The sequence below is a fragment of the Megalobrama amblycephala genome, linkage group LG15 (genome assembly GCF_018812025.1).
Source record: "Megalobrama amblycephala isolate DHTTF-2021 linkage group LG15, ASM1881202v1, whole genome shotgun sequence".
In the NCBI taxonomy this organism is placed as follows: Eukaryota; Metazoa; Chordata; class Actinopteri; order Cypriniformes; family Xenocyprididae; genus Megalobrama; species Megalobrama amblycephala.
In genome coordinates, this window is record NC_063058.1 from 11,463,302 (window position 1) to 11,751,659 (window position 288,358).

Consider the following 288,358-nt stretch of genomic DNA (forward strand, 5'->3'; position numbering starts at 1 on the left):
AAAAATAAATTTTGGTTGACATGATATGCCGTTTTTTTTTTTTTTTTTTTTTTTTATAAATTTTATTGAACAGAGAAACACATTCCATACAGTTACAACAATACTGAAATTTCAAATGCTAGGGGGATATACAAAAAAAAATAATAATATAGGAATACAATAAAAAGGACACATGATATGCCGTAACCATTGACTGTAACGTTCATATGACGTCGTCCCTCCGTCAGCCAATCAGAATCCAGGACTTTTGCCGCTGTTTAGAGCGCCATGTTTCAATGGACAGACACTTTTATCAAAACATTAGCTATAATATCGCTTTTAGGCGACATTAAACGAGTTTTAGCACCCGTAACGGCGGAACAGACGGGTTATTTATCACACTCGTGTCGTTTCATATCAGTGTTGTTGTGATATGAGCTTGTAATGTTCCTCACAGAAGCGCTTCATGTTGGATTATTGTGTTAATGTAACTCTGGCGACTTAATAAAGTCTTCAAAGGTAAGTAGAGACTATTTAAACTATACTGAAGTTCGTAAACTAGTGCTAAATGAACAAGCTACTGCTGCGAAAGTGCGGATAATGTGTAATGTGTTGCAGAGAAACGATATATATGTGTGTATGTAGGATTAACAATGTTTTATGATGATACATACGCGCTAGCAAATATATTTACAGAGTTTCTCTCGTTTTTATCAGTTAAATGAGGTGTAAGTGGATATGATTGCTGGTCATTTCCTGTCTCAGATGTGTTATTCGTCCTCTCAGGTCAGCAGGATGTCCATTGATTTTGACAGTGCTGCTTTACAGACACAGCAGGAGGAAGAGGAGGAGTATGATCAGGAAGACTATGCCAGAGAACAAGAGGTATCTGTACAGTTACTGAACACTGCACTTATTTCACAGAAATACACAAACACACCCACCACACTGACATCTGTCATCTGTAGTGAAAACACGTCTGATGCTCTGCATACTGTATGTAGGAGTATCAAGGACTGATTATTTTAATCTAGTAGATTAAAGGTGCAATATGTAAGATTTTTGCAGTAAAATATCCAAAAACCACTAGGCCAGTGTTATTTATTTTGTTCACTTGAGTACTTACAATATCCCAAATGTTTCCAACTATTTGTAAATCATGAGAAAATTGCCATTTTAACCAAGGCTCCGGGACGTGTGAGGAGTCGCCTGTCAATTGCGTCATACCCTCGTTACCCTCGGTTTCTGGTTTTATTTTGTAGAAACCATGGAAACACCAAAGACGCTTTAATATTTATATGTTTTAATAGACAAGAGAACATCTGTTTTGATATATTTATACACAGAAAACTAATTGTTGTTATATATCTCAACATGTTTAGTCTTATTGTTTGGTCTTATTGACTGTCTAAATTGACTGGCATAATTTTGACTTTTTATGTCATAGTTTCGACTTTCATCTCATAAATATGACTTATGCTGTGTTAGAAATTGAATACTTCCCTACTATATAGTATGTGAAAAACAGTACGCCAAAAGAGTAGTATGTCTGAATACATAGTTTTCGAGAAATAGTTGGTCTTTTCGCCTACTGTTTTTTCGAATACTATGTATTTGGACATACTACTCTTTTGGCGTACTGTTTTTGATGTCATATGAACGTTACATGAAGGTTTACTATCCCATGAGGCCATGGGAGAGGATTTATGAATTGAAGTCACGCAACTGATGCTGGTAGGTCATGTGACAGTAACAACATGTCGGATGTACGTCTGAATTTCATTCATACTACACACATCCACACTATATATAACATTTTTTTTTTTTAAATCGCGAAGTAAATTCAAATGAAGTACCTGCTCAGACAGTACGTGATTTTGGGCGCAGAGCTAGTGTCGTAATTTCAACTTTTTATGTCATAATTAAGATTTACAAAATTTTCCTTGTGTGGACTTCCATAATTACGTTCTACTGAGGACAGCAATTTAAAAAGTGCCAACATTTGTTTATTTGTTTTATCTGTCCAGTTCACTACTTAAAAATATCCTGGCTCTTCCAAACTTTATAATGGTAGTGAATGGGGGGCGAGATTTTGAAGCCCAAAAAAATGCATCCATCCATCATGCGTCGTCTGCCAGAAGCTAGTTATTTTATATATGGATATTTTTCTTCACTTTAGAAGGCCTTTATTAACCCCCTGGAGCCGTATGAATTACTTTTACGATGGATGGATGTGCTTTTTGGGTTTCAAAATCTCGGCCCTCATTCACTACCATTATAAAGCTTGGAAGAGCCAGAATATATATATATATATATATCTCTGATTGTGTTTGACTGAAAGAAGGTAGTCATATACACCTAGGATGACTTGAGGGTGAGTAAATCATGGGATAATTTTTATTTTTGGGTGAACTAAACCTTTAATGACTATTGCAATCATTTTTTTTGACTAGCCACCATTTCAATCGTGCATGTAAATACAGCTTACGTTACTGAACGCGTCACAGATTGATGATGTAAAACTCTGGACGAGTCTTCTTGCATGTGTCTGTTTATAACGTGTCTTGACTGCCGTACCATCTGACATTAATGACAACACAGTGTGACATGGCTTACAGCAGGGATCATGTTCATACAATCTGACAAGCTACAGTGATAAAGGACTATTATGAATCTATTCTATCTATTACTTTATCACAATGTATGACTGTTTAAGTGAATAGGAAAAATGCTAAATTGTGATGATAAAAAAAAAAAAATGGAGACAAAAATGGTGGCCAGTTGCTGCTTTTAAACAGATACACTTCCCATTATACACTATCATTCTTAAGTTTGGGGTTAGTAAGAAATTAATATTCAGCAAAGTGCATTAAAGGGTTAGTTCACCCAAAAATGAAAATAATGTCATTAATTACTCACCTTCAAGTCGTTCCACACCCATAAGACCTTTGATCATCTTCAGAACACAAATTAAGATATTTTTGATGAAATCTGAGAGATTTTTTTCTATCCCTACATTGACAGCTACGCAACTGAAACTTTGACGTGCTCGAACTTACGTTTCCCACAACTGATGTTTGAGTTGATGAATGTTTATATGTGAAATATGTTTATATGATTATATTTTTGTCAAAAGCCTAAGTTAAATCTGTTCATCACTAAAAGCGATCGAGTCTCTTCAGAAAATTTGGACTAAACCGCTCGATTCATATGGATTAGTTTTTAGGATCTCTTTATGAACTTTTTGAAGCGTCAAAGTGGTAGTTGTGTAGACTGTCTCAGAGCTCTCTCTCTCTTTCTTTAAAAAGATCTTAATTTGTGTTCCTAAGATGAATGAAAGTCTTACTGGTTTGGAACAACATGAGGGTGAGTAAATAAAGACAAAATCTTTATTTTTTTGCTGAATTAACCCTTTAAATTGATTTAAAGGTGACTGTAAAGATAAATGTTGCAAAAAATAAATGTTGCAAAAGATTTCCATTTCAAATAAATGTGGATGTTTTGAACTTTCTATTCAAACAAAGAATCCTGAAATTTTTTTTTATAAAGGTCCCGTTTTTCGTGTTTTTTTTGAAGCTTTGATTGTGTTTATAGTGTGCAATATAACGTGTTCATGTTTCGTGTGTAAAAAAACACAGTATTTTTCACATAATTTACTTATCTGTATACCGCTGTTTCCACTGTCATAAAAACGGGCTGATGACTTCCTTGTTCTATGAAGTCCCTCCTTCAGAAATACGTAACGAGTTCTGATTGTGCCAGCGGTTCCTGTGTTGTGATTCGACAGCAGTTTAGCGCATCTTGCCCGGAAAGGTCACGCCTCTTACCATAACGTGGAGATGCACGCGCTCAGTGTTATTGTAAACATGTCTTTAATTTTACCCTATCAATTTGAGCCGGAATCAGACCCGGTGATTGGACTGCGGGATGAAAATAACAGCGTTTCGACGACATGGCGACAAACACACTCTACAAACGCAACTCTTGTGTATTCCTGTGGGCGGAGGTTAGTCAAAAAACTGTTTTAGTGACGTCATTAAAGAAGGAAGTAGAGGGATGTAGTCCAAACTGGCCGTTCGATGTAGGCGACTTCTGTTAAATAAAATATCTCGCTTGGCATTGAACTTTGAGCTTTAAAATTTTACAGATTTTATTTATACTCTAACAACAACATTACACACTAACTAAAGTTTGAAACATGGGATCACGAAGAACGGGACCTTTAAAGGTGCTGTATGCGAGTTCTCAAATTCGTTGTTGGACATTGTTGATATTTGAAATCAAACCAAACAAACACACCCCTCTCTTCATTGCTCCACCTCCAAAACTCACAATTCTAACCACCCTGCTCCGAGTTGGTCTCGAACCCCGGCCCGTTCGCCGCTGACATGCGAGGCAATGCACTAACAATGACGCAGTTGACAGTGTGCAGTGGTTTAACAGCAAAACTCTCACTATCTGGCCGCTGTTTCACACACAATACAAGTGGATGTCTTCATGAAAAATAAAGCGCAGTTGATGAACGAACGACAAGAAAGCACAAAAAATGAACTTGCAGTGCACAAGAGTAAATACAAACAAGAGTTTGTTGTTAATCGCCAACAGCACAGCAGCTCCAGACCATCAAAACCCAGTGTTACTCACATGAGTAGCGGGATCAAAGCCGCCTCTTTTGAGCTCTTTTGTATAGAGTGCCTCAGGGATGACGAATTTTTGTAGGCAAAACCCGGAAGCGAGTTAGCATTTTAGGACTTCCGGTTCCAACGCCGTAAAGTCTATGGGTTTTTTGAATGGGTTTTTGCTAAATCGCCTGAAATAGGGGCTTTGTTAACCACAGACCTTAAATATTTTCACGTTTTGATCTATGACATAAAACACACCAGTTATAACCCACTTGTGATTTTTTTTAAACTTTTACTGTGTCTTAAAAACGGCGGTTGCTAACAAGTTGCTAAAAGGGACTACTTCCTTTGGCGGGGACTTTAGACGTCATCATGACAAACAGGACATTTGGACAGCATTTCTCATGAAAAAGTGGATAAGTATTCATAACAGCACAGATCATAATCTGCTAACATGTTTTTAAATAAAGTTGTTTTTTAAATAAAGTTTGAGGAAGCTTGGTGGTGACGTTGATCCGCGACCATGGTGTGCTGTAGTCCGTTTATAGCCTACTGTTAGCCTTTTATATCTGACGACTTTATTTAGGCTTCAAAATCTATAAATGTTGTGTTCACTTGTAAAGATTATCTTGAAAGACAAAACGTGTAAGTGTCATAACCCTTTGTTAAACACAGAGCTTATTTTCTGCGATTTTTCCAAAAGTCTATGGGAAAAATGCACAGGCTTTCGATCGAGGGAACCCGTGCGCCGCTAACTTCTGGGTTGGCCTACAAAAACGCGTCATCCCTGGGGACACATCCCTGTGTCCTATCTCTTTTTCTGCAGTTTTTTTTTCTGCAGTTTCTCCCTCTTGCTCGTTCTCTCTCCTCGACCGTCATACGCCCCCTAATGCTGATTGGTTAGACGATTGTTGTCGGTATCGCCCGACTAACTTCCAAACAGTGTTTTTGAAATGCTACTGAGTGCACCTTTAAGCAGAAAACTGTTTTCAACATTGATAATCATAAATGTTTCTTGAGCAGCGAATCAGCATATTAGAATGATTTCTGAAGGATCATGTGACACTGAAGACTGGAGTAATGATGCTGAAAATTCAGCTTTACCATCACAGGAATAAATTACTTTTTAAAATATATTCAAATAGAAAACAGTTTCTTTAAAATTGTAAAAATATTTCACAATATTACTGTTTTTGTGGAATTTTGGATCAAATAAATGCAGCATTAAACATTTACATTAAAAAAAATCTTACAGATCTAAAACTTTTGATTTATAGTGTATACTTATTTGATTTGCTGCTTGCTATTGTTAGTGGTACATGGTATTTTTTGGGTGGAGACAGTTTTATAATAATAGACAAAAATCTTATTGAACAAATTTTCGTGTGTCTTCAATATTGGGAACTGTTATGATAATCAAGTCCTTCTGTGATATGGCCTTCATGCACTGTAACCATTAATAAATGCTGTAAGAAATGGAACATTTAGTGTTTTTCATGCGACTTTGTTTCAGCGTTAACAAAAAATAAGGCCTTACAGCTGACTTTTACTGTACATGTAGTCAAGTCGCCCAGCCCACATTTGTTGAATAAGTTATTCATAATAGTAGTTAAAGATTCTTCTGTTTTCGGTCACTTGTGTTTGTTTTTAAAAGGCAGGTCTTCTCCAATCAGAAACGTGTGTTTTCTGAGTGACTCACCTTACAGCTATCGGCTGTATGAATGAACGTTTGCTGCCATTAGTGCAAGTGCAATGCAGTCAGGTGTGTTTGTGTTTCCACTGCCCTACATACTCACTGCTCTTTACTGAGAGATCATTAGAGCTCCTATCTCTGGGTAAATGTTTGCTCTGATTGGAGGGATCAATTATAGGCACCTTCCATATGGACTAGTATCAGAAAATAATAGTATGAGGTGAATGGTGACCATGGATTTTGATGTGCATCACATGCACTGTCATTTTCACAGGCTGTTTGTCTTTTTGGTCCATCAGAGGAGGAATGTTTCTGCTCCAGTTAACTGAAACGTATATTCTGACCCCCACAATGGGCCGACCTCAGCCTGGACAAATGAGGATTGCTTAGTTCCTCGTTTTCTGCTTTCTTTTCTCATATGACTCACGCTGCTGATATCCAGCATTGCACACAGTAGTCCTTCAGTATGTCAGTGAGTCCTGCAGGAGCTGTGGTAGGAGTGTAAATGCGGGAAAGTTTCGTTTCTGAGGGAACGTTTCAGGATGTGAGAGTCATCCAGCAGGAGTTATGGAGGGTGAGTTTGACTGTCTGTCCTTTTGATTTGTTTTATCATGAAGTGAATGATATTGGAGTTGCTGTAAGTTAAGTGTGCGAGGCTCCTTTAAGACACCTCTGGGCCATGTGTTTGTGTGAAAGTTCAGCATGTCTGTAACCGGGCGGGTGTGTTTTTGTAAACGGTTGCTATGGGACCTGCAGTGAATCGGTTGCTTGCACATGATTGTTTCATTTCTCATAGTTTCAGTTTTAAAATTGAAGTTGTATTGAGCAACTTCTGAGAAAAATGATGATAATGTTTAAAATTACATTCCCCAAGAGATGGGCTCAATATGGTCTTGTGTATTCGTGGTTGACTGAAACTTTTTTTAGAGATGCAGGATAAAAATAAATAAGAAATTATTTATGGTCAGCCATGACAAAAAAAAATAAAATAAAAAAAAATAGCAGGATTGGATACTCCTGATCTAAAACATACACGAAACAAACTTTGTACACAGTTTGTCAACCATGTTATGAAAGCTATACAATCATTTGTTTATATAATATTTACTTACTGATTTATTTATGTATTCCTGATTGTTAGTTTGTGTAAACTGAGGCTAAAATGTGTGTTTTTAAAGTGTCATGAAACCCCAAAACACATTTTTGAGATGCAAACAGCCTTTACATCAATGAAAGCACCAAGGGTTTACTCATTCTAGGCGCTCTGAACCGTGCCAGAGCACGTTTGACAAATGTGATCGCTCCGTACCGTGCCCGGGTGCGGTTCGTTTAGCCGTCCCTGACCCGCTTTCAAGAGGTGGGCCAGAGCACGGTTCAGTTGGGCTCGAGCGTGGTACGCGCTAACTGTGCCGGAACACAGAACAGCTACTACTTTAGTGTGCGCTACTGTCATCGTTATGACGGCCAACATCTTTATTACTACTTGCATAGTACACTTTTCAATTAATGTAATTAATTCAAGTGTTTTGGGGTTTGTAACGGGGCTGTGAGACTTCAGTGTAAACGCCCACTGCTGTGATTGGCTGACATCTTTCCATTTGAAATAGCTAAGTCTCTCGAAAACTTTTAGGACGTTTTTACTATTTCAGCTCTCAAGGTTAACTAATCATAAAAAGTGTTGCATTACAGGGTGGGCGAGAGCCGCGACGGAACGGCACGAGGCCGGTGGCGCGAGAGTTAATGAGCCCCACCTGGGAGGAATGTAACACAGTTCGTATATACGGGAAGAAGGAGGCGGGAACCGGCGAACATTCAACAAAACTTTAATACCAAAATAAACAAAGAACAAAACGAAAGTAATGCCGGCAGACCCCTGCGGATGTCTGCCGGCCACACAAACATAATAAAACATAAAATAATATCCAGGCCTGGATATAAAAAAATAATATCTCGTCCTTCACTGTCGTCGCTCCTCCGTTTATGCTCCCGGAGCTCCTCCGTGAGAGACTCAAGGCCGGTGCGCCTCCCAGGTGGGGCTCATTAACTCTCGCGCCACCGGCCTCGCGCCATTCCCTCACGGCTCTCGCCCGCCCTGGTCGCCACAATGTAATATAAGTCTAAGGTTTCCCCTGAATGTGTCTGTGAAGTTTCAGCTCAAAATACCCCATAGATTTTTTTTTTAACTGCCTATTTTGGGGCATCATTATAAATGCACCGATTCAGGCTGCGGCCCCTTTAAATTCGCGTGCTCCCCGCCCCCCGAGCTCGCGACTGCCTTAAACCGCATAAACAAAGTTCACACAGCTAATATAACCCTCAAAATGGATCTTTACAAAGTGTTCGTCATGCAGCATGTCTAATCGCGTTAGTATGGTTTTTATTTGGATGTTTACATTTGATTCTGAATGAATTTGAGGCTGTGCTCCGTGGCTAACGGCTAATGCTACACTGTTGGAGAGATTTATAAAGAATGAAGTTGTGTTTATGAATTATACAGACTGCAAGTGTTTAATATTGAAAATAGCGACGGCTCTTGTCTCTGTGAATACAGTAAGAAATGATGGTAACTTTAACCACATTTAACAGTACATTAGCAACATGCTAACGAAACATTTAGAAAGACAATTTACAAATATCACTAAAAATATCATGTTATCATGGATCATGTCAGTTATTATCGCTCCATCTGCCATTTTTCGCTATTGTTCTTGTTTGCTTACCTAGTCTGATGATTCAGCTGTGCACAGATCCAGACGTTAATACTGGCTGCCCTTGTCTAATGCCTTGAACATGAGCTGGCATATGCAAATATTGGGGGCGTACACCCCAAGTGTTGCGTCACAGTCGGTGTTATGTTGAGATTCGCCTGTTTTTTGGAGGTCTTTTAAACAAATGAGATTTACATAAGAAGGAGGAAACAATGGAGTTTGAGACTCACTGTATGTCATTTCCATGTACTGAACTCTTGTTATTCAACTATGCCATGGTAAATTCAATTTTAAATTCTAGGGCACCTTTAAATAATGAAATAATGTTAAACGGATAAAGGAAAGTTGATATATTTTAAAAGACTTCAGGTGTTCTCAAATCATTATCAGTTATTTTAAATTACCCAAGATACAAAGCTACTAATAGCAATAATATCATACTAACATCCCGGTCAGTTCTTGCGCCTTAACAGTCTGGCAGAAGAGAAAAAGGTTGTGGTGGCTATGGTTCTGAATGATTGTTTTCTTGTTTTAGCTCCACAAGCTCCTGACTGATCTCCCTGATGATATGCTGGATGACAGTGGTGACTGCCCCTCACCTGAGCTCGACCGCTCCACCTGCAGTCACCCAGAAGACAACAACAGGTACACTATACATACCAAAACTAGTGCTTTACTGCTATATCTCCAAGGCTAATATAATTTTTTTTAATTATCGGCATCAGCCAATACATATTTGTTCGGTAAGTGTCTAAAGCAGGGCTTTTATTTTGCGCAGACACACAAGAGCTCCCATTCTCTGTCTTCATTAGCTTACTGTTGTTGTGTAATAGTTCTGTATAATAATTGAAAGTAAAACTGTTGGCATTCATAAAACATACATTTTTAATATATTTAACATTTATAATATCTAATAAACATTTACTGACACAAACCACATAAACTTTGGCAGTTCACACTGTTTTTGTATGCAGCCTGAATAAAAACGCGTGCACACTGATAAATACATAAATGTATTGGGTGTCTGTTTGTCTTTCAGACCGCAGCAAGCCTGGAATGTGCCACAGTGGGAGCCTCCAAGACCTTCCCATGAGGAAGTGAGTTTATCTGTTTCATTGAAAAGATGAAAATGGTGATGTAAAACTAAATTACTGCTGGTGCATTTAATGTACTATAACAAGTTGTTTTTTCTTGCGTGTGTTACAGCAATATGAAGAGTACGATCAAGGATCTTATCATGAGGACTACAGTTATAAGAGTCACACGTCTCAGACCAACAGTCACCCTCATCACCTCCAGACCGGGACAGAACATTTACCCTCCGGCTGGGACCTGCAGAACGGACAGAACTACCAGTACCAGAGCGGAGACTATGCACACTCATCTGCAGGCACGGACGAGTCCCACGGCACTGACTTCTCCACTGGGGATGGAGCGGAGCAGGAAGCGTACACCCATAACGCTCTTCATCATGGGGCAGGTTACCATGGAGACGAGGGCCACGGAGAGCATAACAACATCAGAAACCGCTTTCAGGTGAATGTCTGTAGCCGATTTTTACTTTATTTATTAAAATTTGTATGCCTATTTAATAATTTTGCACATTTGTGTAAGGTTTTTGATAATGGAGGAGCTGGGAACAAACCCACTGACCACTACAAGGCCAGTTACCACCCACATCAACCTTCAAATCAGCCGAAGATGTTCAGTCCTCAAGTGACCAGTCAGAATGGCCACTTTGACCAGCTGCAGAGGGACTTCCTGGATGCAACACAGAGTGAGATACTGTTATACATTACCATTCAAAAGCCAAGGCTTCATTTATTTGATACAGTAAAAACAGTAATATTGTGTAATAATAAAAAGCTGAATTTTCAGCATCATTACTCCAGTCTTCAGTGTCACATGATCCTTCAGAAATCATTCTAATATGCTGATTTGCTGCTCAAGACACAATTTTTGCTGCTTAGTATTTTTGTGGAAACCAATTTATTTGAAATAGAAATCTTTTATAACAATGTTAATGTCTTTACTATCACTTTTGATGAATTAAAGCATTAATTTCTTTTAAAAAATCTTACTGACCCCAAACTTTTAAACCGTAGTACAATTGATATAATCTAAAATTGATTGAAAACATATCTGTATTGAGTATGTTAGTAGTATTTTGGGATATTGAAGTGTGTTGTATGAATGTTGTTCAGATACAGCAGAAGGTCAGCAGCTGGCGCAGCTACAGATTTTAAACCAAGCTCAATCCAGACAGATTGAGGAGCTGGAACAGAAACTAGAGGACTGCAGGAGGAGGATGAGATATCTGGAGCACCAGTTCGCCATCGTCAAAGGTCAGATTAATAAGATTAACTGTTTTAAATTCAGCTCTGAAATGTTAGTTTCAAAAAGGTATTAGCCATTATAATCAGCTGCGGCTTTAGATAACCAGAGGCCCCTGGGCTACAGGATTACAGTACTACCCCGAATAAAAATGTCACTATGCCATTAGTCCATATAGACATTTCAATTTGTGCTCAAGTATGAATAAATTCAACTGGCATAACTTTAGAAACACTTTCTTGTTTTTCTTGCTGAAAAGCCAAATCCAATTTTTAGTAATCGTCACTCTCGATAGATATGGTTGTTTTTTTTTTGTTTTTTTTTTTGGTTTTTCACCATGGCCAGTTTTGAGAATTTGAGTTTCACGATATCCTCTTCACACGGTCATACCACCGCACAACTTTTCGAATGCTGTCTGTATGAAAGTGCAATGGGATCTATCAACTGTAACTATAGTGACGGTGACTAAGTACTGCATGTCCTGATATTGCTGAGTTAGATGCGTTCCTGGGTCAACATATTTTGTTGATCCTGGAACAACATCCTAGTCTGAAAAGGTAATCTTAACCCTATTCCTACCCCTAAACCTAACTAGGGCTGGGCGATATATCACATGAGATTGTCACGCGCATTTCGTCAGTAAAGCCGGTTCCCTGATTACCGCTAAATCGCCATCACCTGCTTTCAAATGGAGCGGCATTTAATAGACAGAACTAGGGATGTCCCGATCAGGTTTTTTTGCCCTCAAGTCCGAGTCCGAGTCATTTGATTTTGAGTATCTGCCGATACCGAGTCCCGATTCGATACTTCTATAATACATCAAAAAAAAGAATAAAGAAGAGCGAAAAAAAACAGATCCAGGACGTTCCTTATTTTTTATTTAATTACAAACAGAGCACTTCTGTGAGGTAGCTTGAACAATCAAGTAATAAATAACATAAATTGTTCACTTCACTTCACTTTATTGCAACAGTAAATATAAAAAAGGCTAATATAAAAACAAATATATTTGGTTTGATTTGGGTATGCTGCAGTCTGTGTAATAACTAAAATAATGTTTATAAATATATCATATTTTCTGGCTAGTTTACTTTAGTTTTTTATAATACACCATACTTTAACCCAAACTGAATAATAAAAAACAAGTTTAAATGGGTAAATCTTCTATTATTATTTTTGATTCTTAATTTTCTTTTCTGTCATACTCAAATTCTTGTTAAAACACATTAGACATGCGTATTGTGTGCATTTTGAACACTTTTTGTGTGAAATTATATTTATTTTGTCCATCAAAAGTGTGCTTTCACTTTAATTACGCATCAGCAGCGCAGCGTGTGTCTCAATCAGCTCCCTGGTTCAGTAGTCAGGGCACTGATCAGGGTATCAGCCACATTCACTTTCATTATATACTGATTCACGACCTAGGGAGCTAGGGAGCTGATTGAGACCAGGGATAGACTCGGTGCCGAGACGATCGCGGCATTGCTGCTTACGCGACGCTCCTGCCTGACGCTTTACGAGCTGCTCCTGCTGCCTGTGTGAATGCATCCGTTGGTTGACATGCATGCTGAAAAAAATATGCGCTACTCACGCGCCGCTTACGCTTGCAGTGTGAAACAGGCCTAACTCTGTGCTACCGCATCACTATAGATGTGTTTAAAAAATAATGAGAATATACATATATATCCGAGTCCTGATCGGGAGGTAACGTCCGATTCCGATCGAGTCTGAAACCACATGATCGGGCCCGATTTCCGATCACGTGATCGGATCTGGACATCCCTAGACAGAACCGTAGATCACTAACAAGCTACGCAATATTGCGTTCATTATCGCAGATGAATTTTACTGACGAAATGCGCGTGACAATCGCATGCAATATATCGGTCAGCCCTAAACCTAACCCTCCCATAAGTTATCCCAAAAATCAGAGGGAATTGATAGATGAATAACACTGATGTTGAAGCACCAATTCATGATTTTAAGCCTAAACTTGACATAATCTGTAAAATTGTCCCTCAAATCCGATTTGAATGTTGTTCCAGGATCAACAAAAATGTTGACCCAGGAACATGTTGAACTCAGCAATATCAGGTTATGCACTAAGTACTAGGGGTGGGAGAAAAAAATCGATCCATCGATGCATCGCGATCCTCTCTCCAGCGATTCTGGATCTCAGAATCGATTCTGAGCTTAGTTTTTATTCAGATGCTCGATGACGCTGAGTGTGCTTTAGAAACACCCGGATTCTGCTTGCTTCCAATTCCTCACCACACATACACAACTCGAACCTTCCGTAAAATAATCTTTCATAAAGTTCGTAAACGCTGAAGCGAATTACGACATTCGCAGGCTTCACTGCACAGGAGAGGCACGCGCTTTGTTTGATGTTACACTTGCAGTGCGCGGTCTCACCCATCGGTATTTTCCTGAGAAATGCACTACGAAGTCATCATTTATGTTGTTTGGAATGCAGTGGACTTATATATTTAAAATATGAAACTATAAATGTGGTATTGTTTGTAGAACCTTTTTTTTAATCTATCGGTTATCAGTGTGGATTATTGCCGATAACCAATAGATTAAAAAATTTGTTATTCGTATGGATTATTGCCGATAACCAATAAGAAGAAATATTTTTTTGATTAAAGATAATGATGGCCGATGAATTGAAAAATTAATGATGTCCACGGATAAATACAAAAACAAGAAGTTTCAATTTTGATTTCACGGTGACTAAAAATTTAGAGTAAAAATAAAGATTTTTACAGTCTTAAAGGTGCCCTCGAATGAAAAATTGAATTTATCTAGGCATAGTTGAATAACAAGAGTTCAGTACATGGAAATGACATACATTGAGTCTCAAACTCCATTGTTTCCTCCTTCTTATATAAATCTCATTTGTTTAAACGACCTCCGAAGAACAGGTGAATCTCAACATAACACCGACTGTTACGTAACAGTCGGGATCATTAATATGTACGCCCCCAATATTTGCATATGCCAGTCCATGTTCAAGGCATTAGACAAGCCAGTATTAACGTCTGGATCTGTGCACAGCTGAATCATCAGACTAGGTAAGCAAGCAAGAACAATAGCGAAAAATGGCAGATGGAGCGATAATAACTGACATGATAACATGATATTTTTAGTGATATTTGTAAATTGTCTTTCTAAATGTTTCGTTAGCATGTTGCTAATGTACTGTTAAATGTGGTTAAAGTTACCATCGTTTCTTACTGAATTCACGGAGACAAGAGCCGTCGTTATTTTCATTATTAAACACTTGCAGTCTGTATAATTCATAAACACAACTTCATTCTTTATAAATCTCTCCAACAGTGTAGCATTAGCCGTTAGCCACAGAGCACAGCCTCAAATTCATTCAGAATCAATGTAAACAATATAACAGTATACAATACTCACATAATCCGACGCATGCATGCCGCATGCATGACGAACACTTTGTAAAGATCCATTTTGAGGGTTACATTAGCTGCGTAAACTGTGTTTATGTTGTTAAAGGCAAGCGCGAGCTCCGTGGGCGGAGAGCACGAGATTTAAAGGGGCCGCACAGCATAAATCGGCTCATATTTAATGATGCCCCAAAAAAGGCAGTTAAAAAAATTAATAAAAAAAAATCTATGGGGTGTTTTGAGCTGCAACTTCACAGACACATTCAGGGGACACCTTAGACTTATATTACATCTTGTAAAAAAACGTTTGATGGCACCTTTAATGTGAAAGTTTTGATAGTCTTAACATATTACCAAAGTTTGATTCCTAGAATGTGTTATAAGTGTGGGTCTCATCTCATTTTAATACTGTTTCTTTTCATCAAGATGAGAAGGACGGACTGACAGTGTCACTGAAGGAGTCCAGTGCTCTGGTAGAGGAGGCCAAAGAGAGAGAAGCTCAGCTGCAGGGGAGAATCAGATCTCTGGAGAAACAGATTCAGTCTCTCACAGACAGAGAGCAAGAGGTACGAGCTCGTGATTTCATGATGAGTAAGTCAAAGTAAAATCATGCAATTAGGGCTCGTTAAAATAGTGCAGAGCAGTAAAACACTGTGTGATAACCCTTGTAAAAGAGGAAATGTGTGCATACACAGAGCGTAAAGCAGCAGCGTGTGGCCGAGGCGGCGATGGACAGCATGAAGCAGCAGATGATGGAGCTGTGTCGCTCGGACACTCTGACTCGAGCACGTGAGCAGCACGATAGGGACACAACCGCCATCCGGGAGCAGTATGAAGCCAGACTGCTTGCCCTTCAGCAGAAACTAGACGCCCAATCACAGAGTCTGAATGAGCAGGTCAGAGATGTGTAGATAAGAATGATTCCAAAGCGCAAATTAACCCCTTACATGCGGTATTCAACAGAGGGCAGTACAAGCCTGTGTTTTCGCTGTGTGTGTGTTTATCAGGCTGAGGCAGGCCAGCGTTTGCTGGATCAGGTCCGGCAGCTGGAGCGTCAGAGGGAAGAGGATCAGGTGGACAGAGCCTTGGTTATTAACACCCTCACACAGCGCCTGGAGGAGAGCCAGCAGCAGTGTGCCAAACTACTCCACACTGGTATGTGGCATCCCACGTGCTTCTGTTTATGTTGACTGTTGTGATTGCTGGAGTCTCATGGGTCGGTAATCTTTTTCTCCTGCAGTTAAAACAGTTTAAGCCTTACAGCTAAACTACAATGACTCAAATACACATTTGAGCAAAGAATGAGAATCTGGGAACATTCACTTTCATTTATTTAACTTACCAGAAGGTGCTCTTTGATTTGGGTTTGTTCAAATTGTCTTATGATTACATAAAATCTTATTTAAAAAAATATTATTATTATTATTATTATTATTATTATTATTACATATGCATTATTATTATTTATTAATAATAAAAAAGTATAATATTGCAAATTACAAATATTATTTTCTTTTATTTTAAAATGAGTATTCAAGTATAAAATTTTTCTAGTTTTTTCTATTATTTTGATATTTATTTTTTCCTCTTATGTTCTTGTTTAAAATATACAGTACATATTTGAAATAATGTTTTATATTATTATTATTATTTAATAATAAAAAATCCAGTAAAATGTTTTAATGCAATTATTATATTATATAATAAGTATTATTATTAAATATTATAATATGCATTTTAACTTTTCTTATGTCACCGTTAAAAGTAGTTATTTGAAATAATGTTTTATTATATCATTATTATTATTATTATTATTATTATTGCTGTTTAATAATAAAAATTAAGTATAATGTTTTATAACAATTATTATATTTTAAAATAGTATAATATTGCAATGTAAATATATTTTATAATTTTTTTATCTTTACTTTTATATCATTGTACTTTTTTACTTATGTTCCCCATATTTTTAAAATATTAATTATTTGAAATATTTTATTATATTTGTAACGTGTTTAATTAGTCAAGTATAATATTTTATTGCAGTTATTATATTTAAAAATAAGTAGTATTATATTACATATTTAAAAATAAAGTTTATTTCTTTAATTTTATGTAATTTTTTATTTATTTATTTTTTACTTTTCAAAGGGTTCATATTCTGTATTTTGGTACCATTTTATTTTTCCTCAGAAATCAATTTTTAAGGTTTCTTAAAGCATAAACTGTTGTTTTAAATGAAGAAGTAAAGTCATTTTTTCAGTATCCCCTTAATGAATGCACTGCTGAAGATTTGTGTCCTTTGTGCCGGGTACCATTTTCTCAAATCTTCTTTTGTTCTCTGCAGGCTCTGTACAAGAGATGAGCCAGTTACAGATGAAGCTTCAGCAGGCCCAGTCTGCTCGCACCATCAGTGAAGACATCAACAAAGCCCTGCAGGTCAGTCAGTCCACTGCTGTTTGACACGATTTCAACTCATGGGAAACATTAAAGCTGTCCTTAATGCGGCTACAAACAGAGCCCGTGTGTTTCTTCTCTCAACAGGAAGAGCTGACTGAACTAAAGGAGCAGATAAATCTGTATGAGTCTGCCATTAAACATGGAGCCCTTTCATTAGAGCCTAATGGAGACTGGGAGAACCATTTGTCTGAGTCCTACATGGACCTGGGGATCAAGAAGTCCAAGTGGAGAAATGGACGCATCCACAGGTAACTTTTTAATAATCCAAACTGCATTGCTGCATTGTAAAATGTTCATAATTTCAAACTTCTGATAATCATTGCTTTGTTTTCCAGCACACCTCACATCGCAGAAGCAGGAGACTCCAACCGAGAGCTGAAGAGCGAGCTGCAGCGCTGTCTCAGTCACCTGAAGGCCAAGCGGCTGAAGATCTCTGAGCTGCAGGAGGAGCTGCGACGCTCCCAGACCAGAGCAGAGCAGCTGCAGACGCAGCTAGAGCAGGCTGAGAAGATCGCACGAGACTCGAAGGTCTGACCTACAGCAAATCAAACTCTGTGCTCGGTCTGCTGTGGTAGATGCTAGACTTACACCTTCTGCGTTTACTGCAGGTGAGGGAGAGCAGCTTGGAGAAACACCTGGAAACCTCTCAAATGACTGCCGCCCCTCACAAAGACCTCATCAGACTGCAGGAGGAGCGGCAGGTCCTGCAGGAGAGAGTGGAGGTCAGAGTTCGTTTGGGTCCTGTTGTATCTTCACAAAGTTAGAGGACTTTTCTATCTGGATCAGTGCTGCTATTGTTAACTGAAACTCTTAAAAATAATTTTTGATAACTGAAATAATTTATTGAATATAATTATTATAGATAACATCTATATTATAGATTAACATTTTGAACTTAAAATTAATTTTATTTCAGTTAGTTGCCAAGACAACATTTCTAATTTTCTAGATAATATATATTTAATTATAGTTAAATATTATATTTTATATTATATTATCTATAATATATTATTGATAATATATTACATTTTCAGATATTATTTTAAAGATGAACATTTTGAACTTAAAATTAATTTTATTTCAGTTAGTTGCCAAGACAACATTTCTAATTTTCTTGTTTAAGTTTTCAGATAATATATTATATTTAATATATTTATTATATTATCTATAATATATTATAGATAATATATTACATTTTCAGATAATATATAATATATTATATTATTATATTTTATTATATTTATATATTATATTTTATATTATATTTAATATATTATCTATAATATATTATGGACAATATATTATATTTTTAGATAATATATTATACTATAGATAACATCTATATTATAGATTAACATTTTGAACTTTAAATTAATTTTATTTCAGTTAGTTGCCATGGCAACATTTCTAATTTTCTAGTTTAATTTCAATTATGAAACATATTAAAACTGAAATAATAAATTTAATCTAAATTTAATTTTTAAAAACTAATTGGTAATAATATGAGAAATTAATAATAAAATAAATAATATTTATTAAATTAATAATTAATAATTAAATTGATAATAAAATAAATCAAATCCAATAGAAAAATACTGTTTAGAATCTCTAAACGTTTAGATAAAAATAAATTGAAGTTAAATAGAAATACAAAAAATATATATAAAAAATATTAAATATTAAAAATAATCAAATGAGGAAAAGAAATCAAATCCAATAAAAAAAATCAGTTATTTAGTAAACAAACTTCTAATGGAACATAAAATTTATAATATAATCAAGAACTTTTACTATTAAAACCATTTTTGCTAATTAAAAAAAATATATTAGATGACCATTTTAAATTCAAAAAACATAAATAAAAATTAGAATTGTTGCCATGGCAACTAATAAAAACAGTTTTGTTGAATTACTGACATTATAAATAAAACTGAAATTTAAAAAAAAAAAAATTTAAAGCATAAAAATTAAAAAACAAAAATGACTAAAACTCAAAATAAAATTAATGTGGAACTGAAAATAAAAATAAAATCTAATTCTAAATATTAATAAGGACTATACTAGTTTAAAAAAATACTAAAGTAACACTGGTCTGGATGTAATTGTTCTAAAAGAAGTCATTATTTAATTAACTAGCGTGACCGATCACCATCCTGACCGATCCCTGTTGTGAACTGCAGGCTCTGGAGAAGAGGAATCAGGAGCTGAAGCAGAGTGAAGAGAAGGTAAAGGCAGCCAATTCTGAGCTCTGCACCAAGATGAGAGAGATGATCCAGGAGCTGGACCAGGAGAAACAGGAAGCAGCAGAGAGGTCACACATTCATTCACTTTGCTAAGAGGGGTCGGGGCTGAATCAAGTGAGAGTTAATTTGACCCTAGCACACCATCTGCATTGGTTCATAACTGAAATGCATTGTGTGTGCAGGGCTGAGCGGACGCAGCAGCAGTACAGGGATGACGTGGTGAATCGTGTCCGTGCGGAGCTCACGCAAGAGCACACGGCTCACATGGAGCAACTCGCCAGCCAACATCAGCAGCACATCCAACAGCTCCAGTAATGCACGACACCTTCACCTTTAACCTAGAATGAGTCTATTACTTCATCCCTCAGAAGCACAAGTACTGACTTTGATTAACACTGGCTCCATCCACAGGTCAAAGCTGGCTGATCTCAGTCAGGAGGTGTTAGCTGTGCAGGAATGCTACATTTCTGTTTGCAAAGAGAAGGACAAGCTGGAGGAAAATCTCCAAAACAAGCTTGAAGAAGAGAAGAGATTGAAAGAAATTGAGGTGAGCACTAGATGTTGAATATTTATGTATGTATTTAAGAATTTATTTATTTGGTTAATTATTATATTAATTTATTTATTTATATAATTTTAAATTTTTTTTTTTTTTAAATAATTAAATTATTTTTATTTATTAATTTTCATTAAATTTTAAATTAAATGTTTTTATTTGTTTATTTAATAATTTTATACATAATTTATATTTGTTTGTTTTATTTATTTAATAATCTATATTTAATTATTAATTTATTTATTACAAATATTTATTCATTTATTTTATTATATTTGTTTATTTATTTGATAATTAATTTTTATTGATTTAATATATATATATATATTTTTTTTTTACTATTTATTTAATTGATTATTATTTTATTTATTTTATTTCTAGACAGTCTGTTTCTGTCTAACTGGGTGGAGCAGACTCTCTTCTGACAGTCAAAACTCTGACTGTGTGAGATGTTATTATTTGACCATGTTTGTTGATGTTTCAGTTAAAGAGGCGAGAGGAGAGTGAAGGTGCTCTGGAGAGACTGAGGGCTGAACTGGAGTGTCAGCATCAGGAGGACGTGTCTCGGCTCAAAGCCCAGTGGAAGACAGACACACAGGCTGAGATTGAGCTGCATGTCAGAGAGCAGCTGGAAGAGGCCAGGAAGAGCTGGCGGCAGGAGCAGGAGACGGTTAGTGATGATGGGCTGCTTACATCAGTGTTCTGTTGTGCCACTCAGATGCAGGTCAAATGCTCTTATATTTTCTCTTTGTCTGTCCTCTCTGCATATCTGTCTCTTCTGTTTGTCTGCGTGTTTGCTTTGTTTCTTTGGTTTTGTCTGTCTTTTATTTCATCTGGCTGTACTTGTTTCATCTCTCTTTTTTGTGTTTTTGTTTGTTTGTCCATCTGTCTGTCTTTGTTAGTTGGAGAAGTCCTGGGCTCAGAGGTTACAGGAAGCTGAGGAAGAAGTCAGGAAGGCCAGGCAGTCAGACACCCGTGAGGGAGCATGTCAGACCAGCTCGTCTGAGACGGCGGGGCAGCTGATTTCAGTGGAGGACCTGGAGGTCCGGCTCTGTGCTCAGAGAGAGAGCCTGCAGCAGGAGGCTGCGTCCGCCCAGGCCAGAGCTGTGGAGGAAGCAGTACGACATGCTCAGAGAGAGCTGCAGCAGAAGCACACTGATGACATGGCGCTCCAGGTGTGATGCATTTCCAGCTCTTAACATAAAAATACTAACATTTACATACAGTATCTCACAGAAGTGAGTACACCCCTCACATTTTTGTAAATATTTTATTATATCTTTTCATGTGACAACACTGAAGAAATGACACTTTGCTACTATGTAAAGTAGTGAGTACAGCTTGTATAACAGTGTAAATTTGCTGTCCCCTCAAAATAACAAATTGTAGTCTTTTAAAAAGGCATCTGAAATAATTAACTAAGTGCAATGTAGAGTTGCCAAAAATATAGATTTTTCGATACATATGGATACTGAAATATCTGAAACGCTTCAATACTCATTTTCTGCAGAATAGATACACGATACCAGCTGCTCTCTCTCATCTCTCCAACAGTGAGTTGACACACAAACCCACCTCCCCTCACTCGTTTCACGCGTATTGTGCATAATTTCACTCATTTCCACAGTTTTTGTGCTCATACCAAAAGTGCACGCACATAAAGCCACCTCTCAGTACTAAATTTAGTTATTTTTCGCTGCTTATTGCGCTTGAATGGTGAAATACACACAAAATAATGTCAAGATGCCAGTCTTGGCGAGTATTTACGTAAACACAGTCAGTTATGTTTTAAGTGAACGTAAAAAGTTGAGAAAGAAAACTCATGTGTAACAGTATAATGGATCAGTGCATCGGGTCTTAAAGTGACAGCAGCCTAATATATCTGATTCAAAATTATGAGATAATAAAAATGAGCAGTTTTTCCCCATGGTATCGATGCCAAAATTGTGGCCAGTAAAAATGCTGAGTGGCTAGTAACTTTGGAAAACCACTAGCCACAGTGGCTGATGAGTACAAAAGTTAATGTCAAGCCCTGATTTTTATATATATATATATATATATATACAGCTATGGAAAAAATTAAGAGACCACTTAACATTGATTTCTGAACTTAGAGTGGTCTCTTAATTTTTTCCATAGCTGTATGTGTATATATATATATATATATATATATATATATATATATATATATATATATATATATATATATATATATATATATATATATATATATATATATATATATATATAATATATTAGGGCTGCAACGATTAATCGCGATTAATCGTTTGCAAAATAAAAGTCTGTGTTTACATAATATATATGTGTGTGTTTGTGTATAATAATTATATATAAATACACACACATTCATGTATATATTTAAGAAAAATGTTAGATTTATATATAAAATATTTATGTTTATATGTAATATATATATATATATATATATATATATATATATATATATATATATATATATATATATATATTTATAATACATGCATATATTTCTAAACTTTATACCTCTATGTGTGTGTATTTATATATACATAATTATTATACACGGAACACACATATATATTATGTAAACACAGACTTTTATTTTGCAAACGATTAATCGCGATTAATCGTTGCAGCCCTAATATATATATAAAATTTGACTAGTTCATCATGATCCATCCCTACAGATTATTAACCCTATAAAGCCCACTGTATCATATTTGATACAAAAATGTCTAAGGCCTCTAAATTATCCTCTATATGCCTTCTGTCATCTGATTGATGGTTTATAATTTTTTGGAAAAATCATGTTAAAATGTGAGTATCAAATATGAACATCAGGCTTTTAAAGGTGCCCTCGAATGAAAAATTGAATTTATCTTGGCATAGTTGAATAACAAGAGTTCAGTACATGGATTGACATACAGTGAGTCTCAAACTCCATTGTTTCCTCCTTCTTATATAAATCTCATTTGTTTAAAAGACCTCCGAAGAACAGGCGAATCTCAACATAATACCGACTGTTACGTAACAGTCGGGGTGTATGCCCCCAATATTTGCATATGCCAGCCCACGTTTCCAACATTATAAAAGGCATTAGACAAGGGCAAGCACTAGCTCTGTGGGCAGAGAGCACGGGATTTAAAGGGGCCTCAGCATAAAATCGGCACGTTTATAATGATGCCCCAAAATAGGCAGTTAAAAAAAATTAATAAAAAAAAATCTATGGGGTATTTTGAGCTGAAACGTCACAGACACATTCAGGGGACACCTTAGACTTATATTACATCTTTTGAAAACATAATCTATCTTTAATGAACTTTTATTTGTCCACCATCAATGTGTTGTATTATGTTTCTTTGCCCCCACAATAAAAACTACAGAGCTTTGATCATAAAACTAACTTTAAATATCATCTTAAGACATATTATTGGCAGATATGGAGTGACAACTGATATTTATATGTATTTTATGTAAGTTGTCTGCTATGCTGTTATAAAGATCTCATTGATTTACATTACTCATTGATCTTACTTTTGCCATATAAATATTAGGGCTGGGATAATAAAATGGTGCATCTCGATTCGTGGATCGATTCTGAGATTTTCCGAATGCATCACAATTCTCTCTTGAATCAATTCTGAGCTTAGTTTTTAACAGCAGATGGCGCTCCAGGCTAGTTTTTAAACCGCACTCAAATGCTCATGAAGAAGAGTGCTCGTGCGTTCGGCCGAGTCTGAGAAAGTACTTGCACCTCAGAATGTTTTTATGACGCAAGATTAATGGAAACATTCCACTGAAAACACCCTTGTAATTCGCTTCGACCTTTTCAAAGTTTATGAATTGATTATTTTATAGAAGGTTCAAGTGATGTGTGTAAGGAATGGGAAGGAAGCAGAGTACGGCTGTTTCGAAAGCACGCAGTGCCATCTACTGTTAAAAAGCAAGCTCAGAATCGATTCGAGAGAGAATCATGATACATTCGGAAAATCTCAGAATCGATCCAGAATCATTACTCGATTCGCGATGCATCGATTTACTGTCCCGGCCATAATAAATATCAGAATCTGCACCAAATTGCATATTTTTGCTTCTTAATAAAATTGAAGTGTTTTTTCCTCCTCAAGTATGAGCTTTATATTCTCACTACATCATATTATATGAACCATTATAGCCTGATCTATCAAAAACACATGCAAACTTTCTTTCTATTTTGTCTAATGGTTCAATAAACCAAATTTCATTCAAATTATTTTTTTGACTATTTTTTCTGTCACGCTTTACAGGGTTAATAATCCTTTCTGCCTCTCCTAGGTTGAAGGTGCGATATCAAGGGCTCGTTCTCGATGGCTCCAGGACCTGAACTCCCTCCCAGAATACAAAAGCAGCCTGCAGATGGAGAAGGAGGAATGGGAACGACTTCAACAGCAGCATGTCCAGGAACAGGTATTTGTTGCAGTGATGATTCTAAAATGATTTCTTCACATATAATTTCTGAGTTGCTCAACACCTCACGTCCTAATCCCAGGTGTCTTCAGCCGTCAAGGCAGTGGAGGAAAAGTGGCAGGACACACTCCGCAGCAAATGCACAGAGCTGTGTAACAGGAGAATCGGGGAGCTCCAGGAGGAAGTGCTCACCCTCAGCACCCGACTGGAGCGCTTGTCCCAGGAGCAGGACGCTCTAATCAAAGCAGAGCTGGCTGCAGCCCGAGACGTTTGGATCGAGGACAAGCAGGAGGAGATGTCCCGCCTCAGGGCGCAGCTCCAGAGAGAGCAGAAGCAGAAACTACAAGCCGTCCTAGAGCAGAACCTGGAGCAAACTGACACAGAGCTACAGAAAACCCTCAGGGAAAAGGAGCAGGAGTGGAGGCGTCGACAAGAGATCAGGTTCATAATTATCATCATAATAAGCAGGGTTTGCTAAGGCAAGCTTGGACAGACTGCTGTTCAAGTGAGTCTCTTTTGACATGAGCCAGTGAGCAACAAACTAGAACACCCTGTCGATTTAATGCGTTATTCAATTAATTAGTTATGGGAAAAAATAATGCGTTAAAATTATTAACACACCCACCCCTGTCCAGACCTACTGGTCATCTTGCATTTCATACAGTTGATTGATAAAGAACATGATGCGGGTCAATAGTTCACTGCATGATGTAGTTTATAGAATGCAGTTTTATGACCCCAATATTCAAGATATCAGGGCAAAAATGCCCCAGTATGAGTTTTTGTCCCATATCATAGGATATAGTTAAGCAATATCTCACAAATAACAAGCGCAATATCACAGGGGTGCTGTTTTTGTCCTGAATAGCACGAGTGCAAATGTGATGTTGATTTTATACAAAAGTTAAATAAAGAAGTTAATATTGCGTTATATTTTACACACATTATTTTGCTCAGTTTTTCCAATAAAAATATTTCCTATAAAGCCAGAGCAGAACTGTTGTATGATATATATATATATATATATATATATATATATATATATATATATATATATATATATCAGGTTCAGAATTATATGTATGTATGTATATATATATATATATATATATATATATATATAAATTTATTTATTTTTTTCTTTTGTAAAGCTAATTTTTGTAATCAAATTTGATGCTTTTGTCATTTAACACAATAACGACTTTATCTTTTGGGGTCATTTCTCAGCCAAATTTGATGTGTGATTATTTTGCGATTTAATTTATTGTCACATTGTGTAATTAATTAGATTTAAAAAAAAAAAAATTAATCACTTGACAGCTCTAAAAAATGTGTTATTTCAGTTTATTTAATTGATTTAGCTTCGATTTATGTAGTCTATTTAGTCAATTTAATTTATTTTTATTTCAGTTTCAGTAATTTAAGTACTTCAGCTTAAACTTATTTCAGATAGTTTCAAAGGCAACATTTCTAATTTAAGTTTAAGTTTGTTTTTCATTTAATAGCAAAAAGGATAAACTGATATATATAATATATATATAATATAATAAAGATTTTAAGATATTTTATATATATATATATATATATATATATATATATATATATATATATATGTGTGTGTGTGTATTTAATATTGCTGTTCCGTTGAAATTACAATACTTTTTTAGATGCATGAAATAGATTTATATAACATTTTTAATGCAATTGAACAGAAATATTTAATATTTTAAATTACATATTTTATGGAGCTGTATGTAAATACATTTTTATTTCTATAATAATTTAATTATAGTGATGCACATGAATGTTAACTGAAATATAAACTGTTACTGCTATTTTATAAAATTATTTTAATCAATAGAAGCGAAATCTTGGAGCATAAAGGGATAAATCCTTTTGACTCATGAACACAAACCTTCTAAACATGAGCTTATGAGTATACACTGTATTTTGAAGGACTGTTGTTTTGCAGACTGCAGGAGGAGAGGCAGCAGGTGCTGGAGGAGGTGCTGGAGGAGGTGCTGGAGGATCTAAAGGAGGTGCTGCAGGAGGGAGTGGAGAGGAGAGGCAGTCCGGATGAACACAAGCTCAGCCATGTGCCAGGAACCGTTCGGTTCAGAGTCTGGGAAATCTGTAGAGAATCACTCAGTCAAGCCGTCAACCAAGCCAAGCAGGAGTTGAAGAAGGTGCATGGCTGCTTTGTGAGAAAAATACCATCATGCAAAGTCACTGTAATGAACACAGCCACACCCAGAGAGTTCCCTGGTCTTTATCACTCATACACAGTAATCATATTTATGCAGTCTCTGAATCATCAGTCACCACCCAGAGAAATACATTAAATGTTTTGTTTCCCTCATACCTCAGAGCAGCGAAGACAAGCTGAGACGTGTGCTGAAGGAAACCCAGGAGCGTCACGAGGCAGAGATCGGTAAGGCCCTCGGCTCACACACCTCACACACTGCTGGAGTCAGCACCTCTTCCCTCCTCACCAGTTCCTCATCCTGCAGCAGGTCTGACAGCCCAGAGGAAGCAGGGGGAATGCTCTGAGTCTCTGGCCAAACTCCAGAAGAAGAATCAAGAGCTCCAGAGACATCTAGAAAAGGCCTGCCGCCAGCTCCAGAAGACCGTACGAGAGCACAAAAGCACCCTGCAGAAGATGAAAGGTGCTAAGAGATTCTCAATGTTAGAAACTATGGGGACACATGACTCTCACTAAATATTTTGAGATATCAATTAATTAATTGGGTTAAGTCACTGAATCAAGTATTATTAATTATAAATTATAATACAAGTAAGCAATAAGGTGCGAGAGACTGTGTTTTGTGTATAAGTCACGGCTGAAGGGCGTTGTTAGTGCAACCTCGAGTACCTTATTGCTTTTATAAAACATTTACCACACAATACAAATATTAAAGGCAAAAATATGTATCAATGCAACTTTCATGAAGTAAACTTTAACTAAAAGCCTTCCTTCCACCGGAAAAAATAGTCCCTGATCGTGAACAGCAACAGAAGTTACATTATTACGCCATTAGATGGCAGCAAAGACTGTCTTTATGAGTGTGTCATTCAGTAGCGAAGACTTTTATGATGAAAAGACTGAATTGTTGTGAACACGGAACAAGACGCAGCTGACAAATGCTTTGACTAGCTCTGTCAGTCACGGGAAAACCCCTTAACTGTTAAAAGGACAAGATACTGCAGCGGACATTTAAACAGATTTTTTATTATGAACATAGAACTGACCTGAAGGAAAACGCTAAATCTGAATACAGGTAATAAACTCGCTCACTCGATCTCTTTCTCACTATACTCTTCTACATAATACAGTAAGCTTCAATGAACAATATCAACTGAGAACAAACGGTTTACGTTGCTAAGAGTGGTTGCTAAGGGTGTTGTGTAGTGAGACACAGAGCCGTTGGGTGAAGCGATCATAGCCGTGTTTTATCGTGAATAAAATTATATTTTTGTGCTAGGGTTCTCACAGTCATGGAAAAGAAACAATTCAAAGAAAAAAAATCATTGTTTAAATGTGTTTGTTCCATGATGTGTGCCCAAAATGTGAAATGTGAAATATGTCTTTTTGCCATCTTTTACATTTAATCATTTAGCAGACGCTTTTATCCGAAGCGACTTACAAATGAGAACAGTAGAAGCAGTCAAACCAACAAAAGGGCAACAATATGTACATGTTCTTTTTTTTTTTTTTTTTGATTGATTTTTCATCTCATTTGTTTGATTACTAATTTGTTAAGAACCCCATTTTGTCTAGGGTTGGAAGGGGTAAGATTTTTGTGATTATTGTATGTGTATGTGGGGATGGCAAGAGACACCCGTAAATCTAAATAATGCCAAAAGAAATGATTTATTATACACAAGTGAAAAGTATCGAAGAGATGAGAAGTAATAATGATAGTTGATACATACAAAAAAGAAAACAATATATACAGCATTTATAAAAACGAATCAAAAGGAAAATAAACCCAAGGGGAAAAAAGAAAAGAACGAAACAAAACCCAAGATTAACTCTCGTATAAAACTCTAAACTAACTAATGAACAAAAGTAAAGAAATCAAAAGTCTTTGGCGTTAAAGCCCTAACTCAACTACACCAACTACTCTAAATACAAAACACTTTCCCTTGGTATATGGAGAATCAATCACCTTCAGAATGACTACAAAATTAAAGAAGTATGGTTGAGGTGCAAGACGACAAGACAAAACTGTACAATAACAAGTCACAATAACAACAAACACTAGCAAAGGTTAGATTAAACGAGCAACAGCGAACGCAAACAAGGTCAGAGTCAAAGATGGCTAGCACACGTTCACTCTGGCATGCTGTTTAAACTATGGCGGGAGACATGATGGGCAGCTGGAGCAGTGACGTCACGCAGGTTAATGATGATTGACAACTGCTCAGGCCAATAGCAGTCAATAGGGGTGAGAATGACAGGGAGCAAAGGAGAGAAAAATAAAAATAAAGAGGCACACGCACGGGGATGTAATATTATTATTGACTGGCACAAATGGACCCCCATAAGAAGCAAATGGCATGTGGGAGAAGACTTTTTTTTTTTTTTTTTTTTAATCGTTGTTTTTCATCAAATCAGATGAGCACGAGGCAGCCCTGCAGAAGGAGCAGCAGGCTCATCTCAAAGCCCTTGAGGAACTGAAACAAACCTCAAATGCAGAAGCACTTTCAAGGTTTGTAAACACTTCAAGTTTGTTTGATTTCTTTCATAAGAGCACATCATCGTCTACAAGCGCAGTGGGTCTTAGACAGTAACAGTCTTCGTCAATGTTTCAGCGGTTCAGTCAGCCAGCAGAACCTTCAAGCAGGTCTTGAGGAGATGAAGGAGCAATACATGAAAGCAGTGGAGAAAATCAGAGGTGAGCGAAAGGCCTCTATAAAGATCTTTCACAGAACTAATCACATTAAAACCCTTGTTCTTCATTAAGACCAGTGTTGTAGAGAAAGTACTGTAGCAGTGCAAGATGTAAAAGATGTTTAGATAAATTATATTTATTTAATTTAATAATTGTTAATTGTAGATAATTTTTACTTTATTTTTACTATTTGCACACTTAAGTAGTTTGAATATAGTTGCCTACCTACTACAAGGGCCTGTCTGCAGTTTAACTACTTTGAAACTGAAGCTAAACTAGCTCGGATTTTATTTCATAAGTTTTTCGGTGTGTTTGTAGGCGACATGCTGCGTTACCTGCAGGAGAGTAAAGAATGGGCGGCAGAGCTGATCAGGACTGAGGTCCTGAGGGAAAGGCAGGACACGGCCAGACGAATGCGCAGGTACTACCTCACCTGTCTGCAGGAGCTGCTGGAAGACGGAGGCCAGGCCACAGGGTATGGAGACGCACAGATGATCTCCTCTCTCTTTCTCTGGTCTGTTCTTCATTCTGCACTTTTTCTTTCTCCAGAGCAGAGAAGAAAATCATAAATGCCGCTAGCAAACTGGCCGCCATGGCCAAAGTCCTTGAGACGCCGGTGGCCAAACGCAAGCTTTCAAGAACACAGAACTCTCAAGGTAAACTTTCATTTCTGTTAAAGGTGATGTATGTAGTTTCTGTGACTCTAGTGGCACCAAGCGGAATTACAAAAATAAAGCATATTTTGCAAACGCTCCTCTCGCGTGTTGCACCAAATATCACAAACACAGCTCTTACAGGTGCTTGTGAAGGTATGTCTCAACAGGTCTAAGTAGGCTACATTCAATAAAAGGTCCAACATATTGGAAATACTTCTTGCTGTAAGCTACTGAGTAACACTCTGAACGCGAGTATCTCGCTTATAATAAACCCTTCCAACGTATCTGCACTGGGCTCGTTTTTTGAAATGACACACCACAGCTGTTTGAGGCTGTCTACACTGGACCCATTAAAGTAAACATTGTAAACTCTTTCTAAATGGGTGCATAATAATGCTGTACTGAATCATCCGTTGTAGCTGCTTAATCTTTGAAAGTCTAAATGCAGTGAGCTTTGGTAACTGGAGCTGAAAGTCTTTTCCCATGCAACGTGTCAGTCATGGTCCCACTGCGGCTAAACAGCCTCAGGCTCCGCCTGCTACAGTAGCCACGCCCCCAAACTCTCAATATAGGTTGAGATGGAAAGAGATTGATAGATCTGAACGAACTGCTTTCAATGTTTTGATGTTACCTGGAAGGCTTAATGTTTACACTTTTTTGGTAGATAGTAGTCAATGAACAACAAACTGGGTTAAAGGGATAGTTCACCCAAAAATCAAAATGTTGTCATCATTTACTCACCCTCAAGTTGTTCCAAACCTGTATGAGTTTCTTTCTCCTGTTGAAAACAAAAGATGATTTTTTTGAAGAATGTTGGTAATCAAACAGCTGATGATAGCCATTGACTTCCATAGTAGGAAAAAAAATACTGGTTACCAACATTCTGTAAAATATCACCTTTTGTGTTCAACAGAAGAAAGAAACTTATACAGGTTTGGAACATCTCGAGGATGAGTAAATGGTGACAACATTTAAATTTTTGGGTGAACTGTCCCTTTAAGGCAGGGGTTAACAAACACATTCCTGGAGCCTCCCCAACGCTGCATGTTTTCCTCGTCTCCTTAATGAAAAACACCTGATTCAGATCATCAGCTCATTAGTCGAGACTTGAAATGGGTGTGTCAGACAAAGGAGACATGCAAAATGTGCAGTGCCGGGGAGGCTCCAGGAATGTGTTTGGGAACCCCTGCTTTAAGAGAACATATTTTAACAAAAAATCTCACATAACTAACCTTTAAGTCTTAAAGGTGCCCAAGAATGCTTTTTCACAAGATGTAATATAAGTCTAAGGTGTCCCCTGAATGTGTCTGTGAAGTTTCAGCTCAAAATACCCCATAGATTTTTTTAAATTAATTTTTTTAACTGCCTATTTTGGGGCATCATTAACTATGCACTGATTTTTTCAGCGCGCCGCCCCTTTAATTCGCGTGCTCCCTGCCACACGAGCTCTCGATTATATTACTGCACATTTACAAAGTTCACACAGCTAATATAACCCTCAAATGGATCTTTACAAGATGTTCGTCATGCATGCTGCATGCATGCTTCGAATTATGCGAGTAAAGTATTTATTTTGATGTTTATATTTGATTCTCTATGAGTTTGAGGCTGTGCTCCGTGGCTAACGGCTAATGCTACACTGTTGGAGAGATTTATAAAGAATGAAGTTGTGTTTATGAATTATACAGACTGCAAGTGTTTAAAAATGAAAATAACGACGGCTCTTGTCTCCGTGAATTCAGTAAGAAACGATGGTAACTTTAACCTCATTTAACAGTACATTAGCAACATGCTAACGAAACATTTAGAAAGACAATTTACAAATATCACTAAAAATATCATGTAATCATGGATCATGTCAGTTATTATCGCTCCATCTGCCATTTTCGCTATTGTTCTTGCTTGCTTACCTAGTCTGATGATTCAGCTGTGCACATCCAGACGTTACTGGCTGCCCTTGTCTAATGCCTTTTATAATGTTGGGAACATGGGCTGGCATATGCAAATATTGGGGCGTACACCCCGACTGTTACGTAACAGTCGGTGTTATGTTGAGATCCGCGTGTTTTCCGGAAGTCTTTTAAACAAATGAGATTTATATAAGAAGGAGAAAGCAATGGAGTTTGAAACTCAATGTATGTCTTTTCCATGTACTGAACTCTTGTTATTCAACTATGCCGAGGTAAATTCAAATTTTGAATCTAGGGCACCTTTAAGTTTTAAGACGATGATTACCGTACTTCATAGTGTGAAAATTGATTTTTGCTTAGGTGGAACAGACATCAAAACCAGTGGCTCTCCTGCTGCGTCATACGGAGCTGAACCCCACAAGGATGGTAAGGACAAACGGATCCATCAGATCTACAGCCTAACGGACACCAATTATACATCCATGACGGCTAAACAGAAAGGTATCAAACCTAAAGGCTCGGAACCAGATTCCCTGAAATCAGCAGTGATCTGTGGATCTAAAGACCCTCTTACAGTTGGTCAGGTAACTCAGAAACACACACACTTTGCACATGATAGTGTTTTTAACAGCGATGTCAGGACCCCTAATGTCACGCTGAGAAAGCAGAGCAGGGAAATGTTCATGGAGGGCTTTGAGTCCGGAAGAGCAGAACCATCAGCCGTCCAATCATTCCTGATTGAAGAAGCACCTGTTCGGGATGATGGACAGAGTGACTGGAGTTTAACCAGTAACGGCTCCAACTTCATAAACAACATTCACCTGATGTCCTCCTATCCCGAGCCCGGGAAGCCTTTCTCAATGAACGACCCTTCCTTTGGTGGGTTGGACTTTGGAAGCTCCGTCGGCGATAACTCTGATGTTACGATATACAAGGAGATTGTTCAACCTGAGTCTTACTCGAAACCCAATGTGTGTGCGGACAGAAGAACAAATAAACACAGAGAGCCAATCCCTGGATCTGAGGGACATGGTGTCAGGAAAATGTGTCCAAAGAGCTTATTTTCAGAGTTGAAAGTGCGTCAACAGGACAGTGGGTTCGACAGCCCCTTGGCACTGCTTCAGAAATGAAATTTGTGCAAACATTCTTATATGAAAAAGTTGCATTCTCAGTTAACCTTGTGCAAAGTGTTTTTTACTTGTTTGAGCCAAATGTCTTTTGTACTCGTCTTAACAGTTGTGCTGTCAGTGCATGAACTTGTTACCTTTTAACTTAATAAATCAACCTAGTTTTGCATTAATTACACCGTGTCATTTTTGTTCTTATCTTCTTTCACACTGAATAAACAAACCATCATAATTTCCAACATGCTGCATAAAAGGCACAAATAGTGACAGTTTATTGTTGTTTTATATTCCTGACACCGGACTGCAGTTTTTCCTTGAGGATGTTTCCTCAGGCTGTGTCTGTGCCTCCAAAGTCCAGCGTCAGATAAGATGAGGTCAAAGATGAAATAGAGCGCATATTGTTAAACATCATCTGTGTCATTCTATGAAATGGTTAGTTAGACTTTTTTCGGTTAGATGAGGTAATATGTTAAATATTAGACAGTTATCAAATATACACTTTGACATATACACTATACTATAAATCATGAAATATCAGGCAAATACTGCTTTTAAGTGCTAATAAACGCTATTCATTAACATTATCTCTAAATGAATACATTTTATATGGCTGGGATAAAGGTAACAGGGTTGACAGTTCACAGTGAAAAGATTTGAAACATTTGGAGAATTTTAATGCTAATATTTAAAGGTGCAGTGTGTAAATTTTTGCAGCATCTAGCGGTGAGGTTACGAACTGCAACTAACTGCGCACACCCCTCCCTTTTGGAGAAGCTACGGTGGCCGTCTGGCCGACATGTCGTCGTCTGAGAGAGCAGAGAGTAGCTTGTGTGAAGCAATGAGGTTTCTTCTTACTTCTAACAAAGAACGGTCTCTACTTTGTGCGTATTCAATATAGTGACGATGCAAGCTGCCTCTAAAAACACGAACGATTTAGAAGAACACAACAACATAGTGACGAAACGCGTGCTGTAGAATGTTTGTCCGTTTAGGGCTGCTGTAGAAACATGCCGGTGCATACTGGCGACTTGGTTCAATATGTAGGTGAACGTGATTTCACCAAGAATGACATGTTCCTGGATCAACATCTTTGTTGATCCTGGAACAACATTCCAATCAACCAATCAGATTTGAGGGACAAGTTTACCATTTATGTCAAGTTTAGGCTTGCAACCAGGGATAGGTGCTTCTACATCAGTGTTATTCACATATCTTTCCGCTCTGATTTTAGGGATAAGTTATGGGTAGGATTAGGTTTAGGGGTAGGAATAGGGTTAAGACTAAATTTTCAGACTTAAATGTTGTTCCAGGATCAAAAAAATATGTTGATCCACATGTCTTACTTGGCAAAATCACAGTTACCTCATTATGTAAGGTCTTTATGTACCATTGTACATGAAGACTTTGTACATTACACATTGCACCTTTTTTAAATAAAAAACAAAATGGTAACATGGTAACAGGGTTGACATTTTGAAGGGGAATTGGGCAGTTGAGTCATAGTTTATTCACTTGTTTCATTCTAAGTCTGTGACTTTTGTTCTATGGAACATTCCTGAAGAATGTTGAAGGGACGTGCTGTAATATTCATTGTAACATTTTTTTTTTTTTCCCAAGGAAGAAATAAAGTATTGCAACAACGTGATGGGGAAATAATGAGAACTTTCATTGTGCGTGTGAAGTATTTGGTTAAACTTTATTTTAAGGTTCCCTGTTACAGATTAATTACACCAATAAGTCCAGAGTATAATATTAATTAACAAAATGTACTTACTGTAGAGTTAGGGTTTGGTTTAAAGGATTAGTTCACTTTCAAATTAAAATTTCCTGATAATTTACTCACCCCCGTGTCATCCAAGATGTTCATGTCTTTCTTTCTTCAGTTGAAAAGAAATTAAGGTTTTTTGATGAAAACATTCCAAGATTATTCTCCATATAGTGGACTTCAGTGGAGCCCAAACGGTTGAAAGTCAAAATTACAGTTTACAGCGATCCCAGACGAGAAATAAGGGTCTTATCTAGAGAAACCATCGCTCATTTTCTAAAAAAAAGTTTTAAAATTTTATATATTTTAACCATAAATGCTCATCTTGAACTAACTCTCTTCTTCTTCTCTATTTGAATTCCAGCAGTGTAGACACTGCTAAGTGTATTACTGCCCTCCACAGGTCAAAGTTTGAACTAATTGTTATATACTTGCACTAGCATATTGTATATGACAATTTAGTTCAAACTTTGACCTGTGGAGGGCAGTAATACACTTAGCAGCGTCTACACTGCTGGAATTCAAATAGAGAAGAAGAAAGCTAGTTCAAGATGAGCATTTATTGTTAAAACGTATATAATTAGTTTTTTTTTTTTTTTGTTTTTTTTTAGAAAATGAGTGATGGTTTCTCTAGATAAGACCCTTATTCCTCGTCTGGTATCGTTTAAACCTCTTTGAAGCTGCACTGAAACTCATTTTGATCTTCAATCGTTTGGAGAACATTGAAGTCCACTATAAGGAGAAAAATCCTGGAATGTTTTCATCAAAAACCTTTATTTCTTTTCAACTGAAGTAAGAAAGACATGAACATCTTGGATGACATGGGGGTGAGTAAATTATCAGGAAATTTTAATTTGAAAGTGAACTAATCCTTTAAGGTTTGTTTCTTGTAATTATGCATAATTTACTGTTATTACTATTACTTAGTATGTCACGAGTAACAATGACACGCCTCATGGGGAAAAAAACAGGATAAAGTAATAAAAACAGATGACTTTAGCTTTTCTTTAAATCGTTAACTTCTTGGACAATTGAAGTTATTAAAAGAATATAATTTCTAGAAAAGTTAACTACGTTAAAAATGTGATTGTAACAAGGGTGCATAAGAAATCAAATTATTTACAATATACACTGAATATCACTATATCATATTTAATATCTGGCAAATGTATTTAAGTGTTAATGATTTGTATATTAAAATATCTAAAACTAAATTATAATTTTATATACGTGGGCTCAGGTAAGTTTTCTCTGACATGTTATGAAACTACAATGTGCTTCTTAGAGAACTTTAAAGGGCTGATTTCTTGGAATTAAATTGTTTTAATGAATAGAACTGATATAATTGTTCATTACTTTAAAAGAGGGATAATATTTTAACAGCGTTGTTTGCGTGTTCACAGTGGAGCTGATAATGGGAGCGTTGCAGTTTGTCGCGTCGTCGTGAATTATGTAAATTCTGTGGTTATTTGTCAATATGAATCGCTTCATTTCATAACTATCTGCTCCAGTTCTTGTCCATTCCCTCGAAAACAAAGCGCCGCCTACACTGAACCTTATATCTAAATGTTGCGCCCTATTAGAAAGTAGTTCTTACGGAAAGCAATCGGATCACACTACAATGTTTTGGTTTTTTGTAAGTGCAGTTTTACTTTTATTTGCATTGCGATACCGTTATCCTTACTTTATCAAAGAGGCAAACTACGTCTGTCGAGTGGCATTAGCTGGATATCGTATGACAAAATACATAAAGACTAAACCTTTCTATACCTTAGTGGATCGATTCTTGGATTCGGTTCAGAAGAACCCACACAAAGCGTTCATTCGGTTTCAGGATAAAACATACTCGTATGAGCAGTCGGATAAACAGAGTAATAAAATCGCGAGGAGTTTGTTAAAACACGCAGATCTTCATGAAGGAGATACAGTTGCGCTTCTGTTGGGAAATGAGCCCATGTTCTTGTGGATATGGTTGGCTTTGGCCAAGATCGGATGTTCTGCAGCTCTTCTCAATCATAACATCCGATCCAAATCACTGCTGCACTGTTTCACCTGCTGTGGGGCCAATGTGTTGATAGCTGCTGCAGGTACTGTAACTTCCAGTTCAAAGTTTTATTTGTCAAATGCAATCAGTGCTTGATGTACTAACTGTAAGCTGTTGACTCAGCACAGTATCTGCTATCTGGGATGTCCTTTTTCAGTCTGTCTCAACTGTTGGTGACACTATTATTCACTTTTATGTACACAAATGGAAGTATGCCAATTTAGTGACCCAAAAATGTTAACCAAATAAACATTTGTGTATTTTCTCAACTAGTTTAATGTGGTGCATCCTGAGATGCATTTTTAACAGTACTTTTCCACACTTCAAGTGCTCAAATATGATTGGGTGAGCGGAGAGACAGTCCAACAACACGAGTTTTGTCCCAAATGATGCACTTTATAATATGCACTGTGTGTGTAATCAATGTGTAGTGTATGAATTTTAGATGGTTATTTTGTCATTCAACATTGTCTGTTAGCCCCTTCTCCTCCACTACAGGAAAGCTGTGACAGTTGAGTGCATGGCTGTCGGTACTTATTTTGAATAATACGTTTTATATTGTATGAATGTGTGAAGTATGAAAGTAATCTAAACATACTACATTAACTATGGAAGTAAATCAGTAGCAATACACGAGAGGTTTGCTGATTTGAATGTGAGAACTTGTCGTATTAATATTTGTATTTGTAAGCTGAAATTTACTCTCACAGCCCTGATGTGAAAAGCTGAATGTTTCGATTTGCACACGCAAACATCAATCAAAACACCCGTGTTACGAAGTTGTAGTTGCAGATTAATAGTTACAAATGTGTAAAATGGCATTCACATAAACAAAATGACAGACACATATTTACTTTTGCACTTTACTTCAGTTTCGCTGTACAGCTTCAAGTCGGCGCTTGCTACACTTTTTGCGATATTCCTGGTGCAAAACTGACTTGAGCACTTGAAAGCAGACGTGAGAGAGCAGAAGGGGGTGGGGTTGGGGGTGAAGCCGTTTAATTGGTCGATGCCTGACCAATGAACAACGCCATCCAGTGCAACATGGCATGCGGAAAGAAATACGTGCATATGTATGAGACAATATTTTCATTAAAATATCATTAATTTTAACTGAGTTTTATATTACAGTAAAAGAGTAGTAAAAGTCGTTTATTGGGTGACATGGACCACCAAAATGGCGCGATCTGCTCAATGTAGTGACGTCATTGCGTACAAAAACGTCCCATTTCATTGGCTGACTCCAACCAATAAACGACTTTACTACTCTTTTACTGTAATATAAAACTCAGTTAAAACTAATATTTTAGTGAAAACAGGGATTTTTATCTCCGGGCACAGAACTCACTCAATTCTCTTTTCTTTTTTTTTTCTTTTTCTTTTTTTTCTTTTTTTTTTTTAAACACATGGTCTCTGAGCTTTGTCCCATAATGTGCGTATGTTTTCAGAGAAACATGTGATTATTGAAAAACTAAGCCTCACATTGTGTCCAGACATGTGAATGCTACACTTTGCATGTCAGAATGTTTGAACCCAGACCATTATGAAAGTTCAAGTCCATTTACTAAACATTTAAATATATAAGCCTATGGCCTATATTACATCATCATAAGTTCTGTCATAGGCTACAATAAAATAACAGCACAATTTACTTGCATCAAACAGTAGGCTATGTATTATTAGTTATTATTATATAATTATTATTTTTGTTGATCCATTTCATTTATTGCCAAACTGTAAGATGTGAATTATATTACTGAAATAAACACATTTAGCGTCGTAAGGCTTTATTTATGTTTAATGGATAAAACAACGGAGCTGCGATCTCAGGTTTATGGCTGCTGTAAATTTTACCTGCCACAGGATGGCACTGTTTTCGACACTTTGGATGCTTTGAAACCTTTCCCGAAACGTTTAGAGAAAAGCTTCAAATATTTAAGAGGCTTCATTTTTTTCATCCCTACTCAATGGTTTTAGGCTTTTTTGCAAATGTTTTATTGAGTGTTTACTCATTTTAAGCCTTTTTTTTTTTTAACATTAACCATCTGTAACATCCAATACATTTTAATAATCAATTTAAACATTTTGTTTAAAAAAAAAAAAAATTAAATAAAAATAGCGCCCTATCATGGTATACGCACAGTGCGTACACTGGCGTTGTTCATTGGTCAGGCATCGACCAATAAAACGGCTTCACCCCCAACCCCACCCCCCTTCTGCTCTCTCACTTCTGCTTTCAAGTGCTCAAGTCAGTTTTGCACCAGAAGTATCGCAAAAAGAGTAGCAAAAGTCAAAGCGCCATGAATTGAACTTGTTTCTTTTACTGTCTATGGTACTGCCAGATCTGAGAGGTTGTAAGCGCCGACTTGAAGCTGTACAGCGAAACTGAAGTAAAGTGCAAAAGTAAATATGTCTCACACATTTGTGTCATTTTGTTTTTTGTCATTTTGTTTATGTGAATGCCATTTTACACATTTGTAACTATTAATCTGCAACTACAACTTCGTAACACGGGTGTTTTGATTGTTGTCTGCGTGTGCAAATCGAAACATTCAGCTTTTCATATCAGGGCTGTGAGAGTAAATTTCAGCTTACAAATACAAATATTAATACGACAAGTTCTCACATTCAAATCAGCAACCTCTCGTGTATTGCTACTGATTTACTTCCATAATTAACCATGTGTAACGTAGTTCGTATGTACGGGAAGGGAGGCGGAACCGGCGAATGTTAACAAAACTTTAATATATAAAATAAATACAAAACGAAAGTAAAATGCCACACAAACATAATAAAACATAAAATAATAAAGTCCAGGCCTGGTCCTCTCTCGTCCTTCACTGTCGTCGCTCCTCCTTTTATGCTTCCGGAGCTCCTCCGTGAGAGATTCGAGACCGGTGCATTGCACAGCTGATGCTCGTTATCACTCGCGCCGCTCCCTCACGGCTCTCGCCCGCCCTGCTCGTCACACCATGTTCTCATTATCATATGATTATGACCTACCAGTCAGTTGTGTCGCCTCACTGCCATTCACAAATCCTCTCCCGTTGAGTAAAGTGTTCATCAGATGCACACTACAGAATCTCACTGGAAGTAGCAGGTCATCCAGGTACTTTTTGCCTACTCTTTTATGAGTACTGTGAATTCGGACGTAAACTCTTTTTCGCCTACTATATAGTAGGGAAGTATGTGAATTCTGACGCAGCCAATGAAGTATGCAACATTCCTATTTCGTGAACTTTTTCTTTTTGTAATTTTCATTGTGAACACACTAACGTTACTTGCACTGTTTATATTACAAAAAGGCATAGAATAGTGCATAAGTATGCAAATTGGGATGTACCTTTGTACTTTTCGTCCTCACATAAAACTCCCAATCGTGTGGATTCCTATTGGAATGTCTGGATTTCACCCATGAAATTTTGGCAAGCAATGGTAAAGCCATAGTCCACTAGACTTTTGAGCATGCAAAATTTCTACAGACAAAACAAAACCTGCCCAACTGCTACTGAAAACTAGCACAATCGCGTTTCATGGGGGTCCCCCGGTAAAAATCGCATTCCAGGGGGTAAAATCCACATTTTTGGCGGGGTTCCCCTGGTAAAATTTGCATTCCAGGGGCTAAATATCATGTTATTTGTGGTCGCTTCAACCCGCAGACATGAAAAACAATCCACAGCAACAGTGTAAAAGTAGCCCAATTCCCACGGACTTGGCAACACTGCTTTGAGCCCTCTCCCAGATGGCACACGATATGTGCACTTACGGACAATGGCCGCTGCGTGCGTGTGTCGTGTTAAAGGCCTGTGTATACTTTGTTTTCCGCATTCCGCTCCATCTCGCGCACACTTGAGCGTGCGTGGACTGTTGTTTTCAAGCACTCAAGTCACTCGATCATGCACTGTTGTATGCGGACATCCGCAGACAATCCTGATGACGAAATTACGTCATGCGGACATTGCGCAGATGGCCGAAGTATACTTTGGGCTTAAGTCCACAAGACCACAGGGGGTCCCATTTGTCATCTTAAGATTCGCGAGCGCCCCCCTTTGTGGTCGATATGCCCTCTTGATGCACACTTTTGCCAAGCCCACACTGAAGTGAGCTCCGCAGCAGACTTCTTCACAACAGTCAGTGGCGTTACGTCATGAAAGTGCGGACTCTTAGGGAGACCGCAGTGTTTAGGGTGCCATTTAGGACAGGGGCTTTGGACCACCATAGTGTGTCCCATTTGTCATTTTATGTTTCAGAAGGGTGCTTGCGAGCGCCGTCTTTTTAGCCGATACGCTCCCTCGATGCGCACTTTTGCCGAGCCTGCAAGCTCCGCAGCAGACTTCTACCTAACAGTCAAACCGGCATCATGTCACAAAAGTGTGGACTCAGAGCAAGATTGCGCGGGCTAAGGGCTCCATTTGGGACAGGGCCTTGGAATACAGCTAAATGCAAAACTTCACTTGAGCTTGTGTTTCCTGTCTCCTGCATTTAATAGCCTTGTTTCCATCAAAATTACCCGGAACAATTTGTCCCGAGAACTTTTTTCTCTGGAACTTTTTTCTCCCAGACCTGTTGCTGTCTGCATTTCCATAGCCATCTAAAGTACCATGAAGGAAATTTTTACCCGGAACTTTTAGATCCTGGTTCCAGCAGTCGAAACACACCGAGTACCACCCCAAAGTCCCTAGTTCTTGGGGAAAGTTTCTGCGGTGGAAATGTGGCTATAGGAACGAAAAGTATAGTGTGACCACACCTTTAATGTTTACTGTTGAGGTGTGGTCACTTTAGTGAAATTTTGTGGTTAAAAATGCCCCATTGTCGATAGTAGCAATATATCATGCAATATATCATGTCACCAAATCGATAGGAGAAGGTGCATCTCTAAACAGTGCTGGAAAACTACGTAAGCGCTGACATAACTCCGGACGTTTCACAGGAGATAAGTGGCCAAGAGTGCTCTCCAAATTGTGCAGTGATTCAGAATTTTTTAAACTGATGATTTTTTTAATTAATCCTGTCTCGTGAAATTTTAACAGGAATCTCCTCTTTTCCTTCAACCAAAGATACACACCCCTCTGTAATAAAAAGCGAATAAGAAAAGAAAAAGTCAACAGATTTTTTTTGTTCAGTATCTCTACTTTCAGACAGAGCCGGAGCTGCAGGAACAGATGGCTTAACAGGGGAACGCATATGTTCAGATTTATTTTTAAGGACCGGAAAATCCAGTTTCCAGTGGCCTTTCTCACGACAGTAATTGCACGTTTTACTCGGGTCAAATTTTCCCATGAACACACGATCAGGTTTTGGCAGGGAACTTACAAAAGTAGAATACTCAAATCAACAAAAGTGATGCAAGTGAACCATTGATGGTTTTGTGTCGATGTACAGCAAGTACAGAATGACAGCTAAAGGCAGGAACACACCAAGCCGACGATCGGCGGTCTGACAGTTTTTGTTCGTCGGCCGACTAAGTTTTCTCAGTGTGTTCCACACCGTCAGCTGAAGTTGGTCCTTGTCGGCTTTTTTTCGGCCGATTTGAAATGTTGAATCGGCGTCGGTCCGTTGGGCCATCTGATCATTCTGATCGGCTGTTCAGATACTGCCACCTGCTGGTTCGGAAAGGCATTTCATCTCACACAGGCGCAGAGCGGACGTGCTACTTGGCCGTCGGCTGTAGAGCGTTGGTTTGGTGTGTCAGGCCAACTTTGGATACAGGCGCTGCCGACGTGAACCAACCCTACAGTCTGCTTTCGTCGCCACTAGTTCGTCGGCGTCGGCTTGGTGTGTTCTGGCCTTAACAGTTCACCAGAATTGCCCAAGCTAGCTTAAGGAAAACCAGGAGATAACCGTATTATATTAGCTGTTGGTCTTGCATTGTTACTCCAGTAGGTGGTGACAAGTGAGTCACTGAATCATTCACTCAAATGATTCCTTCAAATCACTGGTTCATTTAGGAAGGAAACACCATGCTAATGTATGGAAGCTTGTTTCCGCCACAGAATAAAGAATAAAAAAAGTAATTGCAACTTTTTAGCTAATAATTTTTCTCAGAATTTTGAGAAAAAAATACAGAATTGTGAGATAAAAAGTCACAATTACCTTTTTTATTTTTTATTCTGTGGCAGAAACAAGCTTCCATACTAGAGATGCACAGATTTATCGGCCGACCATCGGTATCGGCCGATAAAAGCTTTTATTATCGCTATCTTTAAAACCAGCCGATGTAGGCCGATTATATCCAGTCAATCAAAAGGGTGCGGAAAAATGTGTTCATACTGCAACTCATACTGTGTGTGAAGAAAATGTCTAGTGTTAATGCAACAATAATGCATAACAGTTAAAAAAAATAGTGACGTTAACGCAGGCTCTATTTGACCCTATGAATCACCTGTAGTTCAAGCCCGGGTTGCCAGATCTGCCTTTTTTCCTTTTTTTTTTTGCAGCTTCGTTAGAATCTAATAGTTCAACTTAATACTACAACTCAAGAAGATCTGTTTAGGTTGAGTGATCTAGCACAGAAAAGCAGGTACCTGGGTATCAAATGGAAGACTCAGACACAGATACAAAGTTTATTGTATATTAATTAATTATATATTGAAATTATAGGAAGTGAAAATGACAACTCAGCATTAATGCAATGAATAGGGATGGTACACTACTCAAAGAAAAGCAACATGTTCTTCGAGCATGACGTAATGACTAGACAGAGATACAGTGACACAGAAAAACAGGCACAAGATGTTCTTAGAATCTTACAATGGCCACTTTTAGACAGAATGTCTTACCCATTGAACATCCACGTGCATTTATATGTATTCATTTATATGAAAATAAGAAATGATTAATATGTATAGATATATATACTCTCTTTTTTGGGGTGTTAGTCAAAATACATTCTCCTATATACCTATAACTAGAAGGAGATCTGGTTAGTAAGAGATTAATAAGGATTGCAAGATGGAGATCTGGTTAGTAAAAGATTAATAAGGATTACAAGATGTCTGATTCCATGTTCTTCAGGTTCCAACTGATAAGTATGACCATAATCATCCCGCGTATCGGTATCGGATACACGTTCCTCTGGTGGAACAACATTATTTGTAGCCCCTCCCATCCAATAATCTCACAGAGCTTTGTGCTTTGTTACTTCTAATAAGAAATAAAGTCTCACTTTTCAAATTCTGTCCATTTTATCACGAAATTCATACAATAAATGCTGTTTTGACGCTCTTAAATGTGACATGGCAGATCGCTGTAGTGAGTCTTTTCTTTGACATTAATATAAGAAGTTATATCTCAAAAAACATACATGAACATCAGAAGGTATGTTGAAAGATACAGTAAAACTTACTGGAATGTATCATGTCTCATGTAATCACTTAATCCATGTTTCAACCACGGAAAGACTTCAATAAAACAGTTTGTGAACAATGTCACATAACGTCACATTTACCTCAGAGCTTTATTATTAGAGCTTTACCATCGCTTGGCAAGATATTTTTCCTTAAGAAAAATCAAACTATCGGCATCAGCTTATATCAGTCGGAATAATCGGCAGATAAATTTAGTATCGTGAATTTCTATTCCATACTTATGTGTGTGATATAAATTGTTTTTACCTGCAATAAAAAATTTTATTCAAGATTTTTATTTGTAGCACACACAGTTATACACAGGATACAACTTGCAGGGAAACGTAACCTGTTCAGCTACTTCGGTATGGTATGGTTTAGGCAAATATCATCCCATCCAGTGCTGTTTTTGTTTTCTGACATATAAAGTATCCCGCTATGGTGTGATAAAACATGAAACTGAATATATAAACACTCATGCAGAACTCCAGGATGCTGTTGAGGAGGTGCTGCCTGCACTGAGAGAGCAGGGGATCTCCGTCTATATACTGACTGATCATGTGACCACCGAGGGAATGAGAAGTCTTACGGACAAGATCAAGCTGGCCTCAGATGAGCCTGTTCCTGCAGACCTGAGGGCCAACATTAGCTTCAGCAGTCCAGCGGCGTACATCTACACGTCCGGCACAACAGGTAAGAGTGGAGTCAATGATCGGCTCATTATCGTACTCAATTTTTGAATGAAGATGATTTTGCCCCAGAGGGAATGGATAAATGTTTCAGGAATATGACAAATCTGTAATTAATAAATGAGTGAAGCAGTGGATTTAATGACCTGTATCCCCTGCAGGTCTTCCAAAGGCAGCAGTGATCACTTATCGGAGGCTGTGGGCCATAGCCTTGTTCCAGTCCATTTGTGGTGTGAAGTCTGATGATGTGGTGTACGTCTGCCTTCCCTTGTATCACAGCTCTGGCTTTGGCGTTGGATTTGGAGGTGCTATTGATAGAGGTATGAAATGATAATTTTTTGCTTTTATAATTTGCGTTGGTAATCGAGACACCTCATCATTGATAAGATAAAAACAATACAATATTCCAATATTTTGTGACAAATGTACGGAAGAGGATTAGGGCCAAGCAATAATAAAAAAAACAAAACCATCTCGAGATTAAAGTTGTTAAATTTCGAGAAAAAAGTCGTTAAATTATGAGAACAAATTCGTTAAATTATGAGAAAAAAGTTGTTAAATTACGAGAACAAATTCGTTAAATTATGAGTCGTTAAATTATGAGTCGTTAAATTATGAGAACAAATTAGTTAAATTATGAGAAAAATGTTGTTAAATTTCGAGAAAAAGTCGAGATAAAATGTTGAGAATAAACTCATTAAATTACGAGAATAAAGTAATTAAATTACGAGAAAAAAGTCGTTAATTATGAGAAAAAAGTCGAAATAAAATGTTGAGAATAAACTCATTAAATTATGAGAAAAAAGTCGTTAAATTACGAGAACAAATTTGTTAAATTATGAGAAAAATGTCGTTAAATTTCGAGAAAAAAGTCGAAATAAAATGTTGAGAATAAACTCATTAAATTATGAGAAAAAAGTCGTTAAATTACGAGAACAAATGTGTTAAATTATGAGAAAAATGTCGTTAAATTTCGAGAAAAAAGTCGAGATAAAATGTTGAGAATAAACTCATTAAATTATGAGAATAAACTCATTAAATTACGAGAAAAAAGTTGTTAAATTATGAGAACAAATTCGTTAAATTATGAGAAAAAAGTCGTTAAATTTCGAGAAAAAAGTCGAAATAAAATGTTGAGAATAAATTCATTAAATTACGAGAAAAAAATCGTTAAATTTCAAGAAAAAAGTCGAAATAAAATGTTGAGAATAAACTCATTAAATTACGAGAATAAACTCGTTAAATTACGAGAAAAAACTCGTTAAATTGAGAAAAAAGTCTAAATAAAATGTTGAGAATAAAGTCATTAAATTACGAGAAAAAAGTCGTTAAATTATGAGAGCAAATTCGTTAAATTATGAGAAAAATGTTAAATTTCGAGAAAAAGTCAAGATAAAATGTTGAGAATAAACTCATTAAATTATGAGAATAAAGTAATTAAATTATGAGAAAAAAGTCGTTAAATTATGAGAACAAATTCGTTAAATTATAAGGAAAAATGGCGTTAAATTTCGAGAAAAAAGTCGAAATAAAATGTTGAGAATAAACTCATTAAATTATGAGAAAAAAGTCGTTAAATTACGAGAACAAATTCGTTAAATTATGAGAAAAATGTCGTTAAATTTCGAGAAAAGTCAAGATAAAATGTTGAGAATAAACTCATTAAATTATGAGAATAAAGTAATTAAATTATGAGAAAAAAGTCGTTAAATTATGAAAACAAATTCATAATTTAACAAATTTGTTCTCGTAATTTAACGACTTTTTTCTCATAATTTAATGACTTTATTCTCAACATTTTATCTTGACTTTTTTCTCGAAATTTAACAAGTTTTTTCTTTAATCTTGAGACGGTTTTATTTTTTTATTATTGCTTGGCCCTAATCCTCTTCCGTACAAATGCAACTAGATGTCTTTAGAAATAAATGTATGTGTGTATGTGCTTTCATGAGTTTTGCCTTTTTTGTTTTGTTTTCCTTGCTTTTTTTTGGTTTTGTATTTAGGAGCCACTGTTGTCCTGAGGAGCAAATTTTCTTCCTCTCAGTTCTGGGACGACTGCAGAAAATATAATGTCACCGTGATACAGTATATTGGAGAAACAATGCGCTACCTCTGCAATACACCAAAGGTATTCAAGCATTTAAGAAGCTAAACAGCACACATGATCACAGAAGCGTCCTCTTTTTGTTATCTACAGTACTTTGAAAGGAAGGATGTCCTGGTCTTTTGGATGCAACAGTTGCAAAAATGTTGCTCCACTGTCTTGCTGTACATAATGGTCTGTTTCTCATCTTTGTTCTCACAAGCGTGTCAGTGACCAAGTACACAATGTTAGAATGGCCATTGGGAATGGGATCAGGCCAGAGGTCTGGAGGACGTTCATAAGCAGATTCGGTCATGTTGACATCAAAGAATTTTATGGCTCAACCGAAGGAACCTTGGGCTTTGTGAACTACGCTGGAAAAATTGGGGCCGTCGGTAGAGTGAATTCTTTTCATAAGGTAGACTAGTCAGTCAGTGCACTCTTTACACTTACAATTCATCAAGTAGAGATATGATTTCATAGCTTTTCTAACATTTGTCTGAAAACATTAATGTTGTTTCAGAAAATGTTTCCATATTCATTGGTTAAGTTTGATCATGAACAAGAGGAACCTGTAAGAAATGCAAATGGATTTTGCATAGAAGTAGCCAAAGGCAAGTAAAACAGTTCATTTTAATGAACAATTCTTCTGAAGAAACATGTTTGTATGCAAATGATATAAAAATGATCATGTAAAGACTTTTACTTTGAAGAATGTGTCATTGATTGTAAGCTGTAATACAGGTGAGACAGGTCTACTAGTATCACGGATTACCCAGAAGACCCAGTTTTCTGGATATGCCAGGGACCCGAAACAGACAGAGAAGAAGAAACTCTACAATGTGTTTGAGAAGGGAGACGTTTACTTCAACTCTGGAGATCTGTTCAGGACAGATCATGAAAACTTCATCTACTTCCAGGATCGAGTGGGCGACACTTTTAGGTGAACAAACACTATAAATAAAGTTGTTGATATACTTTAAAGCTAGTTTATAAAACGGTTAGTTCCTGTCCTTGATTCTGATTGGTCAATAGCTGTGTTTTATTCACAATAAAACACGGCTATGATCGCTTCACCCAACAGTTCTGTGTATCACTACACAACACCCTTAGCAACCACTCTTAGCAACATAAACTGTTTGTTCTCAATTGATATTGTTCATTGAAGCTTACTGTATTATGTAGAAGAGTATTGTGAGAAAGAGATCGATTGAGCGAGTTTATTACCTGCATTCAGATTTAGCTTTTTCCTTCAGGTCAGTCCTGTGTTCATAATAAAAAATCTGTTTAAATGTCTGCTGCAATATCTTGTCCTTTTAACAGTTAAGGGGTTTTCCCGTGACTGACAGCGCTAGTCAAAGCATTTGTCAGTTGCGTCTTGTTCCCTGTTCACAACAATTCAGTCTTTTCAATGTAAAAGTCTTCGCTACTGACTGAAACACTCATAAAAGACAGTCTTTGCCGCCATCTAATGGTGTAATAATGTAACTTCTGTTGCTGTTCACGATCAGGGACAATTTTTTCCGGCGGAAGGAAGGCTTTTAGTGAAAGTTTAATTAATGAAAGTTGCATTGATACATATTTTTGCCTTTAATATTTGTATTGTGTGGTAAATGTTTTATAAAAGCAATAAGGTACTCGAGGCTAGTGCTGTATCGTGAATAACCTTCGCGTCGTGCCTAACAACGCCCTTCAGCCGTGATTTATTCACGATACAGCACAGCCTCTCTCATACCTTATCGCTTACTCATAATTTAAAGTTACATAATCAAAAGGCCGAATTGAAAATAAATGCATGGTTGTGTTGTTCTCAGATGGAAAGGTGAGAACGTTTCCACAAATGAAGTGTCGGACATCTTGACTATGGCGACGAGTATCGAGGAAGCAAATGTATACGGCGTTACAATTCCAGGTTTAATGCTGTTTCACTTCATAAATCAGAAATCATCCAGTTGACAGTCATAACATAGGTTAATATTTCTTCTAACCTGACACACTTGATCTTTTTTTTGAATTTGAAGGGTATGAGGGGAGGATAGGAATGGCTACCATCACTTTGAAGAATGACCATCAGTTCGAGTGCGATGGCATTTTTAGTCACGTGACCACTTACCTCCCCTCTTATGCCAGACCACGTTTCATAAGGATCCAGGTAACATCATAATGCAAAGCATGCTCAAGCTCTTTCTCTTTAGGTATTGTCAATATATTTATATCTTATTTCATATTTCCCAATGTACCACAATCTACAGTCAATGTGCTTCTCATTGCAGGACGGTTTGGCTGTAACTTGCACCTTCAAACAGCTGAAAGGGAAGTTGGTAGAGGAGGGCTTCAACCCTGCTGCAATCACTGACCCTCTGTTTATTTTAGATGAGACGGTGAAAAGCTACAGACCTCTGACACATGACATATATCAGTCAATATTGGACGGTCACTTTAGATTGTGAAGAGCAGGATGTGCTCTTTATGATATGTTATAAATTATATTGAGAGAAATCAAATCTTTTATTTGTTCAGACCCCTAAATCTACATTTTCACTTAGAGGACAGTAACTGTCCAGAGATCACAATTATCACAAAAAATGTTGCAATCATATTGTATTTTTTTTTTTTTTTTTTTTTATGTACCAAAGGCAATTCTAAAAATAAAAAATAGTGTATTTTAAAGAAGCTTTCATTTTATATCACACTATTCTTCAGAAGTTTTCTCTGACAATATTGTTTAAAAAGATAATAAAAATGTAAAAACTACTTCATTGTCAGTCTGAAAAGTGTCTTTCTAAGAATTGGATACTTTCCCCTGTATTCTGCATTGAACAAATAGTTTCGTAAGAGTTTGCTGCTGTAAGATGATTGGTTCCTACAGAAACCCTCCTGCTCACTCATGTCTCAAAGGCTGAATTGGATGAGGGTTGCCATATTGTGAGTTTAAAATACTCCTGCATGTTTTGCATTTTTGTGTTAAGAACGATTTGAGTGGAAAGTTGAATTAGAAAAAAATACTAATTTTACAAACGTCTCAGTAACTTTATACCTGTTGTTCAAACCTTTTTCAATGTTGTTCCATTCTAAATGCAGTTATCAATATTTGTTTATACAATATTTGATTTATTTAGTTTCAATTATTTTGTTTATTATGGTTTATTATAATGTGAACAGTTGGAAAGTATTTGAACAAACAATACTGAAATTTATCTAAATACTTAAACTCAGAAAGTTGTGGTCTTTAAATAATTTGAATATAAGCGCACATAATAAGTTTCTATAACATAATGACCTACGTAATATGTAATTATTTAGCGGATCTGCATGAAATTACACATAAAAAAATTATTTTATTTTTCAATTATGCCATTTTTTTTTTTCAACCAAAGCAACAAGATTTCACAACATAATCTGGGGAGCTAGATATGCAAGTGTTTCTTAACTGGGGCCCAGGGCCCGCTATAGAGTGCAGTTGGGTAACAGAAGCAAAAACTTCTCCATATAGAAATTGATTTTAACAATATTTTATAAACCTTTTAAGACAGCCTTACTGTGAGCTATGAGGTTGTTATTCGATAGCATTTGCTTCTGTTGAAGCCGTCAGCCTGAATTATTTCAATTTTAGTTTTAAAATAATCATGTTTAATAACAGCAGAATTCTTGGTGAAAAACTACATTACCCATGATGCTGAAAATTCCACCAATCCGAGAATCAAAACAAGCAAAACGCACCAAAAGAGCTCTTTAGCACTGCGAATGAGGTCTCTCTACGCTCAAAATATTTCAAAATATATGCATATTTTGCAATAAACTTTATCAAATGCCTAGTTTTTATATTTCTCCATAGAGTTGTAGTTCTTTTCCTCGCTAAAATCAGATTCAATGAACTATGCTAAGCTATGCTAAAAGTGGTACCACCAGACCCGGAGATCGGCTGAATGGATTCGAAAACGGAAAAACTCAACTGTTTAACTCTAGGGGAGTTCCTTTAATAATGAACTTATTCATTTCAAATCCTCCTGTTTTCTGGTGGTTAACTACCAGCAAAATATGCTTAGTGGCCAAGCTAACTTCTCAGATACATCTGACCCTTACAGTCACGTAGGCCAAGAGGCCTCAAAACTTTTATCTATAGGATAGATAAAATACTCCGTAATATGATGTCTCTGCAGCAACATTTTCTACGTCTGTGGTGTCAAGAAAAAAAAATGTTACATATTTTGTTTTCAAACTAATTTAACAAATTAAAGTATTAGTTCACTTTCAAATAAAATTTTCCTTATAATTTTCTCACCCCATGTCATCCAAGATGTTCATGTCTTTCTTTCGTCAGTCGAAAAGAAATTAAGGTTTTTGATGAAAACATTCCAGGATTATTCTTCTTATAGTGGACTTCAATGGCCTCCAGATGGTTGAAGGTAAAAATTATAGTTTCAGTGCAGCTTCAAAGGGTTTTAAACGATACCAGACAAGGAATAAGGGTCTTATCTAGCGAAACGATCGGTCATTTTTGAAACAAATTTACATTTATATGCTTTATATAAACAAATGTTTGCCTTCCAAGTGCTTCCGCCAAAACCGCACTTTCTGCATTCTGCAAAAAGCTTACACTGTATGTCCTACGCCTTCCCTATTCTACTTACGGAAAAAATGGAACTGCCGCTGCGTTCGTTCCATAAGTAGAATAGGGAAGGCGTAGGACATACAGCGTAAGCTTTTTGAAGAATACGAAAAGCGGAAGCACGTGCAAGGCAATCATTTGTGTTTATAAAGCATATACAGGTGTATTTTTTTTCGAAAATGACGGATCGTTTCGCTAGATAGGACCCTTATTCCTCGTCTGGTATCGTTTAAAGCCCTTTGAAGCTCCACTGAAACTGTAATTTTGACCTTCAACCAGCCAATTGAAGTCCACTATAAGGAGAATAATCCTGGAATGTTTTCATCAAAAACCTTAATTTCTTTTCGACTGAAGAAAGAAAGACATGGACATCTTGGGGGTGAGTAAATTATCAGGACAATTTTATTTGAAAGTGAACTAATCCTTTAACTACAAAAAACGTTTAATTGCGATTAATTAGGCATATTTTAATGTATTGACAGACCTAGTCTATTTTATTCAAACGTGCGGAAACAACAACATTTGTTATCGGGTTGTTGATGAAGGATCTGGCAACCCGACTCGGCTCTCGAGTCGGGGGTGGATCAGAATAATATAATCTCACTCCAGAGCCCCAAAAGGGCTGAACTTGCATTTAGAGAATGTGGCCCATGAATTTTAAGACTGTGAAAGTAGTGTCAGGCTATGGCATATAGTTAATCTCTATCTCAAACTCTAGTAAACATGTATGTGTGGATAACTCTCCTCGCGGGCTTGGCTCTTCTCCCCGCGCTGCTGAGAACTTTCTTCCCATATTTTTTCCAGGACTGCGTGTATATGTACAGAGCCCTTGGATTTGGGATACGACTAAACCTATACAAAATTAAAACTCCATTCTATAGTATTGTGGACTGTTTTTTGGAAGCAGTGAAGAAACACCCGCGGAAGGCGTTTATCCATTTCGAGGGGAAGACTTACTCTTATGAGGAGGTGGATAAGGAGAGTAACAAAGTCGCGGATGCGCTTCGCTCGGTGGCTGCGCTCAAAGAAGGGGACACGGTCGCGCTTTTTCTGGGGAACGAGCCCCGTTTCGTGTGGACCTGGCTCGGCCTGGCCAAGCTGGGCTGTCCTGCTGCACTCCTGAACTTCAATATCAGATCCAAATCACTCCTTCACTGCTTCTCCTGCTGCGGCGCGAACGTGCTTATAGCAGCTGCTGGTGAGATATATACAGTATACACTTGTCAGTAGAGTGCCTATACATGGATGTATAGTCTATATATACATATATAGTATAGATATACATGGCTACTATTACTATAGCAGTTGCGAGGCCTTGGCACTGATTCCCAGCCATTCTCTAAATGTTTACCTACTTTTGAGAAGTACTTTGCTTTCTTAAACATATAAAACAGAAGTTATGAATCAAATGTCTCGAACATTCACAGCATTTCCATGTTGAAAAAGAAGTGGATAATATGAGTTAAAAAATAAGCACATTCATCAGCATGAAGTAGTACTTGAGCCCTACTTAACTGGGTTAATAAGACAAAAGTTTGAGAAACACTGGAGGATTCAAGCTGTGCATGTGAAAACAGGCCAGCTTCTTTGGGAACAGATATTTGGAAGACTTATGCATGATTTTTAGTGTTAAAAGAGATTAAAATAGACAGACTGGCTCTGAATTATCGCAATCATGCTTGTGTTGAGTTTTTCACTGTTTCTTTCTCTTGCAGAGCTTTGTGATGCTGTTGAGGAGATATTGCCGGCACTGAAAGAAAAGGGGATAACCGTGTACCTCCTGTCGGATGAGTGCACTACCGACGGCATTCAGTGTATTGGTCAGGCGATCGCTAAGGCTTCAGACAAACCTCTGTCCCCGTCTCTCAGGTCCAATATCCATATCAGGAGTACAGCACTGTATATCTACACTTCTGGCACTACAGGTATCTGTCAAGGGTTATGTAATATTTATTGTTTTATTCAATTCAATAGCATACCAAATCAGACCGATACTGCTCATAAAAAATGCTAAAATTAGGTGAAATGCTATGTCACAGATATATGACTCTTTATGTGCTGTAAAAATGATATGCGTCCCTAAATAACACTGGTATTCTGGTCCATGGAGGTCTTCCTAAGGCAGCGTATGTGACCCATGAGAGGGTCTGGGCTTCGTCATTCATCCAGGGTGTTTGTGGAGTGACGTCTGAAGACATATTCTACATCAATCTGCCTCTGTATCACAGCGCTGGATTCCTCATCGGACTCGCTGGATCCATTGAAAGAGGTATAATGGATTATATGATATGCTGCATTATATATTTAGAAATGTTGGTCTGGTTTTATATTACAAATTCAAAATTTTTCCAGGTAACACTGTTGTTTTGCGGAGAAAGTTTTCCGCCTCTCAGTTCTGGGATGACTGCAGGAAATACAACATAACTGTGATGCAGTACATTGGTGAAACACTGCGCTACCTCTGCAATTCGCCAAAGGTAAAAACACGTGTATCGTGTATTATAAGTGTGAAGATATATTATTTCTCTGTTTTTAGGGGCTCTGTCAATTAGCTCTGTTCCAAAACCTACTTAGACTTGTGTTACAAAGGTCACATTACTGAGATTTCGGCCAAAGTTCGTGTGCAAAAAGTTCTATTGTCTGCTGTTGCTATTTTTCAGAGAAGAAAGTAGTATGTGCACATCCCTAAACAACTTAGAGCAGGTGCTCAGTCATCAGAAACACTTGAATGTCAAAAAACAAAAATCGGCACAGTGCCACTGACTGCTGCTCTCAAAATTTATTAAAAAGCCAACATTTCGACCAAAAAGGTCTTTGTCAAACGGTGAATAATCAAAAGCTGACAATTTCTTATCATTTTATCAACATGGTCAATCACACCTGATACAAATTATTAAACTAATAACCCAATCAACATGAGTAACAAATTCAATCAAATATATATTTTAAGCTCTGACCCTTTATTGAGTCAGTGTTGTAAAGATACTCCACGAATTGTCCATAAACGAGCCCCCAATATATGGCAAATGGTGGTGAGAGCTGACCAAAAGTAATCCCTTTTCAGTCCCCGAGGGCAATTATAGATGTGGACAATGTAATTTTACAACAAATTGTCACACTTTTAGTCATCCTCACTCAGGGAAACAGTTTAAGATTAAGGGAATAATTTCATGTAACACCAAAAATGTAATCTATATGATCAAATGTCCCTGTGGTTTGGCTTATATAGGTAAAATAAAGCATTGTTTAAAAATGCGTATAGCCGGAAAAAGAAGTAATATACGGTTGAAGGACCAAAAAAATCTCATTGCCGTGCATTTTGATGCTTTCAAATGTAATTTGTCGACTCTTCGCTAATTAGGCATTGAACAAATAAAAGTACCTAGAAGGGGTGGTGATATTAATAAAATCTTATTACAGAGGGAAGCTTTTTACATTTACACAATAAATACTCTCTCTCCAAAAGGTTTAAAGGTCCCGTTTTTCGTGTTTTTTTGAAGCTTTGATTGTGTTTATAGTGTGCAATATAACATGTGTTCATGTTTCGCGTGTAAAAAAACACAGTATTTTTCACATAATTTACTTATCTGTATACCGCTGTTTCCACTGTCATAAAAACGGGCTGATGACTTCCTTGTTCTATGAAGTCCCTCCTTCAGAAATACGTAACGAGTTCTGATTGTGCCAGCGGTTCCTGTGTTGTGATTCGACAGCAGCTTCTGCTCCATCTTTCAAGAATAATCTTTGTGCGAATCCGGCATTAAACTGATTGAGATTGAGGAAGCTGTCCTCAGCAAAATGTGCTGCACATAGTTTTACATGTGGATTATAATTTTCGGGAACCGACTTAAACATAAATTGTAACCATTGATCTCTAAGTACAGCGTCCCTGGGAAGGCCAAACAAAGGTGATTGGACTGCAGGATGAAAATAACAGCGTTTCGACGACATGGCGACAAACACACTCTACAAACGCAACTCTTGCTCTTCTCCGTGGGAGCGTTTGACTGAATGACTTGCTCGTTAAGTCCAACTATCTTTGAAATTGGCCCCCGAATTGCAAAGGCCTCCTCTGATTGTCTGTTGTCAATAGTGTAGAGGTGTATGAAGCACAGCTCACTCAGAATTCACTTTCAAACAAAGCCTTCAAATTAGTGATGTAACGGATCACAAAACTCACGGTTCGGATCATATTACGGTTTTCGAATCAAAGATCTCATCATTTTTCAGATCAGCAAAAAAATAAATACATACATAAAATACAAAGAAAAAAAAGAATGTAACTTTGTTTAACATTTAACTTAAAAAAAACACTTTAAAGGGATAGTTCACCCAAAAATTAAACACAAAGAAAGATATTTTGAAGAAAGTTTGTAACCAGGATGCTTTGGGGCACCATTGACTTCCATAGTAGGAAAAAAAAATACTATGAAAGTCAGTGGTGCCCCAAAACTGTTCAGTTTCCTACATTCTTCAAAATATCTTCCTTTGTGTTCAACAGAACAAAGAAATTTATACAGGTTTGGAACAACCTGAGGAGGAATAAATGATGACAGATCCCTATCCCTTAGACTATCCCTTTAAGTACTTGGATACCACAGCAAAAACTCCTAACTAATAAAGTTCAAACAAGTGAAAAGACAGTAAATATAAGAATTGGCTACATGAATTAAAATAGAGATAAATACTAGAACAGTTACAAATAAAGTTAGGTTTAAGAGTAGTATTCATGTACAGAAATGTAATAATATAAATATAATTGTAATTACACTGCATGCATAGTGTTCACTGTATAAATTAAATATACATTAATCATTGTTAAAATTGTTTGACAAATAATAACAGTTATTTTTAGGCTGCTGTCACTAAGTGGAACCAATGTACGATGCACGACGAATGCACGGGACCAATATGATGAAACATCCGATTTCTTTCTCTGTTTTAGGTTCACTTAAGACTTTATAACCTACCATATACAAGAATACTTGTCGAGACAGGGATTTTGAGATCATTTTGTTTGTATGTGTCCGTTCAAGCTCAAGGAGTCGCGAAACGGAGCTCGATTATGTGTTCGCGCGCCATCTGAAAGGCGCCTCTGTGAGCGCGCGTGCGCACAGAAAACAACGTACGGTTGCGAAATTCGCCTCTTCTTGCAGTTGAATTGTTTAAAAACGCTTGTGTTTTAAATTGGTAAGACTTACAAACACGTGCCAATAATCACTATTTAATGGCTAAATGCAGTTAATCCGCGAATCACATCAAATGCTTCAAATGCATATGACCAACTGGAACCTTTTGAACAATGATAATGTGACTGAACCAGAATGCATTGCCACCAAAACTCCTAGTTAAAGAGAAAACATAATTTAAACTATTATATTTTATACTGTTTTATTCAGTATTTGTGTAAACTCTGTATTTTAGAGTTTACACAATCATCGAATTTCCAGTCATCCAAGATGGTGGACAGAGATGAGGAAAATGATGATTATAAATATGTTTCATTTTATACTGAATAATACTGATAAAAACAAAAATACTAAAAGCAATGTTTTTCATATTCATTAAAGTATGTTCACATTAGCAAAATTTCACTTAAAATCACTAAAAAAGTCCATTGCCAATAGTGTAGCGGTGTATGAAGCACAGTTTCAAACCAAACAGCTTTCTGTTGGTCATAGCGGGGAATTCAAGTGACCAACTTGAACCCATAGTGAAATCTGCTGGCGAAATTCCAGATCGCATGGATTCCTATATTAAAATGACTGGATTTCACCTGCGAAAATTTGCTGAACACTGCTAACTGTGAACGGACTTGGCATCATGCTAACATGAAACACTCTAGGGGCCTCATTTATAAAATGTTGCTCAGAAACCGTCCTAAATTTGATCTTACAGTCATTTCTCCGGTGTGCGTACGTGTGATTCATAGAATGAACGTACACAAAGAAAACGAGCGTACGCCTCTCTTTCAGATGTGAAATCTATAAATCGCAAATGATCTTGAACTTGCGCGCAACTGAATGGTTTCAGTTCTCCACGTTTTAAACTACACTAAATTAATGTCATTTACATATAAAAGATCAACAGTCGTCATCCAAATCCTTAGTGAGCTGCAAGAATAGCTTAGATTTAAAAAAAAACCTGCAGTTATCTGACCAGGAAAAGTGCGTACGTCTGTTCAGACACTGACGTGGCTCTAAGCACTTTTCCACTCCAAAGACAGTTTTAATAAATATGAGCCTTGGCATGGATTTAAGCGTACACACACTCTAAAATGAGGCCCTAGGAATCAATTGCAGATGGAGTTTCCTACATTTACACTCATGAATTTGGCGGGAGCTTTTATCCACGGTGACTTGCACTGCATTCAAGGTACTTTATCAGTGCATTCTCTGGGAATTGAACTCATGACCTTGGTGTTGTTAGCATCATGCTCTACTCTTTGAGTGACAGGAAGGAACTTCCAGTGTATTAGAGCACTGTTTGTGTGTCCTGCCTATGTAAAGTGTTCCAATTCAGTCACTTATGAGGTTTTAAAGGTCCCGTTTTTCGTGGTTTTTTGAAGCTTTGATTGTGTTTATAGTGTGCAATATAACATGTGTTCATGTTTCGCGTGTAGAAAAACACAGTATTTTTCACATAATTTACTTATCTGTATACCGCTGTTTCCACTGTCATAAAAACGGGCTGATGACTTCCTTGTTCTATGAAGTCCCTCCTTCAGAAATACGTAACGAGTTCTGATTGTGCCAGCGGTTCCTGTGTTGTGATTCGACAGCAGTTTAGCGCATCTTGCCCGGAAAGGTCACGCCTCTTACCATAACGTGGAGATGCACGCGCTCAGTGTTATTGTAAACATGTCTTTAATTTTACCCTATCAATTTGAGCCGGAATCAGACCCGGTGATTGGACTGCGGGATAAAAATAACAGCGTTTCGACGACATGGCGACAAACACACTCTACAAACGCAACTCTTGTGTATTCCTGTGGGCGGAGGTTAGTCAAAAAACTGTTTTAGTGACGTCATTAAAGAAGGAAGTAGAGGGATGTAGTCCAAACTGGCCGTTCGATGTAGGCGACTTCTGTTAAATAAAATATCTCGCTTGGCATTGAACTTTGAGCTTTAAAATTTTACAGATTTTATTTATACTCTAACAACAACATTACACACTAACTAAAGTTTGAAACATGGGATCACGAAGAACGGGACCTTTAAGCCAGCAGAGGTGTAAAGAGTACCTGAAAACCATACTTGAGTAAAAGTACTGATACCTTACATCGAAAATGACTCCACTACAAGTTACAAGTAACCAATTCCAATACGACTCGAGTAAAAGTCTTAAAGTATCTGATTTTAACAGTACTTAAGTATTTTACTCATGCTGAATGAAGGCTCAGAGATGCACTAATCCTGAGAGACATGCCAGTGAAAATAAGAAACAATTCATTTTTAAGATGAGAAATCAAGTTTATTTTCTAAAATCAAAATAAAACTGAACACCTCAATGTTGCAATAAATCAAGGTCGACACAACAACCTTTTAAACATCTACAAACTCTCAAGTCTCAGTTAAGCTCAAGTGCACAAAAAAGGTCATATATAAACCAGTATCCTTCAAAACTGTCGTCAGTATAGCAGATAAATAAAACATTAAGTAAAATTAAGTAGTCAAAGTCTACTGTATGTGCTGGTTTGAGCCTCCTCACCAGCTGCAGTCATTTCCTCATCTAATAAATAAAACACCTGCGATCAGCAACTACCTGCTAATGCACTCACATTCACGTAAAGTATATCCTTGTTGACAAGTTTTGGGTGAGTAAAGGCAAAATGCACAAGATATATTACCTTCAATGCACTTAGATGGCGATATCACTTCTTTATATCAGAAACAAACTGCTGCAGAAAACGTTAGCTGCCATGAAAAATGTAATTTGTAATTGCGTAACTCATCACAAATGTAGTGAAGTAAAAGTACATTTACTTGCTCAAAAATGTAGTCAAGTAGAGAGTAAAAGTTGCCAATATCTTTGATACTCAGTAACACTACAAAGTAGCCAAAACGATACTTAAGTACAGAAACGAATTACATTTACTCAAGTACTTTACACCTCTGTAAGGCAGGAACACACCAAACCGACGGTCGGCAGTCGGGCAGTTTTTGTTCGTCGGCCGACTAAGTTTTCTCAGTGTGTTCCACACCGTCTGCTGAAGTTGGTCCTCGTTGGCTTTTTTCGGCCGATTTGACATGTTGAATCGGCGTCGGAGCTTGTTGGTCCATTCTGATTGGCTGTTCAGCTACTGCCACCTGCTGGTACAGAAAGGCATTTCATCTTACGCAGGCGCAGAATGGACGTGCTACTTGGCCGTCGGCTGTCGGTTTGGTGTGTCAAGCCAACTTTGGACCCAGACGTTGCCGACATGAGCCAACCCCGCAGTCTGCTTTCGTCACCACTAGTTCGTCGGCATCAGCTTGGTGTGTTCCTGCTTTTATGACCGTTAGCATCTTCCCTTAGTAGGTAACTCACTTGGTTTTGGACAGAGCTATTGTGTTGGAAAGCTTTGAGGCAGTGCTAAAATAAAACCACAAACTAGGTTGTTTTTTCTACTTCGAGATGTTTTCGCTTTGCAGAAAGACAATGACCGAGACCACAAGGTGAAGATCGCCATTGGTAATGGTGTACGAGCAGACGTCTGGAAGGAGTTCCTGAACCGTTTCGGACGTATTCATGTCCGGGAGCTCTATGCTGCCACAGAGGGAAATGTCGGTTTCATCAATTACACCGATAAAGTCGGAGTGGTCGGTCGTATCAATATTGTCAGCAAGGTAAGAGTGATGACACATATCTCTTAGCATCGACAAAGGCTTCTTGATCAGCTTGATTGCCATTGTTTTCCACAGATGTTTTTCCCCTTTGCCCTCATCAAGTTTGACATTGAGAAAGAAGAACCTGTGAGGAACGCTGAGGGTCTGTGTATCCCAGCCGGAAGAGGTAGGTCAGGTGCTATAGTTTTTGTGGTAGAATTCATTTTATTGCCATGTGGCATCAGTAAAGATAGTACAATGTGTTTGTTTAGTCTAGTATTTCAGCTTTTGAGACTTCCATTGACCTTTTGTTAGGAACAACGTTGTCATAAAAGTTAATGTTTAACATGTTACATGTGCATCTTTAACTCTGCAGTTGTTGATATTACATGTTTCATAGATGAGGTGGGCCTTCTGGTCGGGAAAATCACGAAACACACCCCATTTGTCGGCTACGCTGGGAACAAGCAGCAGACTGAGAAGAAGAGACTCAGTAATGTATTTGTGAAAGGAGATCTGTATTTCAACAGTGGAGATCTGCTGAGGATCGACCATGAAAACTTTGTGTACTTTCAGGATCGAGTTGGAGACACGTTCAGGTAGCTGAGCTTCAGTTGAAGCATCAACATTTGCACACTTCTTGGGGTTTCGAGCATTGCCTTAACATTTGTCATTGCAGGTGGAAAGGCGAGAATGTGGCTACAACTGAGGTGGCAGATATTCTCACAATGGTGGACTGCATTGAGGAGGCCAATGTGTATGGAGTCAAAGTTGAAGGTAAATGTTATCATTTGCATATAACCTAGAGCTGCATGATTAATCGTAAAAAGATTGCAATCTCAATCCAAACACCCATGTTATCTTATTTTGTTAAAGGTCCCGTTCTTCGTGATCCCATGTTTCAAACTTTAGTTAGTGTGTAATGTTGTTGTTAGAGTATAAATAAAATCTGTAAAATTTTAAAGCTCAAAGTTCAATGCCAAGCGAGATATTTTATTTAACAGAAGTCGCCTACATCGAACGGCCAGTTTGGACTACATCCCTCTACTTCCTTCTTTAATGACGTCACTAAAACAGTTTTTTGACTAACCTCCGCCCACAGGAATACACAAGAGTTGCGTTTGTAGAGTGTGTTTGTCGCCATGTCGTCGAAACGCTGTTATTTTCATCCCGCAGTCCAATCACCGGGTCTGATTCTGGCTCAAATTGATAGGGTAAAATTAAAGACATGTTTACAATAACACTGAGCGCGTGCATCTCCACGTTACGGTAAGAGGCGTGACCTTTCCGGGCAAGATGCGCTAAACTGCTGTCGAATCACAACACAGGAACCGCTGGCACAATCAGAACTTGTTACGTATTTCTGAAGGAGGGACTTCATAGAACAAAGAAGTCATCAGCCCGTTTTTATGACAGTGGAAACAGCGGTATACAGATAAGTAAATTATGTGAAAAATACTGTGTTTTTTTACACGCGAAACATGAACACATGTTATATTGCACACTATAAACACAATCAAAGCTTCAAAAAACCACGAAAAACGGGACCTTTAAAGGATTAGTCCACTTTCAAATAAAATTTTCCTGATAATTTACTCATCCCCATGTCATCCAAGATGTTCATGTCTTTCTTTCTTCAGTCGAAAAGAAATGAAGGTTTTTGATGGAAACATTCCAGGATTATTCTCCTTATAGTGGACTTCAATGGCCTCCAGACGGCTGAAGGTCAAAATTACAGTTTCAGTGCAGCTTCAAAGGCTTTAAACAATACCAGACGAGGAATAAGGGTCTTATCTAGCGAAACGATCTGTCATTTTCGAAAAAAATACAACTGTAAATGCTTTATAAACACAAATGATTGCCTTGCACGTGCTTCCACTTTCCGTATTCTTCAAAAAGCTTCCGCTGTATGTCCTACGCCTTCCCTATTCAACTTACGGAAACAAACGCGGCGGCAGTTTCGTTTTTTTTTTTCGTAAGTAGAATAGGGAAGGCGAAGGACATAGAGCGTAAGCTGACATGGGGGTGAGTAAATTATCAGGAAATTTTATTTGAAATTGGACTAATCCTTAATGACAATGATTCGCCAGTGTCTATAAAACCTTTGACAAAATCACACCAGAACATTAAAATCTGTTTAAATGAGCCAGAGAGAGCAGTTTTGAACTACACAGTAGTTTTTTCTGTGTTACAAATATTCAAATTATCACAGAAGTATTGAGACAAAGGTTTACATTTTGGATATAAACACTGATGTCCACCTTTTGAAACTAACTTGGTGCTTCAAATAACAGTTGTATCAATTACTTCTTAGGCCACTAGGTCCTGACAAGTTACTGTTAAAAAATGTATTTCTCATTGATTCGTTCAAAAACACTGATTCTTCCAGTAATGAAACAAGTATTAAAGGGTTAGTTCACCCAAAAATGAAATTTCTGTCATTAAAGGGTTACTTCAGGATTTAGCATTAAGCTTTGTATTAGTAGAATACCACTAGTATTTTCGAATTACCGTGCTTTCCCCCATTCATATCAGCCCGAGATGAGAGATTTATGCATTTTTATTCTGTAAAAAAAGCCTCCGTCATTTTGTGTCATCGGAGGCTTTTTTGGCCAGAGGCTTAAAACTACAGCCAGTAATAGCAGGTAGTTCCGCATTTCACCACGCCCATACATATGCGCGTTTGAGGTTACTCACGGACATAGATCAAAGATTTTATCAAAAGTGGGTGTCAATTATATTTTTAAGCTTACAGTAATTAACTTTATTTTGTCTGCACTACATCATTGGTTCATCTCGCAAATTTATCGGTCTCTGCAGTCATCTCAACCAATACAGCAACAGGCTTTTGTGGTAACGTTAGCATAAATAGATAAATAGACTAACTCAGTTTTACAGAACAGTGGCTTTACTTTGATAACAGTCAACTTATATGCAACTTATATGTGATTGTCTATCTAACGTTACTTTGCTAAGTTTGCAGTTTTACTGCTACCTTCAACACTACATATAGGCTACTGTGTTATCAGTCTAGTATCAGCGAGTCTTAACGTTACCTCTAGGGGAATACGCTTAGTACCAGATGCCCAGGCTGTTCGTCCTCTAGGAAAGTGAATATCGATGGTATCGCGATGTCCTTCAGAATGGTTCTCTTCATTGCAAGGATATTTGGTTCGTAGTCCTCATGCTTGAAATGGAGACTACATATTCTGCGTTTTTTTAGGTTTTCTATAACGGTGTCATCTCCAAACTTCGGGTGTTTGATGGCCCGCAGCCACTGTTTACATCGCTCCAAATCTGTAACTTAATCGGAAAATGATGGAAACTTACTTGTCCTTTCCTGGTTTTGGGTGTACATCCAGGTACAAAGCAATTTAGCACCATTTCGCTGTAAATGTATGAACTAACTCACGATTTATAGAATTAATATGTAACAAAGCAAGCCTAGTTGTTTGAATTTTCCTGGTAATGCCGCCTGTAACCGATAGGCGTGGTTTGGGCGTGGCCTCGCAAGGGCAGCAAAACAAGTGCATTCTGGGAATTGTTGTCTTTCATCCACATTAGTCAAAATACATTTTCTGCCTTTTCTCAGTCTAGAAAGCTCCAAATTCAAAAATAATTTCACATTTCTACTACATAAATGACCAATTTTAAATACACATTCATCTTTCCAGGGGTGAAGTACCCCTTTAATTACTCACCCTCATGTTGTTCCAAACCCATAAGACCTTTGTTAATCTTCAGAGCAGTTGAATAACAAGAGTTCAGTACATGGAAATAACATACAGTGAGTTTCAAACTCCATTGTTTCCTCCTTCTTATATAAATCTCATTTGTTTAAACGACCTCCGAAGAACAGGCGAATCTCAACATAACACTGACTGTTACGTAACAGTCGGGATCATTAATATGTACGCCCCCAATATTTGAATATGCCAGCCCATGTTCAAGGCATTAGACAAGGGCAGCCAGTATTAACGTCTGGATCTGTGCACAGCTGAATCATCAGACTAGGTAAGCAAGCAAGAACAATAGCGAAAAATGGCAGATGGAGCAATAATAACTGACATGATCCATGATAACATGATATTTTTAGTGATATTTGTGAATTGTCTTTCTAAATGTTTCGTTAGCATGTTGCTAATGTACTGTTAAATGTGGTTAAAGTTACCATCGTTTCTTACTGTATTCACGGAGACAAAAGCCGTTGCTATTTTCATTTTTAAACACTTGCAGTCTGTATAATTCATAAACAACTTCATTCTTTATAAATCTCTCCAACAGTGTAGCATTAGCCATTAGCCACAGAGCACAGCCTCAAACTCATTCAGAATCAAACGTAAACATCCAAATAAATACTTTACTCACATGATCCGACGCATGCATGCAGTATGCATGACGAACATCTTGTAAAGATCCATTTGAGGGTTATATTAGCTGTGTGAACTTTGTAAATGCACTGTATTATAGTCGAGAGCTTGGGGGGCAGGGAGCGCAAGCATTTAAAGGGGCCGCGCAGCCTGAATCGGTGCATAGTTAATGAAGCCCCAAAATAGGCAGTTAAAAAAATTAATTTAAAAAAATCTATGGGGTATTTTGAGCTTATACTTCACAGACACATTCAGGGGACACCTTAGACTTATATTACATCTTGTAAAAACTGGTTCTAGGGCACCTTTAATATTTTGTCAGAAACTCTAGTAAATTGTGTTTTGTTTAGTTGTAGCCTATATTCAGAATCGTGGGATAATCATGATAAAAAATTTGTGATTCTCATTTTATCCAGAATTGTGCAGCTCTAATATAACCATGATTTGAAATGAAAAGGGTTAAGCATTGAATGGATTTCATGATGCTTAATTCCATTGATGTTAGTTGAGTGATTATCATTGGTGATGGTGTCAAGTGATGATGAGTCATTAGATTCCTAACAATTCAAATCTATCGTATCTTCAGGCCATGAAGGAAGGATTGGAATGGCAGCTGTGAAACTGAAAGAAGGTAAAGAGTTTGACTGCGTCACCACTTGCAGTGTTTTGGCGAACTATCTTCCAGTGTACGCCAGACCTCGATTCATCCGAATTCAGGTACAGCATCTCACCTATATACAGTATATCCCCACGGATCTTGCTAGTAGACGCCGTCCTCTCCAGTCTCAGCTTCACACTGTGATACTCAGCAAAGGCAAATTTATCTTTCAGAATTCCTTGGAAATCACAGGAACTTTCAAGATGAAAAAAGTGAAGTTGGTGGAGGAAGGCTTTGACCCAACCTTAATACAAGATCCTCTCTACTTCCTGGATCTGACGCAAAAGAAATACATTCCACTCTCTCAGGAAATTTATAACTCGATCATGTCGCACAACATTAAACTGTAATAATAACCATAAAATAAGCTAACGGTACCATTTTGAAATCTACTAACCAGTAGTTGCCCACTAATCTCAGGGAAAACAAGTGATTACGGTGAATGATTTTAACCTTTACAGACCAGTACAGTCAACTGTTTTACATTAGTTTACTTTATAAAATGCATAAATGTGCCTTATCACTTAACCTTGTTAATAATGTACATTTATAATTGTCTGCTAACTTGTAATAAAAGTTAATTAGAATCTAATAAGATTGTGTTACACTAAATATGCACAAATTTAACTCTCAAGTCAGCGATTCTCAACTGGGTCATGAATGCTAGAGAAAAATGTGAAATGCAACTTGTATAATTGTGCATAGAGTAGCAAAATAGAGTACAATGGTCAGGTTGCGGAAATAAAAAATTTAAATTATTAGTAAAAAAAAAAAAAAAAAAAAAAATGTCTCCATTGGAAAGTTGATTTTGAATGATAACTTCTGAACATTTAAAGACATATACTGTGAGCTACAAGTTGTTAATTGATGGTATTTGCTTCTGTTGAAGACGTCTGCCCATATTATTTCAGCTTATAACAGAAAATAACAGCAGAATTTGTGGTGAAAAACTACATTACCCATTAGAAAATTCCACCAATCAGAGTTGAAACAAGCAATTAGTCTCATTAGCTCTGCCCACTCCCATGAAGGACTGCGATTTACGTAATAGTCTCTCTCTACGCTCTCAAATACTTAAGTTTATACATATGCATAATTTGCAATAAACTTGAAATTAGAGATGCACCGATACTAAATTTCTCCACCAATACCGGTAGCCGATTATTCAGAGTGATATCTGACGATACCAATACTTTGGGGGTTCTGCCTTTTATACCTTCTTTTAAATGAATGATAATTTCATTATAATTAATCATTATATTTTTAATTGTTAGAAAAAGTTTATTTTCTCCATTTCATCAACTTGTTTCAGAGTAACTGGTATCAGTTATAAACAAACATTACTAAAACATTAAATTAATATTAACACACATTAACTAAATTCTGAAGTTTAAATTAATATTTCTAACTTTCTGAATGTTATTAATTCATATAATTACTATTAAAATTGAACATCAAACTGGTTTCTTAGCATTTTCTTTACACAAAGCCCAAATGCAGTGCATTTTCCTGCCCTCTTTTGATTGACAGGATCCCACAGCCGTTTTTAACCCTTAAATGCATACCTCGGGTCTTTAGTGACCCGGGACGTCATTCACTACCCTCCTCCTCGTTCATTTTTTAAAGTTAGACATCAACCTTCTTGGTATTCCTCAATCAATTCATTATAAAGAATATAACAAGAAAAAAATCATAAAATTATAAAAGAATGCCTATTTTTGTATTCATTTTTTGTAAAAATTGTATAGGGTCGCAAACGACCCGAGGTGTGTATGAGTGTATGTATATTTTTTCTGCACGACAATAATTGAATCTTAGATGACGGAATAAGTGCAATTCACCTTTATTCCACAAGGTGGCAATGTCTGATACACAATGCTGAAGTGACGACTCATTTAGACAGAAAACAAAATAAGAAAAACATGAAATGGCTCAGTGATTTACTGCAGAGCAAGTACTAAATGCAATAAAATATGACTAACTGTTACAAGACGAATCTGGTGAAGCTGTTAGCGATCAAAATATTGATTTTGAAGATGTTGAAAATTATATAGCTTTGAGAATACGTTTTGAGATCGCGAATGGGCTCATATTCGTGACCTCAAACATAAAACTAGCCCATTATTTGCTGAATTTACTGGGAAATGAGCTCTGACGAGGACAGTGGTGATGGCATAAAACATCTGCTCAAACTGAGCCCTTTCAAGCTCCAAAAGGTAACAAAATACGATTTATTTTATTCTTCTGTAATTGTTCCTCTAATATCAGAGGAGTTTTATATTATCGCGACAGGTAGAGATCCTTCCGTGTTAGATATAGATCCGGGTCGATAAAGACCCGAATATGTAAGAATGATTGGCAAAACAGTCATGCATTTAAGGGTTAAATTATCGGCCGATAGTGTGAAAATTTGCTTTTAATCGGCCGATACCGATTATTGGCTGATATATCGGTGCATCTCTATTTGAAATATATTGTTTATTTATATTATCATGGGATTGTAGTTCTTTTCCTCACTTAAGCGGTTAAAGGGTTAGTTCACCCAAAACTGAAAAGGTTCGGAACGTGAAAGTCATGTGATTTCAGTAAACAAGGCTTCGTTACGTCATTAGTGTTTCGAAATTTCAGTGGTTCACGTGACTTTGGCAATTTGATTCATGCTCCAAACCACTGATTCGAAACAAAAGATTCGTAAAGCTTCATGAAGCAGTGTTTTGAAGTCGCCCATCACTAGATATTGTTGAATAAAGTCATTATTTGGGGTTTTTTTGGAGCACAAAAAGTATTCTCGCCGCTTCATAACATTAAAGGGATAGTTCACCCAAAAATGAAAATTTGACGTTTATCCGTTTACCCCCAGGGCATCCAAGATGCACACAAATGATGATTTTTAACTCCAACCGTTGCCGTCTGTCAGCCGTATAATGCATGTCAATGGTAACAAAGTCTATGAGAGTAAAAAAACATGCACAGACAAATCCAAATTACCCCTGCGGCTCGTGACGACACATTGATGTCCTAAGACACAAAACGATCGGTTTGCGCGAGAAACCGAACAGCAAGATCATTTCCTTTTTCAGTGCCCAGAAAGCTACTAAAGATGTATTTAAACAGTTCATGTGACTACAGTGCTTCAACCTTAATGTTATGAAGCGATGAGAATACTTTTTGTGTGCCAAAAAAACAAAATAATGACTTTATTCAACAATATTTAGTGATGTGCGATTTCAAAACACTGCTTCATGAAGCTACGAAACTTTTGTTTTTCCGAATCAGTGGTTTAGAGTGCCAAAATCACATGATTTCAGTAAACGAGGCTTCGTTACGTCATAAGTGTTTGGAGGCTGTGACTTTCCATAGTTCACGTGACTTTGGCAGTTTGATACGTGCTCTGAACCACTGAATTGAAACAAAAGATTTGTAAAGCTTCAAAGCTCTAATGACATTTTTATTTACTTCAGTACAATAATTGTGGTTCCGAGTTTCCACTTGCTGTCCAATGTAAAAAGCAGCAGTTGAGTCACTACTTTATGGGTTGAAAATTCATTCTGCTGACCCAATGGCTTTTAAGAAAGCAGGCTGCTGGTTTTCTCAGTGGTCTCAAGTCAGCCGGTTAATAGTTTGCCTCTAATCAGCTGCAGTATCTGTTTTAAGTAGGTGAAAGGGCAAGTGCACTAAATTCATGACCTCTCTTCCCATCAACCTCTGAGCTCAAAAATAAACATTTCTAAACACCACAAACCCAAATGAACCTGTTTCCTTCTGTACCCAATACAGGGGTCATTAACATCTTTCACAATCCTAAAAATTTACCCAACACCACATTAGATCACGAGTCACAATTTTTTACTTTAAAAATGAATTTATTAATACAGTTGTATACTTAGAAATGTGCTGCAAAGAAAACAAGAGAAAAAAAAAAAAAAAAAAAAGAATGTCGCCACACAAAGAGAAGAAACTAAACCCGGGATGAAGCTGCGTCGTCATATCAAAACAAAGTCGTACTGATGTGCCTTAATAAACTGTCTATTAGTAGAAAAATACATTTCAGGGCACACAATACAGCATCCAGTATCACAAATAAAGTCAGGGTCCGCCCACCAAAGCAGACCCTTCTGAAGAAGTACAGAGTTGTTAAATTATTTCAACCGAGCACTTTTCTAGTTTGTAAATAATAAAAATGTATCTGTAACTGTTAAAAATGCCATTACGTAGTGTTTGTATATATGTCGTTGGTATAAAAGATAACGTCCTTTTTCGTTGCATTTACTATTTCATTTTTTCTTTTATTCCATTAAATTTTCTCCGTACTGCTAAGTTAAATTCCAAGGCTCAGAAGTATAACCGGAATACAAACATAACCAATGTTATAGTTTTCCTCTTTTTTTTTTTTTTTTTTTTTAAGAAACTTTTTTTTTTCCATGTTACATTTTTATACAAAATAACAAAGATGTACAAAAGGTCATTTACAGCGAACCAAGGCCATATGCTAGCACAATATATACAGCTGTAATTGAAACATATCCTAGTGTTCTGGTATATTCTTTGACTTCATATGCATAGCAGTGAAAAAGCAGACCTGTTGATCAGACTTCATTATTGGTGTGCTAAATATCCCACTTCATTACGGCGTGAGAGTCTCGTATCCTTCGTAACTTCCTCCTGTAACAGAAAATCGACGTTTGCTAGTCTTTCGGGTCAAAGTAACAACAAAAAATGCAGATAAGGCATCACTGCTTGCAGTGTATGATGGGTAGGTTTGTGTACTCAACTTAGTAGCAGGCGTTTGGACCTGAGTCATAGCACATGCATAGATCTCTAGACAGCAGGAGTTTCGGAAAACCACAGTCAATGTTTATCTACGGTAAAACATCGCTAGAAAAGATCGGTTCAAAACGTAGAGAGAGAAAGAGCCCATTTTTTTTTTGTTTCGTTTCTGTTTTTTAGCCAGAGAGGGAAGTCCATGAGCAGATGAGTGCAACAGTCACATTCCTTCACTTCAAAAAGTCTCAATTGTTCTTCATTTTCTCGAAACCGACATGCTTTCCCGATCCGTGACAATCCGTTACAGCGTTCCACGATGACCTCGCAAACAAAAAAGCTCTACATACATCAGCTTTTCTGTTTCTGTTCGGGAGCACAATAGTAGGATTCACTTGTATTACGTAAAACTAATGAATTTTTCCATCTATTTTTTTCCAGTTCCGTTCAAGACTTTTCTAACAATTTGGAGAAAAAGAGGCTACAAATGTCAAAAAGGGATTTTTCCGACTGTCTGTGGCACAGGTCATGCATTCCATTAGATTTCTTCATTAATTTATTTATTCAGTTATTTTTTGCAAGTCTTCAAGCACCAAAAGGTAAAGAAAAAGGCAAAACCAAACTTAAAAAAGGGAGGAAAAACCAAAGGAAATAGGATAAAGAGCGCTCCGTAGCAACTGTGCCGTCTGCGACATCTTCCGAGATGTTTTTGGGAACGATGCTTCAGCCCATCAAAGGAAAGTGGAAAGAATTAATACTTCATAAAGTGGTGCAAATCCCTCCTCCTGAGCAGAGGAACTGGGAGAAGGGTCCATGCGCTCACGCTCAGTAACAGACCAGCTGTTGCTCTCTTCAGAAGTGGTCGATCAGCACGGACACGCAGTTGGCGCCCACCAGGTAATTGGGGTCTCCTGGTAGACACTTGTTTTGCCAGCATTTGGGGTCACCTGTGGATATATTCACAGGAGAAACATCATGAGGAATGCTGTGTAGACAACATAATTACCTGAAGTTTCAGATGATTTTGAATTGAATTGTGATTTTTCGGATAAAAATTGCAATCTAAAAAAGAAAATATGTAAAAAGGTTTCAGCTTTGCTGTGCTTGTTCACAATTTGACCCAAAATGTTATCATATAAAATATAGTACATATACAATAAGGTTCATTTTTCAACATTAGTTCACTACATTAGTTAACTTGAGCTAAGAATGAACAATACTTTTAATTTTTGACATTTACTTATATTTGTTATCTGTTAATATTACTTAATGCACCTCACATAACATTAACTTAATGAACAGTTGTATTTTTATTAAATAAAGATTAATATATATTGTGACAAATGTATTGCATATTGTTAGTTGATGCATTCAAGTGTTAGTTCACCCAGAAATGAAAAAGCTTTCAAAGCTTTACGAATCTTTTGTTTCGAATCAGTGGTTCGGAACATGGATCAAACTGCCAAAGTCACGTGATCCATTGAAATTTCTAAACGTTTCGAAACACTTATGACATAACGAAGCCTCGTTTACTGAAATCACGTGACTGGCAGTTTGATTAACGCTCCAAACCACTGATTTGAAACAAAAGCTTTGAAGCTTTATGTGTTTGAATAAAGTCGTTATTTAGTATTTTTGGCACAAAATTGTTTCTTGTCGCTTCATAACATTAAGGTTGAACCACTGTAGTCACATGAACTGTTTTAAATATGTCTTTAGTAGCTTTCTGGACATCTGAATGTGTTAATTATCTTGCTGTCAACGGAGGCTTCACTAAGCCATCGGATTTCATCAAAAATATCTTAATTTGTGTTGAAAGAAGGTCCTACAGGTTTGGAACGACATGAGGGCGAGTAATTAATGACGGAATTTTCATTTTTGGGTGAACTAACTCGAACTAATGGGACCTTACTGTAAAGTGTTACCAAAATATACAAAAATATAATATTATTAATTCTAAAAATATTAAACAAAATAAGAAATATCACTGTTGTAATATTTCATTGTAAAATAAAAATATTTAAAGAAAGTTAACAATAAGGTTCAGCCATGTGATCAACTAAAGACAAAAAAAAGAAGGAAAACCTGACCACACCCCGAACCCCATATATTGTACCCTGGCTAACATGCTAATAGTGTCCTGCAGATGGCGCCACAAACTCATGGAGACGTGCAAGTGCTGTTAGAAGAAATCCGCGCAAGAAATGTAATAGAAACGTAACATTTTGCAGTTTATTTAGTAATTAAGGCCATTTCGCAATTTCAATCATTTTTTTCTCGGATGTACGCAATTCACATGGATCATACTTTACAGGGCGGGAAATAAGGAAATCCATATAAACTGAAAAATCACCTCCCTGAAGGTTCCATTTGTTAACATTAGCTAACTACAATAGTTAACATGAACTAACAATGATAGCATTTAATAATTTTAGTTAAAAGTTAATTTTTTAATACATTATTAAAATCTAGAGTTGTGTGTGTAAATATTTCATGAACTTGTGTTTACACTACACCGTTTTCAACTAAAAACAAGACTTTATGCGTTTTGGTCGTTCAAACAACAGCGTTTTGGAGGCCTGAAAATGCAAACTTTTGAGAATGGGTTTCAAAGTGCAAGTTTTAAAAAACAACACGTTATCTCAGTCTAAACTACAAAAACTCAAATTTGTGAAAACAGTGACATCATACGCATGCATATTACGTGTTCAGTCTATAGGCACATAGTGTTTCTTTACAAAGCTACATCGCCACCTACTGGCCTGGCAGCATAATACAAGGTTTTTTTAAAGTTATTTTTGCAGATCCGTGTGACTGGGGGTCATTTTGACAACGTTGTCACCTGTACACGAAAAACGCAAAGGAAAGACTTTATAGTTTTTTAGCGCATTCTTGTTGTGTAAACGTAGCTTTAGTTAATGCGTTACCTAACCTTACCTAATGGAATCTTATTGAAAAGTGTTACCATTTTTATAATTTAACCCGCTCATGTGTAAATGAACAGTGCCACACTTCACTCTTAAACACGCAGAGCATATATTTCATAAAGCAGATTTGTGTTTTATTTCGATTAATCGCGCAGCCCTATTTCACACTGCAGCTAAATTCAGTTGTCACACTTTTTTGGGTGCTTAATCCTGTACACACAGTTTGGTTATTAACAGGAGTGACAACTGAATTTACTCCGGGGAAGACTTTGAACAAAAATAGTGAACAGGTTCATTTTCAATTAACTGCCTCAAGATGCCACGTTATCACCATGTCAACCATCACGAAATCAGGAGTGACTCCTGTATTCATACAGACAGAACTGGCTGAATCCCCTAAATTAATTTGGCTGTTATTCCCAAAACATAACACTGAACCTAATTACTCTGTTTAGACTTGCCCTTTTCACACTGCAGCTAAATTTGGCAGTCACTCCCATTTTGAGCACTTAATTTAGTTCTGTTCACACTTGAATTCAGTTATTTATGGGTGTGACAACCAAATTCTCTCAAAATACCAAATGTAAAAGAGGTTAATTTGCTGGTATCAACATTTCTTGTTTACAGCCACAAGACACCACATTATCACCATGCCGAGATTAGGAGTGACTCCTGTATTTGTACACAACAATTTAGGTGATTCAGTTCAGCAAATGAAATTAATGTTTGTCATTTGCAACATTTTTCCAAAACCTGATCAGACTGAACCCAATTACTCCATTTTCACACTGCAGCTAAAATCAGTTGTCACTCCTCTTTTGAGCACTTAATCCAGTTCTGTACACACACAGAGTTTGGTTATTTATGGGTGTCATAACCATATTTGGTTAAACAAAAAAGGGTTAAAAATAGCAAATGCCATATGGCATCCATATTCCTTGTTTACAGCCACATGATCAGAAGCAATTCTTGTATTCATCCACACAGAATGACAATTTAGAAGGATTCTCTCCTGGATGTCTTTCCCAAAAGATGTGGTCCGTTCCAGTCACATTAAACAATATTTTATGGATTAATTGTGAATGAATAAGAGCTGAAGAGACATTTGTGATTGAGACCGGTGAGAAAACGATAAAAAGCAAGCACACAGATTGTACAGTGAAAGCGTCATGTGATCAGGGTGGCTGTGTGAGATGTTAATTCAGAGAACCCAGAAAATGAAACAAAACCTAAAGATGAATAAGCCTCTTCCAAGATCGCTTCAATCCCGATCCCAAAAGACCCATCAAAGGACAGAGAGAAAGGACAGCGTACCCGACGAAGAGTCGGAGGATTTTAGAGCAAAAGACCAACCATCAGGGGTCATAGACGCACAGTGTGGGAGACGCAGTTCCACGGGCTTCAGGAACTTCAGACCGTGAGGGCCGCACATCACCAGGGGACTGAGTAGAGTTTCTCCTGTCAAAGAATACATGGTAAAATAAGTTTCACAGACAAACAATTCAAGAGCAACAGTGCCATTCTCTCAAAACCTACACTACCGTTTACCTCAAAGATTGGGGTTGATAAAGATTTGGTAACACTTTGGTATGGGGAACACATTCACTATGACTTTTGCCTCAATAGTTAGTTGTTGTAGCGTTTAAACGGATAGTTCACTTTCAAATGAAAATTAGTCCAAGCTTTACTCACCCTCAAGTCATCCTAGGTGACTTTCTTCTTTCAGATGAACACAATCTGAGATATTTTAATAAATATCCTGACGCAGCCGAGCTTTATAAATGGCAGTGAACAGGGGTCAGGAGTATGAGCTGAAGAAAGTGCATCCATCCACATTCATCCATGATAAACGTGTACTCCACACCGCCTTCCATATTCAAGTTACGAAGAAAGTGCAAACTCGCGTCAGTTACACATTTTCCGTAAGTTGAATAGGGAAGGCGTAGGACATAGCGTAAGTGTTTTGAACTGCAAGAGGCATTACACTTTCTTCGTACGTTGAATAGCGAAGGCGGTCTGGCGGAAGCTAGATATTTTACTTCATAACTTGTTAAATATGGATATTTTTCTTACACAAATGCATCACTTCAGAAGGCCTTTATTAACCCCCCGGAGCCGTGTGGAGTGTGTTTATGATGGATGGATGCACTTTCTTCAGCTCATACTTGTAGGTATCATTCACTGCCATTATAAAGCTCAGGGTCCGTATTCACAAAACATTTTATCTTACCACTAAGAGTTCTCCTAAATAGCAGTAAAAGTTCTTAGCTAAGAGTTTTCTCTTAAAACCTATTCACAAAGCTGCTGAGACAAACTTTTACTAAGGAATAGACAGAAGTCTTAAGCTAAGAGTAAGGGCGGGGTTGACCTCGTTGCTATGGAGTATAAACACAGTGATTGGCTGATGGAGGAGGAGTCAGTGATTTAATCATAGAAATATTGTAGAATGAGGTGTCACGTTTCCATATTAAATTAAAGGTTTTAAAATACAAATGTTGCCCTATTCAAATAAATATTTTTTAATAAAAATGTTGCCATAGTCAAAATAAAATGTTGCCATAAAGGTTTTAAAATGTAGACTAAGTGTCACTAATTAAACTAGTACATACAGTTAATTGTCCACCTCTTGGATGTCTTCATCTCAAGGGAATGCAGAATTCAAGCAACAAATATTATATTATTTTATATATATATATATATATATATATTTTTTTTTTTTTTTTTTTTTTACCCTATTCAATCATTTGTAAGTGTGAACTCTTGAAAACCATTGCCACAGATAAACAGACAATATTTATTTATTTGTTAAAGATTTATTTTTGGCGTCTCATCGTAGATTCAAATCTATAAATCAAAATGTATTGCATTTATGAAGAAAAGGTTCAGCACCCAAGGCTCTATTGCTATTGCCTCAATGGTGTACAGTGTCTTTGGGTGGATTAGGATTGTTTGCGATTTGGTCTTAGGAGCTAGTTTTAGTGCTAAAATGCTTTGTGAAATACTCTTAGAGCAAAAATTTAGGACTCCTAAAATTAGGACTGACACGCCCATTATTTTTTAAGAGTTTCTCCTAAATCGGCAAGTTAGGAGCTACTTTTAGCCTTAAGATGTTTTGTGAATACGACCCCAGATGCGCCAGGATATTTATTAATATATCTCTGATTATGTTCATCAGAAAGAAGAAAGTCATATACACCTAGGATGGCTTGAGGGTGAGTAAAGCTTGGGGAAATTTTAATTTGAAAGTGAACTAATCCTTTAAGTTTAGGTATGTGGTAGGATTAAAGAATGTAGGTAAACAGGTTAGTTTGCATGCTGAACAATTCAGTCATGTATGCAAACGACAAAAAGCCAATGTTTATGGAAACAGAAGTTAACATTTTGCTAACATTTTGTCATGCACTAAACTTGATGTGAACCGGCCTTGAACAAAACATACTGTGCCAAATGTTATTGTTAGCAGACAATGTTTTTCTTTGTCTTTGTAGCTAGTCTTTCATCTTTTTCTAAAAGTAGTTTTTGTCCAAATGTGTTTTTCCTAATGTGTGAAGTGTAAATGCACATCAAAGCTAAGAAACCCTACAATACTTCAAACGAACGACAACAAAAAAACATGCAGAAACAAAACGCAAGCAGAAAAATAAAACAAGCAAAAGTCAACAGCATAACGATCTACTCTGCTGACGGATTCAGACCTTTCTCTTTGTCCAGAGGGGGCAGGATGCTGTTGTCCCTGCACACTTTGAAGTAGATCTCCTGCTCCACACTATCTGGGATGGCTCCTTGCGGGATAATGATGCTGACTCCTGTCTCAATGGAGCTCAAGACCCCACCGTTACAATTAAAGATGCCCCGTGCCGTGGCAACCACCGTGTGACCTTCATCCTCATCATCGTCATCCAGTGCACTAGGGCTAGAAAACAGATGACAGTGAGTCGTCTGGTAAACAGAGGAAGTAAATGCAGCTCTGGCTGATGTACTGGACTGGCTTTCATCATCTTACCTGACGGGGATGGCCTTGGGGATGGCGTTGATGTTGTTGTGCTGATATTTGGGCCTGTTGTCCATGGTGCGCGTGAACGTGTCGACCCCGCTGTCGGTGTCCTGGGGCTGGGGTGAGATTTGAGGTTTCAGGTTGTTGTTCACACTAGGCTTGGACTGTGTGTCGTTGGGAAGCAAGTTGTGGTTGAATTTGGGGCTCTCGAACTTGCGCTCGAAGGGTCGGGCGGTGCTGGTGTAAGGCTTGGGGACGTAGCGGTTGTAGCTGGTAGGGACACCTAGCGTTTTGGGAGGGGCGTCCGTGCCGTTGACAGAAGACTTCGGGGGCAGGTAGCTGGTCTGGATGGGATCGTCCCGGGTGGGAGCTCTGAGAGCCGACAGGTCTGGTTTGGCTTTGGGGGAGCTGTGAGGATCTGGCAGCGAGTTCACTGGAGATTAGATGATATTCATTTTAAAATCAATGCATTTAGTTTTTGCTGTGGTATCAAAATCACACAATTTCATTGGTATTGGCATTGATTTCTGAAATTATGGCAATATAACATTCACAATATGGCCATTCACTCCATAAGAGGGTCCTTCTTCAACTTTTTTTTTTTTTCATTAAAGTACTTAATCTTTTTATTTTTGTTATACAAGTCACATTTAAAGGCACACTATGTAAGTTTTCGCCACTAGAGGTCGCTTATTCAAAACAAAGGCGTAGCTTGATGACGCCTTGATTTTGCGTAATCATGGGAGGTGTTGTCTTCACGTCTACAGCCAATGGAAAAGAATCTGATCGGGCTCGGGCAGAAATCATATTCATGGATGAGCTAATGTATTAAAGATTTATTAACATGACTGTAGTATGAAGCGGGGTGTGGCTGAAAGCCGTTGGAGTGGAACGAGGCCGCTGCAGCGACAGACGACTCGAGAGCAGTGGAGCTTTTATTATGCCACAGTCGCCATTTCTGCTTCCTCCAGTCAAGCATATGTGGGGTAACGCAGCACTGTTTATCATATTAGATACATTTGTGTGTTGAAAGTTGTTATAATGCTACTCTGCATTCGCTCGGCGGCTACAATGAGACACTTGTTGCACACTGCAGTAAGCTGGATCGATATTAGTCATGGTAAAACATGGTACTTGCGGTAAATCAAGAAAATGCGATTCAAACAATAAGACTAAACGCGTTGAGCTATATAACAATTTGTTTTCTGTCGATGAATGTATCTAAACAGTTGCTCACCTGTCTAATAAAACATAATATATTAAAGCATCTTCGGTGTTTTCATGGTTTTTATAAAATAAAACCAGAAATCGAGGGTAACGTGAGTATGACATCATTGATAGGCAACGACACGGACACGGTCCGTGTCCTGGTTAAAATTGCTTATTTCTCTGGATTTAAACATTCATGGAAACATCTGGGATAGTGCAAGTACACAAGTCAACAAAATATATAACAATGTTCTAGTGATTTCTGGATATATTAATCCAAAAATCTTACATATTGTGCATTTACACTGTCTTGGCAACTTTTATCATGATTAATTTTTTGCTAATTTTTGAATGTTTATATTTAATCATTTGAGGTACACTTAAAAAAAATAATTTTTAATGATTTATTACATAAAAGTAAAAAAAAAAAAAAACACTATTTGTGGTGTGAAATTACTCTATAATTAAAACTAAAAATAATAGTTTTCCAATAATTAATAGTTCGCTAATCAAGCCTGTTTTGTTTGGGTTCCCAAACAGACAAAAGTATTTTATAGCGCTTTTTCAGTCATTTTGTAATTTTGTAAAATGATGCTATAAGTGAGAAAATATTAGGTGTATTTTACATAAAATACTAGCTATGAGTTGGACATTTTATTCCAAAAATGTTTGAAATTTTAAGAAAAAAAATGGCAGAACTCTCCTGTAATGTTAGTATAAACACTGTTGGACAATAAGTAGTAACATAATTAGTTAAATTATTAAACTAGTAACAGTGTAAAATATATAAATATATATGGCCAAAAGTACCACAATAGAAGAAACATCCAAGACTCATTCTCACCCTCTATGTTGCTGAGTTTGGGCAGGGATGTGGGTGGAGCAGCAGGTGTGGACTGGCTGTATGGAGCAGGCGACGGGTTGACGGGCGGCAGAGGCTCGTACCTCTTGTCCACAGGACTCACCTTCTCCACAGACTCTGTCCTGAAGTGGAAAGTGTGTGGAAGAGTGTGTATGACATACACAAGAGCACTGCCAATACAAGAATAAGTAATGTCTTTTTAGCATTAGACGGTACCTGGCGAAAGGATATCCTATCTGAGGCTGAGATGTTTTGGCCGGCTCGTGGAAGCGATTGACTCCAGTGTTGGGTTGACTCACGGCCTTGTTGTCAAAGCTGCGGCGGTCAAAGTACGACAGTTGCTTCCTGTAGTACTCTTCATCTTCATCGGGGTCATAGTGGTTGGAGCGGACTACGTCGTCCCCTACACGCGTCTGAGGTTTCTGGGGCTCTGGAGCTCTAGGAGGAGAAGAAAATAATCAAAATGAAAGAGTGCAACTTCATATTATGTAACATCTAATGGTGATTTCCAGAATGGAAGATCAACCAGCAGAGGGCACTATAGGACTACATTTGCATAATTCACTACAATAGATGTCTGCACTTGTATGAAGATAAGTGTGTGAAACACAATGCAATTTGAAACCAAACCTTTTAAACAATAAAACAAATGATTAATTTGCACTCTGAATCCAAGTTTGTATATGAATGTGGTAACTTCCAAACAAATAGCTGATATAACTTGTGGTTTACACCACACTGTCCGGATAATGACTCTTCCAGTCAATTCAGACTAAATAAAGCCTTGGTTGATGGTTGTAGGTGTACATATACATTGAACTGTAAAAATATTTCACTTTTTACTGTATTTTTGATCAAATAAATGTAACTTTGGTGAGCATAAGAGACTTCTTTCAAAAACATTAAAATCTTAACCGACTCCAAACTTTAGACTGGTAGTGTCAGTAAGTGTTTGTACCTGTAAGAGGGTTTCTCCTGCTCTAGGTTGCTGAGAGAGTTGGCTTTGAGCACAGGACCGGGGGTGCTCACAGGTTTTGGGAGATCTGTGGGCTGAAGAAGAAAGTACATCCTTTTATCAACACAATGTCATTCACAAACTACATTCATAAAGTTCCCCTATTATGCTACACAGCAAAATCCCCAGAGTTAAATCAACTCTGCTCAGAGAACATATGGTCCCTCTCTACATAGACTTCAAATAACACTGAAGCAGAGTTCAATTTAATGAGATAACATGCTGTTTGTGGAGTTGTTTAATGAGATCTTGAGAGGTTTAATGTCTTTTATCTTCAGTTGAGCTCTAAGGCTGTGGCTGGAAGTCCTTTGTACTTATTGTGTTTCTCTTCAGTGATTCTGCTTGTTAACAGCAGGTGTTCATCACTAATGCTCAATCATAACTTAATCACTTAATTATCTCATTAACTTTAACTCTGCTTAAGTGTTACTTTAACACTAAGTAGAGAGGGACCATATGTAATCTGAGCAGAGTTGATTTAATTTTGTTTTAGAGGTCTCCTACAATAGATTTACATTCAAGGTCAAATTGATCTCTCAATTTATTCAAGGTCAAATTGACCTCATTTCTCAGTGTCTGAAATGGTTCGATAAAGGATTCAGTCCCTCTAAACACCTCCTTTCCTAAAGCCTACTCTACTCTGACTGGTCTGATGACCCAGTCTGTTGCGATTGGTCAACTCTGCTCTGATAGGCCCAGTCTGTTGCAATTGGTCTACTCTGCTCTGATTGGCCCAGTCTGGTGTGATTGGTCAGATGGCCCAGTTTGTTACGATTGGTCTATCACTTACAGTGCGTGTGTGAAACGAACAGGCCATTACGTTATCTTAATTTCAGCTCCGGAGGCTTCATTAGCACTTGCTACACAGTGATATGAACAGCAACAATGGCGTCAGTTTTACTTTTTCAATTTGAGGGCGAGTCAAAGTAGACTTTGTTTGTGGGTAGGCAATGAAGGCCAAAGGCTGGCATTGGCAATGCCAATTTGTTTCAAATTATTGACGACTATTGTTATTATTCTTTCAGGCAGTTCAGAATCAGTTCTTTCTTTTGGGAAACAAAACTGGACTTTGATCTTTAAAACTTTGCAGACATTTTACATTCACAAACACAGCTGTATTACACAATACATGAAAGGAAATATCTGAAAAAGCATAATAGGGTGCTCACCACAATATTAAGCTTAAGGCTAAGGCGTTACGCATGTTGCAAATAAACATAATATATTGTTATTTAACAACATAGTGCCCAATGAAAAAGTGTAGGTTCAATATCAAGAGGACCGAAACATACCCTAATTCCAGCTACATCCGCTGTGTCCTTGGCTCGGTCTACGGACACAGAGCGCTTGTTCTCGAACATTTTGACCCTGTTGAGCACAGACTGGGGCTTCATGGCAGGGTCTTCATCATCATCGTCCCTGGGTGGAGGCGGCAATTGTTTGGAAGCTGCCGGGTGAGGCGGTTCCCCTGGAGACAAGATGGCCTCGGGTTTGGGAGGCGGAGCAGGAGGTTCCGAGTTCATCACAGGCTCGTGCTGGGCTGCTTTATACGCTCGGTTCGGAGGGCCAGGGTTGTACGAGGGTCTCATTGCAGTGTCACCGTAATACTGCTTTGGCGGATCAGGGGAGCGATGCGCGTTGCCTGGGAAACCATGCGGCTCGGACTCGAAAGGCGAACGGGCATCGTAGGTGGCCGGTGGGGGCAGAGGCGGGGGCTCTTCATAGCGCACCGGTGCAGGTTTAGAGTGCCGTGGCCGGTTATCGTAGCCCATTTGGGGCACACCATCATACTGGGACTGAGGGGGGCTGAAATCCCGGGTGGGGCCGTCCTCGTACGGAGAGCGGGGTTCGTACCCCAGAGGTGGAGGAGGCGGCTGGTGGCCCTGAGAGTAGCCGGACGCAGGTGGCGGTTGGGGTGAAGTCTGCTGCTGGTCGTAAGGGGGCCACTGCTCATTGTAGTGAGGCACGCGGTTGTCGTAGTGCAGGTGCGGGTCGTAATTGTGAGGCTTTGGTTGTGCGTAGCCGCCACCGTCATAGCCATAAGGCGGGTGGTCGTACTGGCGGTATGGCTGTTGGTCCTGGTAGACAGGCTGGTGGCTGTAGGATAGCGAGGTGGGGGGGCCTAAAGGCTGCTGCTGCTGCTGGGGAGGGGGAGGCTTCACACCGTGGTTCACTCGCACCGCCTCGTCTATGCTGTACAGATCCTTTTTGTACATCTGTGAGGGATTAAACGTCAACTGTCAGAGCCTGATTGCTAGAAAAGTTTCAAACTGGATATGAGAATTTAGCGCAAAAAGAACCTCAGTCGTTAGAGGAAATGAAAACAGATCCAAGATAAGAATATTTTTAAGGGTGAAAAACAGGCAAAGGATTTAAAATGAACTGCAATGAAATATAAAAATACTAGATTAGCATTTCCTCATGGAAATACTAGTGCTTGCAAGGTGGTAAAGTATTAGGAGAGGTTTTATGCTTTGGTTGCTGTGTGCAAGAAATCAACACATTGCAAAGCCATTTTTAAAGTGCAAAAGCGGCTATAGATAGTCATCTTAGAATGTTCACTAATATGAACAACAAAAAATGAAAATAAATAAAAGCAATAGTTAAACAGTTAATCAAAAATTCTTTGTTTTACAATCGCAGAACAACTGCATAAGGTTAGAAACAAAACAATATTAGAAGAAACTTTAATTTAAATATGTAATGAATAAAATGTATATATGTGACCCTGGACCACAAAATAAGGGTCAATTTTTTAAAAAGATTTATACATCACGCTGAATAAATATGCTTTACATTGATGTGTGGTTTGTCAGGATAGGACAATATTTGGCCGAGATACAACTATTTGAAAATCTGGAATCCGAGGATGCAAAAAAAAATCAAAATATTGAGAAAATCACCAAAAAGTTGTCCAAATGAAGTCCTTAGCAATGCATATACTTTACAAAATATCTTTGTGGAACGTGATCTTTACTAAATATCCTAATGATTTTTGGCATAAAAGAAAAATCAATAAATTTGACCCATACAATGTATTGTTGGCTATTGTTACAAATATACCTGGTTTTGTGGTCCAGGGTCACATATATACACACATATTTATATGGATAAGTATAAACACAGTGGTGCCTTGCAAGCACTGAAATTAAACTCACGCCTGATCAGAAAAAACAAAATAAAAAAACATTGATATAGGATTAATACCTTATATGCAATAAAACAAGCATCTTATCAGTTTATTACCCAGCTCTACAATTCTACAGTTTGATAAGAAGCCCTTCAAAATGCACAACACCTCAACTTGGTTACACTGATTCCTCATCTTTAATGAAATCTAATAAATTTATAATATGACCAAGTGGAGCTATAAAGATGTCTTATGTCTTGAAAGGCTCCTTCTCAAGTTTTTAAAGTATAGCCTGAAGACAGTAGAGCTGTAAAAGGTCCAACACCTCCTATAAGACAATTTAACAGTGAAATTCACAAAAGCTCTAACATAACGTCTTCATCTATGAAAAGAAACACTGGTTATGAAGACATTATGCAGAATCAGTTGTTTTCCTTTTACTTTGCTGTAAGTACTGTCTGCAGGTTAAATGAACATGCAACTACAGAAGTTCATTCTTGCAAATCAGGGAAAGGTCCGTTTGCAATTTATTGACACGTCTACAGTGCATCTAGCGGCCGTCCGTACAGTTGTGATTCAGGTCAAAGCCAAACGCTATAATTTCAGCTATCACTACAGATTAGGGCCAGGCGATACAGCTAAACAGCTAAACAAACAAAAAAACAAAAATTTATTTTCAGTCTTCTGACGCTGTTAAATATCGCAAAATGAAACTGAGGAACCATTGTTTAAATTAAAAACAGCAAAGTACATTCAAAATGCAGTAAAAATAATTATGGTTTTAACAATCATGCTTTACACAGCTTTTCACTAAATGAACAAAACAAAGCAATATATATATATATATATATATATATATATATATATATATATATATATATATATATATATATATATATATATGCGCATATACACTGCGTTCCAAATTATTATGCAAGGGACATATCAGTAAGAATTCAGTAGAATAAACATTCAGATTTTAGTTTTTCTAATAATAATCTTTAATACAATTAACTTTTTTGACAGGAACTTTCATTAATAAGCCTTTATCTGACCGAGTTCTGCTGTGCTCTAAATCACTCACAAATCTTATGATAATTCAATAATCTCCATTCAGTTTTCACACAATATTAGTTGTTTTCATGCCTTTTGCACAACATTGCACCATTTCATGCTTTTCATCTTCAGATCTTTCTTCCTCCTCATATTGCATGAGAACTGTGACTTGCTTAATAATGTGGAACAACCTCTAAGTAGGGTTTCCATTTACCTAAGTAGACCTGGCAAATTATTTTATCTGAGATTGATACCAGTTATCTAAAAAGACATGGATAAATAAACAAACAAACATTTTATTAGAAAAACTAAAATCTGAATGTGTATTCTACTGAAATCTTACTGATATGTCACTTGCATAATAATTTGGAACGCAGTGTATATATAAATTCTATAAATACATATTAATTATTATAAATTATTTATATATTAACAATACAATAATTTATTAATATTAAATAATACATCTAATAGTATATATTAATTACATTATGCATAATTTAATATTCAAATTATATTAACATATATGGAAAATTACTTGCATGAAAATATTAGTGCTTGAAGCAAATGATAGCAATATAAAATATAATTATTTTATAATATTGTTGCTAAAGCATTTTCAATATACGGACTCGTGAAACCTGAAAACTTTAGGTGCTTTCACGCCATGTCGAAATTACCATAATTACGAGCTTCGGACTTGTAAAAAGCATTCACATCCTGGTAGAACTCGTAATTACAACTTGTAAACTCAGAATTTTCTGAGAGCTTGTACCATGTGACTGCTGCAGATTAATTTTGGCATTGACGGTGTTGTCATAGAAACACATAATTCAGAGTCCGAGGATGTGAACAGCTGAGAGTAACGTCACAAGCTGCCATCTTTTAATTACGGTAATTACGACATGGCGTGAACGCAGCATTTTAGTGAATGAATCAAATGAATCGCTGAATCACATGAATTGACTCCTTGTAGTGGACAGTTTGTACTGATTTAAGGAAATGATTCAAATTTGAAAAAGACTCAAATTCTTAAATTCTTAATTACTACCTAATTATCTTAAAACTTTTGTTACATTTAAATTAAAAATGGTATAAAAAGACGTGGGTCGCAAGACGAGGACGGAAACTAGTCAATTACTAGTCAATAGTAAACCTGCCCACGAAATTTGGCTAATGTGACCGCACCTTAATAACAATGTATTTTCGAATTAAAAGCGCATTAAATGAAATCACAAGTTCACAAAGTTGCTTCGTTTTAAACTGCCATCACAGATATAACATGAATATTCAATATATCGCCCAGCCCTACTACAGACAGAACAAGCTGCAAGAAACATCATAAATTAGGAGCCATGCAAGAGGAAGTACGAGGCACCATGGGAGGAGACTGCACATCTACTTATGCAACGGGCCCTCGTCCTCCTGTGGTGCATGTGTACCAGTTACACAGTCTCTGGCGTAGTGTCAGAGGAACACACGCAGCACACGCGTGGGGTGGGCGGAGCATTCATGCAGACAGTGGAGTGGGAGGAGTCAAAGAAAAGAGTGATAGACACAGGCAAGGTTGAAAAAGAGAGAGCTGGGCTGAACCGGGCCGAAACAGGCCGGGAGCGGGTCCAGCTTCCGGATGTGCTGGTACCTTTGGATCTGGGCCAGGAGGAAGCAACTGGTGGGGGTCGTGTGTTGGGGGCTGAGCGAGCTCAGGTTCGGGCTGGGGGTCGGGAACGGGGACGGGGCTGTTAAGGGAGTCGGCCTGAGGGGTGCCAGGCGGCTCCTCTGGGTTCGTACCCGCTAGTGTTGCGGTAGGTTCGACAGCAGGGGACGCTGCTGCCGCTGCAGAGGGAGGGGGCGGGGAGGCCAGAGCGGCCTCAGCTTGCTGTGGAGTACGGGGCAAAGAGGTTACAGACACACGCCGCCAACAGAACCAGCTAAAACTAGCAGCTACGACCACCAAAACATCCTTGACTAATGAACAAAGTTTGTCATCTGGTCATACAAACTAGCTCACATGAAGCGTGTATCAGAATGAAATAAGTGTCTTTAGCTTTACAGGAAGCAGAAAAATATTATTGGTCAGAAAATGAAGGTTTACAATTCAGATAACGTCCCAAAGGAAGGTAAATGGTTTTTATTTTATGGGTCATTTCTATTATGCAGTAAATAGTTCTGATCATATATATACTCATACATATTTATTATTATATTAGATTTTTCATCCTGTGGGTTTTCTGTATTTCCTAATGACTAACAAAAGCCTCAAAGACTAACTTTATCCCTTTATCAGTTCCTTTATGATATTATCCCCGTGAAGTGACATCAGCACAAACATCAGCAAGCATTAACAAACGATTTTATGTAATTCGGTGATGTTTTGTGTTATTCATTGGTTTGTCTGACTTGAATCATTGCATTTCAAAATTTAAACAAAAACTGTAAACGAACTGTTATTCAGCTTATATAACCTAAATAAAAATTTAGCAAGCCAACATACGTACAAGACACATACACACACACACACACACACACACACACACACACACACACACACACACACACACACACACACATATATATACACAGTACAGTCCAAAAGTTTGGAACCACTAAGATTTTTAATGTTTTTAAAAGAAGTTTCGTCTGCTCACCAAGGCTACATTTATTTAATTAAAAATACAGTAAAAAACAGTAATATTGTGAAATATTATTACAATTTAAAATAACTGTTTTCTATTTGAATATATTTGACAAAGTAATTTATTCCTGTGATGCAAAGCTGAATTTTCAGCATCGTTACTCCAGTCTTCAGTGTCACATGATCCTTCAGAAATCATTCTAATATGCTGATTTGCTGCTCAATAAACATTTATGATTATTTTCAATGTTGAAAACAGTTGTGTACTTTTTTTTTCAGGATTCCTTGATGAATAGAAAGTTCAAAAGAACAGCATTTATCTGAAATACAAAGCTTCTGTAGCATTATACACTACCGTTCAAAAGTTTGGGGTCAGTAAGAATTTTTATTTTTATTTTTTTGACAAGAAATTAAAGAAATGAATACTTTTATTCAGCAAGGATGCATTAAATCAATCAAAAGTGGCAGTAAAGACATTTATAATGTTACAAAAGATTAGATTTCAGATAAACACTGTTCTTTTGAACTTTCTATTCATCAAATAATCCTGAAAAAAAATATTGTACACAAATATTTTGTACAATTGTACACATTAAATGTTTCTTGAGCAGCAGATCAGCATATTAGAATGATTTCTGAAGGATCATGTGACACTGAAGACTGGAGTAACGATGCTGAAAATTCAGCTTTGCATCACAGGAATAAATTACTTTGTGAAATATATTCAAACAGTTATTTTAAATTGTAATAATATTTCACAATATTACTGTTTTTTACTGTATTTTTAATTAAATAAATGTAGCCTTGGTGAGCAGACGAAACTTCTTTTAAAAACATTAAAAATCTTAGTGGTTCCAAACTTTTGGACTGTACTGTATATATATATATATATATATATATATATATATATATATATATATATATATATATATATATATATATATATATATATATATATATATATATATATATACAGTGCTGTCAAATTGATAAAAAAAACATGCAATCAATTTTTTTCTGTCATTAATCGCGATTTAAAACATCTTAGTTTTTTATATTGTAATAATTTCAGTTTCCAAATTAATGTAGAAACAACATAAAGACAGTATATTTTAAATATTTAATATCTTTTTATGAATGAAAGCCAGTATCACTGATACTAATACTGCTATTGACGTCTCTACGAAATTGATTTTTTTTTTTAACATTAAAGACATTCAACATTACAGTATAACTGAAAGCTACCAATTTCAACATTTATTAGGCTTTAAAAAATTATGACTTTTAATTTAAGTGAACTTAAAACAATCTTCACATAAACCCATTATAATAAATGTCATATTTACCTGTGGAAATATACAGAAATTGCATAAATTTAAAAAAAAAACTTTACAGTCTTAACTGCATAAAAGATAAATTAAATATAGATTAATCCTTATTAAAGCTATAAGTTTCTCTGTTACCTTCATTGTCACATTAATGACAGACTCTGGTTTATTAGGCTGCTGTCACTTTAAGACCTGCCGCTGCCGAACATGAAGCAGATCTGACGTGCATCAACTCTTTAAGTTCATTTAAGACTGCTCTTATGAAGATACTTGACAAAACAGGCATTTTGGCATAATTCTGTGCGTTATTGTTTGTTCAAGCACGAAAGAGAACTCAATACTGGCGCGCGAGTATGTGTGTGTCAAAGACACAACATTTGTCTTGTGGCGCTTGAATGATTTAAAAGCATTTGCGTGAATAAGAGCGTGATCATATAATGTCACCCCTATGTAAGCTAAACAAATACTGTATTTTAAAAATTAAAACAGCCAAGCTGACACCCTTATGTAAGCTAGCTCTCTTCACTAAGCAATGGCTAATTTTAGATTTCCATCCTGTTAATGTTCTTGTCAGTGTGTGAAGTTTTTTAATTAAGTGCCTGAGTGTCTATGAAGAAACACAAGCGTATTCATTTTTTAAAAGTTAGAGAGTTCAAAAAGCACTGCGTAACAGAAATGACCAACGTAATTCTAAAACTTACAGAAGCCCCATTGAAATGAACAAAGTAACCAACACACACACACACACACACACACACACACACATAATGGTACTCCTATTCCGTACCTGCTGAGGCGCTGCCATCTTAAACCCGGCCGGGTCGATGCGGTTAACCGGCTCTGGTTGCGGTACAGCATGCTGGTAGCTCGGGTACCCGGCTGCGTCCTGGATGACCGGCGGGTCCTCTCGGACAGGTTCGGATGAGCGCGTGATGGCAGGCTCGCTGGGCAGGCCCACCTCATCGTTCATAGTCTCATCCAGCTCCTGGTCAGTGTAGGCGCCGCCCTCCGTATCGGTGTCCTCGTAGTCTGAAGTGTGGCGGCTGTCGGTGCTGTACATGCTGTACTCGCTGCCCGGTGCCGAGAGGTAAGACAGGCGGTCGTCGTGGATGTCAATGTCGTCGTCAGGAGCACCATCTGCCTGCAGGCGGAGAGGGGGAGGGAGGGATGGTTAAGATGAGTTTGATGACCCACAGCAGTGGAAATGAAATGATGGATGGGTGAGAGCGGAAACCAATGCAAAAAAAGCAGGAATAATCATCTCATCTCTGCTTTTTGCTCTTAAAAGTTTTTTTTTTCTTCACTATAATAAATTAGGAATTACATTACATGGCTACTTACTAAAATAACGAGAAAAAAAAAAAGAAATATTTTTTAAGCTGAATTTAAGTATATTTTTACCATATTGGCTATTGCCGATATTAGACTTTTTTTTTTTAATCATCATATCAGATATATTTCAGCAGATACTTGTATTCAGATTGATTAAATTCTAATTAAATCGAATTAAAATTTATTCAGATGTTGGCGGTTTTAGTGCTGTCAAAATAAATGTCCCAGTTCTAGCACTTATCAGCCAAAATATCGATCAATATATTTACACTAATTACAATTAAAGTTATCTAAATGTATTTATTAAGGTGCTGCCATTTTTACTGCTGTTAAAATAAAAGTCCCCATTCTTACACTTATCAGTCAAACAGAAAAACTTAAAGGCTGATACCGATAATTAAAAAATGTAAAATGGCCTTGTTGATATATAGGTCAACCAATATTTACAATTACAGTTTTATAATTATTATTTATTGGCGGTTTTAACAACATCAAAACAGAAGTCCCATTTCCAACATGTATTAATCAAACAGAAAAATTAAAGGGGACATATCATGAAAACATTAAGTGCTAAAATCAGGTCCAACCTAGAAAACGTGAAAAAGGACAACCCAGTTACTGTTTTGGCAAGCCTTTCTCTGAAAGCATGTGAAAAAACAAGCTGCTCAGATGAATCGCAATTTTAGCTGCGTGAGATTCTCCAGTTTTGTTGTTGTTGAGCAACCGAAGCACAAGCTGTTAAAGCTCCGCCTCTTTTGGAAAGTGGGCCGGGAGCAGCAGCTCATTTGCATTTAAAGGGACAAACACAACAATGGTGTGTTTTTGCTCACACCCAAATAGGGCAAATTTGACAAGCTATAATAAATGATCTGTGGGGTATTTTGAGCTGAAACTTCACAGACATATTCTGGAGACACCAGAGACTTATATTACATCTTTTGAAAAGGGGCATAATCCCCTTTAAAAGGTTGATGCCGATAATTAAAAAAAATCCAAAATATCGGCTGATATATTGGGGTTAGTAATATATACACTACTGCTCAAAAGTTTGGGATAGGTAAGATTTTTAATGTTTTTAAAAGAAGTTTTGTCTGCTCACCAAGGCTTAATTTATTTAATTAAAAATACAGTAAAAAACAGTAATATTGTGAAAAATTATTTCAATTTAAAATAACTGTTTTCTATTTGAAAATATTTTACAAAGTAATTTATTCCTGTGATGCAAAGCTGAATTTTCAGCATCATTACTCCAGTCTTCAGTGTCACATGATCCTTCAGAAATCATTCTAATCTGCTGATTTGCTGCTCAATAAACATTTATGATTATTTTCAATGTTGAAAACAGTTGTGTACTTTTTATTTCAGGATTCCTTGATGAATAGAAAGTTCAAAAGAACAGCATTTATCTGAAATACAAAGCTTCTGTAGCATTATACACTACCGTTCAAAAGTTTGGGGTCAGTAAGAATTTTTATTTTTATTTTTTTGAAAAGAAATTAAAGAAATGAATACTTTTATTCAGCAAGGATGCATTAAATCAATCAAAAGTGGCAGTAAAGACATTTATAATGTTACAAAAGATTAGATTTGAGATAAACACTGTTCTTTTGAACTTTCTATTCATCAAATAATCCTGAAAAAAAATATTGTACACAAATATTTTGTACAATTGTACACATTAAATGTTTCTTGAGCAGCAGATCAGCATATTAGAATGATTTCTGAAGGATCATGTGACACTGAAGACTGGAGTAATGATGCTGAAAATTCAGCTTTGCATCACAGACATAAATTACATTTTAAAATATTTTCAAATAGAAAACAGTCATTTTAAATTGTAATAATATTTCACAATATTACTGTTTTTACTGTATTTTTAATTAAGTAAATGCACCCTTGGTGAGCAGACGAAACTTCTTTTAAAAACATTAAAAATCTTACCGATCCCAAACTTTTGAGCGGTAGTGTATGTCCACCAGTAATTATAATTACAGATAAATAATTATTATTTATTCAATTATACAGTGTAACTATAGTAGAATGACCACGACTGGCCATTCAAAATCAAGTATTCCAGACAGCAGTCCAATAATGTATTGCATAAGACGCACAAATGGGGGTGGGGTTGAGTTGATACGGCTGCTGACCCCTCAGCTAAGGTGTTTGGGTCGGGGACTCTAGACAAAAGGGGCTTTCGCAATGGATAGTTCTAGGAAATTAGTTCTAGGAACTAGCCACCAGGGTGGTTCAAAACTAATTTCCGCCAGGCCACGTTCCTGGTTGCATTCGCACCAGAAATAGGAATTCTGGAAATAAGGAAAGATAATAGGAAATAAGAAAAGATCACAACCCTGCAGACAACAGGTATGCCGTTATCACTGTTTTTTCATGTTTGTGGAGTAAATATGTTGAATTGACCAATCAACGTCACTGATAGTTCCTGTAGCACTGGTTTAGACCCTACCCTGAAGTAGGAGCTAATTTAGCCCCTCAAAAGGAGTTCCTAGAACTAAAATCATAGTTCCTGCGTTCTACACGCCAAAATCCGGGCACTTGAGCCAATAGCTCTAGGAACTATGAAAAGGTTCCTCCGGTGTGAAAGCCCCTAAAGAAGTACTTTACACAGAACTGTAGAGAAACTTACCTTGCCCTCTGAGACCCAAACCAACTGGTTCTGCTGCTGCTGGATGGTCTCTTTCAAAGCGCCGTACCACCCGTCATTCATGTTGTTCAAGTTGATGGTGGCTATAAGGAAGTAGAGTCGCAGTTAATTCTGGAAGCAGATCACAATGTACTAATAACTAACCAAAAGTAGCACTTACAAGTAAATAAGTGGCGACCAATGACTTAAATTTCAGTCGGTTACTTACACAAAGCTACTTTACACTATGTTTATGGTCCATTTGCATTCTTTTTGAAGCTAATAAAAGTCCCAGACCTTATTCACTTCCATTATATGGACAAGAGTGTCTTGTACATGCTTCAAAAATGTTCCACAAACTAAAGAAAGTCACAGTTTTGCAACAACATGACATTATTTTGATGTTTGGGTCTACTCACTGGTGAAGAGATGATGGTTGTTCTTTCTCAGTTTGAGCGCGCGCTCATACAGCTTCCGGGCGCTCTTCCTAGACTCGGGACAGAGCCTGGTCCTCATGTTCTTGACACCCTGCTTGCTGTCTGGATTCAGGAACACCACGATGGGGTACCACTGAGCGTAGTTCAGACGATCCACCGCATTGGGGGTGATGTCCAGCACGGCATGCTTGTCCTAGCAGCACAAACAGAATCATGAAACACCAGCCGGGTTTTTGCTCGCGAGCGGAGCAGATGGAAAGCAGGATGGCAGTTAACTGAATTATCCGAGTTCATACTCACTCGGTCAATGATCTGTTTAATGGTATGGAGACGGATGATTCCAGAGCTGCGCTGGTCTGTGCCTGCGTCTCTGGGTTCACTCTCTGAGAGGAGGGGAAGACGACAGGTTTATACAGATTTACCTTCTGAATATTGAAGAAAAAACTGAGGAAAATCTCATTTACATAAAAACTTACTTGCAAGTTCAAAGAGATCAGGCTCCTCTCTCGACAGTTTCTCTCTTGCGACATCCGCAATAGGCCCAAAAATGACCACTGGCCTCAAGAAACCAGCTTTTTATGCAGGAGAAACAACAGGTTAACTAGATTTATACAAAAATGCTGTCCTTTAATGTAAATCTATCAGATTGTCTCTTCTCAACTGATTTGAAAGCTTCAAAAAAACATGTCCAAACCACAAATAACCACAGCAAACTAAAAGAAGTGCCGTACCTTCTCTAAGCACCACTCTTTCATAAGCGGGGAACTTTGTTTGGACGGGCTGAGCAGAAAGGTCCTCTCTGCTCTTCCTCAGGTTTCGTTTGGAGCTACGGAGGCCTCTGAACCTCCAGAAGTCGGCCCGATCACCTCCTGGAGTCTTTGGGAGAGTGTACTGGACACTCGATAGCTGCTCAGCCCTGCAGAGGACACAAAACATCAGTCCAAACTTGAGCGACTCAACACATCCAACATGCATGACTGAATGCAAACTAATACAGATGGCTTCAGTACCTATTCTTGTTGGGGATGATGCCCCGCTCCACCTCCTGGTGGTTTTTGCCAATGCGGATGGCGAGCCAGGAGCCCAGTTTGCCATTGTAAAGGGTGTCAACCACTCTAAAGACCTCGCCCTTGTTGAAGCTCAAGCCGTAGGGCGACTCCTTCTCGTACTCAAAATGGGTCCTGATGTAGAACGAGTCACCTACGTCGGACTCTACAATGCGCCGGTACACTGGGAAGCAAAGACATTTATATTATTATTATTAATATTTAGCAGTCCTGCTAAAAAGCAGGAACCAGTTTAAGGTGGTTTTGCTGGCCAGTCTAGCAAGTGCCCAAAATTCCTAAAAAAACAGTAAGCTTGGTGGATCAGCAAATCATGTTAGCTGCTTTTCTTCAGTAGGATGATTATTTAATTTCATACAAGATTTCATCCCTCCACAGAATCTTTTTGCCCTTGGACACTATATTACCAAAGCCAAAATAGTCAAATTAAACATTTCTTGTGAGTTAACGTTCGGTTAACAAGCTAACAGCCTAGCTTAGAACAGTGTTAACTGGTTAAAAAAGCTGTTTGGATTCTGATCATCCATTGAGATTGAGGAAAGCAAACCGATTAACCTGCTAGCTTAGCATAGTACTAAGTGGTTAATGGAAGTAACGGCAACGCGCAATATGGCGGAATACGTCCCGCCTTCTAAGTAAAAGAGCCAATCGCCAGTCATTGTGTCAATGTAGCTGCCGTTAGAGGCTCCGGTATAGAAACCTGAGAGTCACGCTTAGGACTGCACATGCGCATTGGCTCGTCTAGACGGAAAAATAAGCTTTTTTAATTCTATTTTAGCACAAGAAAAAACATTTATGGGACAGTTCAAGTCAGATTTCGTTGCCGATTTCAAATATGTTATTTAATTGTGAGTCCGCCAAGCAGTTTTTGAGATTTCAGTATAAGATAGGACTTGGTGTTGAATGACCTAAATAGCTGCCCAGAAGCGTTGCAAATATGGCAGCCGAGTGAACAGACTTTCCTTGAAAGGGACTTTGGAAAAACTGTTTTGATTAGCTAGAATGAAATGATTTTTTCTGATCAAACATTGACATGGGCAAGGTAACAACTTGGCCTACTAGCTAAACATAATGGTAACTTGTTAAAAAAGAATTCTTTTGATTAGCTAGAATAAGATATAATGATAACATGTTCATTTTTGATCAGGCATTGACAACTTGGCCAACTAGCTTAGCGTAGCACTTAGTAACTGGTTACGAAACATTAAAATAACACTCATTTTTGCACATATAGGCATTTAGGCATTTATCCATGAAGATTTGATTGGATGTAATCAAGCTAGGTTATGATATTACTGGGTAAATTAATTTGTCTTTGTAATCTTCAATGAAAATACATTAACATGCATGCATTGCTACTTTCATTTTCTGCCAAGGTCACTACCAAAAAGCTATTTAGGCATTGTTGTAACAATCACAAATAAGTTGTGGTGCAGTACACCAACTTTTCTTGATCTAATCAATTCCTGATGGATAAAATCAAGCCCTCCCTAAATCAAGTCACGTATACCAAGACCTGACAGATCACATCCTTACCATCTTTCTTTTTCTGGGCTAAGATGGTGACCTCCTCTCCTTTGGGCAGGTCCAGCAGAAACAGCACGGCCTCCTCACGAATGATGTTCGCAAAATCCACATTGTTTACCTGGGAAGGGTTCGAAGAAAAGCTACTTAGAACAAAAAAACTCCTCTCTAAATGGGACTAAAAAAAATTTCAAGACTTGTTTCTTGAGACAGGTTTATGAAAAAGTGTAATTGTTTGGTGGGTGGTGAGGTTTACAAGTGACAAATGTTCTGAATGGAGAATAAGCATGTTGGAAAAAGCCAGCGAGGAAAAAAAAAAAAAAAGAAAAGAGGCTGCGTTTGGTAGCGAGGTGAAGGAAACCAACGTCACCGGGGAAACCATCCTGAGAGAAGGCAAGCATCTTCACACACTGAGGTTTAAATGGCAGCTATACAGCACAAGAGGGACATTTTGGAAGGGGAAACCACCATAAAACTAAGACTGCCGTTAAAGAGCCCGTAAACACAAGGTTATAAAAGCCGGGACACCAAATCTCCCTTCAGCCACGGGCCTTTAAGAGTCCCAGTCGAGTTATTCATCACAAGAGCTAAATGCCACCACAAACATCTTCAGGCTGAACTGCTGAGAATCTGTAAGAGATGCAATGGCTTGAGCACAAACCAAGCAGGTATCAACATCAGATAGAAATGCATGTGCGCACACACAAACACAGGCCCTGTTTATACCTGGTATTAAGAAGCGTTTTGGTCGATCGGATCACAAGTGGACGAAGCTAAACGTCTAAAACGGTTTGAGCTTTTTAAGGATTTTAACTTCATTGTCTGTAGACCCAAGTTTGGTTTGAATAGGCGATACAGCTAAAAAAATTATCACAATATAATGTTTCATATTGATCAGTATCGATAATTATTGAAAAAAAGTTTAGTAGAAAAAAAGTTTGAATTTAACCAATGCATTTTTAATTAAGGTAAACAATTTTTTTGTTTCGTTTCAAACCGAGATCACAATTCTGAATGTCAACTAAATGAAATAATTTACTAGAGGTTCTGACAAAATATTAATTGCTGCAGTCTTTTTAAAAAAATTTAATATATTTGAATTAATTATTTAAAAAAAAAATCTGTTTGGATGTATGATTCAATGACATGCTCATAAATACTCTTATTTCATTACTGGATGAATCAGTGTATTTGAAAGAATCTGTTGAATGAAGATTCAACGTCAAATACATTTTTTAACACTCACTTATCGCCACCTGGTGGTGAAACAATGTAATCGATAAATGCATCATTTTCAGCGCGTTCACGTTTCTTTCAGAGGCTGATTTGCTCTATTTTGACATTATTTATATCTGAACTATAAACTTTTATCTCAGTATTTCTGTGATAATTTGAATATTTGTAACACAGAAATAAAGATAAAGATTTTCATGTGTTTGTGTGTTCTGATTTCACATGGCGATTGTGGATCTGAACTCCACAGCAACTTGTTTGCGTGTCACTCGTAGCGCGTCTGTTTGTGATCCAGGGACGGCGCGAGCTTGAGAGTTGTTTATGCAACCGAACTTCATGTCTGTTTACATTTTAATGCATTTAAGTGAAACAATATCGAGAGTTATATCGAACATTTTTTCTGTCGTTATCGAATAAGACGTACAGTCGATAAATATCGGCACAGTTTTATCGCCCAGGCCTAGGTTTGAAGACCAAAAAAATTTACCAAGCACAATGTTCTCTCACCATTCCTGATTTCTAACACGCACAACCATCCTGTATCAAACTGCCAAAGTCACGTGAGCCATTGAAATTTCGAAACGTTTTGAAACACTTATGATGTAACGAAGCCTCGTTTACTGAAATCACGTGACTTTGGCAGTTTGATATGCGCTCTGAACCACTGATTCGAAACAAAAGATTCATAAAGTTTCGAAGCTTCATGAAGCAGTGTTTTGAAATCGCCCATCATTAGATATTGTTGAATAAAGTCATTATTTAGTTTTTTCTTGTCCCTTCATAACATGTTCATGTGACTACCACTGTTTTAAATGTCTTTAGTAGCTTTCTGGAAAGTGTGAAAGTGTAAATTGTCTTGCTGTCAATGGAGGCCTCACTGAGCCATCGGATTTTATCAAAAATATCTTAATTTGTGTTCTGAAGATGAACAAAGGTCTTATGGGTGTGGAACGACATCAGGGTGAGTAATAAATGACAGAATTTTCATTTTTGGGTGAACTAACCCTTTAAAGTGTAACAATATTTGACAACATTACTGTATTTTTCATAAAATAGATGCAGCTTTAGCATCAGCAAGGGACTTCTTTCAAAATATTACAGAACCCAATATTTTGAACGGCAGAGTATGTATAAATATCCTTTGTACACATACAGTACAGTCCAAAAGTTTGGAACCACTAGTATTTTTAATGTTTTTAAAAGAAGTTTCGTCTGCTCACCAAGGCTACATTTATTTAATTAAAAATACAGTAAAAAACAGTAATATTGTGAAATATTATTACAATTTAAAATAACTGTTTTCTATTTGAATATATTTCACAAAGTAATTTATTCCTGTGATGCAAAGCTGAATTTTCAGCATCATTACTCCAGTCTTCAGTGTCACATGATCCTTCAGAAATCATTCTAATATGCTGATCTGCTGCTCAAGAAACATTTAATGTGTACAATTGTACAAAATATTTGTGTACAATATTTTTTTTCAGGATTATTTGATGAATAGAAAGTTCAAAAGAACAGTGTTTATCTCAAATCTAATCTTTTGTAACATTATAAATGTCTTTACTGCCACTTTTGATTGATTTAATGCATCCTTGCTGAATAAAAGTATTCATTTCTTTAATTTCTTTTCAAAAAAATAAAAATAAAAATTCTTACTGACCCCAAACTTTTGAACGGTAGTGTATAATGCTACAGAAGCTTTGTATTTCAGATAAATGCTGTTCTTTTGAACTTTCTATTCATCAAGGAATCCTGAAAAAAAAAAGTACACAACTGTTTTCAACATTGAAAATAATCATAAATGTTTCTTGAGCAGCAAATCAGCATATTAGAATGATTTCTGAAGGATCATGTGACACTGAAGACTGGAGTAATGATGCTGAAAATTCAGCTTTGCATCACAGGAATAAATTACTTTGTGAAATATATTCAAATAGAAAACAGTTATTTTAAATTGTAATAATATTTCACAATATTACTGTTTTTTTAATTAAATAAATGTAGCCTTGGTGAGCAGACGAAACTTCTTTTAAAAACATTAAAAATCTTAGTGGTTCCAAACTTTTGAACTGTACTGTATATACGTGAAAAGAGACCAACTCTTTTAAATCATTTGCAAAGCTTCATGGGAGTGGGCGGTTACAGTTGAGTTCCTCTGCCATAGTTCCTGCTTCCACAGTAACACTGACTACTCTGATTGGTGGCTCACTAACAACCAAAAGTACAGCAACCTGATGACCTTTAGAAGTAGCTGCCCATGTAGACTAAAGTTTTTGCAGTAATTAATCAGTGAACTCACCCTGAGAATCTGGTCTCCCTCCTCCAGGCCCTCTTTAGCAGCAGGACTGTCCTCCAGAACTCCTGCCACAAATATCCCGACGTCATTCCCACCAGCGAGTCTCAACCCGACACTCTCGCCCTTCTTAAACTTCACCAGCTTCATGCTCGGCCTGAGGGTGGACACACAAACATACATCTAGGACGTTTCATTCTCAACATCTCTAAAACAAGTTTTGGGCAAGCTGGCGAGACGCACCGTAAAATGCTGTCATCATGTGTGACGCTGGGCACGGGGGCGTCTGCCGGACTAACAGGCAGGTCCACGTCAGGCTGACCAGGTTGAGCGTACACAGGCTTGGGCTCTGAGGAGATCAAAGCACAATGAGCAGCTGAGTAAAACACACACACACAAAATTGTCACCACAGGAGAGTGTCGCGCACTGGGAGGTCACAGAGACACCCAGCGGGACGGAGCAGGTGGGACGGCACTGTCACAAAATGACAAACTCCCGCTGCTCATCACCGCCTGCGCACAAGCCCACATGCACAGGCTGAGAATGTTTGATCACAGTGCATCCATGTGTAATGACCTCTGACCTGGCAGAGGGGGGAGCTGTTTCTCTTCTCTGGCTGCGCTCTGCTCTTTCGGCATCTCCTCCACCATCTTAGCAGGTAAGGGGAGCGGCCCAGCTTTTGAGATCCTGTCTTCATCACGGCTCCTGTGACTGTGGGTGTAAAAAAACAGGACAACAAAGAGCAAAACTGTGAAAATGTTATCATACATTGGTCTTTAATGAGTAATGTCATGACTTACTATAGTAATTATCTGTGGATGAATCTTTTTTGAAAAGGTTTCTTTTTAATGATTTGGTCAAACTGATACGACAAGAAATTTAAATCAGTGGACTGTATGTGACAAGTTGCTTTGGAAGTAAAACAATAAAGGGAGTGATATGTTTGAACCATAAGCAATGCAAAGCTTGGAGGAATCAATTCTCAGAATGATTCTTCTTCGACTTAGCCTTAAAAATAGGTTTATCTGGATCAAATACAATTAGAGTGACTCTAACATCGACATTTACATGATGTACAACTAAAAAAAACATTGATTTGTAAAATTTATCGACAATAATATTGACTTTTGAATGATGATTGGTGAATCAGTCTTTTGAAACAACTCATTAAGATCTCAACTAGAGTGATGGCATCAAACTCAAACAACTACATTTACACGACGTACAACTAAACAACACTGGTTTGTAAAACTTATTGACACTTTTGAATGATGAATCAGTTTTGAATGATGATCAGTGAATCAGGCTTTTGAATTCATTGATAGAGTCTAAATGATTCAAATCTCTAACATGAAATTGATTTCATTAACTGTTATGCATTGAACAAAACTATTAGAACTTAAAATATGACTTTTTAACATTATTATTAATTAACTAAATACTTATTTTCTTACAAAAACAAACATGTAAATAAATAGCCACACTGCTGAAATGTTTTTTGAATGGCTGAAACGAATCAGTTATGAATATTCCAAACAAACCAAATCACTAAAATGAATCACACCTCCCAAAATCAACTTTACTGACTGGTATCCATAAACAAATATATGATAATACAGATACAAATATCAAAGATTAAATATAGACTTCTTAAAGAACACATAAAATGCCTCGCATCTGGAAACAATTCATTTAACTAACACTTCAAACTCATCAGTTTTTCTTTCTTTTTTTACTGATTCATTGAAACAGTTTAAATAAAATGTGCTCAAATGAAACAGACATATCAAATTCACAGCTAAACATCTTTTCTCCAAAGACCACAAACATTCTCAACACAAGTACCCAAACGCAGACATGAACGCTTGGCCAATGAATTATGTTAAAGTGATAGTTCACCCAAAAATGAAAATTATCCCATAATTTACTCACCCTCAAGCCATCCTAGGTATATATGGCTTTCTTCTTTTAGACAAACAGAATCAGAGTTATATCAAAAATATCCTTGCTCGTCCAAGCTTTATAATGGTAGTGATTGGAGGATGAGATTTTGAAGTCCAAAAAAAGTGCATCCATCCATCATAAACGTACGCCACACGGCTCCGGAGGGTTAATAAAGGACTTCTGAAGCGAATCAAGCGTCTAAAAAGCATTAACTTCCACGATGTAGTACACAATGCCATGACGAACTACGCTATGTCCTTCATTATAACATGTAGTACATCGTCATTGTGCACTATGGCGCGGAAGTTGGCGCTTTTTGGACGTAAGTTGAATGCATATGGCTGTCGTGCCGGAAGCTCGTTATTTTACTTTATAAAGTTTTAAATAAGGATATATTTAATATAACTCTGATTGTGTTTAACTGAAAGAAGAAAGTCATATACACCTAGGATGGCTTGAGGGCGAGTAAATCATGGGGTAATTTTCATTTTTGTGTGAACTATCCCTTTAATGTGGCGGTAACTGACATCAGTATTCCAGGGGGCGATAGAGTTACCTTCACATATCTGTGCTATTAACCCTTAAATGCATGACTGTTTCGCCAATCATTATTACATATTCGGGTCTTTATCGACCCAGATCTATATATAATACGGAAGGATCTCTACCTGTCGCGATAATATAAAACTCTTCTGATATTACAGTAACAATTACAGAAGAATAAAATAAAGCATATTTTGTTACCTTTTGGAGCTTGAAAGGGCTTCGTTTGAGCAGATGTTTTATGCCATCATCACTGTCCTCGTCAGAGCTCATTTCCCAGTAAATTCAGCAAATAATAGGCTATTTTTATGTTTGAGGTCACGAACATGAGCCCATTCGCGATCTCTAACGTATTCTCAAAACTATATAATTTTCAACATCTTCAAAATCAATATTTTGATCACTAACAGCTTCACCAGATCCATCCAGTGACAGTTACAGTCATATTTGATTGCGTTCAGTACTTGCTCTGCAGTAAATCGCTGAACCATTTCATGTTGTTCTTATTATTTCGTTTTCTGTCTGAATGAGTCGTCCCTTCAGCATTGTGTATCAGACATTGCCACCTTGTGGAATAAAGGTGAATTACACTTATTCCGTCATCTAAGATTCAATTATTGTTGTGCAGAAAAAATATATGTATACTCATACACACCTCGGGTCGTTAGGGACCCTATACAATTTTTACAAAAAATGAATACAAAAATAGGCATTCTTTTATAATTTTATGATTTTTTTCTTATTATATTGTTAATAATAAATTGATTGAGGAATACCAAGGTTGGTTTAAAAAATGAACGAGGAGGAGGGTAGTGAATGATGTCCCGGGTCACTAAAGACCCGAGGTATGCATTTAAGGGTTAAACCAGAGATCAAGCATTGAACTTACTTTAACTAACTTGCTCGACAAGATTCGACAAGATCAAATTGTTGCTCTGCTATGACAGTAGTCGACCTGAAAGAACTGAGAGGTTACACGAATGTCCACTATAGCGCCCCTTGTGGCAACGCTGAGAATGCAAAATGTTCGCGTTCACATACTTGGTAGAGTATGTTTCAGGCCATAAGTGACTGCACATCAATAACACACCTGTATACCAGGACACTGAAAATATACGGTACATTGTGGAATGAGATGAGCTTTGTGCTGTTCGATTAAAGCCTTTGATGATTAATGCATGCTCTGCTCTCCGCAGGACAACCAAAAACAACACCGCTTTTTCCACACTATCAAGCCTAAGCACACAACCCATAAAACACTGTTTACACTGAAAGACAAATGGCAGATGAGAGCAAGGTAGATGGGGAGAGAGGGAGGGCGTTGTGTGGCTAGGGCAGCTAGGTAGTCTTGAAGGTCACAGCTGTGTTTTGCAGCTCCTTTGTTGGACTATATTTAGCGCAGACCATCTGATCTGGAGTAATGGAGGAGACAGAGAGAGACAACAAAGAGAAAAGGACTCCAGGTGCACCACCGCCACTGAGGCTCTCCAAAAAATCGGCACATGGCCATAGATGACGGGTCCTGCCCGTGACCTTTATTGTCACGGTAAACAACAGCGGGCGACATCCACGGATTGCAGAAACTCTCCATCTCTGCAGGGCCGGGCCACCACATGTGGTCCTGTTTTATTCATGACAATGACGAATATCTTTCCCAGCAATTACAGTGTGGCTCAATAAAAAGCATTGGCTGATGGCATTGAGGCTAAGTATTAATGCCGCCATTGTGCACCCGAGGGTCTTTACAGTTTTTATAATCCATAAAACTAACTACGAGAAAAAAAGCTCAGTGTTGTGGGGGTGGCACTTGCGTTGCATTTTGCGCTCTATTTTGGAAAAGTTTCGCATTCTGATGTGGTGATGTGATAAATTCTTTTGGTCAACAGGAAATTATTAGTGTAATTCAGTACTTCCTTAACTGGTTTTGCATCAGGACCTAAATTTGGATATTAAGTGACGACCCAACTATTTTTTTATGATACAAAAGTGAACAAAATTGTCCATGTTGGCATCTGTCTGATTTGGCTAGGGTCTACCAAGTGCCCAACGAATTTGTGCCAAAATATCGTAGAGTCCGACTGGACATTGTAGAGACTTTGACATCAACATACCATTCAACTTTTTCTAAAAAGTTTATAATCCCATTTATTTTGTGATGCACCAGTTGTAATTCTCTAGTTTTTGGAGGTAAGAACTTGGCACGACGTCTTAACACACTCTCTTTCCTCTTTGTTAACAGATTGACAATCTGGAACCAGGTTGGTAAACCACCATGAAAGCAAGATGAAAAATGTTGGATCTCATTTGTACACAAGGTTCAAACCAAGGTGGTTTATAATACTTCTCAATGGCAGTTGTTCAGCAAATGCCATGTGACTAATCACTCTGAAACCATCATGTTTATTCTGACTGGCTGATGGAACCACAAGGACATCCACAGACCCAACTTTTACCCCTTTTCCACCAGCATGAACCGGGTACTAGTTCAGAGCTAGTGCTATTGCCTGTTCAGAGTTGGTTCGACTGGCGAGCCTTCTACTAAAACTAGAAAGCTAGAGAGCCAGCACAGAGCCAGTTCTTACGTCACTGTACATGTACATCTTTCCCAGCAACATTAGCGTGGCAGCGCCAAACACACCATCACCAATGGTGGACACTGCACTACTATTGATGCTCATGGCTTTGCGAACCTACTTTGGCATCCAAACACGGCGAATCCAATGTGCTCATGCAGCTCACCGTCATTTGTATAGATGAAGATTACAATCGAGAATAATGATAGACAAATAACATTTTTATTATTAACGTTTGTCTTGTTGGTCACAGTAACCCCACCCCTTAGCCCCTGACGCAAGCAGTGTTTTGGTGCTTTGTTTTGGTGCTACTTACGAAGCTCTTTTTCTGGTTCAGAGCTGGTGCTTTGGGTGTCAAAAGCCAAAGAAATGATTTGAAACTAGGCTCTGGCTCTGAACCAGCACTCAAACTGCCTTGGTGGTAGGGCTGGGCGATATATCGCATGCGATTCTCACGCGCATTTCGTCAGTAAAGCCGGTTCCTTGATTACCGCTAAATCGCCATCACCTGCTTTCAAATGGAGCGGCATTTAATAGACAGAGCCGTAGTTCACGGACAAGCCACGCAAAATCGCGTTCAGTATCGAAGATGAATCGACTTCGATAATGAACCCGATTTTGCGTGGCTTGTCCGTGAACTACGGCTCTGTCTATTAAATGCCGCTCCATTTGAAAGCAGGTGATGGCGATTTAGTGGTAATCAAGGAACCGGCTTTACTGACGAAATGCGCGTGAGAATCGCATGCAATATATCGTCCAGCCCTACTTGGTGGAATAGGGGTATTTGAGACATAAAAGGTAGCAGACAGGCAACAATATAAATCTATTTTGATTTTGATTTATGTGTCTTCTCTGATGTGGCTTCTCTGATTCTCTCAGTGGAACAGGAAGTTCTGCTTCATGTTCTCAAACATCCCAGATAACAGTGAAGGTTCTCAGAACTTGGGGTAATGTTCTGGCATGCTTCTCTAAAAGATATGCACAAAGGTCTTCCAGTAACATTAATAGAACAAAGTTATCTGGTCTTCCCATAATGTTTGCAAAATGATAAAATGTAATATCTTTCCAGTAACTAAGAAAAAACTGGATATTTCAAATGTTCAGAGAACATAACATTTTAATAATTTAATTCCATGTTTCCACCAAAGAAAAGGTGGTTCTCGAATGAAAAAATTGGCTCCTTAATGGTTCCAGTCCTTTATACCTGTTAGTTCTACAACCAGTTTACAAATACCCCTTTTCCACCAGCATGAAGCAGGTGCTAGTTAGGAGTGCTGTTGTCGGTTCAGAATTGGTTCGACTGACGAGCCTTCTAAGAACCGGTTTGCCTTTCCACGGGCTTCGGATGCATCGGCTTCTCACAGACTGATCCATCAAAGCACCGCGAGAGCGATCCAAAAGCACAAGGAGTCGTGTGCTCTACAAATGCTCCCGCGGCACTCCAATATTACACGGCGATCGGTCCGTGCATCTCGAACAAGCCTTCCATCAACAATGGTGGATGCTGCGTTACTATTGATGCTCATGACTTTGCAAACCTACATTGCGGTCACAAGTTTCTGTTCATCTTGTTGGTCATGGTAACCCCAGTCCCTGACGCAAGTGGTTCTTCCTTCTAGACCAGCAATGTTTTGGTGCTACTTACGAACCAGTTTTCCTGGTTCAGAGTTGGTGCTTTGGGTGTCGAAAGACAAAGAACTGATTTGAAACTAGGCTCTGGCTCTGAACCAGCACTCAAACTGCCTTGGTGGAAAAGGGGTACAAGCAACAACAATGAGAGGCATAAAGGCAGCTGCCTAAGCTTTCAGAAAATGGCCTCTGTTTTCACAGATTCCAAATTTTTCTGACTTTACGCTCATGGTGCAGGTGGCGCTTCAATCCTATTGGACGACTTTCAAGGATGGCTGGCAGAGCAGATGTGCCTGTAATACCAAGAACTCTCTGAGGCAGAGAACTACTACTACAAACGATGTTAAAAGCAGCATGTTTTCGCCTACACCGCAAAACTGACAGCAGCAGCCCTTCGGAGTATGTGTGTATATGTTCGTTACCGACAGACGCCCCTATTTTTGTTTTCACTCAGCAGGAAAGGGGTAACACAGCTGAGACCAATTCTGTGAAATTGAATAAGAAATGAGAATGAATGGAGGGATATGTTTGATGTCACAGACGCATGCTGGGATTGGGCACACAAACCAATGAATTTCTTGTACCCAAGTTGGTTTGTTGAGCTTCATTCCCTTAGCCAGGGTTGAGTGACGTTGGAATGATGAAATGAACACGTCAAGTGGTTCGCATAAAAGAACAACACATTTCAGCATACTACACACACGTTGGGTTACACCACTTTGTGAAGCGCCCACGTCACATGCTTTAGTGCAAAGCTCACAAAAGCGTTAGTTTGGTTAGCTACGTTCGGGACGCTTGCGTTAACCGGACCCAAAAAACTTACAGTGGTCGGGTTCTCTGAGCCGTCGGCCCTGCGGCCCTGATTCAAGACAAGAATCAGAAGAAACTTCATGAACACCTACAAACCTGAAGGTCTGTAAACATGTAAGTGGTCAATATTGGCTTGTGTGAAGTGTGTAATTTATTCTAAAAAACTTCTGCCAATCTGGATTGTTTGAAAAACAAAAGCCAGGCAACCTGATGGAGCCTGAAGTTGAATATTGGGCTGCTCAAAGACACAAACGGAGCATATTTTCATAGTGCCAGAGAGTTTCCTCTCCTCATAAGTCTACCTACTGATGCTTCCGAGTATTTGAAAGTATTTTACCATATAAAAAATTACACACTTCACCTTTAAATTTAAGGAGGATGGCACATTTGCAGGAAGATGAAATTCCTCTCATCCCTACCGCTGTCACACCCTGGTTTATCTATCTAGGACACATCCAATTTACAGGAGCGTTTTGTCAAGAGCTGCAGTACCGTCTGACAGAGGCTTTTCTCATATGCCTGTCACAAGGCTGTTCTCATATCAGCAGTGAGCAGGCCTGAAACTTCAGGTCTTAAAGTTCAAATCTGTTGAATCTTATAAAAACAGGAAAACTTCAATGAGGGGGGAAAAAAAACAGAAAGCCAAAAAGACTATTTGGGGATGATTTGGCTCAAATACATCACATGAATCAGACCTCTGATTTCATTTGTACCAAAACATCTTGTGTGGCAGCAACCAAAGCAAGTGAGAAAAACAGAAAGAGGATCGGACCTGCCGTTGCTGATCTGTGGCGGAGAGTGTCTAGAGTGGTCCGAGGGCTCTGAGCGGCGGTCCGGAGATCGAGAGCGGCTGCTTCTCTTCCTGTCGTGGGATCGGTTGGAATGATCGGAGGCCACCGAGTGGATGTCTGAAATATCTGACACAAAGATCGAATGATTTCACACCATTACAGGTGTTTGTTACAGTATACCATCTAAAGTGTTTCTATCGGGATATTCTATTTTCCCCTAAAAGATCCTAAAGGAATCAAATAAGAATCAGCATATAAAAATTCCAAAATAATGTCAGTTTTTTTTGTTTTGCCTTGTCTTGTTTAAAAAGTCTTAAAAAATATATACATTTTGAAATTGGTTTTAATATTAATTTAATTTTTTTATATTTATTTTTAGCTTAAATTTAGTTTTAGTTTTAATTTTAGTACGTCAACTTAAACTTGTTTTATTTTAGTTGCCAAGTGATTATTTCTAAATTCTGTTTAAGTTTTTTATCCAATATTTATAAATTATTTTATTTGAGCTTTATTCTTAATTTTTTGAAGTTTCAGTTTTAGTTAACAGTAACAACACTTCTTAAAACAAGAAAAAATATTTGAAATTACATATTTGGTTAATAAAATTTAAAACAAAATTAAAATGAAAACTGAAAATATAAAACTAAACGCTAACTCAATTTATTAATAAATACTATAATGGCATATAAATAATACTAAAATAAGCATTAAAATACTATTTTAAATATAAATTGTTTTATCTAACAAAATGTTTTGAGGTTTATGCTTAAAACAACAAGAAAATAATACTAATTGTCAATAGGATGAAGATAAATTTATTGAAAATGATAATTAGCCTGCTTTGTTTAGATGTTTTACTGTAAAACAATATGTATTGATAACGAAATTTCAAAACTTGGGTGGATAAACTGATATTCTAAAGAATAAATGATTAATTTATTTATTTAGTAGTATCTCACAACTGTTTTCAGAATTAAAGTTACAGCATTTTAACTATATATGTGACCCTGGACCACAAAACCAGTCATAAGTCACACGGGTATATTTGTAGCAATAGCCAACAATACATTGTATGGGTCAAAATGATCGATTTTTCTTTTATGCCAAAAATCATTAGGAAAGATCATGTCCCATGAAGATATTTTGTAAATTTCCTACTGTAAATATATCAAAAATGTATTTTTGTAAGTAATATACATTGCTAAGGACTTCATTTGGACAACTTTAAAGGTAATTTTCTCAATATTTAGATTTTTTGCACCCTCAGATTTTCAAATAGTTGTATCTTGGCCAAATATTCTCCTATCCTGACAAACCAATGAATCAATACATCAATGGAAAGCATATTTATTCAGCTTTCAGATGATGTATACATCTCAATTTAAAGTAATTGACCCTTGCGACTGGTTTTGTGGTCCAGGGTCATATATAAGCGTCATTAGCAGGTAGAATTGAAAATAGTAAATCAAATCCACTTTGACTGATAGGTGTGTGCTGTACAGAGACTCTCTCACCATCTCTGTCAGAGGCATTAGCTGAAGGTATGCTGTCATCCATGTCGGGGATATTGAGCAGGGTCGCCCTCTCGTCTCTCTGCACTACCATCTTCAGCTTGCCCTTTGACCTCTCGATCAGCTTCTTAGCATCGATCAGGGAAAGATTCTCAGTCACCGTGCCATTAATCTAGAAGCAGAGTACATATTTAAAAAAAAAAAAAAAAAAAAAAAAAAAAAAAAGATGTCATTTATCTCCGTTAGCAAATGTCTGCATTCTTTCATAATTCCTCACTAAAATGCATCACTTCAGTCACGCTCATCACTTAATACACTCCCTTCTCTCCCTCCATCTGTTTCCCCTCCCCTACAGGTGGTAATTTATCTTACCTTGAGCACCACGTCTCCCTCCTGTATGTTTCCGTCTCGGGCTGCCAGGCTCTCAGGGGAAATGTCCTTTACGAAGATGTGGCTGGCCAGGCGAAGCCCGTATTCTGCTTACAGAGTAAACCGAAAAAGCACATACACCATGTTAGCATATGTTAGCTATAAAGCCACTCTTTTCCTGATGGAAACCTGCACACACAACCCTTTTTCGTGTTAGTTTTTCAGCCTTTAAGACTAAGCTGTAGCCACTACCGGAAGGTTCCTGCAGCGGTGGGCGGGAATAACTCTCAAGTGGCAATCTTATTGGCTAGTGCTCACGTACTACTGTCCATGTTTTGATTTCAGCAAATCAGTTCAAGCGAATGCAGGTAACGTAATTAATATTCACGAGCCAGTAATGCAACACCGTTTGCTAACCGTGAGAACAGGAAAAAACACAGAAGAACTATGCATAGATATGTCTACATGTATTCTCTCAGTGTTTCATCAGTAAAACAGTTTGAGAATAATTTCTCACGTAACATCACATTTACCTCAGGCAAGTCATTTAGTGTCCACAGCATGTTAGTTCACTAGAGAAATGAACTCTAGAGGGAGTATTTCACTAAATATATGCACTATATTCACTTATATATTCATTATATTTACTTTAACTGTTAGTATTGCCTTTTTTAATACATGTTAAAATACATTTATCATGAAAACAAGTCATGATAGTAACTATGTAAGTGATTATATTTCAAAATTGAATTTTTTTTATAATTTACATGTAGAAGCTAATGCAAAACCTGCCTTATGTGCAATTTATGTTTTTTTTTTACATATTTTTGTGTGCCGTTACATCCCTAATATATATATATATATATATATATATATATATATATATATATATATATATATATATATATATATATATATATATACACATACACACACACACACACACACACACACACACATATACACATACACACGAGAGAGAGAGAGAGAGAGAGTCTAAAAAGAGATGACTAAAAAATGATTGCCACAGTGTGCATAGAGGGTTGACATAGCAAAATGTCATTGGGCCTAAATGTTAAACTTCAAATATGTTCTGACTGGATGTGATTATGCTGTTTCGTGCAGCATTTTCAATTTAATTGTGACAGACCAGCTGGAAATTTGTTGTGCCATGTCAGGAACAACACTGTTAAAACTGGTAAAGACAAAGTGATTGGACGACACCGGTTAGCAGGGTCGAAGCGGCCATGTTCACCTTCATTTTTGCGGGACTTGATGAGGGTGACCTTGGCTGGGCGTGGGGGGAGGTTGGAGGACACAGAGTGGCGGTCCGAGCGTGGGGACAGACTCCTCTCTCTGGAGCCGCTGCGCTCTCTGTCTCGGTCCCTCCTCCCGCCCAGCCGGTCACCCCTGCCGCTCCTCCGGCCCGCTGCCCCGCCCCCGCTGTAGGCGCTGGGTCCGCTCCTTCCACTCCGTGACTCGTAGATCTCTTCTTCGTAGCTGTCGTCGTCCTCGTCATGCTCCGACATGGTCTCGCGTTCACCCGGGCGCCCCATAGGGATCTGCACCTTCCTCTTTCTCCTGATGGTCTGGACAGAAGGAGAAAACAGACATGATTATTCACAACAGTCTCACTTTCTGGGCACTTTTTTCATCTCCAATATATCTTTAAAACATTCTCTTATAGATTTTAGTGCAAAATAAATAAATAAAAGTTGGTCCAAAAGTGGGAGACTACTTTTAATAAACAAACAAGTAAATTCTACATATAAATATCTAAATAATATAGAGATAAAAGTGGGATACATACTATTTTTGCATTCTTCCCACTTTTCCGAAGTTGCTGCACTGCATATGCGTGATCCACGTTATCCATGGAGACGGCGTTGACCATCACCACTCTGTCATTCTCCCTGCCGGGGGCAAAAAGAGCAAAAAGCAGTAAGCAAAAGTGCCACTCTAACTGATCTCAGTGCAGAGCTTGATCAGCAGTCCTGTGCGCTCATGCGTTTAGATGTTAAGAAACTCCATGACTTTTCAGATAATTAAAAAAAAAATAAAATAAACAAATGATATAATATATTATATAATCAACTGATTACTTAATCAGAGCATTCTGGAAAAGAAAATCTTTCACCATGGTCCATTAAATACATTTATTTAATAATAAAACTAAAATGTACAGTGGGTCCAACTGTACTGTCCGAGAACTAGTGAAAATGCTTTTAATTTGCACAATTTAATGCAAATGTTATCAATATAAATGTATATAAATTTAAGTAATGAGTAATATATATATATATATATATATATATATATATATATATATATATATATATATATATATATATATATATATATATATATATATATATATATATATATATAATAAAATTGATTAAAAAAATCTTTAGGTGGCATTCTAATATCATCAGATATATCTGGAAATAATGTGTTTAGGAGTAATTCATAAAAATATACAGTAGTGACCAAAACATGTCCAGAAGGGAAATGACCCTACAAGTTCGATTAAAGGTGCCATCGAACGTTTTTTTAAAAGATGTAATATAAGTCTAAGGTGTCCCCTGAATGTGTCTGTGAAGTTTCAGCTCAAAATACCCCATAGATTTTTGTTTACATAATTTTTTTAACTGCCTATTTTGAGGCATCATTAGAAATGCACCGATTCAGGCTGCGGCCCCTTTAATTGCTCGCGCTCCCCGCCCCCTCCAGAGCTCTCGACTCTATCATTGCATAAACAAAGTTCACACAGCTAATATAACCCTCAAAATGGATCTTTACAAAGTGTTTGTCATGCAGCAGGTCTAATCGCGTAAGTATGGTATTTATTTGGATGTTTACATTTGATTCTGAATGAGTTTGATAGTGCTCCGTGGCTAAAGCTAACATTACACTTTGTTGGAGAGATTTATAAAGAATGAAGTTGTGTTTATGAATTATACAGACTGCAAGTGTTTAAAAATGAAAATAGCGACGGCTCTTGTCTCTGTGAATACAGTAAGAAACAATGGTAACTTTAACCACATTTAACAGTACATTAGCAACATGCTAACGAAACATTTAAAAAGAATTTACAAATATCACTAAAAATATCATGTTATCATGGATCATGTCAGTTATTATTGCTCCATCCAGACATTAATACTGGCTGCCCTTGTGTAATCCCTTTCATAATGTTGGGAACATGGGCTGGCATATGCAAATATTGGGGGCGTACATATTAATGATCCCGAATGTTACGTAACAGTCGGTGTTATGTTGAGATTCGCCTGTTCTTCTGAGGTCTTTTAAACAAATGAGATTTATATAAGGAGGAGGAAACAATGGAGTTTGAGACTCACTGTATGTCATTTCCATGTACTGAACTCTTGTTATTCAATTATGCCGAGGTAAATTCAATTTTCAATTCGATGGCACCTTTAAGCCATCAAAATATGAGGAAAAAATGTGATACTTTTTTAAATATAACGGAAGAACAAAATGCTACAATTGGTCAAGGTATTCCAATTGACAATTATCTGGAAAAAAGACAAAAAAAATGGATAGAAAAACAAGAAGTTTCCAGGAAAAAGTATACACTGACTACAACATAATCAGTTATTAATATTTCATTGTTCTCTCTTGAACACACGCAAAACCATAATTTCTTTGTATGACGTCCGCCCAGTTTGCCATGTTTCATTGCATTTTCACAAATAAAACAATTGACTCCAAGCACAACTATGCAATATGCTTACAAAATCTTTAACAATTTTTTTATATAATATTTGAATAAAGGGTGAAGATGTACATTTTCCTAGCCTGGACACTTTTGGCCACTACCGTGTTGGGGCATTACAAGTAAAGCGAGTTACGTAATAATTACTTTTTTTTTTTACTTTTTTTTTTACATTACTTTTAAAGGTGCCCTAGAATTAAAAATTGAATTTATCTTGGCATAGTTAAATAACAAGAGTTCAGTACATGGAAATGACATACAGTGAGTCTCAAACTCCATTGTTTCCTCATTCTTATATAAATCTCATTTTTTTAAAAGACCTCCGAAGAACAGGCGAATCTCAACATAACACAGACTGTTACGTAACAGTCGGGATCATTAATATGCTTATATTACCAATATTTGCATATGCCAGTCCATGTTCAAGGCATTAGACAAGGGCAGCCAGTATTAACGTCTGGATCTGTGCACAGCTGAATCATCAGACTAGGTAAGCAAGCAAGACAACAGCAAAAATGGCAGATGGAGCGAGAATAACTGACATGATCCATGATATTTTTAGTGATATTTGTAAATTGTCTTTCTAAATGTTTCGTTAGCATGTTGCTAATGTACTGTTAAATGTGGTTAAAGTTACCATCGTTTATTACTGTATTCACGGAGACAAGACTGTCGTTATTTTCATTTTTTAAACACTTGCAGTCTGTATAATTCATAAACACAACTTCATTCTTTATAAATCTCTCCAACAGTGTGTAATGTTAGCTTTAGCCACGGAGCACTATCAAACTCATTCAGAATCAAATGTAAACATCCAAATAAACACTGTACTTACGCGATTAAACATGTTGCACGACGAACACTTTGTAAAGATCCATTTTGAGGGTTATATTAGCTGTGTGAACTTTGTTTATGCTGTTAACGGCAAATGCCAGCTCCGTGGGCGGGGAGCGTGAGCATTTAAAGGGGCCGCAGCCTGAATCGGCGCATATTTAATGATGCCCCAAAATAGGCAGTTAAAAAAATTAATAAAAAAAAATCTATGGGGTATTTTGAGCTGAAACTTCACAGACACAATCAGGGGACACCTTAGACTTATATTACATCTTTTAAAAAGACGTTCTACGGCACCTTTAAATTTACAGCAAAATATCTGAGTTACTTTTTCAAATAAGTAACGCAAGTTCACATTTATTGACTGACAGCTCTCCTGTCCCCATGCTGACAGAAATCAGGAGCAAGTACATAGGCGTTGTGTCCGCCATGGTTATTGTAATTCTACACTAAATGTGAACATGCATTTACTCATTTACTTCTCCTGCGTCCTATTCTTCTGTACTTCAGAATGGCAGCACAGCTGAAAGGCTTGTTTGTTTGAGCTGCGCCTTCTGCTGTACAGGCGTGAATTTGCATTTCTTTCAGCCTGAGGCTTATTCATTTCACTTTTGGTGTGAAAGGGCCTTTACATGTGCCAAAAATAGAACTTTTTTGTTGTTATAAAAGCAAACAAAAATAGTCCAGCCCAGATGAGAAAAAGTAACTCAAAAGTAATGTAACGCATTACTTTCCATAAAAAGTAACACAATTAGTTACTTTTTTAGGGAGTAACACAATATTGTAATGTACTACTATAAGTAACTTTCCCAACACTAGCCACTACTGTATGTGTTTTTATTAAAAACTCAATGTTTAGGAGGTCATATTATTGATATTTCATTCTATTTTATCAAATTCATCTACTTCAAATTAAATTCAGGAATTAAACTGGAAGTGAATTGGCATCCTGGTAAAGAGGGTAAAAGATCAGCCTTACTGCAGCAAGCCCTCGGCTGGGCCTCCCTTCAGCACATCAGAGATGACGATGGACGTCTCCCCGCTCTGAAAGTGAGGGTTATCCCTTCCGCCTGAGATAGCAATCCCGAAGCCAAACCCTGGTGCCTGTGAGACACACATTTACATGTTACCCAACAGGTGAGAGGGACACTAAATCATTCACATCACAGTGGAAGAGCTGGAGAGGGACAGAATAGGATAGAGAGAATGAAAAGATAAGATCGGAAGTATGGGAAGGGAAGATAAATGAGGGGGTGTGATGGTCAGAGAGATACAGAGAGAGGGCAGAGAAGGGCGGAGAGATATAAAGACCTTATCACAGATATAAAGAGGAGAGAAACAATACGATAAAACTGAATTCTGCAACAGTTCATAAACTGTTGACTTGACCAGTTTTAGCTGTAACAGTTACAAGTAATTTGCAGTAAAACACTGAAGTAACAAAATAATGTGCTGCTAAACTTTAACGCACATAACTGATATATTGGAAATTAGCGTACCACCTTCTTCAATATTAAGTTGCCTTTATCAGATCATCTACTGTCATGGTGGATCGACGGTTTGTAGTCAGTGTTAGCTTCTTACTAGCATAGCTAGCTAGCATAACTGCAATGTGTTGGCCAAGCATGAGCATACCTTAATAGATGTTTTTGGCCTTATGTAGTGCATGTGACACCAAGTGTTCATTGTATGCAAGTAACATAACAAAACTAAAACACATAGGTAACTTATGCTGCCTTAAAGTGCATATTGCAGGTTTAACATTTTTTTCGAGATGAATATATAACCTTGTACAAAAATACCATATAAAAAGGTACTGCAGGGTTTAAAAATGTTTTGCGAGACATAAGGGCATTAATTTAGTAGATAAAGTGACGGTCTCTGTAAAAACCGCTTTTTTTTTCAGCGTCGCGTCATTTTACGTCACTACAGGGAGATGTTCGCAGAGCTCTGTGTTGATTCAGTGCAGAATATATTGGTATTTAGCAACAGCGGCCATGAATCAGTGTGTTTTCTGTAGTTTTTGTATTCTATTTATCATCGCAATGGTAAATTATTGTGTTTGTGGAGGTTGCACAAACTTCAGCCTGTCAGGACATCGAGTACAGAGGTTTACTAACAAGAAAAACTACGCTGCTATCTTCTGTGCCGGGGTTTGTTTTGTGCAGGTGAAGAGACGGGACTTCACTTTTGCATCTGCGTCGAAAAACGCGTTCATTTTAGACTGGAGGATTATCATCCTGGCGATATGATGGAGTTCAACATTGTAATACTTCTGTAAATGATTATATTAAATGAATAAACTTACACACGCTATGCTTCTTCACCATTTTTACTTGAATCAATTTCAACACTGATGAATACAAATTATGTACACATGCATACAGTCTCACACTCACACAAAACAGTTTTGAATGATGTGCTGGTAATGTAAATACACCAATTTCATGCATGCCATGTATGTAAACTTATATATACATTCAAGTTCACACAACTACATAATCACGGCGTCATACATCCTCACACAATCAGTGAATGGGCACGGAATAAACTCATAACACAGAATTAATGAATAAAGGATAACATATACATACAGTAAGTTAACACTATATGTTTGGCCGCCGGCGGGAGACATGATCACGGATCCGTCAGAGATGCAGCTCGATGAAGACTTACGGTGCACATTTTAAGTTTTGTGTTTGATTATTACATTTGCTAACTGCCAAATCAGTCGTGATGAGAAACGGCTATATCACGTAACGTTAGTGTGGACGGATATTAACGCGTGTGACATACGCTTGATCGAAGTTTATTCGTTTCTGTTATTAGTAATCAGTTAGGCCTACTCCTAGATGACCAATAGCTTTGCTATTGCCTGATTCATGATAATAATCTGTACAATATTGTGATCTGAGCACATGTCGTTACCTAACGTTATATCTATAAGCTAACACCGGTCTCGGCCCTGTTCTCCACTGGTTCTCCTCACACAACAGCTTAATTTGTCTCTTTTGACCGTCATTCTGTCTAATTCTGGCCTGTCCCTGCTCTCTTGACCACATAGCAGGCTAATTGTATGGCTGTGATTAGTTATACGAGTATAAATAAGCATTTACAATTTCCTCAGCATCCGAACTGTCATTGCGATCCATTGTTTTCCTATAGTTTATATTGATCGCGTTCCCTTCAGTGACATCACGTCCGATTTGGCATTTTTCAGATGCGGAAGTAAAATTCTCTCACAAAAAACGACTCCAGAAGCCTATGTAGCGTATTTATGCGTGTTTTTTCAAGAAAATATATTTCATACATTATTTTTCTACACATTGAATCACTAAAGCTCTAACCTGCAATATGCCCTTTAAGCCCTGGGTATACTTTTTACGCGTATGCTAGTGTACGCACACAGTTGAACGCACAGCCTTGGAAAGTATACTTCATTTGACACGTACGCAAACACAGGCGATCGACACGTGCAGTTTGAACAATCTCTCGTCACGAGTTACAATGGTACACGCATTCTCCTCTGATGACGAGATTCGCGTCACGCGCGCTGTACACTCACCGTCACATACGCGTAAAAAGTGAACTATATTTTGGGCTTTATACGCGACTTATACATGCTATCTGAAATGTCTGATTTCACACCTGTGAAGTAGTGATTATGAGCTTGTTAGGGTTGTCAAAAAACAACATTTGAATTTTATACTTAACTATTACTAATATTCAAGATATATTTGAATGTAAAAGGCATAATTTCAGCATAATGGTGCGTTCACACCGGACGCGAATGAAGCAGTAAGCGCGAGTGATTTACATGTTAAGTCAATGGCGAATGACGCGGCGCGAATTGAGCGATTCGGGCGTTTGACGCGCTTAACGTGTGATTCGCGCAAATCGCGCAAGTTGAAAAATCTGAACTTTGGCGAATTTCCGCGCCGCATTAACCAATCAGGAGCTTTCTCTAGTAGTGACGTGACGTAGCGAGCTGAGGCAGAAATTCGAAACAACGATGGAGGACAAAATCATTGTCGCTGTACATCTTTATACATTTATAGAAACACAAATAAAAAGGATCGTGTTTGAAAGAAAGTGAGTGAGGAGGTCGGACAATCTGATAAGTTGTAAAAAACGGTCTTTACTCAATTTGAGCTATATATATACATACATATTAAGACTACAAGCCAACTAAAGACGACCAACTGAGCTTATTCGCTGCAATTTACAATTTTTTCCCCACTGACAAGTTGTGTTTATTCAGAGGAAGTGTGCAGAAAGCAGTGGGAGAGTCTGGGACACATAAAGGAGTGGGAGAGCCCCTCTTATGACGCGAATTTGCGTCTGTTGTGAAGGGATTTTTATGCGCGAATGCCGCGCGAATGCCGCGCGAATGCCGTCCAACTACACGCGGATAGCGCGATATATTCGTGCAAGTCGCGTCTGGTGTGAACGCAGCATTAGAGGGAAAAAGCTTTTGGCTCATCTCTCCACAAGAGGGCGCAATGAGCAAAATATTAATGCACCGCATTAAATTGTTTATTCAAAGCAATGAAATAACATGACTGTCTGCACAAAAAAAAAATGCATTACATTTAAACTAACATTTAAAAATCAAATATAATTTCGCAAACGGTTAAAAGATGTCCGTCTAGCGCTTGTTTACATTGAAAACAATGGAAAAGCAGTGCAGAAAATGAGTTCTGTGTGAACGGCTTGGTCACAATTTTGATGTAACCAAGAGTGAGCTTCTCCATTTCTGCAGTGTTTTGAATGAACAATGCAACAGCGCCATATCAAGTGGGTTCCACTAGATAGGCTAAGAAAAACGTTAAAACGTAACAACTCTTACATTATCATTGCATCTCGTTCACCACCTGACACACACCTAAAGTTCGAATGCACCGTTTTTCCATTCAAATGTGGATTTTTATCTTAAATTCGATGAATATTCGAAAATTTAATTTTAATTTGACAGCTCTAGAGCTCGTCGCATTCAAGTGCGTTGTTGTCGGAAAGAAGAAATATCATGGAGGACGCCAGGTTTATTCTTGCCTATTTCTTGGGGAAATCTTATTCAAGCCAAAATGTATTGAAGATTTAATTTTGAATAAACCAGCAATTGTTCTCTTGCCTGGCAAGGCCAGACTGATATATCTTCTACAAGATATATCAGTCTGGTCAGTCTGCCCTCTGTCGCGATTCGAGTCAACTCCAAACCGTACCGTGCAATCAGATTCGTTTATTTCAGTGACGCAAACAGCGTCACTCTAGTGCGGCGAAAGTCCCTTCAATATCAACAAAGATTGCGCACGGGAGACCCGAGAGTTTGTTCTATTCAGCTGTGAATTCAGTTTTAAATGATCAAAAACACATTATTTACTTTTCGCTGTTGACTCTCGTCACTTTGCTAACGTCATATCCGCCCTTCTCTGATTGGTTTACTCCGCTTCCTGTTTGCTCGGATTTGCTCCGCCCTAGAAATCGAATTGATTCAATGGCCGACCAGACTCATCCGCTGGTACAGTGGTGAGGCTGGATTTTCCAGGCAAATCATTCTCCCCTCCGTCATGTTTACGTTTATTGCCCGCCCAACTCGGAAACTCAGGCATCAAATTTATCTCAGAGCTGGTTCAAGTTCGATTTCCCACGAGGAAACTCGCATTTACGATAATCCCGATAGCACGTAATTTGTACTTTTATTAGGGAGTAAATCTAGATAATCACTGAATAAACAATGGATAATCACTGAATAAATAATAATTAAAAAATAAAAAATGTTTTTACATTTTATGGCCCGCCCAACTCGGAAACTCGGGCATCAAATTTATCTCAGAGTTTCCAGGTAGTAAATGCGACTTGAGAGCTAGTTCAAGTTCGATTTTCCACGAGGAAACTCGCATTTACGATAATCCCGATAGCACGTAATTTGTACTTTTATTAGGGAGTAAATCTAGATAATCACTGAATAAACAATGGATAATCACTGAATAAATAATAATAAAAAAAAAAAAATGTTTTTACATTTTATGGCCCGCCCAACTCGGAAACTCGGGCATCAAATTTATCTCAGAGTTTCCAGGTAGTAAATGCGACTTGAGAGCTAGTTCAAGTTCGATTTTCCACGAGGAAACTCGCATTTACGATAATCCCGATAGCACGTAATTTGTACTTTTATTAGGGAGTAACCGAATAATGTAACATTATTTAAATGTAACACCAAAAATGTTACAAACATTTTTGTTTTCCCTTAAAAAAAATTTGGTTATAATTCTTGAAAATAAACATATTTTGTATTCTTTTTTCCACTTGCTCTTGCTTAAAGACCCCATAAACCTGTTTCTTTCCTGTTTTGAGGTATTTCCTATTGAAAGAGGAAGTCTGGGCAGGACTTTTTTAAATTAGCCAATAGATTACAGTTACAACCATGACTAAGCTAGTCAGAGGTTTGATTTCATGTGGTCTTTAAAACAAGTCAAAACAATTCTGTCAGCTGAATGTAATAACATACATTTCTATCTCAAGATGTTCTTTAACAAGTAAAACAAAACAAAAATGTGATTCCACCAATATTTCTAAAAGTTTTTATTTTATTACACAGATCACACAAACAACATTATTTCAGAAGTATCCATACTTGGATTCCAGACACAAATCAAAAGAGAGGATTAGATTCTCACCCTGTGCAGAGTTACAGTGTGCTGTTCCCATATTACGGTCTCCTCCATTGCTGCACTCTGTATTGAGAGAAACAAAAAAAAACAGAGAGAAAGAGATTAATAGAGAAACACACAAATCGTTAGATTAACATCAACAACTTTAATTGGTTACATTCCCACACGGCCTAAAGGATGCAGATGCATTCATTAAAATCAAGCGAGTTACACGTTCAGAAATGTCTTTAAGAGCGTTTCAGAACATCCGTAAACACGTTTAGAAATCCTCCATAGAGTCTAAATGATCTCCCTACACTTTATGGAAATTATGTAAGGAAACAACAAAGGTGGTGAAACCTCACGCTAGGCTTGAGGAAAAGAAAGGACTGCTGACATACAGCAAAGCCACCTGAGGTGCTCAAACATTGATTTATTCACTTATTTCTCCATGGCTTCTGCAATGCAGTCACCTCAAACAGCAGCTTCACACAACACCAGTGCTGCACAATTGTGCTCCTATAGATCATCAGATCCTTCGAAAAAACAATCTAATCAAACATTTAGAGAATGACTTTATGTAGTTGTAAGTGCTGATAATGTGCAGCAAAATAAACACCAACAGGGTGATATGGAGGGTTTAAATGCGAGCGTCATGGTTTAAACTGTGAGCATGAAGGATCGTGGGTTGTAGCTCTAGAAATGTTCCATGAGGGCAACTGTGCCGCCCACTCAATCACGTCCGTGGCAAGACCTCAAGTGAGGAAATCCATGAAGGATGAGGAATGTCAGCAGTGTCAGGACCGGAGGCAGCACCTGACAGGATATCCACGACTTCACATACACACACACACACACACACACACACACTCAAACATATATCTATTAATAGCAATTCTTCACTCTCTCCTCAAACGTGTTGTATAAGATTTTTGTTTCACTACAGAGAGAATCTGTCATTTACATTAACAAAACCATGTATAAGATCCCTGAACAACTGCTAAAACTTGGACCTAAAAATCACAAGGATGTGAATTATTTACTCTACGCAAGACATTGGGATGGACGAAAACATTGAGTGTCCGCATTGGAGCTACGCAAGCTAGAAAAATATGCAATATTTTTCATCCTTCTCATGACATTCAATATATATTTTGAATGTTAACTTCAGCCACTTAGAATCAAAAAGTTTAAAAAATTAAAAAAGTAAATATACTAAAAATCTAGATAATCACTGAATAAACAAGGGAAAACAAAAGGAAAAATTATATTAAAAAATACTTATATATTACATAATTATTTTTAATAATAATTAAAAAAAATGTTTTTATATTGCATAATATAATAAAACTATTATAGCACTTTCAAATATTCTGAATTAGCTTTTATTTTTTAAGATTTTCAATTTTAGTTTTTTTATGCTTTTGTCAATTCTTATTAGTTTTGGTTTTTATACATTTCTATTTATCTTTAATATAGTTTTATTTACTTGCTAAGGCAACTTTTCTAATTTTCGTTTGGTTTTATTTATTTATTTTTCATCTAATACATACATTTTATTTTAGCTTTATTTCAGTAACCAAAAATGATCTGTAATAGTTTTAATAACACAACTGTATCAAATATACAGTAATATATACATCAGTATTTAGAATATACTTCTCTTGTGGTCAATAAATTGCCATAAAAGTCTGACATATCAAATATGAGACAAAAAAAATACATACACATTTTTTTTTTCTTTACATATTTTGCCTAAAGGTTCAATAGACAGTTAAAAAAAAAAAAAATCGACTATAATTCAGGCTTTTCAGGTTTAAATGATCCCAAATTCCAATGGAACATTCCAAAACAGAAATCTTCAACACAACAGGAAGCGTATATGTGCAAATCCACAGGTACAGTGTGTTCGAATGAAGAGCTTTGGATAAATGGAGGTTTCTGTAACAAATGGAAACAGTGATGAGAGGTTCATGACCTTCTGTGTGAAGCACAAGCGATTGCCTCCTGACCTCACGGCGATATAGGAAGGATGAATGACGTCCCTATGTCGCATCTTCACGAGCTGAGAGATCAAGTCTCAGTACATCCTTCCAGTGCCTTTGACCTCGCAGATAATAACTCAGGTCTTGTTCGCTTCACAGCTCTGACTTCCCGTCACGTTGGGCCCGTCTCAAACTGCACACTACATCTTGTTAGCGTGCAGCTAGTTAAATAGATCTACTACAATCTGACAGCAAGAGTTATGGTTATCGGTTTCTTGCCAAGGCTAAGAAACGCCTGCGGTCTGATCCCTTTAATCTCAACTGCGTTTTATAAAGAGCCTGTGAATTCTGAAGATCAAGCAAGTTTTGGTTTGACTAGCACGCTAATCTGACCAAATGAAGTCTGTCGACAAGAGGGACTCATTAGTCCTAGCTCTGCTATCTTTTCATGGTCGAGCGATATACTTTGTGGTCTTTCATTCACTAGATTAAACTGGTTGAACTGATAATCATGATTGTTTTGCTCAAAAATTATAATCATAATTATTAAGAGAGAACACATAGTTGGCAGGTTAGGAAGAATAAGTAAAATACCAAACAGAAAATGTATCCATTTACGAGAAAAGCTCTGATTGGGGGATTAAACTGACATCTGGCAACCGAAAGCATGAAAGCTTGTGGAGGATTGATACCAATGCAAGATAACGCAAATGTCAGATGAAAATTAAACCTTTTCAGGATAAATAACCTGCAGGCAATTATTACGCTTCATTAATTGAGAAATGCAAAAATCGTGAGCACAATTAAAGAGGACCTATAATGCTTCTTTTCCAACTTTCTTTAGTGTGTAATGTTGCTGTTTAAGCATGAAAAAGGTCTGCAAAGTTAAAAAGCACAATTTCACTCCAAAGGGAGTTATTCTTTATATCAGTAAGCACTGTTTCTGAACTCGTTCCCAGAATTCCCACCCAAGACATGCAAAAAATACAAAAAAAAGAACTGGCTGAATTGCATTGGTAGTGTTTTGAAACTTGTGGTTATGGTAAGGGGCGTGCCACTTCTGAAACACACTTGAAAATGTTGACTAGGGATGTGACGGTGAGGAAATTTTGAACCATTAATAGACGTGTAACAACACACTGGAATTTTTCCCTCTTTTTCCACCTTTTAAATCGCATTTTCAAATTAGCAGCAAATCTGGGGTGGCAATTGCTTGAATAGTTCGATATTATTCTTAATGAAAAGCACAACAACTAAACAATACAATGACAAACTCGCTTGAATACGCACTTTTACATTTCGCTTTGAAACCAAATCTTCCGCTATCGTCTTGTCAGTCGAGTGAAGCGAAATGGGCGAAATGAGGTAAAAACTGACTCCTGCTGCTGATCTGTGCCGCGACTTTTGTTCGGCTCAAGGTGAATTGAGCAGACGCGTTCAGTTTTTAATTGTGGAGTCTGTTCTCTAACTGAACTAAATGATTTTTATTATTATTTAAAATTAAAAAAAACGACAGTGGGGGGCAGTGCCGAGGTGGGCAAGTGATGTAACACCGGCAACACCGACTATCCCAACAAGCCTACTGTTGACCAAGTGCATCTCACTTTTTGGAAGCAGGGGCTTCATTAGAGAAACAAAGTGTTACTGACAGACTGGGAAAAGAGGTGCTGCAACAATGTAAAATGTGAAAAATAATGTTTTTTATTGTTTTAATACAATTTATTCTCGAGACAGGCTAAAAACAACGGCAATACAATGGCAGTAACATCAGCCAAACAAGCTACATTTCAAGATTATAGCTTAATTAAACATGACTGACGGAGTATGAATTCAAATAAAACCCAGAGCAGATGCCGGGAAAGAAGTAATAGGGAGGGAGGAAGGAGAGAGAATACAAGGGCAATGCCTTGTGGGAAATGTGCTGACCTAGGGGACAATTACTGCAAGCTCAACCCTTCACCTGTGCCCTGCATGGCAATGAGGATCTGCTTGGATCGATTGGGTGCTATTAACATATCCTGCATCTTTGCAAGGCTTGTTAAAGCCACAGCTACTCTCAGAGGGATAGTCGTGCTGGACTTTTCATGGCGTATTGTAAGAAAATATAAGCTAGACAAGGCTATACTTAAAAAAAAAGGCAACAATTGACCTTAGTTGGGATAGATGCAATATTATTTTTTTGTGATGCAATTAAGAATGATGCCAACTAAGTCATTCAACTAAAAGGACATGATGTAAGCTGAAATCAAACCTGTGTCCTCGTCTTTTCTATCCACCATTCCCACTGCCCACTGGGAAGTCACTCAGCCTACTCAGATTTAGTCAGTGACTCCAAATCATTGCGTTCATTCCCACCGCAGCTAACAAGCTCATTACATCACGTGGAAGGAAGTGGATTAGAAATTCCGTCTGCCTCTTGTACAACCTAGTCCTCTCTCCCTTGCTGAATGTTAAAAAGGAAATGCATGAGAAGTGGTGTAAACGTTCAGTGCATCCAACAGAGATGGCCAATTCCTAGTGTTCTGTAACTAATGCTACTTGCTTTGAACGAGCACACTTCTGATCTGTCAGATTTGCTGTCCAGGGCATTAGACATTCACTCTCTGGAACAACAGGCTGAATCATAGAAATCTTCCGAACAAGAAACCAAAGAGCACAGGAAGACCACAATCCAGCAAGTTAAAGCCTCGAGAGCTACTGTAAGACCGCAAGAGAACGTCCTTGAAAGATGATTCACATGAACTGTTTATTTGTCTTCTTGGAGATGCATTGCATACTATGAGACAGCATTTTAAAGAGATAAATCACCCAACATTTACTTAAGAAGGTATTTTAAGAAATGTCTAAGTGGGTTTTCCTGTCCATGCAATGAAAGGGTGAACTATCACTTTAAAGGTCCAGTGTGTAATATTTAGGAGGATCTATTGACAATGCAATATAATACATAACTATTTTTTCAGTGGTGTATAAAGACCTTACATAATGAACCGTTATGTTTTTTTACCTTAGAATGAGCCATTTCTATCTACATACACCACGGGTCCCCTTACATCGAATTCGCCATTTTGTGCCACCATGTTTCTACAGTAACCCTAAATGGACAAACTGCTCTACAGAGCGTGTTTGCTTGATTGGCTACTCTCTGCTGACTCAGACGATGTCTTTGTCCTGTGTTGGCCACCATAGATTCTCTATGTGCTTGTTGCCGTCAAACAATCTCAGAATGCATTGCGATGAGTTCAGTGTGGGAAAAAAAAAAATAGCCTATGCTTATTAAAAGGCACAGTATGTAATAATTCTGTTTGCTACAGGTCGCTAGAGGCCTATTCAAAACAAAGGCATAGCTTGATGACGCCAAGTTTGAGCGCGGAATCTTGGGACATGTGGTCTTCACTTCAACGGACGGTGCAAAAGAATAGGGATAGGACTCAGGAAGAAATCATGTTCATGGATGCGATTATTAACGTTACTGTAGTATGAAGCAGAGCAGGACCGAGTGTTGTGGGAGCTGAACGAGGCCGCTGGAGCGATTGCGCAACACACGCCTCACGAGCAGCAGAACTTTTATTATGACACAGTCGCCGGCGCTGCTTCCTCTTTTCCGGTCATGAGTATGAGGTAACGCAGCTCTGTTTATCATATTCGATACATTTGAGAGTGTTGAAAATGATGTTATAACATTACTCTGTGTGTTAGCTCGGTGGCTGCTGTGAGACACTTGTTTGAGACACACTGCAGTAAGATCAATTTTAGCATATATTAAATACTGGATGGCTTGTGTTGATAAATGGCATGCAATTAATTTTAAAACGTATTGTATGATGGAGAAAATGTTGTACTACTGTTACTAAAAATAAAGCTGCATCTGATTATGCTATGTTAGTGTTGTTTTCCACTGAGGCATGGTAAAGCATGGTACTCGCAAAAAATCAGGAAAATTAGATTTAAACAATAAGACTAAACGTGTTGAGCTATATAACATCAATTAGATTTCTGTCTATAAATATATCAAAACAGTTGTTCCCTTGTCTATTAAAACATGTAAATCTTAAAGCGTCTTTGGTGTTTCCATGGATTCTACAAAATAAAACCGGAAACCGAGGGTAAAGCGGGTATGACGCAATTGACAGGCAACTCCTCACACGTCCCGGAGCCTTGGCCAAAATTGCAATTTTCTCACGATTTACAAATAGTTGGAAACATTTGGGATACTGTAAGTACTCAAGTGAACAAAATATATAACACTAGCCTAGTGGTTTTTGAATATTTTAATGCAAAATTATTACATATTGCACCTTTAACTGAGAATTTAACTTAGCATCATGTAAATATCCAACTCAAATCAACTTAAAAACCAATTGTGAGTCACGTCTCCATTGTCATTGCAGCATTCCAAATCGATCACTTATAAGGTTCTGCGGCAGATAGGATGACACCTTAGAAGTCGGCTAACTATGTAGGCAGTAGACAATTAGGTAGCTCACTAAGCTTTGGAACAGAGCTTTGGATTTATCCTGTTAAACACAAAACATTACTCATTCTTCAGTTCCTCCTGACGATCTAGGCAAGCTGCCAGATGGCTCCAGAGTTGGAGGGTATGGAAAGAAACTTACCCAGGAATTACACAGCACCAAGAGGGGGTACAAACGATTTGTTGTCTTAACACAGACAGCTTTAAAAAATATATAAGCTATGAAGAAAATACAAAGGAATCTATGTATACAAGGATTTTTTGCAGCAACTGACAAGCAGAAATCCCACTTGAGGGGAAACAATATGGTACTTTGGTACATAAATATTTATAAACAGAAGTGTGGAAAACGCAGGGCGACTGAAGCCCGGGCTGGGAAAAGTTTGCACACTGGAGAGCCAAAGGAGGGTTGGGAGGATTTATGCCCATCTTAAGGCTGATCGGCGCCGTAAAAACGCTGATGCAACATACCCTGCACCATTTTGCCAGAATTTATGGGTGGTTTTCATCGGCCAGTCAAAAATCTAACAAAGGGGCCACTTGATTCCTGTTGACAGTAAATCTTATTTCACAGTTTCTTCTGAAGTTTTGCTAAGTTTACACACAGCGAAAGAGCTCTTTAGAGACCTCGACGGTCGTCTTTTAATGCACTACAAAGGCAGAACATGACTGGGCAATACGGTTCCTGACTTTTAGCAACCCGTTCAAAACTGACCAGAAGGCACAGAAAAGTTGCACGTTTGTGACTTTTGTTTGAGAGAGAAACACAAACATATTCACAACAAACTGATTCTGTATGTTTAAGCTCTATGACTAAGCATGACAACATTGCTTTTGCTGGCAAAAGCAGCCTACAGCAAAACAGCAAAAACATTTTTTTTCTGATGAGGCAGCATAGTGAGGTTGTGTTTGTAAATTTAAAGATTTGTAGCACTGTAGCTATTTGCACTAATTGGTCTTGAGAGCAGCAAGGATGGAGCAATATGGTGAGAGAGAAAGGGAAGGTTTTCTCATTTTCTAATTGACTGGTGTGTCTCCCACCAATCATTTGTCAATCAATCTTCTTCCAGTAACTTCTAGGCAAAATTAATCTTGAAATAGCGATATGTGAGATGGAATGTTAATGACTTTCACATTTTCTGCCCATCATGTTAACATTAAACTTTATTAAAATGAACAGCATGGCAAGTCTCCTGTACAGAGCAGTGAGTGGTAGCCAAAATGTTGGTTGCTAAGACGTTCTGAGTCTTTTTTTTTCCAAATTACTGTGTTCTGGGTAGTTGCTAGGTGGTTATTTATCTGGCCCACCCCGAAGTCTCTATGATATTAATTTTTTGTTAAAGTTAATTAGGGGCTGTTCACACAGAACACAATTCTCCGTTCCGCGGCGCTACTTTTCCATTATTTTTCTATGTAAACACACACTAGACAGATGTGTTTGATTATTGTGCTTGTGTCTTACGTCTTTTGCTGCGTCACGCTGTGTTATAAAAACGCAGTGCTCAAGGTAAAATCTTGACCTTGTGTTTTTTCCCATTCCACTGCCTAGGTCTCACATTTTTCAAAGCAAAAATGCATTCTGTTTGACTCTGCCCTTAAAGTATGGTGCTGTTAGCTTAGCAACATGCTAATGCGAAACTAAAATTAATTGAATGTCGAGCCTACCATATGGAGTGGTGTGTGTAGTTGCCAAGCCATTGCCACATGGTTGCTAAGGTGTTCTAACTTACATTCTAACTTATAGCTATATGGTTGCTAGATCAAATGCTAACATCAAATTCCATGGTGCTGTTAGCTTAGCAACATGCTAATGCGAAACTAAAATTAATTGAATGTCGAGCCTACCATATGGAGTGGTGTGTGTAGTTGCCAAGCCATTGCCACATGGTTGCTAAGGTGTTCTAACTTATAGCTATATGGTTGCTAGATAAAATGCTAACCTCAAATTCCATGTTTGCAGGTCAAGTCCCATTCAAAGTTACTGAGTTCACAATTCTGCTTTAGTATGGCCACTGTGCAATTAACATGTGACTACAGGTTCCTCCAAGGGGACTGTTCTTGCAATTAGTGTAATATAAGTTTCTCTGGATAAAGCAAAACATGATACATCAGAACAGACTTCTGCTTTTAAAATCCCACTCTATTTCTCACCATACTATAAAATAACTTGCAAGTACACAATGAACACAGCCAACATCACCTTCACTTCCTATTACTCCATATACTGTCACAAATTTCTGGATGCCCACAGGCTGCAATCAAACGCCTGATGTCAAACGTGTCATAAAAATATTCCTGTGTGATGGGAATCACTGTAACGATTGCCCTAATGCTGCTATATAAATGTGTGAGAGCCCAGAGTGCTCCAGATTCATTGTGACAGATTTCCTCAATCAAGAGATTCCCACGCTAGAGATAAAACTTCATTGCATCAATTCATCAACCTGCTCAAGTAGAGGATTGCTCATCTGAGGAAAGTCATGACTGCAAGGTTACGAAACAAGTCATTTGTTGAAGACAACACCACTTAGAATGGATTTTAATATGTTTTAGAGTATTATCCTAGATGTTGTACTTTCCATGTAGTCAAACGGTTAGCTTACCTAAAGTTTGGAGGACAAGTCAACAGCTTTTTATGTAAATAAAAAATAACAGGGTTGTGCAAAACTCAGAATTTGAGCTGGAATTAATGATGAAAAAGAATTTCAAATCTGGACTGTCTAGTAACGGAAAGGTTGTAAGTTTGAATCCCACATGGGGTTTTCCATGAGCTCCCGACATCATGCGCTCCCCTGGTTGCTCCAAGGACACTATGAATGTAAGGCCCTGTTTACACCTGGTATTAAGATGCGTTTTGGTCGATCAGATCACAAGTAGATGAGGGAGACGCATTCCAGTTTAAACCTTGTGTTTTAAACAGTCTCTTTTGTCCACTTTCAACCACTTCTGTCCTGAATTCTTCGAGGGGAGGGTTTATGGGTGGGTAAATGTATGGGTTTTTCAGATCTTTCATTCTAATAGATCAAAATTAGGTTGTACAATTTACATATGAACGTGTCCAGAGACAACGGAAAAACATAAGGAGATCATCAGCTTTCATTTCTGCACTGATAGCCGCAAGACCATGCTGAACACAGTTGAGTGCGTGTTAAAAATCAAGAATGGTGAGAGAACATTGTGCTTGGTACATTTTTCACCTTCAAAGTAAACTTGGGTCTTCAGCCGACAGAGTTTAAATCCCGCCTAGGCTAATGTTTGCGTGTTAGGTCAGTAGGCGGAGAGTAGTTGGTCTTTCGAACACATCCGACTACATGAGCATCTACACTACGAAAGCAATCTGGTCGAATGCGTTTTCAACTACTTCTGGAAGTGGTCGAAACATTTTAGACCATGTTTACACCTGTATTTAGCGTCATCCACTTGTGATCCGATTGACCAAAACGCATCTTAATACCAGGTGTAAACAGGGCCTAATAAGTGTAGTCTAAGTCATACTATATAAATGCATCCACTGTTTGCACACATTATCACACTAAATATTGCATTCTCAAATGGACCGGTTGCACATTCACCTACGCCTTGGTCAATCAACTCTTCATATTGCAGGAAGAATCCTGGCTTGACTGGCAGCCAATGCTCTAAACTGTCAGAGGTCTGGAAGCAAGGGCAGCTATGGACCCTCTCACAGATGGATCGGACAGCTGAACACAGCCGTAACGAGTGGTCAGGGCCAAACTATTCTGACAGGAAGCTACCCAAGTAATTTTTAATTAATGATACAGGACCTGTTTTGAGGGGGTGGAGGGGGTTATCAATCCTAACAGAGCCGGAATAAAGTCAATTATAGTAAGATGCCCAGATGGTGTGTGTATATGTGGTTTTTACGTAACGACAACTGGATGGGGGCGATCTGACAGGGAGGATGATAAAACTTGCGCCTAGGATAATTGGCTTGCAAGCGGCATGCAAACAATCCATGAAATTCTTGCGCAAGTTCACACTTGGCCATCTAATAGTCTCTGGAGACACCTTCAGAGATAACGCCTAGACCTGAGATACCCCATTAAAACTGAAAAAGATATCTGCATCATTAGGGTGGGAAAGTGACGGTGTTGTGTGAGTGATTTTCTGCTTACCACCAAGTCTCCTCTTTGTAATGTGTGACTGAGGCATTGCGAATAGTAAGTGTCAAGCTCGTCTTAACTGCTAACTGTCATTACTATGCTAGTGTGAACTGAGAGGCAAGGATTCAAAGTCTTTTTAAATCTGGATATGCAGCACATTATCCATCACCACAGGAGAGTGAAATTGAGAGAGCGAAACGGAGGGAGCAAGAGGGAGAAACTAAAAATAGCTCTCTCGTTGTCGCCGTTGGGTTCAGATGCAGGGAACTAGTGGGGCTGTGATGCGGACGACATGACGATGGTGTTCAGGGGAGACGGTAGCAGTGGCGTAATGCTACGAGACACGCAGCTGGATTAAGCTAATTCAGTGTCGACAAGTGCTATTAGCCAATTTTTACGAAGTTGTGTGAGTGTATGTGCAGGTTTGAGGTGATACGGAGCTAATCCACAAATGAATGCAGAGGTGCCACACTGTAACCAAATTAGATACTATGTTGGCCACCGAAAAAAAGGAAGTTTTACTCACAAAGTTGTAGATAAATGACCTATTTTTCTCTCGGTGTTAAAAGAAGTCAGTGTTCACGATATAAGAAGTAAGTAAGTAAGGATGCACAATACTTTGGAAACATCAGTATCAGCTGATATTAGTACTTTTTTATCAGTCAACCTTGTCCATGTATGCTCATTTCCACCTATTTTTTTAAGGATTTTATATTACTTTTCACCATCTACAGTAGCACTAACTAGGGATGCCTCTAGATTATGGACAAGATGTAACTTAATTCTTGGGGGGGAAAAGCATCAACATGTAACTTTTTTTTTTAGGGATAAAAATGAACTGAAGAAGTTATGAAGAATATTTGAAAACTTGTCTGCCAAGAATCGGATGGATGGATGGATGGATGGATGGATGGATGGATGGATGGATGGATGGATGGATGGATGGATGGATGGATGGATGGATGGATGGATGGATGGATGGATGGATGGATGGATGGATGGATGGATGGATGGATGGATGGATGGATGGATGGATGGATGGATGGATGGATGGATGGATGGATGGATGGATGGATGGATGGATGGATGGATGGATGGATGGATGGATGGATGGATGGATGGATGGATGGATGGATGGACGGACGGACTTTTGTGACAGGGTTAGTTCTGGTTGTAAAATGTTGTGTGGTACAACCCCACAAAAACATAATATCTATGATTGAAAAATGTATGTAAAAAGCATTATTTTTACATTGAAATCTGTATTTAATAACTTATATTAATAGAAATATAACGAGTATAATATAGTAAAATAGCAAGCTTCCGGTGTGACAGCCATACGCATTCGACTTACGTCTAAAAGGCATTAACTTCTGCAACGTAGTACACAATGACATGACCTACTATGCGTTATAACGTAGAATATAGCATAGTACATCATGCCGTAGCGTAGACATGACCTATAACACGTTATAACATAGAATATAGCATAGTACGTCATGCCATCGTGCAGAACGTCATTGTGCACTATGTCATGAAAGTTAACGTTTTTTTAGACGTACATCGAATGCGTATGGCTGTCGCGCTGGAAGCTTTTTATTTTACTTTATAAAGTTTTAAATAAGGATATTTGTCTTAAACAAGCACATCAATTCACTTCAGAAGGCCTTTAATTAACCCCCCGGAGCCATGTGAAGTATGTTTTATGATTGATGGATGCACTTTTTTGGACTTCAAAATCTCATCCTCCAATCACTACCATTATAAAGCTTGGACGAGCCAGGATATTTTTGATATAACTCTGATTGTGTTTAACTGAAAGAAGAAAGTCATATACACCTAGGATGGCTTGAGGGTGAGTAAATTATGGGGCAATTTTAATTTTTGGGTGAACTATCCCTTTAAGTCAGAATTATTGACAGGTGACATCCTTTACCACAATACTAAAGAAAACTGTACGATCAGACCAGAGTTAAGTGTTAACACAGCCAGACAGAGCAAGAAGCTGCAATGGACAGTGCAAACAAAAGCTCCCAGAGAACATTGCGTATGTTGACTGGCAGCCAAAAGAAGATGAGGAGGAGGGTGGAAAAACATCCAAATGTCCCTCTTAAACACACACACACCACCTTTGGATCTGGCATCAGACTGCAACACGTAGGAGCTGATGACTGATGACTTCAGAAATGGAGAAAGATGGGTCTCAAAGAGCTGACGATGGCTAAAAGCCCCAGTCCAGGAGCATGTGATCCCGCTATTCAAACGAAAGAGCAGGAAAGCTCACAGCAAGGGGAGGTGGTCCCCAGAGGACGTAGCGACATCCTGCACATACGCAACACAGCAACGTCACCACCGCTGCAGATTTACAGCGCTAAAGGCACACCGATCACTGCAGCTAAATGGAAACTAATCGCTAACGTAAATTTGCGCAACTGTTGGGGCACTTGTTGTACTCCGCCAAAGTATTAAGAAACTAAAACGCACCACTGCCAAAGGTCTAATGTGCTTAGCATTTCAGACCCAAATCTGGTTCAACTTGAGTTTAAGTTAGAAATCTACCATTATCACAATAATAACAAGAACTGCAATGAGCATAAACATTACTTACAGCCGTTAGATCACCTCAGAAGAACCAGAAACATATCTCTAGCTTTCTTCAGTCATTTGTATTCTCCAAAACCAAGGTCCCGCAGACCCATGCGCATGCCAGCAAGGCTCCAGCCCTCATACTGATCCTGCCTGATCACACCGAGATCCCCGATTCAATCGGCACGAGGCGGGGGAGGGAGGAAGATAGTGCAGAGAGAGGGGGAAGGGAGAGAGAGGTACACAAAAAAAAAAGAGAGAGTCCCAACCCTGCCCCAATGTATCAAGCAGTGGCAAGTCAAGAACAGAAAGTCACTGTTCAATCACTTCGCAAAAGATATGAGGCGCATCCGCCGACCGCATCGATTTGCTGAGCAGCTCAGGCTCTTTTAAAAAGTACTCCGAGCACTTCCAGTAAAGTTGCATCGCTCCATTCAAATCGTCTTATTCTCGCCGAGCTCTTGCTTTACTTCACACCAAACGTGCGCCGTTAAAGTAAATCCCCGTGGCTTGGCAACGTTCAAGGGAGTAAGTGTGTGTACTGAGCTGCAGCAGTGCTTCACTGTAGAACTGCTCTGCTCAGTAGGAGCACAGATCCATCTGCAGTAGAAAGTGCTGTATCGGTCTTAACCCTTTCAGTGCCACTGGGGGACAACGCTTCAAAATCCCTTTAGTACTCAGGCTATGAAGCCTGCAGGTAAATGTGAATGGTAAAGCAGAGTACAGAAATGCAACGCTGGAAGTCTTCATTATACAATCGGTTCCTCTCACTGCTAAGGCGTAGATACACTTTCGAGGTAGTTTTAAAGAAATATTCATGAATTTGGTCAATCATAACCAAAGTTAAAGGGATAGTTCAACCAAAAATGAAAATTATCCCATAATTATCCCATTATCCTCAAGCCATCTTAGGTGTATATTACCATATTCTTTCAGACGAACACAATCGGAGAAATGTTTAAAAATATCATTGCTCCTCCAAGCTTTACAATGGTTGTGAAGGGGGGGGAAGCCTCCCCCCTCCCCCAAAAAGGCATCCATCCATAATCCGTACGGCTCCATTGGGTTAATAAAGGCCTTTTGAAGCAAAGCGATGCGTTTTTGTAAGACAAATATCAATATTTAAAACTATGAATTCAAATAACTAGCTTCCAGCGGCGGCCCACCATACGCATACTGCGCAAGTCGACTTGCGCCAAATGAGTAACCCCGACGCGATGTATGACATAGGATGTAGGGTAAGCTTAGAGGACTCTCACAGTTCAAACAAATAAGGCTGTGCAACAAACTCAAGCTCCTCCTCTCTTATATCAAATTCTTCCAACATTTCTATTTAAAATTTCTCTTTTTAGACTTTTAAATTTGTGACCGGTGTTTTGTTTTGCTCTATCCCCGGCACGTCAGGTCAGTGGTCACTCTTCTGCGGAAAACCAATGCATACGGTTAATATTTTTTCGTACAAAAACCCATCGCCTCTCTTCAGAAGGCCTTTATTAACCCACTGGAGCCGTATGGGTTACTTTTATGATGGATGGATGCATTTTTTTTTTTTCTTCAAAATGTGGCCCCCCTTCACAAACATTATAAATAAAGCTTTGAGGAGCAATGATATTTTTAAATATATCTCCGATTGTGTTCATCTAAAAGAAGGTAGTCATATACAACTAGGACGGCTTGAGGGTGAGTAAATCATGGGATCATTTTCATTTTTGGGTGACCTAATCTCTTTATCAATGTTTGGCATCAGTACAAGAACAATTTTATTTTATGAAATTAGGGCTGGGCGATATATCGCATGCGACTGTCACGTGCATTTCGTCAGTAAAGCCGGTTCCCTGATTACCGCGAAATCGCCATCACCTACTTTCAAATGGAGCGGCATTTAACAGACAGAGCCGTAGTTCACTGACAAGCTATATAGCGTTCATTATCGAAGGGGATTCAACCGGCTTTACTGACGAAATGCGCGTGACAATCGCATGCGATATATCGCCCAGCCCTATATGAAACAGTCAAGTTAAAAACAAGACTCAAAAATGTAATACTTAAATAACTGGATAAGTTATGTTTGAAGTAAAACAGTCGAATGTCTTTGTGTCACCAATGCTTCCTCCATTTAACTTGAAACCCACTGTGTAAATGCCAGACTTCATACTCCCTAAAAATGTTGGAAACTCAGTCTGCATGTGTAGCTCCTTCAACAGGCTGTCAGGCTGGAATGCACGAGCCCGAAGTAACGGCGGATTCCACGCACGTTTTCCTTTCCTCACTCTTTAGCACAGCTAAAATATGGGATTACTTTGCTATCAATAGAGGCAGCAGAAAAATAGTGTGCTGACCAGAGTTCATATATAAACGCTTGTCTAGACCAACCATGCTGACAATGCTACATACTACTAAACATGTTTACTGCTCTTTAAATTCAGTATGTGAGGTGCTGATAGAGGTGACCAATTCATAAACACGTCTTTCTGCTGAATCAGTGCCATTTGAAGCCCAACCAACTAGTTTTGTTCTCGTAGGATACAGGTTGTGTCAGCATTTAACTCGCCAAAGCATAAGCACTATTAAGTCCTAAAGGTTTATATGCTTATAAAAATATTTGCATATTTGATTACATTTTCTTTCAATTCCACAGTGATGTTTGACTGAGGTCAGGGAAGAAATAGCATCTTCCTCAGTTCAGCAACAGGATTAGACAGCCTGGTGAACATAAGCAGAGTTTTGTCAGCCATCTCCATACTGCCAGCTTGCTGCATCATGTTTGGAAAGCCATTCGGCAGCATTGTGACAAATATGTCTACACTAGAGCAATGAATAGTAGATATGCTGAAAAATGACTACACTACTAAATTACACTGTTCTGAGAAGATGCTTTTAAATAACTGCAGATAGTTAAAAATCAGACTCACTAATCTGCCTGACGTGTTCACACAGAAAGCATTTTTGAAATTAAAAACGACGTAGGGCAGTGGAAAGAAAGAAAACGCAAAGACAACGCGTTTTAAAAAGTTGAATTTGAGTGTTGCATTTTTAGAATGAATTGTAAAGATGCGGTCATATTTAACGTTGTTAGGTTCATTTTTGTGGCCGAAATGCAGTCATTTTAATAGGAATCCACATGACTGGGAATATCACTGAAGGGCAAAATATTTTCCCAGATTTTGCAGAGATTTAAAGTTAGTCACATGGATTCGCTGCCCTGACCAACAGAAAGCTGCTTGGTTTGAAAGTGATCAGTGTTGGGTAAAGTTACTTTTAAAAGTAATGCATTACAATATTGCATTACTCTCTAAAAAGTAACTAATTGTGTTACTTAGTTACTTTTTATGGAAAGTAGTGTGTTACTTTTATGTTACTTTTTTCTCTTCTGGGCTGGGCTCGCTTGTTTGTTTTTTGGCAAATGTAAAGAGTAAAATTAAAAGTAATGCATTACTTTAAGAGTTACTTGAAAAAAGTAATCTGATTACTTAACTTGCGTTACTTGTAATGCGTTACCCCCAACACTAAAAGTAACTTCTGTGTGAGCTGAGCTTCATACAACTCCACACGATTGACAATAATCAACGTATGTCTAGCGCATGTTTACACAGAAATTAATGGTAAAACAGCGGAGTGGAATGCAAAAAAAACGCCCTGTGTGATTGGCCACTTACTGCATTGAAAAAGTAACAGAAAAATCTAAGCTTTATTGTACTATATTCATGTAACGTAAAGCTAACAATCTGTAAATGTAAAGATAAACACAAAAAATTTAATTTTGGAAACTACATAGCTGGATGAACAGCAAAAAATAGATGCAGTGCAAGCTAACAGCTTAGCCTACTAGCTTAACAAAGAAATGCTCTTAATTAGGTAGAATAAGATAATAATGATAAAATGCTACGTATCTAATCAGGCATTAACGCAAGGGTTAGGATCCGATCATTGCCGTTCAATGGGCATCTTGGTCCCTAGGCAGCTGTTTTCTGAGCTTGACAAATTGCTTTCCGTCGCCAAACCGTAATGTTGGATATTTCATAGTAAAGCTGCTGATAAAGCTTTTAAGTGACGTTAACATCAGGTTTGTTTGAACTAGTCCAAGTGAAGGCAAGAGAGAATCTAAAATCGTCTCTGACAATCGAAACTATCCAAATTCTCACTATCTGAAAACTGATGCCATTACGTTAGTATGAACTGATCCCAGCATGTAAAACCACATCTTCTGCATCCATTGAAGGACTTCTTTGGGGGCAAAAAAAGAGAAAAAAAACATCACAGCAGTGAAGCGACTCCACTGTATCGAAAAGGCTATAAATAGCTCAAGGCTGCTGACTCTACAGTATTATAAAGAGCCCATAGGTAATGATTAGGGCTCGGATTTCAGCAGGAGCGAGGGGACACGTATGGATGAATGGATGCTGTAGTTCATTTCCATCCAATGACCTCCACCAGTGACATTCACATAGGCTGGAGAAAACGTGCACGTGTATGGATTTCTATATTCTATATGAACGTAAAATCATGTATTCAATGTATTATTCAAACCAAGCCCAAAAATAACTAACAAAAAGAAAGCTGTGAAAAGCACGCAATTGGAAGGAACAATATCTAAATGATGGTAAAGGATGTTGCTATAGTAACCTTGATTTCTCAAGGGCATTATTTATAAGCTGTGTCCACCATGGAAAAGTGCATGGAAAGAAATTCATATGTTTCTGGAACAAAGCGAGGGTGACAGAAATGACATTTTTATGTGAACTTTCCCTTTAAGACTGATGCACCTGAAGTGTGCCGGATCTCATGTTAGGGGATGTTATCTGCCGGCATGTTATTTTAGGTTCTCAGCTGGTATCAGAGGGGAGGACGGGGAATCTCTGATGATGGCCAGACCACCGGCAACGTCACACTTGTGCCTGAAGGGTCACGTCAGGGATCACTCACTTCCTGTCATTCCACTCTGACACGGCTAACTTTAGATCACTCTCTTAATGGAACCACATGCTTTGACTCACAAGCAACAAAGAAAGCAATATTCACAAATTCACAAACTGTTAAATGACAAAGATGCCACAGGCTACAGATCCAACAACCACAAATCAATGGATTTGTTTTTGTTAAAAATTTAGATTTTTAAAGTTTATAGTCATCAGCCAATACATTTATATTACGAGGGTTAATATTTTCCAATTAAAGGTGCCCTAGAATTAAAAATTGAATTTATCTTGGCATAGTTGAATAACAAGAGTTTAGTACATGGAAATGACATACAGTGAGTCTCAAACACCATTGTTTCCTCCTTCTTATATAAATCTCATTTGTTTAAAAGACCTCCAAAGAACAGGCAAATCTCAACATAACACCGACTGTTACGTAACAGTCAGGATCATTAATATGTACGCCCCCAATATTTGCATATGCCAGCCCATGTTCAAGGCATTAGACAAGGGCAGCCAGTATTAACGTCTGGATCTGTGCACAGCTGAATCATCAGACTAGGTAAGCAAGCAAGAACAATAGCGAAAAATGGCAGATGGAGCGATAATAACTGACATGATTCATGATAACATGATATTTTTAGTGATATTTGTAAACTGTCTTTCTAAATGTTTCGTTAGCACTTTGCTTATGTACTGTTAAATGTGGTTAAAGTTACCATCGTTTATTACTGTATTCACGGAGACAAGAGCCGTCGCTATTTTCATTTTTAAACACTTGCAGTCTGTATAATTCATAAACACATATTCATTCTTTATAAATCTCTCCAACAGTGTAGCATTAGCTGTTAGCCACGGAGAACAGCCTCAAACTCATTCAGAATCAAATGTAAACATCCAAATAAATACTATACTCACATAATCTGATGTATGCATGCCGCATGCATGACGAACACTTTGTAAAGATCCATTTTGAGGGTTATATTAGCTGTGTGAACTTTGTTTATGCAATGATAGAGTCGAGAGCTCGGGAGGGGGCGGAAAGCGTGAGCATTTAAAGGGGCCGCAGCCTGAATCGGTGCATTTCTAATGATGCCTCAAAATAGGCAGTTAAAAAATTTAATAAAAAAAAATCTATGGGGTATTTTGAGCTGAAACTTCACAGACACATTCAGGGGACACCTTAGACTTATACTTGTAAAAAAAACGTTCGATGGCACTTTAAACAGTATTGAACAGTATTTTATTCCAGGTATGCATCAATATAGAAATTCTAGTCGATACCAATACAAAATTTATAATAATAGATGAAAAATGGATGATGAAATTAACTTGTTAATAAAACAAAAGCAAAAAATGCTAAAAAAAAAATAAAATAAAATAAATGGTTTGTATGTTAGAAGTGACTTTAAAATAGGCAGAAATGAATTAATTAAACAACTAAATTACAAACTGATTAACTGTAACTGAGTGAAAAAATAATGAAGAATATACATGAACATTTAAACCGACTGATAGCAAACAATTTAAAAAATCTTGGTAAACTTGCAAGGTTTCATTTTTTAATATTAGGTATCAATCTAACAATGAACTTTTTATTAATTATCTGCCAAAATGCCTTCCCTATTCAACTTACGGAACGAACACGGCGCCAGTTTCGTTTTTTCCGTAAGTAGAATAGGGAAGGCGTAGGACATACAGCGTAAGCTTTTTGAAGAATACATAAAGCGTAAGCATATGCAAGGCAATCATTTCATAAATGACCAATCGTTTCGCTAGATAAGACCCTTATTCATCGTCTGGCATCGTTTAAAGCCCTTTGAAGCTGCACTGAAACTGTAATTTTGACCTTCAACAGTGGAGTCCAGTGAAGTCCACTATAAGGAGAATAATCCTGGAGTGTTTTCATCAAAAGCCTTAATTTCTTTTCGACTGAAGAAAGAAGGACATGAACATCTTGGATGACATGGGGGTGAGTAAATTATCAGGAACATTTTATTTGAAAGTGGACCATCAGTGCAAGCATAAAAGAATCCTTTAAAATTTATCAGAAAGATACTCAGAAAGAAACAAATCCTTTCAGCGTATCAATAATCAGAGCTATTAGATGAGACGGCGACTCTAAATCCAGCCAACTGAAACAGACTCCACTCACACCAGAGTGCATGCTGGGAGTTATCAGAGACCTCCGTGGAGCCCAGAGAGGACTGGGAATGCTCTGATAACAGTTGTCCCTGACAAAGACTCGACCCCCACGACAAACACACACCTTCTCCCATGGTGAACAAAAGCAGGAGGGTTGGCTCCAGTGAGATATGGACATCAGGCTCTCATTTCACATAATAAATTCAGAAGATTAACAAGGACAGACGAATGATTACAGTTGTGCTTTGAACCGACAGACAAACTCGTGCAAACAGACTCTAATGAAAGCATGCAATTACAAATACATCATACATGCACATCTTTTGGACCGTTTAAAATGCTATTTTAATGAATCCCAAAGAGTAAAAAAATGGCCTCATTTAGGGAAGCAGAATAATTGTGCGCTTCTACTGGAGTCGTATAAATAGGCGCGTCTCGGGACGCTGCATCTAAAAATTGACAGAGGCAAAATTAAAGTGGCCAAACGAAAACGAGCCCGTTCATGCATCTGTAAGCAGCCAAGTCTGTATTCAGCCACTGACCATAAGCTTTCCAGAGAATAAGAAGTGTCCAAACGCTTTCCGTCAACTACCCTGATTGTAACGCATCAGGGTTGATTTGCAACAGCATTAAAAATCTGTCCAATGCTGATAAGCAGATAATTATTTTAATGTAATGTCTGACAACCTACATTAAAATTACAATCTAATTTGTCAAAAATATAACAAAATAAAACCTTTTCAAAATAAAATCAATCATTTTAAATGCTACAAGTCAATTTGGGCATCACAACATTATAATGTACAGTATAAAAAAAAAAAAAATCAATATTCATTTTGAGATTACATTTAACAGCTTATTAAATTAGAGTTATTAAAGATCAACTTTAAGTGAGTTAAAAACAGGGAAAATGAGCTTGAACATTTATAGACTGAAAACAATAAAGCGCAAGGTTTCATTTGTTAACATTAGGCATCACAAACTACATCTTTGCAGAATTTATTAATCTAGGTTAATGTTAATTTATAAATATACTACAGTTCATTGTTAACTCATTTTGTAAATAATACATTCATGTTAATTTGTACAAAAAGGTACACAACCAAAAGTTTGAGGTCAGTAAGATTTAGTAAGAAAACAGTACTATTGTGAAATAATATTATAATTTAAAGTAACATATATATTCCTGTGATCAAAGCTGACGTTTCAGCATCATTACTCCGGCCTTCAGTGTCACATGATCCTTCAGAAATCATTCTAATATGATGATTTGCTGCTCAAGAAACATTTCTGAATATTATCAATGTTGAAAACAGCTTTTTTTTTTTTTTTTGTGGAAACCATGATACATTTTTTCAGGATTCTTTGATGAATAGAAAGTTCGAAAGAACAGCATTTATTTGAAACAGAAATCTTTTGTAACATTATAAATGTCTGTCACTTTTGATCAATGTAATGCATCCTTGCTGAATAAAAGTAGATTTCTTTCAAAAAAATCTTACTAACCCCAAACTTTTTTAATGTAGTGTATATTTAGAAATTAACATTCATCTACATAAATAAATGCAGTTAAATTATTTTTTTCCATGTTAGTTACCTAATGAATTAACTAATGATAATGTATTGAACCTTATTGTAAAGTTTTACCAAAATTTAAAAAAATCTATTTTAAAAACGTTTTAAGTTCTGCATATCCCTACATACAGATATGACCTCTTTATGAAAGCTTCAAGAGATTATTGGAAGAAAACTATTAAAGCACCGCTGAATGCCTTGAAATACGCAGCATTATTCAATGTGTTGACGTAATTTCCACTAAAACAGGAAGACAGGACATATCAAACAGCTCCTCCCCTTTTTTAAAATAGCCAATAGCGTTTCATTTAGATCACAGCTTGGCCAGAGCTGTTGAACTCCGCAAAGCCTCATTTCACAGATTATGACAGTTACAGTCTAATAGATATCCCTTTTATATTTAATATGAAACTGTTACTAAAGCAAAACAGTGAAGATAGTCATGCTGAGGATGTGTAGTTTGAAAAGTGTGTAATTTATGTAATATATCTCTTCTACTTGTCAGTCTGTCTAACCATTTATTCTCCTAATCTCCTCCATATCGCTTTAAAATATAGAATTCTGTGTACAATTCAAACGTGTCCGATACATTTTATGATCTGCGCTGACTCACGGATATGATCCGCTCTGTGCTATCATGTCTCTGGATCAGAGCAGACTATTTGTGCTGCGGTTCGCGTGACACTAATGACTTCATTCGCCCCAATGGAAAGCATATTTACACTGTCTGAATCGTTCCCTATCCCTATTTAGTGCACTATGTGCCATTCACCATATAGAAAATAGTAATTATGTGAACAAGTGACAGATTTCAGCCACAGCTTCAGCGTCTACTTATAGTGTAGGGGGCGGGACGCTTCAGATTCTAGACAGCATTTGATTGGACAGAATCTGATGAGAAGCCGAAGTCCGCGGTGATGTCATGAAAATCATTGATCCAGAAGTGAGAGACTGTACTTTTTGAATGCTTACATCTTCTAAAATGTGTCAATTTTTTTGAGCACACTAGCTTATAGATAACAGTAAGGCTAACATATTCATACTAAATGCCAAAAAAATCAATTTTGATTTCATGGGGACTTTAAACATTTCTCAGTCACCAACATCAACAAAGAGAGAATGTTTGAGACCGGATGGCCTCGGCCCGTATCACTACACAACTTGTTTTGTCGAAACCAGAATGACAGCTCACTAGAACGAAACAATCTCGACGAACAGGTATGTCAGATATGACGCGCACCCTTGCACTCTCACCGTGTCTGTGTGTGTTTCACTGTTTGCATTACAGCATCTGGCTCATGTCCAGGTGATACCGTGGTGAGAAATACTACACCAGACAGCAGGAAACCAAGGCCTCGTTAACCCCGGTGTCACGGCTGACCTTTGAACCCTCATGCCGCCACTAAAAAGGAGAGGATGCCAGAGTTATACAACAAACAAATTACTACGGAAGACACCCTTATATAATCTGACTACACTAGTGCTTGGGCAAAATGACATGCGTCAACTTTCCCTTTGTTACGCAAGTTAGTTTCAGAATGAGAGGGATGAGAGTGAAACAACAGGCAGCTTCTGACTGTCGCCTCTCAGCATGCAGGATGAATTTTAAATCCCACCCTTTGATGTTCGGGACCAGTTTTGCTTCAGGACTCTACACTTATTTTATTATTTTTCTTAGGAACACTCATGCCTATAAGTTAAAATTTATAAGGTGGACAGGCAAAGCTGATAAGCAAGTTAAGAATTTATATAAGACCATTTAAGAGACTTATCTTTTAAATCCATTCACCAAAACTATTTGTTCAGATTCATTCACAAACAAGAAACCTAAGTTGATCAGTTAGTTCACAAAGGAAATGCTCTGATAGTTCAAATTCATTCACGAATGAGATGCCTAATTCGTTCAGTTTGTCCATGTTTGTTCAATTAATTCATGAGACATCCAGTCTGTTCAGTTGTTTCATGAACGAGATGTTTTGCACTCCTAGAACGAGACGCTTCGTTTAGTTCATTTAAGAACAAGATGTATTGATTTATTCAGTTTGTTTACAAACAAAATGCTTAGTTCATTCGGTTGTTTCACAATTGAGAGGCTTTCTTCATTTAATTTGTTGACAAACAAACTGTCCCAGTTCTTTAAAAAATGAGATGCATCATTCGTTTAGTTTGTTCACAAACAAGCTGCTACTTTGTTTAGTTTGTCCAAAAGTGAGATACTCTGTTCGTTTAGTTCATTTAAGTACTGATTTATTCAGTTTGTTCACAAACAAAATGCTTAATTTGTTTGGTTGTTTCACAGCTGAGATGATTTGTTCCTTTAGTTCATTCACAAACAAAATACATTGTTCGCTCAAGTTCATTTACAAACAAGCGCTTCAATGGTTCAGTTTGTCTAAGATGCTTTGTTTAGTTCATTCATAAACAAAATGTACCAATTCATTTAGTTTGTTCAACAAAATGATTAGTTGATTCAGTTGGTTCACATTTCATTCATTCATAAACTATATGATTCATTTGTTCACAAACAAGACGTCCGAGTTCATCAAGAATGAGATGCTTCATTGGTTCATTTTGTCCATGAGTTCATTCATGAATGAGCTGTCCCAGTCTGTTCAATTGTTTCATGAACAAGATGCTTTGCTTTGATTTCGTCCAAGAATGAGACGCTCTGTTTAGTTTGTTTAAAAAAAGGATGTATTGATTCATTCAGTTCATTTACAAACAAAATGCTTTGTTCATTTGGTTGTTTCACAACTGAGATGCTTTGTTCATTTAATTTGTTGACAAACGGTCCCATTTCATTCAAAAACAAACAAAAAAAAATGTCTCATTCGTTTAGTTTGTTCACAAACAAGTTGAGAATGAGATATTTTGTTCATTCACTTCATCCGTAAACAAGATTACTTACTGTAATGGTATTGATTTATTTAGGTTGTTCACAAACAAAATGCTTAGTTCATTCGGACGTTTCACAACTAAGGTGATTTGTTCATTTAACTCATTCACAGACAAGATGTCCCAGTTCATTCAAGAATGAGATGCCTAATTCATTTAGTTCATTCACAAACAAGCTGTTTCAGTTTGTCTAAGAACAAGATGATTTGTTTGTTCAGTTCATTCATAAGCAATATGTACCAATTCATTTAGTTTGTTCACCAACAAAATGATTAGTTGATTCACGAATGAGATGCTTTGTTCAATCGATTGATTCACAAACTATACGCTTAATTTGCTCACAAACAAGACGCCCCAGTTCATTCATGAACGAGACGCTTAATTTGTTTGGTTTGTCCATGAACAAGATGATTTGACAATACGTCACAGTCTGTTCAGTTGTTTCAAGCAGAGCAGGTTCATTTAGTTTGTTCAGGAAAGAGATGCGAGTAACTGGAACTTTACAGCCCCGTACTGACCAAGTTTCATTGAATCTAGATGACTGGATCTAGATAAAGGGCTTCAGCGCTTCAAGCTTACGGCCAAAGAGCTCAAGGCAGAAAGATCAGTCGACTGAGACTGCAGCCAGAATCATCAACCACGGGTGCAAAAATGACAAGATTTACCCCCACTACTGTTTACATGCTTTCACAAGCACACAGCACAGCTTCCTTCACGTTTAATGCCAAACAAAACAACTGACTGATTTCGATAGTTCGGGTTCATCAGAGACTGTGAGGCGATGCGAAGTGCTCCACACATTCATGCATGAGCTGCTTCTTTCAAATACACTCAGTCGCAATATAAACTCAGTTTAGCAAAATCAGTTGATGTCTCTACGTTCTGACAGCACTATTTTTAAATGTGGTGTCTCAGCACATCTATTTCTGGCTGGAGTGAAAATATAATGATATTGTACTCGAGAGATAGTACCACGTTTTATTCTCTAGGCTTTTAAAAACGCTCGGCAATATCCACTGTCGTGTACAGCATTTCTCGGTCTTCTGAAACTAAAAACATTCAAAGGAAACAGTGAACAACATCTTGATTGGTAAATTCTAGTTAAGAATGTGACAACAGACTGGGAAATGCATCAGTTCTGACCGTTTATTTGACCTTTAAGAAAATTATGAAAGGATGCAAGCATATAAAACTCAATCTTGTAGCCTGATGCGGGAAACTTGGTACCTGCTTTTTTGAGTGTTATCTCTAAAGAAACCTTATCAGGAGTTCATTTGTTTTACTTTAAGATCTTATTAAGATTAACTGTTATATAAACTATAAACTTAAAATTGAGCAAAAAATATTTTACAAAATCCTAAATTAAGACAAATTATTTCCTAAATTGATCAGAAATCATGAGATTAATCCCAATTATTTTAATATTGACAGTCCTATTTTTTTAATAATAAACAAACCTTAAAAAAAAAAAAATTTCTTTATTTTAAAGACTTATGCATCTTATATTACTTAAGTACTGACTTCGATAACAAAATGTGATGCTTTGAGCGCTGTTGAGCAGATTCGTAAACACCTCTGATTGGCTATTGTGTTCACACGCTCAGATATGTCTGTGATTTGCTGCAATGATTAAAGCAGGGAGCGTTTGAAAGCACACAGAAGTGTATGGAAGCATTTTGAAAACGGGAGCAGGACCGGTCCGCTGATAGACACCTACTTTCAAACGCTCCCGTGTGTATGTGTGTAAGCGCTCAATGAAGAGCGTCATTAATGTCCATTTACAACACGTTTTTGAAGCGTTGATCACTGTAGCCAATCACAGACAAATCTGTTGAGCTTGTGAACACAATGGCCAATCAGGTGTTTACGAATCCGCTCAACAGCGCTCAAAGCGTCACATTGTTAAAATTTTAAAATTACTTGATTGTAGTGTTGTCAAAAGTACCGACTTTGATACCAAGTTGGTACTTTTTACAACACTACAATTTATATTAGTGCATATGTAAGATGTGATTTATCACGATTAATCGTTTTGACAGCATTAATTAATTTTACATATTTATAATATGTAATATTTTTATGACTTAAATTTAAAGGTGCCCAAGAATGCTTTTTCACAAGATGTAATATAAGTCTAAGGTGTCCCCTGAATGTGTCTGTGAAGTTTCAGATCAAAATACCCCATAGATTTTTTTAAATTAATTTTTTTAACTGCCTATTTTGGGGCATCATTAACTATGCACTGATTTTTCAGCGCGCCGGCCCTTTAATTCGCGTGCTCCCTGCCACACGAGCTCTCGATTATATTACAGCACATTTACAAAGTTCACACAGCTAATATAACCCTCAAATGGATCTTTACAAGATGTTCGTCATGCATGCTGTATGCATGCTTCGAATTATTTGAGTAAAGTATTTATTTTGATGTTTATATTTGATTCTCTATGAGTTTGAGGCTGTGCTCCGTGGCTAACGGCTAATGCTACACTGTTGGAGAGATTTATAAAGAATGAAGTTGTGTTTATGAATTATACAGACTGCAAGTGTTTAAAAATGAAAATAGTGACGGCTCTAGTCTCTGTGAATTCAGTAAGAAACGATGGTAACTTTAACCTCATTTAACAGTACATTAGCAACATGCTAACGAAACATTTAGATAGACAATTTACAAATATCACTAAAAATAATAAAATGGGTAAATTCATTTGCATATGCCTGCCTCCTGAGCAAAACATTGACAAATTGTTATACAACATCACACCATAGGCCCCGCCCACTTCAGAAAATCCATTCAGACTTTTGCTGTGTACCGGCTGTATAGAGCTGAAAGGGCAATGCTACTCTGACTTTCTGTTATATGTTTGTTCGGAGCATTTTGTTTGGTAAATGAGGCACAGTGTAATGGAGAGTTCGCAAAGAAACTTTTGTTGAAAGATGAATCAGCCAACCGTATTGGATCTGTCAGCAGCTGCATCACAAACCGTAAGTAAATGATTTTATGATCATAGGCGCCGATTTATGTTTCTGCCGGTGGGTGCCCAGTGCTACACATCATGAGTGTTGTCGCGAGTCATGCTCTCGCTATCTGGTGCAAGGAGAGTTTGATTTTGAGCTCGCGCATGTATCTGATCGAGAGCAGAGCCATTTGTGCTCGCGCACATCACTTGGATGCACTCTCGACGTTTGGCATTAAAATATCGCCATAGAAACGGCCTTAAATAAACTATAAAAAGGGTGAAGTTCGTGTCTGAAAGCTACAATTGATTTTCTATTGGTTAAAATCAATGGAGAATATCTCGTATTTTTCCGTGGGTGCTCGACCATTTCCGTGGGTGCTCCAGCCCCCCGAGCACCCACGGGATCGGCGCCTATGTTTATGATGCTTTGTCTGCAAGCATATATGGATGTTTTCAAAGCACTTTCAAAGCGCTATGTGCAATAGCAAGTGGGTGTTGATACCGTTTCCTATGCAATGATGTTAGACAACCATAACAGTGGCCGTTTACTGACTAGCCTTAAAAGGAGCCGTCCATTAAAAACAGGTCATTTCAGTCAGAATGAGGGTTGAAAAAAAAATTTCCACAGAGAGTAATTGTTTTTTTGTGCAACTGTATTAACATTATAAGTGAACCTCAAGGAACATATTAAAATAATAAAAAATCCATGTCATCACCCCTTTAAAATTAAAACAATTTGTGGCGTAAAAAAAAAAAAAAAAAAAGTATTTTTAATTTCACACACCATCTTAGATGGAAAATTCATGCCGCAAGATGCTGATTATATGTTATTAAGTGCAGAAGGAATGCAAGAATGTGTCCCGTGTGTAGCATTTTCATCTTAACATCTCTATTCTGCCCAACAGACTTATTAATTATTCATCAAACATTACTTTTAAATTAAGCGCCCATTTCTTTGCTATTTACAACAGGAATTGTACTACTAAACGCAGTGCTAGTGATATCCTGCTCATGATGTTCACTATGCTAAAAAACTGCCACGTATGTCTCACGTGGACTGAATTCTTACACGCAGAAGTACTGGGTCAGCGTCCGACCCACAAGCACAAAATAATCCCTTGATCCACGAGAGAGAATACAGGGCCAAGTTTCACAGAATAGCAGGTCACCTGACAGAGAAGAGCGAGACCCTACGAGAGAGAGAGAGAGACAGAGCTCTGGCCTGTATCTTTGTCCTTGATCCCCTCAATCTCATGTATCAAATGCATCATTATACAGGACAGCCGAGCTACACGCCACAAACACACCAGAAACACTCGACAACCTAATGAAAACACAAATCGAATTTCTTCATTCAACAACTGAACACTTAATTGGCAATTTTGAGATTATCTGCATTGACCTATAATGGTTTCTGACAGAGCTGCTCGATTCTGGATAAATTGAGAATAACTTTTTTTTTTTTTTAAATATAGATCACAATTCTTCCACGAGTCTGAATAGACAACATGTAATTTACTAGAGGCTCTGACAAATATTAACCCTCTGGAGTCTGAGGCTGATTTGGGGCTTGGAGAAGTGGCCGCATTAGCGGGTAATGAGCTGAATCACAGACTTCTGACATGTCTCTCTTTTCATACAGATTACATAAACACAGAATGTTTGTTTTCGATTTGACTTGCACGATTTAAAACCTGACATTTCAACGTTTCTTTAGACGTAAGTGTCATTTTTTTGTCATTAGTATTCATAAGTTACAGTTCATTTTCTGAGAACTATCAGATTGGAGTTCGTTCAGAGGGAGAGGAGAGATCACGCATCATTTTAGTTTTCTTTATTTTACAAAAAGCACAACATTGTGTTTTTACACAAATAAAAGAAGACATTCTATAGTTTCAATTGATATATTACTTATGTCTCTATGACAAGAAATGACGGAGTATTTTAAGTCTGTTTTGCTGCAATGTGAAAAAAATCCTGCAAAACGCGCCGGCGCGTTTTCAGACCTCAGGGAGTTAATTGCTGCAGTCTTTTTAAAAAATATATTTAATTTGAATGAATGATTCAATGACTCACTCATAAAGACTTCACTTGTTTCATTACTGGATTAATCAGCGTTTTTGAATGAATATCTTAAATGAATGATTCAATGACAAATATATTATTAAGTCACTTGTCACCACCTACTGGTGTAACAATGTAATTGATTCAATTTTTGATTGGTGATTTACTCTATTTTGATCGCTACCGTAGACAGCAGTGTTTATATCCGAACTATAAACTTTTATCCCAGTACTTTTATGATAATATGAATTATTGTAACACAGAAATAATGATACTGTGTGGTTGAAAAGAATGTTTGTGAAGCTCTTTTATGACAACAGCTCTCTCTGGCTCTGCGGCAGTACCAACGCAGATCTGAATGTTCGCTGTTATCGCACTTGTCAATGGTTTAAAAGACATAGCTGAATCATTGTCATTTAGGAATAAGATTGTGTGGGGTTTGAATCGAGGTTGTGTTCTTTCAATGATTAATTGTGCAGCTCTAGTTTCTGATTGGCCGATTAACAGAAGGAAGCTCTTTAGTGAATTCTAAGTAAATATTGTGTTTATTTAAATTCAGAAATCTTGTGTATGACTTATTTGTAGAGATACACCGATATATCGGCCAATAATAGTTATCGGGATATTATTAATTATAATTAAATTATCATTATTTAAAAAAAAAAGGTATAAAAGGCAAAATCCCCAAACTATTGATAGCGGTATCGGCAGATATCACTCTGAATAATCGGATATCGGTGCATCTCTACTTATTTGCTATTGTTAAATCTGAAGTGTGTTATTTGTGTCTCAGCCAATGGCATGAGTTTGGGGTGGGAGTATCTTGTTGTTGATCAATGGCAGACAGGGGGAGTGTTTGGGAAACTTTGTTAGGGAGCGATTTCTGTCTGTATCCTCGGCTAAGTCCTAGATTTGCCCACCGCCGCTGTGAAGGGCGGCTCTCGCATTCTTTTACAAGATTAAACAAACGAGTGAAGGGTGCTGGGGGGGAGAAATCACCATGCCAACTACCGAAACTAACACTGTAGCTGAAGGACTTACGATAAAAACACTAACAAACCAACAGCTGAAACGGGACTTAAACACTGTTCTGGAGACATTTCATCTTTCACTTTTGCACACTATGAGCATTTAAGAACCTTCCCAAGAAAAAAAAAAAGAAAAAAAAAACCCCGGAAAATCGCTAATAAAGAGGTACTAAAATGTTTTGGACATGGAACAATGATAATATCTTTTGAAGAAAATAATAAGGAAAAAAAAATAGATATACCAGTCAAGCGGTTTTCAAAATTTTTGGTTCCAAGAACCCACAAAAACAATCCTCTTCCAAATGATAATATATAAAAGGCAGCTAATTATTATTAAAAAACAAAAACAAAAAAAACATTAGTTGGCATTCATGTTGATATTACAAGTACTAAAGCAAAAATAAATTATTACAACAATATGGAAAAAAATATTAGTACAAATATTACTAAAATAATATTTTAATAATAATATAAATGTATGTGTGCCAAAATTATTAAAACATGGAAAAAGCAATGCTATGATTCAAAATAAAATAAAAAATATTATTCAAAATTAATTTGTAATCATACAAATATTATTCAAGGTCACCAAATGAAATTGTTAAAATAAGTATACATATTATTCTTAGTAAAATATTATAGTATTGTAGTTCATTCACAATAAATATTGGTCAAAAGTAGTACAGATTATTCACACATTTTTTTCGCTGACAAAGTACTTATTTGTATGTGAACCCGAGTGATTTTATTATGACTGGTTTTATTTAATAAAACACTACAAAACCCAAAACTTTCTCAGCCACCCAAGTAAAACTACAGGGAAGATGAAGATAGAATTGGGAAAATAAACAGCCAAATGTACTGTATACATTAAACAAAGATTAAAATCTCTGGCTTTAATTATTATAATGAAGGAAGGAAGAGGATTTATTTTCCTAAACACAGATTTTTATCGAAGACAGAAATCAGGGCCACAGTAAAGTTGTCTAGCGTTCAGCCAGTTACCTTGAGCGACTCGTAAAGAAGTCAGTGTCCAGGCTTCTGCGTGCCAAACTGCATTACCCTAACAAGTCAACATCTAAAGCTTCATTTAAGTTGTAATGTAGGGCGGGAGACTAGAGCCAGGGTTTTTACCAAGAAAGGGCACAGAGCGAGGCACAAACAAAATCCTCCATTTAGGCTAGACGGGAAATCGTGTTGTGGTTCTGCCTTTGATCTCATGAAGAGATTAGACCAACAGGATTACTGAGACTTGACCAGTGAAACGACCGGCCAGGGTTGCCAGGTCTGCACAGCAAAACCAGCACATTTGCCAATCAATAAAAATCACATTCCAGGGGGTAAATATCACATTCCGGTGGGGTGTCGCTTCAACCCACGGACTAAAAAAAATAACCAGAGGCAACAGTGTAAAAGTAGCCCAATTCCGCAGGAAAACGGTGGACTTGGCAACACTGCCACCGGCCCAAAATCACAGACCATGAAAGGGATAATAACTATTACAAAACAATGCAAACTAAAGTGCATTTGCCCTGCATTTTGTCTACAAATAAGTGCCGTTATTAGCCTACAAAACAAGTCTTACAACCACAGTCAAAAATTAACACTCCATACGCCTTTGGCGAGGGAATAATGGACAAGCAAGTCACTTTTTTTTAGTTTAATTCGCAACACGATAACGATAGTCTGACTCTCGCTAATGTGAGCAAATCAAACAAAATGCAAATAAAATTTACAGAAAAAGAGTTTACAGAACTTCAACCTCTATGGAAAATTTGTGATTTTTAGTTAGGAAATTGGGGGTGGGGGGGCAGCTACATTTTCCATATAATTTCAGACAATAAAAATATATTTAAATGTAATCATGCCAAATACAGTTTTAGGGATAGCATAAAACCTTTAGGACTATGGCTGGTAGTGCCAACTTGAATTTGGCAGGTAGTGAGAGATCGACATATTGCACAGGCTAATTAATCTGCCAATATATGTCCATTTAGAGATAAACATCATCGGCCTATAACTGTGCTGATTGGCCGTTTAACAGAAATAGGGCAATGCACAAAGTGTCAGTATCTTATAAGGGCTGTCAATATATTATATTGTATATAGTTCCTGTCCTTGATTCTGATTGGTCAATAGCTGTGTTTTATACACGATAAAACACGGCTATGATCGCTTCACCCAACAGTTCTTCACCCAACTACACAACACCCTTAGCAACCACTCTTAGCAACGTAAACTACTTGTTCTCAATTGATATTGTTCATTGAAGCTTACAATACTCTTCTAGTTCTACATAATACAGTAAGAAAGAGATTGAGTGAGCGAGTTTATTACCTACATTCAGATTTAGCATTTTCATTCAGGTCAGTCCTGTGTTCATAACAAAAAATCTGTTTAAATGTCTACTGCAATATCTTGTCCTTTTAACAGTTAAGGGGTTTTCCCATGACTGACAGCGCTAGTCAAAGCATTTGTCTGTTGCGTCTTGTTCCGTGTTCACAACAACTTAGTGTAAATTCTTCACTACTGATATATATATATATTAGGGCTGTTCAACGATAACCGCGGTTATCGTGTACAAAATAAGAGTCTGTGTTTATGTAATATATGTGTGTTTGTTTTGTGTATAATTATTATGTATATATAAATACACACACATACATGTATATATTTAAGAAATATAAGCATGTATGTATAAATATATAAATATATTTATATTTTTATATATTTAAATTATATAGAAGTATAAGATATTTTTCTTAAATATATACATGTATGTGTGTATATTTATATATACATAATTATACACAAAACAAACACACATTATATTACGTAAACACAGACTCTTATTTTGTACACGATAACCTACGGTTATCGCTGGGCGATATATCGCATGCGATATCTCACGCGCATTTCGTCAGTATAAGCCAGTTCCCTGATTACCGCAATAAATCAATTTTTAATTGCCATCACCTGCACCCTTTCACTAATGGAGCTTGTTTAACGTGTTTATCATTGCTAATCCAGACAGAGCCGTTAGTTCACTGATAAGCCACGCAAATATTGCGTTCATTATCGAAGGAGATTCATCTAGGATACAAAATATTTTGAGTTTCTGTAGATTAAACCAATCGCCTTCATTGTATTAACTCAAATTGTTAATTTCAATGAACTCAAAATTAAGCCAACCAGATAGGCTAACTTACTTTTTTTAAGTTAAAACAACAATTCTTTTTTACAGTGTAGATTGAAGGATGAAACATATTTTTTTGTCCTGCTTACTAGTAGTAACACTTAACATTAATACATGACAAATAAATAACCAATGTCAAATCATAACTCATGTCATCCATCATGAATGCAACTCAAGTAAATCATGCTCTGTCGGCTGATCAGGTCAAACAGGTTAATGTTACTCGGCTTAACCAAACATCACTGACAGCAAAGCAACCCGTGACTCATGACAGCGAGAAAGGGCGGGAGAGTCACATTCCTGAGATGTTCCACCTGTTTCATGAAGCTCACCTGTTGTGGGAGGGGCTTCAACAGGTGTCAATGGAAAGACCCGCCCAACAGAAACTGTATCGGTGTGACAGCTTATCTCATTTACACCTCACATCCTAAAGTTTCTATGGGCTTTAAATTGATGGAGAAGAGTTAACTTAAAAGTTCAAATACAAGCAAAAACATCCTTCCAGCTGAGGAGTTTCATATTTATCATTCAATGTCTGTTTGCTATTGCAAACACAATCTATGAATGTCATCTCTCACACATACACTTATTAACAATTATAAAATACAGTGAAATATCTAAATCCTGAAATACAGCGAAATTTTACATAATAGGGATTTTACATAAGCACTTTACTCTTCTCTGACATATTTTTAGATAACTTATGATATTGTCATTGCAATGCTTTATCAAACTTATTTGTTTAAAAGCTGAGATGACAGACAAAATTAGCATAATAACATTTAAAAACGTTAAAATGTAATAAAAGCTTTATGAAACCGACAGACTTTGAAAACACTTCAGCTAAGCACTTATTTGTGTCACTATCACACAAACAAAAGCGATACATCTAAAAACAAAACGTTAAACAACAAAACCAGAGTATTGATATTTAAAAAACAAAGGTTAGATACAAAACTAAAGCGTCATGTGTTAAATTAAAGCTGTAAAACTACCGCACGGATCGGCTAGCGTTAGCGTGTTAGCATAAGTTGAGGAATCTCCGTTAGCTGAGGCTAAACGCGCACCCACATTTATGACCTCAGGCATCGATTACACACATTTTAGGCTCTGGTTGAATTATATTTAATATTTTAGCTCTAACAACTGCTGACAGTGTATAAGAAACGTTATTAAATGATCACAAACCTTATTAGAGGAAGCCCGGGCAGACATTTTGTTCCTTTAGCTGCTCGCGCTGAAGCAAGTTGAGGCTAAATGTTGTCGCCTCAAAGAAATAAATAAAAAATAGGTTATAAGGGCTTGATCAGCCCTGGAGATATAAATCCGTGTTTTCTTCGCCTCTGGCCCGTGTGTCGGGCTAAAGTGTGTTGTGGTTTCTTATAAGGATGAACAGCAACATGTCAGATAAGCCCAAAGTTCGCCATGTACCACCAGTGATCTCCTCTTATTGCTGATGAAGCGAATACATTTCACAAATTCTCTGGATGTGACACGTCTATCCCGCACGAATCGGGTGTATTCAAAGCTGTCCTGATGTATAATATCCGTTCGGAGGTGTGTTGGCACACCTGCGGGGAAGCAGAGGGCGGGATGTCGTGCTTTAGCCCTGTGCAGCAGAGACTCACTGCAATGGCAGCAGCAGCAGCAGGAGGAGGATGAGATGAGCTCTGCTCTGCTCTGCTCTCTTTCCCACAGCACAGCAGTGACATGTCTGACTGGCTGGACATTTCCATTGCATCTCTCCAGGGGTGGGAACATGAGAGAGCAGAGCAGCAGCATCCCTATCTGGGATGTTCCACTTTGCCATGTTGTTATTTGAAGGCATTGAGGTGAAGTGGTTTTATAAACTGAGTATTGTGTATGAATTGGGGATTATTAGGGCACAACATTTTATGTAAACCATCATAACTGTTTTTTTACTGTTCAGATTTAATTGTGTTTTATATGTACAGTATAGAGAGATAGATAATAGAAGAAAACTATGGTTAATGTGGTAAATTATAGATGGATGGATACACAGACAGACTGATGATAGATAGATAGATAGACAGACATATAGATAGATAGATAGATAGACAGGCAGACAGATAGATAGATAGATAGATAGATAGATAGATAGATAGATAGATAGATAGATAGATAGATAGATAGATAGATAGACAGACAGATAGATAGATAGATAGACAGGCAGACAGATAGATAGATAGATAGATAGATAGATAGATAGATAGATAGATAGATAGACAGACAGACAGGCAGACAGATGGATAGATAGATAGATAGATAGATAGACAGGCAGACAGACAGACGGATAGATAGATAGACAGACAGACAGACAGATAGAGAGACAGACAGACTATAGATAGATAGATAGATAGATAGATACACAGACAGACTGATCAATAGATAGACAGATAGATAGATAGATAGATAGACAGACAGGCAGACAGACGGATAGATAGATAGACAGACAGACAGACAGAGAGACAGACAGACTATAGATAGATAGATAGACAGACAGACTGATCAATATATAGACAGATAGATAGATAGATAGATAGATAGAAAGACAGATAGATAGACAGAAGGATAGATAGACAGACAGATAGATAGACTGATCGATAGATAGATAGATAGACGGATAGAAAGACAGATAGCTAGATAGACGAATAGACAGACGGATAGATAGATAGATAGACAGACAGACAGATAGACAGACTGCTCGATAGATGGATAGATAGACAGACTGATAGATAGATAGATAGACGGATAGACAGATAGATAGATAGACAGATAGCTAGATAGATGAATAGACAGACGGATAGATAGATAGATAGACAGACAGACAGATAGACAGACTGCTCGATAGATAGATAGACGAATAGACAGACGGATAGATAGATAGACAGACGGATAGATAGATAGACAGACGGATAGATAGATAGATAGACGAATAGACAGATAGACAGACAGACAGATAGATAGATAGATAGATAGATAGACGGATAGATAGATAGATAGATAGATAGATAGATAGATAGATAGATAGATAGATAGATAGATAGATAGATAGATAGATAGATGGACAGACTGATCGATAGATAGAAAGATAGACATATGGATAGATACACAGACAGACTGATCAATAGATAGATAGAAAGATAGACAGATGGATAGATAGATAGATAGATAGATAGATAGATAGATAGATAGACAGACAGACTGATCGATAGATAGAAAGATAGACATATGGATAGATGGATAGATACACAGACAGACTGATCAATAGATAGATAGATGATAGACTGATAGATAGACAGACAGACAAACAGATAGATAGATAGATAGAGAGACAGACAAACAGATAGATAGATAGATAATCTTATTTGAATAATTTTTCATTGTAAAAGATTTAGTTTAATTGTAAATTTAACTGTAAATCTAAATTAGTTTAACTGTAAATCTGTAAATCTGTAGAGTAAATCTGACTCTGCGTCTCTTTGAGACCACATGACTCCCACAGGAAAACCTCACTCACTGCCTGCATTACACTGACAACTTCCTCTGATTCTTTCTGCTCTCACAGCGCGGCCCTCCACTTTAGATATAATCTGCAACAGAGGCAGAAAACCAAGCACAGAGACATATAGACAATAAAGGAGGGGTACAAATACAGCTTTTACCTTTACTTATCTTAAATAGTCGATATACTGTTGGTTCACTTTCTCTACTTCCTCTACAGGTTCTATTTGTTTTCTTTTATTCCCGTAATCAGTAGATTTATAGTCAGTCAGAATTTACTGTTAAACCAGGCAAAGTAGCCATTCATTTTGGATGTTTAAGTTATTTCCTCACCCACACCAAAGCACAAACTGAAGAGTTTCCTATTACATTCCAGCATGGTCAGTTGTGGACAGCGCCCCCTACAGCTCCCCAGTGTCCACTGCTATTTTGCATCTGCAGTTTTAGAGACAAACCTCACACATTCATTCACGCTGGGCTCCAAATGGCAGCGATGCCCAGTCAGCCCGCCTGACACATCTCTGCAAAAACAATGCAAGGAAGCAAGATAAATTGCCCTTGACACCTGTGCCTCTGTGTGGCACCACAGTCAGCTCTCCAGAAGGCAGAATTCAGCTGCTGTATCCTCCATGCAGAGCATCATAAAATAATGAATATGACAAATACAACATGATTGGTAAATATTATTTGCTTCTGATGAAATCTAATATGCTATTTAAATCAATGCAAGGTGGCTTGGATCTAGCTGACACGTCATTATCATTACCTGCATACACAAGAAAAAGTGACGTAACCTGTAATCATGAACGTCCTCCGTATCACAAGCCCTCAGCAGAAACAGCGGGAGACTGCAGAACAGCCGAAACGGCCAGGAGGAGACCGTGAAGGACACTCAGTTAATCAAGAGAATGAGAAGAGCGCTTATTACCTAACCTGCCATCCAGAGTGTCTCCTAAGGGTTGTGACATGTGCTAGTCAAATAGAGATGTCTAAAATAGTACAGACAGTTGATACAAAGATATGCAAAAACAGTGGAGCTGCCTGGGACCGGTTTACCTTTGAGGTCTGAGTACATATATGACAAAGGCCCATATGTATGCACGATTAATCATTAAAAGATCGTGATCTCCATTCAAACGCGCTAATGTTACAAGATTGCATCTATTACACTGTTATGCCAGTAGGTGGCGACAAGTGGCTGTTTTGCTCACCAGCCACTGTGGCTAGTGTTTTTTGTAAAGATACTAGCCATTTAGCATTTCACTGGCCACAATTTTGTTGTTGGGAAATTACGTTGTATTAGGAGTGCGATGATACACTTAGCTCACAAGACGCGACAATACAAGATATTGGGTCCACAAGAATGAGACGAGACATTATTTTAACACTATTTTTAAGAAATATTCAATGACGAAATAAAATAGTCTTTTCTTCGACTGAAAGTCACAAAATGCTAAACAATTCAGGTGCATTTCTAATCTATAGCCTTTAAAATTACTTAAAATGCATAACAATGAGGCTATCATAACTGGTTCAAATAAAGTATCAAAAGCAAGTAATCACTTGGTTTTAATGAACAACACTATTAAAATACATAATCCAATATACATAATATAAACGTAATAAACATATGTACATTACGTATTATAACAAAAATATTTTGCGCACAACCCAAGCTCATCTCGTCATATCCGTAAATAGAGAAAAGTTGCTCCGGCTACTTTGACACACTTGTGAGAGTGGCATAGATTAGTTGTCACAACAAGTGAGAAAGGTTGACATGGAGCAGCTAAATCTCCAAACTTTGGGGAATCACCTGTTTTAAACAAATGCCGAACAGAGGAGCTTCTGCTTTCAAAAAGAGAACGCAACATAGCTCGTAATAAAACAAGAATCAACATGGCTTGGCTTTTCTACAATGGCGAGAGTCGTTTTATTATGATTGTTGTAGTGCTGTGCTGGAATTTTTTTATTTTTTTTAAGGAAGTACCGTGTGTATTAATGGGTATAGCTTCAGTAATGTCTTCAGCTAGTCAGCTTATGATCCTTTCCATCTAAACTGGTTAAATCTCTTAAGGCTATAGTGAATGAGCAGTAGGATAACCATATTCATCAACAGTCACGCAGAGCCGAAGCACAACCAAAACATAATGTTCTTCCGCAAAATGCATGCGGTTTTGCTTTTTAACCACGAGAGGGCCAAAAGTTACATATTGTACCTTTAACTTGACATAGCAATTTTAAAAAGTGGCGCTCAAGCAGCGAAACGGCACAACGGTCAAATATTTATATCTGGCGAATATTAACACGTTTCGTATAGATGCTAATGCTGAAAGAATTTGTGTGGAATGAAAAAAGATCAAGACTTGTTTTTAAATGTTTTAAAAGTCTTTAAAATTTGACACGCGTCTTTAAACTCTAATGCGTGAGACAAAAGGCGGTCAAAGACTTCCATTAGATAGCATAATTACTCAGAAAAACTAAACCGCATTCTATGTGAATATGAAAACATTATGGGAATGTTACTTCTAAATGTTCTTTGAACCATTAGAAACTACGTCGTAGTGTTTAAAAAAACGTTAGACGAACGTCCAATTAAAATGTTTAAGCACAACATGCCATGAACGATCTCATTCGTATGTTTTCGTACGATCCCAGCTAACAGGGAACGTTCTCAGAACATTCTGGCAATGTTCGTTCATAACTTTGAGAGAACCTTGCCAGAATGTTCTGAGAACGTTCTGTTAGCTGGGATCGTACGAAAACATATGAATGAGATCGTACGAATTAGCGACAAATTTGCCAAAACATAAAATAGTTACAAATTTACAAATTTTGGACATTCACATTATTTAAATTAAAGCTGCAGTCCGTAAGTTTTGCATCTTTGTTGCCATCTCTGTTTGAAACATGCAATTGCAGTTATGTGAGGAATTCCGTTAGCTGGGATCGTACGAAAACATACAAATGAGATCGTACAAATTTATACATATTAGCGACAAATTTGCCAAAACATAAAATAGTTACAAATTTACAAATTTTGGACATTCCCATTATTTAAATTAAAGCTGCAGTCCGTAAGTTTTGCATCTTTGTCGCCATCTCTGTTTGAAACATGCAATTGCAGTTATTTGCGGAATTCCGTTAGCTGGGATCGTACGAAAACATACGAATGAGATCGTACAAATTTATACAAATTAGCAACAAATTTGCCAAAACATAAAATAGTTACAAATTTACAAATTTTGGACATTCACATTATTTAAATTAAAGCTGCAGTCCGTAAGTTTTGCATCTTTGTCACCATCTCTGTTTGAAACATGCAATTGCAGTTATTTGAGGAATTCCGTTAGCTGGGATTGTACGAAAACATACGAATGAGATCGTACGAATTAGCGACAAATTTGCCAAAACATAAAATAGTTACAAATTTACAAATTTTGGACATTCACATTATTTAAATTAAAGCTGCAGTCCGTAAGTTTTGCATCTTTGTCGCCATCTCTGTTTGAAACATGCAATTGCAGTTATTTGCGGAATTCCGTTAGCTGGGATCGTACGAAAACATACGAATGAGATCGTACGAATTTATACAAATTAGCGACAAATTTGCCAAAACATAAAATAGTTACAAATTTACAAATTTTGGACATTCACATTATTTAAATTAAAGCTGCAGTCCATAAGTTTTGCATCTTTGTCGCCATCTCTGTTTGAAACATGCAATTGCAGTTATGTGAGGAATTCCGTTAGCTGGGATCGTACGAAAACATACGAATGAGATCGTACGAATTTATACATATTAGCGACAAATTTGCCAAAACATAAAATAGTTACAAATTTACAAATTTTGGACATTCACATTTAAATTAAAGCTGCAGTCCGTAAGTTTTGCATCTTTGTCGCCATCTCTGTTTGAAACATGCAATTGCAGTTATTTGCGGAATTCCGTTAGCTGGGATCGTACGAAAACATACGAATGAGATCGTATGAATTTATACGAATTAGCGACAAATTTGCCAAAACATAAAATAGTTACAAATTTACAAATTTTGGACATTCACATTATTTAAATTAAAGCTGCAGTCCATAAGTTTTGCATCTTTGTCGCCATCTCTGTTTGAAACATGCAATTGCAGTTATTTGCGGAATTCCGTTAGCTGGGATTGTACGAAAACATACGAATGAGATCGTACAAATTTATACAAATTAGCGACAAATTTGCCAAAACATAAAATAGTTACAAATTTACAAATTTTGGACATTCACATTTAAATTAAAGCTGCAGTCCGTAAGTTTTGCATCTTTGTCGCCATCTCTGTTTGAAACGTGCAATTGCAGTTATTTGTGGAATTATCATCTTTACGTGGGTTGTACATTGGCACGGCTCCTCAGTGCGGATGAATCTAATGTTTGCTGTCAAACATTACGTTTATATTATGACCAAAATAAGAATTTTCACCGGAAAATATCATCTGAACAAGTAAGTAACATGTCTGCCACTTTTGTTCTGAGCAACTGAGGAAAAAAGCATTAAATCTACCGATCGCTTAGCTCGGATCACGTCAAACCGTGCAAATTATTATTACTGTTATACTTTGTTCTCAAATTGTTAATGTTAACAACTAATAATGTAATTAGTTGACTAATATTTAGACTTAATTAGACTAATGATGTAAATTACATATTTTAGGTTTAAAACAATGAATACTTTGCAGCACTATAAATGAGTTACAGTGGCCAAATGTTCATAAATGCAATCTTGCATTCAACCTTCATTAATGTAAGCATTTTCAGCATGGTTGTGACCCTTACAAATCCCTGATGGCTTGCAGTGTCACCTCTTTTCTCGGCCACTGATGAACCTCTATCTCCTGTGACCAGCACAAAGCTGCTGAGAGTAGAAGACTTCATGCGGTTTACACCAGAGGACAGAGAGTTCGAGCGAGGGAGGGGTGGGCTTGACTTTTATCAGGGTGGGACAAGGTCACATGAAAACAATGAACAACTGTGATACGCTGTAATTAAACAATTAAACCGCGTGAGCAGAAATTGTTTTCTTTGTGTCCTGTGGTGTGAATTATCACCTATATTTTCATGTGTTTTCAAGTCCTCAGGCATTATAGCACTTTAGGAAGGTTTGTACACCATATACCCAGCATGTATATGCCAGAAATGTGCACTGTCTGCTATACGACCCGTTTGAAGTTAAGAGTCTAGATGATGATATTGTTCAGTGAAGCTTGAGAGCAATAAAGCACACACAGCCTTTCCTACAGGGTAGCATTATAGACAACATTTATGATGTTATTGAATTTAATTTAGATCCCTTTGGCATTTTATTAAAAGTTTTCCTCACAGATTTTCAAAGGATATTGTATGATATCAAGCTCAAATATGTGGATATATCAGTGCAATGCAACCACAAAAGCAAAATATCCTTCAATATGTTAACAAAACTGAAAAGAACACATTTTTAGAGGCACTAAATGAGTCAATAACATGATGGAAAGTGAGTCACATTTGTTGTGCGCTCCTCGAGTCTATTACAGCGCTCGGCCCTGAGCTGCTCTGAATCACCAAAGAGAACCGCAAAACAGACGAGTAAGCAAAAGGCTCTGACGGAGTGTTTGGGAAAAGGAAGCCAGAATTTGTAAAGCGCAGCCTTGCCATGTGTGTACCTAAAGGCAGCTTGAGCGAAATGACAAATACAACTGAAATCAGGTTATTCCAGGATATTCCATCAGCTCTCATTTTGTCTATTGTTGAATGACGTTTAAGGTCAGACAGCTATTTAAGCTGATTTATTTTGTTTGTGACTGAATTAACATACCAGCACATGATTAAAAAATACTTTTTGTCTTGTTTTCTAGTAAAAATAATGTTCTTAAAGCAAATATTTACTTATGAAATAAAATCGTGTGAGATAATACAACCTGATTTCAAAGAATATATCTTAAACGATGGATTTTTATCCAATTTGTAAATTCTTCCTGATTTAAAGGTGCCATCGAATGTTTTTTTACAAGATGTAATATAAGTCTAAGGTGTCCCCTGAATGTGTCTGTGAAGTTTCAGCTCAAAATACCCCATAGATTTTTTTAATTAATTTTTTTAACTGCCTATTTTGGGGCATCATTAGAAATGCGCCGATTCAGGCTGCGGCCCCTTTAAATCGTGCGCTCTCTGCCCACGGAGCTCGCACTTGCCTTAAACAGTGCATAAACAAAGTTTACACAGCTAATATAACCCTCAAAATGGATCTTTACAAAGTGTTTCGTCATGCATACTGCATGCATGCGTCGGATTATGTGAGTATTGTATACTGTTATATTGTTTAGATTTGATTCTGAATGAGTTTGAGGCTGTGCTCCGTGGCTAACGGCTAATGCTACACTGTTGGAGAGATTTATAAAGAATGAAGTTGTGTTTATGAATTATACAGACTGCAAGTGTTTAATAATGAAAATAGCGACGGCTCTTGTCTCCGTGAATACAGTAAGAAACAATGGTAACTTTAACCACATTTAACAGTACATTAGCAACATGCTAATGAAACATTTAGAAAGACAGTTTACAAATATCACTAAAAATATCATGTTATCATGGATCATGTCAGTGATTATTGCTCCATCTGCCATTTTTCGCTGTTTACCTTGCTTGCTTACCTAGTCTGTTCTGCCCTTCTATCTAGTTCTGCCCTTGTGTAATGGCTTGAACATGGGCTGGCATATGCAAATATTGGGGGCGTACATATTAATGATCCCGACTGTTACGTAACAATGGAGTTTGAGACTCACTGTATGTCATTTCCATGTACTGAACTCTTGTTATTTGACTATGCCAAGATAAATTCAATTTTTAATTCTAGGGCACCTTTAAGCACTAGAAAGTGCTTAAAACACGAGAAAGAATTTGCTAATAGGATAGTAAAAATAAAAACTTACTAATAAACTCATCATTCAAGATATGTTCTCTAACAACAAGGGTTTGGCTTTTAGGCCGCATGTGCATTAGCTTTGAAGCTACATATGCTAATGTGCTCCTAAAAGTCCAATGATTCAAAATGAACCGCATATATACACTTTTAAAATTGACACTCTAGGCTATAATGAGTTAATATGTCTGTTCCAAAACCTAAAACTACCTTGCTGTCTACTGTCTACATAACTTTCTTTTATACGTAGCTTTCTTATAAGGCAGCATCTTAAAGGGATAGTTCACCCAAAAATGAAAATTCTGTCATCATTTCTTTCTTTTGTAGAAAAGAAGATATTTTGAAGAATATGGGTAACCAAACAGGCCCAGGGCTCCATTGACTATGGAAAATACTCAATAGGACCTATTAACTGTTTGGAACAAAATATCTTCTTTTGTGTTCAACAGAAGAAAGAAATTCATACACATGAGGGTGAGTATATGATGACAAATATTTCATTTTTGGGTGAACTATCCCTTTAAGCAAAATAGACCCTGAATAGTGACTTACTTTGGACCATCACACATTTAAAATTAAGGTTGGCCAAAATATGGTTGCTTGCCGAATTTTCACGGTCAAAAGTAAAGTCATTTCAATAGGAATTTCAATTGTGAATTCTGCTTGAGGGTGAAAGAAGTTCAAATTGGTTATCCAAAAGTTTCTTGGTTGGTTTCTTGTTTTGAAAGTGCTTCATACATTGCTAAACCATCGACAATGGAGCGTTTTTGCCCACAAATTTTCACAGAAATTGACACGACTCGCAGTTTCTTCCAATAGAGTTGGGTGAAAGTCAATTTTTACCTAGACTAAACTATAGGTTTATTTAGACATTATTATCTTAGCATTTCCCTTGACTCCTCTGCCATCTTGAAATAATTATTTCACTGAACTTATCACAGTTCATTATGGGACTGCCTTCTCTAAGATGAATACATGCAATGCAGCCTTAGAATTAATCTAAAATGAGAAATCTTACACATCTTAGAAGGCAGTATTTACTGTACATCAGAAGCACACATACAGTATGATGGCTAAAAATGCAGCCAGAGCTCACTTGAAGAAGAACTGGCAACACTTTACAGTAAGGTCTCATTTGTTAAAGGTGCTAAAGAGGATGTTTTGTTTTATAAATTTTTGCAATATTACTTGAAACTGTCTTTACTAACTGATAAAAGACTATTTATTAGGTGCACTGAAAGGAATAATATTAATATACATCATCTGTGCACGAGGTAGGGCCTTAAAAACATCAGCCAATCGTTTACGCGTTCATCGCGTAAACGATTGGCCCTCTGGCTTGTCAATCACTGCCGTGACGATCCTTGTGAGAGACGAGCGGCTGCGCGCTCCAGTAACTTTCCACACTCCACAGGCGCTGCATGCAATGTTTTTGTCAGGAGACAGGAGTAACAACTGCAGATTATGAGTTACCTGCGGTGAGTCCGACATAATGAATCCACTAACACGACACAGTGAATGCCGGTGGTGAACAAACACTTGTGTTCTAATACTCGTGCACGAGTTTTGGGAGGCATTCCCTTGAAATGTTTTGTGAAGGAGGGGGGTTGTTCTCACGCATGCGCTCATTTCAAAAACTCAGTAACAGTCTTTGGATTCTCAGTCGACGAAAAGATCCTCTGTATCACCTTTAACTAATTAGTTAATTAACTAATTAGAGTTAATTAACTAACATGCACAAACAATGACCAATACATTTGTTGCAGTATTTATTAATCTTTGTTAACGTTAGATAATAAAAGCACAGCTGTTTGTTCATGTTAGCTCACAGTCAGGGTTGCCAGGTTTACACAACAAAAACCCACCCAATTGCTACTCAAATCTAGCCCAAAACTAGCCCAGTCATGGGTGGTTGGATTGGTTAGGGTACCCCGGTATCACGTTCCTGGTGGTAAATCCACGTTTTTGGCAGGGCTCCTCTGGTAAAATCCGCATTCAAGGGGATAAATATGGACATGAAAAACAGCCTGCGGCAACAGTGATAAAGAAGCCCAATTCAATATGTAATATTGACAGCTAGTGGTTGAAATGGGTACTGCAGGCCAAATTCAAAATATTGGAGAGCGTTGTTTCCCCACCCCCTCCTCCTCAAGGCTGATTTATACTTTTGTGTCAAACCTACGCCGTAGCCTCTACGGCGTATGCTACACATCAGTTTTCATTTATACTTCTGCGTCGTTGTCTGCATCGATTTTTCTCTTTGACCCGAGGGAGGGGTTCTAGCAGACCAATCACAGAGCTTGGGGTTCCGCTTAGAATTTGACAATTAGAGGTGCACATCAAGGCTGATTTATACTTCTGCATCAAACCAACGCTGTGCCTGACGTGCACCTCTCCAAAAATGTAACAGTGCGTCAATTCTACGCTCACCACAAGTGCTGCGATTGGTCTGCTAGAACCCCTCCCTCGGGTCAAAGAGAAAAATCGATGCGGACAACGACGCAGAAGTATAAATGAAAACCGACGCGTAGCATACAGGCTATACTGTAGGTTCGACGCAGAAGTATAAAGGCCCCGATATACTTCAAACGAAATCGAAGAACGAACTGATGTGACGTCATTTCGAACAAAATCAGGCAAAAACGAAGTTCGTTTTGTGTTCTTTTCGGAAGTTCGAAATGGCTTGCCAAAGCGAACTCTCAGGAAAAGTTCGCTCCAGCTTCGTACTACCATTGGTCAGTGACGATAACGTAACAGGAGGTGTGCGCTGAGGCTCTGCCTTCATTCGCGTGGAACTGACTCATTTCGTGTGTTTGAGTTTGTCGAGGTAAGATCTCCGCGGGTGAAAACATGAACACACTGGATAGCCGCTTTATAGTACAAAATGAAGTTGTGCTTCTGATGAAATGAGGCACTGACACTGTTTTTCATGTTTGATATTGTAAAGCTGTCTGATTTTAAGCAATCTATTGAATAAAGTGCTGTATGCAGACGTGACGTGACTGGAGTGCTAATATGCAGAGATCGTGCTAACATACCCAAGCTGTTATGATCAGACGCTTTTCTTATGTTTTCTATATAAAATGCTTGCTGTTTTCTCATTTTTGTTGTGTTTATTTTGTTACTGAGAAGAAAGTGCGCGGCACATATTTACATATTCATCTAACCGTCGCTCTCAGCAGTGTGGGCGGCGTCAGATGTTCGATTACAGTATATCGCTGGTCACGCATTTCGAATTTCGCTTTACCTCTAAACGAAGAACGAAAAAGAACTTCGTTTGAAGTATATCGGGCCTTAAATCAGCCTTCAGACTTGACTCTCATGCGGGTTGCCAGATTGAGGACACGCAACAGGAAACGAGCGTGAAAATGGAAGGCGAGGAGATTTACACACTAAACTGATGAGTTGATTTATCCGCGTTTTAATAAGCTCCAGTTAATAGAAATTTTAGATGGATGCAGAGGCTTTTTAGTTCGGATAGAATCTGCAATCTTTGACCCAGTTTGTTCGCTGGCTTACATGGCTTACATTTAGCCAACTGGCAACCCGGGTGTCGAAATACTATTGGGTAAATTGGCAGTGGGTGGGATCACACACACCAAAACAAAAAAATTCGACACGGAACACACATTTCAAAGTAGAATAACTGGCTGTAGCATTGTTTTTCAGAGAAACAAGTACGTGAACTAAATATCTGCAAATATATTATGGTATTTTTATGCTTTAGTACAGTCAAAAAAAATTCACACACCAAAATACGACGTTAGATTTTAATAATGTGTTAGTAAATGTAGAAATTAGCATTAACTAAGATTAATAAATGCTGTAGAATTATTCTTAGCTCATTTTAACTGTTAACAAATGAAACCTTACTGTAAAGTGCAACCGAAAAATCTCTTTGAGTGTATGTGTGCGTTGTCATCTGTGGTTTATTCACTCATTTTAGTCCATTCATTAAGACATCTCAATGGAAACGTCAATATTTTAAAACATCTAGTCAAAGCAGAGGGTAACTAATGAAGTTTATGCACTTGATATTTTGCCCCTTTTCGATTTTTTTTTCACCAGTATTGGACAAGTAGGTCTTACTGGACAGAGTTCTGTCCCGTCAGCTCTTATACGGCAGCTACTCTGTAAAGCAATTAAGCAATTGATCTGGAGAAGACTCATTTTGTGCTTACTGGCCTGTCGATAGCTCAAAGGGGAATGATTTAGTCATTATTATTATTTTTAGCCCCAATTCAACTAGGGATCTTCTTTCCAACAGCTTATCTTACACACACGATCTACAGGAAATAAATGCTGGCTGATTCTGCTGTTGTACATTGATTGTTGGGATGACGCTGGATGTTCTAAATTAGGTGCACCGATTTTCACAAAGTCCAATCAAAACTGGGCTAACGGCTCAAGTGATGTTGTCGGTAGAAGCAGGCTGAAGGTCTCAACAAGCTTGGGGACATCATGTGATATTATCACTTTCAACAATGTATGATGTATCCAGCTTTTAAAGCAGACATTTGCTTGTGTCTGAGAAGAGGAATCTCTGCTCCATCTTCTTCTGCCTTCGTATGCATCATCAAAAGCCACATCTAGACTCCAAACCACCAGGGAGCAGCGTTTTGGGGGTTACGCTGTCCGAAAGACTGAGAGGAGAGCAAACTTACTCTGACTTTGAGGAGGCTGGCATTGAAATCCAAATGACATGAATGTTGGAGGTTGAACTGTATCGATTTTAAAAGCTTACACACTACAGAAAGCTTTGATGGAAAGTTTGAGTGCACAAGAGTCAGGTCAGGTTAAAATCGAGTGGGAATACAGTGAATTGGATTTCCATGACATATATGGGACATTGACGAATCAGGTTTTTTAAAGAGTAAAAAAACATAATGGAGATATAATTAATTTTGAAGTTTTATTAAGTGTTAACAATGAGATTGTGTTTTTTATAATCAATTAACACTGATTTTGTCATTTTTTACAAGACAGACAAAATTTGTCACCAAAAATTCATTCGGAATAGCTTAATCTCGGCCAGTTCTTCGGGTATTTGCTGCTGGCTCTTATTTAGATAGTGGTTAAAAAATTTTGGTTATACCAAATGATGATATTTTCAAACAATGCTAACAGGCTGAATCTAGCTAGCTAGCAAAAGGACAATCAAACATTTTATATTTAGTAAAGTTTTTAAAATATTACAGCATTTTCCATGTTTTATAGCGGTTGTACCGAATGACCTGATGTTTCGGGACATGCGTATGAGCAAGTGAAAACATTGAATTTTTCAAATAGTTAAGAGAGAGCTAGTTACTTTGCTTCATGACCATGTGGTCCTTTGCAGGTGTCTGAATGATGTCACATCCTGTCACATGATACTGGCCGCATGACTTGATCCAAAATGGTCCCTTTATATTGGTTACTCTGAATGACATCAATGAAATTAATTTTTCCGGACATTATTTCTCATAAACACAGATAAACAGAGGGCTATAAACAACATTAACACCCGCCAATTTTATATATAGCTAATATTTTTCAATTGTAGTCTTTTAAAAAGGAATCTGAAATAATTAACTAAGTGCAATGTAATGTTGTCAAAAATATAGATTTTTTAAAATACATATCAATACTGATATGCTTCAATACTCATTTTTCCGCAGAATAGATACATGATTACCAGCTGCAGTGTTGGGGAAAGTTACTTAAAAGTAATGCATTACAATATTGCGTTACTCCCTAAAAAAGTAACTAATTGAGTTAGTTACTTTTTATGAAAAGTAATGCGTTACATTACTTTTGCGTTACTTTTTTTCACCTGGGCTGGGCTTGCTTGTTTGGTTTTTTAATAACAACAAAAATAGTTCTATTTTTGGCAAATATTAAAGCCCTTTCACACCAAAAGTGAAATAAATAAGCCTCAGGCTGAAGGAAAAGCAAATTTACGCCTGTACAGTAGAGGGCGCAGCTCAAACAAACCTTCAGCTGTGCTGCCATTCTGGATTAAAGAAGAATAAGATACAGGAGAAGGAAGTTCAGCACTCTTATTTCTAAATCTTATTTCTAAACTTGCGTTACTTATTTGAAAAATTAACTTAGATATTTTGTTTTAAATTGAAAAAAATGTGTTACTTTACTAGTTACTTGAAAAAGTAATCTGATTACGTAACTCAAGTTACTTGTAATGCGCTACCCCCCAACACTGACCAGCTGCACTTTCTCGCACTCAAATCTCTCAGACAGCGAGTTGACACACAAACCCTGCCTCCCCTCACTCACTAGTTTCATTTGCTCCGGATAAATATTGTTGGTGTTACAGGGCTTGAATTTCAGTGTGGGATTGCACGTATTGTGAATAATTTTACTCATTCCCGCACATTTTGTGCTCACACCTAAAGTGCACGCACATAAAGCCGCCTCAGTACTAAATTGAGTTGGTTTTTTTCAATGCTTATTGCACTTAAACAGTCAAATACACACAAAATAATGTCAAAATGCTGTTCTTGGTGAGTATCCACGTAAACACAGTCAGTTATGTTTCACAGTTATGTTTTACTATAGCTGATGTGTTGAACAGCCATATTGGATTTTGAAGTGGGGGTTGTTGCCCTTCCCCCATCTCCGACTTGAGGGGGCGTTCCTACTGGGAACAAGGAATTTCCCATATCTGAGGACAAATGGAATGTACTACTTCCCTACATCAGATACGTATTATGTCCAAGTAAGACACAAACACAAATATGTGGTTTTAATCAGGGTTATTATTGTTAACTAAAACTACTAAAAACAAATAAAGCTAAAATAAAATAAATATTTGATGACAAACTCAAATTTGGAAATGAAAATTAGAACTCTTGCATTGGCAAGTTTACGCACCAAAATGACTAACCAGAAATAAATAAACACTAAAACTAACACTGACATAAAAAATAAATAGTAATATTTAAAAAAAAAAAATGACAAAAGCACATAACAAAATCAAAATATACTCTAATATTAATATTAATAAAAACTATAATATACACAATACTAAAATAATTCTTGTTTTAATGTTTTAAAACATGGCATTCCATGTTAAACACAGAGTTAGAGTTAGCAGTGTTAGCTAGCGACTCAAATTCATCAGAGGGTGACAGTAGATTAATTAAGCACTTTTAATTAGCCTCATGAGCTTGGGGCCAAACGATTTGAACGTACATTGTTCAGATCATATCCTCCAACCAATAATAATCCTTCAGAGATACCGTTCACTTCACTCTGGCTTTAAGGCAGCCTGGGATATCTGGGTAAACACAATAGCTATTCCTAAATGATAAGGAGATGAGAAACAATGGATGTTGGGGATAAAGTTGGCATGAAAGGATCTAGAGAAAGGATATACGGCTAAAACGTAGTCTCTAGCTCCCTCTTGGTGATTCTGATAACAGACACTGTGATGTGGTGGGAAATAATTAATTTCCATGCTGCATGAAGCTAGTTAGTTTTAGTAGGTGCTGAAAAACTAAGCCGGTGTGGACTTTCTGGTGAAGATGCTAGGTTGAAGCTGAAGGGGGAGCCACATGAAAGGGGGCACCAAAATAATATTTTTGCATGCTATAAAACCTGAATAATAACCAGAAAGAAAGAAAAATATTTTAAATGAGCTTGCATGCACAACATACATGAATATCATCGCATCCCAACTAGATGCCTGTAGCTTATTCTGCAACAAAGTGGAAGCTCATTTAAATTCTCGCAGCTTTCTGTTCTGCAGACATTGAAGAAAGTATGCCGACTTTAGTCCGAGCTTCCCTCCATCCATATGCAATAAGTACTGAATATTTTAAAGACATAACATTGAAAACGAAGCAGAATATACAATTGCGCTCAAGGGATTTGTTGGCAAACTTTGCAGTTACCGGCTATTTGAATTCTTTGAAAAACTTTTTTTCTATAGCTATAAGACACTAACTATTTAGACATGATTTCATGAACTTCGGTCAGTCTATACAACTCATATGCAACAGTATATACATACTGGACTACAAAAAATCCAGCAGGAAAAATATTTTAATATTTGTATTATAAGTTTTATATAGACCAGAATAAATTATAAATAATATAGAGATGATAATATAATAATTAATATTATTATTATATATAATATTATATATAATAATCATATAATATTATATTATGTTATATACAACAGTTCTTTCTGGTTTTCGAATATGATTGGCGCTATTGATAGCCGTGCGATATTCTCCCAGTATCAGCACTGGTACCGTTTCATAAATACATAATACTACTGTTGTTATGTCACGAAATGCAGTTTAAAGAGTTTTTAGGAGAGAATGTAGTTATTTAGACCTCAAATATGTGACATATAAACAGTGCCTATTTTACTATTTGTTTTGACGCTTTTGCAGATGCGAGCTCCAGGCCATCAGCGGCTGTTCAGTGCTCGTGTACCCGCTGAGAACAGCTTCATCTCGGCCAGCGCTTCGGGTATTTGCTGCTGGCTCTTATGTAGATTAGTGGTTTAAAAATAATTCATTAGGGGTATATTAAACGAGCAATCTTTGTCTTATTAATCTATTACTTGTTCCAGAGCAAAAAGATTTGGGTTAAGGGGAAAATTTATATTTAGGCTATATTTAACCTAAATCCTGTACTGGAGTGCTACTTTTGTATGTTTGGCAGAATTGTTTGCATGTGTTTATGTCTTTTATTATGACTATTGTTAAATATTTTTTAATAAATATTATTTTATATAAATAATATGCCGTATTTGGTATTGAAAAAGTGTCCGTCAATAGTATCAGTGAAAGTTACATTATTACGGCATTAGATGGTGGCAAAGACTCTCTTTATGAGTGAGTCAAATCAAGGAAGTTGTTTTAGCGCTGTGGAAACTTTTAAAAGCACAAAGACAAAGATGTTGCGTTCCTCTGCAGACATTCAAACAGATTTTTTTTAATATAATGGATATAATATTATGGACATCGACCTGAAGAATGAATGCTATATCAGATGCAGGTACTCGTTTAGTCGATCTCTCTCTCTTAATACAATAAACTTCAATGAAGCAATGTTCTTTGTTACTAGTTCTGAAGTGACGTTTTTGAATTAGTAACAGAGGCTTGGGCTCAACTGTTCAACTGTCAACTTGAGATTTGAATCTGTGGCAGAAGGACGTAGTTCTGCACAAAAGAGGGTTTTAAAGACACTCCGTTGTTGCTCTTATTTATTTACACACTTGCGCCGTCAAACTGTTGTATAAACGTAATATCACACTCGTAGCTGTGATATAAGGCTGTATATCAGCACGCTTGATTAATGGACAAAATTTGTCACAAAAAATTATATTCATTTTAACCAAAATTTCGGTTTTCCCGAATTACACTTTTGGTTATACCGAATGACGATATTTTCAAACAGTGCTAACAGGCTGATATCTAGCTAGCTAGCAAAAGGACAATCAAACATTTTATATTTAGTACAAATTTGTAATTGCGGTTGCACCGAATGACCTGATGTTTCGGGACATGCGTATGAAAACATGTGAAAACATGAATTTTTCAAATAGTTAATAGAGAGTTAGTTACTTCACTTCATGACCATGTGGTCCTTTGCAGGTGTCTGAATGATGTCACATCCTGTCACATGATATTGACCGCATGACTTGATCCAAAATGGTCCCTTTATATTGGTTACTCCGAATGACATCAATGAAATTCATTTTTCCAGACATTCTTTCTCATAACAAAGCAACGACTTTTACACATAATTTCAATAAAATTTTGCACTATGTTGATATTTGATGTTATAAAATTATGCCAGAATAAAAAATATATACATTTATTACATTTTTAGATATTTTAATCACAAATGAAATGGCTGTATTGGCCTTTGGACGGTTAAACCGAATGACCTTTTTACACTTCAAAATCTTTAAAATACCTTTTCATGTAGCAAAATATAATTAAAACCTTTTGGATTCAATAAAAGAGATATAGTTGCGCTACCTTACATATTTTGGATGTCATATCTTTGTTTTTTATTATTATTAAGGCCTTTGGACAAAAAATTCCATTGACCCACATGTGTGTGTGTTAATTTTAATAGTGCCATTATTTTTTTACATTATATTAAGAACATTTTTCATGTTTCTCCCCCATATTGTATACAGTGTTTAAAGGCCACTTAAATTGTTGACAGGTTTCGGCTGATTGTGTTTCTGTTGCGCTTGTGGGTGTTTTTTGTTGCTATTTTTATGGGGCTAAAGTTTGTGTTGCCTGTCCCCCAACAAATGGGCCCCTGCCAGCATCCGAAACACATCAAGCTGGTCTTTTCAACAGCAGCCTCTAAATCACTCAACACATTCATCCTCTCAACAAATTTCTCATGCTGTAAATGAAGTATAGATGGATTTTACAATGTCTTGTTTGACGCAAACTCCAAGTGCCATTAAGAGGACTGTGTTTAAGCACTGAGGGAAAGCAATTAACAAACATGGCAGAGTAAGGCGCTCCTATTGGTCGGCGGAAGGGGGGTAGTTGGGGGTAAGAGCGCAGAGGTGAGGGAAGAGAAATCAGCTGGGAGTTAATCTACCGCACTGCGCAAAAATACACAATGCAATAAATCTCGTCCTCGTCTCGAATCAATTCCATGAATTCCCATGTGATTCCCATGGAAGGATTGTTTAAGAGAAGGTCTAGATGTTTCAGTCTCCATCCAGATGAAGTAAAGAGAAAGTAGAGATGGGAATCCAAGTAAATGTGTGTGTTTGTGTGTGTCCAAGCAGTTGGGTTACATTAGTCACCAGAGGGCAGCGGCAAACACAGAGTGAGTCATTCCTCAAAGAGTGACAGGTGCATTAAAAATGTCTCTTCCTGTCCACATCCCATTCCAAGAAAAGGCCTCCTGTCATGCCCTTACTCACAAATTACGTAATCAAGTGCTTAAAAACACTTCAGTCTATACATCATCTGGAATTTCAGGTTGGAAAATGAATTTCTAGAATTGAATCAACCTGAAGCAATTACACGGAACACGTCGACAATCACTTTAAGTTGTTTTCTTCAGTCCCATAAACATGAATGATGTTTTCCTGTATGGCCATGAATGTCCTTCATATGAACATCCATCGGAGTGACAGTAAAGGACAACCTTGCCTTTTCTGGAATGACACACGTGGAAAACATAAAAAGGCTTGATGTCACATAAAAATATGTGATGAAGAAAATCTCACTGACATTGAAGTCGTATCTAGAGACCAGAATATGACAGAGACTTGAGAGTGGCCTCTTTTAACTTGAGCCCATAAGAAATCACCTATAGCAGCCACCCAACCAGAACTCCCTAGTAACCAGCTAGCAACACCCTAACAACCAGCTAGAAACACCTTAGCAAGTATTAACCACTCAGAACACCTTAAAAACCAGCAAGAACATCCTAGCAACTACATAGAAACATCTTAGCAACCACCCACCCAGAACTCCCTAGTAACCAGCTAGCAACACCCTAGCAACCACCCAGATCACCCCAACAACCATCTAGAAACACCTTAGCAAATAGTAACCACCCAGAACACCTTAAAAACCAGCAAGAACGCCCTAGCAACTACATAGCAACATCTTGGCAACCACCCACTCAGAACTTCCTAGTAATCAGTTAGCAACACCCTAGCAACACCCCAGAACACTGTAACAACCAGCTAGAAATAGCCAAGCAGCTACATAGAGACATCTTAGCAATCACCCACCAGAACTCCCCAGTAACCAGCTAGCAACACCCTAGCAACCACCTAGAACACCCTAACAACCAGCTAGAAACATTCTAGCAAGTAGTAACTACCCAGAACACCTTAAAAACCAGCAAGAACACCCTAGAAACTACATAGAAACATCTTAGCCATCACCCACCCAGAAATCCCTAGTAACCAGTTATCAACACCCTAGCAACCACCCAGAACACCCTAACAACCAGACAGAAACACCCTAGCAAGTAGTAACCACCCAGAACACCTTAAAAAACAGCTAGAACACCCTTGCAACCACATAGTAACATCTTAGCAATCACCCACCCAGAAATCCCTAGTAACCAGTTATCAACACCCTAACAACCACCCAGACCACCCTAACAACCAGCTAAAACACCCTAGAAAGTAGTAACTACCAAGAACTCATTAAAAAAAACAGCAAGGACACCCTAGCAACCACATAAAAACATCTTAGCAATCACCCACTAGAACTCCCTAGTAATCAGCTATCAACACTCTAACAACCAACCAGAACACATAAAAAAACAAAAGCCAGGACAATATAGATATACTACCAATTACCCAGAACACCCAAGCAATCACATTATCACCCTAACAACCAGCCAGGAAATTCTAAAGGAGCAATAAATAAACATAGCAACATCTTAGCAACCACCCACCCAGAATTCCCTAGTAACCAGGTAGCAACACCTTAGCAATCATCCAGAAGGCCCTAGCAACCACCCAGAACCGTAGCAAGCAGCTAGCAACACCATAGCAATTATCCAGAACACCCTTTCAACTTGCCAGAACTCCCTAGCAACCAGCTAACAACACCCTAGCAATTACCCAGATCACCCTTGCAACCAGCCAGATCACTATAGAGTTAGGAGCAATTATCCACAGGTAACCAGGCAGAACACCCTAGCAACCAGCCAGAATCCACTTTTTAATGAATTAATCCACTTACAGCCCTTTACAGTGGCAAACAAACTCTTCCTCATAAATATACAGAGGTGTACTTTTCAAAGAAGAACCCTTCTCCTGATATTCTCCCTGTATGACAGTGCGCAGTGCTCTTTCAAAGCTTGATACACCATGACAGAAGAAGCTCTGTTATGTAACTTGCTTTAGGAAGGTGAGACTAATGCTTTTGTATAAGCCAGCATCCCTCAGAGAGCAGCTTGAGCAGTGAGGTCACAGTCACACAGTAAAACTCTGCCCTCTACAGGAGGACGGCTGTATGACCTCACTCCACAAACACAAAGCCATTCACACAGAAATGAGCTTTAGAGGGTGCAGAAAGGTCATTCCCCCATCAAAGCATCATAATAACAAATACTACTGTGTTTTTATTATATAATATTGTAATTTATGTCTAGATTGGTTATGTTGGTTATTATTGAATTTAAAAAATTCCAGCAGAAAAGTACGCTTAAAACGAGACATTTAAGAGCGCATTGTAAAGAAAAATGAGCGTTTTACCTTGAGGCAAATGCTTCCACACACCCTATATGTCCTTCAAAAAGACAAACTGCCTGGGAACGCACTGGGCTGGATCAAAAAAGGAGGGGAAGAAATCAAATCTCGTTCAACATGAAGTATGAGTGTGTTTTTGAGTGTGCGGTCGTTTGCCTGGATGAGGAGACGCTACGGTCTCAGCAGCATATGGCGCCTCAGCGGGAGCTTCATGCAGATCTCACACATGAAACACGGCATAAACAAGCCCAGCCTGACACACACAAACACAGAGACTAAAGTAAAGGCTAAAATGACAAAACATCAAATAAACAAAGACATTAAGAATGTAGTGAATGAAACAAACGTGGCCGTGGCTAAAGTCCAGCAGATTTTTGGCCACACACACACAATCCTCAGGCAAAATTGCAGTGCACCAAATGATGAACTCTGGGGTGATTCCAGTCGTCTCAATTCTCATGCCAGTACTCTTGTTAGTAGTAGTCGATCAGTAAAGGGTTTAAAATGACCACTGCCAATATCAAGAGGGTGGGGTGGCCTTATAGCAGAAATAATGCCAAAATACAGCTAACTGTTAGGAAATAATATGTATATAAAATTTATTTAAATTTTAATTGTACTTTAATTATCAAACTATTAATACATTATTATTTAAAATTGACTTAAAATTCACATAAAAATATTTTTAAAAAGCATTTATTTTTTACCATATTTTTTTTTACATAAAGATATCTCTGAAATATTATCATAAAATAATATAATTATTATTATGATATAACAATAATATTATTATTAAATATAATACTATTATTATAAATGATTATTTAAAAATAATTAAATATTTGATATTATTATTAAATCATTTATTATTATGCTTTGGCTCTTTACTGATAATATAATATAATATAATATAATATAAAATAATTATTAATATAACAATAATATTATTAGGAATGATTATTTAAAAATAATTAAATATTTAATATTATTTTAAATAATTTATTATTATGCTTTGGCTCTTTACTGATAATATAATATAATATAATATAATATAATATAATATAATATAATATAATATAATATAATATAATATAATGATATTATTATTAATGATTGTATAAAATAATTAAATATTATTATTAAATAATTTATTATTATGCTTTGGCTCTTTACTGATAATATAATATAATATATATATATAATATAATATAATATAATATAATATAATATAATATAATATAATATAATATAATATAATATAATATAATATAATATAATAATATTATTATTAATGATTGTTTAAAAATAATTAAATATTATTATTAAATAATTTATTATTATACTTTGGCTCTTTACTGATATAATATAATATAATATAATTATTAATATAACAATAATATTATTAGGAATGATTATTTAAAAATAATTAAATATTTAATATTATTATTAAATAATTTATCATTATGCATTGGCTCTTTACTGATAATATAATATAATATAATATAATATAATATAATATAATATAATATAATATAATATAATATAATATAATATATATATATATATAATATAATATAATGATTGTTTAAAAATAATTAAATATTATTATTAAATAATTTATTATTATACTTTGGCTCTTTACTGATATAATATAATATAATATAATATAATATAATATAATATAATATAATATAATATAATATAATATAATATAATATAATATATGAATTAGTATTTATTTAAATTAGTATATACTAATTTAAATTAATTATTTAAAAATATAATTTTAATATATACATATTACATATACATATTACATTAAAAATACAGCATATTATCCAGCATTTTGCAAGCATTATACGAGAAGAATTAATTTCTTTGTAAATTATTCATAAAATCATGCTTACTGTACATATACTGTCAGATTGAATTGAATGTGCAAAAACTGGGTAAAAAATAGATGTACTCAGAAATTATTCTGCTTGCGTTTCATGAACGAGGTCCAATGACATCTGCGGTGAACGTTCACACAAAGACAAGCATGTTCAATTAAAAAAAGAAAAAGGAGACGCACTTGTACAGTATATGGCGGGAAAGCATCGCTCAGTCTGAGGCTTTGTGTCTGAGATCTCCAGGGGGCTTAATACTATTCAGCTGAGGAAGCAGAATCCCTTCCATTAGATCAAATTAACAACAACACGGGCTGGTGGGGGGTCAGCAGTAAACGTTTAGCTGAACGCTCACCAAAATCTACTCATCAAATAAAACTGGTGTTAGCAGATCGCTACAGTGACGTACCTGCTACCTCACTCACTACACACGGACCTTGGACAATATACCTGAGAAGAAGTTAAAAGAAGGAACGTCTAAGAGATTCATTTGCGTTTGAATCTAATCTGTGCTCAGTTCTGACTGCTGATCAATAACAGATCAATAGCATGAGTCATCTGACGACACACCAGAGGTTTTAGATTGATTTGTTTTCTTGCTCACGCTGAAGTAAAAATCAAACCCACAAGCTTGATTTGATTTTTTTTTGTGGACCAGTCCACATTTGCAAAACGTTGACTGCAACCCAGCTGATCCTCTGCCCCCAAACTGGGCCTGGATTCCATAAATCCAGCATGGATGCCAATATCGTCAGTGGGATTTACATCTGACCTCTTATGTTTACAAGTTTGTCACAGAGAGCAATGTGGGAATGTTAATGTATTTGGTCTTGGTGGAATATATCTGCTATGCTGCTGTTGTTGTAGATTATTGCTGCGACTGCAGAGCAAGTACAGGAACTTGTTACTGCCAATACATACGCCGATACGCTGCTGCGAGTAAGACATAGTGCTGCTGCACAAATAACATATATCAATAACCCATAGCAGATCTATACAGGTGGAGCTGGGGAAGGAGGAGGGTTTTAGATGACTCTGAAGCGCGCTGCAAACTGCTACAGTAAATGTAACCAGCCATTTAAATGTGTGAGCAACAAGCTCATTGGCTGCAGATGTGACATGGACCAATCAGCTTGTGCCAGTAGTTAATGCTGTAATTATTATAAGTTTGCATTAAAGGGTTAGTTCACCCAAAAAGGAAAATAATGTCATTTATTACTCACCCTCATGCCGTTCCACACCCGTAAGACCTTCGTTAATATTTGGAACGCAAATTAAGGTATTTCTGTTGAAATCCGATGGCTCAGTGAAAAAAACAAAATAACGACTTATATATTGATGGCCGATTTCAAAACACTGCTTCATGAAGCTTCGGATCGTTATGAATCAGTGTGTCGAATCAGCGGTTCAGAGCACCAAAGTCACGTGATTTCAGCAGTTTGGCAGTTTGACACGCACTCCGAATCATGATTCGACACAAAAGATTCATAACGCTCTGAAGCTTCCTGAAGCAGTGTTTTGAAATCGGCCATCACTAAATAAGTCATTATTTAGTTTTTTTGGCGCACCAAAAATATTCTCGTGGCTTTATAATATTAATATTGAAGCCACTGTACTCACATGAACTGATTTAAATATGTTTTTAGTACCTTTATGGATCTTGAGAGAGGAAATGTCATTGCTGGCTATGGAGGCCTCACGGAGCCATCGGATTTCAACAAAAATATCTTAAATTGTGTTCTGAAGATGAACGAAGGTCTTACGGGTGTGGAACGGCATGAGGGTGAGTAATAAATGACAGAATTTTCATTTTTGGGTGAACTAACCCTTTAAGACCCATCAGCCTGCGCCATCAAGAGTTTCATGACAGAACTATATATATATTTCAGTTAACGTCAACTTTATTTTAAAAAAATCATAAAACAGTGGTCAAATGACTGGCAGCTATGATATATATATATATATATATCCATGTATTATTTTAATTTATTATGAATATATAATTTCTGCTTTTATTTATTTCATATAATTTATCATTATCATTTCCTCAATTTATTTTTTTATTTTATTTTTTAACATGTTTTGTTCTCCACATATTGTAATGTATGTATTGATGTGTGCTTTCATGGTAGAGCGATAAATGGAAGCAGATGACCTTCACACGTGCCGTTCTAGCAAACCTGGAGGACAAGGACTGGATCTCTAGATTTTATCATCAGGAATCAATTCACTCCCTTTTCCTGTTAACTGAAATTGATTGTAGACAATACAATGTGTTGTTTAAAAGGAATCTGAAGGGCTAAAATAAGACATTTAAAACTCTGAGGCACAGAATAAGCTCTAACAAAGAATACCATTACAGAACACAAGCTGATGTATTTGGCATTAAACAGTCGACTGTTTTCTAACTAGAATTATTCCTCAGTTATTTAGATGGCTTGTACTGCAACTGGCAGTTTCTGTACATCACTAGCTGCCACAGAGGGAGGTGAGTAGATAATTGGTGTCAATAAGATCCTTCGGTATCAATAAAACCTAGTTACATTTGTCCTTGAAATCTTGTTGACCTGTGAACTGACTAATGTGTGTACTTTCTTCTCTCTTTAAAGTCAATTCCTTTAAATGATTGGGTCAAACCGACTCACAGATCGTTCGTAAATCACTCAGATGTTTGAGTTTAGTTTGGGAACAACAAATCAACAATTAGACAAACAATAAGATCTTGTGTAGGCTGCTGGAACTTCCAGTAATATCTTTAAATGATTAAATTGAATCATTTTTTATCTGGTTCATTGAAATAAATAAATCGATAAATCATAAACAGAATTTACTTTCAACGGAAATTACACTGATTACCCAGCGCTATTATCTAGTGTCATAGGCCTATTTTATTTGAAATTTGGGAGTATGAGATATAAAGTAAACTTAAATAAATTAACCTACCAGTTTTGATAACTGTATGATGTGCTAAAACAGCAACTGAATCAAATAAATCTTACACAACCATGTGCTATGAAGCAGAAAATTCCCTTAGGAGTTTCTTTGTTAGTGTGAACTGTAATCTTACATAATCTTAAGAGTTGATGTAAAAATGGGCCAATATATACAGTATTGATGGTGACATAAATAAGAACTGACAGTGGAGTCAGCAAGATCGTATTAAAGAGCTGTCCGACTGCAGGCTATATCATGAATAAAAACACACAAGGAACTCTATCACCAGTAAACCTCTAGACACTAGCTATGTTTCCATCCAAAGTTGTGAATGTCAAACTTGTTAACTTATGCGCAAGTGTTCAAAAGAACAAAATCGTCACTTCCTGGGAAATTGGTGCAAAATATCTGTAATGTAAATAGAAGTTGCTGCAATCAGGAAAGAAACTGGCTGTTTTTTTGGACATCATAAATTACTTGCGCCTCAGAGCGCGCAGATGAAACGCTATAAACTCGAGAGAGACGCTTCTGGGAGGTAATTATACCAAACCATTTTCATGACAGACTTTGGCTCAAGCAAACCAACATTTGACATGCTGTGCAATGAAACTGGTCTGCTCGAGTATCACATTTGCTGAGCTATTTTGGTAATTATTTTTAAAGGCGACCTATAACCTATAAATCTCTGGTGTCTCCAGAATGTGTCTGTGAAGTTTCAGCTCAAAATACCCCACAGATCATTAATTATAGCTTGACAAATTCACCCCTATTTGGGTGTGAGCAAAAACATGCCGTTTTTGTGTGTGTCCCTTTAAATGCAAATTAGCTCCCAGCCCCCTTTCCAGAAGAGGGCAGAGCTTTAACAGCTCGTGCTTCGGTTGCTCAACAACAACAAAACTGGAGAATCTCACGCAGTCAAAATGACGTTTGTCAGCAACGGTGTTCAGCCTTACATTGTTCAAACCGGAGTCGACACTGATGGAGAGACTCAGGAAGAAGTTACAACTTTTAGAATGAAACTGGACGTTTCTGAACGGTTAGTGGATAAATTTATGTAGCTGCTGTGGAGTTGATTCAACTCATCGACTAGCATGTGTCGTCATGTTAATCTTTTGTGCAAATTCAGCATTGAATTTACCCTCATTTGTGAAGCAATTCGGCGTAAAATGACGGCATGACAACAACACTTTACTACAACAACTCTTCCTCTTCTCTAAAGCAGCTCAACATGGCCTCGCCCCCTTTGTTGCGTGTCCTCAGGGGCGGGGTTTATGTAAATGTTAGGGTTAGTGATGTTTTAGCTGTTTGTTGTAGCGAATTCTTTAAAAGAAAATATCTCCCTTTGCATTGAACATTGAGTGTTGTAACTTTGCAGATGTTGTTTATGCTGAAACAGCAACATTACACACTAACTAAAGTTTAAAAAAGTGAAATCATAATCAACCATCCCTTTAGAATGGTTTCAGTAATTTTAATAGATTTATGAAGTTAGTTCCCCTCAAGTTCCTACCGGTGATTAAAAACAATAACCTCACGGAATAGATGATACAAAATGTCACAACTACAATAGCAAGCACGTGTGGACTGTTACTAGAAGTGTGTGTATTATCTGCAGACAGATTTCTTGAAGCGCTGCGCCATATGTTGAGGTTTGTGGAGGCTTGAGGGGACACACATGGTCACATGGACCTCCTGATTCTCAGACTCTGACCTGACAGCTGGATCGCTCTCAGCAGGGCTCCAGTAAACCAACCATCCTAATGCACGTGCATACACACACACAATATTAACACACCAGAAACACACGAATTCAGTACTGCATACTAACACTGGACATAAGGACATCCAACATGCATATCACAAAACACACATACATACTGACACACACACACTGCACACTTCTGTAAATGGGTTTTCACAGTAAGGAGGCCTGCATTACAAATGTCCTCTAACATAACATTTCTGCACACATGCATGTTCTGAAATGCACATTCAGGGTCACCGTCTCTGATACTTACTCACTTATCAGAATACACACACAAACACATCTGATAGGGTGGAAATGTGCTAACCCTGTCAACCCTGTTACTTTTTTAAAAGCTTATGTATCAACAAATTAAACTTAATTTAGCTTGAGTTGGCACAGCTCAATTTAAATTCATACATTTTAGGATATTATTATGTTCCTAAAAAGGTAACAGGGTTGAAAGTTTTCTTATTTAATTTGAGATTACAAGGCGCATTAAAAATGTCATGGAACTACTGTATAAGTTTGTTAGAAATAAAATGTATTGCTGATGTTTCTGCAAATATCCACTTTTCAATTGTCTGATGTATGCAGATTTAAGGTAACAGGGTTGGCATTTTAAGATTGTGTTGTACTGACGAACTTGAAAAAAGTGATAAAAAGAGGATACTTGAACTTGCCTTGGAAAGGTTTACTTATTGAAATGATGGTCTTTTTTTTTTACCACACACCACAGAACACATACACTCATACACACACACTGCACTCTTCTGTAAATGGGTTTTCACAGTAGGAAGGCCTATATGCACTGAAAGTGCATTACAAATGTCCCCTAACATTCAATTCCTGCACACATGCATGCTCTGAAATGCATGTTCAGGGTCAAAATTTATAAAATGGATGTCATTTCAAGTTTTGACATGATTTCTTAAAGTAAACTTTTGTAAGATTTTATACAGTCTGTCAGAAAATGTCAACTGTCTGTCAACTCTGTTACTTTTCTGAAATTAATTTAATTTGAGATGCCAGCTCAATTTAAACTTTTGTATTTTATTATATGTTAGGATATTATTATGTTCTTCTTAGCAAGGTAACAGGGTTGACAGTTTTAACATATTAATTTGATATTACAGTGTTCACAATGTCTTTGAAATGCACATGCAAGCATGCTCAGGATCACCATGTCTGGTATTTACTCACTTATCAGAATACACACACAAACACATCTGATAGGGTTGAAATATAAAATATATAATTTCCATTTTTTTCAGATTTTTAAAGCAACCCTTTGTAATATTTTATACAGTCCACCAGAAAATTTGTCAACTGTCTGTCAACCCTGTTACTTTTTTAAGCACGTAATTATGACTCTAGGAATTTAATTAGAGCTTTCCTCAAAGGTAACAGGGTTGACATTGTAATATTGTCTCATTCAGACGAACTTGCAAAAAGTGAACTTGCAAAAGAAACTTCCTTGAAAGGTTTACTTCTTGAAATGTTGATGTCATTATGACAAAGTTTAACATGTTAACTGTCAACCCTGTTTCTTTTTTCTAAGGGACATAATTATGTCTCATAAATTCAGATGAATTTAGCTTGAGATGACAGATTAATTTAAATACATACAATCTGATATAGGTTAGATATAAATATGTTCTCATAAAAGCTAACAGGGTTGACAGTTTAATTTGAGATTACAAGCTTTGTTCAAAATGTCAAGGTGTGCAATGTGCTTATTAGAGAGAATTTAATGCTGTTATTTCTGAAAAAAATCCACTTTTCAATCATCAAATGTTTTTGTTATACAAAATCAAGGTAACAGGGTTGATATTTTAATACAAATTTGAACAAAGTGATAAAAACAGGACACTTCAAAGTCCTTGAAAGGTTTACTTCTTCAAATGATGATGCCATTATGAAAACTTTTTTTTTTTTTTGCTTTAAAAAAGGAGAAAATATGATGGTAACAGGGTTGACACACAACTTGGAACTTCAAAGGCTTTTAATAGCACATTATACCAACTAAAATCTAACTATATTTACAGTATAAATATTTCCATATATTGTGTTTTCATTAAAGCATTTACATTTGCTAATACAGATAGAGAATTTGGAAATACAGCGTGGAAACAGGCCAAAAATGGCTTCTTTGTGATGAAAAAAGAGAAAAACATAAAAAACAGCCTATTATTATGATTTTTATTGTTAATCTTTTTTTTTTTTACACAAACGTGTGAGGAACACAGCACCTGTTTCATAGAATGACCTGATGACATGACACACAGTAAACACGCTCTATCTCATCTTTCACTGATCAAACACAACACACACTCTCTATACATATGCACACACACACAGTACCCTTCTAATGCCGCACAGAACAAAATGTTCTCCTCCCACTCTCTCTCTATCCCATCATGCTCTAGGGATCCTCACGCCATAGTGTTGAGCTTCCAGCGACACTCAAGGTAACGTCACCCCAATCCGAAGAAGAAAAAAAAACACCTTCTCCTGTACTCATTCCCCTCCTGTTCACCTCCTCTTGCTGTCTCCATGACATATAGGTGAGATATACCTCCCTCCCTCCTGCTCCTCCTCCTCTTTGTGTCTTTTCTGCCCCTGCATCCACCCCCTCCTCACCATATGCACCTCATTCAAGGGTAGCCCCCCTCTCCTCACCCCTCACGTGCTGGGACACCTCTGTCCCCATTCCTGTATTACCTTTCTCAGCCCTCTCACTCTCTTTCACATAGATCTCTGAATATGCAGATTGGTTAATTCAACTGCAGTCTCGTCTCCGCTGCAATTGCAGCTGCAGCACTTTTGCCACACTGAGCTGGGCGCTGAGTGCTTACGCTGGTGTTTTTTGGCGAAGACAGCAAGCGCTCCAGTGTTCATATACTGCAGCCTAAATGTGTGCCGCTATTTGATGTTTCGGTTCTAAAAGGTCAGATTAGCATGCTAACAACAGATTAACATGTAATTGATTAAGATGTAGCCTAATCAATTTTATATCAGTTCTTGCAAGCACTAGGTTAGCAACTCTTTTGGAGTATTTAGCAAAATCATTCTGGATTCAATAGCACTCTTTGGATTAGCTTTAAGATTAGCATTAGCTTTGTTTGCAGCTACGTCCATGTGGCTTTTGCAGCAAAACACTTTTTCAGACTGCAGAACAGCTGATAGAGCCAGAAAAATGCTGCATAAAAGTATATATCGCGTACGTGTCCCTTTGTAATCATGTCCCTGAGATTATGACTGTAACAACTGGCAAGCAAAATTTAAAGGTACAGTTCACCAAAAAAAAAGAATTGTGTCATCATACACTCACCTTCATGTTGTTCCAGATCCATATGATTTTCTGTGTTCTGTGTATCACAAAAAAGTTTTGACAAATATCTTGAACACCTCTTTTCATATAATGAAAGTGAAGGGGACTGTTATGATTTAAAAAATGCACAATAAAAGTCTTTCATATGACCAAAGTCCCTTTAAGACAAGTCATTTCACTCGGCGGTCATCTTTGTAACGCCTCTTGGGCATTCAAGAGCAGCTCCTATCTCTTTAAATGGGGAAGCATCAAATTCTCCAAAAGCTGTTTGCCAAAAAATTCATATTTGAAATCACCAATGAAATCTGTCTCATCAATTTTGTTTCTAAACGCTCAAATCTTGACAAAAAAACTGTATTTTTCAGGCTGGATCAACCTAATGCGCATGCGCAGTCCTAAGTGTACATCTTTATAGGAAGCGCGCATCTGACTGTTTCTATAGGAACCGGAGCTTCTAACGGCCGCTGCAGTGATGCAATGACTTTACCAATCAGTGATTGGCTCTTATTTAGAAGGCGGGACTTATTCTGCCATGTTGCACGTTGCATTTTCTCCCATTCAAAACAATAGAATCATTCAAATGTAGAATGTAGTACATCCAGATTACACTCATATTATATAGAACATATTATTTTAGCGCCCATGAAGTAATTACTTAAATAAGTACCTACTCAAGAGAGTAAGCAATTTCGGATGCAGCCATAGTGAACGAGGGAACCAAACAGGAAACAGGTGAACTTAATCATTAACTAATGAGTAACCAAGGAAACTAATTAAGGAAAGGAGAACGCTATTGAAAGGATCTACAAGAAACCTAAACACATGAACAAAAATGCAATGAAACTAAACAGAAACCTGACACATACAACTTGTGCGCTAAATTCCATGTATTCTAAGGAGCCGTTTATACAACGCCATTTTCAACTAAAAACTTATGCATTTTAGAAAAGTGCAAGTTTTTGAAAATGATACTTTATTGTCTCCGTGTAAACTACAAAAATGTGAATTTGTGAAAACTGTGATGTCATGCACATGCGTATTACGTGTTCAGTCTATAGGCTCATAGTGTTTCTTTACAAAGTGACATCGCCATCTACTGGCCTGGCATGAATAATACAAGCGTTTTAGTTGTTTTCGCGGATCCGTGTGAACACGTTGTTGTCTGTACACGAAAAACGGAAAGGAAAAACGTTTCTGTTTTTAGTACATTGCTGTTGTGTAAAAAATAAGCCAATCAGTAAAAAAATTACTCATTAAACACATAAAAACATGGCTGATGACATAGCTTTTTATCATTTTGAATCTTGACATTCCCAGTCCCCATTCATTTTCATTAAATAAAAATAGTAACCAGGATATTCTTCAAAAATTCACCTTTTGCGTTTCACAAAAGACATGCTGTCATTTCATATGGAACAACATGTGAGTGAGTAGATAATGACAGAATTATCCCCTTTTAAAAAGATATAACCCTTTTATTTGCACAAATTCAGGAGGACGAATGATTATGCATTGTGAAAATGGCTAATGTGTTTTACAGTTACCCTAAAAAAGCGCGGAAAGCCTCTGAGGAGTTAGTGAAGCACAGCAAAACGGTAGTGATATCAATTTACGTCATATAATAATTTCTGCTCCTGTGCCTTTAATATTGGCTTTCAAGGTGAATGAAAAAAAATGAATGGAGTGATTGAATGGAGATGAGAGGTGGAGAGCTGATATCGGCAAAAACGAGAGCAAGGAGACCGTCCATGAGATGAAGAGATGGAAAGAAGGAAAGATTGGAAGAGAGAGAGAGTCTCACTTGACCAGAGTTATGTGATGCATTTCACGGTGCTGCATTTCTCCTTTGCCCCCTCTCTCTCGCTCTCTCTCTTTCTCTCACTATGCAGTTTTCTGCAGCCTATGCACTAACAACTGATTCATGCTCTCCATGAGAGAGAGACCGGCGCTCGCCAACACAAATGACAGCAGGATTGGGCTCTCTGCCAAACAACGTGACTTCAAACACTCCAATTTTATTGCATGCACATGCATAAATCGAAATCAAAACGTCCATGCTTCAAACACAGCTTATTTGGCACAATATTATACATTTTCTTTTCATTATACAATCAATTACAGACTAATAAGATTAAAGTCCTGGCCCACATTTTCTGCTCCTCCTGATTAAATGATGTTTAAATAATAGCCTAATAATAATAATAATAAAAATGGTAGATTAGATTGGTTAGATAGAATGGAGACTAGATATTTCTCCTGGGAAAACATCCCCAGTTTTCATCCAGAGTTAATTACATATGTACATGCTCCTCTAGAGTTTCAGAAGATATCTCAAAGTCTCAACCTGTGCACAGATTTGTATGGAGTCCAAAAGGGGACAAAAAATATGAAATTATATTTCATATGTTTTAATTTGTTTACTCGTTTTAGTAAATCATGGCCATGTTGAACCAATTTGTTCCATCGTTTTTACTTAACTAAACAATGGATTATTACAACGTGGTCATGGTTTAGTAAATCAAGGGAACAAATGATTATATTGTGCACACGATTTACATAAAACAAGGGAACAAATTAATAAAACATGCTGACGTATGAGTAAGTCGTGGGAACAAATTGTTAATTCATGGCCACCATATACATATTTTTCCCCCCATATATCAAGTGAAGGGCTTTTACTGGGGGAACTGAAAAGCTTTCCAAACAACCGCAAAGTGAATGCAACGTTTCTCTGGGGAACACAAAAGTTTTGCAAAGAAAACACAAAGCATTGAAATGTAATTTACCCATCACCGAGAATTTGATTGACAAGCGATCTGACCAATCATGACGCTGAACATTTTGTCCAACAAATGAACCAGACAGGAGAGTGGAACTGAACTTAAAAAACGGTATGTATTGATGTCTTTCTGTAGTTGAAACAACATACACTGTAAAAAAAATCTCAGTAAAATTTACGGTAAAAAACCGGCAGCTGTGGTTGCCAAAACTTTACCGTAAAAAATACAGTAGCAACGTAAAAAAAAATCTGTTAAATTTACGGTAAAATAACGTATTTCATTAACTGATATAATGTAATTTACCAACCTAATGAAGTACTAATATCTGTTTTGTACCTTTATAATACACTGACAGTCACCAAACACAGTGGTGATGAGAGTCACATGATGAATCAAAGTTCATCACAAGCAGCTTTTCCACAAGCTGAGGAGGACAATACTAATATATAGAAGGTGCACACAGTGTCATTCACACACACACTAAACACCATCATGGTAACATGCATGAAATTTTAAAAATGCAATAAACATTAATTTAACAACATTAGATGTAACATAAAACCCTAATGTACAAAACTGATTAGAAAAAAATGAGAAAAACTAAGAAGAAACAGAGTTATTTCAACGAAAATATATCAAATGTGAAGTGTCACGCAGGGAATTGTGGGAATGTCAATTTACGGTTTTTCACTGTAAATTTTACAATGAATTGTTATTTTCCCCTTCAAAAACTGTGAATTTAACGGTATTTTACCGTAAAATTACATTAAATGTACCGTTAGATCTATTACAGTAATTCACCGTATATAGTACGGAAACTTTCTGTAAACCAATTGACAGTTTTTCACCGCAGCATTTTTACAGTCTTTTACTGTTAAAATCACGGTCATTTTTTACAGTGTACCTTCTAATGTTAATTCATGTTTATTACTAGTAGGATGGTATTTATTGTTTGAATTTCTTAAAAAATGACAAAGTTTGAAAGCTGAGACTTTGTTTCAAACCAAAAGTAACCTTCTCTGTCTTGTCTTTGTCCTCTTTTCTCCGCAATGTATTTTTCACTCTGTGAAAAGGTGTGGTGTGAGAGCCCTATGGCTTGTCGGACAAAGCAACAATAACTAAGGGGGGCAGGTCTTTGCGAAGGGTACATTTTTTTCCTCACAGTTTTACGAGTGAATGCAAAGTTTCTTGGGGGAGCACAAAAGTTCTGAGTGAAGCAAAGCAAATGCAAGAAAACACAAAAGCACTGAAATTTTTTCCCATCACCATGTCTCCATAGATTTGTCAACCCCACTGAACAAATCTTCATCTTAAAGATGGTTTGCTGGTCTTAACTGGTTATAGCTGGTCTTCAAACCTGGTATTTACCTAGGTAGCCAACTGGTCTCCCAGTCTGACCAGCTGAAAAGTGCTGACATACGATGTGCAGTAAGACCAGCTTAGACCAGCTAAGACCAGCAAATTATTTTTTGGCTGGTTTAAGATGTGTTTTTTTATTATTTAATTGGGAAATACTAAAATCAAAAGTCCGAGATCTCAATATGAACAACTATTTCTCATGAAATATTTCCAAGATTAAAGGGGATGCTATAAACCCAAAGTATATTTCACTTTTTGTGCGTACCTGAGGGTCAGCGTACAGTGCGCGTGACGCGAATTTCGTCATCAGAAGAGTACATGCGTAGTGTATGCGCACCACTGGATTTTTGTAACCGTGCTTTTACTGGGGGAACTGAAAAGCTTTCCAAACAACCGCAAAGTGAATGCAACGTTTCTCTGGGGAACACAAAAGTTTTGCAAAGAAAACACAAAGCATTGAAATGTAATTTACCCATCACCGAGAATTTGATTGACAAGCGATCTGACCAATCATGACGCTGAACATTTTGTCCAACAAATGAACCAGACAGGAGAGTGGAACTGAACTTAACTTTGTTATATTCTTTATAATGAATTGATTGAGGAATACCAAGAAGGTTGATGTCTAACTTTAAAAAATGAACGAGGAGGAGGTTAGTGAATGACGTCCCGGGTCACTAAAGACCCGAGGTTTGCATTTAAGGGTTAAAGAATACAAATATATTTACATGGGTTGTAACTCGTGGAGAGAGATTACACAAAACTGCGCATGTGTCGAACACCTGTGTACGCGTACAAGTCAAATGAAGTATACTTTGCAAGGCTGTGCGTTCGACTATGCACGTACATAAAAAAACGAAGTATACCCAGGGCTCAAGCAAGAGCACCCTCAGTTGATACTGTAACAATATATTGGTGAAACAGATTTGGCAAACGCTTCAGTGCTTATTTGCGCTCTGGAGAACGTCAAAGGTTTCTTTTTACAATGTGTTTTAGCAGAGGTGAACAATGTAGCCAATCACAGACGTAGCTGTTGATCTCTTGAACGCAATGGCCAATCAGAGGTGTTTAAGTTAGTCAGAATCCACTCACCCCTCACAACTCCAGAGTTTTTATTCAGTGCTGAGCTAAACAGGCTCACAAAATCTCTCATTAACAAACAAAGTGTAGACATGATGTAGGTAAGAGATTTATTGTGCATTGTTGGCAGCTTCATTGATTATAACAGAACTGACAAAGCAACAGCGTTTAGTGCCTGTTTAGTGCCCGTTGTAACTTACTAAGTTTGCGCATAACTCACCTCGCATCATGTGACCAATGTGAATGATTCCTCAAATGATGTGCTATTACTGTTTCAAACCAATCAGGTATAAGAATTTTGTCTGATGGATGACAAAATCATCGTAGACTGATCCAGTAAACAACCAAACCTTTGAAAACAACCAAGCAAAGCTCTAGCAACAACCTCAGACACCTTACCAACCGTATAGCAACAGCCTAGCAACACCTTAGCATTGTGGCAGCGAGTTTGTATTTATTAAGCCCCTACACTCTCTGCAGTGGGTGGCTTTTCTCTGTTCTGTCTTTCAGTAGATGGAGTGGCAGCAGTAGAGAGGTCTTCACTCAAGCGTTGCTGCGGCATCATCACTCACTGTGAGCCGGAACGTTACTCTCATCAGCTGCGGCTGGCATTCGGGCCCAGTCAGCAACTTTCCTCCGGCCTGTGTACGTGTGTGTGTGTGCGTGTGTGTGTGTGCTCTGTTAAGGGAGAAATATGTACAGTATTAAAGAGCAGGGACCAGGACGGTGGTACCCCCTTATTTCACTGAGATGTTCTGGAGAGGTGAGATATTTTCAGCACAGGCAGAGCAACAGCATTTTAAAGGGGTTTAATGAACCGGTCCACTAAAGCCGACAGCCTTTGTAGAGGAAGCTTTGTTGAAATGCACATTTGCTCAGTCACTTGGCACTGAACTAACCCGGCCTCTTTTAGCCTGTCAATCGCGTCTGTGCCTCTGTGATATCAGCATCCAGGCTGTGTTTGAGCTTCCTACCTAGACAGCATCTTTTTAGGCCCAGATTGTTTGAATTTAATGTTATTTCTAGGGGAGAAGGGGGGCTGAACGCAATTTGCAGAGACAAACAACTCATTCGTTTCGAATGAGAATTGTCAGATTGAGACTACATGAGTGACCAATGAGTGTCCAACAATGCAAATGAACAGTGACACAATTCAGCGACCAACCAATGGGAGTGCAGACAGTGGAGCTCATGTGAACCCTAAACCAGTTATTTTAGTATTATTTATATACAAAAAAAAAAAACTATTATTTTTACATATTAAATACCCAGTTGACTTCCGTTGTGTAAAAAAAATACATATTTCTTAACATATTTTCTTCAGTGTTCCACAAAAGAAAGTCATACAGGTAAGTAAATGATGACAAAATTTTATTTTATTTTTTTCCCCCAGCAGAACAAACAAATTTACACTGCAAAGGTGGCACAGAAGCGCCTCTGAACTGGCATTTAGTTGTCTTTTCACAAATGCTTTGTTAAAAATGGATAGACCCAGCAAATGGGCTATTTTGACCCGGCGGTTGGGCTAAATGTTTGACTCAACCTGCTGGGTAGTTTTATTTAACTTAACTATTGTTTAAAAATTACTGTATTGCATGCTTAAAATGAACCTAAAGTATGCTGGAAATTAACATTTATTAATATGTTTAACAAATGAACATTTATTAATAAGCTTAATGAATAATGATCAAACAATAGACATTAAATTGCTTATTAATAAATGTTCACCTTTTTATTATTATTATTATTGCCTCTAGTAATTATGAGTCTGATTTTTAATTTCCAACTTATTTTGGGTTCATTTTAAGCCAGCCATATAGTAATTTTTAAACAATAGTTGGGTTAAATAAAACTGCACACGCTGGGTCAAAACAACGCAATCGCTGTTTTCTTTTTTTTTTCTTCAATTTTTAACCTAAATTGTTTTTTTTTTAACCCAGCATTTTTAGAGTGTACACTGCAAAGGTGGAACAGAAGCGCCTCTGAACTGGCATTTAGTTGTCTTTTCACACACACTAAAAAAGCTGGGTTAAAAATAACCCAATTTGGGTTAAAAAAGGACAAACCCAGCGATTGGGCTGTTTTGACCCAGCGGTTGGGCTAAATGTTTGACCCAACCTGCTGGATAGTATTATTTAACTCAACTATTGTTTAAAAATTACTATATTGCTTGCCTAAAATGAACCCAAAATAGGTTGGAAATGAACATTTATTAATATGCTTAATAAATTACATTTAACAAACATTTAACTCAACCGCTGGATCAAAACAACCCAAACGCTGGGTTTGTCCATTCTTAACCCAAATTGGGTTGTTTTTAAGCCAGCATTTGCTGGATTTCACCAAGTACAACATGTTTCTGAATCAACATCTTTGTTGATCCTGGAACAACATTCCAATCAACCAATCAGATTTGAGGGACAAGTACAGTTTATGTCAAGTTTAGGCTTACACCCAGGTTTAGGTGCTTCTACATCAGTGTTATTCACCTATCATTTCCCTCTGATTTTAGCTTATGGCTAGGGTTAGGTTTAGCAGTAGGGATAGGTTTCAGACAAGAATGTTGTTCCAGGATCAACAAAATATGTTGACCCAGGAACGCATTTAACTTGACAAAATGCCTTTTCACAGATTGCTCAATGCTGCTCAAAGGTGGCATGAATGCATTTATACAGCAATATCAACAGTATACTTTGATACTAGGGGATCAGGTGGGTCAGAGCAGGCATAATTTAGTTTGGCTTTTATGTCTGAATTTTTAGCAGGCAGAGTTCAGCCTTAACTTGGTTGTGTAAAAATGCCTTTTTTGACTTGTTGACCTCCAGCGATTTAATTGCTGTTGGTGTGAATGTTTCTTTAGGCTTTATTTGTGAGCTTTATAAGCATTTGAATTTACATAATCTAATTTAGACACCATTTTGGGGCATCATTCAAGAGTTTGAACATTTGATTCAAATAATAAAAGTGTGTTTGATCCCCAGAAATAGGCAACCCACTATGTTTTCAAAAAGATCCCCAGTTTATGCAATGGACAAGCAAGCAAGTACATTGTAAAAAATAATAGCTGGTTTAACTTAAAAAATTAAGTTGCCTTTAAAAAAATATGAAGACATCAACGAATGCATAATGTTTAATCTGAATTAACTGATAGTGCAGCATTGCATGGTACCATTATGTAACTGTCAATTCTTAACTTTGCTCCCACACGTCTGTCACTACAAGTATGTTTCAAGTATAAACAAGCCTATTCAAACTGAATGGAGCAATTTATTATGAACTGAAAAAAAAAACATCTGACAACTGAGGATTTCCCTTCAGAAAAACATGTTCAACCATTAAGACATATTTTCATCCATAATTGCAAAGTGCGAGGGACTCAAACAAGTGGAATTCACTCACAGAAGTCCTACTCAGAGCTCATTAGAATAATAATCGTGTTAGAGTGCATTTCCTTGGAGGAGGCGAAGCAATTTGTGAGACATCCTGATGTACTTCAAATCCCAAGTGTTATATATGCAAACAGAAACCCACTCCGGGGTATCTCAGCGCAGGAATCAGATTCAGTGTTGCATTAAGTATGAGCCCATGAAGTATCTATGAGGCATTCAGACAGTCTACACAGTGTGAACATGACAGCCTCATGTAACATTCATGGTCGGAAATGTAATTTTCAAAAGAAGAGATTTTAGGTTAGAGATTTGTTGGATGAGAGTTGGGCAAAATACACAGCAATCAAGGAAAAGTTCACCCCCCAAAAAAGAGTAAACTCTTTCATCATTTAATCACCCTCATGTAGTACTAAACTTTTTATGTGTTTTTTTTCGCCATGAAACACAACGTAGGTGTTTTGCAAAACGTTTTCCATACAATGGAAGTGAATGGGAACTGGGGCTGGTGAGCTCCGAAAATGTCAAAAAAGTACCAAAAATATTGTAGTACATACAACTTTTGCATGATATTCCAAGTCTTCTGAAGCTATATAGCTTTTTGTTAGGAATAAACCTAAACGTAAGCCATTTCATGCTAAAAACGTACCCTTTCATTGCAAGATTTTCTGTGAATAACTGCTTAAATTTCAATCATTTTATGCACACAGTGCTATTGAATGGCTTCAGAAGACATGCAATATAATACAGGGACTGTACGGATTACTTTCATGGTTGTTTTTCAGCATTTTTGGATCTCAACAGCCCCAGTCCCGATCTACTTCCATTGTATGAAAAAGAACAGCCAGAACACTCTGCTAAAGAAAGGTTCAATGGAAGAAAATCTAAAAGAATTTTTACAAAAATTTAAAAAAGTCCCAATTATGGATTTTAGGGGGTGTAACGCGTCCCAAAACGTCACGGTACGGACGTCATGGTTTGGTGCGTACAGTCAGACGACAAATACAGTCTGTCAAAGGCGATCCAGACTACAATCCAGAAGGGGGCGCACGCGGTAATGCAACGCTGTTTGCTAACCGCAACAACAGGAAAAAGCACAGAAGAAGAACAGACTTGCCCTGCGTTCAATTCGGAAGGGCTCATCCATATGCCCTAATCCCTTCAAAGGGTTTACCCTCCGGAGTGAGAGCTTCGAAGGGATGAAGGGTGTAGGGGTCAAAAAACTATTTTTTGGAACACACTTCAGTGTCATCTTAAAGGATTAGTTCACTTTTAAATAAACTTTTCCTGATCATTTACTCACCCCCATGTCATCCAAGATGTTCATGTCTTTCTTTCTTCAGTCGAAAAGAAATTAAAGTTTTTGATGAAAACATTCCAGGATTTTTCTCCTTATAGTAGACTTCAATGGGCACCAAACAGTTGAAGGTCAAAATTAGTTTCACTGCAGCTTCAAATTGTTCTACACGATCCCAGATGAGAAATAAGGGTCTTATCTAGTGAAACCATCGCTCATTTTCTAAAAAAACCTGGTTTTAACTCAGAAATGCTCATCTCGAACTAGCTATCTTCTTCGTCTTTATTAGAATTCCGGCAGTGTAGACACTACTAAGTGTATTACTGCCCTCCACAGGTCAAAGTTTGAACTAATTTTTATATGCAATATGCTAGTATATAACAATTAGTTCAAACTTTAACCTGTGGAGGGCAGTAATACACTTAGTAGTGTCTACACTGCCGGAATTCTAATAAAGAAGAAGAAGATAGCTAGTTCGAGATGAGCATTTCTGGTTAAAACGTATATAATTTTCATTTTTTTCCAGAAAATGAGCGATGGTTTCACTAGATAAGACCCTTATTTCTCATCTGGGATTGTGTAGAACAATTTGAAGCTGCAGTGAAACTAATTTTGACCTTCAACTGTTTGGTGCCCATTGAAGTCTACTATATGGAAAAAATCCTGGAATGTTTTCATCAAAAAACCTTAATTTCTTTTCGACTGAAGAAAGAAAGACATGAACATCTTGGATGACATGGGGGTGAGTAAATTATCAGGAAAAGTTTATTTAAAAGTGAACTAATCCTTTAACGAGACAATCAAGGAGGCACCTTCGTCTTTTTCCCCCTGGTTTACTCTTTGTATTAATAAGCATTCATTTACTGTAGTAACATTATAAGCTACTGGTGGTCTTTTTTGCTTTAATTTTTTTTATTTATTTATTTTTTATTTGTATAGCGCTTTTCACGATACATATCATTTCAAAGCAGCTTTACAGAGAATGCATGTCAACATTACAATTTAAAGAATGCAGTTAGCAAATAATGTAATAATTTAGGCAATTAATTTACAATCACTGTTAGCAGTTTAACTTAACGTAGATGCAATGAGCTCCTGGAAAAATGAATTACATTAACAATAATTAGGATATAAATATAATGTATATTGTGTCTATGTATTTGAAACATTTGAATGGACTGATAAAGGGAGTTGTAAAGTATTTTTGTTGAAGTACAATGTCATTTTGACCATAATAATGTACCAAATTTAATTCATATAAATATTGCAGTAGTATACAAAAATACTATACATACATTTATAGGTAAAATCGAACTCCTAACCTCCTGTACCCATTCTGTGACGTCAAACAACTTCCCTGTGCAAAGGATCATGGGGACCCGAAGTGTCCATCAGTTGTACCCTTTGAAATCCTTCATTCGGAAGGGCGCTTTGAAGTGGCCAGTTTTGAGCACTTTGGTTTGGAACGACCCTTCAATATAGCGGCCATGATTGTGTTCACTCCGAAGTGCCCTTCGGAGGGCGATATATCCCGTTTGGAACGCACCGTATCTATGCATAGATATGTTTACATGTAATCTCTCAACCAGTGTTTCAACCGCAGAAAGACATCAATAAAACATCTCTCACGTAGCATCACATTTACCTCAGGCAAGTCATTTTAGTGTCCACAGCATGTTAGTTCACTAGACACAATTTGTTCAATAAACCACTGTTTAAAAAAGAAGAAAAAATAAGCAATTTTATGTTTCGTTTTCTTCCCCCTGCCATGCCGAACCGTGATTTCAATACTGAGGTACGTACCGAACCGTCATGTTTGCGTACCATTACACCCCTAATGGCTTTAGAACGACATGAAGGTGAGTAAATGATAACAATTTAAACTGTCCCTTTAAAAGATCTTCTCCCATCTCCATTGACTCTTGTAATGCGCTTATGAACACTTACTAATTAACTCCATCTGTGTGTTTGCTATTAATGTATGCAATAATTGTGAATAAGTGAACTTATACAATTGTGCATGTCATGTTCACTCTTGCAGAAATTCCCTAGAGCAGCAATGCAGACATACTGGTACATGTGCATTTTCATAAACAAACACGCACTCTCACACACACAGTGATGGAATCTCTTTTCAAATACATGCATACGTGTGCATCGAGCGCTGACACACAACATCTAGAGGCGCAATCTTACACACACATTCCCCACCCCCACCCCACCACACACGGAAGCATTACTGCAGTGGATGCAGTCTTTAACTCACGTTGGAGTCCAGCAGGTCGATGCTGTCCAGGCTCTTGCTGCGGTGGATTCGGCCCTTGATTCTGCGCAGGGATGGTTTGCCGTGGGCCGACCCCTCAGATTCATCCAGCAGAGAGATACTTTCTGGGGTGGGGACGAAGGCGTGGATCTTGGGATAGTAACTAAGAAAGTGACAGACAGTGTGTGTTAGACTGTGGTGTGGATTTAATCTCCATTAAAAAGATGAGTTTCGTTAGTGAAATGGAGTGAAAAGGGTTTAAAATGCTTACACTGCAGGCCCGTATTTGTCTTTGTCGTGCTTGGGGAAGACCCTGAGATTAAAGCACAAGAGAAAGAGAGAGAATATTAATTTTCAGCCAAAAATGACAATAAAAACAATGAAAAGAGACACATTTAAAGGGATAGTTCATCTAAAAATGGAAAATTCTGTCATTCTTCTGAGGAACACATAAAAAGATATTTTGAAGTAAGTTTCAGCTTTTGAAAAATGTTTTTGTCCTTTCATTATCATCTGTTGCGCAGAAAAAAATAAAGTCATGAAGGTTTGAAATGACATTAGGGTGAGTAAATGATGACAGAAATCTCATTTTTTGGGTGAACTGTATCATTTTCTCAATGTTAAATACTTTTCCAAACCATTATGTTTTTGTAGTTATGTTTGATGACAAACTTTCAGCATAGAAATTACACATTTCACCTTGAAATACATACATGCAGGATCATCAAATATAAGACATTTGCATAAAACTACATAAGCATAAAGACGTCCTATGCGACAATGTTTAAATATTCAATTGCTTGAGCTAAAAAGCATACAGTATGAAATGTCATGCTGCACCATACTTTCTGTACAAGTTTAGATGTGTTAAATATACAATTCTTAGGACAGTTTTGTTAACTCTAAGTAATATGCCATGTTTAGGTTGGATATAACAGTCTCTTTGCAGTACTAAGATTACTCAAAGACAGAAAAAGAGAGATATTAAAGACTAAAACTAAGGAAAAATAGTTGCAGAGGCTTTCATTTTGCCCACTGGGCTTTACTGTATTTCAATGCACAATAAGAAGATCTGAAGGAAACCAAAAATGCTGTTGGCTTTGTGGGTTTAAACATGAAACATTTAAGGGAGGCAAATTTGGTTACATTCTGCAGTACGTGTAATATAAAAATAAACACTTTACTGTCTGGGGATCCGTTTTTACTAAACAAATCAGTTTTGTTTAAACTCAACATGAAACGACATGTAATGTGACGTACTTCAAAGCAAAACAGGATATTCAATGAAACAAAAATGCTACTATGGCACATATCCTATTGTTCGCCCATATTAGACATATCGTACCTCTCGACCAGTGTTTCAACTGCAGAAAGACATCAATAAAACAGCTTGAGGATAATATCTCACATAGCATTACATTTACCTCAGGCAAGTCATTTAGTGTCCACAGCATGTTAGTTCAATAGAGAAATGAACTCTAAAGGTGTGACGTACTTCAAAGCAATGAACAAAAAATGCTATTATGGCACATAATATCCATATTAGACACAATTCACCAACATTTATTTACACACACACACAAAAAAAGCCTACATAAAGGCTAAGCTCAGATAATAATGTGTAATCATGTCCCAGTAACAATCAATACACCCACAGCACACAAAACTAACAGTCCAACAAACCCTACACTGTAAAAGGAATAATTGGTTTCACTTGAAAAAAAAGTAAGTTATCTGGTTGCCTTAAAATTTTGAGTTCATTGAAATTCAAAATTTGAGTTAATACAATGAAGGCGATTGGTTTAATCAACAGAAACTCAAAATATTATGTTATCTGAACCACATTAATTATCAAAGTTGATTTGACAAAAGAAAAAATGTTCTAATAACAAATCATGAAAATATTTTTTTACAGTGTACAGAAGCAAAATTCAGTGTTTAATGTCAATAATCCAAATATAATGATCGCCATGGTCAGAATAGTCATGATACCACCCACATTTTATATTTAAATCATTTTATTAATTCCTACTCATTAATAATTAGTGCCCCATCTGCTCTATCTAAATCCTAAAGTATCATCCATCCAGAGGATATATATATTATTCATGAAGTCTCATATGATCATGTCATTCAATGCAGTTATATTTCAAGACATGAAAGCACTGCACCAAACAAACCATATATATATATGTGTGTATATATATATATATATATATATATATATATATATATATATATATATATATATATATATATATATAGTGTGGTAAGTTTCTATATAGAACCTAAAAATCAGTTTATTTTCAGTTTACATTGTTCACCTTAAAATAAAAAAAGGAAAGACCTGACCTTGCAGAGGTTGGGGGGAGGTTATATAATACCCCTAGAGCACATGGTTTACAGTAGCTGTGGTTGTATGTAAGACAGTCCCTGTACAGTAGGAGAGGCAATTTGAATACCTCGTACCGTAGCTGTTCGCACCATGTTTGTGAGGAGGATTTGCTGGAAAACCCTGCAAAACGAAATTCAATACGGCAAATCTTCTGTTTCAGTGCGCTGGATGGGGCACCAGAAAAGGAGACCTCATTTCCATATTAAGTGGTAGATTAAGGAAGCCTCCTGGGCTGCTGATAGCTACTGGTTTCCAAGAATACCATAAAATGAGCAAGAATTAAAGAAGCATCTAAAACATTTGTAATTTAGAGTGTTAAACGAGAGCAGCAGAGAAGACTAATGAGAGGACAAAGACATTAATGTGACAATGAGGTTGATGTTGGCCTGAGGAAACCGAGTGAGGTCTCACCTTCAGTTAAAGGTGCCCTCGAATGAAAAATTGAATTTATCTTGGCATAGCATAGAAAATGACATACAGTGAGTCTCAAACTCCATTGTTTCCTCCTTCTTATATAAATCTCATTTGTTTAAAAGACCTCCGAAGAACAGGCGAATCTCAACATAACACAGACTGTTACGTAACAGTCGGGGTGAACGCCCCAATATTTGCATATGCCAGCCCATGTTCCCAACATTATAAAAGGCATTAGACAAGGGCAGCCAGTTAACGTCTGGATCTGCACAAGTGAATCATCAGACTAGGTAAGCAAGCAAGAACAATAGCAAAAAATGGCAGATGGAGCCATAATAACTGACATGATCCATGATTACATGATATTTTTAGTGATATTTGTAAATTGTCTTTCTAAATGTTTCGTTAGCATGTTGCTAATGTACTGTTAAATGTGGTTAAAGTTACCATCATTTCTTACTGTATTCACGGAGACAAGAGCCGTCGCTATTTTCATTATTAAACACTTGCAGTCTGTATAATTCAAAAACAACTTCATTCTTTATAAATCTCTCCAACAGTGTAGCATTAGCCGTTAGCCACGAAGAATTGCCTCAAACTCATGCAGAATCAATGTAAACAATATAACAGTATACAATACTCACATAATCCGACGCATGCATGCCGCATGCATGACGAACACTTTGTAAAGATCCATTTGAGGGTTATATTAGCTGTGTAAACTTTGTTTATGCACTGTTCAAAGCAAGCGCGATCTCCGTGGGCGTCGAGCAGGAGAATTAAAGGGCCAGTAGCCCTGAATCGGCTCATTTATAATGATGCCCCAAAATAGGCAGTTAAAAAAATTAATTAAAAAAAATCTATGGGGTATTTTGATCTGAAACTTCACAGACACATTCAGGGGACACCTTAGACTTATATTACATCTTTTTAAAAAAAGTTCTAGGGCACCTTTAACCTTTTTAAGTCAAATACATTTAAATCACCTGGGAACAAGTTCAAGGACAAAGTTTCTGGTATGTGCGCACATATACAGAGTATACCTTAAGACCAGAAACATACAATATTCAAGTACGCAAAGCTATCTGTTAGTACTTCCATCCATTGCAAATACGCGATTCAAATTCTGCCATTATGTTTTTCAGTTAATCTCCTGGGCTGTAAATGCTAATCATTCTTGAGCCACAAGCAATTGACATTTTGACAGTGCTAATTGGCTGAAAAACTTTCACAGAGCTACACTAGTGACTATCCTCTGAGCTGTGACATGAAACAACCAAAAATTTACCATCAGGGGCTAAAGCCTAAAGTATACTTTTTTAGGCATATGCTAGGTTCTGTGTTCCACAACGGTCGTCATCAGGAGGGTCTGTGGACATCTACGCACACTGTCCACGTGCTGCTCAATTTTTGTGTCTGTACAACGACACATGTGCGAGCGAATTGTACTTTGTGTTTTTGAGCTAAATTTATCAGTCCACAAGGTGGCAACACTAGCCCAGGCCAATGTTTCGCAATTGAAAAAGAAGCTACAACAACACCAAACTACTGGGGATGCAGCAACAATAGATGCTTGTGTTGATGAGTGCTTGTACGAGGGGAGATAAACGCAACTAGTTTAAGCGTGTACAAGACACATTTTTAACCGCTCATAACTTCTAGAGAGAAAGAGTACAAATATTGGACAAGCATGAAACTTTCTAGTGTACGTGTTGAGTACCATTCATGCACACTATCAAATGGAGTATCCTTTGAAAGGATATGTGTTTGGCTGAAGGCATACTCTAAAGCACAAAGTATACTTTAGCCGTTGGGTCCCCTCGCCAAAATTGGGTTTCCATTAGGACCCCATACGATCCCTTTGGTTCAAATTGCTTTTAATATGTACTCTCTTTAGCACATGATTACAATTCCTACAAAATCATGTTATGATAAATGCTGTTTCAACCAATGACCATTTATGTCTGTATTAGTTAGCTTATGTACTAGCATAGCATACAGATACCAATTAATTTGTATGCTTAGGATAATCATTAACTGACAGTTTGTGGAGACCCGATTTCAAGGGAGGACCTGATTTGTCATGACACTCTTCGTGTTGCGCGACGGTCCGCGTGACGTAATTTTCGTCATCAGGAGGGTCCGTGGACATCTGTGCACACTGTCCATGTGCTGCCCATTTTTTGTGTCCACACGGATGGCACGCGTACAACGACGCATGTGCGAGCGAATTGAGCTCTTGAAAAACAAAAGTCCACTAGACAGTGTCGAACACGTATTTCTAAGCTCACGGCCAAGGAGTATACTTTGAAAGACTCGTGCACTCAACTGTCTGCGAGATGGAGCGGAAAGTGGAAAATGAAGTATAGACCCTTTTAGTACCAACGAGGCAAAACAAAGGAAAACTGCAGGTGGCCAATACAAACCAGCACAGAGTCACGGATACATAGGAGCTTAAAATTGGATTTTTTCCAGTCATTGTTAAAAAATAAGCTAACAAAACTTGCTAGCTAGCATTAGTGAAGTGGTCTGGGGAATCGTTCTGCCTCCACCTAAGCTCCGCCCACAAAAAAACATCACAATGTGTACTAACTGATAGGGGGTCTATACCAAGGCTTAAGCCAGGGGTGTCAAACTCAGTTCCTGGAGGGCCACTGTCCTGCAGAGTGTAGTTCTAACTAGCTCCAAAACACCTGCCTGGAAGTTTTTAGTAATACTGAAGAGCTTGATTAGCTGGTTGATTAACTGCTTGAACTGTTAGGGTTGGAATTAAACTCTGTAGGATAGTATCCCTACAGGAACCCATGCGTGTCAAAACTGAAGTATACTTTGGGCTTAAGCCCCGGGTATACTTCTGCCATCTGCGTTCGTGCACCGTCCGCATCAGATAATTTTCGTCATGCGGAGGGCTCGCGGCCGGCCACACACCCCGTCCGCGTGCAGCCCGCATGCAACAGCGCATGCGCAAGCAGGACAGAAGAGTCCACTAGATGGCAATACACACACTACTGAGCACAATGTGCAGTCGTCAAAGAAGAGTGTGTAAAGAGCGATTCAAAAACAAGACGAGTAAACTCAGAAGCATGCCTTCTCCATCGTTTTTGATCCCTGTTCTCTTGGTGTATCTTCTGAACTATGTTGCAATGGTGGATGCACTATTTTTCTTCTCCGATCCTGCCCAGCAAATGTCCGGTTGATGACACGATGTCTGGTAAAAGTATAGAAAAAATTGTACTGCGCATGTGTCGAACTCGGTCATCGGCGCGAATCCATGGTTTAGTATACTTTGAAAGATGCGCGGAAAGTGAAGTATACCCGGGGTTTTAACCAGCCAAACCTTGAGCAGACTCCAATACTCAAGGGGGCGATAGAGTTATCTTTAAACCATGAAACCAAGAGTGTTATTGGTCAAGTAGCTAGCTATAGCTAACATGCGCAGCAAGATTTTCTTTAAGGCAGGAACACACCAATTCCGACAAACTAGTGGCGACGAAAGCAGACTGCGGGGTTGGCACACGTCGGCATCGTCTGGGTCCAAAGTTGGCCTGACACACCAAACCGACACTCGACAGCCGACGGCCAAGTAGCACGACCGTTCTGCGCCTGCACAAGATGAAATGCCTTTCCGTACCAGCAGGTGGCAGTAGCTGAACAGCCAATCAGAATGGCCCGACGGACCGACGAGCTCCGACGGCGATTCAACAAAAACTGGTGTGTTCCTGCCTTTACACTGTTAATCTACCATGATCGTAATTCATCTGAGAGAAGAAAACAACTCATGCTAACTTGCAGCAACACTAAGACTGCAAGCATTACTAGAAGTACTTGTTTTTATGTAAGTTTCAGACAAAAGTACATTTTTGAAATGACAATTTCGATTGAAAGTGATTAGTGTTATGCATTTATGATGCCAACACCAAATTCTGCATCCGAAAGCTGAAAAATGCTGCCTCCGCTGGCAGCATATGGAGGCAACTAGGCACATCTGAATCCAAGGCTTGTCACATCCTGTTTAGTTCCTTCATCTGATCGATTTTTGAAAGCAGATGTATTCTATGCTGCCTATGATATCCCACAATCCTGTATACGTTCGCTTCTGTGACAGTTTGGTTAAAAAATAAAAATGGTACCCACTTAATCATTGCCTGATAGAGCAGCTGCCTAAGCTTTCATTTGTAGCCTTATACTAATACTCTATACTAATTTTGATGTCCAAATAAGATGCTTAGCGCTTTTACAGACACAAACAAAAGCCAACAAAAAAGTCTATAATCAACTTGGCTAGTTTTTGCTGTCCCCCAACCTCTTCCTGTGTGCCTCATAAAGCTATCAGGCACAATTAGATATAGAAGCAAAGATACTGCTTGGTCAGCAAGTCGATATCTACGTTAGCATTGGGCCTCAAGTCAGTAGAACAGTTTAGACACAAATAGGCAATGCTGACCACTACGAATGACATCAAAATGATCTTTGCTGCCTTTATCACAAACGTTAATATGATTTTCTCTTCAGCCAGCACAGTATGGCCCAAGGGCACCGCAGCGAGAGCCAGGAACAAATGCAGTCGTGTGTGTCCTGCCGAGACTACTATACAGGGTTTTCTATTAGCATGGTCTTGGTTTACAACCGTCAACCGTTAATGAAGGAAATAATCACTCTGGATGAGGATGAAAGTGGAAGGCGAAGACGTTTATTTGGCTTGATGGAGGAGAGGTACTTACAGAGGTTTCAATCAGTTCTTTACTTTTCTATAGGAAAGGAGGGGCAAATATTGTGCGGGGAAACCCAGAGATTAGCATGAAACGTGATCGAGATGCTTCTTGTGAACTCTGTGGCTTCCCGTCAGTCAAATGCGCACTTGGCTCACGTTTAAAAGAGTGTGTAAATGCTAAAAAGCACGTGTAAAAAGGCCTCGGGGTGGGCAACTGCCGCCTGTTTCATTACGCCAGGTTAAAGCTAAGCTCTGGAATAGTTTGTGCAACTGCGGGGGAAGAAGACCATCTGCTGTGTTTCCAGGACTCAGAACAGACATCATTCTCTGAACTTCTCTTTTCCCGCTCATTACGGGCGATACTGAGGGTTAAGAAATGTCATTTCCATTAATTCTCTGGTAATGAACACTAAGGGTGGTCAGAAATGAACAGCACTGTCTTTATGACTGTAGAGGCATCCGACATTTTCTTTGATCAAAGACAAATTAGACGTGGTTTATGATAGTCACGTCCCACAGTGTCAACTGATCAAGTTACTAGATATTTATGGAGTCATGTTTCATATTTGAGTCAATCTTTTGATATCATATACAGCAAAAACTGAAGCATGTTGCCTGTCCATTATCATCCACAAGGGCCCTTTATAGCAATCTTCACTTGCCTCATGAGAACTCATCTCTACTATGTTTCTCCTATTACCTCTTTTCCTGGATTGATCCTGAAGTCTTCTGGGTGAAAGTGGACAGATTTTTAACCACAGGCAGGGAGGCTCACCTAGAAACAAATTGAATGTAGCAACTCTCAAAGACGAGAAATTCTTAAGCATTCTCTGGTCAGAGTCTCTAGTATTGTGAATGCTCTTTCATACTAAGTATGCAAAATGTGAGATCCACAATTTTTCAATTAATGACTGTTAAGAACATATCTGGGTAACATTTCACCCCAAAATCAAAAGGAATTCAATTTTGCTTAATGTACATGAAGACTATTTTTAGTACCATTTTGATGTTGTTACAGGTGATCATGGATGTCTCCGAAATCACCCCCTATACCGTTAAATAGGGCACTATTTGAGGGAACTTCCATTTGTAGTGGTGTCCGAAACCATAGTGTATGTTATCGAGTGTACTCATTCAATCCCATAATGCACCGCAATAACTCAACAGCTAGAGAATTCCCATAATGCACTGAGGGTCGCACCCAATGAATTCTCATGTCTCGCCAGAAGATGGCACCCAAAGCTGAATCATTCATCTATCCATTTTCCAAACTGCTGGTCCAATATGGGTACAGTGTAATATAATACAGGTATAAATTAATTTGTAATTGATTATTAAATTGTTTAATTAAGGTTTATATATGCTAGTTTCCAGGGAAGAGTTTAAAACAAATCTTTTCCTTATTACTGGGGCTGCTAGTTCGCTAAGTTGCAAATGATTATTAAACAACAAACTATGCAAAAGCGGCAGCCCTTCTGCCGCACTAGGTGTCCGAATTCACTTGTTTTCATTCACTCCTTCAAATGGACTATATTAATGGACTAATGTAGGGAATAGTGAATGAGGGTATACAGTAGGGGGCGATTTCGATCACAGCCCATGTTTTATGTATGTTTTTGGTTGGTTTTAGTTCTTTTTCCTGGGGCCAGTTGTTCAAAAAGTTTAATCTGGATCAGAATGATCTGGATTTGGAAATCCCATATTTTGCTGTCCAGGATCAGGTAATCCATTTTACTTTTGTACTGGTTCTTCAGAGCAAAATTAGATTGGATCACCCTGATTCAGATACACACATTTTCACATTGCCAAATCTGGATTACTAGTGCTCTACGGAGCCCCTAAAGGGACATGTTGATAGAAAGAATATGAGACGTTTTTGAATTAAATATAATATTGTTGTTTGATATTTACAGCTGTTTGGGGAATATTTTATGGCACCAAAATCTCTTATTTTACTTTATAGTAGGCTACCGAAAGGCTAAATATGTAGCTTAATGTCTACTTCTAATTTATTACTTTAATAGTTAAACTAATCAAGAGCAAAATAAAAAATGTCTGCATGTATATTACATGATAAAAATGTTGTATTTTTTGACCAGTTTTAAAGTTTTATTACATTTTTGTTCCTGAAATCCACCCTTCTGATGGGATCAGTATAATCCAGATTTTTTAGATCAAGAATATACAATCTTACTAAAAAGTTTTGAACAACACAACCTGATGATTTTGTCCAGATCAAAACCAAGATTGGATTTCAGAATCCTTTTTTCCTTTTGAACAACCCATTTTCAAGCCAATCCGATCCAATTCAAAATCCGATCGCATTACTTTTGAACATCTGGCCCCTGGGTTTGAGTTCATTTGTATGTTTTTTCATTGATGTGATTATGATTTGCACCTGTTGTTCATTTTGTTGATTAGTTTGCTTTGGTATTTAAGCCCTGTGTTTTGTTCAGTTCCCAGTGCTTTCATCCTGTTGTTCTGTTCATGGTTTTCTAGTCTGAGTATTTTGTTTTGAGTTCGAGTTTAATAAATGTGCTGCGATTAGATCCTGCCGTTTTTCCATCTTTGTTGTAACTAACGCTGACAGATGTATTACATTGTGACATTATTTTTAGGTAAATTGAGGTAAATTTCCCTCTGTAGTTCTCATTATCTTAAGGCAAAAAAAAAAAAATCTCATTCCCGTTACCGTAATGCGAAAAACAACCACCATAAAACAAATATATGTAATTTAAATGCCTTAGATATCAGATTTTAAAAAGCATATTGTATTACAGTATTTAAGCAATAAGGTAAAAGTTACTGTTTAACAGTATGAGAATCCTTTATAGTAAAGATATCCACAATTCTCCCAGCAACTAATCACTGTCGAGCTGTTAAGAACATGTCTGGGTCACATTTTATGCCGAAATCAAAAGAAAAAACAAGGATTTGAAGACATTCACACTTATTTCACAAAAACAGAAATGAAGCTTCAGTACCATTAAAATGCTTGCATTGCATTATGATTCCTTCTCATGATCGTAATTAACAATGAGATTTGGAAGAAAAAAATCTTTTTATATGGGGTTAAATGTGACCTGGAAATTATCTAGACTTAAATATTTTATATCAATTTGTTTAATTTACCGTGATGCCACTTTTGTTTACATGTGACACAAATCCCACCACAGCTGTGAGGTGAGAACATTACTGTAAACAGGAGTGATGTCATGTTTCAAAATCCATGAATAATTAACCGTTACTCAAACAAGCTGAGTACCAACATCCAAACATCTCAAGGACGTCTCTCAGGGTTTAAGGTGCCTAATCATCATTCTGGATTTATGTGGATTTGACAAGTTTTATAGTTATATGGAGCTGGTTGTGTTAAGTACCTAATCTCGATAGTAAATTACATTCACTTGCTTGGTTGATTTGTCGCTCTGATGTAGCACACATGGCTCCTCGTAATGGCTTCGGTTCTCCTTTAAGTGTCAACTATTGCGGTATACTGCTGACATGAAGCAAAACAAGCTGACCTCAATTTAAGGGGAAAATCGTACAAAATAAACCTAACGGAGTGAGCAGGCTGCTACAAGAGCCAGGGGTACGTTTAATGACAATGAAAACGAGATGAAAAATCTGGGTACTCACAACTAGATCCTAATTAGTTACAAATGAATTACCCAGCATGCAACACTCAAATTAGCAACCTTTACTGACCCCAAGGGGCACAAAATGCCTACGGCTGTTGAATCATTACAGGCCGACCATCTGCAAACAGAAATTTACTTATAAAAGCACTTTAAGGACAACATTTGACATTTTTAGATCTTTTTTCATAGCAATTAAACAAAGACCTAAGGTTTGTTATGCTAATTATGTGTTTTACTTTACATGAACATTAAAGGATTAGTTCACTTCAGAATTAAAATTTCCTGATAATTTACTCACCCCCATGTCACCCAAGATGTTCATCTCTGTCTTTCTTCAGTCGAAAAGAAATTAAGGTATTTAAGGAAAATATTCCTGGATTTTTCTCCATATAGTGGACTTCAACAGCTACCAATGGGTTGAAGGTCCAAATTACAGTTTCAGTGCAGCTTCAAAGGGCTTTACACAATCCCAGATGAGGAATAAGGGTCTTATCTAGCGAAACGATCGGTCATTTTATAAAAAATATAAAAATGTATATACTTTTTAACCAAAAATGCTCATCTTACACTGCTCATCTTATGACATAGCGATAGGGCGAAAAACTCTCATTTTCTCCTCCAGCTTCAAAATCATCCAACATCGATGTTTTACCTTGTTTGTAAAGGGTGTTTGACTTAGTCTTTGCACATTTGCTTTGTAAACACTTGCTCTTTACTTCCACCTACATCACACGTGACCTTTCCAACGTGATTACGTAATGCGTGGTGCATCGTAGAGCAGTGCGACGAGCATTTGTGGTTAAAAAGTATGTAATTTTTTATTTTTGAAAATGACCAATGGTTGCGCTAGATAAGACCCTTATTCTTCGTCTGGGATCTTGTAGAGCCCTTTGAAGCAGCAATGAAACTGCAATTTGGACCTTCAACCCATTGGTAGCTGTTGAAGTCCACTATATGGAGAAAAATCCAGGAATTTTTTTCTTCAAAAACCTTACTTTCTTTTCGACTGAAGAAAGAAAAACAAACATGTTGGATGACATGGGGGTGAGTAAGTTATCAGGAAATTTTAATTCTGAAGTGAACTAATCCTTTAAAACATTTTGGATCTCTCACTATATTCTCTTTGATTTTTTAAGTGTGTAATTTCAGTGGCCTTAGATAATCTTTTCGCCTCATTAACCTCATACAAGCTTAAAAATAAAGGTTCAAAAAAGGTTTTTTTCACAATTATGTCCTAGAAAAACCATTTTGGTTCCCCAAATCATTTTTCAGTAAACAGTTCTTTAAAGAACCCCTTTTTAGTGTGAATGTCTGTAAAGAACATTTTAATAATCTAAAGAACCTTTTTTCCACTATAAAGAGCCATCTGTGCAATGGAAAGGTTCCCTGGATATCAAAAGTCTTTCATGGAACCATAAATGCCAATAAAGAGCCTTTATTTTTATTTCTAAGTAGCAGCTGAGTAATTCCGCTATACAATGCAAGGCCTACAGACCTGCTGAGCCCAGAGAACACAATGAAAAACACCCAGTCTAACGACAAACCAACATTCCTCAACTTAAAATGAGATATATCATGAGCCTGACCACAATACGCTCCAATTTCCTGTTTATTTCAAGACTGCAAAGTAATAAAAAGGGAGTATGAGGATGAGATGATGTCAAAAGGTTATGACGTTGTGGAATATGGTAATCATGTTAATGAAATCTGAATACATCCAGCTATGACACACGGAAAATTAAAATCATTGTGGTCCAAAGATGTACAATGAAACAGGTTTGAGGTAAATGAAAATCTCCAGTCAATAATCAAGGTCTGAAACCTATGGAGAGAAAACAAGCATCGGCGTACGTTGGTTGTTTGTATGTTGACCTTGTGAAAGCCGAAAAACCTACTGACCCGACGTGAGTGTAGAGGTGACATTCACGCTCATCTCGCATGAAAATGGAGATAGCGACCAATACAAGTTAATTAACGACTGTGTCGTCTATTCAACTCAAAGTGTAATCCTGTAGGCATTACAGAAGCACACTGAGAAGAAGTGCTGGAGAAGAATGGAAATGAATGAGAAACTTACCAAATAAAGAAAAACACACACAGTGACAATGACAGAAAACACACACAAATCAATGCAAAGACACACACACGACCATGCCTTAACTTTTTATTTAATTTTAAAGTGCACATAGTAGACATACGCATATGAATTATGTGACATGCTTGGGTTTGTAGTAGAGTGAATCATGAATGAAATGACACACGAGTGAAAAGGATAACAGTATAGCTTTATGAACACACAAACTTTGCTCACGCAGCCTGCGGTCGGTCAACAAGATTTAAATATTCAAATGTGACATTTACATGGTTATAAAGTAAATGGTCACGACAGTCTTTCTTCCCAGCAAGCTGCAGAGCCGAATAGCCCCTCACACATCCATATGTATATATACTCACCACATATGTTTTCTGGGAGGCAGGCTACGCTCTCTGTTGATGGCAGTCACCCCTAGAGCCAGCTGCATTACAGTAATGTATTTCTGGTAATTCACCATGGTACTGTTCACCGCTTTTTTGAAACACAAAAATCCGCACCAGAAGCGCAGGTACTACTAATAATAACAATTTATTCTCTCCTCCTTCTCCTCCTACTCCCTGGCATCGGCTTCAACTGCGTCTTCCTTGTTGAACATCACAGCGCCATTTCCAGCAGCAGCAGTAGCAGCACTGACAGGGAAAACACTCCCCGCGAGGGAGCACGCCGCTGCCACCCATCACTACAATGACAGTCTGCTCGTATTACCTCTAAGAACGGAAAGCGCGCCAATCCATTCGTTATTAGTCACGAGATGGGCATTCTTTTCCCGCCACTCGCGCGTGCTGCCACTTTGCTTAGAACGCGCGCTCTCTCTCTCTCCTGTCTCTCTCTCTCTCTCTCGCTGCAGCGTCCACGCGTCCGTGCGTGAGGTAGCTAGAGGAGTCTGTGTAGAGGTGTGTGTGTGTGTGTGTGTGTGTGTGTGTGTGGAGTTTGGACTGGAGGGGGTGACTTAAAGGGACAGCTCACACAAAAATTTAAATCCTGTCATCAATAGCTATGTTTCATTCACTTATTTCTATGCATATTTTTTTGAATATCGCATAAAAACGCTAGATGTAAATGCCAAGAAGTGTGTAAAATCCAAAAATTAGTATAAGAAACTTATTTACGGTGACCGGAAAGGGTCACTTATGGTTCTTACACTATCCAATTTTTGATAATACCAGGTTGCTATGCAGTTTTGTTGGATGTCATTCCCTCAACAATATGATCTTGCAGCAAATCACGAGTTAAAGGGTTAGTTCACCCAAAAATGAAAATAATGTCATTTATTACTCACCCTCATGCCGTTCCACACCTGTAAAACCTTCGTTAATCTTCGGAACACAAATTAAGATATTTTTGTTGAAATCCGATGGCTCTGTGAGGCCTGTATAGCCAGCAATGACATTTCCTCTCTCAAGATCTATTAATGTACTAAAAACATATTTAAATCGGTTCATGTGAGTACAGTGGTTCAATATTAATATTATAAAGTGACGAGAATATTTTTGGAACGCTAAAAAACAAAACAAAATAACGATTTATATAGTGATGGCCGATTTCAAAACACTGCTTCAGGAAGCTTCGGAGCATAAATGAATGAGCGTGTCGAATCAGCGGTTTGGAGCTCCAAAGTCACATGATTTCAGCAGTTTGGCAGTTTGACACGCGATCCAAATCATGATTCGATACACTGATTCATTATGCTCCGATGCTTCCTGAAGCAGTGTTTTGAAATCGGCCATCACTAAATAAGTCGTTATTTTGTTTTTTTTTGGCGCACCAAAAATATTCTCGTTGCTTTATAATATTAATATTGAACCACTGTACTCACATAAACTGATTTAAATATGTTTTTAGTACCTTTATGGATCTTGAGAGAGGAAATGTCATTGCTGGCTACGAAGGCCTCATGGAGCCATCGGATTTCAACTAAAATATCTTAATTTGCATTCTGAAGAATAACGAAGGTCTTACAGGTGTGGAACGGCATGAGGGTGAGTAATAAATGACAGAATTTTCATTTTTGGGTGAACTAACCCTTTAATATTTCATGGCCTCAATGTCAAACTGAACATGGCCCTTCCCAGTCACTGTACTTCTGCGCTCAGCTGAGGCGGATATATTTTTTTATTTGATAAAAAGAAATTTTGATGGAAACCCATATACCAATACCGAATAAATCACTCAATGTGCAACAAAAAATTCACGTGACTTTGCCTCAACAGATCATGTGATCACAAAAATTGCAGAAAGTGAGAGGTATGTTTGGATGGACGACGAGGTCCGAACATTTTAAACATAATTTATGGAAAACATCAATGAAACGCGCAGATTTTCCAATAAGAGCGAGTAGTTAGGTATAATTACCACCCAGAATGATAACATGACATTTTTTATGTTTCATACAGTGCTATATAAATGTTTTATGCAATATTGCAATGCGCATAAGTTAAATTCGTAACTTTGGAAGGAAACATTTACTCACCCTCATGTTGTTTTACAAACAAACCTAAGACTTTCGTTTTTCTGTGAAGGAGAAGTTTTGAATAATGTGCTAGTCACTCTTCCATACAAGAACAATGAATGGGGAGTTGTGTTTTTAAGCTTCAAAAACAATGCAAAAATTGCTATAAAAGTAGTCCATATGACTATTTTTGTGTGTGTAAACTTTAAGTTGTTATTCACCAAAAACCGGTATTCATTCTCTCCTTGTGAATGAATCTTTTTAATTTTCTCCACTTCACAATACTGACGTCATGATAAATAATGAACATGGCATCTGAAGACTACTTTGCTATTTTTGTTCTCTGTTGTTTTGCTTAATCTCCAAACGTCTAATTCAGTCATGGGTTCCTTCATATGTACTAGAGCATATTCACACATTCATTCATTTGTATATACTGTATATACAGTGCTCAGCGTAAATGAGTACACCCCATTTGAAAAGTAACATTTTAAACAATATCTCAATGAACACAAAAACAATTTTCAAAATGTTGACAAGACTAAGTTTAATATAATACCTGTTTAACTTTTAACAGGAAAGTAAGGTTAATAATATAACTTAGAGAACAAAATTTTCAGTTTTACTCAAATTAGGGTGATGCAAAAATGAGTACACCCCACTGAAAGTCTCTGGAGCAAAGCTAAATTTTAGCTAATTTAGCCAATGTCTAATTTAACAAGAATACAACCACAGGTGAGTCTAATTATTCATTACACAGGTGTCCAGCAGACAGTTGACTATAAAAGGGTGTTAAAACCCCTTCCCATTTCATGCTGTCAGCAATGGCACCACATGGAAGAGAAATGTCACAAGACCTGAGAAAGAAAATAATTTCTTTACACCAGAAAGATGAAGGCTACAAGAAGATCAGCAAAGCTTTACTTATCAGTCACAGTACTGTAGCAAAAGTGGTACAAAAGTTTAAAAAAGATGACAATGATGAAGGCTACTGGGACTCTATACTCTGATCAAGATGAATGTTTTTGGAACTGATGGCTTCAAAACTGTATGGCATCACAAAGGTGAGGAATACAAAGAAAAATGCATGGTGCCTACAGTGAAACATGGTGGTGGCAGTGTCCTTATGTGGGGCTGCATGAATGCTGCTGGTGTCGGGAGCTGCATTTCATTGATGGCATCATGAATTCACAGATGTACTGCTTTATACTGAAAGAGAAGATGCTACCATCACTCCGTGCCCTTGGTCGTCGTGCACTTTTCCAATATGACAATGATCCTGAACACACATCTAAGGCCACTGTTGGATTTCTGAAGAAGAACAGGGTGAAAGTGATTCGGTGGCTCCTGATCTGAACCCAATCGAACACCTATGGGGAATTCTGAAGAGACAAGTTGAGCATCACTCTCCATCCAGCATCCAGTCTCTAAAAGAGGTCATTCTTGAAGAATGGAAAAAGATAGATGTGATGATAGAAGATAGAAGATAGATGCAAAATGTCGCCAACTTGTTCATTCCTTGCCTAGAAGACTTGGAGCTGTCATTAAAAATCATGGAGGCCATACAAAGTACTAGATGTAGTAGTTTTTGTTGTGGGGTGTACTCATGTTTGCATCACCCTAATTTGAGTAAAACTGAAAATTTTGTTCTCTAAGTTATATTATTAACTTTACTTTCATGTTATAAGTTAAACAGATGTTATATTAAACTTAGTCTTGTCAACATTTTGGAAATTGTTTTTGTGTTCAGTGAGATATTGTTTAAAATGTTACTTTTCAAAGGGGGTGTACTCATTTACGCTGAGCACTGTATGTTGAATGAAATATACAGATTGTACTGCATGTTAGCTTGCTTGTTTTGCTCAAAAGCATGATCTATGTAAGTCCACATGTCATACTAACAAGAAACTAAGCTTCTAACTACAGTTTGAGAGCTGTAGGTCCAGCCACACAATTTTGCAATTATTGGCTGATCTCAACAAATAATTATTTAAATTGTTGCCTGTCCTTCACACAAAGCTATCATATGGCTTTAGAAGACTATATAGCCTAGTTCACAATAGATACAGACCACAGTTTTGTCCTTTTGTCCTTTTGAAGCTTGACACCTTCAGTCATCATTCATTTTCATTACATACTCTATGACCAGTACAACAAAGTCATTTGTTGTCTTGTGTCCCACAAAAAGACAGAAAGTCAAGTATGGGTTTGAAATGGCTCGAAGGCAAATAATTTCTCCTCTGAATATGGGTGTATTATATCCATTAAATGTTAAATAAGATACAGTTGAAGGGTTAGTTCACCCAAAAATGAAATTTCTGTCATTAATTTCTCACCCTCATGTTGTTCCTAAATCTATAAGACATTCGTTCATCTTCAGAACACAAATTAAGATATTTTTGGCAGCAGTGTCATTGCAACTTTAAAGGCCCAGAAAGGTAGTAAAGACATCTTTAAAATAGTCCATGTGACTATAGTGGTTCAACCTTAATTTTTTGAAGTGACGAGAATACTTTTTGTGTGCAAAAACAAAACAAAGAAAAAAAAGACTTTCAACAATCTCTTCTCTCCCCTGTCAATCTCCCACGCTGTTTATGTTGTAGACACACCGCTGCAGTCACATGGACTATTTTAACAATGTCTTTAGTACCTTTCTGGGCCTTGAAAGTTGCAATGACATAGCTGTCTATGGAGGGTCAGAAACCTCTCAGATTTCATAAAAAAGATCTTAATTTGTGTTCTGAAGATGAACGAAGGTCTGATTAGTTTGGAACAACACAAGGGTGAGTAATGAATGACAGAAATTTCATTTTTGGGTAAACTAACCCTTTAAGGTAAGGGCATAACACTACATTTCTTCATGGCTACATGAAATTGTTTAGAGGAATATTTCACATTAAAATGGAAATAAACGAGGTTGAGGAAAATTATTTTCATATGTGCCCTAAATAAAGATATATAGCATAATATGTGCATAATGACCTTCACAAAACTGTGTCAAGGTGATTAAATAGACCATCCCAATATGACGAAAGTGAAATGCTCTCCCATAGTGGTCAAACAGAGTAGGGTTTAATAAAGCCAAGGCCATGCCTTACAGTGTTGTTGGGGAACTTGGTACAATAGCCGATTTTCCACTGTCGGGCCAGCGCGAGCCAGGGCTAACAACGTGCCAGGCAGGGCCAATAGCTCCAGCGCCTCATTCATGAAAATAAAATGTCTAAATGGAGTTAATGAAAGCATTTGTCAAATAAAGATTTACCTCATTAAATAGGCAAATGCAAAGGAATCTAGAAATGCATAACTGGTGAACAGCCGTAACACTTTAATAAACACCCATGCAACATCCACTCATACTGTAGCTCAAAATTGCCTGCTTCATTTGATTTCAATGTGGGACGTTCAATTTGGCCAACTTGTGTTGTTTGGGGAATAATTTACTTTTCAGACAGCCTCAGACTGGGCTGGTGGTGCAGAGCTAATTTGCAGTGATTCACATTTTCAGTTACTCAGGATCTATTCTTGGACATGGCTGCAATGATGCTTACTGTCAGTATCAAGACAGTGTTCCACACATGAGTTAGATCACCCAGTTCTTTGAGCAAATCTTTATGATGTAATGTGCAATGATGATTGTGCTAGATATGTGTGGAATAATGGGCTAGATGGAACACAAAGAGTTGGTGCTGAATCTTGTGCAGGTTGTAATTATGGTTGTGACGTCACTAGCGCTGTCAACCCACTGAATCGTGCACCAGTGCTTCATCTCCAATTATAAAAGGGTAATTACATTTTTTTTTTTTTTTGTCTGTGACATGCAGAAAATGGGCTTGCATTCAAACAATGACATCCGAATAGAAGAATAAATAGATGGCAAACTACTCTGTGCCCTTTAGTGACTGAAATTCATAAAAGAGAGCTTGTTGGCATGTGAAAAGTTCTTTCATCATAAATTATTTGGACTGGAATTCATACTTGAAAACTTTAAAGTTTTGTTTGTTCAGGTTGCAGAACTCCAGAAAATATATGAAATGCTACAAGCTGTATATATCAGCAGAGCACAAAGGAACTCAGCAAACATATCAGATCACAATGTGGGGTCAGAGACAGATTCACCTGAAAGAATTGAACCTACTATTATTTATACTACCAGAGATGCTTTCAAATCTCATCGTGAGACAAGGAAAGATTGCAAAATCCTTCACTAAGAATATATCAACACCAAGAATGATACTTATAATATAACTAAATTAGCCTCCACACCAACAATCATAATGTTCTGTTCATTATAAGTGCACACTGCAGTTTATAGATTCCACTTTAAATGCTCAAACTCTTTAAAGTCAAGTGGATTCTGATTGGCTGTCAATGTTTTTTTATTCATCAGCTGGAAAAATTGTTCTGAAAGTGATTCCAACAATATCGTTCCTCTTTGTCTTTATTGTTAAAGGTTCTATATAGAACCTGTAGGGTTCTTAAAAAAAAGATTCGATATAAGGAGTAATGTCTTAAAGGGATTGTTGGAGTAATGTCTTAAAGGGATTGTTCAGCCAAAATGAAAATTTTGTCAGCACATTACGCCCTCAAGTTGTTCCAAACCTGTATGAGTTTCTTTCTTCTGTTGAACACAAAAGAAGATATTTTAAAGAATGTTGGTAACCAGACAGTTAACGGTTGCCGTTGACTTCCATAGTAGGGAAAAAAAATACTATGGAAGTCAATGGGTGCCGTCAATTGTCTTGATACCAACATTCTTTCATGAGTTCGTTTACCTATTTGATCTTTAAGCTAATAAGGTTAAGCGTAATTGGCTTGCTGTCCATAGTGTAGGGGCTCGAGGAAGTAGCTTCAACTCAAGCTTAGATATACCCCCCAGTGGCACTACTAGTGCTTGGAAGAGGAGTATGGTAAATAAAAGGCCAAAATTATGTTGGTGGAGTTGGGGAGGTGGAAGGATGACAAAACAGCTGATTGAAAGATTAGATGGGTTCTCCGTAAATTACATTTGTGGACTTCAATAATTGAAAGATTAGTTGGGTTCACTCCTCTTGAAAATTACGTTTGTGAACTTCACTTAAAATATCTTCTTTTGTGTTCAACAGATCAAAGAAAATCATACAGATTTGGAGCAACTTGAGGGTGAGTAAATGATGACAAAATTTTTATTTTTGGGTGGACTATCCCTTTAAATGATTGCATAATACCTTCATGTTTAAATGGTTATTTCATTTTTTTCCCTAGGGTTTCATTCATAACATTTAATTACAATTAAAAATGATTTAAAACTAAATTAATTAAAACTAAATTCATAAAATTCCCATGATGGGAACCCTTAAAAGGTTCTATATATGAAGTGCCTGCAAAACCCTTTAAGGTTCTATATTAAAGACTTGAATGAAATGACTTGGATGAAATGCCTTTCCGTACCAGCAGGTGGCAGTAGCTGAACAGCCAACCAGAATGATCAGATGGACCGACGGACCGACGAGCTCCGACGCCAATTCAATGTCGAATCAGCCAAAAAAAAGCAGACGAGGACCAACTTCAGCCGACGGTGCAGAACACACTAAGAAAACTTAGTCGGCCAATGAACAAAAATTGCCTGACGGCTGACCGTCGGCTTGGTGTGTTCCTGCCTTCAAAGGGACTTTGTTTTATATAGTGTAGTACGTTTTCTTCTAAGGCCCTGTCTACAACCTGGTATTAAGAGTAATTTTAGATCACAAGTGGTTGTCGCTAAATACAGGTATAAACGGGATCTAAAACGTTTCGAGCTTGTCTACTTTCAATCACTTCCAGAGGTTGTTGAAAACACATTCGACTGGATTGCTTTCGTAGTGTAAACGCTCATGTGGTCGAATGCATTCGAAAAGCCACAAAAGACCACCCACTCTCCGCCTACTGACTTAACGTGTAAACATTATGGGACGGGATTTAAACTTTGTCGACTGAAGACCCAATTTTGCTTTGAAGATGAAAAATGTACCAATCACAATGTTCTCTCACCAATCCTGATTTCTAACACACACTCAACTGTGTTCAGCTGGTCTTGCAGCTGTCAGAGCAGAAACGAAAGCTGCTGCTGCTCTCCATATGTTTTTCCATAGTCTCCAATAATGCTTATATGTAAATTGTGTGAGCTCATTTCATCCTTTAGATTGAAAGATCTGAAAAATCACATAAATTTACCCACCCATAAACCCTCCCCTCAAAGAAATCAGGACAGAATTGGTTGAAAGTGGACAAAAGAGATGGATTAAAACACCAGGTGTAAACGAGAATGTGTTTCCCTCGTCTACTTGTGATCCGAGTAAACAGGGCCTAAGAATGTAGCTGTGGTGTTGACTTTCCTATTCTCATAGACTTTTCTCATAAACAATTTTTTTAACTTTATAGATATTGTTATATTGGTGTGATCATGACATCCTTGGCCTTTAACACAACATCTAGCAAAATTCACAATGCTGCTTGTGGCCAGCCAAATGTAACATGATGTTCAATATATCACCCAGCCCTTCTCTCAACACACATTTGTACGGGACACCGTCTCCTTCCCTCTATATAGGACACAAATTCAAACATTCACAGATCTATTTCAGGACGCCCACCAATCTAAGTTGGTCAAGGACCTTTCTTCCCTAAGCCCAGCGTGGCCGGTAACTACACCAGCTTGATGTGGAGTGTGCATCCGTGAAATAGGACAAGTTAGGAGTGCCCTCCTTCTTTGGTCTTCCACAAACAGAAAAATGTGGGTCCAGGAATGGGTTATAAGATTCAAAGCTTGTTCCCCAAGGAGGGAGAGTTGGACCCACGCTGCAAGAGCCCTCTTCAGCTGGGGCGGCGTGATTTATGACTTTTCGCAAGCGAACAAAGAGGAGAAATGAGGTATAAAAAAAAAGAAAAAAAAGAAGGCGTTCCTTCACACATGAGCTCACTGCACCAGGAGAGAGGACACACTTAGAGACAGAGGAGAGGGAGGTTCCAACATATGCACATGGGAACGTGTGATTCGCCTATCCCGACATACACAGCCAAACACATTCAACTCAAACAGTGCTAACACAGCAACATATTGAAACAACAACACTTATGCATGCATAAAGTAACACATACACTCTTTTTTCCTCTTTAAACACACACTTCAAGTCACTCTTCAGTGCTGTCGCAGTGCTTTTTCCCTGTGTGCTGTGAGGTGAGTCATCCGTCGGCTGTAGCGTAACCCAGTCGCTTTAATCTTCCTCTCTCTCCTCTTCTTTTCTTTGCTAACCTGACAGACTAGGATTTCATCCTGGTTATTTTTAACTAATAATGAGCTGAATTCTCCATGACTGGGATGTAGAAGCAGTTCTGCCAGAGAAAAATTAAGACACTAAAAGCTCACGTTTCATGGTATTTTCCACCACAAGTTAAGATATTTATTGGTTAGAATGCTAAACAAGCACAATTCAACTAACATATTTCACTATATTTAGCTTATCTTGCTTTTTACACCACGGAAAAGGGCCTGAAGCGAAATATAGCCTAGCATTACATTTGTAAGCAAAAGTTTATCAATCTGATCATAGCATCAGCAAAGTACACGTGAGAGAAAATGGCTACATGTTCAATTATATAGCATAACATGTTTGCTGGTTACTCGACAAAACAAGCAAAATGTCTTTTCCAACCAAAATACTGCTTTAACACCTCAGAAAAAGGCTTGAAGTGAAATATAACATGAAATGTTCCTCACAGAAACGTACTCACTTAAAGTACACAGATATGTTTACTACTTTAGCCAGTTGCTTATGCCTACAGAGCCCCTAAAGGGACATGGTGAAGGAAAAAACTTTGAGATGGAGGAAATATTATTTGTCAATGCTTTTGCTTTCTCTCGCAAATGTTTTGTGTTCCCCCAAGAAACACTGCGTTCGCTCGCAAAGAGTTTCTCAGGGGCAACACAAAACATTTGTGAGAGAACGTAAAGTTCCTCAGGGGAACGCAAAGGTTTTACGAGCGAATGTAAAGTTTCCCGGGGGAACGCAAAACATTTGCGAAAGAACGTAAAGTTCCTCAGGGGAACGCAAAGGTTTTATGAGCGAATGTAAAGTTTCCCGGGGGAACGCAAAACATTTGCGAGAGAACGCAATGTTCCTCATGGGAACACAAAGGTTTTACGAGCGAATGTAAAGTTTATCGAGGGGACGCAAAACATTTGCGAAAGAACGTAAAGTTCCTCAGGGGAACGCAAAGGTTTTACGAGTGAATGTAAAGTTTCCCGGGGGAACGCAAAACATTTGCGAAAGAACATAAAGTTCCTTAGGGGAACGCAAAGGTTTTACGAGCGAATGTAAAGTTTCCCGGGGGAACGCAAAACATTTGCGAAAGAACGTAAAGTTCCTCAGGGGAACGCAAAGGTTTTATGAGCGAATGTAAAGTTTCCCGGGGGAACGCAAAACATTTGCGAGAGAACGCAATGTTCCTCATGGGAACACAAAGGTTTTACGAGCGAATGTAAAGTTTATCGAGGGAACGCAAAACATTTGCGAAAGAGCGTAAAGTTCCTCAGGGGAACGCAAAGGTTTTACGAGCGAATGTAAAGTTTATCGGGGGAACGCAAAACATTTGCGAAAGAACGTAAAGTTCCTCAGGGGAACGCAAAGGTTTTACGAGCGAATGTAAAGTTTCCCGGGGGAACGCAAAACATTTGCGAAAGAACGTAAAGTTCCTCAGTGGGAACGCAAAGGTTTTACGAGCGAATGTAAAGTTTATCGAGGGAACGCAAAACATTTGCGAAAGAACGTAAAGTTCCTCAGGGGAACGCAAAGGTTTTACGAGCGAATGTAAAGTTTCCCGGGGGAACGCAAAACATTTGCGAAAGAACGCAATGTTCCTCAGGGGAACGCAAAGGTTTTACGAGCGAATGTAAAGTTTATCGAGGGAACGCAAAACATTTGCGAAAGAACGTAAACTTCCTCAGTGGGAACGCAAAGGTTTTACGAGCGAATGTAAAGTTTCCCGGGGAACGCAAAACATTTGCGAAAGAACGTAAAGTTCCTAAGTGGGAACGCAAAGGTTTTACGAGCGAATGTAAAGTTTCCCGGGGAATGCAAAACATTTGCGAAAGAACGTAAAGTTCCTCAGGGGAACGCAAAGGTTTTACGAGCGAATGTAAAGTTTCCCGGGGGAACGCAAAACATTTGCGAAAGAACGTAAACTTCCTCAGTGGGAACGCAAAGGTTTCACGAGTGAATGTAAAGTTTCCCGGGGGAACGCAAAACATTTGCGAAAGAACGTAAAGTTCCTCAGGGGAACGCAAAGGTTTTACGAGCGAATGTAAAGTTTCCCAGGGGAACGCAAAACATTTGCGAAAGAACGTAAAGTTCCTCAGTGGGAACGCAAAGGTTTTACAAGCGAATGTAAAGTTTATCGAGGGAACGCAAAACATTTGCGAAAGAACGTAAAGTTCCTCAGGGGAACGCAAAGGTTTTACGAGCGAATGTAAAGTTTATCGAGGGAACGCAAAACATTTGCGAAAGAACGTAAAGTTCCTCAGTGGGAACGCAAAGGTTTCACGAGCGAATGTAAAGTCTATCGGGGGAAAGCAAAACATTTGCAAAAGAACGTAAAGTTCCTCAGGGGAACGCAAAGGTTTTACGAGCGAATGTAAAGTTTCCCGGGGGAACGCAAAACATTTGCGAAAGAACGTAAAGTTCCTAAGTGGGAACGCAAAGGTTTTACGAGTGAATGTAAAGTTTCCCGGGGGAATGCAAAACATTTGCGAAAGAACGTAAAGTTCCTCAGGGGAACGCAAAGGTTTTACGAGCGAATGTAAAGTTTCCCGGGGGAACGCAAAACATTTGCGAAAGAACGTAAAGTTCCTCAGGGGAACGCAAAGGTTTTACAAGCGAATGTAAAGTTTCCCGGGGGAACGCAAAACATTTGCGAAAGAACGTAAAGTTCCTCAGGGGAACGCAAAGGTTTTACGAGCGAATGTAAAGTTTCCCGGGGGAACGCAAAACATTTGTGAAAGAACGTAAAGTTCCTCAGGGGAACGCAAAGGTTTTACGAGCAAATGTAAAGTTTATCGGGGGAACGCAAAACATTCGCAAAGAGACTTATTATTTTTCCTCCCATCTCATTTTTCTCCCCCACCACCATGTCCCTTTAGGGGCTCCGTATATGCTGGGTTCAGGCTAAACAATATTTTTGTCTGTTATGATAGTCACTGTGTCAGATTATGTGATTTTGACTCCTAAATTGTTGTCGTGTCAAGGACAAGAAACATGTCAGACTACGTGTTGCTTCCCGAACAATCATCGCTTGCCATCTTCATTGAGAAGGCGGAACTATCGACTGACAACAAGGGTTTGTGAGCGTAAACAAACAATGGCTACCAAAGCAGCATGTTTTGCACTGGCTGTTTTGGCATCAGAAAAACCCCAAAAAGAAAGAAAACCTGACACATTCCTGGATTGCACGAAGAGGGCATATGGGCTGTCAATCTTCCAAAGCAAACTTGAGCTAAAATTTAGTTTTTTATTTATTTATTTTTGTATTTTTAGCCAGTAGTAAAATCAAAATAAATGTACTCTCCGGGTTGCTGAAGCACCACCTCTATTGTTCACCAGAATATATCATTTTTTCACTCTGTCGTGGTAAATGTCCCTCGAGGAAACATCATAAAGGCTGCAGTATTGTTGCCATAGCTCTAAGAATCTTTCCTCCAGTGCACAATTCCACCTTACAGCACCAATACCATTGTCTCTTTTTCATTTCGTCATGTTCGAAAGCTGTGTTCGGAAGAGCTTCTGTGCTCCCATTGGTCAACATCACAGATATGACGGGGAAAAATGAAACATTCTATATGGAAGGCCAATAGGGCCCAAAATGTGTCACATCAGTTTCACACGTTTTGGCCCCATTGGCCTTCCATAGTTCTAGTCTTTCTGTCGTGACATTGTGAAGCATCGCAGACGCAACGTCAGTTGTCAGTCTGGCATTACACTTCAAAAAAGTTAATGATTTACAGGACCTTTTGAGTCACAAATACTAAGAAATAAGAATTACTTCAAACTACATAAAAGCCCATGTTAGACCAACAGAATTGCCCAAAACTAGTTAAACACAGTTGTCTAAACAAAAAAAATCCAATTTAACAATATTGCTGAAATGTTAAAGTGACCATGAAATCAAAATTGACAATTCTTGTTTTTTTATCGAATAATGCAATATTTATTATAAATGATTTAGACGTGCACATCATTATTTTTTTTAATTCATGTGTCTTCATAATCTTCAATCAAAATAACTTGCTCTCCCTCTTGCAGCGACATCTCTTCACTGATGATGCGTTTAATGGCATGAGGGTGGGGCAACCTGTCACTCACATGAGATCCACCAATAGCAAACCACAACCATCCAATCACTTCCCCATGGACAAAATCAAGCCCCGCCCTATATTTTTTCTTGTTCTAGAAGACGTTTCTCTCAGACAAACGTCACAATAGGGAAGAAAAGTCTATCACAACTTTTGTTTCTGAAAATGTTTTTAGTCAGTTTTGTCTAAAATGACTAAAACTGAAATACTTATAAATTACAAGTTAAACAGAAATATTAAAAAAACAAATTAATAAAAATGACAAAAGCACATAACAAAAGTTCTCAAACCTAAACTAAATTTAAATGAAACTATTAAAAATGATGATCGCTAGATGGCTACTACTTTAGCTATTAGCCTATTTTTCTCTTTCAACAAGCATATTTCAGTTTAATTTCGTTTAATTTTGCTGTTGGTGTTTTTAATACCTCAGAAAGAGGCTTTAAGTGAAAAGTAGCATGAGATGCTCCTTACCAACCGTACTTGGGCCGTTTTGATTAAAACATATGCACAGTAGACATGAGAGTTTGTTAGACAATTACTACTTTGGGCATTAGCCTACAAAACAAGCAAATCTTTGTCTTTCTTATGGCAGTTTTAACACCTCAAAAAGAACTTTGGAGTGACATGTAGCATGAAATCGTAACTGAAAGCAGACCTTTTGATCAGAGTATTTTCAAAGTGCATGTGAGAGTTCGCAAGATGGTCACTTCAGCCATTAACCTATAAATGAGCAAAATCTTTCTCTTTCAACAAAGATATTTCACTTTAATTTCACTTTAAAGCTTACAGTGCTTTTAATGCCTCAAAAAAGGGGCCTGAAGTGAAATGTAGCATTAAATGTTACTGAACGCAGAGCACTTGGATCTGCAAAGTGCACGTAAGAAGACGGTTACATCTTTGATTACGTTGTGTAATACTGTATCTCTATTTCTAACTGCAGTTGCCTCACAGGCATTGAATATTAAGTTTTACGTTTGCTAACTTTCAACTCACATGCGGTGTTACAAAAACACAACGCTAGCAAAAACCTAATCTAACTGCATACCTAATTTAATGCATTAGCTCCACAACAGAACTCTATAATTGGAAATCATTATAGTAGTTAACGTTGATGGTCTAGGATCAGCCCAGCTAGACCCAGTCCTTTTATGGTCGCACGGTCCAGTGGAGATCGGCTTTGGCCTATGATTTAGAACGGCACGTTTGCTCGAAGTCAGCAAGAAACTGAAAACTATTAGACGGACACAGACAAAGTGAGAGCTCAACAGATAAATACCATATCCTCTGGTAGAACACTGGAACTTAATCTGGTGATCAATCAGTTGGGTTTCTATTCAGCAAGAGCCCGTGTGTGTGCGCATGAGACTGAGAAAAGATTTGTGGTTCAATGACAAATAGGAGTGTCCGCAAAAAAGAAAGTCTTATGAAGGCGAATCTTTAAAAATCTAGTTTAAATTGTGCCAATGTACTTTTCATATTTATGGTGGTTTCACATGGTTTTGATAAACTTTTATGCCATTTTATTTCAAGAATGGACTCTTTCACATTTCTGGGGACCTCAGAAGAAGTCGTTGTCATAGTTGGGTATTCTACAGACATGGAAGAAGACAACAAATATAAATATAGCTGCAAACAACAATTATGGGGCCAAGCACAAAGACGGCATGACAAGTCATACCAGCATAGCTGGGAGCATCAGACTGACTGCAACAATGAGCAATTAAAGACCTATTAAGATAATTTTAGGCAAAATGACTGAAAAATCAGAATCTGATTTAATGAATTATCACTTTTAACCAATAGATGGCGCTGAGACCAAATTGATGTGGTGTGGTCAGAGCGAGGTGACAAGGACACATGCACATTTTGGTGTAAATATGCCAAAGCATTGCAGATATACAGCCTCAAGAGTCATTTTGGCTTCATGCCTCAAATTTGTTGCTGCGGAATACGAAAACGATTGCGTCAATCAACACGAAATCCATAACTTTTTGTAGGCACAGTCTGATGATTATACAATTCCATTTTGGTGAAAATTGGACAAACGGTCTAGGAGGAGTTTGAAAAAGTAAAAATCAAAATGGCGGACAGGAAGTTTGGCCACATATGGCAAAATTGGTATCTATGTTCTCGACATTACCCAATGAATCTATTAAGATCAGTTTCATTACAATAGGTTAATTTAATCAAAAGTTATTTGCATTTTTGGAAATTTCCTTTTAACTTTTGACCACGAGGTGGCGCTGCCCCAAAATGTTTTTTGAGTACTGTCAGGGCATGGTGCCGAAGACACATACCAAGTTTTGTAACAATACACTAATGAATAAAACACAACATTTTACGACAAAATTCAAAATAGCCGATATGGGAAAATTGGATATCATTCGACTCAACATGATGCCCTGAATCTAAAAAGACCACTTTTATGATATTTGGGTAAACATTATAAGCCAAAAAAAAATGTAATATCTCCGGACCAGTAGGTGGCGCTGCGCCGAAACGCAGCATGTAACCTCAGCTCATGCTTGTGATGACATGTACCAAGTTTGGTCAGAATACAGTGTTGAAGAGATACAGCCTTACGTCTATTTTCGCAAACGGCAAAAATTTGTTTGTGTGTTATTCGAAAATTGTTTGAAAAAATGGACTTGAATTCTATAGTTTGTGCAAAGTTTATGCATTTCTCATTCTTACTGTTTTTTAGTTAGCGTATGTACTAGCATAGCATACATCGACCTGATTAGCCTGCTAGCTTAGCCTATATTACATTAGATATGCTTTTTGCTTCCAATATCTGTTTCCAGTTTGTTTTATTATGGGCATTCATTTTATATTTCAAGCATGTTGTTTGTGCACTTAATTTAATAAAAATCATACAATAGTGAAATAGGTTATAATTAGTTAAGACAATAACAATTTTTGATCAGGCATTACCGCGTGGGCCCTAAAGTAGACCCAATTCCTGGGGGGGACTTGATTTCTAATGACACCGTTTCAAACTTCCAAAACGAACGTCGTTTTGGCCTGATTTTGCTCGAAATGACATCACATCAGTTTGATCTTCAATTTCGTTTGAAGTATATCGGGCTGTGTTTATCAATAGCTGTGTTTTATTCACGATAAAACACGGCTATGACCGCTTCACCCAACAGTTCTGTGTATCACTACACAACACCCTTTATCAACCACTCTTAGCAACGAAAATTGTATGTTCTCAATTGATATTGTTCGTTGAAGCTTCCTATAGTATGTAGAAGAGTATAGTGAGAAAGAGATTGAGTGAGCGAGTTTATTACCTGTATTCAGATTTAGCTTTTTCCTTCAGGTCAGTCTTATGTTCATAATAAAAAATCTGTTTAAATGTCCGCCGCAATATCTTGTCCTTTTAACAGTTAAGGGGTTTTCCCGTGACTGACAGCGCTATTAAAGCATTTGTCAGTTGCGTCTTATTCTGTATTCACAACAATTCAGTCTTTTCAATATAAGTCTTCGCTACTGACTGACACACTCATAAAGACAGTCTTTGCTGCCATCTAATGGCGCAATAATGTACTTCTGTTGCTGTTCACGATCAGGGACTATTTTTTTCCGGCGGAAGGAAGGCTTTTAGTGAAATTTTAATTAATGAAAGTTGCACTGATACATATTTCTGGCTTTAATTTTTGTATTGTGTGGTAACCGTTTTATAATAGCAATAAGGTTCTCGAGGCTAGTGCTGTATTGTGAATAAATCACAGCTGAAGGGGTTGTAGGCACTCCGCTTCGCGTCTAACAACGCCCTACAGCCGTGACTTATTCACGACACAGTACAGCCTCTCGTACCTTACTGCTTACTTAATTCATAGATATCTTTTTGGTGAGACAAACTGAATGACATTTTATCAAATTATCTGACATTTTAAGAGGCTTATTGACACCATAATGAATATCTGCACATTGTTGGTCTAACACAGTGGTCTCAAACTGCCGGCCCGCGGGCCATTTACGGCCCGCCCTCCCCCTCTACCCCGCCCCCAACTAATCTCAAAAATAAAACATAATCCGGCCCGCTAAATTATTATTATTATTATTCTCTAGTTGCTACCTGTCTGATATGCAAAGAAAAAGTCGCCGTTCTATGGGGGCATTCACATATCGCGTCACATAAGCGGCCGAGCCGCATTCTCCTTCTTTCCAAAGCGCTTTCGCTCCAGTGGCGTCTGTCGTTGCTATGCAACCATGAGCCGCGCTCTCAACCGCGTCGCTTCTATTATGAGCGCTCTTGCCCAAATTACAGTAAAAGCACTCGACTTTAAGTCACGAACGTCGATTTAAACCACCGAAACGCGTCCGATGCAACTATTAAACGTTACCGATGCTCAAACGGCATCTTGGACAAATGCGCTGCAGGTGTCTGTCAAGAAACAAAAGAGTGTACAAATATATTCAGGGATTGTATTTGTTCAGTACAGTGTTGGTCAGTGCAAAATTTTAATGTTATTTAAGCTAACATAAAGTAAGGGAAAATACTTCCACTAAATATTAAAAACTAATAATGTATGTAACAATGAGAGATTTTTATTTTTTGGCAAAATAAAGTTGATATATATATAGCTCCAGTTTTTTGTTTATTTCTGACCCCTCCACACCACAAGTGTTGATGGTTTTGTTCCTAAATTACTATAATTTTTTTTTATTCCATGTACCTTGTTGGATGTGAGAAGTTGCACCAGACTATTGCAATTAATAGTATATTAGGCCTAGTAGTATTATATTAGTAATAGTATTATATAATTATATTACACTCTGTAACAATGAGAGAGACACTGCTGTTTACATTTAGTATGGTAAATAGAATATTTATAGTATAGGTATAAAGATATTTTAGTAGGCAAATTTGATGTAAATGAGAAATAATGCAAAGTAAATTTTCTGAAATGTTGCGCTTTCTTGCGCTTGAATGTTAATATGGCCCTCCTATGAGGTGTCAATCACAGAAACGGCCCCCCGCCAATTTGAGTTTGAGACCCCTGGTCTAACACATGACTCTGAAAAATATCAAAATGAATTTTAAAAAACATGCTCAATCAAGTCATTGTGTGCATGAATTGCATTTTAATGTATTTTTGAATAAATTAATAGATTCCAAAAAAAAAAAAAAAAATGAGCATCATATCATTGACCCTTGTGCTTTTTACTGTAAGCCATTTGAAATTACAGACTGCAGCACCAAACTTTAATTTTACATTTTCTTATTACACTCTTATGAGCAAAGGTTCTTTACTGGCATCGATGGTTCCATGAAGAACCTTTAACATCTATGGAAACATTCCATTGCACATTCCATTTTTTTTTTGCACATTCCAAGTTCTTCACTCTAAGAAAAAATGGTTCTGTTCACTAAAAAATTAGTTCTTTGGGAAACCCAAAATGCTTCTGTTCCGAATCCCCCTTTTGGAAGCGTTATTTTTAAGAGTGTACCATGAGCCATATACAAACACGCGCACATTACAGGCAAACAAGACGGGGAAAAAAACATACACACTAGTTATGTTTGTATTCAAATGTCATGAATCCCAGCTGGAGGCAGGATGTGTCCTACTTCCACAAAGAACGGTAACTCAAACACACAAATTGCCCAGTTAGCCTCACTCTCCAACATTTGTAAAGACATTATTTAGCTAAAAGCTGTGTTTACTCTTTATTTAAAAAACAAGTTTTCATAAACGTGACAATCCCCAGGCACTAATGCATCATCGTAGAGACGTCTGCTCAGATTGTGGCTCACTTCGTCTATTTGTATCAGTCCAAATCAAAGTCAACTTAGAGACTCACTCATAGCATGTACGATAGGTTATATAACTTTACCTTATAAATATGTATATATGTAAATGGCAAATATAACGAATTAGATGTTCTTGCATTCCGTACTCGTACTGCTCATACATATTCAACATCGTCCTCATGCGTTCTTCTTTTTCCTACACATTTCAAACGAGCCTTGACCTCTCCCTTGACCTTTCGCACCTGAAACATCTTCATTGTTTTAAACCGCGTACTTACATACGGTGGCCGTAATGCTGCGCTCCCGTCATGGTGTCCGTGATCATGCCTCTCTGCTCTGTGCTGTTACCGTGTCTGCGGTTTTCAAACCGTCCAGCTCCTTTGTGTGTCTGTCTGTAACTTGTGTGACCCAAAATGATTTTGTCATATTGCCACGTCAGTGACTGTGTGTTTGATGTGTGTTCCAGCTCTGGGTCAAACCAGTGGCGCTGTCGTCTCCATCATGACTTTGCTGTCAGTCAGACATGAAGGAGGCCTACTTTAGCGAACAATACGCCTGAGTGTGCCTTCACCTCACTGAGATTCATCGTTGCGATGTCTGTCCTCCCCCACTGCGAGCCCACGTCCTCTATTTCAAGCCCAGATTGGATCTAGCCTGATTTCACAGGGCCAAAACTATCTGTGCGTTAACCAGGTCTGCTGGGCTCCATTTTGTGGCACCAGGGTTGGGAAAAATTCAGAATATAAGAATTAGGGGCCTTTCAATCTGTTAGGTAAATTGGAAGTTGAAATGGAAATGAGATTTGAATTGCTATTTGAAAAAATGTATTTATTTACTATTTAAAGACTGTATATTTATTCCATAATTAATATATTATATATTCAATATATTACATATTCTAGTCACAATCCAAAATTTATCTATAATTAAAATAGTATATATAAATAATAAAATTTAAAAAATAATGTAATATAAACACATGTATACATTTATCTTATACATATATTTAATTCAATACATTTAATTTTTCAAATTAAAAAGATTTTACAATCAGTCCAAACTAATCTATAATTAAAATATTATATTATATATATAATACAATTAAATAGATTTTATTTAAAAAAATATATCTATATTTATTTAAAACAAATATATTTATATATTTATCTCATATATATTTAAATATATTTCATTATATTTAAAAGACAGTTCATTTACATATTCTAACTATATTTTTATATAGTATATAATTTTACAAATTAAAAAGATTTTACAATCGCAGTCCAAAATTAATCTATAATTAAAATATTATATATATAATATATTTTTAATCTAATGTATATATATATAATATATATATATATATATATATATATATATATTTAAAACAAATATAGCCTATTTATATATTTATCTAACAAATATTTCATTATAATTAAAAGACAGTTAATTTACATATTCTAATCTAATTATATATTTATACAGTATGTAATTTTACAAATTACAGATTTTACAATCGCAGTCCAAAGTTAATCTATAATTAAAATATGATATTATATATAATAAAATGAAATAAATTGATTTTTAATTTAATGTAATGTATATTTAAATATATTTATATATATTTAAAACAAATTTATTTATATATTTATCTAACATATGTTTAAATAAAATTAAAAGATTTACATATTCTAATTATATATTTATATATTATATAATTTTATAAATGATTTCATTCACATATTCAAATGACATATTTATATATCAAATATTATATAATTTTACAAATTAAAGATTTTACAACTGCAGTCCAAAATGAATCTATAATTAAAAATATTATATTATATATTATAAAATTAAACAGATTTTTAATTTAATGTCATTTAATTTTAAATACATTTATATTTATTTAAAACAAATATATTTATCTCAAAAATATATTTAATTATAATTAAAAGACAGTTAATTTACATATTCTAATTATATATTTATATATTATATAATTTTACAAATTAAAAAGATTCTACAATCTCAGTCCAAAATTAATCTACAATCTACAATTAAATTAAATTATCATATTATATAAATAATAAAATAGAATATACATACTATCATCAGTAATTCTGGAAACTTAAATGAAAAACGACACACCATTTTTTTTTTTACAGCAAATTTCATTCCTTCTAATTCAAATTCCTTAAATTCAAATGACCATCCTGCACACCAGATTTAAAAAGAGTTCTCCATTTAATTCAGAAGTGCACAACACTTGCTGGGCGAAGGCCCCAATTTCTATTTTTACCTCATCTTCCATCACACCATGTACAGACACCTGAAATACGCACACCTTCCTCTCCTATTGGCCCTGCAGGCTGTTCATGTCACATCCCACTCACTAATTTACACAGCACACACTCACAATCACTGTCAGCTATTAGTCTCCCTGATCAAACAGCGCGCTGACACCACAAATAAAGTAGCTTCAAACGCACGACTGCCGGAGCCTCTGGCGAGCTTTACTCTCTATCTCATGCATACTACATCTAGAGTCTCAGCACACTTTCCTTAGCCTTAAAATGATGTATTGGCACTTGTCAAAATTCTTCATGTTTAAAAGACAAGGTTGAGGCGAAGCTTTGATGTGGTGTCCAATTATGGCTGTATACAAGTAACAAACAGATGCACTGTCTTCCTATTACACAGACAGGTGAAGTCTGTTTACATAAGGGAGATGAGATAAGCAAACTTGTAACAGTGATGTCAGCAATTATTCACAGTCAAAGGCAAAAATTTTGATATACGTGGCAACAGGACACTCCACAGTGCAGGTATAACAAAATATAGACCTAATTTAAACTGTAAATTCATGACTTCCTAAAACATCCAGGTAATAAAATGTTCAAACAAACTCTTTATTAAAAATCAATGGACTACATAAAAGGAATGGCAAGACGTTTCGGTGTTCATCCAAACACCATCCTCAGTTGTAAAACACTCTGGAAACTATGGCAAATATACAGCTAACACCTAACCAAACATTGTCTCAATGTAGTCATTGGTTTCTGTCATAATTTTTGTGTTTGTCCCTTTAAATTTAAATGAGCTGCAGAAGAGGGTGGAGCTTTAACAGCTCGTGCTTCGGTTGCTCAAAAACAACAAAGGTGGAGAATCTCACGCAGCCAAAATGACGATTGTCAGTAATGGTGTTCAGCCTTATTGTTAGTGGATAAATTTACTTAGTTGCTGTGGAGTTGAATCAACTCACCGACTAGCATATTAATCTTTTGTGCAAATCCAGCGTTGAATTGATTCTCGTTTGTGAAGCAGTCCGCCGTAAAATAACGGCATGGCAACAACACTCTACTACAACAACTCTTCCTCTTCTCTAAAGCAGCCCAACATGGCCTCACCCCCTTTGTTGCGTGTTCTCGGGCAAGGGGTTTATGTAAATTTTAGCTCTTTGTAGTCCCTACCAGCCGTTTGTTGTAGTCCTTAGAGAATTCTTTAAAAGAAAATATCTCCCTTTGCATCGAACTTTGAGTGTTGTACAACCCGAATTCTGGAAATGTTGGGACAATTTTAAATTTGAATAAAATGAAAACTAAAAGACTTTCGAATCACATGAGCCAATATTTTAATCACAATAGAACATAGATAACATAACAAATGTTTAAACTGAGAAATTTTACACTTTTATGCACAAAATAAGCTCATTTCAAATTTGATGCCTGCTACAGGTCTCAAAAAAGTTGGCATGGGGGCGACAAATGGCTGAAAAAGCAAGACATTTTGAAAAGATTCAGCTGGGAGAACATCTAGCAACTAATTAAGTTAATTGATATTAGGTATGTAACATGATTAGCTATAAAAGGGATGTCTTAGAGAAGCAGAGTCTCTCAGAAGTAAAGATGGGCAGAGCTGTGAAAGAGCGTAAAAAGATTGTGGAATATTTTAAAAACAATGTTCCTCAATGTCAAATTGAAAAGGCTTTGCAAATCTCATCATCTACAGTGCATAACATCATCAAAAGATTCAGAAAAACTGTGCGTAAGGGACAAGGCCGAAGGCCTTTACTGGATGCCCGTGTTCTTCGGGCCCTCAGACGACACTGCATCACTCATCGGCATGATTGTGTCAATGACATTACTAAATGGGCCCAATACTTCCAAAAACCACTGTCGGTAAACACAATCCGCCGTGCCATCTGCAGATGCCAACTAAAGCTCTATCATGCAAAAAGGAAGCCATATGTGAACATGGTCCAGAAGCGCCGTTATGTCCTGTGGTCAAAGGCTCATTTAAAATGGACTGTTTCAAAGTGTTCTATGGTCAGACGAATCCAACTTTGACATTCTTGTTGGAAATTACGGACGCCGTGTCCTCCGGGCTAAAGAAGAGAAAGACCTTCCAGCGTGTTATCAGCGTTCAGTTCAAAAGCCAGCATCTCTGATGGTATGGGGGTGCATAAGTGCATACGGTATGGGCAGCTTGCATGTTTTGGAAGGCACTATGAATGCTGAAAGGTATATAAAGGTTTTAGAGCAACATTAAACGAAAAATATGTCAAAGACAACAATGAACTCTTCAGCAGCTGGAAACCTATATCAGGCAAGAATGGGACCAAATTTCAACACCAAAATTCCAGAAACTCATAAACTCGATGCCCAGATGTCTTCAAATTGTTTTGAAAAGAAGAGGAGATGCTATGCCATTGTAAACATGCCCCCGTCCCAACTATTTTGCGACCTAGCAGGCATCAAATTTGAAATTAGCTCATTTTGTGCGTAAAATTGTAAAATTTCTCAGTTTAAATATTTGTTGTGTTATCTATGTTCTATTGTGAATAAAATATTGGCTCATGTGATTTGAAAGTTTTTTAGTTTTCATTTTATTCAAATTTAAAAAATCCCAACTTTTCCGGAATTCCGGAATTTGGGTTGTAACTTTACAGATGTTTTTTATGCTCAAACAGCAACATTACACACTAACTAACGTTAAAAAGTGTAGTCATAATCACTCACCCCTTTAACTTAGATCATTAACCGTTACGCCGATCAGAAGTCTCTCCTAAATCAGTTTCGTGAGGTGCCTTCATATGCAAAGTCACTGCCTGATAAGGCAGCGAGGCAACAAGTCAGCAGCTTAAGATGTTGGATGCAGCCAGAGGGTTGAAATTTCTTCTCCTGCATCCTATTCTTCTGTAATCCAGAATGGCAGCACAGCTTTGTTTGAGCTGCGCCCTCTACTGTACAGATGTGAATTTGCATTTCCTTCAGTCTGAGCCTTATTTAGTTCTCTTTTGGTGTGAAAGGACCTTTACATTTGCCAAAAATATAACTTGTTTTGTTATTAAAAACAAACAAACAAGAACAGCTAAGGTGACAAAAAGTAATGTAATGCATTACTTTCCATAAAAAGTAACTAAGTAACACAATTCATTTCTTTTTAAGGGAGTAACACAATATTGTAACATGTTACTTTTAAAAGTAACTTTCCCCAAAACTGATAACCACATGATATTTCTGTACAATACATGCCATTTCTCTTGATTGTTTCACACCGTTTCACATCAAGTTCATTAAAGAGATGTGTGAGAAAAAACTTCCATTTTTAGACTGCGCCATAAAAGTGGAGAAAAATGCGGACTAGTATCTTCTGTTTGATTCATACAGTACCACCCGTTGGTGGTGTGAATCAAACTGGGTGTGATTCGTACTTTACAACATCAAGCACCGAGCAGAGAGTGTATCCACGTATCCTGAGACTGGGGAACAAGAAAATAACTACATTAAGCATGCTACATTAATCTGGATAACTGTGGTTATCCAGATCGGGCATTTATTAAAACCCAAACAAAAGGGGGATGAAACAATCAAGATTACAATCAAGTTACTTCCTGTGCTTTAACAACTGAGAATGTCTTGTCATTCCTTTTTATGTAGTCCAGTGATTTTTAATAAAGAGTGTGTTTGAACACATAATTTAATCAAACATTGTGTAGGAATTCAGGGAATGAAACATAATTGTACATATTGATTTGTACTTCACAATTTGGAACCAATCCCAGTATCCTAATGCAACCCTCAACCCTAAGTATTTAACTTAATTTATATCATGACAACTCTCTGAAGAGTTTAACATAGTAATGGACATGACAATGTTAATGTATTTGGTCTTTGCGGAATAGATCTGCTATGCTGCTTTTGCTGCTACTGTTGATTATTGCTGCTGCTGCTGCTGCAGAGCAAGCACAGAGACACAAATAGCATATATGAAATTACCCGTAGCAGATCTATGCAGGTGGAGCTGGGGAAGGTGGAGGGTTTCAGAGGGTTTCTGCGCCATCTAGAGTTTCATGACAGAACTTGGTATTTATATTACGAACAGTTTAGTATCATTCATATAGTATTTATTAACATTTTAAATGAGCTTTTACAATTAAAAAATACTGAAAATGGTTAATGTCCTGGCAGAAAAGTTTACGGACATTTCCTTACAATGCAATGCGTTGCATCAAAACACAGGTAAAACACCAGTGAAAAATCAATATGGAAACTTATTTCATATTAACACAGTACATGGACTTTATTTTTGTGTACTTTTATATATTCAGATTTCATTTTAATTAAATTTTTATGTGCTTTTCTCATTTTATAATTAATTTTATGCGCTTACAGCGCCTGATACACATTGCATTAATTACTACATGTACAGTATCTGCAGTTAAACAAATAAAGAAATGCCACTGAAAGGGCACAGAAATGCGGACATTCCTTTAGGCCTGATAAGCATCCTGAACAGAAAAGGTCAATGTCTCCAGAGACTCCAGAAATACGGAAGACTGATGAGAAGGATTCACACATCACAAGAGACAAACAGCAGCATCCTCAGCATCTCTGCCTATCTATCCAATTGTGTTGATGCCAAGCAAAAAGCCATTTGCCTGATCTCGCTTTATTCATAGTTTTTTCCAACAGCCACAGCGACACCCTCCATTGACAGACTGTGGCTGTTAAAGGCAATAGTATAATCCTACAATAATCTGCAGTTTCAGGACCGCTGTTCCCTAGTGTTTTTGTGCCAACTAGCCAATTCTACCAAAGTCCCTTTTCACATTTCTGGGTTTCTCAGAAGCAGAAGTCGCCATAGTTGGGTAAAATTCTATGGCGGTATATGAGAGAATAGAGAATATGCATAGACGTCACTTTCCCGCCAGAACGCGCTCCGTCAGCTGGACTGAGTGGCAAAAGAACCTGCTGCATGACTGGATTTAATAGGAGAAACTGCGAAAACGCTTGTGAAACAAATGATTACACTAAAGGTTGGGCTTGAAAGTGTTCATTATAACATGTCAAAGAAACATAAAGCAAATCTGCCTGTGAATATTTTATATAACTACAATATCGGTAGGTCTAAATCCGACTGATCACTTATATCAATGTTATATCGTCATATCGTTCAGCCCTAAAACTTGTATAGCCTAGTTTTTTTCGGTGTTTATTTAAAAGCACCCAATTATGCAGAATGTAAGATAATAAATATTTAATTGATGAGTTGTCAACACAATATATAACAATACAATATATAGGGTATGATTATATCCCAAAATCCATTGTTTCGACACAAAATAATAACTGCAGATCCATGTTTCTCTGCCTGGAGTCCAGCTGTTTTTGTGAATTGCAGTGATCCATTTGCTTCTTTTTTTCTGTAGCTTTTGGCAGTCTGTAAAAATATACCTCAGATTTTGTGTCAAAGCTATTTGTACAGTCATTCGCAAAGCTCTTTCCCGTTTTGGATGTGTTTTGTGTGTTTTTCGCGGCATTCACGCTGAAAACTAATGCTGCCACTCAGTGGGCATAACCGCAGTAGTAACGGTCGACGTTGACGTCACGTGCATACCCTCCATTCATTAAATATATATTTTTGTGTTCCCATGTTCTCAAATAACAAAGAAAAACTCAACAACAGTGTTTTCACAACTTTCAAAAAGATGGGGATAACGGCAGTCAGAAAAGAGAAAAATGTAAACTCTACCGTATTAGAAACACCGTCACAGCAACGTTAACTAGTTTTTTTTGTAATTTGATGAAAAAGCCTACAATACTAAGTATAGTGTTATAAATGTACATACATAAAAAAAAAAAAAAAAAATGAAAATATAAAAATATAAAAATCTTTCAAGATTTATGATGCTGATGACCGTTAAAACGCATCACCACAGTCAGTGAGAACGTCACGGATTGTCATATCGTAATTACATAATGGCGCGACCGCAACTTAAAGTCAAATGACATAAAAGGAGAAAAGTCTGACACTGTGCTCTACATAGAACTGAAGTATAGGCCCTTTCAGGCTCTCATTCATTCATTCATTCATTATGCAAAACAACCCCGAGGGAGCTGGAGCGGACAGATTGCGGCAATTACAGCACAGGCGATGGGATATCTTACCTCGTGTCAAAAAGTGGGTCTGTGTACATAGGTAGAAAACAACCCGTGTCTTGTCCCTTGGACAGATCGTTCTCTTGGCTGTGAGCTGGTTTAGTTTGTCCTTGCTTCTTGTTTCCTCCAGCTGAGCCATCTGTGAGGGAGAAACGTCAGAGAAACAGTGGACTTTTAGGAGACAAAAATCTTTCAGACACCTTTGAAAAGTTTACTTTGACTTCAGTATCTGAATAGTAATGTAATGATGATTCATTTTCTACTCTGAACGGAAGTATTTTAGAACCATTTAGTCAAGATCAGACATATTTCTGGATCAGCATCGTTTAATCTAGTTTATTAAAAAAATACATTCATTTGCTTATTAATATTTGAACAACTTTGTTCTGTCAAATCAAAGGATAATCCAATCATTTAAAGAAGTGAGCATTATTAGCTATATGAAACATAAACGAACATCTGGCTAGTTCATTAGCTATGTTTACATTTACATTTCTAAGGTTTTGACTAAAGGAATAGTTTGTTAATGTTGACAAAAGTTTTTATAATGTCAAAATTATGTGTTATTTTTAGGTAAACGGCTGTTAGCAGACTCATTCAAGTCAATGTTTACCAGAAGGCCTAATAAAAAAAGGTTAGTTTATGATAAACATCACTAATTGTTTCTAAATCCGAGGCTGTAAAAGTATACAGCAGGTCTTTATACCGAACATATAGAGCGCCTCCTTCAGGTGCCAAATCAAACTGCTACCGTTGATATAAAATCAAGAAGCCTGTCTTTAACGAAGTCTGTAACACAAGATTGAGAGTTAAATTGCTAAAAATGTTGTACCAAGTCTTCTGTAAGGGTAAAGACTGTAGATTAATTGCATGAATAAATCATAAGACCCCAAGCTTTGAGTAATAGCTGAGCTATCCTGATATTTTGGCCTGTGTATCATCCTCACATTAATCTGCATTCATTAAAATGCAAGATTAAGCAAAATTAGCTGACATGCTTAACCTAGACAGTTAAGTTTGAGGCCATATGCTGGATTTTGCCCATCACTGTTTGTAGCTCAGGCTAGCCGGTAATCTCCTCAGAGGGGCGGATTTAAGCGGGCTATTTTCTGCCAGCTCTTAGTGGGACGCACTGGCTTAAACTGATCTTTCTGTGCCTTACAGACTGGGTTGATGTCTACTTCTATGGTAGTCAGCATGGGCTTTAACAACACTTTGAGATTAGATTAAGATAGCAGACCTCAGCGATTTGCAAAGGTGTTTGTGAAGGTATGAGGTTTTGCATTTATGCAGGATCCATATTTTCACCTATGCAAACCTTATGTTTACTTGTATACCTTCCGTATTCAACTTACGAAGAAAGTGTAAAACTCTTGCGGTTCAAAATGCTTACGCTCCATCCTACGCCTTCCCTATTCAACTTACGGAAAAAGCTTAACTGATGCGATGCCAGTTTACACTTTCTTTGTAACTTGAATATGGAAGGCGGTCCGGCGGAAGCTAGATATTTTTCTTCATAACTTGTTAAATATGGATATTTTTCTTGCACAAATGCATCGCTTTGCTTCAGAAGGCCTTTATTAACCTGTGGAGTACATTTATGATGGATGGATGCAATTTCTTGAGCTTCAAACTCCCGCTTACTGACATTATAAAGCTTAGATGCATCAGGATATTTATTAATATAACTCCGATTGTGTTCATCAGAAAGAGGAAAGTCATATACACATAGGATGGCTTGAGGGTGAGTAAAGCTTGGGCTAATTTTCATTTTAAAGTGAACTAATCCTTTTCCCCTTTTGTACAGATGGTAATGAAATTAAAAGACTAACTGTTCTGCTGCATCTAGTAGCAAATTGATATCTTATTCAGTTTTGTATCCTGTTATTGAACTTAGTTTTTCTCGAATCACCCTTAAAATTTGCAAACCATTCAGTGCATATCTCAAAACAACTCGTACAAACAGCACGACGAATGGATTACGTGCAAAAGCCTGTAACTTGCTCAAAATCCTTAGTTCATCTCTCAAAATCAAGTGAACATATCTGTGCCATCAAAATGTCAAGTCTTTGTGTCATTCTTCACAAACAAGATAGTCAAAATGCTTAGTCATGTTGTCAATAACAGTGTACTCTGACAAAATTATCTGATGTAAACTATGGCGACGATTTTGATGACAATGACTGAAAATGCACAAGACTGCACTTTTTCTATATGGCATTTACCAGTTTTAACAGTACAAATTGACACATTACTGGACAAGAGAGTCTGAGAAATGCACCAAAGCGAGTGAGAAAAACTCAGTTAACAGTTTTGAAAAAGTATGTAAACATGCAAAGCCTGTAGGTTCATATAGTTTTGAGATGGTGGTAATTGAGTGAATTCATGTCATTTATAAGATATAGTCGTTGAATGCATTTTTGCCAACGCAGTGATAAATGATCCACAGTTTAGCCCACATATACTGATGTTGTGCTCAATAAATAAAATATAACTAATAAATGGGTTGTAGCGATTGTAAAAGAACAAAACATAACAAAAAAACTGTAGGCCCTTTTCTCTCAATATTGTCATTAGCATAATGCAAACATAGCATTCTCATTACTGTAATGTGACAAAATAAATAATAAAAAGTAAAGTTTATGAATTATAAGTCAAATCAAAGTATATGAACATGAGCATGATTTTGTTTGCGGTTTCTTCAAATAATTACTGTATTGCAAAAAAAAAAAAAGGTCTCACTCATCATTGAGAATAATGGGATATATATACACCCCTAACAAACTGGTTTGGGACGATATCAGCATAAATCTTTATCATTTTTTGGTGCAAATACATTACAGTATCTTGACATTATCATTGAAGACCAACAATAATCATTTTCATTTTGATTACATAATAATGGCAATATATACATGTCAAAGTCAGACATGCCCCTTTGCCAGCTGTGATGCCTGGTTACTGGTTTAAACTTGGCCCAGGTTTGTAAAAGATTTTTGGGTCAGCACACCTTAATAGCTTCAACAATTGATTGCCAATTAAGTTTAGAATACAATGAACCAATCAGAACCCAGTTTAGGTCAGATAGCTGCTAATGGTGGATATTTTGATGAGTCGAAATTGTAAGTTTTTTTCTATGTATAAACTGTTTATATAATAAAAAATGTTTTCATAGTTTGTGTTGTCCCTTATCAGTGCAAAATTATCACAAATTAAAAACGATTCATGCCAATATTGTCCAAAACCCCACTTTTCTAGGGCATTTCCAAACTTTTGGAGGGCAGTGTGTATGAAAAAATTACAATGCAAAAATGGTCCTAAAAAGCCTTTTTTTCCCTAGAAATAATTTTGTTTCTTTCTTTAAAAATTAATCATTTTATTTATTTATTTAAACATTTTATATACATTATATATTATACTAATAAGTATATTACTATAGTAAGTATATTATTTATTTTTATATTTATTAATTATATTGTTTAAATAAATAAATATTTAAAAATAGTTTTTCTTTCTTTCATTCTCTAAAAATAAATAAATATTTAAGCATTTAAATAATATATATTATGCTAATAAGTATATTACTATAGTAAGTATATTATTTATTTTTTATATTTATTATATTATTTAAATAAATATAAATATATCTAAAAATAGTCTTTCTCTAAAAATAGATAAATAAAATATTTATGCATTTATTTAAGTAATATATATTATACATTATATATTATACTAATAAGTATATTATTATAATATTTAATTTTTATTTTTTATTAATTACATAATTTAAATAAATAAATATTTAAAATAAATAGTTTTCCATTATTTATTTATTTATAAAAATGTTTAAACTATTTAAAATTGTTTTTTTGTTTATTTTTAAAATAAATAATTTCTATATTTATTTATAAATAAATTATATTTGTTAATTTATTTCAAATAAACAAATATTTATTTATTTAAACAATTCAAGGTAACACTTTACAATAAGGTTCATTAGTTAACATTAGTTAACTACATTAGTTTACATGAACTAATATTGAACTGCAATTATACAGCATTTATTAATATTTGTTAATGTTAATTTCAACATACACTAATAAATTATTAAAATCTTGTTAACATTAGTGCACTGTGAACTAACATGAACAAACATGTAAAAACAGTATTTTTATTAACTAACTTTAACGAAGATTAGTAAATACAGTAACAAATGTAGCTTATTGCTTATGGTTAGTTGATGTAAGTTAATACATGTGTTAATACATGTGTTACAAAATTCAGTAGCTAGTTAGTTAGTGTTTTAGGAGTGAAATGAGTCTGACTTACCTTCACAATCCAGCAGAAAACAGGTAAGCAGGTGAGGACACACTTCCTCCAAAACGGAGCAGAAGGCATTGAATGCACAAGGGCCCTTCTGGGACAGCTGATCCAGGAACAGCTCGGCTCGTTTCTTGCTGGAGTCTTGACCCAGTATCTCTTTGTATTCCCCAAGAGTAAACACTTTGTCATACACCAGGTACGGCAGCACCTTGTTGACATCCAGCTCCTTCAAAATCATCTCCCTGTGCTGTTTCAGGACCTTGGCGACCCATTTCTTTCTCCTCCTGTTGACAGGTTTTCTTCCTTTAACCCTCTGTTTTTTATTCTTCTTGATAAACCACTTCTTAGTGCCACTTCCAAACATCTTCACATTGAGGATTCCCACTAAAACTTCTTTAGCAGTTAAATGAAAGAAAGGAAAGTGCATATTTTTACAACCAATACACGATCATGTCTTTGTGTTCTGCCCCTGTAAATATAGCATTTGTTGTGACACCCAAAGTGTCTGGAACAGCAGGACAATCTGGACAGACACAAAATACGTGCTTGGTACTTACAGACAGTAATAGGATTAGCTTTGAGTTAAGCAGACGAGGTTAGGGTAGGTTGCTCTGTCTATCGCTAGTTTGGAAAACATAAATGTATATGAAATGTGACATTTTAATTTGTATAGTTTTAGCCTAATTAACACACTTCATCTTATGTTTACTGGATATACAGAGTATGTACTATAGTCAGAAAATATCATGTGTGCAGTAGCAGACTCTACCACTAGAGGGCGACGCAGTCTCAGTCTTGACTGCTGGTTCTGTTGTTCATGTCCAAGATTAAACACCGAACCAGGATATTTTAGTATCTTTGAGATACTTTGAATTTGTTTTTATTTTCTATTTTGCATTTTCATTTTCATTTTAGTTAATTTTGTTGTGTTTTTGTCATTTTTATTCATTTTTTAAATATGTTTATAGTTTTTATTCATTTTTATTTCAGTTTTAGTTATTTTATTACATCAAGTTAAACTAAAAGAAAATGAGATATGTTGCCTTGGCAACTAGCAGAAATAAAATCAGTTTTAAGTTATGGTAACACTTTATTTTAGGGTCTTTTAAAGACCCCCTGTGGTGAAAATCACGTTTTTAATGTTGTTTATATGTCTATGTGGTGTTTTTTAATATGCTTTAAGACAAACCATGTGCAAATTCAGTATTTTCTCCATAAAACTGCAGTGAAAATAAGACAGTCTCAAATGGTTTGAAATTGCTGGTGTCTATGATTTCCTACCTTGGTAATAAATACCAAGGTAATAAATGTACTCGGTTACTAATGCCGAGTTCAGACTGCACGATTTTGCCCCGATTTTGGCTCGCCGACAGGTTTTGAGGAATCGCCGACAAATGCCCGAAATCACAGGCAAATCGGTGCTCGTTCACGCGAGTGACAATCACGCAGTGTGAATGAGCAAAGACGCGATCTGAGAGAATCGCTGACGAGTCGCCGACACCCGTGAGATATTTGGCATGCTAAATATCTGGACCTGTCGGCGATTCAAAATCCATGTGTGAAAACTACATCGGCGATGACCGACGGCCAAATAGACAGCAAGATACAGAGCAGCGGGGAGTTCGGGGAGGAGTTATAGACCACAATATCAGCAAGCATGGCTTCATTCACATAAACATTACAATTCTATCAAAGGGAAACAAAACACAATAAACATTACAATTATATCAAAGGGAAACAAAACAAACAGCAACAGCAGCACATTGAAAAGTTATGTATTTACCTCCAACTCTCGTTGCAGAACACACAATCCACAGTCTCCCCAACCATTTCAAATCTGCAAATCAGTGCACAGGCAACTCGTATTGCAAGCTTCTTGCAGGCTACTGTTTTTAATAATAAAAACACATCATTGTCACATCTCGTGTGTGTTTGGTTGTGAAGTTAGTTGTCGGCGATTCTTCCTATTGTAAAGTCATGCAGTGTGAAACCTTCTGTCGTCGATCCATTGTGCAGTGTGAACACAGCAGTGACTGAATGCTGGCCTGGTTCACCTTGGGGCAAAGATGTCCGAGACACCAGGTGTGGGATGGAACTCGGGGTTCAGCCAAAACTGTAGGGGACCCATTTGAAGTTGTAGCTGTAGTACTGGCGATGCAGAGCCCAATAGGCCTAGCACCCTCTGAAACACTCTGAGCGGCAGAGAAGTCCCAACTTTAAAGGTTGCCACAAGCTGCTGTATGGCCAGCGGTCGTTCTGGCGAGACTACAGCCCTCATGTGGGTTGAGTTAAGAATTGTTCCCAGGAGCGAAATTCACTGACTGGGGGACAATGAGCTTTTTTGGCAAAATTGACCCTGAGTCCCAAACTCTCTAAGTGGTTGAGGAGGAGGGACCTGTGTGACACTAGCTCAGGCTGGAGCTAGAGCTAGCGACTGGACTAGAATGAGCCAGTCATCGAGGTAATTCAGCATGTGGATTCCCATCTGCCTCAGAGGAGAAAGAGCTGTGTCCATACACTTCGTAAAGTGCGGGAAGCTAGGGACAGCCCGAACAAAAGGACCATGTATTGATATGCCACTTCCTCAAAGGCGAATCCCAAGAAACGCTTGTGATGGAGGGCTGTTTGGATGCGAAAATAAGCATCCTTCAGATCCAGAGAAAAGAACCATTCCCCTGGGCACATTTGCGAGAGTATCTGTTTCACAGTAATCATTCTGAATGAGCGCTTTATCAGGGCCCGGTTCAGATGAGGTTGAGGATGGGTCTGAGACCACTGTCCTTCTTTGGGACGAGGAAGTAATGGCTGCAGAATCCTGACTTGCTCTGAACTGGAGGAACCACTTCTATGGATCTTTTTGCCAGCATAGTTTTCACCTAGGAGCGCAGGACTTGAATGTCCTTGTTCTTCATGGTAGTGAGGAAAACTCAGTTGAATAACTGGGCCCTTTGAGTGAGCTTGAGTACATAACCTTGTTTTATTATACCCAATACCCATTTTGACACTCCAGGGATGGCCAGCCAGGCCTCGTCCCGTGTGGCAAGGGGTTAAATTGGTTCGAGTGATGGGTTGCTGCGAGGGGACCCAACACTCGTGATATGTTTGATTTATATTGTCGCTATAACAGCAATTAGTTGCATGGGCGTGGGAACTTGAACGGGCTCAGTGCTAACAAACACATTAACTCCAGCACCCGGAACTGAACGAGGTGTTAAAATCATGAAGAAAGCTCTTTAGAGAAAATAGTTATATGAGTCTCCATTTAGTCATAAGGGAGAATGTCATACATTAACGAACTGTTAGCACTGCATTCAGCTGAGCGCTGTCAGTGCTGTGCTTGCTCTCGAAGCGTGCATAGAGCTGGGGAATCCCCTTGCTGCCAGGAGGATGAGACATGCGGGAATAGACTGGCATGAGCTCACCTAACCCTATTCAATCATTTTTGTGATTGCATTGTTCTTTTGTCTCAAGCCAGAAATAAAAAGAACAGTGGAGATCAAGGGGAAGAGCCATCTTCAGAGAAGCGGTCTGTGAACGCAGCGAGGCAAGACTAGCGCTCTCATGGTGAGAGCATCCATCTTCAATGGAGGCGGCTTACGGGGACGGGGCCGACAAGTGACGCACTCAGAAATTCGCCATTTTACCACAAACACCAATGTTATTTCAGAAGAAATATATACCATGAGCCTCACATGATAGATACAGAGGAGATTGTCATGACAAAATGCTGTCAGTGCTGCACTTAGCTGAACACTGTCAGTGTGGCACACGCCCTAACAGCGTGCACAGTACCGGGAAATCCCCTGCTGCAGGAAGAGTGAGAGACGCGGGATATAGACTGGCGAGAGCTCACTTAGTCCCGTTCACTGACCCTGTAACCTTCTGTTTCTCACTTCAGCTTGAGAGAAAGAGAACAGTGGAAAATGAGGGAAAGAGCTGCTTTCTAGAAAAAGCAGTCTGTGAACGCAGCGAGGCTCATGCTCTCATAGTGAGAGCGCTCGTTCTCAATGAACGTGGCTTGCGGGGGTGGGACCCGCAAGCTACATGACCAGAGATTCGGCATTTTGCAACAAACGCTGTAGAAATATGCTCTTTCAGAGTAAATATATACCATGAGTCTTGCCTGAGTTAGGGAACAACGTCATGTCATATTCAGCTGAGTGCTGTCAGTAGTGAGAGCGCTTGTCCTCAGTGAACGCGGCTTGTGGGGTGGAGCCGGTAAAAGACACGCTCAGAGGCTCGGCATTTTGAAACAAACGCCAGTGAGAATATGCTTTAGTAAAATTAAGCTCTATATGCTCACCTGACGAAAGACGGCAGGCCCGCTTATATAGCCGCTTACGGCCTGCTTATATAGCCTGATACCCCCCCTCCCCTTTTGACAGGCTTGGGCGAGCTCGCTCACCATAGGCTTGCACGGCTCCGCCGCGCCATCATTGGTTAGTTTCTATTCAACTCCACAAACCAATGGCCATGCAGTTTCACTGTGTGTTTGAAAAAGGCTTCAGAAATCGGAGAAAAGGAGTTTTCCCCCAATACGTCTTAGCCTTAAGGCTGATTTATACTTCAGCGTCGGACCTACGCCCGAGCCTCAGCGCCTTAGGCTATGCGTCTGTTTTCATTTATACTTCTGCGTCATTGTCCGCGTCGACGTGCATGCAGACCACTAGGAGGCGGTGTCCGCGGTCATGTTGAGTATCAAAACAAAAGCCGAAGAAGAAGCAGCTTTTCATTTACGTTGTCAGAGAAGCTTACAGACAGAAACGGCAGAGAAGCGGCAAATAGGTAATGACTTTTGTTGCATGTCGACTTCATGTGTCCTCTGAAACAGATTGTTTTTTCATTCATAGTGAAGTTGAAAGTGCTCGCTCTTCTCCGAGTGCTCCGCGCCAGTTTTTTGACCCGAGGGAGGGGTTCTAGCAGACCAATCACAGCGCTTGCGGTCCGCGTAGAATTGACGCGTTGTTACATTTTTGAAGAGGTGCACGTCAGGCTACGTCGTAGGTTACGCGTGCTACGCACAGCCTACGCCGTTGCTACGGCGTACACTGGACGCAGAAGTATAAATCATCCTTTAATGGCTTACGGCACAGTACGAGTGTAGTATCGAAAGGAAACTACCTTATAACCAATCACGTCAACGTGACGGTGTTGTGTAATAGACCCTTTTCACAGACTGTGATAATGCGTTTTAACGGTCATCAATATCGTAAATCCTGCAAAGTTTAATATATTTTTTTAATATACTTTTTTTAAATATATTTTTTATAATATAACACTATACTAAGTATTATATTGCCATTGCATCAAATTACAAAAAACTAGTTAACACTGCCATGAGGGTGTTTCCAATACAGTGGCTATGGAAGTGACAGTAAAAATGACATTTTTCTCTCTTCCGTTATCAATCGCTCTCTATTTTTTCCTCTTTTTGAAAGTTGTGAAAACACTATTGTGGAGTTTTTCTTTTGCTATTTGTGCAAATGGAAATGCAAAAAAATATATATTTAACAAAGTCTCTCATTCACCGCTATAAAATTTTACCCAACTATGACGACTTCCACTTCTGAGAAACGCGCAAATGAAAGGAACTGAAAATATCAGTGCTCAAATCACAACTCGTTTAATGGATTATTTCAAAAAGGTAATGAAGTTTCAGTGTTAAGCATTACCTGCAACAGCTCACATGTTCAAAACAATGAATAGTTTGTGTAATATGATAAATCGTCTGTGCTGTTTTGCCTGATTGATTACAGACATTCAGATAAATAGGTGAGGACACAGCAGAGCAAACAATGAGCGTATAACCTATGCTCATCTAGGCAAGTACAGTTTATTACTATTTGGTGTTTTGCTGGCCTATATCTAAGAAGACTGGGCCATCAGAACAATGCTTTAAAGCTTTATGCACTGTATTATATAATAAAGCACAACTTGTAATATTTATGATGACTACAATATTAATAAAACATTTTCCTCAGGTATGTAGTTTATGTAGTTAACAGAAACACTGGCTATATACAAAATAAACAAGAAATTAAGGATGACTCACAACAGCCTAGCTTATAAACATTTTAATAGGGCACCAGTAATAAACTGTACTTGCCTAGATGAGCATAGGTTATACGCTCATTGTTTGCTCTGCTGTGTCCTTACCTATTTATCTGAATGTCTGTAATCAATCAGGCAAAACAGCACAGACGATTTATCATATTACACAAACTATTCATTGTTTTGAACATGTGAGCTGTTGCAGATAATGCTTAACACTGAAACTTCATTACCTTTTCGAAATAATCCATTAAACGAGTTGCGATTTGAGCACTAATATTTTCAGTTCCTTTTGTTTGCACGTTGTCTCAAGGCCACGCCCACAACAGGGAAAATATCAGGAATATTCATGTATACTCCACCACTGGAACAGTTTTTCACAGGAACTGAATATTACACAACACCGGTGGGCTTTAGCATATTATTAACAGTGAACTAGCAGGGGAGTCTCGAGAGAAGCCAAGTTATCCCGGTATATTTTTCTGTTGATATGAAAAATCGGTGTATGATGTATATGTTATGATGAACTATATACCTTTCTCCACTGACGTTCTGAGTTGTTCAAAGCGTTTGTAAGGATACTGATTGTTAGAAGGCAGCTGTCTGACTCTGACACGGCGAATGTGAACATGGTTTGTGTAATATTAGCATCACATTATTAGCTGTTTGATAACATAGTCAAGAAAAAGGCTAATCATTTTAATTACCGTTATGTGTCCGATGTTGTAGAGAGCGATACCATTGTGCAGCGTTTACCTCAGTAAGTTGACCGAGTGGATCTCTGAGCTGGTGTGAGCGAGTGGAGACGGGGCTAATTTGCATATTCATAAGTCTGTGTATAATAAATGAGGGGTGTAGAGGGGGACTTTAACTAGCTGCTTATTAGCATGCATATTACTAGAATATTGGCTGTTTATTAGTACTTATCAAGCACATATTAATGCCTTATTCATGACCTTATTTTACATTCTTAATCCTAGCCAATAATTAAAGGGTTAGTTCACCCAGAAAATGAAAATAATGTCATTTATTACTAGGGATGTCCCGATCACGTTTTTTTGCCCTCGAGTCCGAGTCCGAGTCATTTGATTTTGAGTATCTACCGATACCGAGTCCTGATCCGATACTGCTATAATACATAAAAAAGAATAAAGAAGAGCGAAAAAACAGATCCAGGATCCAGGAACAGTGCTTTTCAGGTTTTTCAGGTATCTAACAGTAGTTTTCACGTACAGAAAATGGATAAAGTAATCAAATATAAAATATCACTGCATCTTTACTGTATAAAATAAATAAAGATTAATCATTATTGAAGTTACAAAAACTATTCAGTCAAGAGCAGTGAGTGATTTCTTTGTTATTTGTTGTTTGATTTAACATTAAAAACAGGCAGCAGGAATAGTTTTTTTCCCTACAAGACATGCACGATCCAGTAGGCCTACATATACTGTTACACATGTGCCTTTCTTTCTCGACTAATATACGTTCACTTAAAACATAACCGACTATGTTTGCTAGGATACTCGCTAAGACGGGCATGTTGACATAATTTTTGTATGAATTTGTCCGCTGAAGCGCAAGACTTGAAAGAGAACTCAGTATTTGCGCGCTGACTGAAATAAGCGTGTGCGCGCTTCAGATGAGCGCACACAAATCTTCTCACAGCGCGCAAGCTCTCTTTCGCATTTTGTTCTTGAAGGTTTAAATCAGCAAGGCTTAAATGAGTTAGTTTAAACACAGATAGCAGCGTGTGCTGTTCAGGTCTCACCTGCGCTCGCGCTATCAACGGCGATGACGGCGTAAATGACTGGACATTAGAGCAGACGGCACTCGCAGTTAACAGTTTACAAAGAGTGACTGTTTTGTCCACGCTTTCTGATTATTGTTGTTGTAACGTTTTGCGCATCCATCGACTGAAACATACATTATCTGAACTCTGTCTGTCTGTTTCCCATGTTGCTATTTTAAACAAACCATATTAACCAATAGATGCGATCGTCATTCGAGATTGACCGCGGTGCAAGTGCGTACCGAACCGTAAGTGGAGAACCGTATGGTTCGATTTTTTACAGAGAACCGTTGCACCCCAATACATATATATCCGAGTCCTGATCGGGAGGTAACGTCCGATTCCGATCGAGTCTGAAACCACGTGATCGGGCCCGATTTCCGATCGCGTGATCGGATCTGGACATCCCTATTTATTACTCACCCTCATGCCGTTCCACACCCGTAAGACCTTCGTTAATCTTCAGAACACAAATTAAGATATTTTTGTTAAAATCCGATGGCTCAGTGAGGCCATCATTGCCAGCAATGACATTTCCTCTCTCAAGATCCATTAATGTACTAAAAACATATTTAAATCAGTTCATGTGAGTACAGTGGTTCAATATTAATATTATAAAGCGACGAGAATATTTTTGGTGCGTCAAAAAAACAAAATAACGACTTATATAGTGATGGCAGATTTCAAAACACTGCTTCATGAAGCTTCGAAGCGTAATGAATATTTTGCCAAAGTCACTTGATTCAGCAGTTTGGCGGTTTGACATGCGATCCAAATCATGATTCGATACACTGATTCATTTATGCTCCGAAGCTTCCTGAAGCAGTGTTTTGAAATCGGCCATCACTAAATAAGTGGTTAATTTGTTTTTTTGGCACACCAAAAATATTCTCGTTGCTTTATAATATTAATATTGAACCACTGTACTCACAAGAACCGATTTAAATATGTTTTTAGTACATTAATGGATCAAAGGAGGACACCCTGATGGTTAAAGGTAGAAAACCCTCTGACAGAAGATTTTATTATCTAAATTAGAAGCTCACTAAATATAAACAAATATATATTCAAATATTCTAATTAAAACACTGCTTCATGAAGCTTTGACATTTTACAAATCTTTTGTTTCAAATCAGTGGTTTAGATCATGTTTCAAACTGCCAAAGTCACGTGAACCATTGAAATTTCGAAACGTTTCGAAACACAATATAACGAAGCCTCGTTTACTGAAATCACGTGACTTTGGCAGTTTGATACGTGCTCTGAACCACTGATTTGAAACAAAAAATTCGTAAAGCTTCGGAGCTTCATGAAGCAGTGTTTTGAAATCGCCCATCACTAGATATTGTTGAATAAAGTCATTATTTTGTTTTGTTTTTTTGGCGCACGAAAAGTATCCTTGTACCTTTATAATATTAAGGTTGAACCACTGTAGTCACATGAACTGTTTTAAATATGTCATTTGAAAGTGTTAATTATTTTGCTGTCAATGGAGGCCTCACTGAGCCATCAGATTTTATCAAATATCTTAATTTGTGTTCTGAAGATGAACGAAGGTCTTACGGTTATGGAATGACATAACCCTTTCAATATGTTGTTGGATATGTTTGTTTGTTAATATGTGTTTGTAACGAGGTCAGTAGATGTGGGAAGAAGGAGGCGGGAACCGGCGAACGTTCAACAAAAGTTTAATTCAAAATAAGCAAAGAACAAAACGAAAGTAATGCCGGCAGACCCTCGCGGACGTCTGCCGGCCACACAAACATAATAACACATAAAATAAAGTCCAGGCCTGGTCCTCTCTCGTCCTCCACGGTCGTCGCTCCTCCTTTTATGCTCCCGGAGCTCCTCCGTGAGAGACTCAAGGCCGGTGCGCCTCCCAGGTGTAGCTCGTTAACTCTCGCGCCACCAGCCTCGCGCCGTTCCCTCACCGCTCTCGCCCGCCCTGGTCGCCACAGTGTTAATAAATCATGTGTTTTTATTTAAGATACAGGGTATTGTGATATATGATAGGCCTAGAACAGGGGTAGGCAAGTTCGGTCCTAGAGTAGAGTTTAGCTCCAACCCTGAAAAAAACCCTCACCTGCCTTTAGCCTAGTAATCCCGAAGAGCTTGATTAGCTTGTTCAGGTGTATTTGATTAAGGTTGGAGCTAAACTCTGCAGGACAGCGGCTCTCTAGGACAGAACTTGCCTACCCCTGGCCTAGAACATTATATCAGCTGTATTCAAATTGAACTCAATTTTAGCGGCATCTAGCGGTGAGGTAGCAAATTGCTCAGTCCACCAGTCCACTTCTAATAAAGTACTCTGCTTCTAATAAACCAGACGACTACTACTACTTCATCTTCTTCTTTTTCTTCTTCATGTGTACTCAAAGTAGTGATGATGCAAGCTGATTTTATGAATGGTTACAGTGTGATTTATTTTAATTTTATATATTTTTTTGTTTTTAATACCAAACTTGTATATTTGTTAATTAAAATGTGTGTTTGTGTCCAGTCGCACGTTCATTGCTGCACATCTGCCACTTGCTGTTCCTGTAAATTGAGATGCTTTTTATAGAAATGAGTCACTAAGTAGTGACGATGCATGCTGCCTCTAAAAACTAAAAACTGTAGATAGAAATGGCTCATTCTAAGGTAATAAAATCATAATGGTTCATTATGTAAGGTCTTCATACACCATTGACAACATAGTTATGTATATTATATTGCATTTCTGTCAACAGATCCTCCTAAAATTTACATATTTCACCTTTAAAGTTGACAAAAGTGATAAGAAAAGAAAAAACATCTACGTTTATCAAAAAGTGGCCCACCTTACCTGCATTCACCCAGAAAGTGTTAAACTGTTCTAAATTATGACTTTGAAAATGGTCATTTTTATGTAGCCTATTATTTATACATTTGACTTTTGGCCACGTCCTAAAAGGTCACCGTGATTTTACCAAGTAAGTCATGTTCCTGGATCAACATCTTTGTTGATCCTGGAACAGCATTCCAATCAACCAATCAGATTTGAGGGACAAGTTTACCATTTATGTCAAGTTTAGGCTTGCAACCAGGGTGCCCATCTTTCCCCTCTGATTTTAGGGATAAGTTATGGGTAGGGTTAGGTTTAGGGGTAGGAATAGGGTTAAGACTAAATTTTCAGACTGGAATGTTGTTCCAGGACCAACAAAATATGTTGACCCACATGTCTTACTTGGCAAAATCAAAGTGACCGTGGTGGTAAAAGGTCATAACTCTCAGACAATTATGAGTTTATACATTGTAAAATACAAGTTCTACAAGCACGTAAAGGCTTTTTATAGTTCAACTTCTGAATCGTTACGGTAATCACAAAATGGCATGAATGCAGTAAAATACTCACCATTCCTGTCATTGGGCGTCAAACTTTGAATCCCGCCCCAAACTACGCCATTTTTTGAGCTAGTGCTGCCATATAAAAACCATATCACACTCACAAAACATGCTCAATTATTATTGATTTTTAATTTTAACTGATTAATTTTCAAACAGGTCTCATAAAAGCACAGAAAATAAACTAAAGAAACAGCAGAAAATAAATAAATGCATTAAGAATATCCAATGAATAGTTGATATTGCATTAGTTGACAAATACAATAAAAGTTGGTCCCATTAGTAAAGTTAATTAAAGACGTATTTTTCATAGTTAACGAATGTTAACAAATGGAACCTCATTGTAAAGTGTTACCGGAATAATAAATAAAAATTACATGACTCACTTCATGAAACATCACAAAAAACATATGTAACCTTCAAAAGTAAATAATGGTTGCTATGTTCATTTGAGACGTCAGGCTCCCTGATAATGTGATGTTATCTGTATTATTTTAGTATGTATCTCACTGAATCCTCCCTTTAAACTTCATGCTGTCGCTCTGACTCAGATATTCAGTTCCAGTAAACACTAAATAATGTCATGCAATTTCACAATTATTTACAATTTCCTTAGGCACTAATTTAGGCGAATGTGTCATGTGTGCAAAATTGTAATCAAGCAATACTGAATGTAATGGTACAAAAATAAGACCAACCCTGACTATGCTATTATGAAGTGCTCAGTACTAACATACAACAGGCTGGTTATCTCACATTATAAAAGTTTGGTATTATCATATGATACCATCATTTAAGAGTGACCAATTCTGGGTATTTCACATTAATGCGGCATTGATTTGCACTGCAGTGGAAAGTGAATCAATCAGATAATATTTCACTGAATAATGTTCCAGGATGCATACGTGATCAACCCAACCCTAAGTTATCAGTTCCAGACAATAATAAAAAAAAGGTGTTTCACAAAAATGTTTGATTTTCAGTAATATGCCTCCTTTATTACAGCATCAGGAAGTTTCTTTAGAAAATTGTTCATCCCACCTTTACAATGGCATTATTGCCATTGTAAAATTTTATTGTTACTTTACATGCCAGTATAAAAAAATATTAACCGTTGACTTTTCAAAAGTCTTTGCTTATGGTTAATGCTTGAATTGATTGGTTTTGATACATCACTCATGATTGCCATTAAACTTCAAGCTTTTATGAATGATTACAGTGTGAACGGTACAGTCAAACCAAAAATTATTCAGACATTTTTTATATTTTTGATATATTTTTACTAGTGGGCGCAGGACACTATAGTTCATTTATGTAAGTAAACTGTGACATACAGTATTATACCCAAAAATTCTTCATACAGTGGACTACCAGTAAAACTGTTAAAAAAATTTGGAACCAAAAATTATTGACCTGACCATGTTTTTCCTAAGTGTTATCTGACATAATTAAGATTAAGAGATCTGAGATCTTGTCATATTTTATTACCATTTTTTAAAGCTATAGTGAATAAACTGTATTAATGAATGAAATGTTCAAGGTGTCTGAATAAATTGACCATATTACATTTCAAGACATCAGGAGAAAACCTTTCCCACATCTTTCAAAGTCAAAGGCCATGTGTCCAGTCGCACGTTCATTGCTGCACGTCTACCACTTGCTCTTCCTGTAAATCAAGACGCTTTTTGTGGAAATGAGTCACTTTGTGATAACACAGTGAAACATATCAAATTGTGTGGACATCATTTTTGGTCAGGCTGTCATAAAAATTATTATGAACACATGTAAAAACAAGAAAGATCCAATGAAATATTATGTTGTAGTCAATGTATGCTTTTTCCTGTGAGCTTTTCTGCTTAGTGAAATTTAGCTGTAGTTTGCCTTTTTTTTTTTGCTAAATAATTTTGTCAGATTAACCACGTTTCAACTATATTGTTTTTTAAAAATAAAATACTAAATAAAATCATAATAAAATAAAATAGAAAACTAATCTTTGTACATGAATAATTACACCTTCCACTGAAGTTCCAGTGAAGTCCTTAGATATAGATTTAATCTCAGTAATAAATTCTTTGTGATAATTATATCTAGTGATCTCACTGCCAAGCCTTTCATATCTGAATTATTCTGAAGAAGAACTTGCCTTGTTTGACCTCAAGCGAGTGTTTACTGCAGCTACTCACAGACCTTATTTACACGCACTACTGTTACACTGATCATACAGTACACTGCTTACAGGTAACTGCACACCTTAGATCACTTCCTCCTCACTCTTAAAGTGGGGGTATCACACACAGTTTCTGCCAATCTCATGTTAATCTTGAGTACCTATAGAGTATCCTTCATATCTGCAAAAAGTCTTTAGTTTTATCATATTTATAAAAGATACATATGCTGTACCGAGTGTGCAGCTTTTGCGTAGTGATCGTCTGCAAGCTATCAATGGTCAGCTAAACAAATGTATTTAAACACACACAATACACCATCACAATATCCCTGGATAACTTTTAACCCTTCTCGGGTCTTTAGTGACCCGGGACACCATTCACTACCCTCCTCCTCGTTCATTTTTTAAAGTTAGACATCAACCTTCTTGGTATTCCTCAATCAATTCATTATAAAGAATATAACAAGAAAAAAATCATAAAATTATAAAAGAATGCCTATTTTTGTATTCATTTTTTGTAAAAATTGTATAGGGTCGCAAACTAGATGCTCTTTTGGCAGCCCTTCCAGCATGTACTGTCAAACCTCTGCAACTGATCCAGAATGCTGCATCAAGAGTAGTGTTTAATGAGTCGAAGAGAGCGCACGTTGCTGCTCGCATCAAATTCAAGGCACTGATGTTTGTCTGCAGAACAACCACTCCTCTGGCTCTACACCCCTACACCTAAACTACTTTAGACTTATGTGCCCCCCAGAAGCTTGCATTCTGCAAGTGATTGGCACTTTGTGGTCAACTGGGACTATTCACAGCACCTATTTTTTGCTTCTATTGCTCTCCTATTTGTAAGTCATTTTTGATAAAAGCGTCTTCTAAATTAAATGTAAATGTAAATACTAAAGTAATTCTTAAACTGTGAAATCAATAAAAAGTGATATCCCTCAACACCACCTGTTTTCATGGGAAAACTGTTAGAAGATTATTAATCTAACATACAGTGTCCTCCACAAATATTGGCACCCTTAGTAAATATGAGCAAAGGCGGCTGTGAAAAAAAAATCTGCATCGTTTATCTTTTTGATCTTTCATTCAAAAAATTCACAAAATTCTAACCTTTCATTGAAGGAAAGGAATTGAAAATGGGGGAAAAGCTCATTATAAAATAAATGTTTTTCTCCAATACATGTTTGCCACAATTATTGGCATCCCTAGAAATTCTTCTGAGTAAAATATCTCTGAAGAATATTCCCATTCACATTTACATTTTTTTAGCACATCAGGGTGACTAGGAGCATGAAATTGCGCAGCCATGACTTCCTGTTCCACAGGAGTATAAACATGAGGAAACACAAATGCCAAATCCCCTTAATCATTCATCACAATGAGAAAAAAACAAATAATATAGTTCTGATGTGCAGCAAAAGATCGTTGAGCTTCACAAAATAGAAAATGAGTATAAGAAAAAAGCTAAAGCATTGAAAATCCCCATTTCCACCATCAGGGAAATAATTAAGAAGTTTCAATCAACTAAAGATGTTACAAATCTGCCTGGAAGAGGACGTGTGTCTAAATCATCCTAATGCACAGTGAGGAGGAAAGTTTGAGTGGCCAAAGACTCTCCAAGGATCACAGCTGGAGAATTGCAGAAATTAGTTGAGTCTTGAGTCTCAGAAAGCCTAAAAATATGATCAAACAGCACCTACATCTCCACAAGTTGTTCAGGAGGGTTTCAAGAAAAATCCTTCTTTGCTCATCCAAAAACAAACTCCAGCATAGTCAGTTGTCAGACAAGAGTGGAACTTCAAATGGGACCGGCTTCTATGGTTGGATGAAACTAAAAAAAAGAGCTTTTTGGCGGCAAACCCACCAGATGGGTTTGGTGCACACATGGATAAAAAGTACCCCATGCCCACGGTTAAATATACTGCTGGATCTTTAATGTTGTGGGCCTATTTTTCTGCTGGAGGTCCTGGACATCTTGTTCAGATTCATGGTATCATGGATTCTATCAAATACTAACAGATAAAAAAAATAAAAATCTGACCACTTCTGCTAGAAATCCAATAATGGGCAGTGGTTGGATCATCCATCAGGACAATGATCCAAAACAAACATCAAAACCAACACAAAAATGTGTCACTGAGCACAAAATGAAGCTTCTGCCATGGTCTTCCCAGTTCCCTGACCTGAACCCTAAAGAAAATGAGTGGAGTGAACTGAAGAGAAGAAGCACCATCATGGAGCTGGGAATATGAAGGATCTGGAGAGATTCATGAAGGAATGGTCTCTGATCTCTCCTCAGGTGTTCTCCAAACTCATCAGGCATTATAGAAGAAGACTCAGAGCTGTTATCTTGGGAAAAGGACATTGCAATAATTGGGTGCCAATAATTGTGGCCAACATAAACTAGAGAAAAACAGTTATTTCATAATGAGCTTTTCCACCCATTTTCAATTCTTTTCCTTCAATGAAAGGTTAGAATTTTGTGAATTTTTTGAATGAAAGATCAAAAAGATAAACAATGCAGATTTATTTTCACAGCCGCCTTTGCTCATATTTACTAAGGGTTCCAATATTTGTGGAGGACACTGTATATCAGTTTATTTTAATAATATTTCCTAATAAAATCATGTTCAGAATGCTTTATAAATGATATGATGGCAGATAATTAATGTGGTGTGTTGATTTCTTTATTATTAATGCATTCCTTATATGAATGCATGTAAAACATAATAGAGAGACCACCTGCCTCTGATACATCAGATAAAGAAAGATTTCCTTTCTAAAATGAGTGAACAATTACATTGTTTATACAAAAGAACTTGCATTATTCTCATTATAAAATGAAATTCTTCACCTTTTCTAATAATACAGTGCTTGTCAGAATTATTTGCACCCTTGGTAAATATGAAAAGATGGCTTTAAATCTGCATTATTTATCCTTTTGATACTTTATTCATGAAATGAGTAAAAATCTAACCTTTCATTGAAGGAAAAGAATTGAAAGTGGGGGGGGGGGGATCACATTATGAAATAAATGTTTTTCTCCAAAACACGTTGGCCATACTTTGCACCCTTTATTTAATACTTTTGCCAAGATAACAGCTCTGAGTCTTCTTCTATAATGCCTGATGAGTTTGGAGAACACCTGACAAGAGATCAGAGACCAGAATCTCTCCAGATCCTTCAGATTCCCAGCTCCATGTTGGTGCTTCTTCTCTTCAGTTCACTCCACTCATTTTCTATAGGTTTCAGGTCAGGGAACTGGGAAGACCATGGCAGAAGCTTCATTTTGAACTCAGCGACACATTTTTGTGTTGGTTTTGATGTTTGTTTTGGATCATTGTCTTGATGGATGATCCAACCACAGCCCAAGGTTTTGATTTTTTATCTGTTGGTATTTGATAGAATCCATGAAACCATGTATCTGAACAAGATGTCCAGGACCTCCAGCAGAACATTAGGCCCACAATATTAAAGATACCACAAAGTATTTCATTTTACACATGGGGTACTTTTTTATCCCTGTGTGCACCAAACCCATCTTAAAGGGAACCCCTGGTGTTAAGACCTGGTGTTGTAATTTTCAGTCGATGAGCCACAAGAGAAGCGATGTAAGTCTTTACTGCTTTACCAGAGATAAGAGGAGAAAAGAATAGGAAGTTGTGCAGAATGTGGACAAATAAAACATCCTAACTGCGTCTTAAGGCGCCACCCATTGTCAAAATCGGTCCAAGTATGTTATGTTTTTTTTTAAATAACATAAATCTTTCATGGGTTTTCTACTACATATTTCAGTAAGAGACATCATTTACGTTATATTAAAGGATTATTCCACTTTTAAATACACTTTTCCTGATAAATTTACTCACCCCCATGTCATCCAAGATGTTCATGTCTTTATTTCGTCAGTCGAAAAGAAATTAAGGTTTTTGAGGAAAACATTCCAGGATTTTTCTCCTTACAGTGGATTTCAATGGCTATCAACAGGTTGAAGGTCAAAATTACAGTTTCAGAGCAGCTTCAAGGGCTTTAAACGATACCAGATGAGTAATAAGGGTCTTATCTAGCGAATCGATCGGTCATTTTCGAAAAAAAAATACAACCGTTTATGCTTTATAAACAAAATATCGCCTTGAACGTACTTTCCGCTTCCGCATTCTTCATAACGCTTACGCTGAATGTTCTACGCCTTCCCTATTCAAGTTATGGAAAAAAACGAAACTGGCGCCGCGTTCGTTCCGTAAGTAGAATAGGGAAGGCGTAGAACATTCAGCGTAAGCGTTATGAAGAATGCAGAAGCGGAAAGTACGTTCAAGGCGATATTTTGTTTATAAAGCATAAACGGTTGTATTTTTTTTTTAAATGACCGATCGATTCGCTAGATAAGACCCTTATTCCTCGTCTGGTATCGTTTAAAGCCCTTGAAGCTGCACTGAAACTGTAATTTTGACCTTCAATCTGTTGGAAGCCATTGAAATCCACTGTAAGGAGAAAAATCCTGGAATGTTTTCCTCAAAAACCTTAATTTCTTTTCGACTGACGAAATAAAGACATGAACATCTTGGATGACATGGGGGTGAGTAAATTTATCAGGAAAAGTGTATTTAAAAGTGGACTAATCCTTTAAGCCATACAAGTCTTAACACCAGGGGTTCCCTTGTGTTTGCTGTCAAAAAGCTCTTTTTTTTCATCTGACTATAGACCTTATGTAGCCCCGCCCCTTTTCAGCGTTGTGCTCGTTGTCTTTTGACTTCCGGTTTGTATTTCCACAGCGATATTACGTTTATGAATAAACTGCTCGTTTTAAAATCTTCCCGATCTACTGACATTTGTTAAGACATCTGCTTTAAACATAACAATGCTCATGATAACTTTCATTAACTCTACAACAAGTAAATCCACTTAACCATCTAATTATTCTTTGACAGCGATGCCATAGAAATGTACAGAGCTACCGCAAAACGGAAGTTAAAAGACAATTTCATAAAGATGGCGGCGCGCTTGTTTCTCTGGTAAATAAGGTCTATAGAATTTTTGAAAAGTAACTGACACTGCTGGAACTTCAAACGGGACGGTTTCAATGATGAAACAAAACAACAACAAAACGCATTGAATAAAAGGGGGCAAATAAATGTGTTTTGGAGAAAAACATTTATTTCATAATGTGATTTCCCCCCCACTTTCAATTCTTTTCCTTCAATGAAAGGTTAGATTTTTGACATTTTTTTAAATAAAATATCAAAAGGATAAACAGTGCAGATTTGTTTTTTACAGCCATCTTTGATCATTTTTACCAAGGGGGCAAATAATTCTGACCAGCACTGTATAATATAATATAATATAATATAATATAATATAATATAATATAATATAATATAATATATAAATCACTCACATACATATATGCACATAATAGTTGTGCCCATAGACATTGCATATAATAAATGAACATTTTCCATGTTTATAAGCATTATATCAGTGACAGAGATTTTACTGCATCAGGTGATTATGATGAGACTCAAATGAAAACTACAATAGTACAGTCAAACATTTAATAACACTTTATTTATTGATCATCCATTATAGAATGTATATCATAAATACGTTTGCATTCAGGCAGAGAAAATGAAAAATGCTTTAAAAATGATTAATTTAGCATAACTCCAAAAGATCTTTCCTTTGGCAGTAATCAGTTTCTTTGAATAAATGCACCCCTAAAACTGATTAATTTATCACATAACAGATTTGCTGATTGCTTTATAAATACTATTTGACCTCAACACGTTCTTTACGAACTAGAAATGGCAACTCGGGCTGTTTTAAATGGAATAATTTAGTACAGCCCTTATAAAGTGAATTAATATTGATTATTAAATGATTCATTGTCATTTATTCCTTACATCATTCACAAATAGACAATCTAGAAGTTCTCATAGTGGTGAAGAAAATGTGTCTGGTCACGTTTGTTCATTTGCTGGCAGGCCTTTTCAACATTCTTTGTCAGACCGGGAGGACCACAGCTGAACACGCCAATCTTCTCCACCTTCAAGCAAAAGTAGAAAGAACAGCTCATAAATTGTGTACGTGAGGTTGATATGACATATCAGGTTGATGTCACATTGATTTAATTCAATGACTTATTAACTTAAAAATAAAATTGACTTCCTTAACAGGAATCACAGATATATACTGGAAAAGTAAAAGTTTAATGGTGAAGCTGCAATGGAGGAAAACGAACTAGCTTCTGACCTCTGGATGAACTTCCTGTAGCGAGCTGAGAAATGCCATAAAGGGTGGGCGACCGAAGTGTGTGACGGACCGCAGGCCGGTGAACAGGCTCCTGTTCCACACCTTCTGAAAGTGGCGCTCACAGACATACTTAGAAAGAGAAAGTGATGTAACATACCATGAGTTCAGAGCTGATAAGCTGCTCTTAATTATGTCACAGTACTTCTGTGGAACTTACAATAACCATATAAACCAATTGTGTTTTGTCATAAACTCATTCTCATATAAACATAATGGGTTTACCAGCATGGTGGTGCGGAGATCGAATTTCTCAGCCAACTGTGTGATGTAGATGTGCACTGACACCAGCTCCTGGCCGTCCATGTCCTCCACCTCTCTGATGATGTCAGACACCCACTCGAACTGACGCTGAGTGCGTGTCACCCAGATAAAATACACCTGGAGACAGAGGACATGTGTCTTTAAAAACTTCAATCAAGGGACATTAAAACAAGTTTTTTTTAAAAAAGGGAACTGTACCTTTTTGCAGTGAAATTTGAACTTGACTGAAGATTTGAAGACCAGGTCTTTTAAGATGGAAGCGAAGGGTGTGACTCCAATCCCAGCACCCACCAGCACTGACACCTCATAGTCTGTCCACTCCTGATGACCCTCCCCAAACGGCCCGTCCAGATACAGCTGTGTTTGAATTATTATTGAATGAAAATAATAAATAACTAAAAATGCTAAATGAAATGTTTGGTGTGTATATATATATATATATATATATATATATATACACACACACACACACACAAATAGGATTTGCATATATATTTACAAACTTTTAATTGCAATTAATCAATTTGACAGCACTAAATATAATATAATATAATTAGTGCTGTCAATCGATTACTTGCATCTAACATAAAAGTATATACACACACAAATATATATTTACAAACTTTTATGTTAGATGTGATTAATCGTGATTAATCATGATTAATCGATTTGACAGCTGTCAAACAATTAATCTCATATATATATATATATATATATACACACACACACACAAATATATATCATATATATATATATATATATATACACACACACACACACACACACAAATATTTTAATGACGATTAATCGATTTGACAGCACTAAATATATATATATTGGCTTGTCTGGCTTTTTACCTCAAGGAACTACTTCTACCTGATCTGACCCTTAAAAATATTTTTTATTGGCATAACCTGATGCATTCAGGTTTATCTACATCTATATAATCCAAATACAGACTTTACATCCTTGCCTTTGGATATCCTCCAAGCTCCTGGATTTTCTCAGGGGTGTAGGCCTCTCTGAGTTTGCTGGTCCAGGGTCCCACTGCACGGATATGAAGGCTGAGGGTCTCCTCGTGTGGTGCGGAGGTTAGGGTGAAGGGGTGGTACTCATCCGTGCCCAGTGCCAAGCATGCGATACGTACCCACTGTCCCGAGCGGTAGACAAAACCTTGTGGACGCTTAAACTCCAGGTATGTCACATCTGCCAATTCAAAGAAATTGAGAAGCTAGTTTGTTATCATTGCTACCTCAGAACAACTTGTGATTTTAAACATATTTGACAACAAAGATGTGATATAACAGGACACTTGTTTGTGTGTGTATTAATTGATTTTGAAGTCAAAGTAACTCCTGAATTTTGAGATTTCCTGTATGATTTCACAGCCAGAGCAATTAGTGACAGACCACTGTGCTCTCGGGCCCTTGGAGACTCGGAGATAAAAAGAGCTTTGTGCTGGATCTGCTGAGACTGAGTATTGACCTGAGGGCAGCAGCTCGGCTTTCACCACTGGGATCTCCACCTTCTTCCTGTTGAGGCTGATGAGCTTGTCCAGGAGGAAGAGGAGGCCAGGGGGGATCAGGTAGATGTGGAAGCGGGGCTCCTGAAGGAGGGCGTAGCTGCCGTGGATCACCGTCTGCCAAATGAGATGAGAGAAAAGGGGAAGTCGGATGTGTAACTCTCTCACAAAACAAAACAAAACAAAACTGAACAAAACAAAACAAACAACTGAATAAAACAAAAAACTGAACAAAACAAAAAACAAACAAAAAACTGAACAAAACAAATAACAAAACTGAACAAAACAAACAAAATAAAAACAAAACAAAAAACAAACCTGAACAAAACAAAAAACTGAACAAAACAAAAAACAAACAAAAAAACTGAACAAAACAAATAACAAAACTGAACAAAACAAACAAAATAAAAACAAAATAACAAAACTGAACAAAAAACAAACCTGAACAAAAAACTGAACAAAACCAAAAACAAACAAAAAACTGAACAAAACAAACAAAATAAAAACAAAACAAAAAACAAAACTGAACAAAAACAAACCTGAACAAAAAACTGAACAAAACCAAAAACAAACAAAAACTGAACAAAAAACAAAACTGAACAAAAAACTGAACAAAACCAAAAACAAACAAAAAACTGAACAAAAAACAAAACTGAACAAAACAAACAAAATAAAAACAAAACAAAAAACAAAACTGAACAAAAACAAACCTGAACAAAAAACTGAACAAAACCAAAAACAAAATAAAAATAAAACAAAACTGAACAAAAAACAAACCTGAACAAAAAACTGAACAAAACCAAAAACAAATAAAAAACTGAACAAAAAACAAAACTGAACAAAACAAACAAAATGGTCTGTGCACTTTTGCGTCCATTCCATTTTCATTTTTTTACCATGTCGAGAAAAACAAAAAACTAATAGTTGTATTTTAAATGCTGTTGAATACTACAATTTAAATTAAAACCGAATACACAAATTTCATGTACACAAAATATTGACTTCTTTTCAGATTTTTGTTTATTAAGTTTTGCATCTTTATAAACCAAAATTAAAAATGGAGAGATTAAAGTCAAAGAAATGTCAATTTACAAGTTTCTCTCTTTTTGTAAAATTGTTGTTTCTCCCACACTTTCGAGAACCATGTCTCTGAAACATGATAATAGGCTACCTGACTTGATTTTCAACCCATTCTCACTCACGAGGGGTCCGATACTGCCGCATTTCCAAGTAAATGTTATAGCCTACTGGCAGCAAACGTGCCCAGCGAAGCGGGACATTCAAGCGCTCTTCATGAAAATTACATATTATTGGGGTAGAATTTTGTCATCATGACATGATAACATATGTTGGGCTATTTTTGGGATAGGGTAGGCTAGCCTATAAAGCAAATCCTAATCCTAAACAATTTCTCGATATAGAAAAATATAAAACATCTAACAGCCAGACAAAAAAGTCACAGTAATTTAATGGCGATGGCCTTTATTCATATAAATAAAAGTGTAAAGCAAAGGGACGGGATCGAGATCATACAAGTGGGAACTCGATAATGTGTTGGAGCTATAAGGTTTAGAAATGGTCATGTTTAGGTTAAAATATAAATAATAAATAATTTAACAAATTAGAATTAATTAATCAATGTCATCTTTTTTAGCCATAGTCATCTTTTTTGATGTGAGTCATATTGACGCCAGAGAAAAAGGCAAAAACACTAGAAATTAAATTTAGCAGTTTTACATATTAAAAAAACAAGTTGTATAAATCATTTATATTATTTTTAACTAAATAATAATCTTGCATAAGGAAAATTAGCTTGTATCTGCTAATTCTATTCATCAGTGTTAAAATAAAAAATATTTAATTTCCATATTTAATTTCTGATTTAAAAAAGGACAAAAGAATTGACACAAAAGTGCACAAACCCAAAATAAACAAAACTGAACAAAAAAACAAAACAGAAAAAAACAAACAAAATAAAAAATAAAACTGAGAATAATTATATTCTTGTTTTGAAATAAAACCAATCAAACAAATAAAATGTATTACTGTTGTTGTTTCTTTTAACTTCAAAACTGAAATAACATTCCCTCATTTTTTATACAAAATATTAAAAATAAAATAATTTATGGTTAATATATATTTCTTTTGTGATTTAATAATGCATGCACATGTTAATATTAATGGTTACACTTTATTTCGATAGTCTACTTCAAACATTCTACTAACTATAAAGGAAATATAAGCAACTAACTCTCATTAGAGTATTAGTAGACTGTTAGGTTGGGTTGAGGTTAGTATAATAAGTTGACATGTACTTGCAAAGTTACTTATAGTCAGTAGAATGTCTGTTGGGGAAGCATCAAAATAAAGTGTTAGCAGATACTAAGTAGACAGTCTACTGATACTCCAATGATTGCTAGTTGACATGTAATTGCAAAGTTACTTATGGTTAGTAGAATGTCTAAAGTGGACCATCGAAATAAAGTGTAACCTTATTCATTTGTCCTCAATTTACTATCATTCGTTAAAGATATTCAATGATACAGTAAATAGCAATGTTATGGGACTGTAGTTTTATTATTAACAAATGTGCTTTTTTCCTCACCAGGACATAGACGAGCACATATAGGTGGTGTGTAATCCAGAATCCTCTAAAGCTGATGCGTCTGAAATAGTGTGAGGCGAAGACATACATAAAAGCAAAAATCAATAGTAAAAGGACCCCAGTGAGACCTGAAAGAAAGAAAAAAACAGGGTTACAAAGAACACACAAACCATACATCCACAAAAATAATACATTGAATCTATTAACTGAATACTGGTTATATCAAAACAACATTGAATGTTACCAGGAACTGTCTTGAAAAACCAGAAGGTCCATTTCATTGGAAGCTCAGATCTGCAAATGATCAACACATAACATTAGTTTACTAATAGTAATCAATCTACACAGCAAAATCCCCAGAGTTAAATCAACATATGGTCCCTCTCTACATAGAGTTCAGATAGCACTGAAGCAGAGTTAAAGTAATGAGATAATATGCTGTTTGTGGAGTTGTTTAATCAGATCTTAGATATTTAATGTCTTTTATCTTCAGTTGAGTTCATCTAAGGCTGTGGCTGGAAGTCCTTTGTAGTTATTGTGTTTCTGTTCAGTGATTCTGCTTGTTAACAGCAGGTGTTCATCACTAATGCTCAATCATAACTTAATCACTTAATTATCTCATTAACTTACTTTAACACTAAGTAGAGAGGGACCTTATGTAATCAGAGCAGAGCTGATTTAACTCTGGGGATTTTGCTGTGTATCTATCCATCCATATTATATTATATTATATATCAAGAATAGTCCAATAATTACATCAATAATGTGAATTACCCATTGTTGGAGAACACTCTAGGAAACAAGCAGGCAAGAATGCTGAGGTCACTGATGCAGAAAATGTAAACATTGACCACATGACCCAAACTGTGAACAACTGTAGCACAAAAATAAATATGAAAAAAATTAATTAGTTAATAATTAATACATACATAAATATAATTGATAAAAAAGCACGTCACTTTGAGGAAGTTACATTAAGCAATTGGAACTTTGAACCCTGTTCGTGAAATGCACCAATTGAGTCATTTATGCCATAATCCACAATCTTATCACACATACAAAGTGTTAATGCATAAGTATGGTGACTCAAATTTTCACTGAATCGTATCTGTGGTCAATTTTATTGAAAGGGCACACAAGGAAGCCTATTAAAAATGTTTTTCCTCTAACCTGAGAGGATGACAGCAGTTATAGCCATGTGGCGGTGAAGGTCGATGGCTGCATCGAATGGGATGTATCTGTTGAGAAAAGTCTCTCTGCACATGGTTATCAGGTTACGGCACACAGTGAGGAGCATGTAGGGAAACAGGAAGGAGATGGCAGCCGCAGAGCCGCGAGACACAAGCACGCCCACCATGGAGGTCTCTGGGATGCCGCTGGCGTGAGCCTGTAAACCATAATCTACAAACATCGCTATTGGTTTGCAACCGTTAGTGTGGTCCTCCATGCAGTGTCAAGATACATGAACGATTCAACATGATCATAATAAATAAGTAAATAACAAATAATCATTCAGTGGCTTTAAATATGTGCAATACAATATTCAAGACAGAAAATAAAGGCATACTTACAGTAGCATCTTTCCAGTGCTAGTCCAACTGTGATCCCGTATGTAATCACTACGCAAATGATATGTCTTCTGTAGTTTTCTATGAAGCGTTTAAATTGCTGGATCCATTTCTGCACTGGGCTCCTGTTGTAGCGCTCTCTCTGGGGCCTCACGTATACCTTGGGGTTGCTTTGTCCAGCTCTAGGGAAACTGAAGATTTTAATTAAGTGGCTTGACAAAAACAACATAGCTTTATTGCTCAGACTTTAAAGAGGCTATATTGATTCTGACTCGGGTCACTATCTTTTGTAATAGACTCATGATTTTATATATATATCTGAGTATATATCTAGCTAGTTAGTAGGTTAGACAGACAGATTGATAACTAACTAATAGGGGTGTGACGAGACAGTTAGCTCACGAGACGAGACACGAGTTTGAGTTCACAAGAACGAGACGAGATTTTTACACAGTCTTAAGAAATCCTCAATGACGAAATCATAATAATTGAAACTAATCATCTTGTCATTTCAGTTCTACTTTCTGAGTATGAATTATCATATGCAGTGAAAGACAACAATACTCAAGCATTGTAAAAGGTTTTGCCACAAACTCAACAAACTGGCTTCTCTTCTGTATGATTTCATATGAGTCTCTTCAGACCTTACTGTACATGATTTATGAGCTTCTACAACTTTTGACCTCCTAACTGAACATTTCCACAAACTGATCATAGAAATAAAAACAGTATAAATTAAAATGACAGTTTCCTCTTAGTACTTTTTACGGAAGAGGATTAGGGCCAAGCAATAATAAAAAATAAAACCATCTTGAGATTAAAGTTGTTAAATTACGAGAATAAAGTTATTAAATTACAAGAAAAAAGTCGTTAAATTATGAGAACAAATTCGTAATTTAACGAATTTGTTCTCGGAATTTAATGACTTTTTTCTCATAATTTAATGAGTTTATTCTCAACATTTTATCTCAACATTTTTCTCGAAATTTAACATTTTTCTCATAATTTAACGAATTTGTTCTCGTAATTTAACGAGTTTTTTCTCGTAATTTAACGAGTTTATTCTCAACATTTTATCTCGACTTTTTCCTAGAAATTTAATGAGTTTTTTCTCGTAATTTAAAGAGTTTATTCTCAACATTTTATCTCGACTTTTTACTCGACATTTAACAAGTTTTTTCTCGTAATTTAATGAGTTTATTCTCAACATTTTATCTTGACTTTTTCCTCGAAATTTAACGAGTTTTTTCTCGTAATTAAACGAGTTTATTCTCGTAATTTAATGAGTTTATTCTCGTAATTTAACGAGTTTATTCTCGTAATTTAATGAGTTTATTCTCGTAATTTAACGAGTTTATTCTCGTAATTTAATGAGTTTATTCTCAACATTTTATCTCGACTTTTTCCTCGAAATTTAACGAGTTTTTTCTCATAATTTAACGAGTTTATTCTCGTAATTTAATGAGTTTTTTCTCGTAATTTAATGAGTTTATTCTCAACATTTTATCTCGACTTTTTTCTCGAAATTTAACGAGTTTTTTCTCGTAATTTAATGAGTTTATTCTCAACATTTTATCTCGACTTTTTTCTCGAAATTTAATGAGTTTATTCTCGTAATTTAATGAGTTTATTCTCGTAATTTAACGAGTTTATTCTCGTAATTTAATGAGTTTATTCTCAACATTTTATCTCGACTTTTTTCTCGAAATTTAATGAGTTTATTCTCGTAATTTAGCGAGTTTTTTCTCGTAATTTAACGAGTTTATTCTCAACATTTTATTTCGACTTTTTTCTCGAAATTTAACGAGTTTTTTCTCGAAATTTAACAACTTTAATCTCGAGATGGTTTTATTTTTTTATTATTGCTTGGCCCTAATCCTCTTCCGTAATTTTTAAGTACAAACAATAATCAAAGTACTCTCTAAATATTCAAAGTACAAATAGAGACCAAATTTTTCTTCAAGCATGATACAGAGTTGAAAGATGGTTACAACTACACAGCCCAGCCTAAGATAGCTTTCATATAGGGAGATATTTGCACACATCAGAGAACTGCTTTCAAAATACAGGGTATTGAAATCGCGTTTTACTTTCATGATCGCGTGTACTCTGTGAATAGGAAGCGGTGGTGCTGAGCGCTCATTCTACAAAATAAGACATTTGTCATATGCTTATCTCTGCTGTCCAACGAATTCTCCACCATGGTCTTGTCAGTCATCTCATCACATAATCAGTGAACTCTGATTCCTGCTGCACTATGTATGACTCTGCAGCTCGTTAAATGGCACACCCCTTCTAACTAACTAGAAGATAGCCAGATAGATAACTAATCAGTAGGGATCAGTATTTGGTGTGAGCAATCAGTACTGTGATTGACCTGACCAATAAAATCATAAGAATCGGCTGCAGGGCCAAACCTGCCAAACACCCACAACTTAAAATCATTGTGGTGGAAAATGCACAGGCAAGCACCACATTAATTTTCCACATAATATGTAAAAATCTAGTTACTTCTGCTGCTGCATTAGCCTTTTTAATTTCGAAAGTCAACTAAAGATGATGACGTTCAAAATGAAACTTGGCTGACATTATGTCACAGAATGCCATCAGTTCCCACAAATACTGATTGCCACATTTCTCAATAACCAACAAATGACAGGTTTTACAAAGGCTTAAATCTAACACCTAGCTGAGCTGCTAATGACCATACACATGTCAGAACATGTTGCATAATGCAACACATGCTCTTAAATGACCACGACAGAGATATTATTCATTAACGTCTCACTTCTTGGTCTGTCTTTGACGAAGTTCCTGGCCTTGCTCCCCCTCAGACCCGTGAGTAAGTTCTTCCACTGCTGAAGAACTACAAAAGAAAAAGAACAACAACTTATTAGCTATATTACGGTGTACTCATTTTAAAAAGTGCCATATGAGTTTTATGTTATATATTTTTTTCTTTACCTTTTTTTCTTAATGAAAGACACTCGATGTTGTCTGGCTAGTTTTTTCTTACCAAGTACTTCCATGCCTGGGAATACATGCACAGCAGTTTTTCAAAGATAAATGCCTCTGTGTTGGGTGAACTAAGAATTATAGAGACATATGGGGGATTAGAGCATAAAGAAAAGTATATCCTTCACCTTTAATATTGAGCTGAGCTGAATGATCTCTCAGCAGAAAGTGAAAGTCCTCCCATGAGAAGCAATCTTTGTTGTCAAGACCAGCTGCCTGAAGCATAGCTGCTATGCCATCATCAGCCTGACTCTTAGATAGAGCACTTCCAGAGATATCAATGAAAGACCTGCACAAGAAAGGAGAAAATGACTAGCAGAAAGTAGAAATATTTCAGAGGAACTTTATTGATTTATATAATCTGAATCTCAAAGTTATATATCATCTGAATCTGAAGTTCATGTGACTATCAAAAAACCTTTGCACAAATTAACTTTTGGATGTCAGGATCTGACATCAGAGCGAACCTGAGTAAGGAAGTGAACTCATCCTTGGACAAGAAGCCATCTCCTTTAATATCATGCATTGAAAACAGAAGCTTAGACTTCTCCTCGGGTGTTCCTGGATTTGCAAGCCAAAAACATCAAACATTTAACAACACAACTTAATAACATCATAACATTGTAAAACATTCTAACAAAACAGAAAAAAACTTTGTAACATTGTAACACTGCAAAATTATAAAACTGTTAAATCTCAACAGTGTAACAAGAAAAGTTTGTAGCATTTTAACCCTGTAACACTGTTAGGATGTTACAGTTTTGCAATGTAACAATTTTATAACATTGTAACATCATGAAATTGTAACACTGTAACATCATAACACTGTAAAATTGTAAAACTGTAACATCCTAACAATGTAACAAGGTAATTTTGTAGCATTTTAACATTGTAACACTAAAATTGTAAAACTGTAACAAGGCAATTTTATAACATTGTAACATCATGAAATTGTAACACTGTAACATCATAACACTGTAAAATTGTAAAACTGTAACATCCTAACAATGTAACAAGGTAATTTTGTAGCATTTTAACATTGTAACACTAAAATTGTAAAACTGTAACAAGGCAATTTTGTAGCATTGTAACATCAAGAAATTGTAACACTGTAACATCATAGCAATGTAAAATTGTAAAACTGTAACATCCTAATAATGTAACAAGGTAATTTTGTAGCATTTTAACATTGTAACACTGTTAAAAGACTGTAAAATTGTATAACTGTAACATTGTAAAAATGTAACCTTGTAGCATTGTAACACCATAAAATTGTAACACTGTAACAGTTTAAAATGGTAAACCTGTAATATCCTAACAATGTAACAAGGTAATTTTGTAGCATTTTAACATTGTAACACTGTAAAATTGTAAAACTGTAACATCCCAACAATGTAACAAGGTAACCTTGTAACATCGTAACATTGTAACTTTGTAGTTTTGTAAAATGGTGATATTGTAACAACATTTATGGACTAGAGGCTCTAAGTCTTTTGTCTGGCTATCACCAGACCAAGCTCAATTTAAAATTGAACATTGGTCTGGGGAGTTTGCTATGTATTTCCTACTGCACAAGAGGCGTGATCAACGAGCATTATTCAACCAATCAGATCAACGATCCGGGTGACGTACTTTTGCAGAGCGATGCAAAAACTCCAGACAGGTTTAGTTTGTATTGGTTTGTAGCATTGATCATCGGTTTGCAGAAGTAGCAATGGCATCGAGCGATTTTTGCAGGTTGTGCAAAAAAACATTAAAGTGAGTGATATTTACACCCAGTCGAGCGATTTGTTTGCTAAACTAAAGAAGTCATTTAGCATCGTTGAGAGGTTAAAAGGAATTGGATTGACGGTCGTGCGAGAAACGTCATCGTGTTATACCCGCCCAGAGCCATAGAAAGAGCTCTGTACCCGCCAATAGCGAGCAAGGTGGATAAGCCAGTCTGTGATTGGTTCCTGCAAAAGTGTAACAGATGCAGCAGAAATGAATGTACGGGTTTCCAGACTGAGTTGCCGGGCAAAATCAAATCGCCGGCAGATAAGGCTGGGTTTACCCAGTCTACTAAGTCTTGTGATTAACTCTGAACTACAATTCAAAAGATCTGAACAAACTCACCTGTCATAAAAATGGCAATAACATCCAGGAACTCCTGAAAGGAAAGGTATCCATTACCGTCCTTGTCAGCCAGTGTAAACATGGACTCTACAAAGAGTGAGTCAGGCTTCAGACCGAACACACTGGCAAATTCATCTCGTGTGAGCTCACACTGTAAAGCTTCTCGGGTCCTATTGCTCAAGTCTCCAGCATCACTTTTATTAATGTCCAAGACCTGGAGTCAAAAAAGACATATATGATGATACCTCTTAACTTTGTGACACATTGTCAGTGGAGTGAGGACAAAATGACATATGAAGAAACAACAGAAACACATACCTTTGAAAAAGCATGCTTGAAGAAGGTCTCCACAATCTTTTCCCTCTGTTCTCTGGTCACTGCATCAGTTAGTATTTCTTTCTCACTCATTTCCATCACAGTTAGATTCTGAATTTTGCCCTCTAGCTCAGATCTCAGCTGATTTAAGAACTCTGACCTCTGACCAACGTCCTCAAAGAACAAAACCTTTCGGACAGAAATCCGACAACTTAATGTCTCATTGAGCATTCATTGCATGATGACAACAGAATGAACTACCAAATTCTTACCAGATCATACTCTTTGGGGATCTTCAAGAGTAGAGCACGATGCTGATGGTCATTGGATATTATCACATTCAGTTGCTCTTTACTGCCCAAGCTGTGAGAGCTGAGAGGAGAGCCGTTCTCATCAAAGGTCTGGAATACTTTCTTCTCGTTGAACGCAAGTGTAACTTGTCGGGGTGATGTATTGTGCCCTAACCACTCTTTGGCTGAACATAAAAGTAAAAAAAAAAAAAAAACAGAGGTTAATAAACTCATCTTCACTGGCCAACGTGATATTGCAGGTGAAGTTACTGACCAGTAATTCCATGTGCAGGTTCCTTGTCTCTTGTAGAACCTCTGAGCTTCTTTTGGAATCGTTTGTATCTGGCTGTCCGAACATGAGCAACTACACAAGCTACTATGTAGCTTACTGTCGAGAGATCAGTAAACAAACATGTGTTGAAAAATGTTTGGGTGGCATATGCATTATATTTTTTGTGATAGATGAATACATACATACATACATGGGTCATTGACGAATAATGTTTTTTTTATTAAGTGTTAACAATGAGATTATGTGGTAAAATCAATTAGCACTGTTTTTGTCATTTTTTTACAAGATGGACAAAATTTGTCACCAAAAAGTCATTTGGTTTAACCAAAATTTTGGTTTTACCGAATGACACTTTTGGTTATACCGAATGACAATATTTTCAAACAATGTGTTAGCGTTGTTTGAAAATATTGTCATTCGGTATAACCAAAAGTGTCATTCGGTAAAACCAAAATGTTGGTCCTTTAGCTAGTTAGCAAAAGGACAATCAAACATTTTATATTTAGTACAAGTTTTTAAAATATTACAACATTTCTCATTTTTATAGCGGTTGCACCGAATGACCTGATGTTTCGGGACATGCATATGTGCAACTGAAAACATGAATTTTTCAAATAGTTAAAAGAGAGTTAGTTACTTTGCTTCATGACCACGTGGTCCTTTGCAGGTGTCTGAATGATGTAAAATCCTGTCACATGATACTGACCGCATGACTTGATCCAAAATGGTCTCTTTATATTGGTTACTCCGAATGACATCAATGAAATTCATTTTTCCGGACATTCTTTCTCATAACAAAGCAACGACTTCTATACATAATTTTAATACCATATTGATATATGATGTTACAAGAATATGCCAGAATAAAAATTTCATTGTAAGATATTTTAATCACTAATGAAATGGCAGTAGTGGTCTTTGGACGGTTAAACCGGATGACATTTTGACAAAACCTTTAAAATACCTTTATATGTAACAAAATATAATTAAAACTTTTTGGATTCAATAAAAGTGATCTAGCTAGTTGTACTACCTTATATTTGGGCAAAAAAATGACCCGTCACGTCATTGACCCACATGCAAATACATGCATACATACATACAGGGCCTAAAATTAGCACTCGTCAAGTGTCAAATGAGAGTAAAAATCGGCATTGGCGAGTAAATGAAATGGTGTCAATCGCCACTTGGCCGGTAACATTTTTATGAATCCTAACAATGCAATGTTGTGTGAACAAATGTGAATGACTCTCTGGACAATTGATGGGCCAGTGCTGCATCGTCACAAAAGTTTGAGCCTTGCCAATTTAAATATTGAAGCACAAGAAGACACAAAATGGAACTCAATTCGTTACTCGGGTGGTGTGGGACGTTTTCTGTGTGCAAACATCCGAAGCACGTGCCCAGAAAGCCGCATCTCAGACAGCGTGTGAATACCGAATTGAGCTCTCTTTCACATCTTCTTGCGCTTGAACAGACAAATTCACACAAAATTTAAAAAATGAAATTAAAAAAATTGCAGAATATCCTAGTAAACAATCAGTTACGGCTTAAGTGAATGTAAACAGTCGAGAAAGACAATGCCTGTGTACAGTATCAGTATATTGGATCCCTGCATTATGTCTTAAAGTGACAGCAGCCTAATATTCCTACTGTCTGTGTTTTTAATGTTAATAAAACAAACAAAAAAAGACAAAGAAATCAATCACTGCTCTTGACTGCTCTATTTGTTCTAATTATTTTTACAGATTGTTTACTTATCTTTAATAATGTTTTAAATTTAAATTAGGCTAGAAGGTTTAGCTGTTTTATCGAAATTGTAATAGAGAATTGTGAATTTTCACTGGTATCTGAAATTTTGGTGTCATTACTGCCTGTTTTTGCAAAAACAGCTTCATGGTCAGTAAAAAATTATTATGACCGGTATATGTTCTTAAGTTACCGGTCATTGGCAGGTGTGGCAAAAAGTTAATTTTAGACCCTGCATACATACATACATGCATGCATAAATAAATAAATAAAGTACTTTTATATAATTCCAGACCAAATTCAATTCCAGATCAAATGCATTTGTCTGAAGTAAATACATGACATTGTAAGTCAGTTATAGTTTAATTATAGCATACATAGTAAATTATGAATAACACTGACCAACAGGAAACAGGAAGAGCACCGCCACTGTTACGCCAAAACCAGCTTTGCTGCTGTTGTCAAAGTAACTCATAGAGGAAGCCTTTGTGCATGGGTCAAGATCGGAGGCTCTGATTGGCTGAGGCTGGGGGCAGGGATCACCTGTTCAATAAGCCCAAAATAAACAAATCATGGCTTTTCAACATTATGTGTGGAATATGTTGAAGTGTGTGGGTTGCTTGTTACCGTCCACCCAGGTGAACACATTCTTTTGAATGTCGCCCTCCTCTGCACTGATGACTTTCAGAAGGACATCATGAAATGTGGTGTTCTGTATGGCTTGGATCTCCTCCTCAGTGAACAACCTGAGAGGAAGAACAGCTGATACTTAGCCAGAAATACCTTCTATGTGTGCTTATCTGACCAAATTGACATGGATTCCCACCCATTTTGATTGTTCTCAAACCAGAAGCGATCAGCGTTCCTTATGCGTTCAAACTGGTCCAGGATGATGGAGGAAAACACTGGACCTGGTCCTTCCTGTGTTTCTAGTAGGCCGCCCACAAACAGCTCTAGTCTGGAGATGTCATTCTCATATAACTCTGCAAGCTCCCTTAACAACTGAAAAGCATTGAAATAAGATTTAATTATAGAGAGAGAACATTTTGTGTTTGAATGAGTGGCGTTTGCGAGTGCAAACAACACCGCCATAGACCAAGGGTTTTGGGTAGTTGTTATCAAGATTTTGGTGATGGTTCATGCCATTGATACTGAAAGTGGCACCTTTGTGTTATTCAGTTTAGGGTTGATCTCCTCCCAGGTTTTGACCGGCTGCATGTTCAGGGCCGCTCTGATCTGGTTATAACTGGGCAGCCCAAAATCACGCCCCCTCTGGATGGATAAAGCCACTGCATCAGAGCGTGAGAACCGTAAGGGGCCATACATGTAATCTAATGGAGAAAAGGAATAGAGAAGATAAATTAAGAATAGATCTTCTTGATGTCAAGCACACACAAAATTAAAGTCACCATGAAATCAAAATGGACAATTCTTGTTTTGTTTTTTTTATGGAATGCGGTATTTATTATAAATGATTTATCCATGCACACTTTTTCACTTTTTTAAGCTAATATGCCTTTATAATTTTTAATTCAAATAACTTCCCCTCCCTCTTGCAGCGACATCTCTTGCCCCGCCCTTACTGGCGTGAGGGCGGGGCAACCTGTCACTCACATGTGATCCACCAATAGCAAACCACAACCATCCAATCAACTCCTGACAGACAAAATTAAGCCCCACCCTACATTTTTCTTGTTCGAGAAGCAGTTTCACTCGGATATACGTCACAATAGGGAATAAAATACTATCAAAACTTCCATTTCATGCCGACTTTAAAGGGTTAGTTCACCCAAAAATGAAAATAATGTCATTTATTACTCACCCTCATGTCGTTTTACACCTGTAAGGCCTTCGTTCATCTTTGGAACACAAATTAAGATATTTTTGATGAAATCCGATGGCTCAGTGAGGCCTCCATAGAGAGCAATGCCATTAAACTTCTCAAGATCCAGAAAGGTACTCAAAACATATTTAAATCAGTTCATGTGAGTTCAGTGGTTCAATATTAATATTATAAACTGACGAGAAAACTTTTTGTGAACCAAAAAAAACAAATTAACGACTTTTCATCGACATCTAGCGATGGCCGATTTCAAAACACTGCTTTGAATCTTTTGTTTCGAATCAGTGATTCGGATTGCGTGTCAAACTGCTGAAATCACGTGACTTTGGCGCTCCGAAAATCTGATTCAAAACAAAAGCTCTAAAGTAGTGTTTTGAAATCGGCCATCGCTAGATATCGGTAAAAAGTCGTTATTTAGTTTTTTTGGCACACAAAAAGTTTTCTCGTCAGTTTATAATATTAATATTGAACCACTGAACTCACATGAACTGTTTTAAATATGTTTTGAGTACCTTTCTGGATCTTGAGAAGTTTTGCTGTCTATGGAAGGCTCACTGAGCCATCGGATTTCATCAAAAATATCTTAATTTGTGTTCTGAAACGAAGGCCTTACAGGTGTAAAACGACATGGGGGTGAGTAATTACTGACATTATTTTAATTTTTGGGTGAACTAACCCTTTAAATGAATCAAACGAAAAACCAACCTCTCAAATCCTCGACAATGATGTTGTCCTCCCGCTCGGCGATCTGAGAAGCCATGCCCATTATTAGCTCATCTACATCCTGACTGGACTGCAGGTTTGGATTCTAAAACATATATAACGTCATATAAAATATAACTTAATGATATATTATTAATCGTTTAATCATTTTAATTAAAATAATTTCTAAACAATCATTTCTAAACAAAAATTGTTTTAATTAGATAAATAAATAAATGATACAATATATAATAAAGAAATCCCTTGGGACAAAGCCACCATGTATGAAATTTTAATTATATGGTCACATAATCCAAACCAAACCCCGTCTGTTATGACTCACATTTCGGTTCCAGAAGGTGTTGCATAAACGCAGGCCAGGATATTTACTTGCATTGTTGTTCACAGCACTTTTGTAGTGACACGTCCTGTTTCTGAATCCCAAAAATGGCATTTCAACACCATTTCAGGTACAATTGAAGATTTTATGTGTATATATTACTGTTTTTACTGTATTTTGATCAAATAAATGCAGCCTTTGGCAAACAGAAGAGACTTCTTTCAAAAACCCCAAACTTTACTGTAAGCAAGACAGTGTAAGTAAATGCAATACTTAAGATTTTAACAGAAATACTTCAATATTACTATTGATAGTGGTTTGTAACAAACAATAATTTTTATTTCAAAACTTTTAAAAGGCTTTTAACTAAAAACTGCAATTTTACAAGTGATTAATTGAGAAATGTACCTTTTATATACACCAGGTGGCGCAAGAGTCAGTCCAAACCTCACAGCAGCGGCTTCAAACTCAGCAGAGATCCCTGGATCAACATGTTTCTGATAACCTGCAGAAAGACAGAACAAGAGCAGCGCTGCATGATTCAGCTCACATTATATATTCTGTTGCTAGCTAATATTATTCAGTATATTTTTCACCAGCCACGTTTGTTCTCAAAAAACAAAAATGAAACCAAAATTAAATCAAATGAGTGATATAACTGAAGTATTTATTATTATGAGTTTACAGTCACATACAGTAACATTAAGTTAAGTTACTGCACTGCAATACTTCACTCAGCAGAAATGACATGCTTGGCATCTGTTAACCTGTAATGACTGCATGCTCTCAACTGCACGTTACACAAACCGTAGGAGATATTTTAACAGACCACAAATTAGCCATCCTTTTGACTTGCGGCATAAAGTCTGCTCCGTTTGCAGGATATTCTGCCCTCGAACCACCAATTAAACACAGGAAGAGACGTCTGACCCACATGTGAAGTGACCAGCCACAGTTCATTTTGTTCAATACACCACAATCCTTTTATAAATAATCGTAAAGTGGAATATTCTATTCAACCTGTGGATATTAAATATCAGGATATTAATGCTATCTTGCCAACATCCACAGGTAGGTATTAGGAATAAAAGTACAGTACTCCCATCTGCTTGAGTGGAGAAGAATTACATGTCAAAAAACTTTAAAGGTGCCCTAGAATCAAAAATTGAATTTACTTTGGCATAGCTGAATAACAAGAGTTCAGTACATGGAAAAGACATACGTTGAGTTTCAAACTCCATTGTTTCCTCCTTCTTATATAAATCTCATTTGTTTAAAAGACCTCCGGAAAACAGGCGAATCTCAACATAACACCGACTGTTACGTAACAGTCGGGATCATTAATATGTACGCCCCCAATTTTTACATATGCCAGCCCATGTTCAAGCCATTAGACAAGGGCGGCCAGTATTAACGTCTGGATCTGTGCACAGCTGAATCATCAGACTAGGTAAGCAAGCAAGAACAATAGCGAAAAATGGCAGATGGAGCAATAATAACTGACATGATCCATGATAACATGATATTTTTAGTGATATTTGTAAATTGTCTTTCTAAATGTTTCGTTAGCATTTTGCTAATGTACTGTTAAATGTGGTTAAAGTTACCATCATTTCTTACTGTATTCACGGAGACAAGAGTCGTCGCTATTTTCATTTTTAAACACTTGCAGTCTGTATAATTCATAAACACAACTTCATTCTTTATAAATCTCTCCAACAGTGTAGCATTAGCCGTTAGCCACAGAGTATATAGCCTCAAACTCATTCAGAATTAAATGTAAACATCCAAATAAACACTGTACTTACGCGATTAGACATGCTGCATAACGAACACTTTGTAAAGATCCATTTGAGGGTTATATTAGCTGTTTGAACTTTGTTTACGCACTGTATTATAGTCGAGAGCTTGGGGGGCAGGGAGCGCGCGATTTAAAGGGGCCGCAGCCTGAATCGGTGCATAGTTAATGATGCATAGTTAATAGGCAGTTAAAAAAAAAAAAAAAAAAAAATCTATGGGGTATTTTGAGCTGAAACTTCACAGACACATTCAGGGGACACCTTAGACTTATATTACATCTTTTGAAAAGACGTTCTACGGCACCTTTAATTTTCTCTTAAAGGTGCAATATGTAAGATTTCTGTCCGCTAGGAGGCCTATTTAAAACAAAGGCGTAGCTTGATGATGCCAAGTTTGAGCGTGGAATCTTGGGACATGTGGTCTTCACAAGAAATCATGTCCATGGATGCGATTATTAACGTTATTACAGTATGAACGAGGCCGCTGGAGAGATTGCGCAACGCAAGCCTCACGAGCAGCAGAACTTTTATTATGACAGTCGCCGGCGACGCTTCCGCTTTTCCGGTCAAGAGTATGAGGTAACGCAGCTCTGTTTATCATATTTGATACATTTGACTGTGTTGAAAATGTAATAACGTTACAGATGTCCTGGTCTGTTGTACTTGGTCTACTCTGCTCTGATTGGTCAGATGGCTCAGTCTGTTGTGATTGGTCTGAAAACCATAGGCTGACATTATGCAAATTTGTTACAAGCCTACGCAGGTTCATGCAGGAAGTAAGACTGAAATTACTGGCGACTCATTTCAGACAGTTTGGTTCTTTCTTTTGGAAAACGAAAAAGTTTTTTGAGCACTTTGCAAACCTTTTACATTCACAAACAGCTACATTACACACTACATAAAAGATCATATCTGAAAACACATAAGAGGGGAACTTTAATGTAATATATGAGTGAGTGGAACTCAAATTCTAGTGTGACTTTCAGTGGGTGTGTTGTCTGAGACTGAGACAAACCACAGATTACTTGAGCATGTGCACATTCAAACACACACACACACACACACACAACTCTCACCTGGATAGGAAGTCACTTCTGTTCCCAGATAGGCCGGAAGCCACTCATAGAATGCTATTTTCTGAAGAAAGACAAAACAAATACACATTCAGAAATCTAGACTAATATCACTACATTCGTACGCTAGTGTTCAGAGGAAATGTGAATTGAAGGATATTGCGGTACATCCCTCCAAATGGGCACCTGTGCTCTTACATGAAGTGAGTCAGTAATTGAGGACTGTTTGCTTTACCTGAAATGTGGCAATAACCCTCTTTCGAGCATTTTGGAAAAGCTCTTCGTCTGACCAAGAGGGGTGTTCCTTATTCAGTTTGGAGGCCAAGTAATTATGGTAACGAAACCAAATAATTCCCTCGGTGACTGAAAAGATGTTCTCATTGGCCCAGGCATTCCCGAACTCTGAGAACACACAAAACGAGCGCTTGAAAACCACAACGTGTGTAACATTTTCATGAGCGTCTTGCAATGCACTTATTAATAAAATAACACTTTATTAAGGGGTATTCATAACAGAATACAGAAAAAATACAGTACTACAACTAAAGGGGTTGAAGTCACTTCACACCGTATCATGTCCTCTTGTACTTTATTGCTTCATTTTTTTGCAAGGTATACAGCCATTTACAAGAGGTAAATATACATATATTGAAGATTATTTTTAAAAAATGATAGTCACTTGGTATCACCTACGAGTTAAATAATAGCTGTGGTTTATTCAGAGTATTTTACATGCCATACCTCATACTGGTGTTACGTAATTTTTTTTACAGGAACAAAACACCAACACATTGTTAGTGGACACATGCTAATGTAAAGGGATTAAACCTGGTTACAGACTAGATTAAGGGCAAAAAGTTTCAAAATGCTACATGAATCCCTTACAAAAATTTACCACAGTAACCACAGTGACTTCTAAAATATGATAATTACTATAGTCACAGATACAACAATAAAACTCTGGTATTTATTATTTGTTTAATCATTCATTCATTTAGTTATATAATAAATAAAAAATAAATAAATTTATGTAATGTTTATTTATTTATCTAATTATTCATAAATAAATAAATAAATTATTAAAATAAAATATTAATTTATATATTTATTAATAAATGAATAAATTGATTTTTATTATCCATTTATGTGTTGTTTCTTTTTCTGTGTATAAATAAATGAACAATATATAAATATATAAACCTATCTATCTATCTATCTATCTAATAAATTAATAAATACATTAATTAAAAAATAATTCATTAATTATAAATAAATAAATAAATAAATATGTTATTTATTTATTTATTTATAATATTTATTTATTTATCTATTAATAAATAATTGGATAAATGGATAGATAAATAAATAAACAAATTAATTAATCCCTTTACATAATTATTTTAGAATGAATGAATGAATGGGCAAATATTCTGACAGCTTTTCTGAAGTCTTCGCATGAGACCCTATATTAATTTATAATTTATTAAAATAAATTATACTATAAGTACTACTAAAATAGTAGTAGCTATAGTATTTTTGAGGGACATTTTTGTAAGGGATGTAACTAGAAAGCCTGACTAAACTAAACTTTCCTGATTAGGCATGCAACTACTCGTCATGTGGTGATAAATGAAAGCAGTGGCATGCACGGGTCTTGAGCCCCTGCCCCTTTAATCATGAAAGTGAAAGTGCCCTTTGTGGTCGCATCGCGGTGTCCCTGCATTCCCATTTCTCCTGCCCCCCAGATTGCGATTTCTACTGAGGGGGACCAACCCCCCCACCCCAGAACCAAATGTTTCCCCTGCCCCCATGGAGATCAGTGCATGCCACTGAATGAATGTACTACAACTTAAAAAGTAGCTGTTCGATTTCTTACCATAGAGTTCCTGTGAGCCGGGACTAGCGCTGGGGTCCGGTGCACTCCACATGAGGTAACCGCTGCTGCTACGCCTGGGCATGTCCTGTGAGGAGCCTGAAGCCAAGAGTCCCTTGGAAAACGTTCTCAAGGCATCACACCAGGAGCTGGAGGATCCATAGATGGAGCTGCCATCTATCCACGCTGTCACGTGATTCACCTGAAATGAATTATGGGTAGATCAAAAACTCAACAGGTCCATAACGAATCTCTTACAGTCTACTGTGACCACATGTGCACCTGTGTACGGGGATTGTTGGGACTTTGGCCCGAGCTCGGGTCCCACTCTGCTCTCTGGAACTGGAGCAGGACCGGTTGTGAAGAGTTGGAGACAAAGATGGGATCATCTTTTGGGACTTCAATATGCATAAACTCAGGTGGGCAACCAGGCCTATGGGATTCTGAGATCTCAGCCCACACATGGTGACCTAATGTAGTAATAAAGAGCAAGTGGCCATCATGAGGAATCAAATTATCTTTGACCTTTTCAATACTAGGGAAACATCTTTTGAAAATAAGCTACAAAAACGTCTCACTGTGAAATCCTTGAAGAACTCTATAAAGTGCTTAATTCTTAATAGCACCAGTGCATAGATGTTGTTTTAAGTAATAAAATGTTATTTTATCTTAGTTATCTTAGTGGAATGTAAAATGGATATAAACTCACAATTGCATGAAAAAAGTCAGAATGGTGAGATATAATCTTACAATTGCGAGAAAAAAGTCAGAATGGTGAGATATAAACTTGCAATTGCGAGAAAAAAGTCAGAATGGTGAGATATAATCTTACAATTGAGAGAAAAAAGTCAGAATGGTGAGATATAAACTTGCAATTGCGAGAAAAAAGTCAGAATGGTGAGATATAAACTTACAATTGCGAGAAAAAAGTCAGAATGGTGAGATATAATCTTACAATTGAGAGAAAAAAGTCAGAATGGTGAGATATAATCTTACAATTGAGAGAAAAAAGTCAGAATGGTGAGATATAAACTTGCAATTGCGAGAAAAAAGTCAGAATGGTGAGATATAAACTTGCAATTGCGAGAAAAAAGTCAGAATGGTGAGATATAAACTTGCAATTGCGAGAAAAAAGTCAGAATGGTGAGATATAAACTTGCAATTGCGAGAAAAAAGTCAGAATGGTGAGATATAAACTTACAATTGAGAGAAAAAAGTCAGAATGGTGAGATATAAACTTGCAATTGAGAGAAAAAAGTCAGAATGGTGAGATATAATCTTACAATTGAGAGAAAAAAGTCAGAATGGTAAGATATAAACTCCCAATTGAGAGAAAAAAGTCAGAATGGTGAGATATAAACTTGCAATTGAGAGAAAAAAGTCAGAATGGTGAGATATAAACTTACAATTGCGAGAAAAAAGTCAGAATGGTGAGATATAAACTTGCAATTGCGAGAAAAAAGTCAGAATGGTGAGATATAAACTTACAATTGCGAGAAAAAAGTCAGAATGGTGAGATATAAACTTGCAATTGCGAGAAAAAAGTCAGAATGGTGAGATATAATCTTACAATTGAGAGAAAAAAGTCAGAATGGTGAGATATAAACTTGCAATTGCGAGAAAAAAGTCAGAATGGTGAGATATAAACTTACAATTGAGAGAAAAAAGTCAGAATGGTGAGATATAATCTTACAATTGCGAGAAAAAAGTCAGAATGGTGAGATATAATCTTACAATTGAGAGAAAAAAGTCAGAATGGTGAGATATAATCTTACAATT

General features: G+C 37.1%; 5 protein-coding genes across 13 annotated transcripts in view; 3 read left to right on the forward strand and 2 right to left on the reverse strand.

The window, feature by feature from the left end:
* The first annotated feature begins 218 nt into the window (after positions 1-218).
* cep152 (centrosomal protein 152) lies at positions 219-33,218 on the forward strand. Of its 2 annotated transcripts, none has more exons than XM_048157783.1 (29): positions 219-498; positions 766-864; positions 9,538-9,647; positions 10,042-10,099; positions 10,209-10,538; positions 10,617-10,779; positions 11,207-11,347; positions 15,179-15,318; positions 15,448-15,648; positions 15,760-15,907; positions 17,100-17,191; positions 17,297-17,460; positions 17,548-17,740; positions 17,821-17,934; positions 19,393-19,523; positions 19,638-19,766; positions 19,867-20,002; positions 20,496-20,681; positions 20,914-21,186; positions 24,326-24,457; positions 24,540-24,898; positions 26,430-26,643; positions 26,825-26,888; positions 26,968-27,123; positions 29,076-29,169; positions 29,273-29,355; positions 29,671-29,827; positions 29,902-30,008; positions 32,279-33,218. In XM_048157783.1, exons 2-29 carry the CDS (start codon positions 775-777, stop codon positions 33,046-33,048), a joined length of 4,935 nt encoding a protein of 1,644 aa, XP_048013740.1. In that variant the 5' UTR covers positions 219-498; positions 766-774; the 3' UTR covers positions 33,049-33,218. The 2 variants fall into 2 exon arrangements, with proteins under 2 accessions (XP_048013740.1, XP_048013741.1); XM_048157784.1 differs by having other exon boundaries at positions 26,971-27,123.
* A 3,080-nt stretch (positions 33,219-36,298) lies between these two features.
* On the forward strand, positions 36,299-49,726 carry slc27a2b (solute carrier family 27 member 2b). The gene is made up of 10 exons (XM_048159009.1): positions 36,299-36,897; positions 44,684-44,893; positions 45,051-45,209; positions 46,893-47,017; positions 47,196-47,390; positions 47,496-47,586; positions 47,717-47,915; positions 48,787-48,884; positions 48,994-49,124; positions 49,246-49,726. Exons 1-10 carry the CDS (start codon positions 36,432-36,434, stop codon positions 49,420-49,422), a joined length of 1,851 nt encoding a protein of 616 aa, XP_048014966.1. The 5' UTR covers positions 36,299-36,431; the 3' UTR covers positions 49,423-49,726.
* A 2,452-nt stretch (positions 49,727-52,178) lies between these two features.
* zgc:101540 (hsFATP2a_ACSVL_like domain-containing protein) lies at positions 52,179-66,008 on the forward strand. Its single transcript, XM_048158890.1, has 10 exons — positions 52,179-52,779; positions 53,297-53,506; positions 53,692-53,850; positions 53,934-54,058; positions 60,215-60,409; positions 60,485-60,575; positions 60,789-60,987; positions 61,068-61,165; positions 65,345-65,475; positions 65,590-66,008. The coding sequence occupies exons 1-10, from the start codon at positions 52,305-52,307 to the stop codon at positions 65,764-65,766; spliced, it is 1,860 nt and encodes a 619-aa protein (XP_048014847.1). The 5' UTR covers positions 52,179-52,304; the 3' UTR covers positions 65,767-66,008.
* A 2,871-nt stretch (positions 66,009-68,879) lies between these two features.
* On the reverse strand, positions 68,880-241,333 carry tjp1b (tight junction protein 1b). Of its 7 annotated transcripts, none has more exons than XM_048159234.1 (31): positions 241,225-241,333; positions 200,212-200,253; positions 199,944-200,103; positions 120,282-120,338; positions 114,584-114,708; positions 110,842-110,944; positions 110,287-110,620; positions 109,035-109,141; positions 108,666-108,834; positions 107,133-107,277; positions 106,374-106,409; positions 99,445-99,572; positions 99,104-99,209; positions 98,867-99,017; positions 95,344-95,452; positions 93,754-93,973; positions 93,475-93,659; positions 93,220-93,315; positions 93,044-93,126; positions 92,726-92,936; positions 92,310-92,410; positions 89,121-89,474; positions 86,013-86,249; positions 81,477-82,400; positions 80,128-80,219; positions 79,386-79,607; positions 79,152-79,291; positions 77,108-77,531; positions 76,800-77,017; positions 74,419-74,562; positions 68,880-71,124 (listed from the first exon to the last, which is right to left on the reverse strand). In XM_048159234.1, the coding sequence occupies exons 1-31, from the start codon at positions 241,251-241,253 to the stop codon at positions 71,030-71,032; spliced, it is 5,547 nt and encodes a 1,848-aa protein (XP_048015191.1). In that variant the 5' UTR covers positions 241,254-241,333; the 3' UTR covers positions 68,880-71,029. The 7 variants fall into 7 exon arrangements, with proteins under 7 accessions (XP_048015191.1, XP_048015187.1, XP_048015190.1 ...); XM_048159230.1 differs by lacking the exon at positions 241,225-241,333 and adding an exon at positions 213,556-214,054; XM_048159233.1 differs by lacking the exon at positions 106,374-106,409 and having other exon boundaries at positions 109,035-109,138; positions 241,225-241,332.
* A 22,968-nt stretch (positions 241,334-264,301) lies between these two features.
* The window catches only part of duox (dual oxidase), a 28,445-nt gene continuing 4,388 nt past the window's right edge, over positions 264,302-288,358 (reverse strand). Inside the window, exons 5-34 of one of the 2 annotated variants that reach the window (XM_048159241.1) lie at positions 286,862-287,049; positions 286,583-286,781; positions 284,942-285,108; positions 284,710-284,770; positions 282,243-282,339; positions 281,838-281,928; positions 281,498-281,600; positions 280,114-280,280; positions 279,776-279,951; positions 279,577-279,695; positions 279,352-279,492; positions 277,183-277,296; positions 276,891-277,093; positions 276,622-276,807; positions 276,304-276,517; positions 274,656-274,749; positions 274,317-274,477; positions 274,138-274,204; positions 273,962-274,039; positions 271,177-271,364; positions 270,776-271,006; positions 270,380-270,479; positions 269,850-269,899; positions 269,606-269,733; positions 266,964-267,117; positions 266,452-266,684; positions 265,677-265,835; positions 265,440-265,595; positions 265,158-265,286; positions 264,302-264,951 (exon numbers count right to left, since the gene is read on the reverse strand). In XM_048159241.1, the coding sequence (XP_048015198.1) occupies positions 264,829-264,951; positions 265,158-265,286; positions 265,440-265,595; positions 265,677-265,835; positions 266,452-266,684; positions 266,964-267,117; positions 269,606-269,733; positions 269,850-269,899; positions 270,380-270,479; positions 270,776-271,006; positions 271,177-271,364; positions 273,962-274,039; positions 274,138-274,204; positions 274,317-274,477; positions 274,656-274,749; positions 276,304-276,517; positions 276,622-276,807; positions 276,891-277,093; positions 277,183-277,296; positions 279,352-279,492; positions 279,577-279,695; positions 279,776-279,951; positions 280,114-280,280; positions 281,498-281,600; positions 281,838-281,928; positions 282,243-282,339; positions 284,710-284,770; positions 284,942-285,108; positions 286,583-286,781; positions 286,862-287,049 (4,277 nt within the window). In that variant the 3' untranslated portion in view covers positions 264,302-264,828. The remainder of the gene's footprint in view (positions 264,952-265,157; positions 265,287-265,439; positions 265,596-265,676; positions 265,836-266,451; positions 266,685-266,963; positions 267,118-269,605; positions 269,734-269,849; positions 269,900-270,379; positions 270,480-270,775; positions 271,007-271,176; positions 271,365-273,961; positions 274,040-274,137; positions 274,205-274,316; positions 274,478-274,655; positions 274,750-276,303; positions 276,518-276,621; positions 276,808-276,890; positions 277,094-277,182; positions 277,297-279,351; positions 279,493-279,576; positions 279,696-279,775; positions 279,952-280,113; positions 280,281-281,497; positions 281,601-281,837; positions 281,929-282,242; positions 282,340-284,709; positions 284,771-284,941; positions 285,109-286,582; positions 286,782-286,861; positions 287,050-288,358) is intronic. The other variant, XM_048159242.1, reaches the window with a different exon arrangement.

What these genes read in the sequence shown, in the direction of transcription:
- cep152 (XM_048157783.1), top strand. Translation starts at nt 775, where the DNA reads ATGTCCATTGATTTTGACAGTGCTGCTTTACAGACACAGCAGGAGGAA. An exon ending in TGCCAAACTACTCCACACTG is followed by an intron (nt 15,908 to 17,099) that starts GTATGTGGCATC and finishes TGTTCTCTGCAG; the next exon opens with GCTCTGTACAAGAGATGAGC. An exon ending in AGATCGCACGAGACTCGAAG is followed by an intron (nt 17,741 to 17,820) that starts GTCTGACCTACA and finishes CGTTTACTGCAG; the next exon opens with GTGAGGGAGAGCAGCTTGGA.
- slc27a2b (XM_048159009.1), top strand. Translation starts at nt 36,432, where the DNA reads ATGTTTTGGTTTTTTGTAAGTGCAGTTTTACTTTTATTTGCATTGCGA. An exon ending in ACCTCTGCAATACACCAAAG is followed by an intron (nt 47,018 to 47,195) that starts GTATTCAAGCAT and finishes TGTTCTCACAAG; the next exon opens with CGTGTCAGTGACCAAGTACA. An exon ending in CACGTTTCATAAGGATCCAG is followed by an intron (nt 49,125 to 49,245) that starts GTAACATCATAA and finishes TTCTCATTGCAG; the next exon opens with GACGGTTTGGCTGTAACTTG.
- zgc:101540 (XM_048158890.1), top strand. Translation starts at nt 52,305, where the DNA reads ATGTATGTGTGGATAACTCTCCTCGCGGGCTTGGCTCTTCTCCCCGCG. An exon ending in GTGTATCCCAGCCGGAAGAG is followed by an intron (nt 60,576 to 60,788) that starts GTAGGTCAGGTG and finishes CATGTTTCATAG; the next exon opens with ATGAGGTGGGCCTTCTGGTC. An exon ending in CTCGATTCATCCGAATTCAG is followed by an intron (nt 65,476 to 65,589) that starts GTACAGCATCTC and finishes TTTATCTTTCAG; the next exon opens with AATTCCTTGGAAATCACAGG.
- tjp1b (XM_048159230.1), bottom strand. Translation starts at nt 213,653, where the DNA reads ATGGTGAATTACCAGAAATACATTACTGTAATGCAGCTGGCTCTAGGG. An exon ending in ACACTGTAACTCTGCACAGG is followed by an intron (nt 114,709 to 120,281) that starts GTGAGAATCTAA and finishes TGTGTCTCACAG; the next exon opens with GCACCAGGGTTTGGCTTCGG. An exon ending in AAGAGTGGTGCTTAGAGAAG is followed by an intron (nt 93,316 to 93,474) that starts GTACGGCACTTC and finishes CTGCATAAAAAG; the next exon opens with CTGGTTTCTTGAGGCCAGTG.